The 269,220-nt window shown below is 38.3% G+C and overlaps 3 protein-coding genes and 3 long non-coding RNA genes across 19 annotated transcripts; 2 read left to right on the top strand and 4 right to left on the bottom strand.

The window, feature by feature from the left end:
* Window positions 1-29,170: 29,170 nt before the first annotated feature.
* On the bottom strand, window positions 29,171-237,240 carry LOC6571991 (autophagy-related protein 2 homolog A). 13 transcript variants are annotated; one of them, XM_044007759.1, is made up of 21 exons: window positions 236,997-237,233; window positions 232,288-232,365; window positions 232,044-232,219; window positions 221,016-222,142; window positions 220,600-220,874; window positions 213,308-213,467; window positions 195,334-195,413; window positions 172,013-172,155; window positions 163,655-163,775; window positions 149,239-149,543; window positions 142,510-142,673; window positions 137,129-137,233; window positions 128,860-128,942; window positions 126,290-126,422; window positions 125,106-125,726; window positions 124,249-124,472; window positions 121,100-121,885; window positions 111,457-111,584; window positions 71,210-71,364; window positions 57,344-57,487; window positions 29,171-29,561 (listed from the first exon to the last, which is right to left on the bottom strand). In XM_044007759.1, the coding sequence occupies exons 3-21, from the start codon at window positions 232,186-232,188 to the stop codon at window positions 29,331-29,333; spliced, it is 5,130 nt and encodes a 1,709-aa protein (XP_043863694.1). In that variant the 5' UTR covers window positions 232,189-232,219; window positions 232,288-232,365; window positions 236,997-237,233; the 3' UTR covers window positions 29,171-29,330. The 13 variants fall into 13 exon arrangements, 12 of the variants coding, with proteins under 12 accessions (XP_043863694.1, XP_043863692.1, XP_043863693.1 ...); XM_044007757.1 differs by having other exon boundaries at window positions 232,044-232,365; XM_044007758.1 differs by lacking the exon at window positions 236,997-237,233 and adding an exon at window positions 232,470-232,552 and having other exon boundaries at window positions 232,044-232,365.
* Window positions 37,925-38,582, top strand: LOC122756906. Its single transcript, XR_006356767.1, has 2 exons — window positions 37,925-38,153; window positions 38,205-38,582. It is a non-coding gene; the product is annotated as an uncharacterized LOC122756906 (long non-coding RNA).
* On the bottom strand, window positions 179,285-180,468 carry LOC116803695. The gene is made up of 2 exons (XR_004363735.2): window positions 179,911-180,468; window positions 179,285-179,794 (listed from the first exon to the last, which is right to left on the bottom strand). It is a non-coding gene; the product is annotated as an uncharacterized LOC116803695 (long non-coding RNA).
* On the bottom strand, window positions 234,721-235,870 carry LOC122756907. Of its 2 annotated transcripts, none has more exons than XR_006356768.1 (2): window positions 235,159-235,870; window positions 234,721-235,059 (listed from the first exon to the last, which is right to left on the bottom strand). It is a non-coding gene; the product is annotated as an uncharacterized LOC122756907 (long non-coding RNA). The 2 variants fall into 2 exon arrangements; XR_006356769.1 differs by having other exon boundaries at window positions 234,721-235,048.
* Window positions 237,241-246,427: 9,187 nt separating the features above from the next.
* LOC26527265 (28S ribosomal protein S5, mitochondrial) lies at window positions 246,428-259,465 on the top strand. The gene is made up of 2 exons (XM_015166120.3): window positions 246,428-246,689; window positions 258,301-259,465. Exons 1-2 carry the CDS (start codon window positions 246,554-246,556, stop codon window positions 259,380-259,382), a joined length of 1,218 nt encoding a protein of 405 aa, XP_015021606.1. The 5' UTR covers window positions 246,428-246,553; the 3' UTR covers window positions 259,383-259,465.
* Window positions 259,466-262,328: 2,863 nt separating this feature from the next.
* On the bottom strand, window positions 262,329-268,018 carry LOC122756868. Its single transcript, XM_044007634.1, has 2 exons — window positions 266,883-268,018; window positions 262,329-263,078 (listed from the first exon to the last, which is right to left on the bottom strand). Exons 1-2 carry the CDS (start codon window positions 267,846-267,848, stop codon window positions 263,034-263,036), a joined length of 1,011 nt encoding a protein of 336 aa, XP_043863569.1. The 5' UTR covers window positions 267,849-268,018; the 3' UTR covers window positions 262,329-263,033.
* Between the last annotated feature and the right edge of the window lie 1,202 nt (window positions 268,019-269,220).

The raw sequence follows: 269,220 nt of genomic DNA, 5'->3' as shown, positions 1-269,220 counted from the left end.
AAGTAAGTCGAACTCCAAGGAGACTCAACTGAAGGCAGCCAAGGGATTTAATCCTCCGTTCTCCCCATAGGAGAACAAGATGAAGAAAAGAAAAGAAATCCTATCAGTCGTTATTATTTTTGTATTGTGTACATATTTGTAAATATTGCAACTGCTAACTAAGTTAGCCGGCGCGCCCAAATGGGCTGAATGAATAGCAAAAAAGCACACAAAGGGGTCACTAAACTACCCCGTACGGCTTTAACAAATAAAAATAAAAAATAAAAAAATTATACATGTTTCGATTAAAATATTTTAGGTGTTTGTCAGAAGTCTCTAAGTTTTCCTTTAATCCACTTTTGGTGTGAAGCAAGCCTTTTAAAGTCTCCGTGTCTAATTTGTTTCTGTTATTTATCTTAATTAAATTAATTTCTGAAAATAAACGCTCAACATTAGCACTGCTATGTGGCAAAATAAGCAAATTTTGGGTTAAACATGTGGGTTGAACTTCCCTTTTTTACGTTTGAAACATAACGCCAAAAGTCGTCTGGCGGTACCGATTCCTCTTGGTTGGAGTTACGTTTGCTTCTTCGTCGGTGTCACTTTTTTAAAATTTCCATTTTTTGTAAATTCACAAGCTCAAAAAATGTAGTTTTTAGGGTATTTTGCAATATTTTTTAAAAGTACGTAGTTTTAGTCTCATCACACGTAGGCACGTAGATCTCCTTTAAAATACGGAGATCTACATAAAAAGACGGAGGGTTGGCATCCCTGAGTAGCTACCAACAACTTCGTATTCGCTCGGCTCTTCACTTTTTGGTTCAGGCTAATAAAATATATGCTTCATGAGCTCGACCACTGACCAGAGAACACATAGACTAGACATCTAGAACAAATTTTTTCAACGACGAAAAAATTAGCGGAAGAGACCTGACAACTTCGTATTTGCTCGGTTCGGTTTTTTGAGGCTCAAGCAAGAGATCAAGAGATCATAAAGAGAGGGAGAGAGTGAGTAAGGGAAAAAGAGCGCATAACCGTACTTCTTTCGGGAACGTGTACATTTCGTGGCAGTGGTCACAGCGCACTGATTCTGTCGTGCGTTATTTTCACTGTTTGAGCTTTTTAAAGACCCAGCCGAGCAAATACGAAGTTGTCTGGTCTCTTCAGAGCATTTTTTTGTCGTTGAAAAAATGTTTTCTAGATGTCTAGTCTATGTGTTCTCTGGTTAGTGGCTCGACCGAGATGGTCAACTGTTGAATAAAAGATGCCTCTATGCTCAATTTTTGTTCTTTCTCTCTCGCTCTCTATGCTCTCTGCTCTCTCAAATATGTATATGTATGTATGGATGTGAGCACAAGCAGCAGCTCACGAAAATTGAAATTTCTTCGCGTTAGACTGCCGTTTTTTCCCTTCTGTGTGAAGAGTATTTCGAACTCTTCAAACCGTTTACCAAGCTCGTACATAATATTTGCGTTTTCGTTATTATTTGTGGGAAGGGTATGAAAGCGTTGGTGCGCATAATGAAAATGTTTTCGTGTCGAGCATGCACACACACACTGTACCTGTACTATGAGCATTTGTATGCCTGTGTGCGAAGCTCTTGCTGCCTGTAGCAATTTTAAATCCCAGCATTTGGTCGATCTTGTGAAGTGCTCACACTTACATACATATGTTTGATTGTGTGTACACAGGGGCCGCGATGCTCACAAATGATGGGGTTATCATTGTAGAAGCATCTGAGTGCCTTTATATGTATGTGCGTATGTTTGTGTATGTTTATGTGTGTATGCATGACGTGTGCCTACGACAACTTAGAATTGTGTGAACGATTTTGGGTTTTAATTGAAGAGGCGCTCTTAACAAAAATGTTAAAAAATTAACATCAGTTGCACCGATCGTGATTCGAACCGCGACATCTCGATCGAGCGTCGCGCCGCTACTCACTACCACTAACCAGAGAACACATAGACCGGACAAGTAGTGTAAAGCGTTTTGCACACTTTTTTTCGGGAGTTATCTCCCAGACACTTCGTATTTGCTCGGCTTCTCACTTTATGGGTTCGGGCTACGAAAATATACGAAAGCACAATCATTTCGCTTCATGCGCTCGACCGAGATGGTCGACTGTTGAACAAAAGATCCCTCTGCGCTGAATGTTTCCCTTGCTCTCTCTCTCTCACGATGCTCTCTGCTCTCTCAAATATGTATATGTATGTATGCATGTGAGCACAAGCAGAAGCTCACCAAAATTGAAATTTCTTCGCAGCGAGAACCCATGCCTTCCCTTCTGTGTGAAGAGTATACCGAACTTTTCAAACCGTTTTCCATGCGTTTTCGTTATTATTTGTGGGAAGGGTATGAAAGCGTTGGTGCGCATAATGAAAATGTTTTCGCGACGAGCATGCACACACACTGTCCCTTGCTACATGTACTATGATCATTTGTATGCCTGTGTGCGAAACTCTTGCTGCCTGTAGCAATTTTAAATCCCAGCATTTGCATTTGGTCGATCTTGTGAAGTGCTCACATACATATGTATGTATGTATGTATATACATTTGATTGTGTGTACGAATCGAATGTGCTGCTCACAATTATGGGATATCACTTGTAGGAGCAATTGTATGCCTGTGGGCTTTTACATGTGCGTGTGTGTATATCCTTGTTTGTATGCATGGGAGATGAACATTGGCGTGTGCCTACCTCAACTTTTAATGGTGTGAACGATTTTGGGTTTTAATTGAAGTGGCGCGCTTACATTTAAGTAGATGACTTTATTTCAATGATCGTGGGTCTGCCTATCAGAATGATTTTTGCTATGTATGTGTGTAAATCTTTGTGTATGTGTGTGTGTGTGTGTGTGTGACGCGAAAAATGACTGAAATAGCTATTGCTCCAAGGGTTCAGGGGATCTCGTAGTCCATCGGTGTCGACTACAGTTTTCTTACGTGTTTTTATATAGAAACATGTAATATTTCTGTGAATAATATCGTAATTTTTAAGAGTTAAATTGTTGTTATTTTTGAGAACAAAAAATTTGCTGTAATTTTTGAGAAATAAGTGAAATAAGTGTTTCGGGCGAGCGGGTTGGTTGAAAAATTGTTTTGCTTTCGGGTACGGATAAAATTTTGAACTTTTGACGGTGGGCGGATCACGCCGGGTACAAAATAGTCGGCCCGTGCCCACCTCTAGTCGCAATGCCTTATACTTTTATGAGACATTATATTTACTATATGTAATTCATACACATGCATATGTAAAGTGACGAACTAAATTATTGGCACAGCAAGGTTTTTAAACTTTATAGCAATTTTTCAAGTATTTTGAAACGTTTTTTAATGAAACAAAAAATTAACCAAATAAATCTATATATTTATTTATTTATTTCTTAAAGCTATTGACAAAAACGAGAGTCAATTTTAATTTAAACAAGTAAGAACGTTGCAGTCGGGCGTTACCGACTGCGGAATACTCATTCACATCCCATCAACAATTTAGTAGTTAAGTTTCGTTCTAATACTGTAGAATATACAGGTTTTTCCGATTTGCCACGCCCCAACTGGGCGTAGACACCTTTGGTCAGTTTTTAGAAAGAGATAACGTTACCCTAACTGCAAAGTTTGAATGCTTACCCTAAAAAAATGTGAAAATTACAGGGTATTTTTCGATATGCCACGCCCCTAAAGAGGCGTAAAAATTATTTTTGGGGAATCGATAGAGGAGGCTACCAGTAACTCAACTATCTAAATTTGAAGCTTCTAGCTATTATACTTTAGGAGATATAAACTTTTGCGGTTTGCCACGCCCCCTGTGGGCGGACATATATCCGACAAAACTTTTTGGTCTTGGGTGATCAGTCCGAGTATATATACAAAATTTGAGGTCTCTGCCATCAATAGTGTCCAAAATATAGGAGAATTTAAAAAATCACTATATCTTCAGGTCCAATTTGCCACGCCCCCAACGGGCGTAGACTTATAATTTATCTTCAGACTTTATAGAATCATACCATTAGCTGACGTGCAAAATTTCAGCATTCTAGGTTTACAACTTTAGGAGATACAGTTTTATCCGATTTGCCACGCCCCAATGGGCGTAGATATATCCGCCATAGCTCGTGATCTTGGGTGGTCAACGCGGACCTACATACCAAGTTTCAGCTTTCTAGCTCTTCAACAAACATGATTTCTGGTATACCGGAAAATGCATTTTCCGATTTGCCACGCCCCTAGTGGGCGGATCGGGAAAATTTTAACACTTTATAAATCGGAGATATACACGAGTATGTGTTCCAAATTTCAAGTCTCTAGCTTCAATAGCGCCGAAATAGATTGCGTTCATACGGACAGACGGACAGACGGACAGACGGACGGACGGACAGACGGACGGACAGCAAGACGGACATTGCACAAAACCAATATACTGATTCACTTTCGTGAATGAGTATAAAAAGGCTATACAAAGTACAGGATATAATTTCAATAGTAGCACCAACCCGATGGGGGTATTTGGGGGTATTTGCCAGTCCGGCCGGCTATGCCCACGTCTCACAGCCAAAATATGGTCAGTGATACTATTGAAGCTAAAAAATTAAAAAAAATATATATATATATTAAAATGTAGATTTATTAACTATATCTAACATAATTAAAATAATTCTTAAAATAATAAAAAAAAAAAATAAATAAATAATAATAATAAAAAAAATAAATTATATATATAAAAGAGAGTTGTGTAAAAGTGTCTTAGCACTTATAACTCGAGATCTGCTGGACCAATTTTCATGGTTTTTGATTTGTTGGATTTGTCTCCGCCACGAGTAGGTCAGTAGATCTTTAAAATACTGAAAAAATTTGACGAATACTTGAAAAACGCGGTTTTTTCCCTAAAGATTCAAATTTCCATTTATACTCAGTAGCCTTGACAACAGTGACAGTTTCGATCCTGTATAGAAGTAAATAAACAAATGTAGTCAGTCAGTCTACGGCACAGCCTCGAGCAGACCTGACTATTCAACAAAAAAAAAAAAGACTATTCAACAAAAACAAAAAACAAAACAAGTAAGAACGTTGCAGTCGGGCGTTACCGACTGCGGAATACTCATTCACATCCCATCAACAATTTAGTAGTTAAGTTTCGCTCTAATACTGTAGAATATACAGGTTTTTCCGATTTGCCACGCCCCAACTGGGCGTAGACACCTCATTTTTGGTCAGTTTTTAGAAAGAGATAACGGTACCCTAACTGCAAAGTTTGAATGCTTACCCTCAAAAAATGTGAAAATTACAGGGTATTTTTCGATATGCCAAATTTCCAAGCTCTCTAGCTCTTCAACAAACATGATTTCTGGTATATCGGAAAATGCGTTTTCCGATTTGCCACGCCCCTAGTGGGCGGATCGGGAAAATTTTAACACTTTATAAATCGGAGATATACACGAGTATGTGTTCCAAATTTCAAGTCTCTAGCTTCAATAGCGCCGAAATAGATTGCGTTCATACGGACAGACGGACAGACGGACGGACGGACAGACGGACAGACGGACGGACAGCAAGACGGACATTGCACAAAACCAATATACTGATTCACTTTCGTGAATGAGTATAAAAAAACCAAAAAAAAGACTATTCAAAAAAAAAAAAAAAAAAAAAAAAAAAAAATTTTTCCAAATCAAAAAGAAAAATATTTCAAATCAAAAATCTGCAAAAATTCAAAAAAATCAAAAGATTAAAACCTGACTGTTCAAAAAAATAAATAAAAAATTCAAAATTCGAAATTAAAAAAAAAAAAAGTTAATTATTAAAAAGTGTATTTTTGGCTTTTTATATTTTTGGACTTTTAAACTTTATAAATAATAATTGTGCGCGTGCGTACAAAAGCTAAATATCTCGAATGTTCAGGTATTTGTTTGTCTCAAACATAAATTTGTGAAAATTATTTATATTTATATTTCTCGATTGTTTTATATGGTTTTGTGCGAGGGCAGTATTACTATTAATAAAAATGCCGCGTCCTAGAAGATCTAATCTTTCCCGGCGGACCCATAATGCAATTAGGCAACGGAATATCGCGAGCCATTTATTTGACGAAGAGCGAGAAATCGCCCGAGAAAGGCTCCGCGTTAGTACCCAGCAAAGAAGGGCCTTAATTCGTGCTTCTCAAAGAGAAATGGCAATAAAAAATGGTTCAAGGATTGATTTGAATCGAGAAGCGTTTCGATATGATTGCACCATTGACTATAGCTTGAATCGTTTAGTTTGCATTGGTCCAATGGACGTTGTTTGCCAACATTGTGGCGCATTGAAGTTTGCTGGTGAAACGCCCGGTTTGTGCTGCCTTAGTGGTAAAGTGACATTGCCATTAGTGGTCCCGCCACCAGATACATTGCGTTCCCTACTTTTCTAGCGAGCACTCAAAAATACAATGCCTGTTTCCAATTCGGGGCAGAGACAAATCCAACAAATCAAAAACCATGAAAATTGGTGCAGCAGATCTCGAATTATAAGTTTTGTAACAAACTCTACTTTGTTTTATATATATAGAGACTGTTAGGCGGTACGAAGTTCGCCGGGACAACTAGTAAATAATAAAAAGAGTTAAAAAAAAAATAAACAAGTAAGAAAGCTCTAGTCGAGATTGCTCGACTACGAGATCCCCTGAAGATCCCCTTGGAGTAATAGCTATTTCAATAATTTTTCGCGTCTTTCACCTTACACAAGAAACACGCACACACCACACACACAGTGTGGTCGATGTTATTGTGATCCATCGTGGACTATAGCTTGCTCCGAGTTTTTCCCTGCGAAAGTGGAAATATCTAAAGAAAACGTGTATGCTGTGGGCGCAACGTACCCAGCGACCACGAAAGCTACCAGAGACTTACTGCACGGCGGTTCGTGGAGTACCCCGGTGGTAGAATCCAGTGGTGCAAGAGAGGGAGGCAATAGCGCCATTGCCCACTACAGACTTCACGTCGTTGTAGTCGGAGCAAAAAATGGATGCCAGGATGGAGGACGAGCTGCAAGCTTTCGCGCGTCGTTCCTCGTTGCAGCGATCATCGCAGCAACAACAGAGGGCGCTGCCGCAGCCTGCGACCTTTAATCAGTCCCCAGTGGCTGAGTGCCAGGCACCCAACTCACTAAACGAAGCGTTAGCCCAAATAGGAGTTACGCTAGAGGGCTTGACTGCCTTATTTGGGGGTCAGCGGCATATTAATGCCCTAATGGGAGAGGAGCTGGCTAGGCTGGTTAATCTCCATAAGACGGCAGAAAAGCTCTGAAACCGACCGGTTAAAAACTGCGAGGTGCAGACCATGCCGCTCCAGAAAGTAGTGGCGGAATCGAGCACTAGAGCGATCTCAGGTAGCAATACGCCCAAGCGGTCGAGGGAAGTTGCCACCGATCAGAGGAAAACTCCCTCAAAAAAGCCGAGGCCCAATAAAGGCGCAGCAAACCCAAAAGAACCAATGGCTCTACGGGCTACAGCTGAAAATTCAAATCAGGCCTGTCGACAGACAAACCCGAACAGCTGGACAGTCGTTAAAGGACGCAAGCCCATGCAAAAACGACCCAGAAGTGACGCAATCGCGATTTCAGGCGTGGGTGGTTGCAGCTATGCGGACATGCTTCGTGCAGTCAAGACCGACCCAAATTTAAAGCATCTGAGCGGCGACGTTCAAGGCATTAGGAAGACAGCTAAGGGGGACCTTTTGTTGCAACTGAGCAGAAAGCCGGAGCATAGCGCTGAGGCCCTTCACGAAGCTGTAGGCAAGGTCTTGGGCGACCGAGCGGTAGTTAAAACACTTACCGAATCGGCTCAAATTGAGATTCGTGACCTAGATGAGTTAGCGAGCAAAGAGGAGATCTTGGAGTCAATTAGGGCGGAGTTGAAGGATAGCTCACTCCCCATTGAGGCTATCAAGTCGCTTCGGCCAGCTTTTGGTGGACTGCAAAGAGCTACAGTTGCTCTTCTAATTGGAAAAGCCAAAACTCTGCTCGAGCTGTCCAAAATCAGAATTGGATGGGTTGTATGCCGTATCCGCGCCGTGGATCAGCCTAAACGCTGTTTCAAGTGCCTCGATTACGGTCATATGGCAGCAAACTGTCGCAGCGACTGTGACCTAAAGGGCGCCTGTTTCAGGTGTGGAGAGATGGGTCACATGGGAAAGGTGAAAAGCAGACGGACCACTCAGCCGGCAGCTTCAAGTGCCCATACTACCGTGAGGCTGCTCGTAAACTGAAATGTTAAGTTTCCTTCAGCTTAACTTAAATCATTGTGTTGCTGCCCAAGATCTTCTAGAGCAGACCACAAGGGATAAATGTATAGACGTAGCATTTAGAACTGTAGAACCAGCTGCCGTAGGACATGGGCAACAGATGCTAATGGCAAAGCGGTGTTGTGGGTATGTGGCAACACAACGAACGTACTTTCGAATGTTAAGTCATTTAATGGGTTCGTACGTTGCCAACACGGTAGCCTATGGCTATACAGCTGCTACCTGGCCCCCAGCATGCAGCTCTGTGATTTCACAACGGCGCTTGACGAGCTTGCCGGGAGATTTTAACTAATGGGCGTTAGAATGGGGTAGCCATACAACAAATGCCAGAGGCCGTATCTTACTGGAGATTTTCGCGACACTAGATGTTGCACTGCTCAACACTGGCCACGAGTTCACCTTCAGTCGGGCTGGATACGGATCTGTAATTGACATTACTTTTGTCACTTCATCCCTCGTTCGGGAAGCAACATAGAGTCACTGCGATAGCTATACGGGCAGCGATCATACGGCACTTCTATTCACAAGAGGTGAGCCACCTGCCAGGGCGTCAACATTGTGGAGGGAGTCGTATCGGCTAGATACTTTTGATCCCGCGGTCTTTTCAGAGGCCATTCAGTCTTTGGGTACAATTGGTAATGCTGAGGCCAGAGCATGCCAAATGGTAGCCCAAATACAGAGTGCCTGCAATAGCAGCATGTTACGCCGCAAGCAGTTCACGCGACAACACGTATTGGTGGAATGCACAAATAGGTGACATTCGTCGCAAATGCATCCAGGCGAGAAGAAGCTACCAACGGGTAGGTCGCGGTAGGTCTACGTTTTTTGAGAAACAATTAGCTTACCAGGCAGCTAGAAGACAGCTGAAGAGGGCCATTCGGGCAAGCAAAAGAGAATGCTTTTTAGAGCTGTGCGACTCAGCCGAATATGACCCTTGGGGCAGGGCATATAAGATAGTAGTTAAAAGACTATACGCAGGTAGACAGGTGCAGCCTACGGATCGTCTGGAGCTTAAATCGATTGAGGAAACGCTCTTTCCAGAAAGATTAAGCTCCATTCACGCCCCTGGATCCGAGTCTGCTGATCAGGGCTCAACGAGCACTGAAATTGTTTTAGTCACAGAGGAAGAAATCATAGTAACTCTCCGGGGTCTTAGAACCAACACTGCTCCAGGGCCGGACGGGATCCCAAATCGTGCGCTAAAGCTAGCCCTCGCCTTGCACCCTAGTACGTTCGCTGAATTAATTTAACGAATGTCTAATTCAAGAGACGTTCCCGGCAAAATGGAAAGCCCAGAATCTGGTATTGCTACTCAAGGCTGGCAAACCACCAGATGAGCCATCTTCATACAGACCGATCTGTCTCTTAGACACCATGGGAAAGGTGTTTGAGAAATTGATCTGCTCTAGACTGGAGACTGCGATTACTAGCGTCGGAGGCCTGTCACCAAATCAATTTGGATTCCGGAAGGCCCGGTCAACAACGGATGCGCTAAACAAAGTTGTCGGTCTGGCCACTTCCGCCATCCATGGCACAAGATGGAAGCATGGGACGAAGCAATACTGCATTATTGCGACCCTGGACGTAAAGAATGCCTTCAATACAGCTAGTTGGGATATGATACTGAATGCGCTGTCACAATATAATATCCCTAAATATGTTAAAGAAACAATAAAGAGCTACTTCAGAGGAAGAACACTGGTATACAATACGAGTGAGGGTCCCCAAACTCATACAGTGTCAGCTGGAGTACCCCAAGGCTCAGTGCTGGGGCCTCTCCTATGGAATATCATGTACAACGGCGTACTACGCTTGGAACTACCAGCAGGTGCGCACACCATCGGCTTTGCTGATGATGTAGCTGTCGTAGCCATAGGAAAGGAGCTCAAATATACAGAGGATAAGTGCAGCGAAAGTATCAATCGCATACGAAGCTGGTTGACTGGAGCTGGGCTCGAGCTAGCGGCACACAAAACTGAAGTTGTCCTAGTCAGCAGTCGCAAAAGAGTGGAAACTGCCAATATAAAGATCGGCAGCGTCACCATTGCGTCAAAGAGGGCGATTAAGTATCTTGGCGTCATGATAGATGCAAAATTAACGTTCCGCGAGCACTTAGAGTATGTGCATAAAAAGGCAGCTGATTCTTGTAGAGCTCTCTCGAGAATTATGCTTAACACGCGGGGACCTAAACAGCAACGACTTCTCCTTCTTATGAGCGTCATTAGGTCCGTCATCCTCTATGCTGCGCCAATATGGGCAAGAGCGATGGCAACGCCGAGCTACAGCCGGGGCATTTGCGCGATCTACAGACTGAGCGCAATCAGAGTCTGCTGCGCTTTCAGGACTATCTCCAATGACGCGGCGCTCATCATAACTGGTATGGTACCACTGGAGTACTTGGTCGCCGAAGCCGTGGAGCGGAATTCGCACGCGCCTGCGCGTCTCAACGCTATCAGGGCGAACAGCATTGCACGATGGCAAAGAAAGTGGAATAGCTCAGCTAAAGGGCGGTGGACGCACAAGCTCATCCCGGAGCTTGAACCATGGGTCAACCGCAAACACGGCGAGGTAAATTTCTACCTTACGCAGATCCTCTCGGGACATGGATGCTTTTGGAGCCATTTGAAGCGCTTTGGCCACGAGGAATCTGACGAGTGCCCCTGGTGCGAGCGAGGGCAGGTGGAAGACGTCAACCACATTCTTTTCGAATGTGGACGGTTCCTGGAGGAGAGGCGTCGTCTGGAAGAGGCAGTGGGCCGCTCCATCAGAGCGGACAACTTAGTCAACGCCATGCTGGAATCGGAGTAAGCTTGGGAACTAACAAGCACCTTCGCGGCCACAGTGATGATGGAGCTCCGCAGAGTCGAGCGACTGAGAAGACGAGCTGTCCCAGACACACACACACACACACACACACACACACACACACACACACACACACACATACACACACACGTTTTCACGGAGTGCGGTCGATGTCATCGTGGTCCATCGTAGACAATAGCTTGAACTGTGTTTTCCCCTGTGAAAGTGGAAAGAACTGAAGTCAACGTGTTTGCTGTGGGCGCGGCGTACCCAGCGACCTCAAAAAACTACCAGAGACTTACTGCGCGGCGGTTCGTGGAATTCCCAAGCGGTATAATTCGGTGTTGCAAGAGAGGGGGGCGATAGCGTCAGTGTTTTGGCGTCAGGGCTTCTTTCCTTTCCTTGTCTTTTGTGGGCGCGTAAATTTTGTTACTTTAGGCGTCACACTTGCGCAATAAGAAAAATCAGGTGCATTCACTCTAACAGCTGTTAGTAGTGCTGGAAATTGCATCGGGCAATCAGCTGCTCACTAACGTTGGTGAGTTGCTAAGCCTTAGCAAAGACAGCAACCCAGCTGCTGGAGTGAAGTAGCAGTTATTAAAAGTAGTGCATACTTTCGGGCTCTCGCTGTAGTCAAGTGAGTTTAAGTTACTGCGGGTTGTAAACTCAGATTATATTAGTAGCCATTGCCCACTACAGGCTTCACGCCGTGGTAGTCGGAGCAGAAATGGAAGCCATAATGGAGGACGAGCTGCAAGCTTTTGCGCGTCGTTCCTCGTTGCAGCGATCGCCGCAGCAACAACAGAGGGTGTTGGCGCAGCCGTCGACTTCTAACCAGGCTCCAGTGGCTGAGTGCCAGGCACCCAAGTCACTAAAAGAAGCGTTAGCTCAAATAGGAGCTACACTAGAGGGTCTGTCTGCCTTATTTGGGGGTCAGCGGCATATAAATGCCTTAATGAGAGAGGAGCTGGCTAGGCTAGTCAGCCTTCACAAGACGGCCGAAGCGTTCTGCAACCGCTCGGTTAAAAACTGTGAGGTGCAGACCACGCCACTCAAAAAAGTAGGCGAAAACGTTAAGGCAGCGAGCATTAGTGCTACAGTAGGTAGCAATACTCCCAAGCGGTCGAGGGAAGTTGCCTCCGAACAGAGGAAAACTCCCTCAAAAAAGCCGAGGCCCAATAGAAGTGCAGCGAACCCAAAAGAACCAATGGCTCTACGGGCTACAGCTGAATCTGAAACTTCAAACCAGGCCGCCCGACAGACAAACCAGAGCAGGTGGACAGTCGTCAAAGGGCGAAAGCCTATGCAAAAACGTCCCAGGACTGACGCGATTGCGATTTCAGGCGTAGGGGGCTGCAGCTACGCGGACATGCTTCGTGTAGTTAAAAACGACCCAAATTTGAAGCATCTGAGCAGCGACGTTCAAGGCATTAGGAAGACAGCTAAGGGGGACCTTTTACTGCAACTGAGTAGGAAGCCGGAGCATAGCGCTGAGGCTCTGCACGAAGCTGTAGGCAAGGCCTTGGGAGACCGAGCGGTAGTTAAAACACTTACCGAATCGGCGCAAGTTGAGATTCGCGATCTAGATTAGTTAGCGACCAAAGAGGAGATCTTGGAGGCAATTAGGGTGGAGTTGAAGGATAGCTCACTCCCCATTGAGGCTATCAAATCGCTTCGGCCAGCTTTTGGTGGACAGCAAAGAGCTACGGTTGCTCTTCCAATTGGGAAAGCTAAAACTCTGCTCGAGCTGTCCAAAATTAGAATAGGATGGGTAGTTTGCCGTATCCGAGCCGTGGAGCAGCCTAAACGCTGTTTCAAGTGCCTCGATTACGGTCATATGGCAGCAAACTGCGGCAGCGACTGTGACTTAAAGGGCGCCTGTTTCAGGTGTGGAGAAATGGGTCACAGTGCCAAAGCATGCACCAAGCCACCAAAATGTAGCCTCTGCATCCGGAAAGGTGAAAAGCAGACGGACCATTCAGCAGGCAGCTTCAAGTGCCCATCTTACCGTGAAGCTGCTCGTAAAATGAAATGTTAAGGTTTTTGCAGCTTAACTTAAATCATTGTGTTGCTGCCCAAGATCTTCTAGAGCAGACCATTAGGGAAAAATGTATAGATGTAGCTTTTCTCAGTGAGCCTCACCACTGTAGAACCAGCTGCCCTAGGACATGGTCAACAGACGTTAATGGCAAAGCTGCGTTGTGGGTATGCGGCAACTCAACTTACTTTCGAATGTTAAGTCATTCAATGGGTTCGTACGTGGCCGATATGGTAGCTTGTGGCTTTACAGTTGCTATCTGGCCCCCAGCATGCAGCTCAGTGAATTCACGACGGTGCTCGACGAGCTTGCCGAGGATGCTAGGGGTCGGAAGGCCATTATAGCTGGAGATTTTAACTCCTGGGCGCTAGAATGGGGTAGCCCAACAACAAATGCCAGAGGTCGTATCCTACTGGAGATCTTCGCGACACTAGATGTTGCACTGCTCAACACTGGCCATGAGTACACCTTCAGTCGGGCGGGATACGGGTCTGTTATCGACATTACTTTTGTCACTTCATCCCTCTTTCGGGGAGCAACATGGAGCCATTGCGATAGCTATACAGGCAGCGATCATACGGCACTTCTGTTCACATTAGGTGAGCCACCTGCCAGGGCGTCAACATTGTGGAGGGAGTCGTATCGGCTAGATACTTTTGATCCCGCGGTCTTTTCAGAGGCCATTCAGTCTCTAGGTACAATTGGCAATGCTGAGGCCAGAGCATGCCAAATGGTAGCCCAAATACAGTGTGCCTGCAATAGCAGCATGTTACGTCGCAAGCAGTTCACGCGACAACATGATCCTACGTATTGGTGGAACACGCAAATAGGTGACATTCGTCGCAAATGCATCCAGGCGAGAAGAAGCTACCAACGGGCTCGCGGTAGGTCAACGTTTTTTGAGAAACAGTTAGCTTACCAGGCAGCTAGAAGACAGCTGAAGAAGGCCATTCGGGCAAGCAAAAGAGAATGTTTTTTACAGTTGTGCGACTCAGCCGAATATGACCCTTGGGGCAGGGCATATAAGATAGTAGCTAAAAGACTATACGCAGGTAGACAGGTGCAGCCTACGGATCGTCTGGAGCTTAAATCGATTGTGGAAACACTCTTTCCAGAAAGGTTAAGCTCCATTCACGCCCCTGAGTCCGAGTCTGCTGATCAGGGCTCAACGAGCACTGAAATTGTTTTAGTTACAGAGGAAGAAATATCAGTAGTTCTCCGAGGTCTTAGAACCAACACAGCTCCAGGGCCGGACGGGATCCCAAATCGCGCGCTAAAGCTAGCCCTCGCCTTGCACCCAAGTACGTTCGCCGAATTATTTAACGAATGCCTCATCCAAGAGACGTTCCCGGCAAAATGGAAAGCCCAGAATCTGGTATTGCTACCCAAGGCTGGCAAACCACCGGATGAGCCATCTTCGTACAGACCGATCTGTCTCTTAGACACCATGGGAAAGGTGTTTGAGAAACTGATCTGCTCTAGGCTGGAGACTGCGATTGCAAGCGCCGGAGGCCTGTCACCAAACCAATTTGGTTTGGTCTGAAACTTTCAGATTATGATTATAACATGGATATGCACAAAGCACAAGTCTCTAGTATTTGAAATACGCTTTTTGCAAAAGTGAGGGTGAAATTGTATAAATTGCATATAAGCATACATTAAAAATTTGGAGACTCTAGCAATAAAGGTGTAGGAGATATAATTTTATACCTGATTTTCGATAAGGTTTTTTATCGATAAAAAAGATCGGGATGAGTTATCGATTTTTTGGGCTTTACAATTTGCACAGGCTGTTGTGCACAGAAAGAATACATTTTCGCGACGAGCATTACATCCTTGCTACGTGTATGTGCTTTTGTGTGCGTGCGTCGCGAAACTCAAATCTTTCTCAGTATTTTCGTCTATTATCAGCCCAAAAGTTGCCGTTGGTCTGCCTTGTGAAGTGAGCACATGCATACATACATTTGTGTATGTGTATGCTTGTATGGGATGGCAAGCTAATTGTCTCTGGATTTAGTCGTTTGTAAATTTTGTATGATTTGAATCGTAGGGTGACTATCAAATGGGCCATTATGACTTAATTAGAAATTTTTGACAATAATGAGTAAAGCTTGAGTATAATATGACATGTGTATTTCATATATTGCAAAGCATTTAATAAAGTTAGTAGTGTTTTACGATAATTTTTTCGATTAAAAATGTGTATAAAATAATTTTAATTATATATAATTACTTACGGATATAAACACATTTATAAACATGATTAGCAATAATAATATATAAATGTACTTATGTACATACATATGTATGTATGTTCATACATAGTACATCTGTGTAAAGTGGTTATGACAGTCCGTAAGACCGACCAAATGCAAATGCTGGGCTTTAAAATTGCTACAAGCAGCAAAAGAAACGCACGCAGGTCACAAATGCTCATACATGTAGCAAGGGTGTGTGTACTTGCCCGTCGCGAAATCATATTCTTTATGCGTATCAACGCTTTCATACCCTTCCCACGAATAACCATCGAAACGCTTACATTTTGTTTGAATGAGCGTAACAAATGCTTTTATGATTTCGGTATACCCTTCACTCAAGAGGAAAGAGCTGGGACCGTCGCGAACAATATTCAATTTCTGTGCGCTGCTGCTATTTGAGAGACCATAGAGAGAGAGAGAGAGAGAGAGAGAGAGCATAAAGAGAGGGAGAGAGTGAGGAAGGGAAAATGAGCGCATAACCGTGCTTCATTTGAGAATGTATGCATTTCGTGGCAGCAGTCGCAGCGCACTGATTTTGTCTTGCCTTATTTTCACTGCTTGAGCCTCAAGCGACCGAGCCGACCAAATACGAAGTTGTCCGGTCTCTTCAGCGCATTTTTTCGGTGTTGAAAAAGTTTGTTCTACATGTCTAGTCTATGTGTTCTCTGGTTAGTGGTTCAGGGTATAAAAAGTGGAAGAAATGTCGATTAAATATTAAATAAATATTGAATTGAATTGAATCATTATCTGACAAAGGTCAGAGGGCAAATGTCGATCAGATCTTAAACAAATGTTTAATAGAGAGAATTATCTGACAAAGGTCAGAGGCGAAATGCCGGTTAAATATTAAACAAATGTTTAATAGAGAGAATTATCTGACAAAGGTCAGAGGCGAAATGCCGATTAGATATTAAATAAATATTTAATAGAGAGAATTATCTGACAAAGGTCAGAGGCGAAATGCCTTTTAGGTATTAAACGAATGTTTAATAAACAGTTCTTATATTATCTGGCAGTGGTCAGTGGAAGTCTATCGATGGAAAAATTAATAGAAGAAATGTGTTGAAAATAGTCAATGAAATGCGAATTGCTCGACGGAAGCACTTGATAAACTGGTGATTTGTGGTTACAAACAGACATATATACTTGTTCACAATGACCGAAAGTAAATACGAATAACAATTGTTAACATTTGTTAATCATCATCATCATCAATAACAAGTAAGAAAGCTCTAGTCGAGACTACTCGACTACGAGATCCCCTGAACCCTTGGAGTAATAGCAATTTCAATAATTTTTCGCGTCTTTCAGCTTACACAAGAAACACTCACACACACACACACACACACACGCACACACACACACACGACGCTTTTGCGCGTCGTTCCTCGTTGCAGCGATCGCCGCAGCAACAACAGAGGGCGTTGGCGCAGCCGTCGACTTCTAATCAGGCTCCAGTGGCTGAGTGCCAGGCATCCAAGTCACTAAAAGAAGCGTTAGCTCAAATAGGAGCTACACTAGAGGGTTTGTCTGCCTTATTTGGGGGTCAGCGGCATATAAATGCCTTAATGAGAGAGGAGCTGGCTAGGCTGGTCAGCCTTCACAAGACGGCCGAAGCGTTCTGCAACCGTTCGGTTAAAAACTGTGAGGTGCAGACCACGCCACTCAAAAAAGTAGGCGAAAATGTTAAGGCAGCGAGCATTAGTGCTACAGTAGGTAGCAATACTCCCAAGCGGTCGAGGGAAGTTGCCTCCGAACAGAGGAAAACTCCCTCAAAAAAGCCGAGGCCCAATAGAAGTGCAGCGAACCCAAAAGAACCCATGGCTCTACGGGCTGCAGCTGAAACTTCAAACCAGGCCGCTCGACAGACAAACCAGAGCAGCTGTACAGTCGTTAAAGGGCGAAAGCCTATGCAAAAACGTCCCAGGACTGACGCGATTGCGATTTCAGGCGTAGGGGGTTGCAGCTATGCGGACATGCTCCGTGTAGTTAAAAGCGACCCAAATTTGAAGCATCTGAGCAGCGACGTTCAAGGCATTAGGAAGACAGCTAAGGGGGACCTCTTATTGCAACTGAGTAGGAAGCCGGAGCATAGCGCTGAGGCTCTGCACGAAGCTGTAGGCAAGGCCTTGGGAGACCGAGCAGTAGTTAAAACACTTACCGAATCGGCCCAAGTTGAGATTCGCGATCTAGATGAGTTAGCGACCAAAGAGGAGATCTTGGAGGCAATTAGGGTGGAGTTGAAGGATAGCTCACTCCTCATTGAGGCTATCAAATCGCTTCGGCCAGCTTTTGGTGGACAGCAAAGAGCTACGGTTGCTCTTCCAATTGGGAAAGCTAAAACTCTGCTCGAGCTGTCCAAAATTAGAATAGGATGGGTAGTTTGCCGTATCCGAGCCGTGGAGCAGCCTAAACGCTGTTTCAAGTGCCTCGATTACGGTCATATGGCAGCTAACTGCGGCAGCGACTGTGACTTAAAGGGCGCCTGTTTCAGGTGTGGAGAGATGGGTCACAGTGCCAAAGCATGCACCAAGCCACCAAAATGTAGCCTCTGCATCCGGAAAGGTGAAAAGCAGACGGACCATTCAGCAGGCAGCTTCAAGTGCCCATCTTACCGTGAAGCTGCTCGTAAAATGTTAAGGTTTTTGCAGCTTAACTTAAATCATTGTGTTGCTGCCCAAGATCTTCTAGAGCAGACCATTAGGGAAAAATATATAGATGTAGCTTTTCTCAGTGAGCCTCACCACTGTAGAACCAGCTGCCCTAGGACATGGTCAACAGACGTTAATGGCAAAGCTGCGTTGTGGGTATGCGGCAACTCAACGAACGTACTTTCGAATGTTAAGTCATTCAATGGGTTCGTACGTGGCCGATATGGTAGCTTATGGCTCTACAGTTGCTATCTGGCCCCCAGCATGCAGCTCAGTGAATTCACGACGGTGCTCGACGAGCTTGCCGAGGATGATCTAGGGGTCGGAAGGCCATTATAGCTGGAGATTTTAACTCCTGGGCGCTAGAACGGGGTAGCCCCACAACAAATGCCAGAGGTCGTATCCTACTGGAGATCTTCGCGACACTAGATGTTGCACTGCTCAACACTGGCCATGAGTACACCTTCAGTCGGGCGGGATACGGGTCTGTTATCGACATTACTTTTGTCACTTCATCCCTCTTTCGGGGAGCAACATGGAGCCATTGCGATAGCTTCGTTTTTTGAGAAACAGCTAGCTTACCAGGCAGCTAGAAGACAGCTGAAGAAGGCCATTCGGGCAAGCAAAAGAGAATGTTTTTTACAGTTGTGCGACTCAGCCGAATATGACCCTTGGGGCAGGGCATATAAGATAGTAGTTAAAAGACTATACGCAGGTAGACAGGTGCAGCCTACGGATCGTCTGGAGCTTAAATCGATTGTGGAAACGCTCTTTCCAGAAAGATTAAGCTCCATTCACGCCCCTGGATCCGAGTCTGCTGATCAGGGCTCAACGAGCACTGAAATTGTTTTAGTTACAGAGGAAGAAATATCAGTAGTTCTCCGAGGTCTTAGAACCAACACAGCTCCAGGGCCGGACGGGATCCCAAATCGTGCGCTAAAGCTAAAGCTAAAGAGCTACTTCAGAGGAAGAACACTGGTATACAAGACGAGTGAGGGTCCCCAAACTCATACAGTGTCAGCTGGAGTACCCCAAGGCTCAGTGCTGGGGCCTCTCCTATGGAACATCATGTACGACGGCGTACTGCGCTTGGAACTACCAGCAGGCCTTTGCTGATGATGTAGCTGTCGTAGCCATAGGAAAGGAGCTCAAAGATACAGAGGATATGTGCAGCGAAAGTATCAATCGCATACGAAGCTGGTTGACAGGAGCTGGGCTCGAGCTAGCGGCTCACAAGACCGAAGTTGTACTGGTCAGCAGTCGCAAAAGAGTGGAAACTGCCAATATAAAGATCGGCAGCGTCACCATTGCGTCAAAGTATCTTGGTGTCATGATAGACACAAGATTAACTTTCCGCGAGCACTTAGAATATGTGCATAAAAAGGCAGCTGATTCTTGTAGAGCTCTCTCGAGAATCATGCTTAACACGCGGGGACCTAAACAGCAACGACGTCTCCTCTTAATGAGCGTCATTAGGTCTGTCATCCTCTATGCTGCGCCAATATGGGCAAGAGCGATGGCAACGCCGAGCTACAGCCGAGGCATTTGCGCGATCTACAGGCTGAGCGCAATCAGAGTCAGCTGCGCTTTCAGGACTATCTCCGATGACGCGGCGCTCGTCATAGCCGGTATGGTGCCACTGGAGTATTTGGTCGCCGAAGCCGTGGAGCGGCACGGGCCTACGCGACTCAATGCTGTCAGGGCGAACAGCATCGCACGATGGCAAAGAAGGTGGAATAGCTCAGCTAAAGGGCGGTGGACGCACAAGCTCATCCCGGAGCTTGAACCATGGGTTAACCGCAAACATGGCGAGGTTAACTTCTACCTTACGCAGATCCTCTCGGGTCATGGATGCTTTCGGAGCTATTTGAAGCGCTTTGGCCACGAGGAATCTGACGAGTGCCCCTGGTGCGAGCGAGGGCATGTGGAAGACGTCAACCACATTCTTTTCGAATGTGGACGGTTCCTGGAGGAGAGGCGTCGTCTGGAAGAGGCAGTGGGCCGCTCCATCAGAGCGGACAACTTAGTCAACGCCATGCTGGAATCGGAGTAAGCTTGGGAACTAACAAGCACCTTCGCGGCCACAGTGATGATGGAGCTCCGCAGAGTCGAGCGACTGAGAAGACGAGCTGTCCCAGGCTAAGGTAGCGCATAGTGCTTGCGAAGCAATGCTTTACGGGCGTCCCGCAAGCACCGCGCGCTATCCTAGCCACCACGCAACTTGCAATTTGTTTAATTTTGTCAATAAATGAATATAAAAAAAAAAAAAAAAAAAAAACACACGCACACATACACACACACACACACATACACAAACATTTACATACATATACACACACAAGCATAAACACGCATGGGCGGCAGTGAGCGCTTACTATGAGAACTTAATTGCTTAATAACTTTGTGGACGTACGATCTTCAGGAAACTTTTAGATTATGATTATAACATGGATATGCATGTAATTGCCAAAGCACAAGTCTCTAGTATTTGAAATACGCTTTTTACAAAAGTGAGGGTGAGGGGGTGAATTTAAGGGTGGGGGGTAAATTTTATCAAAAACCGAAATTGTATGAATTGCATATAAGCATACATTAAAAATTTGGAGACTCTAGCAATAAAGGTGTAGAAGATATAATTTTATAACTGGTTTTCGATAAGGTTTTTTATCGATAAAAAAAGATCGGGATGAGTTATCGATTTTTAATGATAAACTTGATATGCGCGCTGTAATTACGGACATTTTAACAAAAATTTGAAGTCTCTAGCTCTTATATCTTCTGAAATCGACGCGTTCATACATACGGACAGACGGACAGACAGACGGACAGGGCCAAATCAACTCAGCTCGTCGCCCTGATCAAGAATATATATACTTTGTGGGGTCTGCCACGCCTCCTTCTGCCTGTTACATACATTTCAACAAAACCATTATACCCTGATTTCCCATTGAAAATGGGTTCAGGGTATAAAAACCATGATAAAGAGCAACTAAAATGTTAGCAGCACTGACTGCTGAATGGCCTTGAAACACATATGGAATGCGACCGATCAACAATGATCCATAGGACATGCATATGCATATACTTAAAATGTACATACACATATGTACTATATATCTTACTAAATAGTTCGCCATTGCACTATGGGTAACAAGTCCGACTTTTTAGCATAAATCAAAAAAAAATTTTTTCAGTATCCGCCAACTGTTTTCATATTCTCATTTAGAAAACTCCAGCCGACTTAAAAACAATTTTTATAAAATTTTGCGGACTACCCATAAAGTTTTAAGCCTCGTCAAAGGTAGTCGATTCAAGGTTATATGGTAAATTGAAGAAAGCGCGGGAAATGATGCTCTACTTTCAACGTGTGTAAATCTTTGGGTGTTTGAAATAGTATACAATATTTTTTATGGAAATTATTCAGGAAGCTTTCTTAAATAAGATGAGTGAAAAATTTGTTGTAGTTCTGTGACTTATCGTCCAATTGTGCAAAGTGTTGCTATTGTGCATTTGTAGATAAAAACTAACATTCATGTGTGCTTCGTTAGTTATAACTTTTCATCCCTCAAAGGTGTTTGAAATGTTTAAATTGGAAGCTGTGTGTAAATCTTTGCTAAATCCAATAATAAAAAGACTTCTTGCTCATTCTTGTTCCTTCACAAAATAATCGTCATGTTGCAATTACAGATGAGCTCTGCAATTCCATGCTGCTAGAAGTGAGGAGCAGCAACAAGCGACAACAAAGCGCTATAAAAGATTATTTCGTTAAAAAATAAGTAAAGAGAAAATATCGGACGATAAATATAAATCAATTAACTATAAAGTAAAACAAGTATGAAGACTCTAGTCGAGACTGCTCGACTAGGAGATACCCTGAACCCTCTAATCTGATATACTAATCAGTCTGCACTTCTTTTCGACACACATACATACACACGCACGTATTAGAACGCGCTCTGCTAACTACGCAGTAAGCAGCGACTGCGCTTGGGCTGCGCTGTAGTGTGGGCAACATTATAAGAATTTATTTGTTGAATAATTTAATTTTTAGACGTACAATCTTAATGAAACTTTCAGGGCGTAATCATATGGTGAAAATGTATTTATATTCCAAAGCACAAGTCTCTAGTATTTGATATACGCTTTTTACAAAGGTGAGGGTGAGGGGGTAGAAATAGGGGTGGGGGTAAATTTTAAGAAAAATCGAAATTGTATAAAATATATATAAGTCTACATTTAAAATTTGGAAGCTCTAGCTCTAAAGGTGTAGGAGATATAATTAAATAACTAGCTTTCGATAAGGTTTTTAATCGATAATAAAATATCGAGAGTAGTTATCGATATTTAGAGGAAAACTTGATATGCGCGTGATATACACGGACCTAGGAAAAAAATTTTCAAGTCTCTAGCTCTTATATCTTCTGAGATCGACGCGTTCATACATACGGACGGACGGACGGACGGACGGACGGACGGACAGACAGACGGACAGGGCCAAATCGACTCAGCTCGTCGCCCTGATCAAGAATATATATAGTTTGTGGGGTCTGCCACGCCTCCTTCTGCCTGTTACATACTTTTAACAAAACCATTATACCCTGATTTCCCATTTACAATGGGTTCAGGGTATAAAAAATTGTTGGATTTATCAAGTATAATGTAACAAAATGCCATCGATTGCTGATTAGAGTCAAGTATCAAGGTCAATGCGTACGCCAGATCACCTAAAAGAGCAGGTTGGAAGCAATTAAATTATAACGATGCTGGTCCACGATTAAAAGAGAAATCGGCTTCTAAGCTTGCCTCAGAGTATGATAACACGACGCCTCTCTGCATTAGAAATTAACGGAAAAGGATACAACATTAGTTTTGAAGTGGTAAATCTAATGACGGCAACGCAGCAAGAAGAGCTTTTGGAAATGTTGAGTTCTTTTTTTTTTACCATTTTAAATTTTGACCAATAAATCTTATCAACCGTTTCTATAATATTAATTGCTATCTCTTGCGAGCATAAGGTGAAATTATCCGGGAAATTTAAAGCTCTGTGTGAGAAAACATTCAATTTGTGTTTGTTATATTATATTTTATATATAATATTTTTGCTATCCAATGCCCCCAACTATCCACCAAATTTTGATGCATGGGCATCAAATAATGGACATCTGTATACTTCCTGTTGAGAGCTTGAGAGAGCACATCTGAAGCACGAAATAAAATTACAAAAACAATCGAAAATCCCATGCTAGGAAGTGCAGGCGATTACAAAATTTAAGTGGCGTATTCAATAGAGCACTAGACTCATCAGACCCACTTATTTCTAGTCTCAGTTTGAAAGAACGAGCTCGCCAAATGAGAACAAGTAAGAAAGCTATAGTCGAGACTGCTCGACTACGAGATCCCCTGAACCCTTGGAGCAATAGCTATTTCAATAATTTTTCGCGTCTTTTAGCTTACACAAGAAACACGCCCACACACATACACACACACGCATACACACACACATACACACACACATACACAAACAAGCACCCACGCATAAACACGCAAGGGCTGCAGTGTTGGCTTACTATGAGAACTTAATTGTTTAATAACTTTTTTTGTGGACATACGATCTTCATGAAACTTTTAGATTATGATAACAACATGGATATGCATGTATTTGCCAATGCACAAGTCTCTAGTACTTGAAATGCGTTTTTTACAAATTGGGTGCGTGGTATCCAAAATCTGTAAATAACAAAATCTTTATATCCATTAACTTTATATACAACGCAAATTTGACGACTCCAGCTCTGAAAGTGTTCAAATTAGACTGAAAAAAACAAAATCAATTTTTCGATTATTCTCGATAAAAAAGTTATCGAATGAGTTATCGGAAAAATAAAGCAAATTCGTACTGCGTATGGTATACACGAGTATGCATGCCAAATTTCAGCTCTCTAGCTCTTATAAGTTCTGAGATCGACGCACTCATACGGACGGACGGAGGGACGGACGGACGGACAGACGGGCAGGGCTATATCGACTCAGCTCGTCGTGCTGATCAAGAATATATATACTTTATGGGGTCTACGATGATTCCTTCTGCCCGTTACATACCTTTCCCCAAACCATTATACCCTGATTTCCCATTTTCATGGGATGCAAGCGGCAACCTTTTTGTTGTATGCCATAATGAAAAATGCGTTTCAAATAAGTATTCCGCAATAAGTATTCGACTAAATTTTTTCTAATGCTATACACAAATCGGACTGTAGTGAGCAGGAATACCATTCAATTATGGAGAAACTTAAAATTTTCCTCAAAAAATTGTCTGAAAAGTGGAAGAAAAGCAACAGAGATAAGAATCGATTGGAGAACAACAACGCAGCCTGGCTCAACGACGATTTGGTTCTTCTGAGCCCCACAGAAAAATTGACTCCAGGGCGAAAACCAAAAGAAAGTAAGTAAGTGCGCAAAATTATCACATCCTGTGGAAAACAACTCTTGCAATGACCTTATGAGAGCAACACGTATAAGCCTTTATAAAAGTGATAAACGGAGTGCATCAAACATTGTTTAGAAGCAGATCCCAACGCATCTAAAAAAATTTAAAAAAAGTTTGGATGCAGACCAACAACTCCCCATTAAGCATTCTCCAGAAGAAGCATTGGCGCTTTATATTTATGGCGATTACACAAAGAACTCATACAAGCTATTGCAATCAGGTACAAAAGCGCAAAAAGCTAATATTTTTTCAACCTACGATGTTTTGCGATCGGCGAAAAAAATGTGCATCCGGATTGCATCAGAACGGAAGAAAGTTGGGCTGAAGTTCCTTTACAACAAATGCTGGACCACACAATTACGAGAATTGTTGGTGCGCATCCCGAAGTTTTTAGCCAAATCTCGGATAATGGCAATAAATATAAGTCTTTGAGCCTCATTTCTAAATGGGGTTGCGATGGGAGTTCGGGACACGCGACATACCGACAGAGCTTCAGTAATTTGGAGATTAAGATGGCAGATGAGTACATATTTTTCATATGCATAGTACTGCTACAATTACAATATGAAAGCATAGTACTTTGGAAGAATCCTCGCCCGGAATCGACTCGGTATTGTAGACCTTTAAAAATAATGTTTGCCAAAGAATCAACAGAATTGGTTAGAGCGGAAATTGAAAAAAAAATCACAGATATTGCAAATTGTTCCTACGCGCTTAAGTAGTTTTCAAGTTCACCACAAATTGCAACTTACCATGATCGATGGCAAAGTCTTAAGGGTGATTGCTGAAACATCATCGCAAACATGTGGTATTTGTAAAGCCACGCCTAAGGCAATGATCGATTTAGATGCAATTAACAGCTTGGCAAGAAATGAGGACTTGATTAAATTCGGATTGTCGACTTTGCATTGTTGGATTCGCTGCTTTGATGTATGCTACATATCGGCTATCGTCTACCAATTAAAAAGTGGCAAGCTCGTATTTCGGCATAGTCGATAAACAAAAGGCAGTCATCCAAGAAAGATTCAGAACCGAAATGTCTTTATTAGTAGATATTCCAATGCAAGGTTCTGGCAACACGAATAGGGGAAATACTGCTCGAAGGTTTTTTGAAAAGTCAGAACTGTCCGCTCAAATTACTGGAGACTTGGTGTTATTTTGGCTGTGCAATAAATGCCGACAGATTTAGAAAATATTCGATGGAAACTGCGAATATATTTGTGCAAGAATATTCTTGGTTTTACATGCCCAGCTCATTGCACAAAATATTAATTCACGGAGCCGAAATTATAGAATGTGAACCACTTCCGATTGGCATGATGTCAGAAGAAGCATTGGAAGCAAATAACAAAAATTTACGAAATTTTCGTCTCAATCATACACGAAAAAACTCGCGTGTAAATACAATGGAGGATGAATTCATTATTATTTGCTTCAGACCCACTTATAACAAGTTTGTGCAAAAGCAAAGGAAATAAATCTAGTAAAGAAATAGTGTTTGTTAAGGAAGTTCGAAGCCAGCTATTGAATTACCCTTCGGATTCAGAAAATTCCGACTCGGATTCGGATAACTGATATTATTAATAATAATAATATTAATAATAATAATAATAGTTAAAATAATAGTTAAAAATGCGGACAATAAAAATGTTAAAAACATGTGAACAAAAAAAAAACAAGTAAGAACGTTGCAGTCGGGCGTTACCGACTGCGGAATACTCATTCACATCCCATCAACAATTTAGTAGTTAAGTTTCGCTCTAATACTGTAGAATATACAGGTTTTTCCGGTTTGCCACGCCCCAACTGGGCGTAGACACCTCATTTTTGGTCAGTTTTTAGAAAGAGATAACGCTACCCTAACTGCAAAGTTTGAATGCTTACCCTAAAAAAATATGAAAATTACAGGGTATTTTTCGATATGCCACGCCCCTACAGAGGCGTAAAAATTATTTTTGGGGAATCGATAGAGGAGGCTACCAGTAACTCAACTATCCAAATTTGAAGCTTCTAGCTATTATACTTTAGGAGATATAAACTTTTGCGGTTTGCCACGCCCCCTGTGGGCTGACATATATCCGACAAAACTTTTTGGTCTTGGGTGATCAGTCTGAGTATATATACAAAATTTGAGGTCTTTGCCATCAATAGTGTCCAAAATATAGGAGAATTTAAAAAATCACTATATCTTCAGGTCCGATTTGCCACGCCCCCAATGGGCGTAGACTTATAATTTATCTTCAGACTTTATAGAATCATACCATTAGCTGACGTGCAAAATTACAGCATTCTAGGTTTACAACTTTAGGAGATACAGTTTTATCCGATTTGCCACGCCCCCAATAGGCGTAGATATATCCGCCATAGCTCGTGATCTTGGGTGGTCAACGCGGACCTACATACCAAATTTCAGCTTTCTAGCTCTTCAACAAACATGATTTCTGGTATATCGGAAAATGCATTTTCCGATTTGCCACGCCCCTAGTGGGCGGATCGGAAAAATTTTAACACTTTATAAATCGGAGATATACACGAATATGTGTTCCAAATTTCAAGTCTCTAGCTTCAATAGCGCCGAAATAGATTGCGTTCATACGGACAGACGGACGGACGGACAGACGGACAGACGGACGGACAGCAAGACGGACATTGCACAAAACCAATATACTGATTCACTTTCGTGAATGAGTATAATAAAAAATAAAAATAAAGCAACAAAAATTTTTAAGGTGCAAAAAATGATTTAAAAAAATTAAAAAATTAAATATTGTGCATTGAAGGGTCCAAATAATATTAAAATTACCATTTTTGCAAAATTGTACTTATTTTTTGAGCAATTAATTTCGTTACGCTAGATCGGCTATATCGCTCACTGTGCGTCGCCCTGATCAAGAATATATATACTTTATTAACAAAACGATTATACCTTGATTTCCCATTTCAAATGGGATCAGGGTATCACAATATTAAGAACTGAGTGTATTGCGTATAATTAAAAAGCATTTTTTAATAATGATGTACATTCTGTCAAATAAGTTCCCGGAAAGTCTCATTTTAAATTTTCCCTTTGAGTATATTTAAAAAAAAAAAATTCCCCAGGTTGGCGCAATTGTTAGCCACTATTCTTTGAATTTTCAATGCTGTGTGTCATTTGTGTCATTTAATGTGATTACGGTGTCATTAGGAGCCAGTCAACCTTTTTTTATTATTTTTATTATGGATAAAAATATCGAACAAAGAGTTTGTGTGAAATTTTGTGTTTCAAACGAAATTTCTTATGCCAAAACGTTGGAAGTGTTGAAAAAAAAAAACATTTGGTGATATAACCATGTGGAAAAGTCAAGTTTACGTTAGGTATAAATGGTTCAAAGAGAGGCGAGAAGAAGTGAACGATTTACCACGTTCAGGACGACGTTTCACCTCTTCAACTGAAGAATTCGTGGTGTTGCTCAATCGGAATTCTTACTGGAGGGCCAGAATATCAATAAATCAATAAAGAATATTATCTTGGCGTTATGAGGCGTTTGAGAGAGAATGTTCGTCGCAAAAGAATAGAGCAAAAGTTGGATTTTGCACCACGGTAATGCACCAGCGCACAAAGCGGGCATTGTGAACGAACAAAAATTCAAGAAAATCATCGAACAACCACCGTACTCTCCAGATATGTCCCCGTGTGACTTTTTCCTGTTTCCAAAACAAAAACAAGTAAGAAGACTCTAGTCGAGACTGCTCGACTAGGATATACCCTGAACCCTCTAATCTGATATTCTAATCAGTCTGCACTTCTTTTCGACACACATACATACACACGCACGTATTAGAACGCGCTCTGCTAACTGCGCAGTAAGCAGCGACTGCGCTTGGGCTGCGCTGTAGTGTGGGCAACATTATAAGAATTTCTTTGTTGAATAATTTAATTTTTAGACGTACAATCTTAATGAAACTTTCAGGGCGTAATCATATGGTAAAAATGTATGTACATTCCAAAGCACAAGTCTCTAGTACTTGAAATACGCCTTGTACAAAGGTGAGGGTGAGGGGGTGGATATAGGGGTGGGGGGGTAAATAACAATAAAAATCAAAATTATATAAAATACATATAAGTCTACATTTAAAATTTGCAAGCTCTAGCTCTAAAGGTGTAGGAGATATAATTAAATAACTAGCTTTCGATAAGGTTTTTAATCGATAATAAAATATCGGGAGTAGTTATCGATATAAAAAGAAAAACTTGATATGCGCGTGATATACACGGACCTAGGAAAAATTTCAAGTCTCTAGCTCTTATATCTTCTGAGATCGACGCGCTCATACATACGGACGGACGGACGGACGGACAGACAGACGGACAGGGCCAAATCGACTCAGCTCGTCGCCCTGATCAAGAATATATATAGTTTGTGGGGTCTGCCACGCCTCCTTCTGCCTGTTACATACTTTTAACAAAACCATTATACCCTGATTTCCCATTTTCAATGGGTTCAGGGTATAATTACCACTTCGTGGATCCCGTTTTGAGAGCACTGAAGACATAAAAACTAATTCGCAACGAGAACTGAAGGCCATCCCGGAATATAGCTTTAAAAAGTGTTTCGATTATTGGATTTTTCGTTGGAAGAAGGGTATTGCCTCAGAAGGGGCCTATTTTGAAGGGGATATAATAAATTTAGATGATTGATAAGTTGTTTGTGTTTTATTTGAAATTTCCGGGTACTTATTTGACAGAATGTATGTCTTTATTAACCATATCAGCCATTGCTGGTATTTTCAAGTTGTCCGTTCGTTAGCTTAATCGACAAAAATTCGCTTGTAAAGAGATATAGCGTATTTTATATATTTTAATTTTTTGTCTGCTTCCATTTGTCCTTAGCTTCACGTTTAGCTTCCGGGACAAGAGAACTTTTAGCTCCTCCCAAAATGTTTGTTGTTGCTTGAGTTGCTAGTACTGCCGGACACAACACTAATTGAGGCAATTGTCTAACTACAGCACCAACTGCTCCACTATATCCTTTTTGATCATGCTCCTCAATGGCTGCTTCCAGAAGTGTAGTCGCAGATTCATTTATTCCCTTAAATTAAAGTTAAAAAAAAAAAAGATTTTTGTATTATTTATTATTTCTTCTACAACATAAAAAAAAAAACAAGTAAGAAGGCTCTAGTCGAGACTGCTCGACTAGGAGATACCCTAAACCCTCTAATCTGATATTCACTCTGCACTTCTTTTCGGCACACATACATACACACGCACGTATTAGAACGCGCTCTGCTAACTGCGCAGTAAGCAGCGACTGCGCTTGGGCTGCGCTGTAGTGTGGGCAACATTATAAGAATTTCTTTGTTGAATAATTTAATTTTTAGACGTACAATCTTAATGAAACTTTCAGAACATAATCATAATGTTCAAATGTATGTACGTTCCAAAGCACAAGTCTCTAGTACTTGAAATACGTCTTTTACAAAGGTGAGGGTGAGGGGGTGGATATAAGGGTGGGGGGGAAATTACAACAAAAATCGAAATTATATAAAATATATATAAGTCTACATTTAAAATTTGGAAGCTCTAGCTCTAAAGGTGTAGGAGATATAATTAAATAACTAGCATTCGATAAGGTTTTTGATCGATAATAAAATATCGGGAGTAGTTATCGATATTTAAAGAAAAACTTGATATGCGCGTGATATACACGGACCTAGGAAAAACAATTTCAAGTCTCTAGCTCTTATATCTTCTGAAATCGACGCGTTCATACAATATAAAAAACAAAACATAATTTGCATTATTTATACAGTTTATCAAGAACAAGTAAGAAAGCTCTAGTCGAGACTACTCGACTACGAGATCCCCTGAACCCTTGGAGCAATAGATATCTCAATAATTTTTCGCGTCTTTCAGCTTACACAAGAAACACGCACACACACACACACACGCACGTACGCACACACAGGCATAAATACACACACACGCATACAGACACAAACACATACACACACTCACATACGCAAACACATACATACACATACACAAACACATACACACACATACACAAACACATACACACACAAGCACCCACGCATAAACACGCATGGGCTGCAGTGTGCGCTTACTATGAGAACTTAATTGTTTAATAACTTTTTTATGGACGTGCGATCTTCATGAAACTTTTAGATTATGATTATAACATAAATATGCATGTATTTGCCAAAGCACAAGTCTCTAGTATTTGAAATACGCTTTTTACAAAAGTGAGGGTGAGGGGGTGAATTTAGAGGTGCGGGTACATTTTAACAAAATCCGGAATTGTATAAATTGCATATATACATTAAAAATTTAGACTCTAGCAATAAAGGTGTAGAAGACATAATTTTATAACTGGTTTTCGATAAGGTTTTTTATCGATAAAAAAAGATCGGGATGAGTTATCGATTTTTAATCACACCAAATCCTTAGTGCGAAGTATGTCGACTGCTTGCAGTAATTGCTACCAATGGCGGTCCTACTAAATATTAATACATATTTTAGATAGGTTTTTTTAAGTGTACCTAAAGTTTGTTGGCATGTTGGCAAGAGCTAGAAAGCTGAAATTTGGTATGTAGGTCCGCGCCGACCACCCAAGATCATAAGCTATGGCGGATATATCTCTGCCCATTAGGGGCGTGGCAAATCGGATAAAACTGTATCTCCTAAAGTTATAAACCTAGAATGCTGAAATGCTGATGATGCATGTAAGCTGATGTTTTAATTCTATGAAGATGGGTGAAAAATTATATATCTACGCCCACTAGGGGCGTGGCAAATCGGACCTGAAGATATAGTGATTTTTCGAATTCGGCTATATTTTAGGCACTATTGATGCTAGAGATCTGAAATTTGGTATATATACGCGGGTTGATCACCCAAGTCCAACGAGCTATGGTAGATATATGTCCGCCTATAGGGGGCGTGGCAAACCGCAAAAGTTTATATCTCCTACAGTTTAAGAGCTAGAAGTTTCAAATTTTGATAGTTAAGTTACTGGTAGCCTCCTATATCGATGCCCCAAAAATAATTTTTAAGCCTCTTTAGGGGCGTGGCATATCGAAAAATACTCTGTAATTTTCACATTTTTTGAGCGTAAGAATTCAAATTTTGCATTTAGGTAACCGGTTGCTCGTTCTAAGAACTGGCTAAAATTGAGGAGTCGACGGACACTAGGGGCGTGACAATCGGCATTTACAGTGCCCGTATTGCGACATTTATATGCGTCAGCCATCTATTTATGCATTTGTACATATAAATAAGCTTAATAGATATTCATAATACAAAAAGAAACATTTTTATGAATTTAAAAAAATATAAAAGAAGCTAAAATAACAAAAATTTGCAATTTACAAAAAAGTGTTTTCCGCGGGATTTGAGCTCGCACCCAACCCAAACAGCATGTTTGTCAAAATAGCTAAAATAATGGTCGTAGGCGCTTCAGCCTACAGCACCACCGCGTCGTTTCGATCAACAGTAGTTAAAACGAAATCACATTATTGTTATGACGCCACATAGCAAAGAAAAGCCAGAGTGGTGGCTGGAAATTCAAAAACAATGCAAAGACAAATCAATCGCAACGAGATTCTTAGAATATGCTAGAGTACGCATTTATTTGTGCATACATACACACATACAAATGAACACACACAAGCATAAACACGCATGGGCGGCAGTGAGCGCTTACTATGAGAACTTAATTGCTTAATAACTATTTTGTGGACGTACGATCTTCATGAAACCTTTAGATTATGATAACAACATAGATATGCATGTATTTGCCAAAGCACAAGTCTCTAGTATTTGAAATACGCTTTTTACAAAAGTGAGGGTGAGGGGGTGAATTTAGAGGTGGGGGTAAATTTTAACAAAAACCGAAATTGTATAAATTGCATATAAGCATACATTAAAAATTTGGAGACTCTAGCAATAAAGGTGTAGAAGATATAATTTTATAACTGGTTTTCGATAAGGTTTTTTATCGATAAAAAAAGATCGGGATGAGTTATCGATTTTTAATGATAAACTTGATATGCGCGCTGTAATTACGGACATTTTACGGACATACGGACAGACGGACAGACGGACGGACGGACAGACAGACGGACAGGGCCAAATCAACTCAGCTCGTCGCCCTGATCAAGAATATATATACTTTGTGGGGTCTGCCACGCCTCCTTCTGCCTGTTACATACATTTCAACAAAACCATTATACCCTGATTTCCCATTGAAAATGGGTTCAGGGTATAAAAAATGTGTTGGATACGCAAGCTAAAGGCCCGGACTTAAGCCTCATTGAGAATTTGTGGGCTTATCTGAAGAAGAGGACCGCCAAGAGTCATCCAAAGAATAAAACTGAGCTGAAAACCATTGTTTTGGAGGAATGGCGAAATATCCCAGTGGAATATGTCAGAAACTTGGTCCAATCGATGAATAGACGCTTGGGAGTAGTCATAGATGCCAACGGTGGCCAAAAAAAGTATTAGTTTTAACTAAAAAGTAGTTAAGACATTATAATGAATTAATTGTTTTAGTTGTGTAAACACTTTCTTGTCAGCTGATTTTTGTTACTTCTTTTGTTTTTTGTTATTTTCTTTTGTTAATGGAAACATATTGCTAATATAGTTTATAGTCTAATATACCTACTTTCATTTAAAAAAAATTGAATATGCATATTCTTACTGCTTTTATTTCGCTTCAAAGTAAAAAACTCTATATATTATTAAAAGTCAAAATTGTATAAATTATATACATATGCATGTAATTTGAATGCAATTATGCAATGATCATAGCAATAGCTATCGATGATTTTCCAATTTTAATGGGATCATGCCCTGTTTTTTGTTGCGCACTAGACTTGAAAATTGCACTATATACTCTGGTTGACAGCGTTTGGGCTGTGAACGAGTCTTCTGCAATCGGTATCGCCCGACTGCAACTTTCTTACTTGTTTTTATTGGCGTCGGAAATCAAAGGTTTCTTGCGCGAAGTTCGGGGATTGTGCCCCTCCTTGTAGAGCATATTTCGCACAGTTTGGGGATGCACGCTAACTCCTCAGGTTAGAAATATATCCTCCTGTATTTTTGGCGCAGATGTTTTGGGATCCGTGTTTATTGTGGCCAGGATTTGGCGTTTATCTCTGACACTATATTTTTCAGGACGGCCTGATCTTGGTTGAACTTCAAGTGTTGCGGTTTTTCCGTAGGATATTATTATATTTTGCACACTGTAAAGGCCAATCGTTCGGCCAATTTCGCGTACTGCTTGCCCTTCTAAGTAGAGAATTATTATTATTTGACGCGTTTCTAGTGGGATTTACTTTCCTCGACCCATATTCATCAGAGAGTTCTCAGTGAGAGTGTACAGACGTGTTTGTTTTTCTGCTTTGCAAATTTGCTTGTTTTTTTACAATTTTATTAATTTTCACACAACTGCGGTCGGTTGCTAGTGGCTACATATTCCTGTGAAAGGTTTGATCCGTGGTTTGCTGTGTCTTTTATAATTGCTTTTTTAATTTGTGAAGTTTGGTGTAGCGTCGGTTTGCTATTTTTTGGCGCTCTCCCCATTTCACACTTTATACTTTTGCCTAGTGTGATTGTTTAGCATTCTTGCTCTGTCGATTTCTATCGTCGTGCTTTGATACTCTCTGTGTTTCTTTCGTTACGCTCTGTAATGGCTTTTTTGTTGTTGGACTTGCTCTCTCAACATAACGGCTGTTTGTTGTTCGACTCTGTCAACATATTTTAAACTCTCTTTATTTTGATTTCTGCTTCATTTCGGTAATTTCTACTTGATCCCAGATGCCAATATGAGTTGCTGCAAAAAATCTTGCTCGTTAGGCAGGCAGTGGACTCTGCACAAGCGCAGTTTGTAAATTGCTGGTTGTGCGATGATTTAATGCATACTACATGTGCAGGTCTCACTGGTCGTGACAATGACAAGATTATGTCCACAGGAAAAATTGGTAGTGGGGGCGTTCGCTGGTCTTTTCCGATTTGCTTAGAAAAACAGATTAATTTTTCTAAAATGTATAGCGCTGTAAGGGTTCAATTTTCAACCGAAGAAGATTTGTAAGCAGTTATCCAATGATATAGCTGCTGCGGAAGAAAAATTAACTCAGTATAACTTTGAGAGTTCCCCTTCTCAATTGGAGGCTCTTTCGTTGTTGGTACCTCCTTCCGTGCTAACATCGTCACCTAATTCGCTTGCCCCTCCCTCACCTTGTGTTTCAGTTTTGTCATCCGCTCCTAGTTCACTTGTTCCCGCATCACCTGTTCCTGAATCTATTGCCTCTCCTGTTGAGGCTGCTATAGAAATTCAAGTCCCTGTTCAAAAATTGGACTCTGCTCCAATTGTTGTTCAAACAAAGAGTGACAATAAGTCAGCCACTCCCGGCAATACCTTATCTGTCGTCTCTCCTCTAAAGCAAGTTTTCTTATCTAGGCTTTTATCTGATACGACCTGTGAGGCAGTATCTGCTTTTATTGCAAGCAAGACTTCGGCTAATGTTTTTATATCGAAGTTTAGTTTCGCAACTCCGCGAGAAATTGCTTCATTCAAGATTAATGTGCGGTAGAATATTTTAAAACTTTATGTGATCCTAATTTCTGGCCACCTCATGTATTTTTTCATGAGTTCAAACCTAAAAATCATAACAGATCGACTCCTATTTCAGTAAATTTACCGTCGGTGCAATCTTCATCAAACATTGTGCCAAAAAAACTAAATAATTTACAATCTTCTTCTCAGCTGTCTCTGATTTATCAAAATGTACGTGGCTTAAATTCTAAATTTAAATATCTATTCTTTCACAGTTTTAGTGTACAATATGATATTATTGCACTCACTGAAACTAAAATAATATTCATAACACTTATAGACTCGATCGTTCGGTTCGCAGAGGGGGTGGGGTGTTAATTGCTGTTAAATCTATTATCCTCTATGAATCGTTTACCTTTTCGTCCCTTCATGATGCGAAGATTATAGGGGTTACATTAACTCTCCAATCGTGCTCATTGTTTATCACATGTTCTTATATCCTTCCCTCTTCTGATGTACAAGTTTATGCTCAACATATTAATTGTATTAAAGAAGTTTATGAGCATGTAAATGATAGAGACGTGCTTCTTGTTAGAGTGATTTTAATATTCCGAACACTTCTGGGTCATCAACTTGTAATGCAAATTACTTTATTCCGACAATTGATCACTATCTTTTTGATGAATTTTTTAACCTGTCTATGTTTCAGCTGAACTCTATTTGTAAAAATCTAAATCGCATTAATCATTCATTAATCATGATGCACTCATTAATGTCATGAGATCAACTCCTTTCTGCTCACCTGAGGATATACCCCAGCATCGTTTTTTTATACCACCTTAAACGCTATTCTGGATGTTTGTGTCCCTCTCTGCCGTATTTCGCCAGTTTCAAATAAGCCACCTTGGTTAACCAAGTCTCTTTCGACCTTAAGAAACATTAAAACTAAATGTTTTAAAAATTATAAAAAGTCTGGTTCAAGTGTTGACTAGTCCAAATATTCCATTGCCAAGTCAAATTTCAATCTTTTACATTGAAGTTGTTATGAGAACTATCTTATACGTTGCAAACGTCAGTTTTCTCGAGATCCTAAACAATTTTACTCATTTGTAAACTTGAAGCGTAAATCTTCTGGTTTGCCGTCCTCATTTGTCCTTGGTGGTAAGAGTGGTGTGTTAAAGAGTGCAGTATTTCTCTTCAGTCACAACTACTAAAATTGTTTAACTTGTCCTTAGGTACTTCTGTGTTCCCTTCAATTTGAAAAAAATCTTTCGTCATTCCCCTTTATAAACAAATAAGTAAGCTGTAGTCGAGACTGCCCGACTACGAGAAACCCTGAACCCTTCGAGCAATAGCTGTTTCAATCATTTTTCGTATCTTTCTGCTTACACAAGACACACACACGCACACACACACACACACGCACACACAGGCATACACACACACATACACAAACACATACACACACAAGCCCCCACGTGTGTGTGTGTGTGCGTGTTTCTTGTGATAGCTGAAAGACGCGAAAAATTATTGATATAGCTATTGCTCCAAGGGTTCAGAGGATCTCGTAGTCTCGTAGTCTTGACTAGAGCTTTCTTACTTGTTATAAATCACGATCCTAGCTGTATCTCTTAGTCTACGATATTTATGTATGCGGATGATGTAAAACTTTGCGTGCATATGGGCATCTACACTTTCAAGATGACTTTAATGCATTTCAGCATTGGTGTGTGGCAAACCAGTTGCACCTAAATTGCTCAAAGTGTATGACAATGACCTTCAGTCGTACCGCTCCTTATATTGTTGACTTAATAAAGATTTTGGTGTTTTCTTTGACTGTAAACTTAATTTTAATCTTCATATATATACCATCATAAATGAAGTCAAAAGTGTGCTTGGCTTTATTTAACGTTGGTCTAAGGAATTTAAAGATCCATTTATTACCAAGCAATTATATATTTCGCTTGTGCGTCCCATCTAGTATTGCTCAGTTGTATGGTCTCCGCAGCATAAACTGTATCAGGATCGTCTCGAATCGGTTCAAAAACAGTTTCTTCACTTTGCCGTAAGGGACCTTAGCTGGGACAGTAATGTACGATTACCGTCTTACCATAGTAGGCTCCAGCTCATTGATCTTCCATCGTTAATCAATCGCAGAACAATTTTAGGAACTGGATTTTTGCACAAATTGATTAGCGGTGACATTGATTCGTCCTCTTTGCTGATGCGTCTTAATTTTTCGGTTCCGTCCCGAACAACTAGACATTATCGTCCGCTTCATTTACCTGTGTGCACTACGGATTATTCTTTGCATAGTGTGTTTTATGTTCTAAGTGTTAATTTTAATAAATATTATCATGTATTTTCCTTAGAGCTCTTTTCTTAAAATAAAAAGTTTACTTTTAGCTTATCTTCGGGAAATCACTCTCAGTGCCCAGGCATAAACACTGGTTACATTTCGTTGCCAATGTTGCGTAGTGATTTCTCGATCCTATCCTCTATTCCTTTTTGTCTCTTGTTAACTCATTTCTTTTTATTTCCTATTTGCTCTTTTTACTATTTCTTGCAATATTGGTAATACTTTCCTTTTTATACCCTGAACCCATTTTCAATGTGAATTCAGGGTATAAAGGTTTTGTTAAATGTATGTAACAGGCAGAAAGAGGCGTGGCAGACCCCACAAAGTATATAAGTTAAGACTTTCGACAATCTAAGGAGGCCGGAGAGTCCAGTCAGACATCCAAGAGAAGAGGAGAACCTAACCAGTTGAACAGATTTAGTGGAGTTTATATTCGGACTAGAGAGAGTTTAGACCTATTGCTCCAAATTATATAAAATATATTATTTCATTGAACACAATGTTGTTATATATTCACAAGAACCCAACACAGCGTCCCCCAATCACTAGTACTCTAGTATGGGAGCGCTTAACTGGCGCCCGAGCAGGGACCCACATTCTTCACGGAAGTAAAGGGAAATGGTGACGTGTCAATAATTCTATAAAAATAACTTATTAAAAAAGCAAGTACAAATAAATTGTTCCAATCCAATTGGGCAATTGTTGGCAAAATTACGAAGTACTTCTACGATTTGCAAAGTAATGAGGTGAAAGTCCTTGCCATGACATAATACAATAAATAATAACATAATTTCTAGCAAGTGTTGGTGCACCTGATAATTCTATAACATAAAAGAAATCGTGGCTAAATGGTGGTATTGGCAATACCTAGGTTCAAATCCGTGCCGAGACGAGTCTTAAAACGAAAATACAAGAAATTTGCAGGCATAATGGTGGTACGAGATTGATTCTCGTATCGAGGTTCAAATCCTTGCCGTAAGACAAATGTCATAAAAAATAAACGTCACAATTTCCACCTGTGTTGAATGATGGGTTTCCGTATAAATTAAAAGAAACCTAGTGGTCAAAGTTAAGTTTAAAGCACTAACTATATAACAAAATTAAAAGGCGGTTGTCTGGAAATCTCTAATCAACAAGCAAAGCATAAATATGCAAAAATAAAAACATGAATTGCAGAGACCTTCTATTCGATCGTGGAATAACCCTTACCCTAGTAGGTCTTAGAACCAAAGAGGAATACTTTGGGCTTCCCTTTCGGAAGAGAATAAGTCTGACAACAATATATAAAAGAAAAAAGTAAAATAAATAAATAAATGAAACGAAAGCAAGAGAGAGACCAGATGATTGTGGAACCACCCTCACCTAAGTAGGTCTTACACCAAAAAGGATCCTGAGGGCTTCCCAAGCCATATAAAATAATAAAAACTGTTTGCCGGTTCGGTAACAAAAGATAATACAACTAGTAATTCAGTAATTCTATAACAGACAACGCAATAACACACGTGGTAATACACACACGTAATTCAATACAATTAGTAATTCAATGAAATAATATAAAAGAAATAATATTCACGTCAACTATTTAAACAAGTAAGAAGGCTCCAGTCGAGACTGCTCGACTAGGAGATACCCTGAACCCTCCAAGCTGATATTCTAATCATTCTGCACTTCTTCTATGTACACATACATACACATGCACTTATAAGCACGCGCTCTGTTAACTGCGCAGTAAGCAGGGGCTGCGCTTGGGCTGCGCTACAATGTGGGCAATATTATGACAATTTATTAGTTGAATAATTTCCTTTGTAGACATACAATCTAAATGAAACTGCAGAGCGTAATCATATGGTTAAAATGTGTGTACATTCCAAAGCACAAGTCTCTAGTACTTGAAATGCGTTTTTTACAAATTGGGGGCGAAGGGGGCGTGGTATCCAAAATCTGTAATGTACAAAATCTTTGTATCCATTAACTTTATATACAACGCAAATTTGAAGACTCCAGGTCTAAAAGTGTTCAAACTAGGCTGAAAAAACCAAGTCAATTTTTCGATTATTCTCGATAAAAAAGTTATCGGATGAGTTATCGAAAAAATAAAGCAAACTCGTACTGCCTATGGTATACACGAGTATGCATGCCAAATTTCAGCTCTCTAGCTCTTATATCTTCTGAGATCTTTTTGCTCATACGGACGGACGGACAGACGGACAGGGCTATATCGACTCAGCTCGTCGTCCTGATCAAGAATATATATACTTTATGGGGTCTGCGATGATTCCTTCTGCCTGTTACATACTTTTCACAAAACCATTATACCCTGATTTCCCATTTTCAATGGGTTCAGGGTATAAAAAGGTGTTACGACCATGTGATTACTGCATTACTAATATATTTATCTCCACAGGAAGCAATTCTACGAGACGATTATTAATATTTTCTTATCTCCACTGGAAACGGTAAATAGCAGCAGCTTGGAAACAATGTAAAGCTGATTTAATGTAAAAAATTAGATCGATAACATAGTAGGCATCGAATTGAATAGTAAGTAAGTTTTCCGACATTGAAATAATTTAGTTCGAAACGTTGCAAGGGCTGAGCGCGGCAATAACTGTGTTAGCCGATCAATTTTCGAGTCTTAAGGAAGATTTGAAGTAATTGAATAGGAAAGTGGATCGTTTGGAAAAGGAGGATACTAATCAGTCTCTCATAGAGGAACAAACCTCACTGGCCCGTCCACGTTCGGAGCTTGAATTAAATGAAATTTCGTCATTGCCGGACTGTGTTAAAGTGTTGCCCACATTTGAGGGAAACCCTTCACAATAAGCCTCGTGGGTAAACAGGATCGAGTCCGTACTTGAAGATTATTCTATTATCAAGGAAAGACCTCTATATCGCTCAATAATTTTACATATACGAGGAAAAGTAATTGGAAATGCCGATGTTTCACTTCCTTAAAGGCAAGCGAACAATGAGTCGTAGTATTGTCCGCATTAATACAATCATATAGAGATAGAGCTTTAGATCTTTTCATAAGGGGACTAAACGGTGACCTACCGAGGATGTCAACAGTTAGCAAACCTAAAAATTTACCGGAAGCTTATGCCATTTGTGTGAATTTACAGAATATTTCATTAAGAAGTAATGGTGTACAAGGGACATATATGTCTCGTGGAATTAATGATTATCAACAAAACAAAAACTGGAAAAATTCTTCATAAATCAGACTTAAGAAAATAGGGAAAAAAAAGGAAAATCCACATTTAATTATATTGTAATAATCCTCTTTTAACTTTCTTGACTTCCTAGCACCCATAGCACATTTAATTATATTGCAATAATCTTCTTTTAGCTTCCTTAACTTCCTTAGCACCCATAGCATCCACAGCATTTTACACGTGGTATATCCATCCTAGTTTCGATCATTCATGGTAATAGGGATTTCCGAGATGCCAGAGGCAATGAAATAAATGCGCTTACAATGTTGGATGTATTGTCATAACCAGAAATGAATACTACTAATGTATGGAACTATGAATGCTTTGAATTAACTTGAAGGTGGATATCGATGGCCCTCTTTATGCTAATTTATGGACTCTGGAACTATCGACTATGTATAATAAATTAATATTGGATAAATATCATTATATTGGGCAATTTATATTGAATAATTATCATTATTATTATTATTATTGGACAATTTATATTGGATGAATATCGTTATAATGGACATATGCACCCTGATCTGCGGGACGCAGATATTTAGATGGGGAAGAGTTAAGACTTTCGACAATCTAAGGAGGCTGGAGAGTCCAGTCAGACATTCAAGGGGAGAACCTAACCAGTTGAACAGATTTTGTGGAGTTTATATTCGGACTAGAGAGAGTTTAGACCTATTGTTCCAAATTATATAAAATATATTATTTCATTGAACACAAAGTTGTTATATATTCACAAGAACCCAACACAGCGTCCCCCAATCACTAGTACTCTAGTATGGGAGCGCTTAACTTATATATTCTTGATCAGGGCGATGAGCTGAGTCGATTTGGCCCTGTCCATCTGTCTGTCCGTCCGTCCGTATGTATGAACGCGTCGATTTCAGAAGATATAAGAGCTAGGGACTTGCTTTTTTTTAAATGACCGTATATACAGCGCGGATGTCGAATTTGCGATTAAAATTCGATAAATCATCCCGTTATGTTTTTATCGAATAAAAACATTAAAGTTCAAGTCAGATGCCTGTAATGCTAATTGTGAATGATTTTTCACTATTTTAAATTTGTCAAATATTCAATAAAATATGTAGATCATATCCTGAAAGTTTCATTAAATTCCGTTAAATAATAAAATGTTTGGCTAATTAACAAACGCGCTTGATCGAGAAGTCGCGGGCTCGAGTACCGAGCGGCGCAACTGATAGTGGAATCCGGTTATAGCGACATTCAAGGGACCGACGATTTTACGTCGCTATACCCGGAGGACGCTTTAACCAGAAGTAACAAAAAAAATTTGTTTTTTCATTTTTTTAACGGTTGCCATAAACATAAAAAAAATTAATTTTGTAATCAAAACAGCAATTACTTTTTATACCCTGAACCCATTGAAAATGGGAAATCAGGGTATAATGGTTCTGTGAAAAGTATGTAGCACGTAGAAGGAATCATCGCAGACCCCATAAAGTATATATATTCTTGATCAGGACGACGAGCTGAGTCGATATAGCCCTGTCCGTCTGTCCGTCCGTCCGTCCGTCCGTATGAGCAAAAGGATCTCAGAAGATATAAGAGCTAGAGAGCTGAAATTTGGCATGCATACTCGTGTATACCATAGGCAGTACAAGTTTATTATATTTTTTCGATAACTCATCCGATAACTTTTTTATCGAGAATAATCAAAAAATCGACATTGTTTTTTCAGCCTAATTTGAACACTTTTAGACCCGGAGACTTCGAATTTGCGTTGTATATAAAGTTAATAGATACAAAGATTTTGTAGTTTACAGATTTTGGATACCCCCTTCGCCCCCAATTTGGAAAAAATACATTTGAAGTACTAGAGACTTGTGCTTTGGAATGTACACACATTTTGACCATATAATTACGCTCTGCAAGTTTCATTAAGATTGTATATCTGCAAAAGAAATTATTCAACAAATAAATTCTCATAATATTGCCCACATTGTAGCGCAGCCCAAGCGCAGCCGCTGCTTACTGCGCAATTAGCAGAGCGCGTGCTTATAAGTGCATGTGTATGTATGCATGCATAAAAGAAGTCCAGAATGATTAGAATATCAGCTTGGAGGGTTCAGGGTATCTCCTAGTCGAGCAGTCTCGACTGGAGCCTTCTTACTTGTTGTCAATAGCTTTAAGAAATAAAGAAATAAATAAATAAAAAAAAAAAATTAAATGTATGTAACAAGCAGAAGAAGGCGTGGCAGACCCCGCAAAGTATATATATTCTTGATCAGGGCGACGAGCTGAGTTGATTTGACCCTGTCCTTCTACGTGCTACATACTTTTCACAAAACCATTATACCCTGATTTCCCATTTTCAATGGGTTCAGGGTATAAAAAATAATTGCTGTTTTGATTACAAAATTAAATTTTTTTATGTTTATGGCAACCGTTAAAAAAATGAAAAAACAAATTTTTTTTGTTACTTCTGGTTAAAGCGTCCTCCGGGTATAGCGACGTAAAATCGTCGGTCCCTTGAATGTCGCTATAGCCGGATTCCACTGTATTTTGAAACATATAAAAAAATTACTATCACTTGCGCCGCTCGGGACTCGAGCCCGCGACTTCTCGATCAAGCGCGTTTGTTAATTAGCCAAACATTTTATTATTTAACGGAATTTAATGAAACTTTCAGGATATAATCTACATATTTTATTGAATATTTGACAAATTTAAAATAGTGAAAAATCATTCACAATTAGCTATACAGGCATCTGACTTGAACTTGAATGTTTTTATTCGATAAAAACATAACGGGATGATTTATCGAATTTTAATCGCAGATTCGACATCCGCGCTGTATATACGGTCATTTAAAAAAATGCAAGTCCCTAGCTCTTATATCTTCTGAAATCGACGCGTTCATACATACGGACGGACGGACAGACAGACAGACGGACAGGGCCAAATCGACTCAGCTCGTCACCCTGATCAAGAATATATATACTTTACATACATTTCAACAAAACCATTATACCCTGATTTCCCATTGAAAATGGGTTCAGGGTATAAAAAAAAAAAGAGAACTGTTTTCTATGCTGCCATTTAAATTAAGAATAAGTTCTCTTTATGTGCGACTCTTCTTTGCTTGAATTAGAAAACATTTTTGAAAAATTAACCTTAAATGAGACTAGATTAAAAATGAATGCAGATCAAGTAAAATTTTTGGTAGACGAAGCTGTTGAAAATACACGAAGAGAGTTTAAATAATATAAAAAGACAAATTAGTTGTATATCTAAAACGTGGGAAAAAGTTAAAATTGTGCCGGGAATAAAATGTGAAGAAACGCTTGATGCTGTGAAATCTCTTCCCGATTTTTCTGGGCAACCCGGTACATACGTGTCTTGGCGCGACGCAGCGCATAATGTGTATGAGATTTTTCAAGAGTTTTATTGAAGTTCACGCAACTTTCAAGCTGTAACAATTATAAGAAATAAAATTAGAGGTGCTGCTGACGGTGTATTATCATCTTTTAGTACAGTGCTCAATTTCGATGCGATAATTGCTAGGTTGGATTTTACTTACTCGGATAAGCGTCCGGCTTACCTTATTGAACAGGAATTGTCAACATTGAGACAGGGAACAAAGACAATCCTCGAGTTTTACGACGAAATAGAGAAAAAAACTTACGCTGTTAACTAATAAGACTATTATGACTTACGAAGCAGATATTGCTAACGCAATTAATGAAAAATATAGGGGCGACGCATTGAGGGTTTTTATATCTGGATTAAAAAACCCCTATGCGATATAGTATTTGCATATAGGCCCTCTGATCTACCATGCGCACTTGCACTAGCAGAAGAAGTTGGGGCAAACCATGAACGTTATACTTTTGCCTCGCATTTTGGAAAAGGTTCGTCTGAAACGTTTACGAGGGGCAGGCAACCAACTCAAAGAATCACTAACTCAGAATCGTTGACAGGCATTCGCAATCCACATTTATCTAAAAGGTTGTAGCACAGACCAATGACAACCAGAAATTGCTAAAAGGTAACATCACGCCGGTTGTTACTCAATCTTTGGGCGAACCAATGGATGTTGACCCTTCTACGTCTCATTTTAGACAAAACACGTCGTACCCACGTAGAGGACAATCGGGCAGGCAACATTCTAATTTTCAGCAATGGGTTAATAATCTACCTCATCGTCAAAGTTTAAAAACTAATCATTAAAGAATTAACCATCTGAGTGAAGAAAAGTCTGATCTTGATAAGGTATACAACAATCGTGGCGAACAAGAAGTAACAGATATCGAAGAAGATCAGGTTAATTTTTTAGTGGCAGTTCCCTCCTGTCATAGATATCTAGATATGTAGGGGGGAAAGAAGTAAAACTGCTACTCGATACGGGAGCATCGAGAAGCTATATTAAAGCATTGCCTATGCTGAAAGGTATTCGGAAGACTGATAAGAAATTTTCTGTAAAATCCATACATGGGACAACATTTATAACTCGTAAATGTAGAATTAACGTATTTGGTGTAACTTCCGATTTTTTTGTTCTCCCAAATCTTATATCGTTTGATGGCGTTATAGGGCTCGATTTATTGGAAAAAGTTAATGCCACTTTGAATTTCAAAACTAAACTTATCACTCATGACTATGGTAGTGAAACTATACAGTTTCTGGCAGGCCAGGATGTTAGTCATTTGCAGGTTCGATCTGAGGCAGTGCCGTCGGCCATTAAGGAACTTTTCGATGAAATGATGAAGGAGAAATCCGGAGTTTTTGCAGATCCCAATGAAAAGCTCCCATACAATACCAATATCGTGGCAACAATTCGAACACGTGATGAGGAGCCAACCCACTCTAAACTATATCCGTACCCTATGAGTGTTAGATCGTTTGTAAATAATGAAATACAATTGCTGCTCGACAACGGCATTATTAGACCGTCGAGATCTCCATACAATAATCCCATATGGGTCGTAGATAAAAAAGGTATTGACGAAAATGGAGTTAGGAAAAAGAGAATGGTTATAGACTTTAGAAAGTTAAATGCAAAAACTATTGAGGACTCATATCCCATTCCAAACATCGAAGTTATTATGTCCAATCTGGGCGATTCCAATTTCTTCACGACGCTTGACCCTAAATCAGGTTTCCACCAAATCGAGCTTTCAGAGCGAGACCGAGAAAAAACAGCCTTTTCGGTTAGCAGTGGAAAATATGAGTTTTGTCGCCTCCCTTTTGGACTAAAAAATGCTCCCAGTGTGTTTCAAAGAGCGATTGATGATGTTCTGCGAGAACATATTGGGAAATATTGCTTTGTATATATTGATAACGTTACCATTTTTTCTAAAACTATGGAGGAGCACCTAAAACATATAGAGTTGATACTGTCAAGCCTTTATGCATCAAATATGAAGGTATCGGCTGAGATATCAACATTTTTTGAAGACGAAGTTGAGTATCTGGGTTTCGTAGTTAGTCGCAGTGGAATTAAAACTTGTCCCAAAAAAGTTTATGCAATCAAAGTATTTCCGGAGCCATGTACGTTAAAAGCTCTGCGATCCTTCTTAGGATTGTCTGGTTACTATAGGCGATTTATAAGGGATTACTCAAAGATTGCCCCAAAAAAGTTGAAGCAATCAAAGTATTTCCGGAGCCATGTACGTTAAAAGCTCTGCGATCCTTCTTAGGATTGTCTGGTTACTATAGGCGATTTATAAGGGATTACTCAAAGATTGCGAAACCATTGACCAGTATTCTTAGAGGCGAAAATGGTAGTGTCCCAGGGTCACAGTCCAAAAAGATAGTAATTAGATGAGAGTCAACGAGAAGCGTTTAATAAACTAAAATAAATTTTGGTCTCAGAGGAGGTTATGCTCGCGTATCCAAATTTTCGTAAGCCTTTTGAGCTTTCAACCGACGCTTCTTCAAATGCGTTGGGTGCAGTCTTGTCTCAAGATGGTCGTCCCGTCACAATGATTTCAAGAACTCTTCAAAAAGCCGAAGAGCATTATGCGACCAACGAGAGAGAGTTGCTTGCTATTGTTTGGGCTATTAAAACGTTAAGAAATTATCTTTATGGAGTAAAGGGCCTTAAGATCTATACGGATCATAAGCCCCTGACCTATGCCGTATCGGATCGAAATCCGAATTCAAAAATCCAAAGATGGAAAGCTTTCATTGAGGAGTACGATGCCACACTTCTCGATAAGCCCGGAAAAGAGAATCAAGTTGCAGATGCATTATCTCGCCAATATTTAAACTATACTGAAGAAGATAATAGTTCGGACATGGCAACAATTCATAGCGAGGAATCTTATTCAAATACTATAGAATCCTTTACCAGACCAGTCAACTGCTACGCCAACCAAATAATTCTTGAGCAGGGAAAAACACCTTCTAAGCGAACTACTATTTTGTTTGGCAAGAAAATACGGCATATTATAGTTTTTACCGATTTTCAGAGCTTATTTAACACAGTGCATGACTGCGTTAAATTGGGAGTAGTTAATGCAATTAAGTGTGAATTGTCACTTCTTGGTAAAATTCAAGATCGTCTGGTTGAGCTTTTCCCTAAAACTTGTTTCCGACACAACGAAAATATGGTTACTGACATTTTTAACCCTAACGAGCAGCTCGAAATTATTAACCAGGAATATAATAGAGCTCCACAAGAAAACATTAAACAAATTATTCGAGATTATTTTTTTCCCAAAATGGAGAAAAAGGCTAAGGAAGTTGCTTTAAACTGTAGGAAGCATCCAATCTGAGAGACCCCTATTGCAACTTATGTCGGGGAACTTCTGCACGTTGACATTTACTCTACGGACTCAAACTATTTCCTGACATGCGTGGACAAGTTATCTAAGATTGCAGTAGTGCAAAAAATAGCATCTCGTACAATATTGCATGTAAAAATACACCTTCTGCAGCTGTTAAATATATTTTTTCGAACAAAAACTATTTATTGTGACAACGAGCGGTCTTTAATCTCTAATACTGTTGTATCATGTCTTCGTGAACATTTCGGTATAACAATTGCAAGTGCTCCACCTATGCACAGTACATCGAACGGGCAGGTCGAGAGATTTCACAGCACCTTAAGCGAAATTGGTAGATGTCTAAAGTTAGCAAAAGGAATCGAGGACACAGCGGACATTATTTTACTAGCCACTATAGAGTACAATAGAACTGTTCATTCGGTAACAGGGCAGAAACCAATCGATTTATTTAATTCAAATGTAGAAGAGTCTGAAGCGGCTATGAATCAGGTTAGAAAAGCTCAAGAAACTGAATTATTAAATCATAATAAGAAAACGCAAATATATAAAAGGGGATAAGGTTATGGTGAAATCCAATAAACGACTTGGTAATAAATTAACTCCCTTATATAAAGAAGCCATAATCGAAGAGGACTTAGGATCAGCTGTTAATGTTAACGGAAGAGTCGTGCATAAAGATAATATCAAATAAATATACAAAAGCAAAAAGGAAAAAATAAAATATAACAAATAAAAAAAAAAAAATTGAATAAAATTTAAAAATATTTCCAAAGTTTCATTCGATACAGAGGCTTAAACGCTATCACTCGAAGCTTTGTTCCCACAAAGCTATTCTCAGTTGATAGCACTATCATTGAATCTCCCTGTGGTTATCACTCGAAGGTTTGTCCCCACAAAGCTATTCTCAGCTGATAGCACAAACGTCAAATATCCATGTGGTTGCTGACGTGGCGTCCGATTATTGGCGGAAATGCAAAAGCTTTATGATGGGCAAACTTTATCTCTTGGAGCAGATCGCGTGGCCGGCAGTATCAAAAAGAACTAACCTAAGAGCAACACGCACAAGCTGTTGCCAATAGCTATTAATTAGAAAAGAGTCGAGCTGATACAAATCTTTTGTGGATCGCTAAATAAAGCCTCCACGCTACAAAAAAAAATAACTTATATACCAAATTTGAGGTCTCTAGCATTAATAGTGTCCAACATATAGCAGAACACAAAAAATCCCTATTTCTTCAGGTCCGAATTGCCACGCTCCTAATGGGCGTCCACATATAATTTTCAATTTTCATTTATCTTTATAAAATCATAACATTAGCCTACGTGCGAAATTTTAGCGTTCTAGCTTTAAAGCTAGTGGAGATACAGTTTTAACCGATTCACCACGCCCCCAAAGGGCGAAGATATATTCGGGATGGGCGTAGATGGGTTGTCGATGCGATTCTTCATTTCAAATTTCAGCTTTCTAGCTCTTCAACTAATATGATTTTTTATCGGAAAATGCATTTTCCAATTTGCCAGATATACACGAGTATGACTTCCAAATTTCAAGTCTCTAGCTTTAATACATACAGTGGAACATTATGATTATATTCTGAAAATTTGATTAAGATTGTACGTCTAGAAATTAAATTATTCATTAAATAAATTCCTATAATATTGCCCACACTGCAGCGCAGCCCAAGCGCAGTTGCTGCATACTGCGCAGTTCGCGTTCTAATACGTTTGTGTGTATGTGTGCCTAAAAGAAGTGCAGAGTGATTAGCATATCAGATTAGAGGGCTCAGGGTATCTCCTTGTCGAGCAGTTCGACTAGAGTCTTCCTACTTGTTTTTCCTAGGTTCGTGTAAACCACGCGCATATCGAGTTTTGCGTTAAAACAGTAACAAATTTATGTCTGCTACATCTCTAAGCTAGTTTCGCCAAATTTTTTATATAGACTTATATGTACTTTTTAGAGTTTCGAATTTTGTCAAAATTTACGCCCCACCATTATATTCAACCCCTCAACACACCAATCTTTGTAAAAGCCGTATTTTAAATACTAGAGCCGTGTTTATGCGTGCCTGCTTATATTTGTCTATGAGTGTGTCTGTGTATTTCTTGTGTAAGCAGAAAGACGCAAAGAATTATTGAAATATAGGTTTAAATGGGAAATCAGGGTATAATGGTTTTGTTCAATGTATGTAACAGGCAGAAGGAGGCGTGGCAGACCCCACAAAGTATATATATTGAGGGTGACGAGCTGAGTCGATTTGGCCCTGTCCGTCTGTCTGTCCGTCCGTCCGTCCGTATGTATAAACGCGTCGATCTCAGAAGATATAAGAGCTAGAGACTTTTTTTCATAGGTCCGCGTATAGCACGCGCATATCGATAACTTGTCCCGTTATCGAAAACTATTAATAGATTTATATCTCCTACATTTTTAAAGCTATACTTTCCAAATTTTATATGTATACTTATATGCATTTTATACAATTTCGGTTTTTGTCAAAATTTACCCCCACCTCTCACCCTCAATTTCAATTACTAGGGACTTGTGCTTTGGAAAATACATGCATATTTATGTTATATTCATAATCTGAGAGTTTCATGAAAATAATCCATCCCCAAGAAAATTTATTAAACAATTAACTTCCCATAGTTAGCCAACACCGCAGCCAATGCGTGTTTATGCGTGCGTACGCATGTCTGTGTGTGTGCGTGTATGTATGCATATGCGAATAATTATTGAAATATCAATTGGTCGAAGGGTTCGGGGGATCTCGTAGTCGAGCAGATTTGACTAGAGCTTTCTTACTTGTTATACCCTGAACCCATTTTCATGGGTGGAAATTGTTTTGTTGAAATGTATGTAACAGGCAGAAGGAGGCGTGGCAGACCCCACAAATTATATATATTCTTGATCAGGGTGACGAGCTGAGTCGATTTGGCCCTGTCCGTCTGTCTGTCCGTCCGTCCGTCCGAAGATATAAGAGTTAAAGACTTCAAATTTTTTTTTAAATGTCCGTATTTACAGCGCGGATGTCGAGTTTATCATTAAAAATCGATAACTCATCCCGTTATTTTTTTATAGATAAAAAACCTTATCGAAAATCAGCTATAACATTATATCTCCTACATCTTTAGAGCTACAGTCTCCAAATTTTGAATGTATATTGATATGCATTTTATACAATTTCGATTTTTGTTAAAATTTACCCCCCACCCCTATTTCTACCCCCTCACCATCATCTTTGTCAAAGGCGTATTTCAAATATTAGAGACTTTTGGTTTGGCAAGCGCACGCATATTATGGTTATAATTACGATCTGAAAGTTTCATGAAGATCGTAGGTCTACAAAAGTTATTAAGCAATTAAGTTCTCATAGTAAGCGCACACTGCAGCCCATGCGTGTTTATGTGTGGGTGCCTGTGTGTGAAATAGCTATTGCTCGAACGGTACAGGGGATCTCGTAGTCGAGCACACTCGACTAGAGCTATCTTACTTGTTTTTAAGTTAGTATTAATTTTATAAAAATTCTAATCTCTAATAAATAGATGGGCTGTAAGGTGGCTCACCTGCGACCCACCTTTCATTGCACTCGCGCCATGAGCAGATAGGAGTTTGTAAGTAATAAGATTTGTAGTAGATAAGAGTTTGTAGTTGATAAGATCCGATTTAGTAGAATATAAGCTGGTTAAGTTTTTGATTTTTGTTGTAAGTTAAGTAATACGTAATAATAAGTAAGTTAAGTAATAAGTTAGTAATAAGACATTATTTAGTTATTAAGTGGTCATTAGTGACATAGCAAGTAGCTTATGTAGATTACGTAGGATTTGAATAGTGGGTGGGCCCGCGATCGGCAATGCGACCATGCAGCTTAAAAGCTCGCTGTGGTGAGTCTGCATTGCCGACGCCGACCAAGCAGAATAGCAGCGAAAGCTGTAAGCGGAGTTTAATTAGCTTTTGGCAGGCAGCGCGAACAGATGCATTTTGAAGAGTTGGAGTTTTCGGCGCTCGGCGCGAGCAGTCGCGCGTGGGTACGAGTTTGAAACTCGGCGCGAGCAAACGTTTTGTATTAGATTTAACCTATAACTGGTAGAGGGTCGAGGGTAGTTCGAGAATCGGCGAGAGAGAAACGAAAAGCGGTAACGGTGCCAAAAGTACAGTATATGCAAAAGATCGGAAACATGCATATACGCAAGCATGGGCACACGCCGGGTCGTCATGACGCGCGTCGCCGAGAATAAGTGTTCAAAGTGAAGAAAGGAATAAACGAATAGATCAACAAAAAAGCAGTGAAAATTGGGAAATATATATGCATATCTATATATATTAAAGATAGTTGTGTAAAAGTTTACAGAGACTTATAACTTGATATGTGCTGGACCAATTTTCATGGTTTTTGATTTATTGGATTTGTCTCCGGCACGAGTAGGATAGTAGATCTTAAAAATACTGAAAAAATTTGACGAATACTTGAAAAACGCGGTTTTTTCCCTAAAAATTTCCATTGATACTCAGTAGGCTTGATAACAGTGTCAGTTTCGGTCCTGTATAGAAGTAAATAAACAAATGTAGTCAGTCACTCCACGGCACAGCCTCAGGCGAACCTGACTATTCATAAAAAAAAGCACATTTGATAAAAATAATACGCGTGCGTACAGAAGCTAAATATTTCGAAAGTTCAGGTATTTGTTTGTCTCAAACATAAATTTGTGTAAATTATTTATATTTATATTTCTCGATTGTTTTATGTGGTTTTGTGCGAGGGCATATTCAGTGTTACTATTGATAAAAATGCCGCGTCCTAGAAGATCCAATCTTTCCCGGCGGACCCATAATGCAATTAGGCATCGGAATATCGCGTGTCAATTATCTGACGAAGAACGAGAAATCGCCCAGTACCCAGCAAAGAGGAGCCCTAATTCGTGCTTCTCAAAGAGGGGCAACCCGTGAAACGGCAATAAGAAATGGTTCAAGGATTGATTTGAATCGAGCAGCGTTTCGATATGATAGCACCATTGACTACAGCTTGAATCGTTTAGTTTGCATTGGTCCAATGGACGTTGTTTACCAGTATTGTGGCGCATTGAAGTTTGCTGGTGAAACGCCCGGTTTCCCTGGTTTATGGCGAAACACTAGAATCACGACAGCCTGTTTCCAAATGACTTCATTTGGGGCGGAAATTATTGTAGACGGATAAAATCCGACATTTAAGGTAATTTACGTTAAAAATTTAATTTATGTGATTGTAAAAAAAAAAAAAAATTGGAATAATGTAGTTTGTTAGATTTCTGTAAAAAGTGATTGTAAATCTAACTATAACTATGGCTTTGAATTTAAAGATTCAAGGCCAGATTTGCCATCGCATTGGATCATTGCAACCTATTGAAGATGCACAGCACAAATTCTTGCAAATATACTTCATGGGCAATATGGAAGAAAAACTTGACCGGCGTCAAGAAATCAACACAGCTATGAAAAGAGCAATTCTTCAAGATTTGCAGCAAATGCTTCACGAACATCATGCATTGCAAAAGCTGTTCAAGACTGCTTTAGAGTGCATGCCAAGAGATGACTATAAAGTAGTAATCAGAGCAGATAAAAGACCAGCTGGAACACACTGAACGCACATTTAATGCTCCAACAATCGATGAAGTGGCAATCCTTATTGTTGGTGAAAGCTTGGAAGCACGCGATATTGTGCTTACACGACGCAGTACTGGGCAACTACAAAGAATATCTGAAACGCACCGTTCATATGACGCTTTACAATACCCGCTCATGTTTTGGCAAGGAGACGATGGATATCACTTTAATATCAAAATGATTAATCCATTGAATGGTAAAATCAATCATTGTTTTCATTTTAACTTTATATACATTTCATTCTGTTTAATTTTGGTACACAAAAAAAGTGATCACTCTTAATTTAGTAGAGAGTAGCTGTAAGAGTCGTAAACCTATTAGGGGTTCTAAAATACAATTTTTACGATCAACAAATCACAGAGCTAATCTTTGACTATTTGTAGCCTCAATCTAGAAAATGTGTGTTTTTCTCATGGTCAATTGAACGTGGCAAGCTCACGTGTTGGAAAACCATCCGCATTATTTGTTCTTGCACCTGACCAAAAAACGAAGAATGTTGTTTACCACAATGTGCTTGAATGAAAATCCGATTAATAAATAAATCAGAGTGTATCCCAACCTGAACAACATAGCTTTCAACAATTTTTTACCTAGAAATAATTAATATAGAGGGCAATGCAACGTTTGCCGGGCCAGCTAGTGTATATATATGAAAAGTTTTTTTTTTGGGTTTTTTTTCTTGTGGTAAGTCGAGCATACCCTGCGAGTGAAAATTCGAAAATATACATATATACTCGCATATATGTATGTATATATAAGAATAGTTTTTTGGTTTTTTTTTTGGCAAGTCGGGCATACCCTGCGAGTGGAAAAAAAGGAGAGAGAGCAATGAGAAGTGACAAATATGGAGCGGAAATATGCGCACACCCCGGGAGTGGAAAAAAAAAACAGAACTATTATGATGAAATATAATAGTGGCCATAAAGCGAAATTATGATAGCAGTGGAAAAAAAATAATAATAATATACAATAGCGAACACAGTAGTGAGCGGGAAAGAAATGATATTTTGAGCGAAAAAATATAGATAAATAAACAAAAATAAAACGAAGAAATAAGATGAGAATAATATATAAAAGTGATCACAGAGATGAACGAAAAAGAATGTTACAATAATAGTGAAAAGAGAGAAAATTTGAACGTGAGAATGGACAGTGGCCGGGCCGGTATAAGAGCAAGTGAAATCAAAAATGGACTAAGTGAAAATGAAATAAAAGAAATAAAACGAAATAAAATAAAATTAAATTTAATTTAAAAAAATAATATAAAATAAAACAAAACTAGAATACGTAAAAGTAAAATAAAGCGAAATAGATTAAGTTGAAATAAAGAAAAGTAAAATAAAACTAGAATAAGTGAATAAAGAGCAGATCAAGAAGGCAAAAGGAAGCATAAAATAGTTTAAGACAGTAAAAGTAAATAAAATTGTATAAGAAAAGAAAAAAAAAATAAATAAATAAAGGGAAAAAAAATAGAAAAAAAAGAAAAGAGACTAGATACTACCCAGCACACAACTAATAATAAAAAAAAATGCCCATTTAGTATGGCTAAAATTTCAATTTCGACGTATTTAAATATATAAATGAAGTACAAAACTCATTTAATAAAATATAAAAATATTTTGAAACAATTGAAAAAATTAATATAACCGCTCGGGATTCGAATCCGCGACTTCTCGATCGAGCGTCACACAGCTACTCACTACGCACCTCACTTTCGGGAGCTGTGGTGGCAAAACTGAAATAGATTCACTGCTGCAGCGTTATCTAGCAAAACTAAACCAAACTAACTGATGATGTGATTCTAAGAATCTGCTAGAATAACCAAACTATTAAAAACGCACATTAAGTATGGTTTAAATTTCAATTTCGGTGTATTTAAAAATATAAATTAAATAGAAAACTCATTTATGAAAATATAAAAATATTTTGAAACAATTAAAAAAAATTAACATCAGCTGCACCGATCGGGATTCGAACCGCGACTTCTCGATCGAGCGTCATGCCGCTAACACACTACGACACCTCACATCTGGAAGCGGCGCTGGCAAAACTCAAATAGATTCACTGCTGCAGCGCCATCTACCAAAACTAAACCAAACTAACTGTTGATGTGATTCAAAGAATGTTCTAGAAGAAGTTTGAATGTATGTGTGCATACGCATACGATGCTGTTGTAGCTGCTGCACGTGCGTTTGTTAATTGGCCAAATATTTAATGATTTTTAATTAATTTTTGACTGAACGGAATTTAATGAAACTTTCAGCATATGATCTATATATTGAATATATGAGAAATTTAAAAAAATGAAAAATCATTCAAAATTATCTATAGTGGCATGTGACTTGAACTTGAATGTTTTCACTCGATAAAAACATAACGGGATGATTTATCGAATTTTAAAAGCAAACTTGATGTCCGCGCTGTATATACGGTCTTTAAAAAAAAATTGAAGTCTCTAGCTCTTATATCTTCGGAAATCGACGCGTTCAAACATACGGACAGACGGACAGACAGACGGACAGGGCCAAATCGACTTAGCTCGTCACCCTGATCAAGAATATATATACTTTGTGGGGTCTGCCACGCCTCCTTCTGCCTGTTACATACATTTAACAAAACCATTATACCCTGATTTCCCATTGAAAATGGGTTCAGGGTATAACAAGTAAGAAGACTCTAGTCGAGACTGCTCGACTAGAAAATACCCTGAACCCTCTAATCTGATATTCTAATCAGTCTGCACTTCTTTTCGACACACATACATACACACTCACGTATTAGAACGCGCTCTGCTAACTGCGCAGTAAGCAGCGACTGCGCTTGGGCTGCGCTGCAGTGTGGGCAACATTATAAGAATTTATTTGTTGAATAATTTAATTTCTAGGCATACAATCCTAATGAAACTTTCAGAACATAATTATAATATTCAAATGTGTGTACATTCCAATGCACAAGTCTCTAGTACTTGAAATACGCCTTTCACTAAGGTGTAGGTGAGGGGGTGGATATAGGGGTGGGGGGTAAATTACAACAAAAAACGAAATTATATAAAATACATATAAGTCTACATTTAAAATTTGGAAGCTCTTGCTTTAAAGGTATAGGAGATATAATTAAATAACTAGCTTTCGATAAGGGTTTTAATCGATAATAAAATATCGGGAGTAGTTATCGATATATAGAGAAAAACTTGATATGCGCGTGATATACACGGACCTAGGAAAAAAAATTTCAAGTCTCTAGCTCTTATATCTTCTGAGATCGACGCGTTCATACATACGGACGGACGGACGGACAGACAGACGGACAGGGCCAAATCGACTCAGCTCGTCGCCCTGATCAAGAATATATATACTTTGTGGGGTCTGCCACGCCTCCTTCTGCCTGTTACATACTTTTAACAAAACCATTATACCCTGATTTCCCATTTTCAATGGGTTCAGGGTATAAAAATAAAAAGGAAAATAAAAAGATCAAGAAAATGAAAAGAAAAGGTGGAACAAGCAGGAGTAATAGACTAGTGTAAGCGGACGGAAAAGCGGGACTATCGACACGTCGAGGAGTGAGGAAGACGGCATCACGACTAGAGCAGATGTACCATTGGTCGGGCATGATCGGATATGCCGTAAAGTACATAAAGCGCTGCGAGACGCGCCAGGAGTTCAAAAGCGTGAGGTGAGGTGGCTCACCTGCGACCCACTTTACATTGCACTCGCACCAGGAGTAGATAGGAGTATGTAGGTAATAAGATTTGTAGTAGATAGGAGTTTGTAATTGATAAGATTGGTAGTTGATAAGATCCGATTTAGTAGAATATAAGCTGGTTAAGTTGATTTTTTATATTAAGTCAAGTAATAAGTTGGTAGTTTGTAAGACATTGTTAATTAGTTATTAAGTGGTCATTAGTGACATAGCAAGTAGCTTTTGTAGATTAAGTAGGATTTGAATAGAGGGTGGGCGCGCGATCTGCATTGTCGATGCCGACCAAGCAGAACAGACGCATTTTGGAGAGTTGGAGTTCTCGGCGCTCGGCGCGAGCAGACGTTTTGTATTAGATTTAACCTATAACTGGTATATCCCCCCCTTTTTTTTTTTTCTCTAACACTGCATGTCCCGTACAGACTTACAAATTTCTTGTAAGTTCTGGCCCTGGTGAGACTGAGTCTCTTACCCCGGCCTAAGAAAAGTAACCTTACAGGGTTTGTTTATCAAGGGTTATAATCTCCTCTTTTACTTCATACATGATTGCTGTTGTCTATTTTATTGTATCGTACTATTACTTATTTTTATCAATAGATATCCTCCTTAAATATTATTAATATAAAAATTACCTCTTTTACGATTGAGTACGCATTTGCAACACCTTCCCGTAAATCCTTTGGGCGGAAGTGTCGTTTCCTATCATGCTTAGATTTTCTTTTTCTTTTTAATGATGGTCCAGAAGACAACATGTCAAATGTGGTTTCTGCCGTAAGCTAAAATAATTAAAAAAAATTGGATTATATATCACCATAGTATGTTTACCTGAATCATGGTTTTATACGCTGAACGTATTTAATGATTTCAAGGTTTTGTTTCTGCATTTGCATAGTTCATAGCTGATTTTTATTATGCCTCAATGGTATCGAAAAGCACACATTAACAGGAATTGATTACATATCTATCATATCATAAAATTACACAAAAAACGCAGCTATCATCATCATCAAAGTTTCTGAAATACCAGAAATAGTATTTTCCGGTTCCATACTTAACTGTGTGAGTTAGTTATTACACCCTGAACCCATTTTCAATGAAGGCGTGGCAGACCCCACAAAGTATTCTTGATCAGGGTGACGAGCTGAGTCGATTTGGCCCTGCCCGTCTGTCCGAGCAGTCTCGACTAGAGCTTTCTTACTTGTTTTTATACCCTGAGCCCATTTTCAATGGAAAATCAGTGTATAATGGTTTTGTTAAATGTATGTAACAGGCAGAAGGAGGCGTGGGAGACCCCGTGAAGTATATATATATATATATATTTGATCAGGACGATGAGCAAAGCCGATTTAGCCCTGTCCGTCCGTATGTATGAACGTGTCGATCTCAGAAGATATAAGAGCTAGAGAGTTAAAACTTCATTCCTACGTCCGTGTATATCACGCGCATATCGAGCATTTCTCTAAATATCGATAACTACTCCCGATACTTTATTATCGACTAAAAACCTTATCGAAAGCTAGTTATTTAATTGTATCTTCTACACCTTTAGAGCAGCATATGCATTTTATATAATTTCGATTTTTGTTGTAATTTACTCCTCACCCCTATATCCACCTCCTCACCAACACCTTAGTGAAAGGCGTATTTCAAGTACTAGAGACTTGTGCTTTGGAATGTACATACATTTGAGCATTATGATTATATTCTGAAAGTTAAAGTTAATATTGTACGTCTAGAAATTACATTATTCAACGAATAAATTCTTATAATATTGCCCACACTACAGCGCAGCCCAAGCGCAATCGCTGCATACTGCGCAGTTAGCAGAGCGCGTTCTAATACGTGCGTGTGTATGTATGTGTGCCTAAAAGAAATGCAGACTGATTAGAATTAGAGGTGGGCACGGGCCGACTTTTTTGCACCCGGCCTGATCCGCCCACGGTCAAAAGTTCAAAATTTTATCCGTAACCGAAAGCAAAACAATTTTTCACAACCGCACCCAACCCGCCCGCCCGAAACACTTACAAAAAATTTAATTCTCAAAAATTACAACAAATTTTTTGTTCTCAAACATAACAACAATTTAATTCTTAAAAATTACAATATTATTTACAGAAATATTACATGTTTTTATATAAAAACAAGTAAGAAAGCTCTAGTCGAGACTGCTCGACTACGAGATCCCCTGAACCCTTGGAGCATTAGCTATTTCAATAATTTTTCGCGTCTTTCACCTTACACAAGAAACACGCACACACCACACACACAGTGTGGTCGATGTTATTGTGATCCATCGTGGACTATAGCTTGCTCCGAGTTTTTTCCTGCGAAAGTGGAAATATCTAAAGAAAACGTGTATGCTGTGGGCGCAACGTACCCAGCGACCACGAAAGCTACCAGAGACTTACTGCACGGCGGTTCGTGGAGTACCCCGGTGGTAGAATCCAGTGGTGCAAGAGAGGGAGGCAATAGCGCCATTGCCCACTACAGACTTCACGTCGTTGTAGTCGGAGCAAAAAATGGATGCCAGGATGGAGGACGAGCTGCAAGCTTTCGCGCGTCGTTCCTCGTTGCAGCGATCATCGCAGCAACAACAGAGGGCGCTGCCGCAGCCTGCGACCTTTAATCAGTCCCCAGTGGCTGAGTGCCAGGCACCCAACTCACTAAACGAAGCGTTAGCCCAAATAGGAGTTACGCTAGAGGGCTTGACTGCCTTATTTGGGGGTCAGCGGCATATTAATGCCCTAATGGGAGAGGAGCTGGCTAGGCTGGTTAATCTCCATAAGACGGCAGAAAAGCTCTGAAACCGACCGGTTAAAAACTGCGAGGTGCAGACCATGCCGCTCCAGAAAGTAGTGGCGGAATCGAGCACTAGAGCGATCTCAGGTAGCAATACGCCCAAGCGGTCGAGGGAAGTTGCCACCGATCAGAGGAAAACTCCCTCAAAAAAGCCGAGGCCCAATAAAGGCGCAGCAAACCCAAAAGAACCAATGGCTCTACGGGCTACAGCTGAAAATTCAAATCAGGCCTGTCGACAGACAAACCCGAACAGCTGGACAGTCGTTAAAGGACGCAAGCCCATGCAAAAACGACCCAGAAGTGACGCAATCGCGATTTCAGGCGTGGGTGGTTGCAGCTATGCGGACATGCTTCGTGCAGTCAAGACCGACCCAAATTTAAAGCATCTGAGCGGCGACGTTCAAGGCATTAGGAAGACAGCTAAGGGGGACCTTTTGTTGCAACTGAGCAGAAAGCCGGAGCATAGCGCTGAGGCCCTTCACGAAGCTGTAGGCAAGGTCTTGGGCGACCGAGCGGTAGTTAAAACACTTACCGAATCGGCTCAAATTGAGATTCGTGACCTAGATGAGTTAGCGAGCAAAGAGGAGATCTTGGAGTCAATTAGGGCGGAGTTGAAGGATAGCTCACTCCCCATTGAGGCTATCAAGTCGCTTCGACCGCCTTTTGGTGGACTGCAAAGAGCTACAGTTGCTCTTCTAATTGGAAAAGCCAAAACTCTGCTCGAGCTGTCCAAAATCAGAATTGGATGGGTTGTATGCCGTATCCGCGCCGTGGATCAGCCTAAACGCTGTTTCAAGTGCCTCGATTACGGTCATATGGCAGCAAACTGTCGCAGCGACTGTGACCTAAAGGGCGCCTGTTTCAGGTGTGGAGAGATGGGTCACATGGGAAAGGTGAAAAGCAGACGGACCACTCAGCAGGCAGCTTCAAGTGCCCATACTACCGTGAGGCTGCTCGTAAACTGAAATGTTAAGTTTCCTTCAGCTTAACTTAAATCATTGTGTTGCTGCCCAAGATCTTCTAGAGCAGACCACAAGGGATAAATGTATAGACGTAGCATTTAGAACTGTAGAACCAGCTGCCGTAGGACATGGGCAACAGATGCTAATGGCAAAGCGGTGTTGTGGGTATGTGGCAACACAACGAACGTACTTTCGAATGTTAAGTCATTTAATGGGTTCGTACGTTGCCAACACGGTAGCCTATGGCTATACAGCTGCTACCTGGCCCCCAGCATGCAGCTCTGTGATTTCACAACGGCGCTTGACGAGCTTGCCGGGAGATTTTAACTCATGGGCGTTAGAATGGGGTAGCCATACAACAAATGCCAGAGGCCGTATCTTACTGGAGATTTTCGCGACACTAGATGTTGCACTGCTCAACACTGGCCACGAGTTCACCTTCAGTCGGGCTGGATACGGATCTGTAATTGACATTACTTTTGTCACTTCATCCCTCGTTCGGGAAGCAACATAGAGTCACTGCGATAGCTATACGGGCAGCGATCATACGGCACTTCTATTCACAAGAGGTGAGCCACCTGCCAGGGCGTCAACCTTGAGGAGGGAGTCGTATCGGCTAGATACTTTTGATCCCGTGGTCTTTTCAGAGGCCATTCAGTCTCTGGGCACAATTGGTAATGCTGAGGCCAGAGCATGCCAAATGGTAGCCCAAATACAGAGTGCCTGCAATAGCAGCATGTTACGCCGCAAGCAGTTCACGCGACAACACGTATTGGTGGAATGCACAAATAGGTGACATTCGTCGCAAATGCATCCAGGCGAGAAGAAGCTACCAACGGGCTCGCGGTAGGTCTACGTTTTTTGAGAAACAATTAGCTTACCAGGCAGCTAGAAGACAGCTGAAGAGGGCCATTCGGGCAAGCAAAAGAGAATGCTTTTTAGAGCTGTGCGACTCAGCCGAATATGACCCTTGGGGCAGGGCATATAAGATAGTAGTTAAAAGACTATACGCAGGTAGACAGGTGCAGCCTACGGATCGTCTGGAGCTTAAATCGATTGTGGAAACGCTCTTTCCAGAAAGATTAAGCTCCATTCATGCCCCTGAGTCCGAGTCTGCGAATCAGGGCTCAACGAGCACTCAAATTGCTTTAGTTACAGACGAAGAAATCTTAGTAGCTCTCAGAGGTCTTAGAACGTGCGCTAAAGCTAGCCCTCGCCTAGCACCCTAGTACGTTCGCCGAATTATTCAACGAATGCTTACTACAAGAAACGTTCCCTACAAAATGGAAGACCCAGAACCTGGTATTGCTACCCAAGGCTGGCAAACCACCAGACAAGCCATCTTCATACAGACCGATCTGCCTCTTAGACACCATAGGAAAGGTGTTTGAGAAATTGATCTGCTCTAGACTGGAGACTGCTATTGCTAGCGCCGGAGGCCTATCACCAAATCAATTTGGATTCCGGAAGGCCCGGTCAACAACGGATGCTCTAGAAAGTTGTTGGCTTGGCAACTTCCGCCATCCAAGGCACCAGATGGACGCACGGGACGAAGCAATACTGCATCATCGCGACCCTGGACGTTAAGAACGCCTTCAACACAGCTAGTTGGGCTATGATACTGAATGCGCTGTCACAATATAATATCCCTAAATATCTAAACGAGATAATAAAGAGCTACTTCAGAGGAAGAACACTGGTATACAACACGAGTGAGGGAAAGTACCAGCAGGTGCGCACACCATTGGCTTTGCTGATGATGTGGCTGTCGTCGCCATAGGCAAGGAGCTTAAAGATACAGAGGATATGTGCAGCGAAAGTATCAATCTCATACGAAGCTGGTTGACAGGAGCTGGGCTCGAGCTTGCGGCGCACAAGACGGAAGTCGTCCTAGTAAGAAGTCGCAAGAAAGTGGAGACTACCAATATAAGGATAGGCAGCGTCAGCATCCCGTCAAAGAGGGCGATTAAGTATCTTGGCATCATGTTAGACACAAGATTAACTTTCCGCGAGCACTTAGAATATGTGCATAAAAAGGCAGCTGATTCTTGTAGAGCTCTCTCAAGAATTATGCTTAACACGCGGGGACCTAAACAGCAACGACGTCTTCTTCTAGTGAGTGTCATTAGGTCTGTCATACTCTATGCTGCGCCAATATGGTCAAGAGCGATGGCAACTTGACATAGCCAGCATGGTGCCACTGGAGTACCTGGTCGCCGAAGACGTGGAGCGGAATTCGCACGCGTCTGTGCGACATAACGCTATCAGGGCGAACAGTATTGCACGATGGCAAAGTGAAATAGCTATTTTTAGCGCTTTGGTCACGAGGAAACTGACGAGTGTCCCTGGTGCGGGCGAGGGCATGTGGAAGACGCCACCCACATCCTTTTCGTATGTGGACGGTTCCTGGAGGAGAGGCGTCGTCTAGAAGAGGCACTGGGCCGCTCCATCAAAGCGGACAACATAGTCAACGCCATGCTGGAATCGGAGGAAGCTTGGGAGCTTACAAGCTCCTTCGCGGCCACAGTGTTGATGGAGCTCCGCAGAGTCGACCGAATAAGAAGACGAGCTGTCCCAGGCTAAGGTAGCGCATAGTGCTTGCGAAGCAATGCTTTACGGCCGTCCCGCAAGCATCGCGCGCTATCCGAGCCACCACTCAACTTGCAATTTGTAGTATAATAAGATTGTAAATAAACGAATAAAAAAACAAGTAAGAAGACTCTAGTCGAGACTGCTCGACTAGGAGATACCCTGAACCCTCTAATCTGATATTCTAATCACTCTGCACTTCTTTTCGACACACATACATACACACGCACGTAGTAGAACGCGCTCTGCTAACTGCGCAGTAAGCAGCGACTGCGCTTGGGCTGCGCTGCAGTGTGGGCAACATTATAAGAATTTATTTGTTGAATAATTTAATTTCTAGAAGTACAATCTTAATGAAACTTTCAGAGCGCAATCATATAGTAAAAATGTATGTACATTCCAAAGCACAAGTCTCTAGTACTTGAAATACGCCTTGTACAAAGGTGATGGTGAGGGGGTGGATATAGGGGTGGGGGGTAAATAACAATAAAAATCGAAATTATATAAAAATACATATAAGTCTACATTTAAGATTTGCAAGCTCTAGCTCGAAAGGTGTAGGAGATATAATTAAATAACTAGCTTTCGATAAGGTTTTTAATCGATAATAAAATATCGTGAGTAGTTATCGATATAAAAAGAAAAACTTGATATGTGCGTGATATACACGGACCTAGGAAAAAAAATTCAAGTCTCTAGCTCTTATGTCTTCTGAAATCGACGCGTTCATACATACGGACAGACGGACAGACAGACGGACAGGGCCAAATCAACTCAGCTCATCGCCCTGATCAAGAATATATATACTTTGTGGGGTCTGCCACGCCTCCTTCTGCCTGTTACATACATTTCAACAAAACCATTATACCCTGATTTCCCATTGAAAATGGGTTCAGGGTATAAAAAAACACACACACACACACACACAGACGTACACAAACATTTACATACACAAACACATACACCCACAAGTAAAAACACGCATGGGCTGCAGTGTGCGCTTACTATGAGAACTTAATTGTTTAATAACTTTTTTTGCGGACATACGATCTTCATAAAACTTTAGGTTATGATTATAACATGAATATACATGTATTTGCCAAAGCACAAGTCTCTAGTACTTGAAATACGACTGTTACAAAGGTGATGGTGAGGGGGTGGATATAAGGGTGGGGGGCAAATTACAACAAAAATCGAAATTATATAAAAATACATATAAGTCTACATTTAAAATTTGCAAGCTCTAGCTCGAAAGGTGTTCGATATATAATAATAATATATATATAATAATATAATAATAATTAAATAACTAGCTTTCGATAAGGGTTTTTATCGATAATAAAATATCGGGGGAATTTATCCATATATAGAGAAAAACTCGATATGCGCGTGATATACACGGACCTAGGAAAAAAATTCAAGTCTCTAACTCTTATATCTTCTGAGATCGACGCGTTCATACATACGGACGGACGGACGGACAGACAGACGGACAGGGCCAAATCGACTCAGCTCGTCGCCCTGATACTTTGTGGGGTCTGCCACGACTCCTTCTGCCTGTTACATACTTTTAACAAAACCAATATACCTTGATTTCCCATATTCAATGGGTTCAGGGTATAAAAAAAGGAGCATATCAAGATTTGCGCTTAATAGGCTTGTTCGCCTTTCATTTAAAATTTGTCCAGAATAGGAAAATGCTCGCTCGCTTGTTGCACAGCTTACCGGAATACATAAAATATTTTTTGCCACAATTTAAGGTCCGTTGCCTCCTGCCAAAAATCTAAGATTGACAAGTTTGAATTATAGCGTGTGGCATAATATTTATCAATTTCTAAGTCAATTGCATTTTTGCCAGGTTCGTCAAGTTTTCTTTTTTTTTTATATACCCTGAACCCATTTTCAATGGGAAATCAGGGTATAATGGTTTTGTTGAAATGTATGTAACAGGCAGAAGGAGGCGTGGCAGACCCCACAAAGTATATATATTCTTGATCAGGGTGACGAGCTGAGTTGATTTGGCCCTGTCCGTCTGTCTGTCCGTGTGTCCGTCTGTCCGTATGTATGAACGCGTCGATTTCAGAAGATATAAGAGCTAGAGACTTCAACTTTTTTTTTAAATGTTCGTAATTACAGCGCGCATATCAAGTTTATCATTAAAAATCGATAACTCATCCCGATCTTTTTTTTATCGATAAAAAACCTTATCGAAAACCAGTTATAAAATTATATCTTCTACACCTTTATTGCTAGTCTCCAAATTATTAATGCATGCTTATATGCAATTTATACAATTTCGGTTTTTGTTAAAATTTACCCCCACCCTTAAATTCACCCCCTCACCCACACTTTTGTAAAAAGCGTATTTCAAATACTAGAGACTTGTGCTTTGGCAATTACATGCATATCCATGTTATAATCATAATCTGAAAGTTTCATGAAGATCGTACGTCCACAAAAAGTTATTAAGCAATTAAGTTCTCATAGTAAGCGCTCACTGCCGCCCATGCGTGTTTATGCTTGTGTGTGTATATGTATGTAATTGTTTTTTTTTTTTTTTTTTTTTTTATATTCATTTATTGACAAAATAAAGATTGCAAGTTGTGTGGTGGCTAGGATAGCGCGCGGTGCTTGCGGGACGGCCGTAAAGCATTGCTTCGCAAGCACTATGCGCTACCTTAGCCTGGGACAGCTCGTCTTCTCAGTCGCTCGACTCTGCGGAGCTCCATCATCACTGTGGCCGCGAAGGTGCTTGTTAGTTCCCAAGCTTCTTCCGATTCCAGCATGGCGTTGACTAAGTTGTCCGCTCTGATGGAGCGGCCCACTGCCTCTTCCAGACGACGCCTCTCCTCCAGGAACCGTCCACATTCGAAAAGAATGTGGTTGGCGTCTTCCACATGCCCTCGCTCGCACCAGGGGCACTCGTCAGATTCCTCGTGGCCAAAGCGCTTCAAATAGCTCCGAAAGCATCCATGACCCGAGAGGATCTGCGTAAGGTAGAAGTTAACCTCGCCATGTTTGCGGTTAACCCATGGTTCAAGCTCCGGGATGAGCTTGTGCGTCCACCGCCCTTTAGCTGAGCTATTCCACCTTCTTTGCCATCGTGCGATGCTGTTCGCCCTGACAGCGTTGAGTCGCGTAGGCCCGTGCGAATTCCGCTCCACGGCTTCGGCGACCAAATACTCCAGTGGCACCATACCGGCTATGACGAGCGCCGCGTCATCGGAGATAGTCCTGAAAGCGCAGCTGACTCTGATTGCGCTCAGCCTGTAGATCGCGCAAATGCCTCGGCTGTAGCTCGGCGTTGCCATCGCTCTTGCCCATATTGGCGCAGCATAGAGGATGACAGACCTAATGACGCTCATTAAGAGGAGACGTCGTTGCTGTTTAGGTCCCCGCGTGTTAAGCATGATTCTCGAGAGAGCTCTACAAGAATCAGCTGCCTTTTTATGCACATATTCTAAGTGCTCGCGGAAAGTTAATCTTGTGTCTATCATGACACCAAGATACTTTGACGCAATGGTGACGCTGCCGATCTTTATATTGGCAGTTTCCACTCTTTTGCGACTGCTGACCAGTACAACTTCGGTCTTGTGAGCCGCTAGCTCGAGCCCAGCTCCTGTCAACCAGCTTCGTATGCGATTGATACTTTCGCTGCACATATCCTCTGTATCTTTGAGCTCCTTTCCTATGGCTACGACAGCTACATCATCAGCAAAGGCCTGCTGGTAGTTCCAAGCGCAGTACGCCGTCGTACATGATGTTCCATAGGAGAGGCCCCAGCACTGAGCCTTGGGGTACTCCAGCTGACACTGTATGAGTTTGGGGACCCTCACTCGTGTTGTATACCAGTGTTCTTCCTCTGAAGTAGCTCTTTATTATCTCTCTTAGATATTTAGGGATATTATATTGTGACAGCGCATTCAGTATCATATCCCAACTAGCTGTGTTGAAGGCATTCCTTACATCCAGGGTCGCGATGATACAGTATTCCCTTCGTCCCGTGCCTCCATCTGGTGCCTTGAATAGCGGAAGTGGCCAGACCAACAACTTTGTTAAGCGCGTCCGTTGTTGACCGGGCCTTCCGGAATCCAAATTGGTTTGGTGACAGGCCTCCGGCGCTTGCAATCGCAGTCTCCAGCCTAGAGCAGATCAGTTTCTCAAACACCTTTCCCATGGTGTCTAAGAGACAGATCGGTCTGTACGAAGATGGCTCATCTGGTGGTTTGCCAGCCTTGGGTAGCAATACCAGATTCTGGGCTTTCCATTTTGCCGGGAACGTCTCTTGGATCAGGCATTCGTTAAATAATTCGGCGAACGTACTTGGGTGCAAGGCGAGGGCTAGCTTTAGCGCACGATTTGGGATCCCGTCCGGCCCCGGAGCTGTGTTGGTTCTAAGACCTCGGAGAACTACTGATATTTCTTCCTCTGTAACTAAAACAATTTCAGCAATTTCAGTGCTCGTTGAGCCCTGATCAGCAGACTCGGACTCAGGGGCGTGAATGGAGCTTAAACTTTCTGGAAAGAGTGTTTCCAAAATCGATTTAAGCTCCAGACGATCCGTAGGCTGCACCTGTCTACCTGCGTATAGTCTTTTAACTACTATCTTATATGCCCTGCCCCAAGGGTCATATTCGGCTGAGTCGCACAACTGTAAAAAACATTCTCTTTTGCTTGCCCGAATGGCCTTCTTCAGCTGTCTTCTAGCTGCCTGGTAAGCTAACTGTTTCTCAAGAAACGTTGGCCTACCGCGAGCCCGTTGGTAGCTTCTTCTCGCCTGGATGCATTTGCGACGAATGTCACCTATTTGCGTATTCCACCAATACGTAGGCTCATGTTGTCGCGTGAACTGCTTGCGGCGTAACATGCTGCTATTGCAGGCACTCTGTATTTGGGCTACCATTTGGCATGCTCTGGCCTCAGCATTACCAATTGTACCCAGAGACTGAATGGCCTCTGAAAAGACCGCGGGATCAAAAGTATCTAGCCGATACGACTCCCTCCACAATGTTGACGCCCTGGCAGGTGGCTCACCTATTGTGAACAGAAGTGCCGTATGATCGCTGCCTGTATAGCTATCGCAATGGCTCCATGTTGCTCCCCGAAAGAGGGATGAAGTGACAAAAGTAATGTCGATAACAGACCCGTATCCCGCCCGACTGAAGGTGTACTCATGGCCAGTGTTGAGCAGTGCAACATCTAGTGTCGCGAAGATCTCCAGTAGGATACGACCTCTGGCATTTGTTGTTGGGCTACCCCATTCTAGCGCCCAGGAGTTAAAATCTCCAGCTATAATGGCCTTCCGACCCCTAGCATCCTCGGCAAGCTCGTCGAGCACCGTCGTGAATTCACTGAGCTGCATGCTGGGGGCCAGATAGCAACTGTAAAGCCACAAGCTACCATATCGGCCACGTACGAACCCATTGAATGACTTAACATTCGAAAGTACGTTCGTTGAGTTGCCGCATACCCACAACGCAGCTTTGCCATTAACGTCTGTTGACCATGTCCTAGGGCAGCTGGTTCTACAGTGGTGAGGCTCACTGAGAAAAGCTACATCTATACATTTTTCCCTAATGGTCTGCTCTAGAAGATCTTGGGCAGCAACACAATGATTTAAGTTAAGCTGCAAAAACCTTAACATTTCATTTTACGAGCAGCTTCACGGTAAGATGGGCACTTGAAGCTGCCTGCTGAATGGTCCGTCTGCTTTTCACCTTTCCGGATGCAGAGGCTACATTTTGGTGGCTTGGTGCATGCTTTGGCACTGTGACCCATTTCTCCACACCTGAAACAGGCGCCCTTTAAGTCACAGTCACTGCCGCAGTTTGCTGCCATATGACCGTAATCGAGGCACTTGAAACAGCGTTTAGGCTGCTCCACGGCTCGGATACGGCAAACTACCCATCCTATTCTAATTTTGGACAGCTCGAGCAGAGTTTTAGCTTTCCCAATTGGAAGAGCAACCGTAGCTCTTTGCTGTCCACCAAAAGCTGGCCGAAGCGATTTGATAGCCTCAATGGGGAGTGAGCTATCCTTCAACTCCACCCTAATTGCCTCCAAGATCTCCTCTTTGGTCGCTAACTCATCTAAATCGCGAATCTCAACTTGCGCCGATTCGGTAAGTGTTTTAACTACCGCTCGGTCTCCCAAGGCCTTGCCTACAGCTTCGTGCAGAGCCTCAGCGCTATGCTCCGGCTTCCTACTCAGTTGCAGTAAAAGGTCCCCCTTAGCTGTCTTCCTAATGCCTTGAACGTCGCTGCTCAGATGCTTCAAATTTGGGTCGTTTTTAACTACACGAAGCATGTCCGCGTAGCTGCAACCCCCTACGCCTGAAATCGCAATCGCGTCAGTCCTGGGACGTTTTTGCATAGGCTTTCGCCCTTTGACGACTGTCCAGCTGCTCTGGTTTGTCTGTCGGGCGGCCTGGTTTGAAGTTTCAGATTCAGCTGTAGCCCGTAGAGCCATTGGTTCTTTTGGGTTCGCTGCACTTCTATTGGGCCTCGGCTTTTTTGAGGGAGTTTTCCTCTGTTCGGAGGCAACTTCCCTCGACCGCTTGGGAGTATTGCTACCTACTGTAGCACTAATGCTCGCTGCCTTAACGTTTTCGCCTACTTTGAGTGGCGTGGTCTGCACCTCGCAGTTTTTAACCGAACGGTTGCAGAACGCTTCGGCCGTCTTGTGAAGGCTGACCAGCCTAGCCAGCTCCTCTCTCATTAAGGCATTTATATGCCGCTGACCCCCAAATAAGGCAGACAGACCCTCTAGTGTAGCTCCTATTTGAGCTAACGCTTCTTTTAGTGACTTGGGTGCCTGGCACTCAGCCACTGGAGCCTGGTTAGAAGTCGACGGCTGCGCCAACACCCTCTGTTGTTGCTGCGGCGATCGCTGCAACGAGGAACGACGCGCAAAAGCTTGCAGCTCGTCCTCCATCATGGCATCCATTTCTGCTCCGACTACAACGGCGTGAAGCCTGTAGTGGGCAATGGCTACTAAAATAATCTGAGTTTACAACCCGCGATCACTTAAACTCAACTTGACTAAAGCGAGAGCCCGAAAGTATGCACTACTTTTAATAACTGCTACTTCACTCCAGCAGCTAGGTTGCTGTCTTTGCTAAGGCTTAGCAACTCACCAAGGTTAGTGAGCAGCTGATTGCTCGATGCAATTTCCAGCACTACTAACAGCTGTTAGAGTGAATGCACCTGATTTTTCTTATTGCGCAAGTGTGACGCCTAAAGTAACAAAATTTACGCGCCCACAAAAGACAAGGAAAGGAAAGAAGCCCTGACGCCAAAACACTGACGCTATCGCCCCCCCTCTCTTGCACCACCGAATTATACCGCTTGGGAATTCCACGAACCGCCGCGCAGTAAGTCTCTGGTAGTTTTTTGAGGTCGCTGGGTACGCCGCGCCCACAGCAAACACGTTGACTTCAGTTCTTTCCACTTTCACAGGGGAAAACACAGTTCAAGCTATTGTCTACGATGGACCACGATGACATCGACCGCACTCCGTGAAAACGCAACTCGAACCTATGTATGTAATTGTGTATGTGTGTGTGTGAGTGTGTGTGTTTGTGTATGTGTGTGTGTAAGTATGTGTGTGTATTTATGCCTGTGTGTGCGTGCGTGTGTGCGTGTGTGTGTGTGTGTGTGTGTATATGCGTGTTTCTTGTGTAAGCTGAAAGACGCGAAAAATTATTGAAATAGCTATTACTCCCAGGGGTCAGGGGATCTCGTAGTCGAGTAGTCTCGACTAGAGCTTTCTTACTTGTTTTTGATTGATTTTTGTCCAAAAACTCTAGAAATTCAAGATTCAAATCATTTTGCATATCATAAATTTCAACCATCATGCTTTTGACGGTCTCTGAAATACGATTTTTTGGGTAAAACGGGTTGAGCGGCGTAACCCGAAACCCGCCCGCACCCATCCCGAAACCCGATTTTTCAGCCCATACCTACGGGTACCCGATAAAAGCCCGGCTCGTGCCCACCTCTATTCAATTTCTATTTAGAATATCAGATTGGAGGGTTCAGGGTATCTCCTAGTCGAGTAGTCTCGACTAGAGTCTTCTTACTTGTTATATAAGTAATTTATTGTAATTATTCGACCCGATTTTTGATGGCAAAGTTCATTTGAATTTACCTGAAGTAGCTGAATTAACCTTGTTGTTATCTCAAGTGCAGCAAATGCAGTTCGGGCACTAAAGCTTTGTGCGCCCAGTTGAAAGCCACGAATGAATCTTCCGTCCTTGTTATATTGCTGTAAAGGTAGTCTGAACAAGTCGAAAAAACCTTGAACTGAAATAAAATGTTTGTTAATATATTAATTAATTATACTGCAAGGACATAAAAAGCACTTAAAAGCCCTGTAAATTATACTTACAAATTATAAATTATACTTATACAAAATGATTTCCGCTTACGTATACATAACGCAATAATAAAACAAGTAAGAAAGCTCTAGTGGAGACTGCTCGACTACGAGATCCCCTGAACCCTTCAAGCAATAGCTCTTTCAATTATTTTAGCGTCTTTCTGCTTACACAAGAAACACGCACACACGCACACATGCAAGCACCCACGCATAAACACGCATGGGCTGCAGTGTGCGCTTACTATGAGAACTTAATCAGATCTCTAGTATTTGAAATACAAGATATTTGAATACAAGATACAAAGGTGTAGGTGAGAGGGTTAATTAGAGGTGGGGGGTAAATTCTGACAAAAACCGAAATTATATAAAATGCATATAAGCATACATTTAAAATTTGGACTCTAGTCTCTAGCTTTAAAGATGTAGGAGATATAATTTTATAACTGATTTTCGATAAAGTTTTTTATCGATAAAAAAAGATTGGGATGATTTATCGATTTTTAGTGATAAAGGCGATATCCGCGCTGTAAATACGGACATTTAAAGATAATTTGAAGTCTCTAGCTCTTATATCTTCTGAGATCGACGCTTTCATACATACGGACGGATGGACGGACGGACAGACATACAGAGCTAAATCGAACCAGCTCATCGCCGAATCAAGAATATATTTACATTGTGGTGTAAAACCATATCTACTATAGAAAAGAAAAGAACCGTTCAATTTCAGTGTCGGGCAGCGAATGCTCTCCGTATTTTATTCAAATAAAGTCTTAGCCTAAAGTACATAAAGTTTACATAAAGAATTCTGTCACTTATAGCAGCGGCAGAATGGGAGTATATAACATGCTGTATGTGTGTGTATATATGTTTGTATGCATATGCAGAAGGCATATACATTTAGCGTTTAAGCTGCGGCGTGGACAAGAGCGTAACAATGCTTACGTTGCAGATCCCACGCTGCAGGCCAGTCTATACATAAGTGACCGATCATATTACGGCGCTTATGTATAGCTATTATAATATAAGTAAAGCAACAAAGTGTTGCTATGTTGTGAGCATGATACTCTTACTTATATTTTGGGCATATGTCAACTTCATATATTGTATACACTACAATACTGTGAGCATATGCTTATATGACATACAATATACTACAGTGGGGCCTACCACGCCTCCTTCTGCCTGTTACATACTTTTAACAAAACCATTAAACCCTTTTTTCCCATTTTTAATGGGTTCAGGTTATTCGTAAATTTACAGGAAAAATCCGATTTTAAAATTCAAGATTTACTTGCTTGGAACTGGCTTGTATTCATACGGATAAATATCAAAATGCTCATATCTAGGGATACGATATCGAATGAAAAGTATCGATCATGTACTTGTCGGAGAGTTATTTGAATATAGATATCGATTGGCAATACAGATAGTTATATGCTTTGAGTGGCATTTTGGGTTATTAAACTCCCTAATTGCTGACCGTAGTCTGTGCACGTAATGTTGGGAAGTGGCAACGAGTAGAATTACCATATGAAGACGGCTCCAGAGCAGTTGAGATACAATAGCCGAGATGAACGCACGCACACGTAATTCACGAAGCTCCAACGCTATAAACAAAACGGCGGCAAGGCCGTTACAAATGTGGCGCCGATTTCATCAGATGGTGAAATAGCGAATTGGGAAAATATTACTGAAGACCCGACATCAGAAGTGGGATTGGTCCAGCCTAACACTAATGTCGACACACGTTTCGCCGACCTAGAGAAGCAAGTAAGAGATTTAAGGAAATAGTCGCACAGGTAAGCAATCCATTGAAGGCACAAACCAATGCAAAACAAGTTTGTCTGCCAAAATATAATGCGTATTAACAGAGAGCGGATGACTTCTCCTGGCGCACGACGGTTGACTTAATCATTGCAGATAGTCCTCTCCAAGGTAACGATCTCGTCATGTCGCTTAGTCGAGCTCTGGAAAGCAGCGCTTCGCAGTCCTGTCCAACAGCAAACAGAGACAAGGAAATGCCAGCGTACACGAGAAGCATGTGGTTGTCTGTTCTGTGGTTCTTTGTTCTGTTCTGTTCTGTGCCATTTTGTTTCGATTCTGGTGCCGAATGCACTTTAGTAAAAGAATCAGTAGGCAAGAAGTTTGCAGGGAAACAATTATGTAACATGGTAGTCTTAAAACAATGTACAATGTTTGGAGAGATATTACCAGATTCCTAGACTAAAGCGTGCAGTATACTTTTCTTGTTTAGATATGGCAAAGCGAATTCTATGAAATACCCATACATCCAGACTCAGTAAAGTGAATAGCCTTCGAGGCGCCGGAAGGGCAGTACGAGTTTTTGGTGATGCCATTCGGATTAAAGAATGCTCCGTCAGTGTTTCAACGTGCAGTAATTAGGGCATTAGGTGACCTATCTTATTCATACATTATCTTTTATATTGCCGATATTTTTATTATTGCACAGACAAGAGAAGATGCAAACAGTTTTAGATATTTGCCTACCTAGGTTATGAGATCTCGGGTGGACAATTAGGCCCAATGAACGACAGATAGCAGCACTTGTGGAATTACCACCAACGCAATCAGTTACACAAGTAAGACAGTTTATAGGACTTGCCTATTTTCGTCAATTTATTCTAAAGTTTTCAGCAATAATGAAGCCTCTGTTTCAACTTCTCACTAATAATAATGTATTTGTATGGAATGAACAATACGAAGAAATAAGACGACCAGTCATATCAATTTTAACTATATTCGACCCTCAACAATCTTTCGAATTGCATACAGATCCCAGTAGTGTAGTATCCACGTACGGTGCAATTCTACTGCACAAAATAAGATAATAAGCGGCATGTGGTCGAGTATTTTAGCTAAAGAACTTCTCTTGCTGAGTTCAAGTATCACTCTTACGAGTTGGAGACTTTAGCAGTTTTTAATGCAGTGAAGCATTTTCGCCATTACTTGCTTGGCAATGATTTCGTCCTATTCACGGGCTGCAATTCGTTAAAGGCAAGCTTCAACAACATTAATCTATCTCCAAGAGTCTTTAGGTAGTGGGTATATCTTCAGGGAGATATGGGCTTGGAAGAAAATACATATGAAATTAAGCGGGTGTCTTGTTTAGAAAAATTCAATGCATAAAGCAATAATGCATTTTGGATGGCCAAATAAGTTAGAAAAGACCTTTTGTCATTATTTGTTCAACAATATGTCGAAATGCGGTAGAAATTTGTTGAAAATTGCATTATTTGCAAATTATCCAAATCAAAGTCTTTTTGGGTCTTGGGAGGTCAGCCCGAGTATATATACCAAATTTGAGGTCTCTAGCATTAATAGTGTGCAACATATAGCAGAATACAAAAAATCCCTATATCTTCAGGTCCGATTTGCCACGCTTCTAATAGGCGTCCACATATAATTTTAAATTTATTTTTATACCCTGAGCCCATTGAAAATGGGAAATCAGGGTATAATGGTTTTGTGAAAAGTATGTAACAGGCAGAAGGAATCATCGCAGACCCCATAAAATATATATATTCTTGATCAGGATGAGCTGAGTCGATATAGCCCTGTCCGTCTGTCCGTCCGTCCGTCTCTCTCTCCCTCCGTCCGTATGAGCAAAAGGATCTTCAGAAGATATAAGAGCTAGAGAGCTGAAATTTGGCATGCATACTCGTATATACCATAGGCAGTACAAGTTTATCATATTTTTTAGATAACTCGTCCGATAACTTTTTTATCGAGAATAATCGAAAAATCGACTTGGTTTTTTCAGCCTACTTTGAACACTTTTAGACCTGGAGACTTCAAATTTGCATTGTATATAAAGTTAATACATACAACGATTTTGTAGTTTACAGATTTTGGATACCACGCCCCCATCGCCCCCAATTACTAGAGACTTGTGCTTTGGAATGTACACACAATTTAACCATATGATTACGCTCTGAAAGTTGCATTAAGATTGTATATCTACAAAAGAAATTATTCAATAAATAAATTCTCATAATATTGCCCACATTGCAGCGCAGCCCAAGCGCAGCCGCTGCTTACTGCGCAGTTAGCAGAGCGCGTGCTTATAAGTGCATGTGTATGTATGTGTGCATAAAAGAAGTCCAGAACAATTAGAATATCAGCTTGGAGGGTTCAGGGTATCTCCTAGTCGAGCAGTCTCGACTGGAGCCTTCTTACTTGTTTCATTTCATTTATCTTTATAGAATCATAACATTATCCTACGTGCGAAATGTCAGCGTTCTAAGTTTAAAACTCGAGGAGATACAATTTTAACCGATTTGCCACGCCCCCAATGGGCGTAGATATATTCGGGATGGGCGTAGATGGGTGGTCGATGCGATTCTGCATTCCAAATTTCAGCTTTCTTGCTCTTCAATTAATATGATTTCTGGTATATCGGAAAAGGCATTTTCCAATTTACCAGATATACACGAGTATGTCTTCCAAATTTCAAGTCTCTAGCTTTAATAGCACCCATTCTTATGGGACAGCCAAATATAATTTGTGCCTTAAATTGATCAAACTAGTAACACGTCAAATATGGCGAAACAAGCACTATGATGCTTACACCGTGCAGTACACTGTGCGGAAAGGACTTGCAGAGGTGACTTGAGATGTGCCGTAGCTTGCCGCAAACTTCTAGGGAAAGCATTACGAAGCCTAACCACCGCTGGTAGCTTAGTGCTTTCGGAGCGACTTGCTTGAGAAATCAGGGTATAATGGTTTTGTTGAAATGTATGTTACAGGCAGAATGAGGCGTGGCAGACCCCATAAAGTATATATATTTTTGATCAGGGCGACGAGCTGAGTCGATTTGGCCCTGTCCGTTTGTCTCTCCGCCCGTCCTTCTGAATGATTTCAGAAGATATAAGAAGTAGAGGCTTGAATTTGTTTCCATATCGAAAGCTAATTATTTAACTACATCTCCTACACCTTTAGCGCTACAATCTTCAAACTTTAAATGTATAATTGCGACTTTTGTTGTAATTTAACCCCCACACTTATATCTCTATATATTTTAAATATATTTCAAATACTAGAGATTGGTACCTTGGCATATGCACGTTTCATGGGTATAATCCATCAACAAGAAAAGTTATCAAGCAATTAAGTTTCCATAGTAAGCCCACTTTGCAGCCAATGCGTGTTTATGGTTGCATCCTTATTTTTTTCTGTGTGTTTCTTGTGTAAGCAGAAAGACGTAAAGAATTATTGTGAGATATCAATTCTTCGCGAGCGTTCTGGGGATTTCGTAATCGAGCAGTCTTGACTAGAGCTTTCTTGCTTGTTCACAATAAATTTGTTCCGAAATAAGACAAATGAAGGACGAGGACGTGTTGTTATCAGTATGGCTGTGTCGGAGAGTTATTTGAATATAGATATCGATTGGCAATACCGATAGTTATATGCTGTGAGTGGTATTCACTATTGACTCGCGAAACAATTATCATTCCATCCCTTACACACAACATGTTCAACAATGGATTCGAGTGTTCGCACGAACATCATTTCTAGAAATATTTCGGACAGTCAACATAGGCCAAAATGAACCGAAAATTTCTTGATTCTTTTCAAAATGAGCCGCCTTTGTGGTATATAAATAAAAGCCGAAACTATCAATATAAAAAGTTATAAGAGCTAGAGTGCTGAAATTTAGCATGCATACTCGTGTGTACCATACGCAGTACAATTTTATCCGATAACTTTTTTATCGGGAATAATCGAAAAATCGACTTGGTTTTTTCAGCCTACTTTGAACACTTTTAGACCTGGAGACTTAAAATTTGCATTGTATATAAAGTTAATAGATACAACGATTTTGTAATTTACAGATTTTAGATACCACGCCCCCATTGCCCCCAATTTGTAAAAAACGCATTTCAAGTACTAGAGACTTGTGCTTTGGAATGTACACACAATTTAACCATATGATTACGCTCTGAAAGTTTCATTAAGATTCTATATCTACAAAGGAAATTATTCGACAAATAAATTCTCATAATATTGCCCACACTGCAGCGCAGCCCAAGCACAGTCGCTGCTAGCTGCGCAGTCAGCTGAGCACGTGATTATACGTGCGAGTGGATGCATGTGTGCATAAAAGAAGTGAAGAATGAGTAGAATATCAGATTAGAGGTTTAGGTAGAGATTAGGTTCAGGGTATCTCCTAGTCGAGCAATCTCGACTGGAGCCTTCTTACTTTTTATACCCTGAACCTATTGGAAATGGGAAATCAGGGTATAATGGTTTTGTTAAAAGTATGTAACGGGTAGAAGGAATCACCGCAGACCCCATAATGGGGGTGGATATAAAGGTGGGGGTAAATTACAACAAAAATCGAAATTATATAAAATAGATATAGGTCTACATTTAAAATTTGGAAGCTCTAGCTCTAAAGGTGTAGGAGATATAATTAAATAACTAGCTTTCGATAAGGTTTTTATTCGATAATAAAATATCGGAAGTAGTTATCGATATATAGAGAAAAACTTGATATGTGCGTGATATACACGGACATAGGAAAAACAAGTAAGAAAGCTCTAGTCGAGACTACTCGACTACGAGATCCCCTGAACCCTTGGAGTAATAGCTATTTCAATAATTTTTCGCGTCTTTCAGCTTACACAAGAAACACGCACACACACACACACACGCACACACGCACGCACACACAGGCATACATACACACACATACATACACACATACAGTGAGCGCTTACTATGAGAACTTAATTGCTTAACAACTTTTTTGTGGACGTACGATCTTCATGAAACTTTCAGATTATGATTATGACATGGATATGCATGTAATTGCCAAAGCACAAGTCTCTAGTATTTGAAATACGCTTTTTACAAAAGTGTGGGTGAGGGGGTGAATTTAAGGGTGGGGGGTACATTTTAACAAAAACCGAAATTGTATAAATTGCATACAGGTATACATTAAAAATTTCGAGACTCTAGCAATAAAGGTGTAAAAGATATAATTTTATAACTGGTTTTCGATAAGGTTTTTTATCGATAAAAAAAGATCGGGATGAGTTATCGATTTTTAATGATAAACTTGATATGCGCGCTGTAATTACGAACATTTAAAAACAAATTTGAAGTCTCTATCTCTTATATCTTCTGAAATCAACGCGTTCATACATACGGTCAGACGGACAGACGGACAGACGGACGGACGGACGGACGGACGAACGGACGGACGGACAGACGGACAGGGCCAAATCAACTCAGCTCGTCGCCCTGATCAAGAATATATATACTTTGAGGGGTCTGCCACGCCTCCTTCTGCCTGTTACATACATTTCAACAAAACCATTATACCCTGATTTCCCATTGAAAATGGGTTCAGGGTATAAAAATTTCAAGTCTCTAGCTCTTATATCTTCTGAGATCGACGCGTTCATACATACGGGCGGACGGACGGACAGACAGACGGACAGGGCCAAATCGACTTAGCTCGTCGCTCTGATCAAGAATATATATACTTTGTGCGGTCTGCCACGCCTCCTTCTGCCTGTTACATACATTTAACAAAACCATTATACCCTGATTTCATATTTTCAATGGGTTCAGGGTATAAATAGAATGAAACAACAATTTTTTATATTTTCTTCAAGAAATTAAAGGGTATATACTAACTATACTCATTCACGAAAGTGGTTTTGTGCAATATCCGTCTTGCTGTCCGTCCGTCTTTCCGTCTGTCCGTCCGTCCATCTGTCCGTATGAACGCAATCTATTTCGGCGCTATTGAAGCTAGAGACTTGAAATTTGGAGCACATACTCGTATATCTCCGATTTATGAAGTGCTAAAATTTTCCCTATCCGCACATTAAGGGCGGGGCAAATCGTAAAATGAATTTTCCGATATACCAGAAATTATGTTAGTTGAAGAGCTAGAAAGCTTAAATTTTGGTATGTAGGTCGGCGTCGACCACCCAAGATCACGAGCTATGGCGGATATATCTCCGCCCATTGGGGGCGTGGCAAATCGAATAAAACTGTATCTCCTAAAGTTATAAACCTAGAATGCTGAAATTTTGCACGTAAGCTGATGTTTTAATTCTATGAAGATGGATATGTCTTGTAGTATGTCTCATATAATAATATATATCCAACACACACACTATATACACATATACAAGAAGCAATCAAGTAAACATAAATGTACTTCAAATATTATCGGCCACATAAGTGGACCGCTCATATGCAAGACGCATGGGAATAGCCGCGTCAGCAATTGATCGTTTGGCAAGCCAACGGCTGCCGCTTGTATATATTTACATATATGTCCACTGCTGCCTTCTGCAGCATCGGCTCATATAGCCGTGTCAGCATTTGACCGCTTGACAACTCAACGGCTCATATAGCGAACTAATGTATATGCCCTTTGCATATATGTATATACATAAATACATACTGCGCTCTCTCGCTCTCATTTCTAGAAATATTTCGGACAGTCAACATAGGCCAAAATGAACCGAAAATTTCTTGATTCTTTTCAAAATGAGCCGCCTTGGTGGTATATAAATAAAAGCCGAAACTATCAATGTTAATGCCAGATCCCATTAACAAGAATTGCTCCTCCCGCACCACACAATGTTATGTTGTTAACAGCATTCTGTTAATAACATCACCCAGTTCTCCTACTGGTTCGCGGTACTTAGCGCCCGCTGAGTACTTCGTCTCTTGCCTCACTTGCCTCTCCTGGTACTGACGAGACATATGTACATCTTATTACTAATGCTATACGAGCAACACAGCTTTAATCTTAGAAATAAAGACGAGGAAATTACAACCCGGTCTTTTTGCTTATCGGCGACGCCACCACTCCAACATTTGGTCCTTCGAGCCGGAACTTCGTCCACCTTCACACCAGCATTCCATCGGCCGTCGAGATAAGTACCCCATTCTTGTCTAGAGTAGTACATACATATATATATGCATAAATACACTGGCACCTCTCATCCGCCTTCCCTTGCATATACATATATATGTACTAATCTAGCAATATTTCGACTACATGCCTATATGTATATATTCTTATATATATATAGATATGTATTAAGCTGTGTTTAAATCCGATTAATATTTATTAACACGAGAAGAACAATATCCTTTGTTGATCGTTTAATAAATTTATTTACATATGTATTCTGCCTTTTCACACATCCGCACATACTCATATTTATAACTAGTCGCCGGCTGCAGAGTGACATATATACATACATATATATGTACATGCGCCTCGCTTAACTATTAAATAAATCACAATATCCTTTGCTATTTTTAATAGTTTTATTTTGCAATTTAATAATTAATCCTCCAAGCATAATTATTTCTACTTGTTTTATTTAACTATTTGCTAATTGTGTGTCCGCTTTCTTCTGTTTGTACTGAACATACGCTCATACATACATACACATCCATGTATGCACATATGACAACATATGGCGTACAAATAGCCAAGCAACACAATTAACATATATGTAAATTCACAATTGCAACTTCCACATACATATACACGACACATTTACAAAATAATAAACTTAAATTGTTAAATTGGTTGTTTTGTTTTGTGTCCAAGCAGCTGAGATCGTCACTAGTATCGATAACATTTTCAATAACTATCACCGGCCGCCACAATTTCTGACGATAGTTGTGTCACGATCAGTATTTATCGTATTTCAAAGAGCCATTGTAAAGCAAAATATAAAGCCACCCTTTTAATTATTAAATTTATCCTAATTAAATAAATATTCTTCTTCTTTGTTTTCGCTTTACTTGCTTAACAAGGCAATAATTCTTTTCCAATTTGCTCTACGTTCAGTTGACAACTTTCTTGCTCTTGCCAACTGAATTACTTTGCTCTTTGAGTGAATTTCTGTCTCCATATCAGAAATTTCCAGCAGCTAACTTCTAGTTAGCATCCATGTCTGATCGTTCGGGTCGAGCACAACTTAGTGTACCAGCTTCGCGTCTGATCAAGCGCAGTGCCTCTGCATCACCCATTCCGTCCGGGAAACCGCAGACAAGCAGCACTTTCAAGCGTAGTCCGGTCGTCACCCGATCCAGTATAAAGCCCGCCAGTCCGTCTAAAATGTCGTTGTCTGACTTCATCTCGGCTGCGGATAGGCTCATCAAGTTTGAGTCGCGCATTGACGGTCCCGGAGACTCTAATGCCACCCAGGCGGCTCAGCTCCGGGCCTTCGAGATCCGTCGAGATCGGGTCAAGGCATTGTGGGATGATGCTGAGCAGCAATATAAGGTCTGTGCCAGAGCATTGAGCCAAGGGGCAAGCAGTGGCGAAGTTGAAGCCACGGAGGCCAAATTCGACAACTGCTACACAGTCTACGAGCGGTGTACGACCCATCTGGGTGTACAGATCGACGCACTTTCCGCATCGAGTACACCGCCCGCTCCTATGTCCGCTCCTTTCGCCACGTCTGAAGGCTGTCGCCTTCCACCCGTTGACATGGAAGTGTTCCACGGCGACTACTTGCGCTGGCCAACATTCCGCGATCTTTTTACTGCGATCTACATAAACAATCCGTGTTTAACTCCGGTGGAAAAGCTATTCCACCTTAATTCAAAAACAGCAGGCGATGCAAACGCACTAGTCGCAGAGTATCCTCTCACAAACGACGGCTTTGCATCGGCTTGGGTCTCTTTGTGTGATCGGTTTGAGAATAAGCGGCTGTTAGTCAACAGCCAGCTTAAAACTCTTCTCAACCTTTCCAAGATCACCAAGGAGTCAGGCTCGGCTCTCAGAGAGTTGCATAGCACTATGCACAGATGTGTCACGGCAATCGAGCATGCTCAGATATCCACTGAAAGTTGGGATTGCATTCTTGTGTTCCTGTGCTCTTCAAATTTGCCGGAACAAACTCGATCTCTCTGGGAGCATTCATTGAAACGAAAAACAGAAATCCCAGCCTGGCAGGACGTCAGTCACTTCCTTAGCGAGCGCGCTCGTGCTCTTGAAGCTATGGAAGGTGACCGTTCTGTTCCAAAAGTTCCGAACTCAATTCCGAGGTCTGCGAACCCTGCCCTTCCCGAACGACTGAACTCGTTCAGAACGCAAGTGGACACAATCGGCACAAGGTGCGATCTGTGTTCAAGAGAGAATCATCCAATCCGATTCTGCCATCAGTTTCTCCAACTATCCATTCATGAACGAGAAACTTACATAAAATCGAAGAAGCTTTGTCTAAACTGTTTCGCTAAAGGTCACCAGTTACGAGAGTGTACCAGTACTCACAACTGTTTCACGTGCAATGGTCGACATAACACCCTTCTCCATAGGGACAATACTCTTCGGACCGCTGCTGCCTCCGCAACAGCTATAGCTCCGACTCGTACTCCAGTTATGTCCAACGTCCAAACGTATCTGGCTGCCAACACACGAGGTGTCCTCCTCGGCACGGCGGTGATTAATATATGCCATTTCGGCGCAACTTATCCCGCCCGTGCTTTAGTCGACTCAGGGTCCGAAGCGACTTTCATTTCTGAGCGACTGTTCCGAAAAATCAAGTTGCCATTCAAGTCCGTGCATACTCAGGTCTCCGGCCTGAATCAAGCAGTGACAGCTGAGGCACACAAGGTATGCAACTTTGATATTGGCTCTCCGTTGAAGCCGAGAATGCGAATCAAGGCTTCTGCTCTCGTCGTTCCAAATCTGGCTGGTAACATCCCTTCGTCCCCAGTTCCGCAACTCTTGTTAAACAAACTTCCGAAAATTCAGCTAGCTGACCCCGAGTTCTACAAGAGTGCGGAAATTGATGTCCTGATAGGCGCGGATATCCTTCCGACTATCATTCAGGGAGGTTATCACCCTAATATTTGTGGGCCTCTTATAGGTCTGGAGACTGTTTTCGGTTGGGTACTGACAGGCCCACTGTCACAGATGATACCAGGAACGGTCTCCTCCCTTCACAACTCAGGTTTCCGTTTCGGAAGAGGCGAAACTTGAGTCTCCGCCAACCGTATCATCTGACGAAGCTCTTCCATTCCGAGCTCCAAACAGCACCACTCCGAAAGTGAGGGTCGGTTTCAAGGCTCTTCGTCCAGCACTGAATGATATTCTTCATTCAGGCCCATCATTTCAACCCGATCCTCGTCCTCCTTGTGCTGTCAAACTAACCTCCATGTTGTGTCCTAACGAGCAAGTAATTCTACCTCCAACTCATTCGATCTTCCAGATAAAGACGCCGTCATCAGAAAGCAGCAAGCCACGCGGTACCAATTCCTTCCAGTGCCGCGTGTGCCCAGGAGCCCACGGTCTCCGGGATTGCCAGCGTTTTCTGGGCCTTTCAGGGGAGAAGCGGATGCGTGCGGTACTTACACATAAGTACTGTACGAACTGCTTGGCTCACGAGCACTCCGGGCAATCCTGCCGAAGCAAGGGACGTTGCAAAACGTGTGGCCAGAATCACCACACGCTCCTGCATCTCCAGGGATCAGCACGTCTCTCCGCCTCGACTCCTAAACAGGCGGTCACAGCTCCGCTGACGACCTTGATCCGCACAGCAAGAGGTCTCCAGCTTGGACACGACGTCTTAATTTGCAATCCTTGCAAGGGGGGGGAGTATGTTAATGCCAGATCCCATTAACAAGAATTGCTCCTCCCGCACCACACAATGTTATGTTGTTAACAGCATTCTGTTAATAACATCACCCAGTTCTCCTACTGGTTCGCGGTACTTAGCGCCCGCTGAGTACTTCGTCTCTTGCCTCACTTGCCTCTCCTGGTACTGACGAGACATATGTACATCTTATTACTAATGCTATACGAGCAACACAGCTTTAATCTTAGAAATAAAGACGAGGAAATTACAACCCGGTCTTTTTGCTTATCGGCGACGCCACCACTCCAACAATCAATATAAAAAGTTATAAGAGCTAGAGTGCTGAAATTTAGCTTGCATACTCGTGTGTACCATACGCAGTACAATTTAATCCGATAACTTTTTTATCGGGAATAATCGAAAAATCGACTTGGTTTTTTCAGCCTACTTTGAACACTTTTAGACCTGGAGACTTCAAATTTGCATTGTATATAAAGTTAATAGATACAACGATTTTGTAATTTACAGATTTTAGATACCACGCCCCCATTGCCCCCAATTTGTAAAAACTCTCTACCTAAACCTAATGAAACTTTCAGAGCGTAATCATATGGTTAAATTGTGTGTACATTCCAAAGCACAAGTCTCTAGTATTTGAAATACGCTTTTTACAAAAGTGTGGGTGAGGGGGTGAATTTAAGGGTGGGGGGTACATTTTAACAAAAACCGAAATTGTATAAATTGCATACAGGCATACATTAAAAATTTCGAGACTCTAGCAATAAAGGTGTAAAAGATATAATTTTATAACTGGTTTTCGATAAGGTTTTTTATCGATAAAAAAAGATCGGGATGAGTTATCGATTTTTAATGATAAACTTGATATGCGCGCTGTAATTACGAACATTTTAAAAAAAATTTGAAGTCTCTATCTCTTATATCTTCTGAAATCAACGCGTTCATACATACGGACAGACGGACAGACGGACAGACGGACGGACGAACGGACGGACGGACGGACGGACGGACGGACGGACGGACGGACAGACGGACAAATCAACTCAGCTCGTCGCCCTGATCAAGAATATATATACTTTGAGGGGTCTGCCACGCCTCCTTCTGCCTGTTACATACATTTCAACAAAACCATTATACCCTGATTTCCCATTGAAAATGGGTTCAGGGTATAAAAATTTCAAGTCTCTAGCTCTTATATCTTCTGAGATCGACGCGTTCATACATACGGGCGGACGGACGGACAGACAGACGGACAGGGCCAAATCGACTTAGCTCGTCGCTCTGATCAAGAATATATATACTTTGTGGGGTCTGCCACGCCTCCTTCTGCCTGTTACATACATTTAACAAAACCATTATACCCTGATTTCATATTTTCAATGGGTTCAGGGTATAAATAGAATGAAACAACAATTTTTTATATTTTCTTCAAGAAATTAAAGGGTATATACTAACTATACTCATTCACGAAAGTGGTTTTGTGCAATATCCGTCTTGCTGTCCGTCCGTCTTTCCGTCTGTCCGTCCGTCCATCTGTCCGTATGAACGCAATCTATTTCGGCGCTATTGAAGCTAGAGACTTGAAATTTGGAGCACATACTCGTATATCTCCGATTTATGAAGTGCTAAAATTTTCCCTATCCGCACATTAAGGGCGGGGCAAATCGTAAAATGAATTTTCCGATATACCAGAAATTATGTTAGTTGAAGAGCTAGAAAGCTTAAATTTTGGTATGTAGGTCGGCGTCGACCACCCAAGATCACGAGCTATGGCGGATATATCTCCGCCCATTGGGGGCGTGGCAAATCGAAAAAAAACTGTATCTCCTAAAGTTATAAACCTAGAATGCTGAAATTTTGCACGTAAGCTGATGTTTTAATTCTATGAAGATGGATATGTCTTGTAGTATGTCTCATATAATAATATATATCCAACACACACACTATATACACATATACAAGAAGCAATCAAGTAAACATAAATGTACTTCAAATATTATCGGCCACATAAGTGGACCGCTCATATGCAAGACGCATGGGAATAGTCGCGTCAGCAATTGATCGTTTGGCAAGCCAACGGCTGCCGCTTGTATATATTTACATATATGTCCACTGCTGCCTTCTGCAGCATCGGCTCATATAGCCGTGTCAGCATTTGACCGCTTGACAACTCAACGGCTCATATAGCGAACTAATGTATATGCCCTTTGCATATATGTATATACATAAATACATACTGCGCTCTCTCGCTCTGATGCCTTCAGCGGCAGAGATATATAATAAGAAATCTATGTACTTTAGGCTAAGATTTGATTTGAATAAAATACGGAGAGCATTAGCTGTCCAAACCCAAAACGAGAAAGACGTTGCAGTCGAATGTTTTATTTTATTACAATCTACGCTCACTAGGGGCGTGGCAAATCGGACCTGAAGATATAGTGATTTTTCGAATTCTGCTATATTTTAGGCACTATTGATGCTAGAGACTGAAATTTAGTATATATACGCGGGTTGACCACCCAAGTCCAACGAGCTACGGTAGATAAATGTCCGTGGCGCGGCAAGCCGCGAGTTTATATCTCCTACAGCTTAAGTAACAATTCAAATTTTGCATATATGTTGCTCGTTCTAAGAACTGGTCAAAAATGAGGAGTTTACGGCCACTAGGGCCATTTATATGCGTCAGCCATTTAATTATGTATTTGTACGTATGAATAAGCTTAATAGATATTCATATTACGGAATGAAATGAATTTTATGAAATTTAAAAAATAAAAAAGTAAGAAAGCTCTAGTCGAGACTACTCGACTACGAGATCCCCTGAACCCTTGGAGTAATAGCTATTTCAATAATTTTTCGCGTCTTTCAGCTTACACAAGAAAGACGCACACACACCCACACACACACACACGCACGCACGCACAGGCATACATACACACACATACATACACACACATACACACACACACATACACACACACACACATACACAAACATTTACATACACATACACACACAAGCATAAACACGCATGGGCGGCAGTGAGCGCTTACTATGAGAACTTAATTGCTTAATAACTTTTTATACCCTGAACCCATTTTCAATGGGAAATCAGGGTATAATGGTTTTGTTGAAATGTATGTAACAGGGAGAAGGAGGCGTGGCAGACCCCACAAAGTATATATATTCTTGATCAGGGCGACGAGCTGAGTTGATTTGGCCCTGTCCGTCTGTCTGTCCGTCTGTCCGTCTGTCCGTCTGTCCGTCCGTCCGTCTGTCCGTCTGTCCGTATGTATGAACGCGTCGATTTCAGAAGATATAAGAGCTAGAGACTTCAAATTTTTTTAAAATGTCCGTAATTACAGCGCGCATATCAAGTTTATCATTAAAAATCGATAACTCATCTCGATCTTTTTTTATCGATAAAAAACCTTATCGAAACCCAGTTATAAAATTATATCTTCTACACCTTTATTGCTAGAGTCTCCAAATTTTTAATGTATGCTTATATTCAATTTATACAATTTCGGTTTTTGTTAAAATTTACCCCCCACCTCTAAATTCACCCCCTCACCCTCACTTTTGTAAAAAGCGTATTTCAAACACTAGAGACTTGTGCTTTGGCAATTGCATGCATATTCATGTCATAATCATATTCTGAAAGTTTCATGAAGATCGTACATCCATAAAAAAAGTTATTAAACAATTAACTTCTCATAGTAAGCGCACACTGCAGCCCATGCGTGTTTATGCGTGGTTGCTTGTGTGTGTATGTGTTTGTTTATGTGTGTGTGTATGTGTGTGTGTGTATGCGTTTGTGTATGTATGCGTGTGTGTGTGTAAGTGTGTCTGTATGCGTGTGTGTGTATATATGCCTGTGTGTGCGTACGTGCGTGTGTGTGTGTGTGTGTGCGTATTACTTGTGTAAGCTGAAAGTTGCGAAAAATTATTGAAATATCTATTGCTCCAAGGGTTCAGGGGATCTCGTAGTCGAGCAGTCTCGACTAGAGCTTTCTTACTTGTTTTTTTTGTGGACGTACGATCTTCATGAAACTTTTAGTTTATGATTATAACATGAATCTCTAGTATTTGAAATACGCTTTTTACAAAAGTGAGGGTGAGGGGGTGAATTTAAGGGTGGTGGGTAAATTTTAACAAAAACCGGGTGCGAGTTCAAATTCCGCGGAAAACTCTTTTTTGTAAATTGCAAATTTTTGCTATTTTAGCTTCTTTTTATACCCTGAACCCATTTTCAATGGGAAATCAGGGTATAATGGTTTTGTTGAAATGTATGTAACAGGCAGAAGGAGGCGTGGCAGACCCCACAAAGTATATATATTCTTGATCAGGGCGACGAGCTGAGTTGATTTGGCCCTGTCCGTCTGTCTGTCCGTCTGTCCGTCTGTCTGTCCGTCTGTCCGTCTGTCCGTATGTATGAACGCGTCGATTTCAGAAGATATAAGAGCTAGAGACTTCAAATTTTTTTTAAAATGTCCGTAATTACAGCGCGCATATCAAGTTTATCATTAAAAATCGATAACTCATCTCGATCTTTTTTTATCGATAAAAAACCTTATCGAAACCCAGTTATAAAATTATATCTTCTACACCTTTATTGCTAGAGTCTCCAAATTTTTAATGTATGCTTATATGCAATTTATACAATTTCGGTTTTTGTTAAAATTTACCCCCCACCTCTAAATTCACCCCCTCACCCTCACTTTTGTAAAAAGCGTATTTCAAATACTAGAGACTTGTGCTTTGGAAATTACATGCATATTCACGTTATAATCATAATCTAAAAGTTTCATGAAGATCGTACGTCCATAAAAAGAGTTATTAAACAATTAAGTTTTCATAGTAAGCGCACACTGGAGCCCATGCGTGTTTATGCGTGGTTGCTTGTATGTGTATGTGTGTGTGTATGTGTGTGTGTGTATACGTTTGTGTCTGTATGCGTGTGTGTGAGTATGTGTGTCTGTATGCGTGTGTGTGTATGTATACCTGTGTGTGCGTACGTGCGTGTGTGTGTGTGTGTGTGTGCGTGTTTCTTGTGTAAGCTGAAAGTCGCGAAAAAGTATTGAAATATCTATTGCTCCAAGGGTTCAGGGGATCTCGTAGTCGAGCAGTCTCGACTAGAGCTTTCTTACTTGTTATACCCTGAACCCATTGAAAATGGGAAATCAGGGTATAATGGTTTTGTTAAAAGTATGTAACAGGCAGAAGGAGGCGTGGCAGACCCCACAAAGTATATATATTCTTGATCAGGGCGACGAGCTAAGTCGATTTGGCCCTGTCCGTCTGTCTGTCTGTCCGTCCGTCCGTCCGTCCGTCCGTCCGTCCGTATGTATGAACGCGTCGATTTCAGAAGATATAAGAGCTAGCGACTTGAAATTTTTTTCCTAGGTCCGTGTATATCACGCGCATATCAAGTTTTTCTTTATATATCGATAACTACTCCCGATATTTTATTATCGATCAAAAACCTTATCGAAAGCTAGTTATTTAATTATATCTCCTACACCTTTAGAGCTAGAGCTTCCAAATTTTAAATGTAGACTTATATGTATTTTATATAATTTCGATTTTTGTTGTAATTTACCCCCACCCCTATATCCACCCCCTCACCCTCACCTTTGTAAAAGGCGTATTTCAAGTACTAGAGACATGTGCTTTGGAATGTACATACATTTTCACCATATAATTACGCCCTGAAACTTTCATTAAGATTGTACGTATAGAAATTAAATTATTCAACAAATAAATTCTTATAATGTTACCTACACTACAGCGCAGCCCAAGCGCATTTAGCGGAGCGCATTCTAATACGTGTGTGTGTATGTATGTGTGTCGAAAAGAAGTGCAGACTGATTAGAATATCAGATTAGAGGGTTCAGGGTATCTCCTAGTCGAGCAGTCTCGACTAGAGTCTTCTTACTTGTTTTATATATATAATGAATTTATATACATATGTTTTATATACACTGCGCGTCATCAGGTTAGCGCCCCCCTTTACACTCAATCTCAAAGCTGAATAAAAGCTTAACCATCAGAGCTTCATCTTTAATTTTTTTTTTTTTTTGTAATATACTACATCTATTTTTCTTTAAAATAAAAAAAACAATGGCTAGTCTAGCAATAGGCAATAATTTTTATACCCTGAACCCATTTTCAATGGGAAATCAGGGTATAATGGTTTTGTTGAAATGTATGTAACAGGGAGAAGGAGGCGTGGCAGACCCCACAAAGTATATATATTCTTGATCAGGGTGACGAGCTGAGTTGATTTGGCCCTGTCCGTCTGTCTGTCCGTCTGTCCGTATGTATGAACGCGTCGATTTCAGAAGATATAAGAGCTAGAGACTTCAAATTTTTTTTTAAAATGTCCGTAATTACAGCGCGCATATCAAGTTTATCATTAAAAATCGATAACACATCTCCATCTTTTTTTATCGATAAAAAACCTTATCGAAACCCAGTTATAAAATTATATCTTCTACACCTTTATTGCTAGAGTCTCCAAATTTTTAATGTATGCTTATATGCAATTTATACAATTTCGGTTTTTGTTATAATTTACCCCCCACCTCTAAATTCACCCCCTCACCCTCACTTTTGTAAAAAGCGTACTTCAAATACTAGAGACTTGTGCTTTTGAAATTACATGCATATTCACGTTATAATCATAATCTAAAAGTTTCATGAAGATCGTACGTTCATAAAAAAAGTTATTAAACAATTAAGTTCTCATAGTAAGCGCACACTGCAGCCCATGCGTGTTTATGCGTGGTTGCTTGTATGTGTATGTGTGTGTGTGTATGCGTTCGTGTCTGTATGCGTGTGTGTGAGTATGTGTGTCTGTATGCGTGTGTGTGTATGTATACCTGTGTGTGCGTACGTGCGTGTGTGTGTGTGTGTGTGCGTGTTTCTTGTGTAAGCTGAAAGTCGCGAAAAAGTATTGAAATATCTATTGCTCCAAGGGTTCAGGGGATCTCGTAGTCGAGCAGTCTCGACTAGAGCTTTCTTACTTGTTAATAATTTTTTTTGTAAAATGTACAAACAACATGTAACCAAAATTTGGTCATCAGATTAGCGCCCCCTGCGAAAAATTCAATTTATTTAAGTTAATGACCAAAAATACCACCTGCATATATATTAAGCTATTATTATTTTTAAGTAATATTAGTAGTGCGTAGTGCTGTTTTTTTTTTTTTAATTACTTCCAAAATTCGATTAGGAATGCAATTATAAAGTTGTTCAATATAATTCAAGGATATGGTTGACCAATCGTTTTCAATACCTTCGATTAACTCTGTCTTTGTACTATAATGCTTTCCGGACTCATATACTTTCCTGATCCCCAGACGTTTCCAATGATGTTAAGGTCGATGGTGGCCACTCCATGAGATCAATTTTTTGGCCCTGAATCCAGGACTCTGAATTGGAGCATTATCATGCTGGAAAATCTAATGCCCGTTTTCAGACAGGTTATAGAAATGCAGAACAGCAGTTTTAACCACGATGCGCTCATGCGCGATGTCAAAAATTGAAGCTTGCAAGTACTGTAGAAAGATATTGCTTCCTACACCAACGCCAGTAATTAAGTAATTAACATTCATCGCTCTTTGGACCGTTGATAAGCTCGTCTTAACACCGATTTTATCCCTAATTTTGGTGGTCGATTCGTGGGAATTCGAAGCTTCCCGAAATAATGCTCTTCTATTTCTATCTGAAATCACTTGATTATTACCGCTTATATAGTTTTTTCTATAGTTTTCCCTATTCGTAAAAAAAATTGCCAATTAGTTTTCTGTTTTTCACCACCGAAAAAATGTGCATTAGGGACTACTCACCTTCGTAGTTGCTCGGCTCCGTCTCTTACGGCTCGAGCAGTGAAAATACAACACTACAAAGTCAGTTCGTTGCGAGCGCTCAAACGAAATGGTCCCATTCTTATATGAAGCAAGGTTATGCGCTATTTGTCCTACTCTCTCTCTCACTCTATCTCTCTCTTTGGTCTCTCAAATCACCGAACTCAGCAGCGCACAAAAATTGAATTTTGTTCGCGATGATCCCAGCTCTTTCCCTTTGAAGTGAAGGGTATACCTAATCATAAAAGCGTTTGTCACGCTCATGCAAACAAAATGTAAGCGTTTGTATGGTTATTCGTGAGAAGGGTATGAAAGCGTTGATACTCATGGAAATGCTTTCGCGACGAGTGTGCACACAGACACACACACTTGCAGTCTCTGGAAACATGAGCATTAGAGGCCTGTGTGCGTAACTCTTGCTGCTTGTAGTAATTTTAAAGCCCAGCATTTGCATTTGGCCGATTTTGTGCTCACAAACTTACATACATACATGTATATACATATGTACATTTGATTGTGTGTATGCATCAGATGCGATGCTCACAATTATGGGATATCACTTGTAGAAGCATTTGTATGCCTCTGTGCCTTTACATGTGCGTATGTGTATGTCTTTGTGTGTATGCATGGGATATGAGCATTGGCGTGACCTACCTCAACTTAGAATTGTGTGAACGATTTAGGGTTCGAAATACAAATTGCAGAATCGCATTTATGTACATACAGAGCATTATTTAATTAGACAACTAAAGTGACAAGTGCACTTCCTAATACTTTTGATTTTTTTTTTTTACTTGCATGATTTTTATGTCATCTTGACCTGTATATGTATGAACATACATATGCTTATTTTAAAAATTGTAAGTTTCACCTGTATACATATGTATGTATGTATGTACATATGACATATGTACATGCTTTGGAATATTTCGGGTTGCAGACTATAAAAACTTCAAATGGGACATGAATTACACATGTCATATTAAGTCATAAAGGCCCATTTGACAGTCACTCTCCAATGCAAACCATACATAATTTACAAACTATTAAATCGAGAGACAATTATCTTCCCATTCCATACATACATACACATATGCAAATGTATGTATGTATGTGCTTTTACTGCACAAGGTCGATCGGCGGTAAATTTTGGGCTTTACAATTTGCACAGGCAATTGTACACATAAAGAATACATTTTCGCGATGAACATGCACACACACATTTACAGTATGGGCTTCAGTGTGTGTGCGTCGCGAAACTCAATTCTTTCTCAATATTCTCATCAATCGTCCGTTGAAGTCCCGTTTTACATGTATTTGCCATTATGTGTTAGTGTGGGAAACTTTTCTTGCTGCCTGTGGTATATTGTAAGTGTGTATGTTCATAATACGTGAACATTGGCGTGTGACTGCCACGGGCTTTTAATTGTGCGAGCGATTTCGAATTAAGTCTGCAAAGGGGAGTGCTAAACGACCTTTTATCACTTCAGTGTTTTCTATTGTTAATCGTGCCAAAATTTATATAAGTTTTTTTTAAAACTATGGCAGAAGCATGTGTCATACACAAATCAATTGCTGGTGGGAAAAATGTAAATAAAAAAAAATATTCACAAGGTAAAGGCGCGAAATGTATAATTGAAGCGTGTGGTGCGAGTTATAGAAAAAGTTCCGTTAATTTTCCCGTTAGATTATTTTCGTTTCCATCAAAAGAATTTTATTTAAATAAGTGGATAAAAGCTTGCAATTTACCTAATAATTTTAAATGGAGAGGCGCTAAAATTTGTAGCAGGCATTTTGAACGCAAGTATATTGGTAAACGTAAGTTAAGAGTCAATGCAGTCCCAACTCTACACTTGTGCAATCTAGATTTTCCTTCAAATAACATTGTTGACATCAATGATGATATTTATACAATAGACATTCAAGAAGAGAATATTGAGCCTTATAAGTATCAAAAGAATAGTTTAGGTAAAGTTTCTGATGAGTTTGATAAATCGTCTGCCACAGAGCAGCAGCACCAAAGCGTTCAAAATGAAAGTGACGAGGAGGAAAACGTAGCGAACCTTTTGAGCTTTGAATGTAATTCAAAAAATCAATTATGGCAAGATTTGAGCGTCGGTAGGTCTTCTTTTTGTTTAAATTGCTTAAAAAGAGAGCAAAATGAGGTTTATTATAGGAAAAAACATTATGATATGGGAGTAGAGCTTAAAAGAGTACAGGAAGAGCTCCTTAATTTGCAGAAAAAATATTCAGCTTTAAAAAATGTTTCTAGATATAGAAACCATTCTTATAGAATTAGAAAGGTAAAAAAACATGTTAATGTCTTCACGACAATTAAAAATTTACCTCATGTTTCTGAAAATTCAAAAGTATTATGTAGGATGCTTTTGAAAAATAATCATGTCTATAATAGTGCTGAAAGGGCGATTGCCCAAAATATTAATTTTTATTCAGCTAGGACATATGATTATCTTAGGGATGTGCTTAGTTTAAGACTCCCATGTAAGAAATCTTTAAATCGATGGGCGATTTTGAAAAATTTAGTTCCTGGATTTAATCCAGACTTATTAGAAAATTTGCAGGGCATTGTTGAGAAAATGAGCGCCAAAGAAAAATATGCCGTATTAGTTTGCGATGAGCTCAAAGTAAAAAGAGGGCTTCAGTACAATTCATCTCTTGACGAGATACAGGGATTTGAAAACGATGGTGTAAAACGAAGTAGTTTTTTAGGACAGCAAGTCTGTGTTTTCCTTGTTAGGGGGCTTTTTGAGAACTGGAAGTATGTTTTAAGCTATACGGTTTCAGCCCGTGGCATAAATCATACTGACCTAAAAAAAAAATTTGAAGAAAATATTGGACTGTCGCAAGCATTAGGGCTCAATGTCAAAGCCGTTGTTTGCGATCAGGGATCCAATAATAGAGCAGTGTTTAATAGATGAGGTATTGATTTAAATAATCATAGCTTTGAGGTTAATGGTGAAAAATTTTTTGCCATATTTGATGCACCGCATCTAGTTAAATCCCTTCGAAATATTCTTTTAAAGAAGAATATTTCAACACCAGAAGGTACAGTTTCATGGGGAATAATTAGAAAATTTTATGAAACTGAGACCAAGAATTTAACACGTTTATGTCCGAAATTAACCTTAAAGCATGTCAGTCCGAATTGCTTTGAAAAAATGAAAGTGAAATTAGCAACACAAATCTTTAGCCACAGTGTAGCTGCTGCGATACGCACTGTTGTCGAAACAGGTGGGTTTGCCGATTGCAAAGACAGTGCAGTTGCAACGGCAATATTTATAGATGAAATTAATAACCTTTTTGATTGCTTAAATAGTCATGTTATATTTGACATCCTTATAGATGTGCCCTTAGGCAGAATAATAATGTCCATGAGTACCTTCAGGAAATGCGTGATTATTTCCAAAATCTGCATTATCCTCATACAGTATATTGCATTGATGGGATGCTGATAACAATCTCATCGGTAATTGCTTTGGCGGAAGATATTTGGAATAACAACAATGATTTATTCTTTGTTGCCACATCCAAATTAAATCAGGACCCGTTGGAGAATTTATTTTATTTGATTAGATGTCGGGGAGGAACAAATAGTAATCCAACAGTATTCGAGTTCAATACAATAATATCTAAAATGCTATCCATGAAAATATTGACATCAACTTCTGTATCTGGAAATTGTATTCCAGATGAAGATTTAATGTTGGCCAATATCATAAAAGATAGCGGTTCCCAATTATCTGTTTTTCATGAACAATGTAATTCATGTCGCACTCCATCAGATATTGAACCTTTAGATGATGATGTAGAAATAGAATTGTCATTAGATACAACCATTGCCAATATTCAAAATGATTTTAATGAAAATGCATTGCGATATTTTGCTGGGTATCTTCTGCACAAACTGTTGTAAAACACTGAATGCGAAGTTTGTACAAATCTTCTAACGTCCTCAGACGAAATGCAGTGTTCTTTTGAGTATTTGATACTCAATAAAAATTTTCATTACATAAATAGATATCTTAAATTGAAGGCCCCTTCTGACCATTTTTACAATTTGATAAAACTGCATTTCGAAACATTTAGGAAAATTTTCGAAAAGAAACCATACATCGCTCGCATTAAAGAGAAAATTGTTCTGTACTGCATGCACGCTACAGCAAAATCATCTTTAGATAATGAATGGTGTTCCCCCTCTCATCCTTGCTTTCAGCATAGGAAATTTATTCTTAATCAGTTTGTTTTAATTTTAATTAGAAAAAATTGTAAATGGCAAACTGATGAGATCGTTGGTAAAATTAACATTTTAAATAAACGTAAATTGCAAATAATTAAAGAATAGGTAGAATAGGAAGTGATAATAAAAGGTCGTTTAGCACTCTCATAGCAAAGCTGATCCGATGACAATTAAAAGCCCGTGGCAGACACACGACAAGATTTATGTATGTACGTATTGTGCAAATACTTACATACATATGTATATACTCACATCATTCCACAGGCACCAAGGCAATATTCGTACACAGGCACACAAGCGCATGTAAGCAAAAACTTATTATAATAAAAATCTAAACATTTTGCATGAGCACGACAAGGGCATTTAAGAGTTCAGTATTCCCTTCACTCAGAAGGGAAAATAGGATCGTCGCGAACAAAATTTAATTTTTGTGCGCTGCTGGATTGTGTCTGCACATCTGTACATACATATACATACGTATGTATATGTGAGAGAGCATAGAGAAACAGAAAGAGAAGGTAAGAAAAAATAAAATAAGACATAGCGGCGATACATCGTAATGTCTCGTTTCAGCGCTCGCAACGAACTGACTTTGTAGTGTTGTATTTTCACTGCTCGAGCCGTAAGAGACGGAGCCGAGCAACTACGAAGTTGAGTAGTCCCTAATGCACATTTTTTCGGTGGTGAAAAAGTTTGTTCTACATGTCTCATCTATGTGTTCTTTGGTCAGTGCTTAAATCTAATATAACATAGGCTAGTAACCAGCTACAGTATACATAGGCTAGTAGCCTGCTACACATTGATACTCAGTAGGCTTGATAACAGTGATAGTTTTCGGTCCTGCTCTCATATTATACAATAGTATAGAAGTAAATAAACAAATGAAGTCAGTCAGTCTACGGCACAGCCTCAGGCGAACCTGACTATTCATAAAAAAAAGCACATTTGATAAAAATATTACGCGTGCGTACAGAAGCTAAATATTTCGAAAGTTCAGATATTTGTTTGTCTCAAACATAAATTTGTGTAAATTATTTATATTTATATTTCTCGATTGTTTTATGTGGTTTTGTGCGAGGGCATATTCAGTGTTACTATTGATAAAAATGCCGCGTCCTAGAAAATCTAATCTTTCCCGGCGGACCCATAATGCAATTAGGCATCGGAATATCGCGTGTCAATTATCTGACGAAGAACGAGAAATCGCCCAGTACCCAGCAAAGAGGGGCCCTAATTTTTGCTTCTCAAAGAGAGGCAGCCCGTGAAACGGCAATAAGAAATGGTTCAAGGATTGATTTGAATCGAGCAGCGTTTCGATATGATTGCACCATTGACTACAGCTTGAATCGTTTAGTTTGCATTGGTCCAATGGACGTTGTTTACCAGCATTGTGGCGCATTGAAGTTTTCTGGTGAAACGCCCGGTTTGTGCTGCCTTAGTGGTAAGTGACATTGCCAATAGTGGTCCCGCCACCAGAGCCATTGCGTTCCCTGCTTTATGGCGAAACACTAGAATCACGACATTTTCTAGCGAACACTCAAAACAAAACAAAAATGCCTGTTTCCAATTGACTTCATTTGGGGCGGAAATTATTGGAGACGGATATAATCCGACATTTAAGGTAATTTACGTTAAAAATTTTATTTTCTATGATTGTAAAAAAATAAAAATAAAAAAATTGGAATAATGTAGTTTGTTAGATTTCTGTAAAAAGTGTTTGTAAATCTAACTATAACTATGGCTTTGAATTTAAAGATTCAAGGCCAGATTTGCCATCGCATTGGCTCATTACAACCTATTGAAGATGCACAGCACAAATTCTTGCAAATATACTTCATGGGCAATCTGGAAGAACAACTTGATCGACGTCAAGAAATCAACACAGCTATGAAAAGAGCAATTCTCCAAGATTTGCAGCAAATGCTTCACGAACATCATGCATTGGTCATGCTGTTCAAGACTGCTTTAGAGTGCATGCCAAGAGATGACTATAAAGTAGTAATAAAAGCAGATAAAAGACCACCTGGAACACATGAGCGCACATTTAAAGCTCTAACAATCGATGAAGTGGCAATCCTGATTGTTGGTGAAAGCTTGGAAGCACGCGATATTGTGCTTACACGACGCAGTACTGGGCATCACTTTAATATCAAAATGATTAATCCATTGAATGGTAAAATCAATCATTGTTTTCATTTTAACTTTATATACATTTTATTCTGTTTGCTTTTAGTACACAAAAAAAGTTATCACTCTTAATTTAGTAGAGAGCAGCTTTAAGAGTCGTAAACCTATTAGGGGTTCTAAAATACAATTTTTACGATCAATAAATCACAGGGCCAATCTTTGACTATTTGTGACCTCAATCTAGAAAATGTGTGTTTTTCTCATGGTCAATTGTACGTGGCATGCTCACGTGTTGGCAAACCATCCGCATTATTTGTTCTTGCACCTGACCAAAAAACGAAGAATGTCGTTTACCACAAGGTGCTTGAATGAAAATCCGATTAATAAATAAATCAGAGTGTATCCCAACCTGAACAACATAGCTTTCAACAATTTTTTACCTAGAAATAATGGATAGGGCAATGCAACGTTTGCCGGGCCACCTAGTATAAATACACTTCGCGTCATCAGGTTAGCGCCCCCCCCTTACACTCATTTTTTTATACGTTTTTCTCTTTGCCTATTGCACGCAACTTCTTGGTTTTTTTTTATTTCATTATCATCATATGAGATGTCTCTCATACCAAAAAAAAAAAACCGCGAGTGAAAACCCGTTATGTTTTATTTTCTATTCTTCTGTATTTTCGCAAAAAATGTGCGCACTTATTTTGCGTCATCAGATTAGCGCCCCAAATGCAATTGTAATTATCTTGCTTATTTTGGCAATTACACTCACCAAATTTTTTGTGAAGCTTAAAGTATTCAATATATTTATAGTATGGGTAAAGAAACAGTTTTATCTTTGGTTGAAAATCAAAGATTGAGGCATACTTTGAATCTAGACTATGCCACAAGAAAATTGCTGAAAATCAGGAAAAAACACAAAACTAAGTGGCAATTTTCTTACAAATAGGGAAAACTATGGAAAAAACTATATACGCGGCAATAATCAAGTGATTTCAGAAGGAAATAGAAGAGCATTAGTTCGGGAAGCTTCGAATTCCCATGAATCGACCACCAAGATTAGGGATAAAATCGGTGTTAAGACGAGCTTATCAACGGTCCAAAGAGCAATAAAAAAAGTTAATTACCTAAAGAAACAGAATGTAAAAAAAAAGACACCAGTCGATATGCTGAGAAAAGAAATACGCATTAATTTTGGCCGGGCGAACATGACGTGGTCTATCCAATGGCAGCATGTTGCCTTTTCTGATGAGAAAAATGGAATTTGGAAGGAGCTGATGACAAAATTTATTATATCCATGACCTACGCATAGAAGAACATTATTTGGAACGGTTTCCAAGCCGTTGCAGCGGGGGGGTGGTGTGGCATTGATGTAGGGTGCAATATCTTACTACAGCGCTTGTAAGCTTCAATTTTTGACATCGCGCATGAACGCATAGGACTATAACATCGTGTTTAAAACTGCTGTTCCGCATTTCTATAACCTGTCTGAAAACCGGCAATAAATTTCCCAACATGATAATGCTCCAAATCCAAATCCTAATCCCTGAAGTCCTGGATTCAGGGCCAAAAAATTGATCTCATGGAGTGGCCACCATATTCACTCAACCTTAATATCATTGAAAACGTCTGGGAATGGTTGATCAGGAAAGTATATGAGTCCGAAAAGCATTATTGTGCAAAGATAGAGTTGATCGAAGGTACTGAACACGCTTGGTCAACCATATCCTTGAATAATATTGAACAACTTTATAATTCCACTCCTAATCGAATTTTTGAAGTAATTTCAAACAAAAAACGGCACTACGCACTACTAATATTACTTAAAAATAATAATAGCTTAAAATACAGGTGTTATTTTTGGTCATTAACTTAAATAAATTGAATTTAGCGCAGGGGGCGCTAATCTGATGACCAAATTTTTGTTACATGTTTTTTGTACATTTAAAAAAAAAAAAAAATTATTAAAAAATAATCCTTATTGTTACAGTAGCCATTCTTTTTGTATTTTAAAGAGAAATAAATGAAGTATAATGTAAAAAAATTTCAAAGATGGAGCTCTGCTGGTTTAGATTTTATTTAGCTTTGAGGTTGAGTGTAAAGGGGGGCGCTAACCTGATGACGCGCAGTGTATATTGAATACTTTGAGTTTCACAAAAAATTTGGTGAGTGTAATTGCCAAAATAAGCAAGATAATTTCAATTGCATTTGGGGGCGCTAATCTGATGACGCAAAATAAGTGCACACATTTTTTGCGAAAATAGAGAAGAATAGAAAATAAAACATAACGGGTTTTCACTGGCGCTTTTTATACCCTGAACCCATTGAAAATGGGAAATCAGGGTATAATGGTTTTGTTAAAAGTATGTAACAGGCAGAAGGAGGCGTGGCAGACCCCACAAAGTATATATATTCTTGATCAGGGCGACGACCGGAGTCGATTTGGCCCTGTCCGTCTGTCTGTCCGTCCGTCCGTCCGTCCGTCCGTCCGTCCGTATGTATGAACGCGTCGATTTCAGATATAAGAGCTAGAGACTTGAAATTTTTTGTCCTAGGTCCGTGTATATTACGCGCATATCAAGTTTTTCTTTATATATCGATAACTACTCCCGATATTTTATTATCGATCAAAAACCTTATCGAAAGCTAGTTATTTAATTATATCTCCTACACCCTTAGAGCTAGAACTTCCAAATTTTAAATGTAGACTTATATGTATTTTATATAATTTCGGTTTTTATCAAAATTTACCCCCCACCCTTATATCCACCCCCTCACCCTCACCTTTGTAATAGGCGTATTTCAGGTACTAGAGACGTGTGCTTTGGAATGTACATACATTTTCACCATATGATTACGCTCTTAAAGTTTCATTAAGATTGTACGTCTAGAAATTAAAGTATTCAACAAATAAATTCTTATAATGTTGCCCACACTGCAGCGCAGCCCAAGCGCAGTCGCTGCTTACTGCGCAGATAGCAGAGCGCGTTCTAATACGTGCGTGTGTATGTATGTCTGTCGAAAATAAGTGCAGACTGATTAGAATATCAGATTAGAGGGTTCAGGGTATCTCCTAGTCCAGCAGTCTCGACTAGAGTCTTCTTACTTGTTTTTTTTTTTTTTTTTGTATGAGGGACATCTCATATGATGACAATGAAACAAAAAAAAACCAAGAAGTTGCGTGCAATAGGCAAAGAGAAAAACGTAAAAGAAAATGAGTGTAAGGGGGGCGCTAACCTGATGAAGCGCAGTGTATATAGATAAAAAAGGAAAAAAATATTATATATACATGTGAAAACCAAAATATTTTGTTTTAAGATACAACATAGCATACAAAGATATAAAAACAAAAAAGAAAACAAGAAGACTCTAGTCGAGACAACAAAAATCGAAATTATATAAAATACATATAAGTCTACATTTAAAATTTGCAAGCTCTAGCTCTAAAGGTGTAGGAGATATAATTAAATAACTAGCTTTCGATAAGGTTTTTGATCGATAATAAAATATCGGGAGTAGTTATCGATATATAAAGAAAAACTTGATATGCGCGTAATATACACGGACCTAGGACAAAAAATTTCAAGTCTCTAGCTCTTATATCTGAAATCGACGCGTTCATACATACGGACGGACGGACGGACAGACAGACGGACAGGGCCAAATCGACTTAGCTCGTCGCCCTGATCAAGAATATATATACTTTGTGGGGTCTGCCACGCCTCCTTCTGCCTGTTACATACTTTTAACAAAACCATTATACCCTGATTTCCGATTTTCAATGGGTTCAGGGTATAAAAATATATATATATATATAAAATATACTCCCGTTCTGCCGCTGCTTTTAGCGACAATACTCTTTATATAAACTTTATGTATTTAGGCTAAGACTTTTAATGAATAAAGCACAGAGAACATTCTGTGAAGAACACTCGAAGTTATCACAACTGAGTCGCTTCATTCGTTTATCTACAATAGAGCGCACCGCTGTCCAAAAGAAGTAAAGTTACAGATTTTGGAAAAATTTTATTTTATCAAAATGAGTTATCAAATCAAATTATGGAGCTCATCCTGTCAAGCTTGTAAAATGCAAAAATATGATAACCTACACCGGTATCAGCACATCCATGCGAAATAATACATGTTGACATATTCACATTACGGATATCGGTAAAATTTAGACCGATACAACACCTCAGTACACTGTAAACAAAAAAAAAAAAAAAAAAAGACTTCAACAGAACTTCTAGGATAAATTATCAAGGGTTGGAAAATTTTACACAAATGGTTAATGAAGATATTAGGGGTTTAATTAAATAAGAAAAAAAATATTTACTAAAGTCGAAGTGATAGAAACCCGCAATGTGACAGTCAAAACAAAAACCTGCAAAATTTTTGATAAATCACATCTAAGAAAATAGCAAACAGTATCCAACAATTCAAATTAGGCTGAAAAAACCAAAATACATTTTTCGATTATTCTCGATAAAAAAGTTATCGGATGAGTTATCGAAAAAAATAAAGCAGACTCGTACTGCGTATGGTATACACGAGTATGCATTTCAGCTCTCTAGCTCTTATAACTTCTGAGATCGACGCACTCATACGGACGGACAGACGGACAGAGCTAAATCGACTCAGCTCGTCGTGCTGATCAAGAATATATATACTTTATGGGGTCTGCGATGGCTCTTTCTGCCCGTTACATACCTTTTCACAAAACCATTATACCCTGATTTCCCATTTTCAATGGGTTCAGGGTATAAAAATAATCCAGATACCACTTTTAGCTTCCCGAAAATAGCACCCACAGAATTCATATTCCGACGAGAGAGTTAAGACTTATTGTTACCAAATTATATAAAATATACCAGCTGGCTCGGCAAACGTTGCATTACCCTATCCATTATTTTTAGGTAAAAAATAGTTTAAAGCTATGTTGTTCAGGTTGGGATACACTCTGATTAATTTAATAATCGGATTTTCATTCATTGGTCAGGTGCAAGAACAAATAATGCGGATGGTTTGCCAACACGTGAGCATGCCACGTACAATTGACCATGAGAAAAACACGCATTTTCTAGATAGAGGCCACAAATAGTCAAAGATTGGCCCTGTGATTTATTTATTTATTTATTTATTTATTTTCTTAAAGCTATTGACAAAAATGAGAGTCAATTTTAATTTAAAAAAGCCTATACAAAGTACACGATATAATTTCAATAGTAACACCAACCCGATGGGGGTATTTTATTTGCCAGTCCGGCCGGCTATGCCCACGTCTCACAGCCAAATATGGTCAGTGATACTATTGAAGCTATGAAAAGAAAGTGTTAGTAAGAAAACTTAAAAAAATAAAATATTAAAATGTAGGTTATTAAACAATATTTAGCATACTTAAAATAATTCTTAAAATAATAATAAAAAATAAAAAATAATAATAATAATAAAAAAAAAAAAAAAATAAAATAAATAAATAAATAAAAGGAGTTAAAAAAAAACAATAATAAAAAAAAAAAAAAAGAATAAAATAAGAAGAGGTAAAGTATAGAAAAAGAAAAAAGGCCGGTAATAAGAGAAGTTGCAAGAAAAGTTAATAAAAAGAATAAGAAATAATAAAAAGAAAAGAGTAATGGAAAAGCCAAAAATAGAGTATAAGAATAGAATTGAGAAATCACTAACACAACATTAGCAGCAAAAGCGTATGCCAATGCTTATGCCTGGGCATTGTGAGTGATTTCCCTAAGATAAGCTGATAGTACACTTTTTATTTTAGGAGGAGAGAGCTCTAAGGAAAAAACGTGATAATATTTATTAAAATTAACACAAAGAACATGAAACGCACTGTGCAAAGAATAATCCCTAGTGCACACAGGTAAATGAAGCGGACGATAGTGTCTAGTTGCTCGGGACGGAACCAAAAAATTTAGACGACCCAACAAAGAGGACGAATCAATATCACCACTAATCAATTTATGCAGAAAAACAATTCCTAAAATTGTTCTGCGATTGGTTAGCGATGGAAGATCAATTAGCTGGAGCCTACTATGATAAGACGGTAATCGTAAATTACTGTCCCATCTAAGGTCTCTTAAGGCAAAGAGAAGAAACTGTTTTTGGACCGATTCGATACGATCCTGATACAGTTTATGTTGCGGAGACCATACGACAGAACAATACTCTAGGATAGGACGCACAAGCGAAGTAAATAAGCGCTTGGTAATAAAAGGATCTTTAAATTCCTTAGACCAACGTTTAATAAAGCCAAGCGCACTTTTGGCTTCATTAATTATGGTAGAAATATGAAGATTAAAGTTAAGTTTACAGTCAAAGAATACACCAAGATCTTTGACTGTAAAGATGCGTCGTAAGGAATTATTGCTAATTTTATAATCAACAATTAGAGGAACGGTACGACTGAAGGTCATTGTCATACACTTTGAGCAATTTAGGTCAAGCTGGTTTGCCACACACCAAAGTTGAAATGCATTTAGGTCATCTTGAAGGTGAAGATGTCCATTTGCCCTGGAGTATGGAAGGCAAAGTTTTACATCATCAGCATACATAAATATAGTGGAATACGAGATACAACTAGGAAGGTCATTTATAAAAAGGGAAAAGAGCAATGGGCCCAAATGGCTACCCTGAGGTACACCAGACGAAACAAAGATAAGTTTAGACATAGCTGTACTCAGCAAGACTCTTTGGGTTCTACCCGTTAAATAGGATGAAATCCAAGAGACAAGACTGGGTGAAAATCCTAAGCGTTCAAGCTTAAGAATTAGTATGTAATGATGTACTGAGTCAAATGCTTTAATGAAGTCCGTATAAATAACATCGGTTTGCATTTTTTTGGAAAAGCTGTCATTAACAAGCGACGTGAACTCAAGTAAATTAGAAGACGTAGATCGATTTTGAACAAAACCATGTTGAGATGGTTGAATAATCGATTTGCAAAAATGCTGCAAGGCCGATGTTATGATTTTCTCAAATAACTTCGGAATAGCAGATAATTTCGCGATGCCTCTATAATTGGAAATATCAGATCTTCCACCTTTTTTATATAAGGGAATGATGAAAGATTCTTTCCAAATTGAAGGGAACACAGAAGTATCCAAGGACAAGTTAAACAATTTTAGTAATTGTGACTGAAGAGAAACACTGCACTCTTTAATCACACAACTAGGAATATTATCAGCACCAGGAGAGAAAGATGATTTCAATGTCTTAATGGCTGCAGCCAGAGAGGATGCAGTAACTTTGGGAGTATTTATAGATCCATATTCAGGAAGAGAATAAGGATATGAGTTGCTGTAGAGATCAGCAGAAGAATAAGTGGATTGAAAAAAATCAGCAAATAGATCAGAGGAATCCTGATCATTGCATGTTTTTTCACCTCCAAGGACAAATGAGGACGGCAAACCAGCGGATTTACGCTTCGAGTTTACAAATGAGAAAAATTGTTTGGGATCACGAGTAAACTGACGTTTGCAACGTGTAAGATAATTCTCATAACAGCTAGAATTTAAAAGATTGAAGTTTGACTTGGCAATGGAATATTTGGACCAGTCAATACTTGAACCAGACTTTTTGTAATTTTTAAAACATTTAGTTTTAATGTTTCTCAAGTTCGAAAGAGTTTTGGTGAACCAAGGTGGCTTATTTGAAACTGGCGAAATACGGCGGAGAGGGACACAAACATCCAGAATAGAGTTTAAGGTAGAATAAAAAAACGATGATGCTAAATTAATATCAACCGACTCATATAAAATAGACCAGTCTGTTGAATTAATTAGTTCGTTAAGCAAAACGAAATTGCATTTACGATAACAGCGACTAAGTTTAGAAGGCATTGGAGTATTAGAGGGAGGATTGTCGATAGTTAATAAAACCTCTAAAGTGGGATGATATATATCCTCAGGTAAGGAGAAAGGAGTTGATCTCGCGACATTAATTAGCGAATCATGATTAACAAACACAAGATCAAGAGTGCGATTAAGATGGTTTGAAATAGAGTTCATCTGAAACATAGACAGGTTAAACAATTCATCAAAAAGATAGTGATCAATTGTCGGAATAAAGTAATTTGCATTACAAGTTGAAGACCAAGAAGTGTTCGGAATATTAAAATCACCCAACACAAGAAGACAATCTCTATCATTTACATGTTCATTAACTTGTTTAATACAATTTATGTGGTGAGCATAAACTTGTACATCAGAAGAGGGAGGGATATAAGAACATGTGATGTATAATGAGCACGATGGCAGAGTTAATTTAACCGCTATAATCTCCACATCATAAAGGGACGAAAAGGTAAACAATTCAGAGTGGATAATGGACTTAACCGCAATTAACACCCCACCACCTCTGCGCGACGAACGGTCGAGTCTATAAATAGTGAAATTACTTGAAAGAATTTCACTATTATGAATATTACTACTTAGCCATGTTTCAGTGAAAGCGATAATATCATATTGTACACTGAAACTATGCAAGAAAAGACTTTTAAGTTTTGAGTTTAAGCCACGTACATTTTGATAAATCAGGGACAGCTGAGAAGAGGTTTGTAAGTAATTTAGTTTTTTGGTACAACGTTTGATGAAGATTGCACCGAAGGTAAATTTACTGAAATAGGCATCGATCTGTTACGATTTTTGGGTTTAAATTCATGAACAACTACATGAGGTGGCCAGAAATTAGGGTCACAAAGGGTTTTAAAGTGTTCTACAGGCACATTGATTTTGAACGAAGCAATTTCACGCGGTGTCGCGAAACTAAACTTCGATATAAAAACATTAACCGGAATCTTATTTGAGATAAAAGCCGATACTGCCTCAATGGTAGTGTCAGATGAAAGCCTAGATAAGAAAACTTGCTTTCTAGGAGAGACAACAGATAAGGTAATGCTATGAGAGGCTGACTTATTGACACTCATTGTTTGAGCAACAATAGAAGTAGCATCCAAATTTGGGACAGGGGCTTGAGTTTCAATAGAAGCCTCAATAGGAGAAACAGATATGGGACAAGGTGAAGGAGGATCTAGAGAATTGGGAGCCGACGACAAAACAGAAGCGCAAGGTGAGGGAGGAGCAAGCGAATTAGGTGACGGTACTATTACAGAAGGAGTTACCGACAACAAAGGAGTATCCAATTGAGAGAGAGGACTTTCAAAGCCGTACTGATATAAGATTTCCTCAGCAGCAGCCATGTCACTGGTCAACTGCATAGAAATCTTCTTCAGTTTTAAAAACTGAGACCTCACAGCACTATACATTTTAGAAAAGTTTATTTGTTTTTCCAAACAAATCGGACAAGACCAGCGTATGCCTCCACTACCAGCTTTAGTAGTAGACATAATCTTGTCATATTCACGCCCAGTAAGACCTGCACACTTAGTATGCATCATGTTATCACACAGCCAGCAACTTATAAATTGCGCTTGTGCAGAATCAACTGTTTGCCTGAAAGTGCAAGCTTTTTTGCAGCAACTCATATTGGCAATCGGGATAGATCACAAAATTACTGAATGTAAACAGAAATGTCACAACAAAGAGAGGTATAAATGTGTTGAGAGCGAGTCCAACAACAAACAGCCGTTACAGAGCGCAACGAAAATATATGTTGAGAGAGCGAGTCAACAACAAAAACAGCCGTTACGGAGCAGATCAAAAGTCCTCAGCGAGAGAGTATACTTGCACACCACAAAAATCAAAGATTCAAGAGAGCAACTTATGCACACACTCACACAAACTTAGAAAGAGTGAACTGGGGAGAGCGCCAACAAATAGAAACACTAAAGCAAAAATGCAAATAATGAAACTAATGAACCGACACTGCACACAAAGCTTCACAAATTAAAAAAGCAAATTATTAAAAACGCAGTGAACAACGGATCAAACCTTGCACAGGATAATATAGATATTTGCTATATACAACCGAACCGCAATTATGTGAAATTTAATAAAAATAATTAACTAAGAAAACAAGAATAATTGAAGAGCACAATAGTAAACACGTCTGTTAACTCTCACTGAGAACTCTCTCTTGTTGATCGTCTTGTTGATCGTCTTGTTGATCGTCTTTGTTGATCGTCATGGCGAAGGCAAGACGAATCGCGAACTGAATTCTTTTAAACTCAAAGGGCATATCTGTTGGGATCATAGAAATCCTAGGAATAAGATAACTACCGAGCCAACCTTCAGTTGTAAATTGTGTGGTGGTAAACCAGGCACATCCAAGGAGTTCAAAAATTCAGTTGGATAATTAGTGGCTTCTTCTTCGTTTGTTACACAGTCGATAGATTTGAATGAATACAGAGTACCAACGACTTTATTTTGAATTGTAAAATTAAGGTCATTCACATCTTTATTTTTAGCCGCCAAAATTGCTCGATCACTTAGCCATTTAGTATATTTGTGGAAAGCAATGATATTCGGAAATACTTTGTTGATAAGCTCATCTTTTGATGAGACGAAATTGCAAAAATTTTGAGGAAATTAAATCAAGCCACTCGATTTGTCAACAGGAATACGGCCATTATCGATATTTAGCAATTGCTTCGAGAAATCATCAGCAGATATTTCGTCGGCAGCAGTAGATCCTGGAATTACTGGTAGTGTTTGTCGGAAATCGCCAGATAATAAAATCATTGAACCACCAAAACATCTCGAGTCATTGCGCAGATCTTTTAATGTTCGGTCTAGTGCTTCCAATGCGCGTTTGTGCGCCATTGTGCATTCGTCCCATATGATAATTTTTGATGCTACTAAAACTTTGGCCATTGCGGAGTTCTTTGAAATGTTACATGTCGGCTGTTCAGTAGCTTGAAGATTTAATGGCAATTTTAACGCTGAGTGAGCCGTACGGCGTCCGTCTAACAATGTGGCCGCTATTCCAGAAGAAGCAATTGCTACCGCAAAACCACATAAAACAATCGAGAAATATAAATATAAATAATTTACACAAATTTATGTTTGAGACAAACAAATACCTGAACTTTCGAAATATTTAGCTTCTGTACGCACGCGTAATATTTTTATCAAATGTGATTTTTTTTATGAATAGTCAGGTTCGCCTGAGGCTGTGCCGTAGACTGACTGACTACATTTGTTTATTTACTTCTATACTATTGTATAATATGAGAGCAGGACCGAAAACTGTCACTGTTATCAAGCCTACTGAGTATCAATGGAAATTTGAATCTTTAGGGAAAAAACCGCGTTTTTCAAGTATTCGTAAAATTTTTTTCAGTATTTTTAAGATCTACTATCCTACTCGTGGCGGAGACAAATCCAACAAATCAAAAACCATGAAAATTGGTCCAGCACATATCAAGTTATAAGTCTCGGTACACTTTTACACAACTCTCTTTTATATATATATATATATATATATATAAGATAGATATAGATTATGGGTAAAGAAACAGTTCTATTTTTGGTTGAAATTCAAAGGGGGTTGATTTAGGGGTTGGGGGTACATTTTAACAAAATCCGAAATTGTATAAAATGCATATAAGTGTCCATATAAAATTGGAAAACTAGCTTTAATGATGTAGGAGATATAATTTTATAACGGAGTTTTGATAAGGTTTTTTATCGATAAAAATAACGATTATCGATTTTTGGTGATAATCTCGATATCCGCGCTGTATATACGGACATTTAAAAAAAAATTTTGAAGTCTCTTGCTCTTATCTCTTCTGAAATCGACACGATCATACATATGGACAGTCGGACAGACGGACGGACAGACAGACGAACAGGGTCAAATCGACTCAGCTCGTCGTCCTGATCAAGAATATATATACTTTGTGGGGCCACGGCTCCTTCTGCCTGTTACATACATATCAACAAAACCATTATACCCTGATTTCCCATTGAAAATGGGTTCAGGGTATACAAAATTGTTTTAAGTGGGAAGATACTAAAAAAAAACGCCTGAACCCATTGAAAATGGAAAATAAAGTATATATATTCTTGATCAGGTTGACGAGCTGAGTCAATATAGTGGGAAGATACTAAAAAAGCACCTGAACCCATTCAAAATGGGAAATAATGTATATTCTTGATCAGAATGACGAGCTGAGTCAATATAGCCCTGTCCGCATGTCCGTCAGACCGTATTAACGCCTATATCTCAGAAATTATTAGAGCTAGAGATTTGAAATTCAGCTTACATACTCGGGTATACCATACGAAGGTTTTCGTATTTTTTCGATAACTCATCCGATAACTTTTTTATCGAGACTAATCGAAAAATTGATTTTGTCTTTTTCCAGCCTAGTTTGATCACTTTTAGACCTAGAGACTTCAGATTTAGTGTTTATATCAGGCACCGTAACGATTAATATAATGATTAAAAATAATTTTTTTTACAAAAAATTGCTAATAAAAGTTTATCCTTTTATTAAATTTTCCGTAAAATAATAACTTTTGTGTAATTTCCTCTCCCTTCTTGGGGATTCTTTTGAGCCTCATTTTTTTTTATATTCATAGCTCTTATTTGCGGTCCCTGGTTTATATACATTTGATGAATACAAAGATTTTGTAAATTACAGATCTTGGATACCAATAAGTACTAGAAACTAGTGCTTTGGAGTGTACACACATTCTAGCCATATGATCACGCACTGAAAGTGCTTACTACAAGAGAAATTATTCAACTAATAAAATCTCATAATATTGCCCACACCGAAGTGCAGCCCAAGAGCTGTCGCTTCTAGCTACGCAGTCAGCCAAGCGCGTGATATATGTGCGTGTGGATGCATTTGTGCATAAAAGAAGTGCAGAATGAGTTTAGCGGGTTCAGGGTATCTCCTAGTCGAGCAGTCTTTACTGATACCGCCTTACTTGTTTTGCATACAAACTCTTTAAAATGCATTGTCAGTAAATGGTCAGAAATTTAAAGATTAAGTTTGCATTTAGTAATTTGTAAACATGGTTTTGATTGCACTGCATCACAATCGCCAGCGCTGCTAACTGCGCATTTAGCTAGGCGCGTGCATATATGCATAGCAGTATGTGTGTGCAAAAAAGAATCTTAAAAAGTTAGCTTTTCGCAGGGTCCTGGAGATCTCCTAGTCGATAATAGTGTAAAAATAATTAATATATACATTATTTTAAACTGATACTACTTACATAATTGCAAAACAGCATTTGTAGGCCCGATTCCACTCAATATGTTTGGTAGTTGATTTCTTTTTATGTCTTTTAGCCACTCCCTACTTACAAATTCAAAAAGTTTATTCCAACCAAGAATCCCTCTTCTAAAATGAAAGGCAAAGAATATATATTAACTTTTACAAATTAATCATGGAAACTGACTTATTTGGTTTTCCCAATTTGATAAATTTAACACATTTGATATATTTATGTTTTTGTCAACCCTGTTTCATGGTTTTATTAACTTATTTCGGAAACATACATATTAACAAGTAAGAAAGCTCTAGGCGAGACTACTAGACTACGAAATCCGCTGAACCCTTCGAGCAACTGATATTTTAATATTTATTCGCACATGTACACACAGACACAGAAATACTCACGCACGCATGGGCTGTAGTGGCTTGCTATGGGAAATTAATTGTTTAATAAATTTTCTCGTGGGTGGACTATCTTTATGAAACTTTTAGAATTTGAACATAACATAGATATGCATGTATTTGTAAAAGCACAAGTCTCTAGTATTTGAAATAAGTCTTTTACAAATATGTGGGTGAGGGGTGAATATAGGGGGGGAGGTAATTTAACAAAAATCGAAATTCTATAAAGTACATATGTACCTATGTTTAAAATTTGGCGACTCTAGGTAAAGATGTACCAAATATAAATTTTTTACTGGTTTTCGATAATATTTTTAAAGCAAAACACGATATGCCCATGGTACACACGGATCTAAGAACAAAAATTTGATGTCTCTAGCTCTTATATCTTCTGAGATCGACGCGTTCAAACATACGGACAGACGGACGGACGGACAGATTTAAATCGAGTCAGCTCGTCGCCCTTATCAAGAGTATATATACTTTATGAGGTCTGCCTCCTTCTGCCTGTTACATACTTTTAACAAAACCCTGATTTCCCATTTTCAATGGGTTCAGGGTATAAACACGAAATTCTATAAAGTACATCTGTAGATACACTTAAAATATGACGAGTTTAGCTCTAATGATATGGCAGATATAAATTTATTAAAATAACGGAAAGAGTTATCGAAATAAACTAGATATCTCCGCTGTATATACGGACATCTGAGATCGACGCGTTCAAAAATACGGACAGGGCTAAATCGACTCAGCTCGTCGCCCTGATCAGGAATATATATACCCCATGGTCTGCCTCGCCTCCGTCATCCTGTGACACATTTGAACAAAACCATTAAAAATTAAAATGTTTTCGGTAGGTAACGGGAAACGCGTATTTTGCAGACTTCCCTTTGGATTAAAATATGCACCCAGTATTTTCCAGAGAGCGATAATCGATGTGCTCAGAGAACAAATCGGGAAGTTTTGTTATGTTAATGTTGAGGACGTTATCATTTTCAAAAACATGGATAGCCATGTTACGCACATTGCATGGGTTCTGAATAAATTGTATTTAGGTTTTGATTTTTCACGTGAAGGAATACGAACATGCCCAAAGAACGTAGAAGCAAACCGCAATTACCAACAACTAACCACAATGTTCAATGTCAGGACATTTCTTGGATTAGCAAACTACTATAGACTTCAACTTTGACGAAAGGCAATATCAGGCACTTGAAAAGCTTAAGACAGTTCTAGCTTCTGAGAATATAATTTTACATTACCCGGATTATAAAAAATCTTTCTACTTGACAACTGATGCTTCGTCCTTTGGTTTGTGTGCTGTTTAATTTCAGAACGGGAAACCTATAACATAATATAGTGAGCTCAACTTCGCAACAAACGAACGCGAGCTACTCGCTATAATTTAGGCTCTGAAAATTCTCCGAAACTATTTATACGGGGAAAAAACTTAAACATATTTACGGACCACCAGTCATTGACGTTCGCCGTTTCAGATCGCAATCCTAACGCAAAAATTAGGCGCTGGAAAGCTTTCAGTAATGAAATCAAATAATAAAAAAAGGTAATGTTGCTTCGGATCGTACAATCATTTTTTCAGTGAAAAGATTTTACATATTATACATTTGTTCGAATAAAGATTTGTTAATTGAATGAATATGCGAGATAGTCAAAAAGGATGTTATAAATGCAATTTACTTTGAACTACAAATATTAGCATTCGTGCAGCATAAATTAATAGAAACATTCCTAACAAGATTCCGACATATACAACTATTCGTTATTCGGAGAAACACCTATTCCCTCATAGAGATGTGATATATACTCAGCAAATAAGAAATATATCCTTACCTGCATTAATAAATTTTCAAACCCACTACTTCAAAAACAATAACAGACACACAGTCGGGAATTCTACAGCTTGTGAATTTTTACCGACATACAAAAACAATATACTGCGACAACGAATCTTCTATCATTGCTAAGGATTCAATATAACGTTCAAATTATAAACGCACCACCACTCCACAGTATATAAAATGGACATATTGAAAGGTTTCATTGCACTCTCGGTGACATCGCGAGATGCCTGACCGCTCAGAGAAAATCACTGACGCAGTTGGGACGATACTTCAATATACTGTGGAATAAACTGACTGCGCCCGATTGATACTTTCTACTCATCCTCCCCAGATGAATAGATGCATAGGGGGCAACAACTGCAAATGAAACAAATAAGAAAGCTCTAGTCGAGACTGCTCGACTACGAGATCCCCGGAACCTTTGGAGCATTAGCTATTTCAATAATTTTTCGCGTCTTTCAGCTTACACAAGAAACACGCACACACACACACACACACACACACACAGCTTACCAGGCAGCTAGAAGACAGTTGAAGAAGGCCATTCGGGCAAGCAAAAGAGAATGATTTCTAGAGTTGTGCGACTCAGCCGAATATGAACCTTGGGGCAGAGCATATAAGACAGTAGTTAAAAGACTATACGCAAGTAAATAGGTGCAGCCGACGGATCGTCTAGAGCTTAAATCGACTGTGGAAACGCTCTTTCCAGAAAGATTAAGCTCCATTCATGCCCCGGAGTCCGAGTGTGCGAATCAGGGCTCAACGAGCACTCAAATTGTTTTAGTTACAGACGAAGAAATCTTAGTAGCTCTCAGAGATCTTAGAACCAACACAGCCCCAGGGCCGGACGGGATCCCAAATCGTGCGCTAAAGCTAGCCCTTGCCTAGCACCCTAGTACGTTCGCCGAATTATTCAACGAATGCTTACTATAAGAAACGTTCCCTACAAAATGGAAGACCCAGAACCTGGTATTGCTACCCAAGGCTGGCAAACCACCAGACAATCTGCCTCTTAGACACCATGGGAAAGGTGTTTGAGAAACTGATTTGCTCTAGACTGGAGACTGCTATTGCTAGCGTCGGAGGCCTATCACCTAATCAATTTGGATTCCGGAAGGCCCGGTCAACAACGGATGCTCTAGAAAGTTGTTGGCTTGGCAACTTCCGCCATCCAAGGCACCAGATGGACGCACGGGACGAAGCAATACTGCATCATCGCGACCCTGGACGTTAAGAACGCCTTCAACACAGCTAGTTCGGATATGATACTGAATACGCTGTCACAATATAATATCCCTAAATATCTAAAAGAGATAATAAAGAGCTACTTCAGAGGAAGAACACTGGTATACAACACGAGTGAGGGTCCCCAGACTCATACAGTGTCAGCTGGAGTACCCCAAGGCTCGGTGCTGGGGCCTCTTCTATGGAATATCATGTACGACGGCGTACTGCGCTTGGAACTACCAGCAGGTGCGTACACCATTGGCTTTGCTGATGATGTGGCTGTCGTCGCCATAGGCAAGGAGCTTAAAGATACAGAGGATATGTGCAGCGAAAGTATCAATCTCATACGAAACTGGTTGACAGGAGCTGGGCTCGAGCTTGCGGCGCACAAGACGGAAGTCGTCCTAGTAAGAAGTCGCAAGAAAGTGGAGACTACCAATATAAGGATAGGCAGCGTCAGCATCCCGTCAAAGAGGGCGATTAAGTATCTTGGCATCATGTTAGACACAAGATTAACTTTCCGCGAGCACTTAGAATATGTGCATAAAAAGGCAGCTGATTCTTGTAGAGCTCTCTCAAGAATTATGCTTAACACGCGGGGACCCAAACAGCAACGACGTCTTCTTCTAGTGAGCGTCATTAGGTCTGTCATACTCTATGCTGCGCCAATATGGTCAAGAGCGATGGCAACTTGTCATAGCCAGCATGGTGCCACTGGAGTACCTGGTCGCCGAAGACGTGGAGCGGAATTCGCACGCGTCTGTGCGACACAACGCTATCAGGGCGAACAGTATTGCACGATGGCAAAGGAAGTGGAATAGCTCAGCTAAAGGGCGGTGGACGCACAAGCTCATTCCGGAGCTCGAACCATGGGTTAACCGCAAACACGGCGAGGTAAACTTCTATCTTTCGCAGATCCTCTCGGGCCATGGATGCTTTCGGAGCTATTTGAAGCGCTTTGGTCACGAGGAAACTGACGAGTGTCCCTGGTGCGGGCGAGGGCATGTGGAAGACGCCACCCACATCCTTTTCGTATGTGGACGGTTCCTGGAGGAGAGGCGTCGTCTAGAAGAGGCACTGGGCCGCTCCATCAGAGCGGACAACATAGTCAACGCCATGCTGGAATCGGAGGAAGCTTGGGAACTAACAAGCACCTTCGCGGCCACAGTGATGATGGAGCTGCGCAGAGTCGAGCGAATGAGAAGACGAGCTGTCCCAGGCTAAGGTAGCGCATAGTGCTTGCGAAGCAATGCTTTACGATCGTCCCGCAAGCATCGCGCGCTATCCGAGCCACCACTCAACTTGAAACTTGTAATAATAAGATTGTAAATAAACGAATATGAAACAAGTAAGAAAGCTATAGTCGAGACTGCTCGACTACGAGATCCCCTGAACCCTTGGAGCAATAGCGATTTCAATAATTTTTCGCGTCTTTCAGCTTACACAAGAAACACGCACACACAGACACACATACACACACATACATACACACAGACATACACAAACACATACACACACAAGCATAAACACGCATGGGCTGCAGTGTGCGCTTACTATGAGAACTTAATTGCTTAATAACTTTTTTTGTGAACATACGATCTTCATGAAACTTCAGATAATGATTATAATATGGATATGCATGTATTTGCCAAAGCACAAGTCTCTAGTTTTTTAAATACGCCTTTTACAAAAGTGAAGGTGAGGGGGCGCACATAGAGGTGGCGGGTAAATTTTAACAAAAACCGAAATTGCATAAATTGCATATAAGCATACATTAAAAATTTGGCTACTAGCAATAAAGGTGTAGAAGATATAATTTTATAACTGGTTTTCGATAAGGTTTTTAATCGATAAAAAATATCGGGATGAGTTATCGATATTTAATGATAAACTCGATATCCGCGCTGTAAATACGGACATTTAAAAAAAAAGTTGAAGTCTCTAGCTCTTATATCTTCTGAAATCGACGCGTTCATACATACGGACAGACGGACGGACAGACAAACGGACACGGCCAAATCGACTCAGCTCGTCACCCTGATCAAGAATATATATACTTTGTGGGGTCTGCCACGCCTCCTTCTACCTGTTACATACATTTCAATATCCATTATTTGTGGGGAGAACAGTCTTACTAAATGGGAGGGTCTTCCACAAGGAAAATTTAAGATAAAACCCTACACATACTACAACATTGATTGCAAAATATAGTAATCAAATTTCAGGACCTCACGTTCAAAATTTCAGCGTTCTAGCTTTAAAATTTTAGGAGATACAGTTTTACCCGTTTTGCCACGCCCCAAATGGGTGTAGATAGTTTGCTGATCTTGGGTGGTCGAAGCTGATCTACATTCCAAATTTCAGCATTCTAGCTCTTCAACTAATATGATTTTTGGTATATTGGATAATGTATTTTTGGATAATGTATTTTTGGATAATGTATTTTATTTGTCACGCCCTTAGAGGGCGGATAGGATTTTCACACTTTTTAAATCAGAGATATAAACAAGTATATGGTCCAAATTTCAAGTCTCTAGCTTCAAGAACGCTGAAATAAATTGCGTTCATACGGATAAACGGACAGACGGACGGACAAGACGAACATGCACAAAACCAATATACTCATTTCACTTTCACAACCGAAAAGACTTATTCGGATGATGCCATGCTCCAACGGCACGGAACCGCTAATAGTTTCAAATTTGTGCACTAATTACAAACATAAATTTCAGCACTTTTATGGAATTTCAATATTTATGATACAGTGCTTATCACAATTATAGCCCACCCATCAACTTAAACTTTGAGCCACTCTTAACAACATTTTTAAGGCTTTTCAAAATTAAATTTTACTGCACTTTGTAGACTGGAGCATGTTTAGTGGATTTTATTGAAATTTTTGTTCAATTTATGGAAAACTAAGAAAGAACCGTTAACTTTTGCTCTGTGCTAGCATTTTTGTGTATCATAATTATAGCCCACTGTCGCAAATTTGAATTTATTAAGTGCGGAACAGACTTTTGGCTTTACAGACATTGTAATTAAGTAAATTTAGATTGTTTTTAAGAGATGCCGCTTAGAAAACAATTATCTTATTATGAAAAGAAGAAAAAAAGAGTCTATTTCGAGTATTTTACGAATTTTGAAAAGAAGTCAATTAAAATTTTATTTGATAACCCCGAAGATTAAGGATCAAGAAAATGTACTGCGCGAAAACCGTAACTAATTGCGCACGATAAACGCCAAATTATTAAGAAAGCCAGCAACAGCTCAACCGCTTGTACAGCTTTTGCCGCACATGTGGCCGAATCTATGTCAGCGATGGCTGTTTGGCGAGGAATTAAGAGCTCAGGAATCATAAATAGGTCTAAACCGACCAAAGCATCCATGTTGCTAAGTGACCACGAGGTTGCTCGACTTGATTTTGCTGAAAGACATACTGCGACCGATCTGACATACGCGCGTTTGAATCATCGTCTTTTGGCTTACAGTATATTTATAAATTTTTACCCTAACAGGTCATATTTTCTGATGGGAAGAAGTTTAACCTGGATGGTCCTGATGGGTTTGATACTTATTAGAATGACTTGAGGAAGGATCCTATGTTATTTTCAAGGACAGACTTTGGAGGTGGCTCCTTCATGATTTTGGGTACATTTTGTTCATTTGGTATTTTGGAATTGAAGTTTGTAACGAGCGGAATGAACAGTGAAGAGTATATTCAGACTCTGGATAGTAGTCTCATTCCACATTCAAGGGAATTATGTTAGAAACCAATGGTTTTCCAACAGGATAATGCCAGAATCCATGTGAGCAGAACGTACAAAGGAATGTTTGGAGAAATTTCATGTTGATGTCCTTGACTGGCCAGCATGTTTTTCAGATCTCAACCCAATAGAAAATGTCTGGGGTAATCTTGCAAAACGTGTGTGTGCCAAAAATCGTCAATTGGAGACAGTTGGATATCTTAAAACGCAAATTCTAAATGAATGACAAAGTTTCGAAAAGGACCTTTTATTAAATTTAGTGATTTCAATGAGAAAGAGAATTTTTGAGTTAACTAAGGCAAATGGAGGCCGGACTAAGTATTAACATTAGTTTTTCCATCAATCCGCAACGAATTCAGAATTTTTTTTTACCAAAAAATGAATATGGGCTATAATTCTGATACAGCAAATGGTGCTGTTTTTCTTTGTTTTTTACTTATTTTTAAGAAATCGTTATTGTAATGCCAGATCCCATTAACAAGAATTGCTCCACCCGCACCACACAATGTTATGTTATTAACAGCACTCTGTTAATAACATAACCCAGATCTCGTACTGATTCGCGGTACTTAGCGCCCCGCGGAGTTCTTCGTCCCCCCTCCACTGATCACTTGCCTCTTCGGGCATATATATTCTTTACACACTCTTTTATAAGAGCTGAACAGCTACCATCCTACAAATAAAGACGAGGAAACTACAAACCGGTCTTTTTACTTATCGGCGACGCCACCACTCCAACAGTTATTAAATCGTAAATTTTAAGTGAAAAAGTTTTTGCCATTCATAATTGAAATATTGAACCACTCATTTTAAAAGATTTTGAGGAAATATGCCATTTGGGAAAATTTTTCAGCCGATTCGTTTCAGTGGATTAAAAGTGGGCTATAATTATGATAAGCACTGTAGATTCAAAAAAAATTTGTGATAGATTCAAATATTTATGATATATATTATAATTGTGGATGGGTTGTACAAAACCGGTGATTATAATATCTATCATTTACATTTGCAGCGATTTCATGATTTTCTTTAACAGACATATCTACTTATCTCTACAGATGGCGTTGTGTAACCCTAATTATGTATGATGATGATTAAATAAATATTGAACTCTTTTCTGAAGAGTACAATTGTTGTCAGTTAGTTTACTGGTCACACTTAGACTAACTGATAGTAATATTTGTTCTCTTTGGAAATGAATTAAATATTTGTCTCTTCCCATGTAGACTATTCATTAATCTATGTATGCTGTAAACGACTTTTATTATACCCTGAGCCCATTAAAAATGGGAAATCAGTGTATAATGGTTTTGTTAAATGTATGTAACAGGCAGAAGGAGGCGTGACAGACCCCATAAAGTATATATATTCTTGATCACGGCGACGAGCTGAGTTGATTTAGCTCTGTCCGTCTGTCTGTCCGTCCGTCCGTCCGTCCGTATGTATGAACGCGTCGATCTCAGAAGATATAAGAGCTAGAGACTTGAAATTATTAATTAATTTTTCCTAGGTCCGTGTATATTACGCGCATATCAAGTTTTTCTTTATATACCGATAACTACTCCCGATATTTTATTATCAATTAAAAACCTTATCGAAAGCTAGTTATTTAATTATATCTCCTACACCTTTAGAGCTAGAGCTTCCAAAGTTTTTCTCTATATATTGATAACGACTCCCGATATTTTATTATCGATCAAAAACCTTATCGAAAGCTAGTGATTTAATTATATCTCCTACACCTTTAGAGGTAGAGCTTGCAAATTTTATATGTAGACTTATATGGATTTTATATAATTTCGATTTTCGTTGTAATTTACCCCCCACCCCTATATCCACCCCCTCACCCTCACCTTTGTAAAAAGCGTATTTCAAATACTAGAGACATGTGCTTTGGAATGTACATACACTTGATGATTATGTTCTGAAAGTTTCATTAAGATTGTACGTCTAGAAATTAAATTATTCAACAAATAAATTCTTATAATGTTGCCCACACTGCAACGCAGCCCAAGCGCAGTCGCTGCTTACTGCGCAGTTAGCAGAGCGCGTTCTAATACGTGCGTGTGTATGTATGTGTGTCGAAAAGAAGTGCACAGTGATTAGAATATCAGAATGGAGGGTTCAGGGTATCTCCTAGTCGAGCAGTCTCGACTAGTCTTCTTACTTGTTTTTCCTTTATATTTTTAAACATATCAAAATTGAAATTTTGAGCCGTACTAAATGTGCATTTTTATTAGTTTGGTTCAAAAAATATTTTACATAGATTATATATATATAGAATATAATCAATGAGCAGATATATATATTCAATAGACAATGTATCTGCTAATTGATTATATTCTTAAAGTATTTTAATCATTACACAATAGAAACTCACCGATTAATAACTTCACGTAGACATATTCCAGATCCCTGTAGCTGTGCGAGTCCCATTATTAATCCAGTTATTGGACCATGAGATAATTCAACTCTCCGACCATGATAGTCAAAGCAGATTGGTAAAGCTGGACTGAATATAAACTCCTTAAAATAAATGGGATTATCTTCATCTTCAATAGAAGTTTCTGGATCTATTATTGCATTCATTATATCAGTATCTGTTTCATCATTACGTTTTAAATCAGGAATGCTATTTGAGGTTTCATATATGGCCACAGTATTACGTTTTAAGTTATTTAAAGATGTTGAATTTTCAGAACTTTTAACTAAAGCTGAAAAAAATTCTTCCAGAAACAATAGAGTGTCTTGGTCAATATTAAGTCTGATAGGTAAAATTGAGACTTTCAATGAACACTCTTCTCCTCGGTGTTTCTTTAAATTGGATCGAGCATTCAGTGCTTTTATCATAATCATATTTTCATCATTTTTTTGTGATGCGTTACTTTTATGGGGATGGTAAAGAAGCTTGTTGATGTCCGAAGAAAGTAAACGATCACGTATCTCAATATCCGAAATAACTAGTACTTGTCGAGATGAATAAATTGAATGTTTGGGGTATGCATCATAAGAGAAACGAATTTTTGTAAATTGTATTTCAACAAGAACATCTAAATTACGACATGTATTCATATCATTATATACCATATTTTTTGTATTTGCTTGATGCTTGCTTGGAGCTTGTGATACTCCATACTCATATGTTTCAGACATTCCCGCTGTGAAACTAAAATCAGAAAATTAATTAATATATAAACAGATGTTACATCTCTCTTTTCCCCATTTTCAATGGGTTCAAGGTAGGGTAAAAATATTGTATCAATAATATTTTAAGTTTTGAAAAATATCAAAATGATATTTGATGTTACAATAAATTTATAATCCGTCCCAAAAAACAAGAACCATAAGAATTATTATTATTTTTATTTGAATTATAAAGACCGCTTAACTCCAGTATTCTGTACTTAAAGATTTAAAAAAACGCGTTCTGTGATTTGATTATCCGTCATACGACTTCGTCAGTCGCTGACAACACATTTTATTGCCGAAGCAAGTCGCTTCGAAGGTACTAATTATTGGATTGCTTTCCCTAGAAGTTTGCTCAAGCTCCCATTTTTCCACACAGAGTACTGCCAGTCTATGCATCATTGTGCTTGATTTTCATATGCGACGCCATATTTGGTGTGTTACCACTTATTTTTATTATTTTAAGGCACAAATTACATTTGACTGTTCCATTTTTAAAGTCCAAACAATTCGTTTTCACCATATTCAATTTGTATACCCTGAACACATTTTCAATGGGAAACCAGGGTATAATGGTTTTGTTAAAATGTATGTAACAGGCAGAAGGAGGCGTGGTAAACCCCACAAAGTATATATATTCTTGATCAGGCGATGATCTGAGTTGATTTAGCCCTGTCCGTCTGTCTGTCCGTCCGTCTGTCAGTATGTTTGAAAGTGTCGATTTCAGAAGATATAAGAGCTACAGACTTAGGTCCGTGTATACCACGCGCATATCGAGCTTTGCTTTAAAAATTGATAATTTGTCCCGTTATTTTGTTATCGATTAAAAACCTTATCGAAAATCAGTTATAAAATTATATCTCCTACATCTTTAAAGCTATATGCATTTTATACAGTTTCGATTGTTGTTAAAATTTACCCTATATCCACCCCCTACCCCACATATTTGTAAAAGACGTATTTCAAATACTATAGACTTGTGCTTTGACAATTGCAGGCATTTTTATGTTATAATCATAATCTGAAAGTTTCACGAAGAAAGTGCATCCACAAGAAAAGTTATTTAACAATTAAGTTTTAATAGTAAGCCACCACTGCAGCCAATGCGTGATTATGCGTGCGTATGCCTGTGTGTGTGCGTGTGTGTGTGCATATGCGAAAATTTATTAAAATATCAGTTGCTCGCAGGGTTCAGGGGATCTCGTAGTCGAGCAGTCTCGACTAGAGCTTTTTTACTTGTTTTACTTTTTCCCAACTCAAATATATAAAAAAAAAAAAAAATGGGGGAAATAATATTATTTATTATTATTTTGCAAACAAAATATCCCGATATAAATATATTTTTAAAGCAACATATTGATATTTCGATATATTTTCGACAACCCTAGTTCAGAGTATAATTTTTCTGTATAAAGTTTATATATTCTTGATCAGGACGATGAGCTGAGTGGATATAGCAATGTTCGTCCATCTGTCTATCCGTAGGATTGCCGAGACCTAGAGAGTTGCTCGATTATGAGCACTTCGAGAAACTGATATTTCAATCATTTTTCGCTTTACACAAGTATACGGACGCACGCATATGGGAACTTGATTGGGTAGATGATAATAATATTTCAATGCGTGTATTTTTCAAAGAAAGTCAATTTTACTTGAAATAATCTTTTTCAAATATAGAGCGAACGGGGTTGATATGGGAGTGAGGTGAATTAAAAAAAAAAATGGAAAGATGCAAGGAACATGATTTCATAATTGCTTTTCAATAAGATTTTTAATTGAAAACAAACTTTCCAAGTCTCTATCTCCTATCTTCTGAGATAGACGTGCTCAAAATAACGGAAAAACACAGGCACCGACCCATTTTCAATGGCTACACGTTATAACCACCCATAGTCATACTATTACAAAAGTTTAGTGATTAATATCAGGGCCTGTAACGATTATAATTTTTATAGCAACCAATTAAAAAATAAGAATTATTTGATGAGTAATTTAAAAAAAAAAAATATTTATCATTATAAATAATTTATATGATGAAAATCAAAAATATTTATTACAGATCAATTTTTATATAAAAAGCAAATTATAACTTTTATATCCAATTTTTATAATAAAAATTAAAAATAAGCGTTATGACGTAACTTTTATAAAAATTGAATTGAAATATCTCTTGAACAAAAGGAAAATGGGTTCAAGGTAAAATAATTAATTAGAATACGTGTAGATTGATAGACAGTTCTTATAATTGTCATACAACTATTATTAACACTATGAGAGCTGCCTTAACAAAAACCACTTATTCAAAATTATTTGGATTATTAGAATGGTTTGCAATTCACATACCTGGTATTATCTTTCGGGTTTGATTTTGTAATATCAGGAAAATCTTTTCCTCCGTACAGATGCCATGTAAATGTCATTTCACATAATGTATAACTGTGCTCAGGAATTGGAAAATTAGGAGGAGGGCTTAGAATATCATTTTTTTCACTGGGTAAACTAAAATGATTGTCAACTATTTGCAGAGGACCATCGGAAACGTATATCTGGTCGACACCAAAATTATCCTTCAGAGCAAAATATAAAATAAAAATATTTATATATAGTTTAAGTAATCATTAGCTTAATCTATTTAATTTAAAAGGTTCGCAGAGCATGAAAACAATGCCACTGATTCTATTTTTGCCTGCTGGAGCTCTCTCCTGCCGGCAAATGTGCGAAGCCACGTTCAAATAACGTATAATCCCGTCAAGTTAGTCTGGTTATTTAGTTGTTAGCGTTACAGAGGCTTTTATCAGCTACCAAAAGAAAATTCAATTGTTTTTATTATCTCCATTCATATATTACTTGACTTCCTCAACGAACTGATTCATCTACTTCACGTGTTACACTTTTAAACGGCCTTTGCCGTCCGCTGACTCTGAGCTCTGGTTTCCAATCAATAGTTCTTGCACGCTTGAACCGCTTGCCTACCTCGGCATTGCCGTTCCCCATGGTGTTGGCAATGCAACTTCAACATAACTCCTGCTCTACGACCTCTCCCGTGGTTTCACCACGCAGGGCAAGGTTGCCAGTCGCATTACAAAAGATATAATAATATAATACTAATTCTTATTTGTGCCTTTTCTCATATGAACATGAAACAACCATTCTTAACATACAATACGATAGAGAATAGTAACATAATGGTTCTTACTTACCATAAACAAAATGTCTTCGTCGTGTATTATGTGGAACTCTTTTTCTTCTAAAGTCGGCGCAACATTTAATGAAATAGCTCCAAGATCGGTATTGATAAAGGAGTTTTCGGTTGTGTCGTATTTATAAAAATCTTGTGATCTCATATCAAAAATTTGATCAAAGTCAAACCGGTTGTTGCTTAATATTGGTTTACTTTGTAGACTCTCATTTTCGACTTTGAGGATTTCATCAAAAGGTTGAGGCACGGAAAGAGTTTTCACATCCTTAACTGCATCTGCCATAAGTGTATTTATTTGATTTACCGTTTTATCATTAGTATGGTCAGCATTTCTAACTGGTGTTATATCCGTTTTGTTAAAGCTATTTGCGTTATTCATACTTGTTTTAAAGTCTTTATCATTAGCAATATATGATATAAGTTGTGCTAAGACCTCTGCTCCGTCATAACAGGTTTTTAAATGAATATCATGTATTGATGATCTCAAATCAATGCTTGGGTATGACTTATTGTGCTCATTAAGGTGTATAGAAAAATTTAATAGTCCAACATTTAAAACTGGTACTAAGCCCGATTTGTTAATTCTTGTAATAAATTCCTGAACATCGTTTACAGCCTTATCCTAAAATCATCCAACAAAAGTTATTAAATTTAAAGTGTATGCAAAATTAATTAAACAAGTAGGAACGTTTCAGTCGGTCGTTACCGACCGTAGAATACTCATTAACTGTCCAAGCATGGCCAGATCCATATTTCAAAGCAATGAAGGATGCCCACAGAAATTTTATTTATGAATTTTACGTATCACTAGAGGAGTCATCCAATAAGTCAACTGTCTAATTGTGAAGTTTACTGCTATCATGATTTAGTCATTATCTAAATATCAGGTCTTTAGTTTTCAAACCGAGTATAAATTCTAAATTTCAAGTTTAATATACACTATATAATTTTTTATCAATCTGTAATTTTTGGGCATCTAGCAAATTTTTAGATATATAATTTTATACGCAATTTTCCATTTTAACAGTGGGAATAATACTTTGTGTAATACTTTGACACGATCGGTCGCGCTTCTTAGTATAGCTTTTAGCATTTGGATTGGCGGATTTCAATATGTAAATCTTGGAACATACTCGTATAATAATATTTATACATATAATAATATATTTTATGAATTATACTTACTTTTTGGCCGATTGAGAGTATGCAATCTTCACTAATCAGTCGTAAAGTACAGCCGGTCATGGGATAAATAATATTGCTGCTAAATGAACAATATCCAATATCCAATAAAGCTCGGTAAGGTAAATATTTTGGCCTGAAATATTAATCGACTATATGAACGAGCGATCGACCTGAACCCTTGAAGAAACTGATATTTCAATAATTCTTCGCTTTTTTCCTGCTTACACTACAATATACACAGCGTAAGCTTGCCTGTAAATTATTTAATATTTTTTTCTGTAGATCGACTGTCCATAAAACTTTCAGAACGTGAAAATTATAGAAGGTATGTTATTTCCTAGTCTTAAATTTGAAATTCCATTTTTTACAAATTTGATGGAAAGGGTATTACAATAAACTACAATATTCTTTAAAATTCACATGAATATATTAAATATATAGTAAAGTTTTATCTACTATTAAAAGCACCGAAAATAATAGTACATCTCTAGTTTTTATACCCTGAACCCATTGAAAATGGGAAATCAGGGTATAATGGTTTTGTTAAAAGTATGTAACAGGCAGAAGGAGGCGTGGCAGACCCCACAAAGTATATATATTCTTGATCAGGGCGACGAACGGAGTCGATTTGGCCCTGTCCGTCTGTCTGTCCGTCCGTCCGTCCGACCGTATGTATGAACGCGTCGATCTCAGAAGATATAAGAGCTAGAGACTTGAAATTTTTTGTCCTAGGTCCGTGTATATTCCGCGCATATCAAGTTTTTCTTTATTATTAGTTATTTAATTATATCTCCTACACCTTTAGAGCTAGAGCTTGTAAATTTTAAATGTAGACTTATATGTATTTTATATAATTTCGATTTTTGATGTAATTTACCCCCCACCCCTATATCCACCCTTCACCATCACCTTTGTAAAATGCGTATTTCAAGTACTAGAGACGTGTGCTTGTGTGAATGTACATACATTTTCACCATATGATTACGCCCTGAAAGTTTCATTAAGATTGTACGTCTAGAAATTAAATTATTCAACAAATAAATTCTTATAATGTTGCCCACACTGCAGCGAAGCCCAAGCGCAGTCGCTGCTTATTGCACAATTAGCAGAGCGCGTTCTAATACGTGCGTGTGTATGTATGAGTGCCGAAAAGAAGTGCACAGTGATTAGAATATCAGATTGGAGGGTTCAGGGTATCTCCTAGTCGAGCAGTCTCGACTAGAGTCTTCTTACTTGTTATATCTTCTCGTTGTGCTGAGAAAAAATATATAGGGTTTCTCAATAAGGTCGGGTAGATGTTGAAATAGAATAAAACAAGCTGTGTGTGAGGTATTGACCAAATAATTTTTTTATTTGAAAGGTATATATGCCATTAAATGTGGAATATGACATCATGCCCGTCTAGGCTTCTTACGGTGTAGCGTATCCGAGTGGTCCTCACCAACGTCGTTTTAAAACAAGTAAGAAAACTCTAGTCGAGAGTGCTCGACTAGATACTACCCTGAACCAAACTAATAAAAACGCACATTTAGTATGGCTAAAATTTCAATTTCGATGTATTTAAAAATATAAATAAAATACAAAATGCATTTAATAAAATATATAAATATTTTGAAACAATTAAAAAAATTAAGATCAGTTGCGCGCTTGGGGTTCGAACCCGGGACTTCTCGATCGAGCGTCACGCCCCTACACACTAGACACCCTCACTTTCTGAAGCCGCTTTGGCAAAAATGAAATAGATTCACTGCTGCAGCGCCATCTAGCAAAACTAAACCAAACTAACTGCTGATGTGATTCTAAGAATCTTCTAGAATAACCAAACTAATAAAAACGCACATTTAGTATGGTTAAAATTTCAATTTCGGTGTATTTAAAAATATAAATGAAATAGAAAACTGATTTAATTAAATAAATAAATTAAATAAATATTTTGAAACAATTAAAAAAATTAACATCAGTTGCACGCTCTGGATTTGAGCCCGCGACTTCTCGATCGAGCATCACGCCGGTAGTCACTACGCCACCTCACTTTTGGTTGGCAAAACTGAAATAGATTCACTGCTGCAGCGCCATCTAGCAGAACTAAACCAAAATAATTGCTGATGTAGTTTTAGAATGAATGCGCTAGAAGAATTTTGAATATATGTGTGCTCACGTATACGAAAACTGTTGAAGCTGCTGCACGTGTATTTGTTAATTGGTCAAACATTTTATTATTTTTATACACAGCCCATTTCCAATGGGAAATCAGGGGATTTCGTAGTCAAACAGTCTCGACTAGAGCTTTCTTACTTGTTTTTTCGAAAAATCAATACCTACTCTGATATTTTGTTATCGAAAATTAAGATATCGAAAATCAGTAATGAATTCATATATTCTACATCTTATGGCGACTACAAACTTTTAATTTAGATTCATATATAATTAATATAATATTATTTTTTTTTTTTTTTAATTCACAATTTTTATTGTAATTTTTGAAATATCAGTTGCTCGAAGGGTCCAGGGGATCTCGTAGTCGAGCAGTCTCGACTAAAGCTTTATTTCTTGTTTAAATCATGACTTACCTATATTCTATGGCCAAATTCCAAATATGTCCTTGAATTTCCGAAACAAGCGCATAGGGCTCATACGATTCAATAGGATAGTCCTGCAAATAATTAATAATAATTTAGATAATCAGTCAGATATATATTCTAAAAAAATTTTTTTAAAATAATGTCAACTTTTGTTGGTAGATCAGTATTCACTTTTATACCAAAAGAAAAAGAAAATTCCTGATCTGGAAAAAATTCTGAGCTTTTAAACAATTGATGTTTATAACGATGAAAATTCAGGGAGGAAACTTGAATCACATTTTCTTTAATATTCGAACCTAATTGTATTTTGTGAATGTTTTCTTATAATGAAAAGACTACAAAATAAACCTCCATATATTATTACTTGAAACCATATGTCTAGATCGATTTTAAAACAGAATTGTAGCCACCGGCAGAGGTCAAGGTCCGCCTATAGAATATATATAGAAAAGTGCGAGAAGATAAAAAACAAGTAAGAAAGCTGTAGTCGAGACCTTGACTACAAGATCCCCTGAACCCTTCGAGCGAGCAACTGGTATTTTAATAATTATTTTCACATGCACACACACAGCCATACGCACACACGCATAAGCACGCATTGGCTGCAGTGGTGGCATACTATGGAAACTTAATTGTTTCATAACTTTTCTTGTGGATGGACTATCTTCATGAAACTTTCAGATCGTAATTATAACAATAATATGCGCCACTTGCCAAAGCACAAGTCTCTAGTATTTGAAATACGCTTTTTACAAATATATTGGTGAGGGGGTGGATATAGGGGTGGGGGGTAAATTTGAACAACAATCGAAACTGTATAAAATGCATATAAATATACATATAAAATTTGGATGTTCTAGCTTTAAAGATGTAAGAGGTATAATTTTATAACTGATTTTCGATTAAGTTTTTTATCGATAAAAAAAAGATAGGGATGAGTTATCGATTTGTAGTGATAAACTCGATATCCGCGCTGTTAATACGGACATTAAAAAAATTGAAGTCTGTAGCTCTTATATCTCCTAAAATCGACGTGTTCATACATACGGACGGACATACAGACGGACAGGACCAAATCAACTCAGCTCGTCGCCCTGATCAAGAATATATATACTTTATGGGGTTACATACATGTTACACACATTTCAACAAAACCATTATACCCTGATTCATTTTTATACCCATTTTCAATGGGTTCAGGGTATAAAAAGTGATAAAATGAGAGCTGAGTGAAAGTGCAAGTACCGAAAGTCAACGCAAGTGTTAAATAAGGACATCGAAAGACTTCCAGGGCATCGTGGGAACAGCAAGGATATCCAGAGGCAATCCTTGCAGCGACTATAAAAGGATAAGAGGCAATCAGAATCGTCGGCGGGCACCCACGAGGACATTGGTGCGGATGAGAACAACACCAGCAGCTTTAGCGAGGCCTTCACATACAGCCGTCCGTACGAGAAATGCATTGCGAGTGAAACAAAGCTATTTGTGCTGTGAGCGAGTCGAATAATTGAAGTAGCCTGTGTATCGGAACCGTGGAGCTTACAGAACCGAATCCTAGCGTCTTCTGGATCGTTCAAGCGAACCTAGCGTGTTGTTAGCACAACACTCTGTCGGCCTGAGTACTCTGAGCCTACCATGCGGAGGCGAGTCGCTATAAATGGTACTCTAAGTGAAGTGTCAAATTATAGGCATATTCCAGAAAATATACATTACGTTCAAACCTAAGTCACAAGTGACTAATTATTATCGCAGGGGCTTCTACAAATTAATTTGTTGGCACGAACTCACAGTCGGCTGAAACTAGAACTGTTTAGCCTCGGATAAACCGAAGATTCGTTACAGTTGATAAATATGGGATTTAAGTTTTACATAGCTTTCTCTATTTTCTTCGTTAGCTTTAGAAACATTAACGGTGACTACCATGTATTCATATTCAGCTAAAGGAAAACGAGTCCTATATAGAGCCTGGTAAGAGGAGTGCACTCTAGCACGGATATCGTGCAGATTTAAACAGAACTATGTTTAATGGGCCATGAGATCAAAAACAATTTCAACTCACGCAGCCGAATCGACAAAGCGCCGTAAACAACTCTAGTCGAGAATGCTCTACAAAATACTACCCTGAAAAAAAACTAATAAAAAAACAAGTAAGAAAGCTCTAGTTGAGAATAGATAGGATGGGTAGTAGGCCGTATCCGAGCTGTGGATCAGCCGAAACGCTGTTTCAAGGGCCTCAATTACGGTCATATTGCAGTCAACTGCGTCAGCGACTGTGACCTAAAGGGCGCCTGTTTCAGGTGTGGAGAAATGCGTTAAAGCTGTGTTGTGGGTATGTGGCAACTCAGCGAATGTACTTTCGGATGTTAAGTCATTCAATGGGTTCGTACGTGGCCGATATGGTAACTTATGGCTCTACAGTTGCTATCTGGCACCCAGCATGGAGCTCAGTGAATTCCCAACGGTGCTAGACGAGCTTGCCGAGGATTCTAGGGGTCGGAAGGCCATTATAGCAGGGGATTTCAACTCATGGGCGTTAGAATGGGGCAGCCACACAACAAATGCCAGAGGCCGTATCCTACTGAAGATCTTCGCAACACTAGATGTTGCACTGCTCAACACTGGCCACGAGTTCACCTTCAGTTGGTCTGGATACGGATCTGTAATTGACATTAATTTGTCACTTCATCCCTCTTTCGGAAAGTAACATGCAGCCATTGCGATAGCTATACGGGCAGCGATCGTACGGCACTTCTGTTCACAATAGGTGAGCCACCTGCCAGGGCGTCAACCTTGCGGAGAGAATCGTATGGGCTAGATACTTTTGGTCCCGCGGTCTTTTCAGAGGCTATTCAGTCTCTGGGCACAATTGTAATGCTGACGCCAGAGCATGCCAAATGGTGGCCCAAATTCAGAGTGCCTGCAATAGGAGCATGTTACGTCGCGAACAGTTTACGCGACAACAGCAGCCTATGTATTGGTGGAATATACAAATAGGTGACATTCGACGCAAATGCATCCAGGCGAGAAGAAGCTACCAACGGGCTCGCGGTAGGTCTACGTTTATTGAAAAATAACTAGCTTTCTAGGTAGCTAGAAAAGAGTTGAAGAAGGCCATTGGGACAAGTAAAAGAGAATGCTTCTTAGAGTTGTGTGACTCAGCCGAATGTGACCCTTGGGCCAGGGCATATAATATATGTAGTAGATTAAGCTCCATTCATGCCCCTGTGCCCGATGCTGCTGATCAGAGCTCAACGAGCACTCAAATTGTTTTAGTTACAGACGAGGAAATCTTAGTAGCTCTCAGAGGTCTTAGAACTAACACAGCTCCAGGGCCGGACGGGATCCCAAATCGTGCGTTAAAGCTAGCCCTCGCCTTGCACCCTAGTATGTTTCCCGAACTATACAATGAATGTTTAATTCAGGAGACGTTCCCTGCAAAATGGAAGACCCAGAACCTGGTATTGCTACCCAAGGCTGGTATTGCTACCCAGACAATCTGCCTCTTAGACACCATGGGAAAGGTGTTTGAGAAACTGATTTGCTCTAGACTGGAGACTGCTATTGCTAGCGCCGGAGGCCTGTCACCAAATCAATTTGGATTCCGGAAGGCCCGGTCAACAACAGATGCGCTAGAAAAAGTTGTTGGCCTGGCAACTTCCACCATCCAAGGCACCAGATGGAGGCAAGGAACGAAGCAATACTGCATCATCGCGGCCCTGGATGTAAAGAATGTCTTCAACACAGCTAGCTGGCATATGATACTGGATGCGCTATCACAATATAATATCCCTAAGTATCTAAAAGAGATAATAAGAGCTACTTCAGAGAAAGGACACTGGTATAGAACACGAGTGAGGGTCTTGTAGAGCTCTCTCAAGAATTATGCTTAACACGCGGGGACCAAAAACAGCAACGACGTCTCCTTCTAATGAGCGTCATTAGGTCCGTTATCCTATGCTGCGCCAATATGGGCAAGAGCTATTGCAACGCCGAGCTACAGCTGGGGCATTTGCGCCATCTATAGACTAAATGCAATCAGAGTCTGCTGCGCATTCAGAGCAGTATCTGACGACGTGGCGCTCGTCATAGCCAGCATGGTGCCTCTGGAGGACTTAGTCGCCGAAGCCGTGGAACGGAATGCACACGAACCTATACGACGCAACGATATCAAGCGAACAGCATTGCACGATGGCAAAGAAGGTGGAACAGCTCTACTAAAGGGCGGTGGATACATACTCTTATACCTGAGCTTGAACCATGGATAACCCGCAAACACGGCGAAGTTAATTTTCATCTTTCACAGATTCTATCGGGATGAAACCGGCGAATGCTCTTGGTGCGAACGAGGTCTGGTGGAGGAGCCAACCACTTCTTGTTCGAATGTGGACGCTTCCTAGAGGAGAGGCGTTGTCTGGAAGAAGCATTGGGCCGCTCCATTAGAGGGGACAACATGGTCAACGTGATGTTGGAATTGGAGGCAGCTTGGAAACTTATAAGCATCTTCGCGACCACAATCAAGACGAGCTGTCCCAAGCTAAGGGAGTGCAAAGTGCCAGCGAAGCAATGCTTTACGGCCGTCCCGCCACGTTAGCCACCTAAACACACCAAAACTCATATTGTAAAAGTTGTTAATAAACGAATATAAACAAGTAAGAATACTCTAGTCGAGAGTGCTCAACTAGATACTACCCTAAACCCAACTAATAAAAATGCCCATTTAGTATGGTTAAAATTTCAATTTCGATGTATTTAAAAATATAAATCAAATACAAAACTAATTTAATAATATAAAAAATATTTTGAAACAATTAAAAAATGAACATCAGCTGCATCGCTCGGGATTCGAACCACGATTTCTCGATCGAGCGTCACGCAGCTCTCACTACGCCACCTCACTTTCGGAAGCCTTTTTGGCAAAACTGAAATAGATTCATTGCTGCAGCGCCATCTAGCAAAACTAAACCAAACTAACTGTTGATGTGATTCAAAGAATGTGTGCACTCGTATACGATATACTTGCGTTTGTTAATTGGCCAAATATTTGATTATTTTGTATTAATTTTGACAGAACGAAATTTAATGAAACTTTCAGCATATGATCTACGTATTATATTGAATATTTGAGCCCAAACGCTGTCAACCATATATAGTGCAATTTTCAAGTCTAGTGCGCAACAAAAAACAGGGCATGATCCCATTAAAATTGGAAAATCACCGATAGCTACTGCTATCATCATAAATTGTATACCGGCTTCAAGCTAGCAGCAGATCAGGGCGATTTTCCTATATATTTGTACACACTCATCGTTTATTATATGCGTACAGATTCTGTCATTTCGCACATTCTTCGAATTTCAATTGATTTCTGGATTTTCTAGCCGCTACTGTAGTTTTTTCAGATGACGCTCTGTTATTAAGTTATTCTATTTTATCAACTGGCTGATCGAGCAAAGCAGCAACGCGGATGCTAAAGGCGACGCAGGTTATGTTAGAGTAGGGAGGTTCGAAATCTCTTCGATGATATTTTTAATTATTTTTTCATACATATTTCATTTTTTATAAAATATACATATATTTTATTGGAAAGGTGAAAGCTTGACTGAATGACACTTAGTACTTTTCTTTTTCTTAGTCGAATAATTTTATTTTTATACCCTGAACCCATTGAAAATGGGAAATCGGGGTATAATGGTTTTGTTGAAATGTATGTAACAGGCAGAAGGAGGCGTGGCAGACCCCACAAAGTATATATATTCTTGATCAGGGTGACGAGCTGAGTCGATTTGACCCTGTCCGTCTGTCTGTCTGTCCGTCTGTCCGTCTGTCCGTATGTTTGAACGCGTCGATTTCCGAAGATATAAGAGCTAGAGACTTCAAATTTTTTTTTAAATGTCCGTAATTGCAGCGCGCATATCAAGTTTATCATTAAAAATCGATAACTCATCTCGATCTTTTTTTATCGATAAAAACCCTTATCGAAAACCAGTTATAAAATTATATCTTCTACACCTTTATTGCTAGTCTCCAAATTTTTAATGTATGCTTATATGCAATTTATACAATTTCGATTTTTGTTAAAATTTACCCTCCACCCTTAAATTCACCCCCTCACCCTCACTTTTGTAAAAAGCGTATTTCAAATACTAGAGACTAGTGCTTTGGCAATTACATGCATATCCATGTTATAATCATAATCTAAAAGTTTCATGAAGATCGTACGTCCATAAAAAAAGTTATTAAACAATTAAGTTCTCATAGTAAGCGCACACTGCAGCCCATGCGTGTTTATGCGTGGGTGCTTGTGTGTGTATGTGTGTGTGTATGCGTTTGTGTGTATGCGTGTGTGTGTATGTGTGTGTGTGTATGCGTGTGTGTATGCGTGTTTGTGTATGTATGTTTGTGTGTGCGTACGTGCGTGTGTGTGTGTGTGTGCGTGTTTCTTGTGTAAGCTGAAAGACGCAAAAAATTATTGAAATATCTATTGCTCCAAGGGTTCAGGGGATCTCGTAGTCGAGCAGTCTCGACTAGAGCTTTCTTACTTGTTATTTTATAAGTTTAAATTTGTTTGTTCTCAAATAGCCCTTAAATACATATACGCAAATACAAACATATGTATATGTATATATATGTAAGTCTGCACGCTTAGCATCAAGCATCTAATTGTATTAGAGGGGCCAAACTATCGATGGTGGGCCACATCGATTGTGGGCGATAGTAATTTCCAAACCATCGATAGCGGTCGATAGCACCATCGATTGTGGTCGATAGTAAAAAAAAACTGTGAACCCATTTTCAATGGGAAATCAGGGTATAATGGTTTTGATGAAATGTATGTAACAGGCAGAAGGAGGCGTGGCAGACCCCACAAAGTATATATATTCTTGATCAGGGTGACGAGCTGAGTCGATTTGGCCCTGTCCGTCTGTTTGTCCGTCCGTATATATGAACGCGTCGATTTCAGAAGATATAAGAGCTAGAGACTTCAAATTTTTTTAAAATGTCCGTATTTACAGCGCGGATATCGACTTTATCATTAAAAATCGATTACTTATTTATATTTTTTTTATATTTTTTTATCGATGAAAACCCTTATCGAAAATCAGTTATAAAATTATATATCCTACATCTTTAGAGCTACAGTCTCGAAACTTTGAAGTTATATTGATATGCATTTTATACAATTTCTGTTTGTGTTAAAATTTACCCCAACCCCTATATATATTCTTGATCAATGCGACGAGCTGAGTCGATTTGGCCCTGTCCGTCTGTCTGTCCGTCCGTATGAGCAAGCCGATCTCAAAAGATATAAGAGCTAGGGCATGCATACTCGTGTGTACCATACGCAGTACAAGTTTATCATATTATTTTGATAACTCATCCGATAACTTTTTTATCGAGAATAATCGAAAAATTGATTTTGTTTTTTCAGCCTAATTTGGATACTTTTAAACCTGGAGACTTCAGATTTACTGTGTATATACAGTTGATAGATACGTAGATTTTGTAATTGACAGATTTTGGATACCACGCCCCCTTCGCCCCCAATTTGGAAAATACGTATTTCAAGTACTAGAGATGTGTGCATACATTTTAACTATATATCACGCTCTGAAAGTTTCATGAAGATAGTCTTACTACAAGAGATATTATTCAACAAATACATTCTCATAATACTGCCCACACTGCAGCGCAGTCGCTGCTTACTGCGCAATTAGCAGAGCGCGTGCTTATACGTACGTGTGGATGTATGTGTGCATTAAAGACGTGCAGAATGATTAGAATATCAGCTTGGAGGGTTCGGGGTATCTCCTAGTCGAGCAGTCTTGACTAGAGCCTTCTTACTTGCTTTAGACTCCATTGTTATTGGCGCTGCTATGGTTATCACTGGAGAGTTTCAGTCTGTATTGTCGCTTTTCTCTTCAGCTCAACTTATAGTCGCTGTTTCAGTCTCCGCAGATAGTTAAACTCAAGGTCGTTTCTGGAGAGACTATAAGCCCATCACGCCCTACCACATTCAGAAACTGAGTTTCATGGGGAGCGGAATGTTGTAGAAACATTTGTCATTTTTTAACACATCTGTCATTATTTAGCACGTCTGTCATTTTGTGGTAATATTTGTAACTTTATTCTAAGCTTAATCTATTATCAGTTATCAGATAAATCGATACAATGAGTATTTTTATCAAAAAATAAAATAATATAAAATAAATCCACAATAAAAAATCTCCACAATAAAAAAAATTAAAGCTGTACTTACAGTTATATTAAGAAAATCTATTAATTGATATAGCCAGTGATTTACTGAGGGTGCTGGTTTATGCCACAAACTAGCTCCATTTAATCCAAACGCAAGCTTCATTCTCTGTAAAATTCAATGTACATTGTTATTCTTTTTAAGTATTTATAGAAGTTGCTCGAAATTTACACACATAGAACAGAAATTTTTCAAAAGTTTTAGGGATACATTTGAATACAATGAAACTGTACAAATTTCACTGGTTTTACATACAACATCAACACTATTTTCTTCACTAAGCACTCATCTCATCCAAATCCACTTGCACAGTCGCTTAGTATTAAACTCTCATACTTCCGTTTGCCAAACCGCATCATTTCTTTATTTTTATTTTTGCATCTAGTTCACACTCACATCTTTTTTATTGCACATCCAAACTTTTTGAATGCCACAGTCAATTTTTTTTATTATACCCTGAACCCATTGAAAATGGGAAATCAGGGTATAATGGTTTTGTTAAAAGTATGTAACAATGTATAAAGTTTTTCTCAAAAAATCGATAACTACTCCTGATATTTTATGATAACAAAATTAAAACATTATTGAAATTTCAGTTGCTCGTGAGGTTTAGGGGATCTAGATGTCGAGCAGGAGTAGTTATCGATTTGTTGAGAAAAACTTGATATGCGCGTGATAGAAGGGACCTAGGTCAAATATTCGGACAGACGGATAGGTTCAGAGATTGTCGCCCTGATCAAGAATATATATACTTTGTGGAGTCTGCCACGCCTCCTTCTGCCTGTTACATACATTTCAACAAAACTATTATACCCTGATTTCCCATTTTCAATGGGTTCAAGTTATAAAAAACAAAGTAAAATGCCCACATCCACAAGAGATTAGAGCGCATATTGGAGTCACAGACGGTAATAAAGTAATAAGCCGAAGAGAAAAATGTACCAGCAGGGTAAACTCTTTCCATTTTTCTTTGATTCGGGTGCCGCGTGTTATGTGAACAAGGAAACATTAAGTAATAAGTTGTCTGGCAAGCGAATAAATAACCATATAATATTGAGAGGTAGGAGAAAAAATTGTGAAGAGCAATGAATGAAAGTGATAACTACTGTGCTTTGGTTGTTAGAAAAAAATTAAGTAGTTCAAAGACGTCCATATGAGTTGAGCGCAGATGAGAAGGAAATTGTTAGAGGAAAAATTCAGCAAATTATAAATGAAAATGTTAGACTGCGTGTAGATGGCCGTGAACTAAATGCGAATACGGTGTCTAATAAATACCGTCTTCGATAGATATCAGATCAGATAACCAGAATACTAGGTGGAAAATATTTTTTCCGGCTGGATATGGCAAGTGGATTTTATTAAATACGGATACATAAAGATTCTATTGAACGAACCGCTTTTGTGACTCCAGAGAGTTAATACGAATTTTTAGCTATGTTTTGACCTGAAGAATGCCTCATCTATGTTTCAGCATGTGATTTTAAAAGCTTTGCGTGAATTGGCATATTCATAGGCAGTTGTTTATATTGACGATGTTTTGATTAATAGAACAAGATTTTTAAAGGTTAACAATCGCTTTAAAGGCATTGGCAAATGCCGGATTTTCATTTAATGTAAAGAAATTTCCGAAAGGGAATTGGCCTAACATTTTAGACAGTTTGTTCCAAGATTTTCTGATAAATGAACTTCACACCGAAGAATTCAAATATAATTCGTATGAGTTGATGTGAAGCACTTTCGACATTATTTAAATTGTAAACATTTTCTGTATACTGATGCTATTTGTTAAAAGCAAACCGCACAAAAGACGAATTGATGCCAAGAGAGCATCGATGCTGGGCGTACTTACATTCATTTGATTTCAAAGTAGAATATCGGAAAGCGACCCAAATAGCCCATGCAGATTTTCTGTTCCAAAATACTTTACCCACAGACGTTGGTGAAGTTGGTGTGGATTTAGCAGAAATTAAAGATTATTCGTTATTGGTGGAGCAGCGACGCAATTCGGACATAATAGATATTATCAAGCAATTAAATGCTGGGGAAACTCAAAATTATGTTTTAAGAACATACGAAATTAGAGCCGCGTTGCTATATTGCATTATTCAGCGAAATGGCAAAACACGTTGTCTATCTGTGACTCCGAATGCTTTTAAATAGTCTGTAATTAATCATGTGCATGAAGCAATAATGCATTTGGGTTGACAGAAAAACCCTAGACAAGGTTTTTGAACAATATTGATTTCAAAGTATTACATCACACGTTAAATCATTTGAGGTAAAGCCAAATGGGCGAGTTGTTGCGGAAGAGTATGAAGTACTTTGAGAATATAAATCCCGTAACACTGTCATTTGATGATGTAACATGGATTTAAGAAGCAGAAGAATAGAAATGAAATCAAAATGGTTGAGTTTATTTGCATTAACTAACCTCTGAAGACATGAGAAAAATGTGTTGAGATAAAGAAATGATTATGTGGGTAATGAACACAAGCATTTGTTTTGATAATATCGATAAGAACAATTGTAAGTTGACATGATGCGAATTGACATCATAACATTAGCTGACGTGCAAAATTTCAGCGCTCTAGCTGTAAAACTCTTGGAGATACAGTTTTATCCGATTTGCCACGCCCCCAATGGGCGTAGATATATCCGCCATAGCTCATGATCTTGGGTGGTTGGTGCGGATCGATTTTCCAGATTTCAGCTTTCTAGCTCTTATTATATGATTTCCCCCCATAGGGGGCGGATTGGGAAAATTTTAACACTTTATAAATCGGAGATATACACTAGTATGTGTTCCAAACTTCAAGTCTCTAGCTTCAATAGCGCCGAAATAGATTTCGTTCATACAGACAGACGGACGGACACCAAGACGGACATTGCACAATGAGTATAATAATTCACTTTCGTGAATGAGTATAATGAGATAAAAGGACGTGTCGGGAAGGCCAAGTCAGAGGTTTATGTAATTAACATGAAAATTAACATAACAGTAGTATGTTAAGCTGATAACATGAATGTGAAATGTTGATGTAGGAATGTACGCCTACGATCTACAGCACATTTCCTCTATGTGGCAAATCACATTTTTAATTGCTCCCATCAACAACCTAGGTATTCTCTGCCAAACAAAATTATGCGACAGCATGAGCGTTTAGCGATTTAAACTACGCCGTACTAAATGTACAACATAAATAAACATTCGTTGGCTCTTCATTTTCTGGAGGATCTTAGAAATAAGATTGGAAGCGTTAAATTTATTTTGGTTTTGGACAAATCAAGTGACAAAGCGGCTAGGTAAATAACAATTATTTATTAAAAGGTTGAATATTTTATAATATGTATATATATATGTATATGCATGTATATCTAATATTTCTACGTTAATGGTTTGTGGTGTCGTTATTAAATACGTCTCTGTTGAGAGTGGACTGATGATTTCGACGTTCCTGATTTTAATATTTCTCTTGAAAGTGGAGATTCCTTGTCTATAGTTGAAGGAATCAAACAATTAAAAACAAATGAATGATCATAAATTAATTTAATTAAGAAAATAGTGTTTTTTAAACCCAGCTTTTATTTTGGCGTATTTTTACTTGAATTTAGCTTCTTTTAGCCTCTTTTTTTTTGCCAATCTGGCTCTATTTGCTCGAAAAATTATGACAGCACTGATTCCAAAGCATATGTCTCTAGTACTTGAAATGCGTTTTTTACAAATTGGGAGCGAATGGGGCGTGGTATCCAAAATCTGTAAATTACAAAATCTTCGTATCTATCATCTGTATACACACAGTAAATCTGAAGTCTCCAGGTTTAAAAGTGTTCAAATTAGGCTGAAAAAACCAAATTATACTGCGTATAGTACACACGGGTATGCATGCCAAATTTCAGCTCTCTAGCTCTTGTATCTTCTGAGATCGACGCAATCATACTGACGGACGGACAGACGTCGTGCTGATCAAGAATATATATACTTTATGGGGTCTGCGATGATTCCTTCTGTCCGTTACATACTTTTTCAGAAAACCATTTTACCCTGATTTCCCCTTTTCAATGGGTTCAGGGTAAAAAATTTAGAGCCATCTCCGATATATACTTTGTAGGGTCTGCCACGCCTCTTTCTGCTTATTACAAACTTTTGACAAAACCATTATATCTAATTTTGCACTTAAAATGGGTTCAGGGTATAATAAGATTCAGTTCCATAAGAGTACCAAAGAGTCATTACCCGAGCCAAAAAATACTGAACCGAGAAAACACAAAGTTTTTTGGTACCTCTGAGATTTCCAGTGGTGGACAAAATTTGCTCAGATGTCTAATATATGTGTTGTATGGTTAACTCTTAAGCAAAACCATTATACATTCTATTTTGATCGATTAATTGGGATGAGTGTCGTTACCGACTCATTCACATCCCATCAGCACATGCCATCAGCAATTTAGCGGCTAAGTATAGCTCTAATACTGTAGAAAATGTGTTTTTCCCCGATTTTCCACGCCCATACTAGGCGTTGACACCTCATTTTTGGTCAGTTCTTAGAACGTGATAACGGTACCCTAACTGCAAGGCTTGAATGCTTACCCTCAAAAACTGTGAGAATTATAGGGTATTTTTCGATATGCCTCGCCCCTAAAGAGGCGTAAAAATTATTTTTAGGGCATAGATAGAGGAGGCTACCAGTACTCAACTATCCAAATTTGAGCTATAAGAGATATAAAATTTTGCCTATGGGCGGACATATATCTACCATAGCTCGTTGGAATTGGGTGGTCAACCCGCGTATATATACAAAATTTCAGGTCTAGAATCAATAGTGCCTAAAAGGGGAATTCGAAAAATCACTATATCTTCAGGTCCGATTTGCCACGCTCCTAGTAGACATAGATATAAAATTATTTCACCCATTTTTAAAGAATTAAAAGATCAGCTCACATGCAAAACTTAAGCATTCTAGACTTATTACTTTAAAAGATACAGTTTTATCCGATTTGCCACGCCCTAATGGGCGTAGATATATCCGCCATAGCTCGTAATCTTGGGTGGCCGATGCGGATCACATTCCGAATTTCAGCTTTCTAGCTCTTCAATTAATATGATTTCTTGTATATCGGAAAATGGATTTTCCGATTTGCCACGCCCCTAGTGGGTGGATCAGGAAAATTTTAACACTTTAAAAATCGGAGATATACATGAGTATGTGTTCCAAATTTCAAGTCTCTAGCTTCAATAGCGCCGAAATAGAATGCGTTTATACGGACAGACGGACGGACATCAAGATGAACATTGCACAAAACCAATATACTAATTTACTTTCGTGAATGAGTATAAAAATTCTACCGTGAACGGTCAAAATGCATATATATTTAATGTACATTACCTTTAAACGTTTTTCTGGTTTCTTTTTAATTTCAGCCACAACTGAGATAATTTCGTGACGGTTATTTGTTACTCTCTTTTCTTCGGAAATATTGCAAATTATTCGCGTTAAGTTGTTGTCGATTTCATCGGTCCATGCAGCATTCACTTCTTGAAAAACTTGTCCTATAAATAAAAAAATAACAGAAATTTATGATGAAAGAAGTTGATGCCGAATGTTATAAAAATACATAAAGTTTGGCAAGAAAGTTTTTACACACAGATTTTTTTGCTTTGAAGCGAAATAAAACAAGTAAGAAAGCTCTAGTCGAGACTGCCCGAATACGAGCTCCCCTGAAACCTTCGAGCTATAGATGTTTCAATCATTTTTCGCGTCTTTCTGCGTACACAAGACACACACGCGCACACACACAGAGATACGCACGCACGCATAAACACGCATTGACTGCAGTGGTGGCTTACTATGGGAACTTACGTGCTCAGTAACTATTCTTGTGGATGTACTTTCTTCATTAAACATTCAGATTATGATTACAACATGGATATGCATGTATTTGCCAAAGGACAAGTCCCTAGTATTTGAAATACGCCTTTTATTATACCCTGAACCCCTTGAAAATGGGAAATCAGGGTATAATGGTTTTGTTAAAAGTATGTAACAGGCAGAAGGAGGCGTGGCAGACCCCACAAAGCATATATATTCTTGATCAGGGTGACGAGCTGAGTTGATTTGGCCCTGTCCGTCTGTCTGTCCGTCCGTCCGTCCGTCCGTCCGTATGTATGAACGCGTCGATCTCAGAAGATATAAGAGCTAGAGATTTGAAATTTTTTTCCTAGGTCCGTTTATATCACGCGCATATCAAGTTTTTCTTTATATATCGATAACTACTCCCGATATTTTATTATCGATTAAAAACCTTATCGAAAGCTAGTTATTTAATTATATCTCCCACACCTTTAGAGCTAGAGCTTGCAAATTTTAAATGTAGACTTATATGTATTTTACATAATTTCGATTTTCTGTAATTTCTTGTAATTTACCCTCCATCTTACCTTATATCCACCCCTCACCCACACCTTTGTAAAAAGCGTATTTCAAGTACTAGAGACTTGTGCTTTGGAATGTACATACATTTTCACCGCCCTGAAAGTTTCATTAAGATTGTACGTCAAGAAATTAAATTATTCAACAAATAAATTCTTATAATGTTGGCCACACTGCAGCGCAGCCCAAGCGCAGTCGCTGCTTACTGCGCAGTTAGCAGATCGCGTTCTAATACGTTCGTTTGTATGTATGTGTGCCAAAACGAACAGCAGAGTGATTGGAATATCATATTAGAGGGTTCAGGATATCTCCTAGTCGAGCAGTCTCGACTAGAGTCTTCTTACTTGTTAATTCTACTTAACTATAAGCGCACCCTTCAATTAAAACCCAAAATCGTTCACTCCATTCTAAGTTGAGGGAGGCACACGCCAATGTTCATGTCCCATGCATACAAACAAACACATACACACACGCACATGTAAAGGCACACAGCATACACATGCTTCTACAAGTGATATCCCATAATTGGGAGCATCGCATCCCATGCGTACACACAATCAAATGTATATACATACATACATACATACATTTGTGTGTGAGCACTTCACAAGATCGACCAAATGCAAATGCTGGGATTTAAAATTGCTACAGGCAGCAAGAGCTTCGGCATACAAATGTTCATAGTACATGCAGCATACTGTAAGTGTGTGTGTGCATGCTCGTCATGAAAACATTTTCATTATGCGCACCAAGGCTTTCATACCCTTCCCACAAATAATAACGAAAGCGCATGGCAAACGGCTTGAAGAGTTCGGAATACTCTTCACTCAGAAGGGAAGACATGGATTCTTGCTGCGACGAAATTTCAATTTTCGTGAGCTACTGCTTGTGCTCACATGCATACATACATATACACATTCGAGAGAGAGAGAGAGAGAGAGAGAGAGCAAGGGAAACATTGAGCACAGAGGGATCTTTTGTTCAACAGTCGATCATCTCGGCCGAGCGCATGAAGCGAAATGATTTTGTGTTCCCATATTTTCGTAGCCCGACCCTAAAAGTGAGGAGCCGAGCAAATACGAAGTGGTCTGGGAACTAATGCTCGAAAAAATGTGTGCAAAACGCTTTACACTACTTGTCCGGTCTATGTGTTCTGTGTTTAGTGTTTAAAGCTAGAGTCTCCAAATTTTATATAAAAACTTATATGCATTTTATACAATTCCGATTTTTATTCCCTGAACCCATTGAAAATGGGAAATCAGGGTATAATGGTTTTGTTAAAAGTATGTAACAGGCAGAAGGAGACGTGGCAGACCCCACAAAGTATATATATTCTTGATCCGGGCGACGAGCAAAGTCGATTTAGCCCTGTCCGTCTGTCTGTCCGTCCGTTCATATGTATGAACGCGTCGATCTCAGAAGATATAAGAGCTAGAGATTTGAAATTTTTTTCCTAGGTCCGTGTATATCACGCGCATATCAAGTTTTTCTTTAAATATCGATAACAACTCTCGATATTTTATTATCGATTAAAGACCTTATCGAAAGCTAGTTATTTAATTATATCTCCTACACCTTTAGAGCTAGAGCTTCGAAAATTTAAATGTAGACATATATATTAAATACAGTTTCGATTTTTGTTAAAATTTACCCCCCACTCCTATTTACATCCCCTCACCCACACCTTTGTAAAAAGCGTATTTCAAATACTAGAGACTTGTACTTTGGAATGTACATACATTTGAACCTTATGAGTTTGTTCTAAAAGTTTCATTAAGATTGTACGTCTAGAAATTAAATTATTCAACAAATAAATTCTTATAATGTTGCCCACACTACAGCGCAGCCCAAGCGCAGTCGCTGCTTACTGCGCAGTTAGCAGAGCGCGTTCTAATACGTGCGTGTGTATGTATGTGTGCCGAAAAGAAGTGCAGAGTGATTAGAATATCAGATTAGAGGGTTCAGGGTATCTCATAGTCGAGCAGTCTCGACTAGAGTCTTCCTACTTGTTTTTTTTTTTTAATTTACGAGCACTCTCGACTAGAGTATTCTTACTTGTTATACTCAGTCACGAAAGTGAAATGAGTATATTGGTTTTGTGCAATGTCCGTCTTGCTATCCGTCCGTCTGTCCGTCCGTCCGTCTGTCCGTATGAACGCAATCTATTTCGGCGCTATTGAAGCTAGAGACTTGAAATCTGGAACACATACTCGTGTATATCTCCGATTTATAAAGTGTTAAAATTTTCCCGATCCGCCCACTAGGGGAGTGGCAAATCGGAAAATGCATTTCCGATATACCAGACAGTATGTTAGTTGAAAAACTAGAAAGCTAAAATCTGGTATGTAGGTCCGCGTCGACCACCCAAGATCACGCTATGGCTGAATTATATGGCAAAATTATATTTTTACGTTTATTAGGGGCGTGGCAAATCGGACCTGAAGATATAGTAATTTTTTAAATTCTGCTATATTTTGACACTATTGACGCTACAGACCTTAATATGTTATAAAGCAAAACTTGATCTCCGCGTGGCATATACGGACATTTAAAAAAATTGAGGGCTCTAGCCCTTATATCTTCAGAAATCGACGCTTTCAAACAAATTGACAGACGGAGAGACGGACGGACGGACAGGGCCAAATCGACGACAGAATACATATACTTTATGGGGTCTGCCACGCCTCCTTCTGCCCGTTACATACTTTTTCACAAAACCATTATACCCTGATTTCCCATTTTCAATGGGTTCAGGGTATACAAAATATGTTTTCACAAGAGATATTAAGTTTCTTGGCCCTTGCGTGAAATTTTTCAAATGAAAACGAATTGCAGTACGATTCTGACGAGTGCGGCAAGAGTCGGCGTGTTCGCAAACTGATTCTGGATTGGTTCAAGAATAATGCAACAAAAACAGCAAAAGATGAAGAGATTGAAAGATTTCTTAGCACTCTCAGTGACATCGTCCACCCAAAGAAAAACAAGTAAGAACGTTGCAGTCGGGCGATACCGATTGCAGAATACTCATCCACAGCCCAAACGCTAGCAACCAGAGTATATAGTGCAATTTTCAAGTCTAGTGCGCAACAAAAAACAGGGCATGAACCCATTGAAAATGGAAAATCATCGATAGCTATTGCTATCATCATTGCATCATTGCAGCTAAGCTCGTCAAATTACATATATGTATCATTTATACAATTTTGATTTTTATTATATATTTATATCCATATATTTGATACCGGCCTCAGCTCATTCTATGCGTACAGACAGAAGCGCGCCTTTTCTCACATTCTTAGAATTTCGATTGATTTCTGGATTTGCTAGCCGTTACTGTAGTTTTGTTTGATGACGCTCTCTTATAAAACTATTCTATTTTAGCAACTTGCTGGTCAAGCAAAGCAGTGGCGCGGGTGCTAAGGGCGACGCAAGTTATGTTAGGGGGCGGTTCGAAACCTCTTCGATGAATATCTATTAAGCTTATTTATATGTACAAATACATAATTAGATGGGTCACGCATATACAAAAGTGTCGCAATTCGGGCACTATAAATGCCGATTGTCACGCCCCTAGTGACCGTAGACTCCTCATTTTTGGCCAGTTCTTAGAACGAACGTAAATGCAAAGTTTTTATTTCACCAATTTTTATAGATTTAAAACATCAAGTCACGTGCAAAATTTCAGCATTCTAGACTTATTACTTTAGGAGATACAGTTTTATCCGTTTTTCCACGTCCCCAATGGGCGGAGGTATATCCGCCATGGCTCGTGATCTTGGGTGGTCGACGCGGACCTACATACCAAATTTCTTTCTAGCTCTTCAACTAACATACTTTCTGGTATATCGGAAAATGCATTTTTTTAACACTTTATGAATCGGAGATATACATGAGTATGTGTTTTATATTTCAAGTCTCTAGCTTCAATAGCGCCGAAATAGATTGCGTTCATACGGACGGACGGACAGCAAGACGGACATTGCACAAAACCAATATACTCATTTCACTCTAGTGAATGAGTATAAAAACTAATGTAGCGACTAGAAAATCCAGAAATCAGTCGAAATTCTAAGAATGTGAGAAAAGGCGCACTTTTGCCTGTACGCTTAGAATACTCGATTAGTGTGTGGACATGTATAGGAATATCGCGCTGATCTGCTGCTAGCTTGAAGCCGATATCCAATATATGGATATAAATATATAATAAAAATCAAAATTGTATAAATAATATATGCATGTAATTTGAAGATTCTAGCTGCAATGATTCAATGATAATATCAGTAGCTATCGATGATTTTCCAATTTTAATAGGATCATGCCCTGTTTTTTGTTGCGCACTAGACTTGAAAAGTGCACTATATACTCTGGTTGACAGCGTTTGGCCTGTGAATGATTATTCTGGAATCGGTATCGCCCGACTGCAATGTTCTTACTTGTTTTTGATATGCTCTGTTTCGTAACATAGCCGAAAAGATTGTGCAGATACGATCTCGCTCTTAGCGGCTCCTTTTGTTTTGTTTTGAATCGGTTTCCGTCTAAATTCATAAATACATACATACATAAAGAACGAAAAAATCGCGCGTGATTATCCATACATACGCAAAAGACAGTTTGCTTCATTTAACTCAAGCAAACGATCAGTGTTTGACTTGAGCGAAACGAAAACAGAAATAACTGTCTCGCTCAGAGCGCGAGCGTGAAAGACATTTATTTTCAGACAACGAAAAAATGTCAACAGTTATTTGCAGCTATGTTGATTTCCCATTTTCAATGGTATGAAAATTAATAATTAAATTTTGGAAGCTTACGCTTCAAAAGACGGACGGACATTGTACAAAACCAATATACTCATTTCACTTTCGACCAATCAATAAAACCTCGAAGCCAAGCCTATAAAATGTCCCCAGTCAGTCAGTTTTTCTTTTTATACCCTGAACCCATTGAAAATGGGAAATCAGGCTATAATGGTTTTGTTGAAGTGTATACGGCGTTGCAGACCCCACAAAGCATATATATTCTTGATCAGGGCGACGAGCTGAGTTGATTTGGCCTTGTCCGTCTGTCCGTCCGTATGTTCGTATGTTTGAGCGCGTCGATTTCAGAAGACATTAGAGCTAGAGACTTCAATTTTTTTAATGCCCGTATATACAGCGCGGATATCGAGCTTATCACTAAAAATCGATAAATCATCCCAATATTTTTTATCGATAAAAACTTTTTCGAAAATCAGTTCTAAAATTATATCTCCTACATCTTTGGAGCTACAGTCTCCAAATTTAAAATGTAGACTAATATGTATTTTATACAATTTCGGTTTTACCGAAACCTCCTCACCAACACCCCCTCACCCACAAAAAAAGGCGTATTTCACATACTAGAGACTTGTGCTTTGATAGGTCCAAACATATTATTGTTATAATTATGATCTGAGTTTCATGAAGATCGTATGTCCACAAAAAAAGTTATTGAACAAGTAACTTCCCATAGTAAGCCAACACTGCAGCCAATGCGTGTTTATGTGTGCGCGCGTGTGTGTGTGTGCGTGTGTGTGTGTGTCTTGTGTAAGCAGAAAGACGCGAAAAATGATTGAAACAGCTATTTCTCGAAGAATAGGGGATCTCGTAGTCGAGCAGTCTCGACTAGAGCTTTCTTAATTGTTTTAGTTAAATTTGTATATAAACTTACCAGAGTGATGAACGTCAATTTCTTTAATTTGAATACAAAAATAGCTTATATTTTTTTCATTGTTAAGAGCAGCTGCCGAAAATAGCCGAAAATCTTTGAATTTAACCTGGAGTTTTCCGCGTTGAGATACATGTCTTATCGCTTCAACTTCCTGAGCATTGGTGTAGACTACTATTGCACCCTGCTTAACAGATAGTTCAAAGCTGCTAACGGGTTTTTCATGATTTATTATTGAAGAGTGTGGCTCCCACATTAATAAGTCGCTATTTAGACGGTTATAAATAATTTCATAAATTTCTTTGGATCTATAAAGAAAAAAAACATGTTTGTAATTAAATATATAAAATAGATTTTAATTCGACTATAAAATACATAGATGTCAGAAAAGGATAAAGCACTTAAAATCATTTTAATTAGAGCCGTAGTTTATTTGCATGCATGCTAGTATCTATATTTATAAAATTTCAAATTAAAGTTTTTTGTGGCAATATTATGAGAATTTAATTGTTGAATAGTTTCTTTTGTAGATAGACTATCTTTATGAAACACAAGTCTCTACTACTTGAAATGCTGCGAAGGGGGCGTGGTATCAAAAATCTGTAAATTACAAAATATTCAATATTCATCAAATGTATATACACAGTAAATCTGAAGTCTCTAGGTCTAAGTGTTCAAATTAGGCTGAAAAAACAAAATCAATTTTTCAGCGGTCTAGCTCTTATAACTTCTGAGACGGACAGGGCTATATCGATTCAGCTCGTCGTGCTGATCAAGAATATACTTAATTATTTTGTTCATTATTAGTATGATAATAATGCTAGTATGATAATTATCATAAGCTAATTAGAGTTCAACCCTGGACTGTGGGATCTCTATGCTAATGCCGCGATTATCCATATGACTCAAAATGGTTGTTTATTCTTTCATCCGACCATATTAACAGTTTCAAGTCATATGGACAATTCTGGTATTAGCATAGAGATCCCACAGTCCAGTCTGTTGACTGTAACTTCTTCTTTGGCTTACCAATTCACGCTGTGAGTAGAGGCACAGCAAGATCAACAAGGCGATCAAAACAAAAACACCTCCAACGGGTTAATCCAAAGAGAAAATCGACAACAAATATACAAAAACTACAACAGCCGCAACAAGATGTCAGGAAAGATTATTGAAATGCTATATATACAGAATATATACGATGAATTGATGGGAAAAGTCAGGATCTACAAAGAGCTTCTGATGAAGGTCGAAGCTGCCGACCCTGGTATAGATACCAACAAACCATACACTAGCAAGAATTGGCACATGCAAACTGAGGTATCCAGGAAACAGAAAACTCAATAGGAAGTACTGTTTTCAAGAAGTGGTTCAACCTCAATGGATTATCTGGTAGAACTTGTGGACAAAAAAGCTCAAAAAATAAGGAAAGAAATGGCAGAAGTAACTGCTATCCTGGAGAGCAACAACAGCGAAGAAATTCTTGCCTATAAAGGCAGATTATCCTTCCGATGGAAAAAAGTCCAGTCAGCGCTAGCAGATTTAGAGGCAAGATATGGAGAGCATTCCTCCTGCAGCGACGAAATAGAAGAACTGGAATGCAACGTCGATGAACTGTTATCTAGACTTGACAGAAAATTACACGACTTGCATATCAGAAAGGAAGACGTTCCAGAGCTACCGAAAACGGATCTTCCTCAATTTAATGCAAGTCCCAAAGAGTGGCCAACGTTCTTCAATTTGTTTTCCGACATGATTCACAAAAGGAAGGATATTAGCGACACAAGGAAGCTGAACTACCTGAAATCATGCCTCAAAGGAGATGCCCAAATGGTAGTGAGCCATTTGTTAAGTGGATCATCTGTTAGCTATTCGGCGTGGGAACTTATATGCAAGCGCTATGAAAATAAGCGCAAGATATTTGCAAACGCCGTTAACCAGCTAGTGAGCATGGAACTGCTGGAAAACGATGATGAAGGCAGGATCCGCCAATTCTTGGACACAGCAAATGAGAGTATTCACATCACCAAAGAAGTAGGCCAAATTGGTAATGATGCTGATGTACTACTCGCTCAGATTTTGCTACGAAGATTCTCGACGGAAGTCCTACAGCAACATGTAAAGAGGGCCAGAGAAATTCAATCCTTGAAAAATGTACTCGAGTTTATTGATCAGCTATACAATTCAATAGACGCAGTACAGAAAAGGACCGTCCAGACGCTTATTGAAGCAAAGAGAACGAGCTACAAAAGATGCCGTTATTGCAACCTGGATAATCACGAAATTACCAGGTGTTCAAAATTTAAAGCAGAGCCAGTTAAAAAACGCAAGGAGTTTGTAACTAAAAGTGCTCTATGTTTTAAATGCCTAGGTTCCCATAGCATGAAAAAAAGGATTGGTCATGCAAGTATTTTACAAAATCACACAACAATCTGCTTCACGAGGCTGCGAACGAAAACGAGACCTTCAGCAGCAATTGTCTCAAAGAAAGCAACGGACAAGATACGTTGTTGGCAACTGCGCTTATTCGGATTAAAAATAAGTCCGGAAAATACGAGCAGCTAAGGGCCCTCATCGATGGAGGCTCGCAAAAGACATTGATATCTGAAGAGGCCGCGCAACGACTACAACTGCGCCGAATCAAACGGAAAGTGGGAGTAATGGGAATTTCTCAAAATGTTGAAGTTCTAAAAAACAGCGTTTGCTTGACAATCAAACCAAGGATGACAAGCAAATTCGTCTCCAGAACGGAGGCACTTGTTATGCCAAAATTGCAAAGAGCTCTACCGAGCAAGAAAATTGAAATGGACATCAATAAGGACTGGATGGGCTGCAAGCTGGCAGACCCACATTTCAATGAAACCAGCAGAATCGATGTTGTGATTGGCGTTGATTTACTCCACTCAATAATGTTGGGAAAAGTTAAAAAAGTCAACGGAATACTGGGCCAAAAAACCGAGCTTGGATGGATTGTTTCCGGGAACATAGCTAGAACAGTAAACAACAAGGTGATCAGCGCAACAACGACGATATGCCTAGATAACCTCGAGCGCTTCTGGAAGCTTGAAAATAACTCAAGCGATTCAAAAGAGAACAATAATTGGGATGACGGAGGCCGGCTAGTAGTCTCTATACCATTTAAAAAAGACTTCGAGTCAGGAAAATCACGCAAGCACGCTATGACACGATTACTGCAGATGGAAAACAAATTCAGAAAGCATCTACAAATGTTCACGGAATATGAAGACTTCACTTGGCATGGGAGCCGCCACCAGAGCAAAAGACCAAGGTGATGGTGGCATACTCGGTTTATCTGGATGTCACATTCTCTGGGCCCTGCAGAATGTTCAGGCACGAACATAAGGATTGCAAGCTTGATCTATTCGTCAAGAATACTAACAATTATTAAATTTGTATTTGTCCTGTATATTGTTAAGAAATCCACAGATAGTAGTTCCGGACGTTACACACTTTGGATATACGAAGATCGTATGCATGCCTCCGACGCACTCTATGACTAGCAGGTAGTGCGCTGGGAAAAGATAAGGGTCACATGTAGACTCTATAAATCGACAAATGGACACCAACCCTTGCAACCCCAGAGTCAGATATGTTAGAGACGAACGCTGAGCCTTACAACCTCAGCGATAGGATAAGAATAGCTAATAGACCCACGCGGAGCCTTACAACCTCAGCGATAAGATAAGAACATGTAATAGACCAATGCTGAGCCTTACACACTCAGCAATAGACGCACTAGATTTAAGGGTTGAAATTATGCATGAGTCTGGGTATATAAACCCAGGCTCAGAAGAATAAAGATCAATACAAAACTAAACACCATCATAGTTAAGTGTATTCGTTCAACTACTGAAAAATGCATAACAATGACTCAAAGAACACGTCTAATTTGCTCAAAAAGTGGATAGTTTGGCAAGGAATCAAGTCCCTGAAGTGTCCTGAATATTCTTCAGACATGAATATCACTGAAAATATATGGAGTCATTTGAAATTGCAGCCTGCTAATTATGGGTGGCTCCAAGTGTAATGATAGAGCTATGGGATAGGAACAAGGACATTTGGTGCGCGATTCTTGCTGAAATGGTGCGACGGTACACAAAAACGATGGCAAATGTTATTAATGACCAATAAAAGTCAAAAGAGCTGTGCATTAATTATTAAAAAACAAGTAAGAACTTTGCAGTCGGGCGATATCGATTGCAGAAGACTCATTCACAGCCCAAGTCTAGTGCGCAACAAAAAACACGGCATGATCCCATTAAAATTTGAAAATCATCGATAGCTATTGCTATGATCATTGCATCATTGCATTCAAATTACGTACATATATAATTTATACAATTTTAATTTTTTTTAATATACTAGCTGGCCCAGCAAACGTTGCATTGCCCTATCCAGTTGGATAACAGTGGCTTCATTCGTTACACAGTCGATAGATTTGAATGAATACAGAGTACCAACGATTTTATCTTGAATTATAAAATTAAGGTCATCCACATCTTTATTTTTATTTGCGATGGCAAATCTGGCCTTGAATCTTTAAATTCAAAGCCATAGTTATAGTTCGATTTACAAACACTTTTTTCAGAAATCTAACAAACTACATTATTCCAATATTTTGTTTCTTTTTTTTACAATCATAGAAAACAAAATTTTTAACGTAAATTACCTTAAATGTCAGATTATATCCGTCTCCAATAATTTCCACCCCAAATGTCATTTGGAAACAGACATTGTATTTTTGAGTGTTCGCTAGAAAATGTCGTGATTCTAGTGTTTCGCCATAAAGCAGGGAACGCAATGGCTCTGGTGGCGGGACCACTAATGGCAATGTCACTTTACCACTAAGGCAGCACAAACCGGGCGTTTCACCAGCAAACTTCAATGCGCCACAATGCTGGCAAACAACGTCCATTGCACCAATGCAAAGTAAACGATTCAAGCTGTAGTCAATGGTGCAATCATATCGAAACGCTGCTCGATTCAAATCAATCCTTGAACCATTTCTTATTGCCGTTTCACGGGCTGCCTCTCTTTGAGAAGCACGAATTAAGGCCCTTCTTTGCTGGGTACTAACGCGGCGCTCTTCTCGGGCGATTTCTCGCTCTTCGTCAAATAATTGACTCGCGATATTCCGTTTCCTAATTGCATTATAGGTCCGCCGGGAAAGATTAGATCTTCTAGGACGCGGCATTTTTATTAATAGTAATACTGCCCTCGCACAAAACCATATAAAACAATCGAGAAATATAAATATAAATAATTTACACAAATTTATGTTTGAGACAAACAAATACTATTGTATAATATGAGAGCAGGACCGAAAACTGTCACTGTTATCAAGCCTACTGAGTATCAATGGAAATTTGAATCTTTAGGGAAAAAACCGCGTTTTTCAAGTATTCGTCAAATTTTTTCAGTATTTTAAAGATCTACCATCCTACTCGTGGCGGAGACAAATCCAACAAATCAATCCATGAAAATTGGACCAGCACATATCAAGTTATAAGTCTCTGTACACTTTTACACAACTCTCTTTATACCCTGAACCCATTTTCAATGGGAAATCAGGGTATAATGGTTTTGTTGAAATGTATGTAACAGGGAGAAGGAGGCGTGGCAGACCCCACAAAGTATATATATTCTTGATCAGGGCGACGAGCTGAGTTGATTTGGCCCTGTCCGTCTGTCTGTCCGTCTGTCCGTCTGTCCGTCCGTCCGTCTGTCCGTCTGTCCGTCTGTCCGTATGTATAAACGCGTCGATTTCAGAAGATATAAGAGCTAGAGACTTCAAATTTTTTTTTAATGTTCGTAATTACAGCGCGCATATCAAGTTTATCATTAAAAATCGATAACTCATCCCGATCTTTTTTATCGATAAAAAACCTTATCGAAAACCAGTTATAAAATTATATCTTCTACACCTTTATTGCTAGAGTCTCCAAATTTTTAATGTATGCTTATATGCAATTTATACAATTTCGGTTTTTGTTAAAATTTACCCCCCACCCTTAAATTCACCCCCTCACCCTCACTTTTGTAAAAAGCGTATTTCAAATACTAGAGACTTGTGCTTTAGCAATTACATGCATATCCATGTCATAATCATAATCTGAAAGTTTCATGAAGATCGTACGTCCACAAAAAAGTTATTAAGCAATTAAGTTCTCATAGTAAGCGCTCACTGTCGCCCATGCGTCTTTATGCTTGTGTGTGTATATGTATGTAATTGTTTGTGTATGTGTGTTTGTGTGTGTGTGTATGTATGTGTGTGTATGTATGCCTGTGTGTGTGTGCGTGCGTGTGTGTGTGTGCGTGTTTCTTGTGTAAGCTGAAAGACGCGAAAAATTATTGAAATAGCTATTACTCCAAGGGTTCAGGGGATCTCGTAGTCGAGTAGTCTCGACTAGAGCTTTCTTACTTGTTTATATATATAGATTTATATCTATATATTTGATACCGGCTTCAGGCTAGCAGCAGATCTGCGCGATTTTCCTATACATGTGCGCAAGCTCATTCTATGCGTACAGACAGAAGCGCGCCTTTTCTCACATTCTTAGAATTTCGATTGATTTCTGGATTTGCTAGCCGTTACTGTAGTTTTGTTTGATGACGCTCTCTTATAAAACTATTCTATTTTAGAAACTGGCTGGTCAAGCAAAGCAGTGGCGCGGGTGCTAAAGGCGACGCAAGTTCTGTTAGAGTTATTTATAAAATAGATATTTTGGAACGTGCGGGATTGAATGAATGTCACTTAATACTTTTCTTTTTCTTTGTCGAATAATTTTATAAGTTTAAATTAATTTTTTCTCAAATAGCCCTCAAATATATATACGCAAATATATACACGTGTATATATGTTAATATGTTATATAAGTCTGCACGCATAGCAACAATCATTCCAGCCTTATACACGCGCTCATTTGTACGTGTGTATGTATGCACACATAAATGCGTACTCTAGCATATTCTAAGAATGCCGTTGCGATAGATTTGTGTTTGCATTGTTTTTCAATTTCTAGCCGCTACACTGTCTTTTCGTTGCTATGTGGCGTCATAACAATAATGTGATTTCGTTTTAACTACTGTTGCTCGAAACAACGCGGTGGTGCTGTAGGCAGAAGCGTCGCCGATCCTTATTTTAGTTATTTTGACATGAACATGCTATTTGGCTTGGGTGCGAGTACAAATCCCGCGGAAAACTCGTTTTTGTAAATTGCAATTTTTTTTGTTATTTTAGCTTTTTTACATTTTATTCATTTTATAAAAATGTTTCCTTCCGTGCTATCAATGTCTATTAAGTCTAATTATGTGTACAAATACATAAATAGATGGCTGACGCATATAAATTCCGCAATATGGGCACTATAAATGCCTATTGCCACGCCCCTAGTGTCCGTAGACTCCTCATTTTTGGCCAGTTCTAAGAACGAGCAACCGCTGACCTAAATGCAAAGTTTGAATTCATACGATCAAAATATGTGAAAATTACAGGGTAATTTCGATATGCTACGCCCCTAAAGAGACGTTAAAATTATTTTTGGGGCATCGATAGAGGAGGCTACCAGTACTCAACTATCCAAATTTAAGCTGTAAGAGATATAAAATTTTGCGGTTTGCCACGCCCCTATGGGCGGACATATATCTACCATAGCTCGTTGGACTTGGGTGGTCAGTCCGCATATATATACAAATATATATAGCATCAATAGTGCCTAAAATATAGAAGAATTGGAAAAATCATATCTTATATCTTATATAGGTCCGATTTGCCACGCCCCTAGTAGGCGTAGATATAACATTATTTCACCATTTTTTATAGATTTAAAACATCAAGTCACGTGCAAAATTTCAGCATTCTAGACCTATTACTTTTGGAGATACAGTTTTTCCGATTTGCCACGTCCCAAATGGGCGGAGATATATCCGCCATGGCTCGTGATCTTGGGTGGTCGACGCGGACCTACATACCGAATTTCAACTTTCTAGCTCTTCAACTAACATACTTTCTGGTATATCGGAAAATGCATTTGCATCAAAACCATTATACCCTGATTTCCCATTGAAAATGGGTTCAGGGTATAAAAATAATTGTGAAGACCGTTTGGATTGAGTTTTCAGTCAATCTCTCACTTACTGAGTCTCATTGTGCGACCGACAATCGTATCGCTCCCTAAACGATGATCGTTAAATGAACGTCACACGAATAGCTCAACTCAATGTAGTCGAGAGAAAACAAAACGAGAAGAAACGAAGTCTCCTGGTGAGAGCGAGAGCGAGTGTGTATATAATTTTTCAGTTGTGTTCGTGAACAGAGCATACAAAATAAAACGGTTGACAGTCATTTGCAAGCTATGATTTCAACAAAACCATTATACCCTGTTTTCCCATTTTCAATGGGTTCAGGATATAACAAGTAAGAACGTTGCAGTCGGGCGATACCGATTGCAGAAGACTCATTCACAGCCCAAACGCTATCAACCAGAGTATATAGTGCAATTTTCAAGTCTAGTGCGCAGCAAAAAACACGGCATGATGCCATTAAAATTGGAAAATCATCGATAGCTATTGCATTCAAATTACATACATATATAATTTATACAATTTTGATTTTTATTATATATGTATTTATATCCATACATTGGATACCGGCTTCAAGCTAACAGCAGATCAGCGCGATTTTCCTACGCTTGTGCACACACTCATCGTCTATTCTATGCGTACAGACAGAAGCGCGCCTTTTCTCACATTCTTAGAATTTCGATTGATTTCTGGACTTTCCGTTACTGTAGTTTTGTCTGATGACGCTCTCTTATTAAGCTATTCTATTTTAGCAACTGATTCCTCGAGCAAAGCAGTGGCGCGGGTGCTAAGGGCGACGCAAGTAATGTTAGAGTAGGGGAGGTTCGAACCTCTACTATGTTATTATTTATTTTATTTTTTTTTTTCGTACATATTTCGTTTTTTATAAAATAGATATTTAATTGGGAAGGTGCAAGCTTGACTGAATGGCACTTAATACTTTTCTTTTTCTTAGTCGAATAATTTTATAAGTTTAAATTTGTTTCTTCTTAAATAGCCCTCAAATACATATACGCAAATACATACATATGTATATCTATATATATAAAAGAAAGTTGTGTAAAAGTGAAGACTGCTTATAACTTGATTTGGGCTGAACCAATTTTCATGGTTTTTGATTTGTTGGATTTGTCTTCGCAACGAGTTTAGTATAAGGTCTTAAAAATACTGAAAAAATTTGCCGAATACTTGAAAAACGCGGTTTTTTCCCCAAATGTTCAAATTTTTTTTATACCCAGTAGGCTTGGTAACAGTGACAGTTTTGACAATAGTGTAGAAGTAAATAAACAAATGTAGTCAGTCAGTCTACGGCACAGCCTCAGGCGAACCTGACTATTCATAAAAAAGCACATTTGTTAAAAAAAAAAATTTTGAAAAACAATACGCATACGGACAAAAGCAAAATATCTCGAAAGTTCAGGTAGGTATTGTTGAATTTGTTTTTCTCAGACATTATTTTTGTAAATAATTTATATTTGTATTTCTCGACATTATTTTTGTAAATAATTTTTATCTATATTTCTCGATTTCTCGATATTTTATGTGGTTTTGTGCGATTGTGCATATTCAGTATTACTATTAATGAAAATGCCGCGTCCTAGAAGATCTAATCTTTCCCAGCGGACCCATAGTGCAATTAGGCTACGGAATACCGCGAGTCAATTATCTGACGAAGAACAAGAAAGGCGCCGCGTTAGTACCCAGCAAAGAAGGGCCTTAATTCGTGCTTCTCAAAGAGAGGCAGCCCGTGAAACGGCAATAAGAAATGGTTCAAGGATTGATTTGAATCGAGCAGCGTTTCGATATGATTGTACCATTGACTACAGCTTGAATCGTTTAGTTTGCATTGGTCCAATGGACGTTGTTTGCCAGCATTGTGGCGCATTGAAGTTTGCTGGTGAAACGCCCGGTTTGTGCTGCCTTAGTGGTAAAGTGACATTGCCATTAGTGGTCTCGCCACCAGAGCCATTGCGTTCCCTGCTTTATGGCGAAACACTAGAATCACGACATTTTCTAGCGAACACTCAAAAATACAATGCCTGTTTCCAAATGACTTCATTTGGGGCGGAAATTATTGAAGAACACGGATATAATCCGACATTTAAGGTAATTTACGTTAAAAATTTTATTTTCTTATTTGGGATAATGTAGTTGGTTAGATTTCTGTAAAAAGTGTTTGTAAATCTAACTATAACTATGGCTTTGAATGTAAAGATTCAAGGCCAGATTTGCCATCGCATTGGATCATTGCAACCTATTGAAGATGAACAGCACAAATTCTTGCAAATATACTTCATGGGCAATATGGAAGAGCAACTTGATCGGCGCCAAGAAATCAACACTGCGATGAAAAGAGCAATTCTCCAAGATTTGCAGCAAATGCTTCATGAACATCATGCATTGGTCAAGTTGTTCAAGCTTGGAAGCACGCGATATTGTGCTTACACGACGCAGTGCTGCGCAACTACAAAGAATATCTGAAACGCACCGTTCATATGACGCTTTACAATACCCGCTGATGTTTTGGCAAGGAGACGATGGATATCACTTTAATATCAAAATGATAAATCCATTGAATGGTAAGATCAATCATTGTTTTCATTTTAACTTTATATATACATTTTATTCTGTTTGCTTTTGGTACACAAAAAAAGTTATCACTCTTAATTTAGTAGAGAGTAGCTGTAAGAGTCGTAAACCTATTAGGGGCTCTAAAATACAATTTTTACTGCATTTGTTTCAGGTGAGGAAACTGGCAAGAAGGTTAGTTCTATGAATTATTACGCATATCGTTTGATGATTCGTGAAAATTCTGACAATTATTTGTTGCGATTTCGTCGACTGTTTCAACAATACTGCGTTGACATGTACGTGAAAATCGAAACGGAGCGCCTGACTTTCATCCGTTTGAATCAAGCTAAATTGCGTTCGTATTCATTTAAATCTATCGACTGTGTAACAAACGAAGATGAAGCCACTAATTATCCAACTGAATTTTTGAAATCCTTGGATGTGCCTGGTTTACCACCGCACAATTTACAACTGAAGGTTGGCTCGGTAGTTATCATGCTTAGAAATTTAAACCAACCAAAACTGTGCAATGGAACGCGTTTAGTAATAAGAAAACTGTTGAGCAATGTTATTCACGCGTCGATACTCAAAGGAAAATTTAAAGATGAGGAAGTTCTTATTCCAAGGATTCCGATGATCCCAACAGATATGCCCTTTGAGTTTAAACGAATTCAATTCCCGATTCGTCTTGCCTTCGCCATGACGATCAACAAATCACAGGGCCAATCTTTGACTATTTGTGGCCTCAATCTAGAAAATGCGTGTTTTTCTCATGGTCAATTGTACGTGGCATGCTCACGTGTTGGCAAACCATCCGCATTATTTGTTCTTGCACCTGACCAAAAAACGAAGAATGTCGTTTACCACAAGGTGCTTGAATGAAAATCTGATTAATAAATTAATTAGAGTGTATCCCAACCTGAACAACATACCTTTTAATCATTTTTTACCTAGAAATAAGGGTAGGGCAATGCAACGCTTGCTGGGACTGCTAGTATAATTATATATGTAAGCCTGCACGCATAGCATCAAGCATTCCAGCCTTATACACGCGCTCATTTGTATGTGTGTATGTATGTACACATAAATGCGTGCTCTAGCATATTCTGAGAATCCCGTTGCGATTGATTTGTCTTTGCATTGTTTTTGAATTTCCAGCCGCTACACTGGCTTTTCTTTGCTATGTGGCGTCATAACAATAATATGATTTCGTTTTAACTACTACTGATTGAAACGACGCGGTGGTGCTGTTGGCTGAAGCGCCGACGATCTTTATTTTAGCTATTTTGACAAACATGCTATTTGGGTTGGGTGCGAGTTCAAATCCCGCTGAAAACACTTTTTTGTAAATTGCAAATTTTTGTTATTTTAGCTTTTTTTATATTTTTTTAATTTTATAAAAATGTTTCCTTCCGTGCTATCAATGCCTATTAAGCCTACTTATGTGTACATATACATAAATAGATGGCTGACGCATATAAATGTCGCTATTCGGGCACTGTAAATGCCGATTGCCACGCCCCTAGTGGCCGTAGACTCCTCAATTTTAGCCAGTTCTTAGAACGAGCAACCGGTTACCTAAATGCAAAATTTGAATTCTTACGCTCAAAAAATGTGAAAATTACAGGGTATTTTTCGATATGCCACGCCCCTAAAGAGGCTTAAAAATTATTTTTGGGGCATCGATAGAGGAGGCCACCAGTAACTTAACTATCCAAATTTGAAGCTTCTAGCTCTTAAGCTGTAGGAGATATAAACTTTTGCGGTTTGCCACGCCCCCTATAGGCGGACAAATATCTACCATAGCTCGTTGGACGTGGGTGGTCAACCCGCGTATATATACAAAATTTCAGGTCTCTAGCATCAATAGTGCCTGAAATATAGCAGAATTCGAATAATCACTATATCTTCAGGTCCGATTTGCCACGCCCCTAGTGAGCGTAGATATATAATTTTTTCACCTATCTTCATAGAATTAAAACATCAGCTTACATGCAAAATTTCAGCATTCTAGGTTTATAACTTTAGGAGATACAGTTTTATCCGATTTGCCACGCCCCTAATGGGCGGAGATATATCCGCCATAGCTTGTGATGTTTTTAATTTAAATTGACTCTCTTTTTGTCAATAGCTTTAAGAAATAAAAAAAAAAAAATAAATAAATAAATAATAAACTTTATTAAATCAAATTGCATCATTTTGGTCGACCACCTTCTGCCATTTTTCCACTAGAGACATAATTTCATTCGTGTAAAACTTTTGTGGTTTCTCTTTGAAAAACTGCTCCAAGTAATTTTCAGAGGCTTCTCTTGAAACCAACTTTACTCCATTAAGGGAGTTCTGTTAAGATGTGTATGGTCTGGCTTTGTCCTGATGGAACACGATGCCCTTTCTGTTGTAGCTCTGGCTGTTTTTTTCTGATTGGTTGCTTCAATCTCATCAGTTGCTCACAGTAAAGATTCGAATCAATCGTTCGACCAGGCTGAAGCAGCGCATAGTGGATAATTCCTTTCCAATCCCACCAAACACACAGCATTACCTTTCTTTCAAAGACAGGAGTCTTTGCTACCATTTGTTGAGCTTCACCACTCGTGCACCATGATCTTTTTCGCATATTATTGTCGTATTTGATCCATTTTTCGTCTCCTGTTAGCATTCATTTCAGAAATGGTTCGACTTCATTTCGTTTCAGCAAAGAATCGCATATGTTAATTCGGTCCAATAAATTTTTCACAGACAATTCAAGCGGTATCCATACATCGAGCTTCTTTTTGTTAAATGGCTCAAAACCGTTTCATGATGAATGTTTAGTTCATTGGCGATGTCATGGCTGCTTTTGTGACGGTCCTGGTCAATCCTTCCCATAATTTCATCGACTTTTTTAAAGATTGGTCGACCAGAGCGAGATACATCTTTCACATCGAAATTTCCAGAACGGAAGCGAGCGAACCATTGTTGTGCTACACGAACTGATATAGCACCGTCACCGTAAACATCACAAATTTCATTGGTGGCTTGTGGGCATTCTTCCCTTTTTATACCCTGAACCCATTGAAAATGGGAAATCAGGGTATAATGGTTTTGTTGAAATGTATGTAACAGGCAGAAGGAGGCGTGGCAGACCTCACAAAGTATATATATTCTTGATCAGGGCGACGAGCTGAGTCGATTTGGCCCTGTCCGTCTGTCTGTCTGTCCGTCTGTCCATCTGTCCGTATGTTTGAACGCGTCGATTTCCGAAGATATAAGAGCTAGGACTTGATTTTTTTTTATATGACCGTATATACTGCGCGGACGTCGAGTTTGCTTTTAAAATTCGATAAATCATCTCGTTATGTTTTTATCGAGTAAAAACATTCAAGTTCAAATCAGATGCCACTATAGCTAATTGTGAATGATTTTTCTTTTTTTTTAAATTTCTCAAATATTCAATATAATATATAAATTTCAGCATTCTAGGTTTATAACTTTAGGAGATACAGTTTTATCCGATTTGCCACGCCCCTAATGGGCGGAGATATATCCGCCATAGCTTGTGATCTTGGGTGGTCGGCGCGGACCTACATACCAAATTTCAGCTTTCTAGCTCTTCAACAAACATGATTTCTGGTATATCGGAAAATGCATTTTAGTTAGTCTACAGGTAGTACAGGAGAACTTATTCATCAAGTAAATTCTCATATTGTTACCCACACCGGGGATTTATTTAAATATATATTCCAAGATCAAATTAAACTATACTTACTCTATTACAATTTTAATAACCGGAATTGAAGCCAAAATTTTAATGTTGGATAATTGCTTACAGCTTTCACAGAAGTCGACAATTTCATCAGTATCCCCTGGCAGAAAAAAATCGCTTTTATCTAAAAGAATAAAGAAAAACATATGTTTAATAGTATTAAGGTCGAAGCAGAAGGAATGTATAGTAAACTAAATTAAAGACTCAACTTAGTATGATAAAAAGTTACTGTATATTCTAGGTATGCATAAAGAAATAAGAAGTTTATTCTTTGTCAAATATAACCATAATATATACATATATATTGTTTTTCATGTAAATAGTGAATTTTTATGATGCAAACTTATTATTTAACGTACAAGTAATATTTATAAATTTTACGTTGTGAGTAAGACTCCTCAAGTCGAGACTCCTTGAATGAATAAAGTCAAGCACACTTTTGGCTTCATTAATGACTGTAGAAATATGAGATTAAAATTAAGTTTACAGTCAAAGAAAACACCAAGTTCAAGCTTTAGAATTAGTATCTGGTGATGAACTGAGTCAAATGCTTTACTGAAGTCAGTATAATTATGTTATCATCAGTTTGAATTTTTGTAGAAAAACTGTCATTGACAAGGGAAGTAAATTCTAGTAAATTAGAGGACGTCGATCGATTCTGAACAAAACCATGTTGGGATGGTTGAATAATAGATTTGCAAAAACATTGCAAGGCCGATGTTATAATTTTGCAAATAACTTCGGAATAAAAGATAATTTCGCAATGCCTCTATAATTGGATATATCAGATTTCCATCCTTTTTATACCCTGAACACATTTTCAATGGGAAATCAGGGTATAATGGTTTCGTTGAAATGTATGTAACAGGCAGAAGGAGGCGTGGCAGACCCCATAAAGTATATATATTCTTGATCAGGGCGACGAGCTGAGTTAATTTGGCCCTGTCCGTCTGTCTGTCCGTCCGTCTGTCCGTCTGTCCGTATGTATGAACGCGTCGATTTCAGAAGATATAAGAGCTAGAGACTTCAAATTTTGTTTAAAATGTCCGTAATTACAGCGCGCATATCAAGTTTATTATTAAAAATCGATAACTCATCCCGATCTTTTTTTATCGATAAAAAACCTTATCGAAAACCAGTTATAAAATTATATCTCCTACACCTTTATTGCTAGTCTCCAAATTTTTTATGTATGCTAATATGCAATTTCGGTTTTTGTTAAAATTTATCCCCCACCCCATATCCACCCCCTCACCATCACTTTTGTAAAAAGCGTATTTCAAATACTAGAGACTTGTGCTTTAGCAAATACATGCATGTCCATGTTGTTATCATAATCTGAAAGTTTCATGAAGATCGTATGTCCACAAAAACAATTAAGTTCTAATAGTAAGGCAACACTGCAGCCCATGCGTGTTTATGCGTGGGTGCTTGTGTGTGTATGTGTGTGTGTGTATGTGTGTGTGTGTATGCGTGTGTGTGTATGTATGCCTGTTTACTTTTGTGCTCTGCAATTATTCTTGTTTTCTTAGTTAAATATTCTTATTAAATTTCACATAATTGCCATTCGGTTGAATATTGGAAATATCTATATTTTCCTGTGCAAGGTTTGATCCGTTGTTCACTGTGTTTTTAATAATTTGCTTTTTTAGTATACCCTGAACGCATTTTCAATGGGAAGTCAGAGTATAATGGTTTTGTTAAAAGTATGTAACAGGCAGAAGGAGGCGTGGCAGACCCCACAAAGTATATATATTCTTGATCAGGGTGACGAGCTAAGTCGATTTGGCCCTGTCCGTCTGTCTGTCCGTCCGTCCGTCCGTTTTTCCGTCCGTATGTATGAACGCGTGGATCTCAGAAGATATAAGAGCTAGAGATTTGAAATTTTTTTCCTAGGTCCGTGTATATCACGCGCATATCAAGTTTTTCTCTGTATATCGATAACTACTCCCGATATTTTATTATCGATCAAAAACCATATCTGCACCTGTAGAGCTAGAGCTTCCAAATTTTAAATGTATACTTATATGCATTTTATATAATTTCGATTTTCATTGTAATTTACCCTCCACCCCCCTCACATTTGTAAAAGGCGTATTTGAAATACTAGAGACTGTTGCTTATGAATGTACATACATTTGAACATTATGATTATATTCTGAAAGTTCTATTAAGATTGTACGTCTAGGAATTAAATTATTCAACAAATTAATTCTTATAATATTGCCCACAATGCAGCGCAGCCCAAGCGCAATCGCTGCTTACTTCGCAGTTAGCAGAGAGCGTTCTAATACGTGCGTGTGTATGTATGGGTGCCTAAAATAAGTGCAGTGATTAGAATATCAGATTGGAGGTTTCAGGGTATCTCCTTGTCGAGCAGTTTCGACTATAGTCTTCTTACTTGTTTTTAATTTAAATTGACTCTCTTTTTGTCAATAGCTTTAAGAAATAAAAAAAAAATAAATAAATAAATAAATAATAAACTTTATTAAATCAAATTGCATCATTTTGGTCGACCACCTTCTGCCATTTTTCCACTAGAGACATAATTTCATTCGTGTAAAACTTTTGTGGTTTCTCTTTGAAAAACTGCTCCAAGTAATTTTCAGAGGCTTCTCTTGAAACCAACTTTACTCCATTAAGGGAGTTCTGTTAAGATGTGTATGGTCTGGCTTTGTCCTGATGGAACACGATGCCCTTTCTGTTGTAGCTCTGGCTGTTTTTTTCTGATTGGTTGCTTCAATCTCATCAGTTGCTCACAGTAAAGATTCGAATCAATCGTTCGACCAGGCTGAAGCAGCGCATAGTGGATAATTCCTTTCCAATCCCACCAAACACACAGCATTACCTTTCTTTCAAAGACAGGAGTCTTTGCTACCATTTGTTGAGCTTCACCACTCGTGCACCATGATCTTTTTCGCATATTATTGTCGTATTTGATCCATTTTTCGTCTCCTGTTAGCATTCATTTCAGAAATGGTTCGACTTCATTTCGTTTCAGCAAAGAATCGCATATGTTAATTCGGTCCAATAAATTTTTCACAGACAATTCAAGCGGTATCCATACATCGAGCTTCTTTTTGTTAAATGGCTCAAAACCGTTTCATGATGAATGTTTAGTTCATTGGCGATGTCATGGCTGCTTTTGTGACGGTCCTGGTCAATCCTTCCCATAATTTCATCGACTTTTTTAAAGATTGGTCGACCAGAGCGAGATACATCTTTCACATCGAAATTTCCAGAACGGAAGCGAGCGAACCATTGTTGTGCTACACGAACTGATATAGCACCGTCACCGTAAACATCACAAATTTCATTGGTGGCTTGTGGGCATTCTTCCCTTTTTATACCCTGAACCCATTGAAAATGGGAAATCAGGGTATAATGGTTTTGTTGAAATGTATGTAACAGGCAGAAGGAGGCGTGGCAGACCCCACAAAGTATATATATTCTTGATCAGGGCGACGAGCTGAGTCGATTTGGCCCTGTCCGTCTGTCTGTCTGTCCGTCTGTCCATCTGTCCGTATGTTTGAACGCGTCGATTTCCGAAGATATAAGAGCTAGGACTTGATTTTTTTTTATATGACCGTATATACTGCGCGGACGTCGAGTTTGCTTTTAAAATTCGATAAATCATCTCGTTATGTTTTTATCGAGTAAAAACATTCAAGTTCAAATCAGATGCCACTATAGCTAATTGTGAATGATTTTTCTTTTTTTTTAAATTTCTCAAATATTCAATATAATATGTAGATCATATTCTGAAAGTTTCATTAAATTCCGTTCAGTCAAAAATTAATAAAAAATAATCAAATATTTGGCCAATTAACAAACGCACGTGCAGCAGCTACAACAGCATCGTATGCGTGTGCACACATACATTCAAACTTCTTCTAGAAACATTCGTTGAATCACATCAGCTGTTAGTTTTGTTTAGTTTTGGTAGATGGCGCAGCAGCAGTGAATCTATTTCAGTTCTGCCAGCGTCACTAGCAGGAGTGGGGTGGCCTAGTGTGTTAGCTGCATGACGCTCGATCGAGAAGTCGCGATTCGAATCCCGATCGATGCAACTGATGTTAGTTGTTTTTAATTGTTTCAAAATATTTTTATATTTTCATAAATGAGTTTTCTATTTAATTTATATTTTTAAATACACCGAAATTGAAATTTTAACTATACTTTATGTGCGTTGATGGCGCTACAGCAGTGAATCTATTTGAGTTTTGCCAGCGCCACTAGCAGGAGTGAAGTGGCCTAGTGTGTTAGCTGCATGACGATCGATCGAGAAGTTGTGGTTCGAATCCCGATCGGTGCAGCTGATGTTAACTTTTTTAATTGTTTCAAAATATTTTTATATTTTATTAAATGAGTTTGGTATTTTATTTATATTTTTAAATACATCGAAATTGAAATTTCAGCCATACTAAATGGGCATTTTTATATGTTGGGTTCAGGGTAGTATCTAGTCGAGCACTCTCGACTAGAGTTTTCTTACTTGTTATACCCTGAATCCATTGAAAATGGGAAATCAGGATATAATGGTTTTGTTAAAAGTATGTAACAGGCAGAAGGAGGCGTGGCAGACCCCACAAAGTATATATATTCTTGATCAGGGCGACGAGCTGAGTCGATTTGACCCTGTCCGTCCGTCCGTATGTATGAACGCGTCGATCTCAGAAGATATAAGAGCTAGAGACTTGACTTTTTTTCCTAGGTCCGTGTATATCACGCGGATATAAAGTTTTTCTTTTTATATCGATAACTACTCCAGATATTTTATTATCGATCAAAAACCTTATCGAAAGCTAGTTATTTAATTATATCTCCTACACCCTTAGAGCTAGAGCTTCCAAATTTTTAATGTAGACTTATATATATTTTATATAATTTCGGTTTTTGTTGTAATTTACCCCCCAGCCCTATATCCAACCTCCCACTCTCACCGTTGTAAAAGGCGTATGTCAAGTACTAGAGATTTGTGCTTTGGAATGTACATACATTATGATTATGTTCTGAAAGTTTCATTGAGATTGTACGTCTAGAAATTTAATTATTCAACAAATAAATTCTTATAATGTTGCCCACACTGCAGCGCAGCCCAAGCGCAGTCGCTGCTTACTGCGCAGTTAGCAGAGCGCAGGCTTATGCGTGCGTGTTGATGTATGTGTATGTATGTGTGCATAAAAGAAGTGCAGAATGATTAGAATATCAGCTTAGAGGGTTCAGGGTATCTCCTAGTAGAGCAGTCTCGACTAGAGTCTTCTTACTTGTTATTATTATTATTATGTTCTGAAAGTTTCATTAAGATTACGTGCGTACGTACGTACGTCTAGAAATTAATCGAGCAGTCTCGACTAGAGTCTTCTTACTTGTTTTATACCCTAAACCCATTGAAAATGGAAAATCAGGGTATAATGGTTTTATGAAAAAGTATGTAACGGGCAGAAGGAGTCATCGCAGACAATAGCAATAGCTATTTCAATCATTTTTCGCGTCTTTCTGCTTACACAAGAAACACGTACGCACGCAAACACACACACACACATACACACACACACACATACGCACGCACACACACGCATACACACACAAGCACCCACGCATGAATACGCATGGGCTGCAGTGTGCGCTTACTATGAGAACTTAATTGTTTAATCAATTTTCTTGTGGACATACGATCTTCATAAAATTTTCAGATCGTGATTATAATAATACAATACCTGAACTTGCCAAAGTCTTTAGTATTTGAAATACGGCTTTTACAAATATATGGGTGAGGGGGTGGATCGAAATTTAAAAATGGCATATAAATCTACATTACAAATTTGGAGAATTTAGCTTTAAAGTTGGAGGAGATATAATTTTATAATTGATTTTCGATAAGGTTTTTAATCGATAAAAAAATAACGGAGTAAGTTATTGATTTTTAAAGCAAAACTCGATATCCGCGTGGTATACACGGACACTTTACAAAAAAATTGAGGTCTCTAGCTCTTGTGTCTTCTGAAATCGACGCGTTCAAACATTCTGACAGACGGACAGACGGACAGACAGTGCTAAAGCAAATCAGCTCGTCGCCCTGATCAAGAATATAAATACTTTGTGGGGTCTGCCACGCCTCCTTCTGCCTGTTACATTCATTTAAAAACAAAACATTATACCCTGATTTCCCATTGAAAATGGGTTCATGGTATAAAGATTGAAATTTGACTTGGCTATGGAATATTTTGACCAGTCAACACTTGAACCAGACTTTTTATAATTTTTAAAACATTTAATTTTAATGTTTCTTAAGATCGAAAGAGTCTTATTAAACCAAGGTGGCTTATTTGAAACAGACTAAATACGACAGAGAGGGACACTAACATCCAGCTTAAGGTATTATGAAACACTAATTCGTTGAAATAATTAATTCGTTCAGCCAAACAAAATTGTATTACCGATAACAGCGAATTAATTTAGAAGATAAAGGAGTATCAGTTAGAGGATTATCAACAGATAATAAAACCTCTAAAGTTGATCTCAAGACATTAATTATGGAATCATGATTAATGAACACAAGATCTAATGTTCGATGGAGATGATTAGAAATAGAGCTCATCTGAAACATAGACAGATTAAACAATTCATCAAAAAGATAGTGATCGATTGTCGGAATAAATTAATTTGCATTACAAGGTTAGGACCAAGAAGTAATTGGAATATTAAAGTCACCCAACGCAAGAGGCAATTCTCATTCATTTACATGCTCACAAATTTCTTTAATATATTGTATTGATGCAGTAGACAGTATTGATGCTAGAGACCTCAAATTTTGTATATATATTCGGGCTGACCACCCAAGACCAAAAGGCGTCGACGGATATATGTCCGCCTACAGGGGGCGTGGCAAACTGCAAAAGAGCCAGAAGCTTTGGATAGATTTATAGATTATTGGAGATAAACTCGATATCCGCGCTATATGTTCAAATCCAGGAAATTTCCAGGAAATTCCCAGGAATTCAAGTCTCTAGCTTTTATATCTTCTGAAATCGACGCGTTGAAACATATGGACAGACAGATAGGGGGTGTGAAACTAGTAGATCGTGATCATAGCATTAAAATGCGTGCATGTGTCAAAGCACAAGTCTCTAGTATTTGAAATACTCCTTTTACAAATATGTGGGCCAAGGGGGCGTGGTAGCCAAAATCTGTACATTACAAACTCAAGTATTCATATATATATACACAGTAAATATGATGTCTAAATCCAGGTCTAAAAGTGTTCAAATTAGACTGAAAAAACAAAATCAATTTTTCGATTACTCTCTATTAAAAAGTTATCGGATGAGTTATAGAAAAAATATGATAAATTTGTACTACGGATGATATACACAAGTCTACATTTCAGCTTTCTAGCTCTTACGGACGGACGGACGGAGAGACGGAGGGGCTATATCGACTCAGCTCGTCGTCCTGATTAACAATATATATACTTTATGGGGTCTGATTCTTTCTGCCTGTTACATACTTTTCATAGTATACAAATTTATTAAAGACAGCGAACCACGGCTCAAACCCTTATTATAATTATTTAACTAAGAAAAAAAATCTAATTTACATAAAAATAAACACGACTGATCACTCTCATTGAGAACTCTCTCTTGCATATTAATTTTCGTTATGGATAATTAATTGCATTTTTCGCTACACTGAGACGAAAAACTTATTCTCTATTTTCAAAGCAATCATATATACCGATCCTGATCTCTAACAAATACATATGGGGCAGCATTTTCGTTCCTGCAGTGCTGCTGCTTTGCCACCATCAGATCATTGATAGATCAACGCCGTCCAAATATTCTTGCTCGAGGAAACTTTAATTGGTGGTGTTCCACCAATTCGCAAATGTATTTTTCGATAACAAGACGAATATAGCGAATGTGTTATCCAAAGGTTAATCAGTGATGAAGCTTTTGCATTCGAAATTATGGATGTTTTTTCTTGCATGGATCTTTCTTCCTGGTAGCCGTTCGCAAGCTATGCGCAATAACAAACTATCTTACCCAAAAACGTTCGCTATAAACGAATTTTCATCAGAAGAACCACAGTGCAGAAACGCATCCATTGCTTGTAAAAAGTGGACTGCAGACTGCCAAAGCATTGCTGACTTACCTACCGGACTTGACTTGTGAGTGTACGTAACTTGTTGACGGATCTGAGGATAAAGTTCATAGCTACTGCATCAAAAACAGCTGGTGGTATTATCATATAAATTACAATACAAATTTTCTTAACATTTAAAACACGTTTTAAAAACTAAGGAGTGTGCTCAAACTTTTTCGGATCTTTCGTTATTATTTATTAAATAAATATACAAACCTGAATTATCATGAAATCCTTCAATATGTGTTGAATAGCCATATGAGCACTTAGAACTGAAAGGCGATCTACGTTTTTGTATTGGACAGTTTTCAATAGAACTTATCGGTGCATCATTGTTGATGTGGATTTTAAAGCAAATTCTAAAAAAATAAATATATAAAAATATAATACATAATTTTATCATTCTAATAGCAGTAGGTTTCTGATATAGTTTTCGCCTATTATTTTTACTTCATCCTCCTATTTAGCGAGATAAATCAAGCTAAATAAAATTCTTCAACTTAAAGTATATTACCATTTCGAGTATAATCCAAAGCGTGATATCTGTAGTAAAATTTAAGACTTAACTTTAATACTCATAAACGTCCGAAATAAGTTTAGAAATCGGAAATCAGTTGTAACTTAAAATGTTGTGGTAAGTCCCCATATATATCAAATTATAGCTCGGATTTAACTTTTTATTATAATCCATCCCTCTGATTAATAGAAAATATTTACCCTTAACCCATAGAAAATGGGAAATCAAGGTATAAGGTTTTGTGAAACTTTACGTAACAGGAAGAAGGTGGCGTGGCGAACCCTGCGTGTCATCAGGTTAGCGCCCCCTTTACATTCACCGTAAATGCTCAATAAAATCTTTTTCCTAAGTCCGTGTATATCACGTGCATATCGAGTTTTTCTCCAAAAATCGATGACTACTCCCGATATATTCTTATCGATTACAAATTTTAACGAAAACTAGTTATTTAATTATATCTAGTTTAATTATTATATCTATTTTATATACAGTCGACTCTCGTTATTTCGAAATTCAAGGGACTCTCAAAATATTTCGAATCGTCGCGTGTTTAACCATACGAGTACGAATTACCGCGTCTTAGCAATGATTTTTAGTTCGAATTACTGAGTGATAACTTTGAATTAATGAGAGGTTCGAAATAACGCAGGTTTGAAATAACAAGAGTCGTATTTACGGTTTTTGTTGACCCTCACCCCTATATCCACCCCTTCTACAATATCATTGTAGAAGGCGTATTTGAAATACTAGAGACTTGTTGATTACCACATGCACGCATTTTAATGTTATTATCCCGATCCCGACAAGAAAATGTGTTAAACAATTAAGCTGCCAAAGTAATCCCACACTGCAGTCCATGCATGTTTATGCGTGCATGTCTTGTGTAAGCAGAAATGCGCGAATAATTATTTATATATCAATTCTTAGAAAGGTTCAAGGGATTTCGCAGTCGAGCAGTCTCGACTAGTGCTTCGTCAATCAATGTTAATAAATTAACAAAACTTTTGGCCAATTTACAAATGCACGTGCAGCAGCCACAACAGTTTTCCTATACATGTGCACATATCTATTCGAACTTATTCTAGCATATTCTAAGAATCACATTGGGATTGAAGTGTTAGAATTCTCAGTAGTTAGATTGGTTAAGACTTGCTAGATGGCGCTGCAGTATTAAACCTATTTCAGTTTTGCCATCACACTTTTGAATTGTGGAGTGGCGTTGTTGCCAGCAGCGGGACGCTCGATCGAGAAGTCTTGGGTTTGACTCCAGAGCGAGCAATTTATGTTAATTTCAATTATTTCGAAATATTTATTTTTTCCAATTGCGACTAGTAAGAGAGCGTTATATCATTTTTTTTTTATATACTCATTCACGAAAGTGAAATGAGTATATTTGTTTTGCGCAATGTCCGTCTTGCTGTCCGTCCGTCTGTCCGCCTGTCCGTCTGTCCGCCTGTCCGTCCGTCCGTTTGTCCGCTTGTCCGCATGAACGCAATTTATTTCGGCGCTATTGAAGCTAGAGACTTAAAATTTGGAACACATACTCGTGTATATCTCCGATTTATAAAGTGTTAAAAATTTCCCGATCCGCCCACTAGGGGCAAATCTGAAAATGCACTTTCCAATATACTAGAAGTCATGTTAGTTGAAGAGCTAGAAAGCTGAAATTTGGTATGTAGGTCCGTGTTGACCATTAAAGATCACGAGCTATGGCGGATATATCTCCACCCTTTGGGGCGTGGCGAATCGGATAAAACTGTATCTCCTGTATTGATTCAATAAAAATGGGTGAAATAGTTTTATATCTACGCCTACTGTACGCATAGAACAGACGATGAGTGTGTGCACATGTATAGGAAAATCGGGCTGAACTACTGCTAGCTTGGAGCCGGTATCCTATATATGTATGTATATAAATATATAATAAAAAGCAAAATGATATATTTAATTTAAAGATCCTAACTGCAATGATGAAATTTTTATGGGATGCCCTGTTTTTTGTTGCACACTAGACTTTAAAATTACACTATATACTCTGGTTGACAGCGTTTGGGCTGTGAATGAGTATTCTGCAATCGGTATCGCCCGACTGCAACGTTTTTACTTGTTTGTAATACATACATATGTATGTACTAGAGTGCTGCATGAATTCCAGAAAAACGGGTTTCGAATTAACTGTTCGCAATATACATACATATGTTGTGAGGAGCAATATAGGTATGCACGTATTAATGTATATGAACGTACGTATTTGCTGTGCGTTCATATGCATATAAGTGCATATACAAGTTGATCCACACAGCGACGCGGGTACTATAGGAGCGACCCTCGCTACTGGGGTCAAGGTCCGACTATAGTCGGTGAACGAATACACTTGATTATGATGGTGTTTAGTTTTGTATTGATCTTTATTCTTCTGAGCCTGGGTTTATATACCCAGACTCATGCATAATTTCAACCCTTAAATCTAGTGCGTCTATTGCTGAGTGTGTAAGGCTCAGCATTGGTCTATTACATATTCTTATCTTTTATGTCAGAGTTTGTAAGGCTCCGCGTGGGTCTATTAGCTATTCTTATCCTATCGCTGAGGTTGTAAGGCTCAGCGTTCGTCTCTTACGTATCTGACTGGGGTTGCAAGGGTTGGTGTCCATCTGTCCATTTATAGAGTCTGTACATGTGACCCTTATCTTTTCCCAGCGCACTACCTGCTAGTCGTATAGTGCGCCGGATGCATGTATACGATCTTCGTATATTCATATGCTTATGCGTGAACAGTCGGCCTCTTTCGCTCCTACAGATTCAGCAATGGGCTCGCGTCGCACGCACGTCGATCAACGAGGAACGTTAGCCGAGGGGCCGTTCGGCCCGGTTGATAGTAGTGGACACTTTCACTCGCAGGGCAGCAACGGTATTTCGGTCAATGGAAGGCCAACACGCGATTTGGCGGGAAAGTGGCGTCACTCTAGATCATGTCACTTTACCGTTTTATTGGGCACGAGTGGCAGAAAGGCCCCCCTCCAGAGCCGAACAGGCCCTGTTACCACACAAAGCAGGGCCTGCGGCTGGGCTATAAAAGGCCATCGGCAAAAGAGTTACGTGTGAGAGTGATTATTGAGAGTGAAGATTCTGAGAGCAAAAGTGATAAGTGAAAGTCAACGCGAGTGGCAAATCAGGACTTCAAAGGACTCCCAGGATATTCTCGGAACAGCAAGGACATCCAGAGGGAGTGAAACTAGCGTGTCTTAGCACAACACTCTCCCAGCCGGAGTACGCTGAGCCAGCACTCGGTCTCCTGTGGCAGGTCTGCCTCGCGAAAGCGAATCATCACATAATTATACTAAATTTATAAATTTATTCAAGACAATATACTTTACTTTTTTGTACCATAAATCACAAGTGACTAATTATTATACTCACAGTCAGCTGAAACTAGCCCTGCTTAGACTCGGGATAGGCCGAAGTTTCTTTACAATGTATGTATATATTTTGAGTGACATAGAAGCTAAGCCGAAAACGGCTGAGTGAAAGGGTGCGCCCGTACATACATATATGAATCAAGGCAGAATATTCAGCCGAGCAAAAAAGAATTGAAGGAGTTGGAGTGTGATCATATATGTAGCACGGGACTGTAAGTGTGTGTGCCTGCTTGTGCGCATATAGAGGGAGAATTCATAGGGAGAAAGAAAGAGTAAAAGAGACAGAGAGAGAGTAACGCAAAAGAGAGCATAATATATGAAAATGTGATCATGTACATACAGACATATGTATGTATGTTTGAGCTGTCGCAACGCACAGATTTTCTCAAAGCGAGCAAATACGAAGTATAAAAATCATGCATAAGCTCGAGTGATTCATTCCGTTTTAAGGCTTCATTTATTCTCGCTCATTTTATTGAAGGCCGTAGGCTATGACGCTTGAGCTCATTCCAATGTTAAATCATTCAAAGCATTTTTCGCCTATCTCGCACTCATTAACTTCTTCGTAAATTATCGTTTTCTTGAAATTTGTTAATTAACATGGCTGATCAGTTGAGTGACAATATAGGGCATTGTTTAAATCTATCTAATTCTAATCCATATATTTATATATATACACTTGCTCGCAGAACTCTGCGTACACTTGCAAACAAACCCCTATTTCTAAGTTTACATGTATATTGTATTTAATATAGAAGACTTAATGCAATACTTCTTTTTGTATAACAATTTTCATTTATTTATTAACATAATTATGTTTTCATTTTATTATTAAAACTAAACCTAATATAGAAAAAAATTATAAACAAAACACATTACCAAAAAATGACACCTCAAAAGTCTGCGTACATTTTAAGTTTGCTGCGTACAGCGCTGGAATTTGTTAGTTGTTAGTATCTTGTAGGATACCCTTTTCGTTTTAACACCTCAGCCAGACGGCGAGGCATTGACTCAACCAGCTTTTTAGTGTCCTCTGCAGTTATTTTGCCCCATTCTTCCATCATGACCTCCTTCAGCATGTTCTTAGACCTTATGGTGTGCTGCCGAATCCTACGCTCGAGTAAGTCCCATAGATGCTCAATAGGATTGAGGTCTGGGGACTGGGGAGGCGTTCGGAGTTGGCTTTTTACATTGTAAAGTAGCCAGAGCTTTACATTGTGGGCTGTATGCTTCGGATCATTGTCCTGTTGGAAGCAAAATTCGTCCTCCAGGTGCAATTTCTGGGCACTCTGATGCAGATTCTCACTAAGACTTTTATATAATCCTTATGGTCCATTGTTGATTCTATAAAAGAGAGATTTCCCACGCCACTAGCCGCCATACATCCCCACACCATTACACCACCTCCACCATGCTTTACTGTAGGCAATAAATTTTCCTTATCCATGGCTGTTCCGCTTTTTCTCCATACTATTTTCTTTCCTTTTATGCCAAATAGGCAAAACTTGCTCTCATCTGAGAAAATTACCCTTTTCCAGAAGCTAGAAGGCTTGGAAATGTGCTCATTGGCGAAGTCCATTCGCTTTTTCCTGTTCACCTCTGATACATGTGGCTTCCTACGTGCAACGCGGCCATGATACCCCGCTTTTTTCCAAGTGCGTCGAGCGGTTTCCTCAGAAACAGTTTTGGAGAAACGTTCTGCAACTTCCAGACGTCCTTGGTGAGCAGATATCATTGGATTTTGAGGTACCAATTGAACAATACGTTTTTTCTCTCGTTCCGTGAGCAAGGGTGGGCGGCCTGAACGAGGCTTTGACAATATAGAGCCCGATGAGACATAATTGTCGTAGACTCTTTGGCACGAAGAATGAGTTCTGCCTACCAATAGACCAATTTCTCGGTAGGATTTGCCTTCTAACCTATATTTTAATATAAGCTTACGAACTTCTACCGATATTTCTTTCCCTTTTTGCTCCATGATGAAACGCGTGCCAAATTTCTTTTCAAAGTGATAGCATATTACGCAAATGAGCGAAGAGGAATTAAAGAAACATGCAAAAACTAACGGTGATCGTGAATTCCAGCGCTGTACGCAGCAAACTTAAAATGTACGCAGACTTTTGAGGTGTCATTTTTTGGTAATGTGTTTTTGCGAGGGTACTGATCACTGATAAATACATACATATATGTAAGATCAGAAGCGTTTTTCTGTCTACGTGAGTTTCAGAGTATGGGGGTGCTGTTCTCACTAAACAAATGAACCGTATATTAAATTCAGCGCATCGTAGGTGCGACGTTTATTCGTAGAGTTCTTGATATAGACTATAAGTACAAACGGATGAGCAAGCGCAGCTTGTTTAGAGCTAGGCGAATTGATGCGAATTAATGCAAGTAATGCACGAGAAGCAAGTAATTAGGGTGAACCCAAATATAAAAATATAGGTATAAAATTCAAGCTAAACAATAAAGATGAGTGAATTTGGCCCAACAATATATATATTTTTAACAGCGTCTTTTTATAATGCTGAAATTTGTTGTCATTATTTCGGGTTTTTTCGGCACGTCGTAATAACCGTTAAATGACTTAAAAATATGAAAAAATCGTCGGGATAAGCGAATTGTCGTTAAAAGCGGAGACATACTAAGCGGAGGCTCTTTCATATATGGGGACCAACCAAGACATCGAATTTTCGTCGACATAATCGGTTGGACGCTTTAAGCGGAATCGTTATAACCGAATTCCATTGCATATACACTGCGCGTCATCAGGTTAGCGCCCTTTCTTACACTCATTTTCATTTACGTTTTTCTCTTTGCCTATTGCACGCAACTTCTTAGTTTTTGTTTTGATTTCATTATCATCATATGAGATGTATCTCAGACCAAAAGAAAGCGCGAATGAAAACCCGTTGTTCTATTTTCTATTCTTCTTTATTTTCGTAAAGAATGCGTGCACTTATTTTGCGTCATCAGATTAGCGCCCCCAACTGCAATTGTAATTATCTGCTGCGGCAATTACACTCACCAAACTTTTTATGAAGCTCAAAGTATTCAATATATTTATATTATGTGCAAAGAAACAGTTTTATCTTTGCACTATGGGTAAAAAGACCGAATTTTTGGCATTAATTGTCCCTGAAGTGATAGAAGCTTGAAATTTTGTATACATATTAATATGAATTTTTTATAATTTCGGTTTTTTTTTTTAATAGAGCCACGCCCCCACCCCTTTCGCTTAAGTGGGTCTGATGAGTCGAGTGCTCTATTGAATATGCCACTTATATTTTGTAATCGCCTGCACTTCCTAGCATGGGATATTCGATTGTTTTTGTAATTTTATTTCGTGCTTCAGATGTGCTCTCTCAAGCTCTCAACTGGAAGTATACAGATGTCCATTATTTGATGCCCATGCACCAAAATGTGGTGGATAGTTGGGGGCATTGGATAGCAAAAATATTATATATAAAATATAATATAACAAACATAAATTGAATGTTTTCTCACACAGGGCTTTAAATTTCCCGGAGTTCACCTTATGCTCACAAAAGATAGCAATTAATATTATAGAAACGGTTGATAAGATTTATTGGTCAAAATTTAAAATGGTAAAAAAACAACTCAACATTTCCAAAAGCTCTTCTTGCTGCGTTGCCGTCATTAGATTTATTACTTCAAAACTAATATTGTATCCTTTTCCGTTAATTTTTTAAGCGAAACTAATGCAGAGAGGCGTCGTGTTATCATACTCTAAGGCAAGCTCAGAAGCCGATTTCTCTTTTAATCGTGGACCAGCATCGTTATAATTTAATTGCTTCTAACCTGATCTTTTAGGTGATCTTGCGTACGCATTGACCTTGATACTTGACTCTAATCAGCAATCGGTTGCATTTTGTTAAATGATACTTGATAAATCCAACAATTTTTTTTACTTTATAGTTAATTGATTTATATTTATCGTCCGATATTTTCTCTTTACTTATTTTTTAACGAAATAATCTTTTATAGCGCTTTGTTGTCGCTTGTAGCTGCTCCGCACTTCTAGCAGCATGGAATTGCAGAGCTCATCTGTAATTGCAACATGTCGATTATTTTGTGAAGGAGCAAGAATGAGAAAGAAGTCTTTTTATTATTGGATTAAGCAAAGATTTACACATAGCTTCCAATTTAAACATTTCAAATACCTTTGAGGGATCAAAAGTTATATCTAACGAAGCACACATATGAATGTTAGTTTTTATCTACAAATGCACAATAGCAACGCTTTGCACAATTTGACGATAAGTCACAGAACTACAACAAATTTTTCACTCATCTTATTTAATAAAGATTCCTAAATAATTTCCATAAAAAATATTGAATACTATTTCAAACACCCAAAGATTTACACACGTTGAAAGTAGAGCATCATTTCCCGCGCTTTCTTCAATTTACCATGTAACCTTGAATCAGCTACCTTGACGAAGCTTAAAACTTTATGGGCTGTCCGCAAAATTTTATAAAAATTGTTTTTAAGTCGGCTGGAGTTTTCAAAATGAGAATATGAAAACAGTTGGGGCGGATACTGAAAATTTTTTTTTTTTATTTATGCCAAAAAATCTGACTTTTTACCCATAGTGCTTTGGTTGAAAAACAAAGATTGACGCATACTTTGAATCTGGACTGCGCTACCATAAAATTGGTGGAAAAACAGGAAAAAAAACAGAAATCTAATTGGAAATTTTCTTAAAAATAGGGAAAACTATAGAAAACAAGTAAGAAAGCTCTAGTCGAGACTGCTCGACTACGAGATCCCCTGAACCCTTGGAGCAATAGATATTTCAATACTTTTTCGCGACTTTCAGCTTACACAAGAAACACGCACACACACACACACACACACGCACGTACGCACACACAGGTATACATAACACACACACGCATACAGACACACATACACACACACACGCATACAGACACAAACGCATACACACACACACATACACACACACATACACATACAAGCAACCACGCATAAACACGCATGGGCTGCAGTGTGCGCTTACTATGAGAACTTAATTGCTTAATAACTTTTTTGTGGACGTACGATCTTCATGAAACTTTCAGATTATGATTATGACATGGATATGCATGTAATTGCCAAAGCACAAGTCTCTAGTATTTGAAATACGCTTTTTACAAAAGTCATGGTGAGGGGATGAATTTAAGGGTGGGGGGTAAATTTTAACAAAAACCGAAATTGTATCAATTGCATATAAGCATACATTAAAAATTTGGAGACTCTAGCAATAAAGGTGTAGAAGATATAATTTTATAACTAAGGTTTTTTATCGATAAAAAAAGATCGGGATGAGTTATCGATTTTTAATGATAAACTTGATATGCGCGCTGTAATTACGAACATTTAAAAAAAAATTGGAAGTCTCTAGCTCTTATATCTTCTGAAATCGACGCGTTCATACATACGGACAGACGGACAGACGGACGGACGGACAGACGGACAGACGGACAGACAGACGGACAGGGCCAAATCAACTCAGCTCGTCGCCCTGATCAAGAATATATATACTTTGTGGGGTCTGCCACGCCTCCTTCTGCCTGTTACATACATATCAACAAAACCATTATACCCTGATTTCCCATTGAAAATGGGTTCAGGGTATAAAAACTATATAAGCGGCAATAATCAAGTGATTTCACAAGGAAATAGAAGAGCATTAGTTCGGGAAGCTTTGAATTCCCACGGGTAGACCACCAAGATTAGGGGTAAAATCGGTGTTAAGACGAGCTTATCAACGGTCTAAAAAGTAAATAAACAAGTAAGAAGGCTCCAGTCGAGACTGCTCGACTAGGAGATACCTTGAGCGCTCTAAGCTGATATTCTAATCATTCTGCACTTCTATGCACACATACATACAGATGCATCCAGACGCGCGTATAACAACGCGCTCTGCTAACTGCGCAGAAAGCAGCGACAGCGCTTGGGCTGCGCTGCAGTGTGAGCAATATTATGAGAAATTATTTGTTGAATAATTTCTTTTGTAGACATACAATCTTAATGAAACATTCCGAGCGTAATCATATGGTGAAAATGTGTGTACATTCCAAAGCACAAGTCTCTTGTACTTGAAATGCGTTTTATACAAATTGGGGGCGAAGGGGGCGACGCAAGTCAGTTCTATGCTAGACTTCGGCCACCGAAACTCGCTGCGCGATTAGAAAATAAATCGGTTTAAAGTCGCGTTTATATCAGAAGTGGGATCGGGCTCGGCACCTAACAGCGTAGCTGAGCCGTGGAAATCACTAATAGAGTTGCAAAATAGAAACTTAACAGAACACGTAAAAACATTTTCAAGCAACGATTTCCAAAAAAACAAATAAAAACGCGGTTGTTCTGCCAAAACTCAATGCAGACCTTGTTGGCGCCGATGCGTCGGCATGGTGCTCTACGGTGAATGCCTTTCGAATCATGCTGAAAATGGATGTCGAGGAGATTGCAGCTTCCGTAACGCTTGCTAGGCTGGCTCAAGTTGATAGCAGATTGCAGCGCATGACCTTTACCTCAAATGTGCGCACCAGATGTGACTTGCAAACCGAGTTAAAAGCATTCACATTTAACAAAAGGAAGATGACGTCGCGGGAGGAAATGTGTTTGCTTGACATCAAGAGGCAAAAATTTATAAAACAGTAAAACTAAAATCTGACGAGGTGAATGTGAATTGGTGCAATTGCCCAAAATTAACAGCGCAGCGAGGAGGATCATGTTCGTGCATGTTCACGTGGCTTGCGGTGCTTTTTTATACCCTGAACCCATTGAAAATGGGAAATCAGGGTATAATGGTTTTGTGAAAAGTATGTAACAGGCAGAAGGAATCATCGCAGACCCCATAAAGTATATATATTCTTGATCAGGACGACGAGCTGAGTCGATATAGCCCTGTCCGTCTGTCCGTCTGTCCGTCCGTCCGTCCGTCCGTCAGCCTAGTCTGAACACTTTTAGACCTGGAGACTTCAAATTTGCGTTGTATATAGAGTTAATGGACACAAAGATTTTGTAATTTACATATTTTGGATACCACGCCCCCTTCGCCCCCAATTTGTAAAAAACGCATTTCAAGTACTAGAGACTTGTGCTTTGGAATGTACACACATTTTAAACATATGATTACGCTCTGAAAGTGTCATTAAGATTGTATGTCTACAAAAGAAATTATTCAACAAGTAAATTTTCATAATATTGTTCACATTGCAGCGCAGCCCAAGCGCAGTCGCTGCTAACTGCGCAGTTAGCAGAGCGCGTGCATATAAGTGCATGTGTATGTATGTGTACATAGAAGAAGTGCAGAATGATTAGAATATCAGCTTGGAGGGTTCAGAGTATCTCCTAGTCGAGCAGTCTCGACTGGAGCCTTCTTACTTGTTTATGCTGAAAGCCAGTGGTAATACTGAAATATATAATATGCAAAAATTTTGTAAATCCTTCGTTAAAGCCCATGAAAAAACAAGTAAGAAAGCTCTAGTCGAGACTGCTCGACTACGAGATCCCCTGAACCCTTGGAGCAATAGCTATTTCAATAGTTTTTCGACTTTCAGCATACACAAGAAACACGCACACACGCACACACACACGCATGTATTTGCCAAAGCACAAGTCTCTAGTATTTGAAATACGCCTTTTACAAAAGTGAGGGTTAGGGGGAGGATATAGGGGTTGGGAGTAAATTTTATCAAAAACCGAAATTGTAAAAATTGCATATAAGCATACATAAAAAATGTGGAGACTCTAGCAATAAAGGTGTAGGAGATATAATTTTATAACTGGTTTTAGATAAAGTTTTTTATCGATAAAAAAGAACGGGATGAGCTATCGATTTTTAGTGATAAACTCGATATCCGCGCCGTAAATACGGACATTAAAAAAAAATTTGAAGTCTCTAGCTCATATATCTTCTAAATCGAAGCGTTCAAACATACGTACAGACGGACGGACGGACGAACAGACAGACAGACGGACAAAACCATTATACCCTGATTTCCCATTGAAAATGGGTTCAGGGTATAAAAACAACATTTATTTGTCGAGTTTGTTAGTCGAGTTTCATTTTGGTGTCATTGGTGTCCTTTTACCAAATAAAATTACTGTGGGTGTTGCTATACAGCATTTTCATTATTATTATTATTGGACGGACAGAAATATTGTCGTTTTTTTTTACTGATAGTAATTAACTAAGCATCAAGAATTAAACGTAACACATCTTACAAAGATGGTGTGCTTATTTATAAATGTTTTCATTCATTTGAATTACAGTACAGAGAGGGTAGAATAATGGGTCATGTTTACAGAAATCTCTCATGCATTTGTGATTATCTTATGGCTGAACAGCACAAAGATTCTGATATAATTCATATTGTGAATAAGTCGCAATTTTTGAAATAAGAGCAGGAATAGTTTGTTGTAAAATTGCCAGGATTTAAATGTTGATGTGAATGAGCTTATTTATTTTATTTGTATTTTAAGTTGATAAACGAGTATAGGAAAAGAAAGTCTTAGAGGGGAAGGAGATGTGAAATTGAAGTCGTTGAAAAAGACGTCAGTAGAGAGAAGTGGAGAGTAGTAGGACCTCACATGTGAGATACATTGGTGGATATCGGACACTATACCTGAGAGTCTTACTGATAAACATGTTATTGATCTGCTGCTATTAGGGACATGAGTTAATGTGTTATCCTATTGAGTCGCTGGTAGTCACTGACAGTGGGTCTTTGGGTGTGTTGTCCTGATGATCTAAGTAATCTCCAGTAAGAGTAGCAAGCTAGTAAACAGCCTTTTGCTATAATTTTTATTTTGGAAACTCAGTTTGTTGTATTTGTTAATACTTTGTAATACACGAGGTTCTAAACAAAAAACAAAAAAAAAACAAGTAAGAATGTTGCAGTCGGGCGTTACCGACTGCGGAATACTCATTCACATCCCATCAACAATTTAGTAGTTAAGTTTCGCTCTAATAAGGCGTAAAAATTATTTTTAGGGAATCGATAGAGGAGGCTACCAGTAACTCAACTATCCAAATTTGAAGCTTCTAGCTATTATACTTTAGGAGATATAAACTTTTGCGGTTTGCCACGCCCCCTGTGGGCGGACATATATCCGACAAAACTTTTTGGTCTTGGGTGGTCAGTCCGAGTATATATACAAAATTTGAGGTCTTTGCCATCAATAGTGTCCAAAATATAGGAGAATTTAAAAAATCACTATATCTTCAGGTCCGATTTGCCACGCCCCCAATGGGCGTAGACTTATAATTTATCTTCAGACTTTATAGAATCATACCAGTAGCTGACGTGCAAAATTTCAGCATTCTAGGTTTACAACTTTAGGAGATACAGTTTTATCCGATTTGCCACGCCCCCAATGGGCGTAGATATATCTGCCATAGCTTGTGATCTTGGGTGGTCAACGCGGACCTACATACCAAATTTCAGCTTTCTAGCTCTTCAACAAACATGATTTCTGGTATATCGGAAAATGCATTTTCCGATTTGCCACGCCCCTAGTGGGCGGATCGGGAAAATTTTAACACTTTATAAATCGGAGATATACACGAGTATGTGTTCCAAATTTCAAGTCTCTAGCTTCAATAGCGCCGAAATAGATTGCGTTCATACGGACAGACGGACAGACGGACAAACGGACGGACGGACAGCAAGACGGACATTGCACAAAACCAATATACTGATTCACTTTCGTGAATGAGTATAAAAACAAGAAAGTTCTAGTCGAGACTACCCGACTACAAGATCCCTTAAACCCTTCGAGCAACTGATATTTCAATAATTATTCGCATATGCACACATATACGCACACACACAGACATACATACGCACGCATTGCACGCATTGGCTGCAGTGTGCGCTGACTATTAGAACTTAATTGTTTAATAACTTTTCTTGTGGATGGACTATCTTGATGAATCTATTATGAATATAACATAGATATGCATGTACTTGCCAAAGCACAAGTCTCTAGTATTTGAAATACGCCTTTTACAAATGTGAGGGTGAAGGGGTGGAGGGTAAATTTTGACAAAAACCGAAATTGTATAAAATGCATATAAGTATACATAAACATAAAAAACATTTGGAGACTCTAGCTTTAAAGATGTAGGAGATATCAATTTATTACTGGTTTTCGATAATGTTTTTAATTGATAACAAAATAACGGGGCAAGTTATCGATATTTAAAACAAAACTCGATATGCGCGTGCTATACACGGACCTAGGAAAAACAAGTAAGAAGGCTTCAGTCCCTGAACCCTCCAAGCTGATATTCTAATCATTCTGCACTTCTTCTATGTACACATACATACACATGCACTTGTAAGCACGCGCTCTGCTGACTGCGCAGTAAGCAGTGGCTGCGCTTGGGCTGCGCTGCAATGTGGGCAATATTATGACAATTTATTTGTTGAATAATTTCTTTTGTAGACATACAATCTTAATGAAACTTTCAAAACGTAAGCATATGGCTTAAATGTGTGTACATTCCAAAGCACAAGTCTCTAGTACTTGAAATGCGTTTTTTACAAATTGGGGGCGAAGGGGGCGTGGTATCCAAAATATGTAAATTACAAAATCTTTGTGTCCATTAACTCTATATACAACGCAAATTTCTCCGGGTTTAAAAGTGTTCAAACTAGGCTGAAAAAACCAAGTCGATTATTCGATTACTCTCGATAAAAAAGTTATCGGATGAGTTATCGAAAAAATAAAGCAAACTCGTACTGCCTATGGTATACACGAGTATGCAGCCCAATTTCAGCTCTCTAGCTCTTATATCTTCTGAGATCCTTTTGCTCATACGGACGGACGGACGGAGGGACGGACGGACGGACAGTCGGAGGGACGGACGGACGGACGGACGGACGGACGGACGGACAGACGGACAGGGCTATATGGACTCAGCTCGTCGTCCTGATCAAGAATATATATACTTTATGGGGTCTGCGATGATTCCTTCTGCCTGTTACATACTTTTCACAAAACCATTATACCCTGATTTCCCATTTTCAATGGGTTCAGGGTATAAAAATTCAAGTCTCTAACTGTTATATCTTCTGAGATTGACGCGTTCAAGCATACGGACAGACGGACAGAGCTAAATCAACTCAGCTCGTCGCCCTGATCAAGAATATATATACTTTATAGGGTCTGCCACGCTTCCTTCTGCCTGTTACATACATTTAACAAAACCATTATACCCTGATTTCCCATTGCGAATGGGTTCAGGGTATAAAAATAATAATAATAGTAAAAGTTTGTAGAGCAAATGTACAAGTTAAAGGTACTATGAGCTATCAGTTGAATTGGAGGGTCGTGATGATGATATGAATGATTGAAAGAGAAGCTGTTGAAAGAGACAGTAATGTATTGAGAAACTGTTGAGAGAGACAGTAATGTGTTGAATGGAAGAGAATTGATTGAAAGAGACAGTAATGAGCTGAATGGAAGAGAAATGGTTGAAAGAGTCAGCAATGAAATGATTGAAGGTAAAATGGTTGAACAAGACAGAAATGAAATGAGTGAATGTAGAACGGTTGAAAGACGTTATGTTCTTGAAGGGCTGATAAGAAAAGAGAAGAATTTGTCATAGTGCACAAATAAAGATCAAATGTTTTGATGATGGCGTCTGGCACATAAGATAATTTGATGTGGATCAGTTAGAGCTATGAAACTGTAAAGAATTATAAAATAAGTTGAATTAAGTTAAAGAAGATGAATTATGTTAGTTCAAGAATGAAACTCAAACCTGAAGATAAGATTCTTTATGGAAAATAGTTGTTATCAACAAGTGTTTGAAAAAAAACGGGAATGAAATTGATAATTTTTGAATAAATTGATTTATTGAGTAAAGTTTTTTTTTTGTAAGAGTTACACGGGGCCGTGATAAGGTCAGGATGGCCGTGTCGAAGCGCAAGTAGAATTACCTACTTGCCTATTTCCCTTTTTGCAAGCCTTCGTACTTGTGCATGTGTGTTTGATTCCCTTGAACAAAGAATGCGAGTACTATGACAGGGTATGGTGATTTTTTTGGTCTCACACGAGTGCAGCATCATAGTAAAGTTATTAAGAGTATTTAGAGTGCAGCATGTGAATGCGTATGGTTTTGCTATTTTGTGAGTTTCGCGACTGGACGTATCGTTGCTGGTCGGTTATGTTTTGTAGGCGGGAAATGAAATGCAAGCACAAGTACAAAACAGTTATTTTGATCACGGCGTGTTGAGCATAAGATATAATGTTTAAAATTTGTTAAGTTAATGAGAATGGTTTCTTAAGAATGAAGAAAAAAAAAGAATAATTAATGAATTTTAAGATAACGCTTGTCAATGTTTAGTAGTGGTTTTGGAAGAAAACTTATCTTATCTTAAACTGAAATTTTTATATCTATATATATAAAAGAGAGTTGTGTAAAAGTGTCCAGAGACTTATAGCTTGATATGTGCTGGACCAATTTTCATGGTTTTTGATTTGTTGGATTTGTCTCCGCCACGAGTAGGATAGTAGATCTTAAAAATACTGAAAAAATTTGACGAATATTTGAAAAACGCGGTTTTTCCCTAAAGATTCAAATTTCCATTGATACTCAGTAGCCTTGACAACAGTGACAGTTTTCGGTCCTGCTCTCATATTATACAATAGTATTTGTTTGTCTCAAACATAAATTTGTGTAAATTATTTACATTTATATTTCTCGATTGTTTTATATGGTTTTGTGCGAGGGCAGTATTACTATTAATAAAAATGCCGCGTCCTAGAAGATCTAATCTTTCCCGGCGAACCCATAATGCAATTAGGCAACGGAATATCGCGAGTCAATTATCTGACGAAGAACGAGAAATCGCCCGAGAGCGCCGCGTTAGTACCCAGCAAAGAAGGGCATTAATTCGTGCTTCTCAAAGAGAGGCAGCCCGTGAAACGGCAATAAGAAATGGTTCAAGGATTGATTTGAATCGAGCAGCGTTTCGATATGATTGCACCATTGATTACAGCTTGAATCGTTTAGTTTGCATTGGTGCAATGGACGTTGTTTGCCAGCATTGTGGCGCATTGAAGTTTGCTGGTGAAAAGCCCGGTTTGTGCTGCCTTAGTGGTAAGTGACATTGCCAATAGTGGTCCCGCCACCAGAGCCATTGCGTTCCCTACTTTTCTAGCGAGCACTCAAAAATACAATGCCTGTTTCCAAATGACTTCAATTGGGGCGAAAATTATTGAAGAACACGGATATAATCCAACAATCGATGATGTGGCAATCCTAATTGTTGCTGAAAACTTGGAAGCACGTGATATTGTGCTTACACGACGCAATACTGAGCAACTACAAAGAATATATGAAACGCACCGTTCATATGACGCGTTACAATACCCGCTGATGTTTTGGCAAGGAGACGATGGATATCACTTTTATATCAAAATGATTAATCCATTGAATGGTAAGATCAATATCATTGTTTTCATTTTAACTTGATATACTTGTTTGCTTTTGGTACACAAAAAAAGTTGTCACTCTTAATTTAGTAGAAAGTAGCTTATTAGGGGTTCTAAAATACAATTTTTACTGTATTTGTTTCAGGTGGGGAAACTACCAAGAAGGTTAGTTCGATGAATTATTACGCATATTGTTTGATGATTCGTGAAAATTGTAACAATTATCTATATTAATATTTTTTTGTATTATTGTATTACGTTCATAGAAGCCTAAATTAGTTCAGCTAAAAGGTAACACGACATTACTTACTGATACAAAAATTTGACAGCTCCGAAATTAAAGAACTTTTAGGGAAAATAACGTATTTTTCAAGTATTCCGTAATTTTTCAGTATTTTTAAAATACATACTGCTATTCGGGGCAGAGACAAATCCAACAAATCAAAAACCATGAAAATTGGTGCAGCAGATCTCGAATTATAAGTTTTGTAACAAACTCGACTTTGTTTTATATATACAGAGACTGTTAGGCGGTACGAAGTTCGCCGGGACAACTAGTTTGTCAATAAAATATTTTATGTATATCGCAAAGTACATTTTGGAAGTATTGCACGAGGTCGTGTAATGGTCAGGATGGCCGTGTCGACGCGTGCAGTTCGTGCTGTGTGTGTGTGTATTATTCATGATGTAATTTCATCATAATGTGCATCAGCCTTTATTTGAGATGCGATTGGCTGATGGCATTTTGTAGTTTTGGAAAGTACCGTTTTAGCGCGGCGACAGCGTTACGACGCCTGTCGGACAGACAGACGGACAGGGCCAAATCGACTCAGCTCGTCGCCCTGATCAAGAATATATATACTTTGTGGGGTCTGCCACGCCTCCTTCTGCCTGTTACATAGATTTCAACAAAACCATTATACCCTGATTTCCCATTGAAAATGGGTTGAGGGAAACAAGTAAGAAAGCTCTAGTCGAGACTTCTCGAATACGAGATCCCCTGAACCCTTCGAGCAACTGATATTTCAATAATTGTCTGCAGTGTTGGCTTACTATGGGAACTTAATTGTTTAATAATTTTTCTTGTGGTTGGACTATCTTCATTCAGATTATGAATATAACATAGATATGCATGTATTTGCCAAATCACAAGTTTCTAGTATTTGAAATACGCGTTTTACAAATGTGAGGGCGACGGGGTGAATTAGAGGTGGGGGGTAAATTTTGACAAAAATCGAAACTCTATAAAGTAAATATGTACCCATATTTAAAATTTGGCGACTCTAGGTAAAGATGTGCCAGATATAAATTTATTACTGGTTTTCGATAATATTTTTAACAAAATAACGGGAGTAGTAAAATACTAATTCGTTCGTGATTTTCGATAATGTTTGAATCGATAACAAATTGACAAGAAAAGTTGTCGATTTTTTGAGATAAACTCCAGATCCGCTCTGTATATACGGACAAGTCTCCAGCTCTTATATCTTCTGAGATCGACGCGCTCATACATACGGACAGACGGACAGGGCTAAATCGACTCAGCTCGTCACACTGATCCTGGATATATACAGTGCTTATCATAATTATAGCCCACTTTTAATCCACTTAAACTTTTTCATTTAAAATTAACGATTTAATAACGATTTCTGAAAAAGAAGTAAAAACCAAAGAAAAACAGCACCATTTGCTGTATCAAAATTATAGCCTATATTTTGGTAAAAAAAAATCCGTATTCGTTGCGGATTGATGGAAAAACTAATGTCAATACTTAGTCCGACCTCCATTTGCCTTAGCTAACTCAAAAATTCTCTTCCTCATTGAAACCAATAAATTTTATAAATGGTCCTTTTCGAAAATTTGTCATTGATTTAGAATTTGCTTTTTAAGATATCCAATTGTCTCCAATTGGCGATTTTTGGCATACACACGTCTTGTTAGATTACGCCAGACATTTTCTATCGGGATGAGATCTGAAAAACATGCTGGCCAGTCAAGAACATCAACATGGCATTCCTCCAAACACTCCTTTGTACGTCTGTTTACATGGATTCTGGCATTATCCTGTTGAAAAACCATTGGTTTCTAACGTAATTCCCTTCAATATGGAATGAGACTACTATCCAGAGTCTGAATATACTCTTCACTGTTCATTCGGCTCGATACAAACTTATATTCCAAGGTACCGAATGAACAAAATGTACCCCAAATCATGACGGAGCCACCTCCAAAGTCTTTCCTTGAAAAAAAACATAGGATCCTTTCTATGCTAATAAGAATCAAGCCCATCCAGGTTAAGCTTCTTCCCATCAGAAAATATGACCTGTTAGGGTAAAAATTTTTAAATATACTGTAAGCCAAAAGACAATGATTCAAACGCGCGTATGTCAGATCGGTCGCAGTATGTCTTTCGGCAAAATCAAGTCGAGCAACCTTGTGGCGACTTACCAACTTGGGTGGTTTGGGCAGTTTAGATCTCTTTATGATTCCTGAGCTATTAAGTACTCGCCAAACAGTCATCGCTGACATAGATTCGCCCACATGTGAGGCCAAAGCTGTACAAGCGGTTGAGCTGTTGCTGGCTTTCTTAATAATTTTGCGTTTATCGTGAGCAATTAGTAACGATTTTCGACCAATACGTGTTCTTGATCCTTATTCTTCGGGGTTATCAAAAAAAATTTTAATTACACTTTGACTTCTTTTCAAAATTCGTAAAATACTCGAAATAGACTCTCCTGACTCGAAAAGTGAATAATTACGGCTCTTTTCATAATAAGATAACTGTTTTCCAAGCGGCATCTCTTAAAAACTATCTAAATTTACTTAATTACAATGTCTGTAAAGCTGTTCCGCACTCAATAAACTCAATAAAATGCAAATAAAATGCTAGTACATAGCAAAAGTTAACGGTTCTTTCTTAGTTTTCCATAAATTGAACAAAAATTTTGATAAAATCTACTGAACATACTCCAGTCTATAAAGTGCTGTAAAATTTATTTTTAAAAAACCTTAAAAATGTTGTTACAACGGGCTCAAAGTTTAAGTTGCAGGGTGGGCTATAATTATGATAAGCACTGTATAATTTACGGGGCCATGCCTCCGTCTACCTGCTACATGTATTTCAACTAAACAATTATACCCTGAAATCCCATTTAAATGGGTATAAAAAGAAATTATGTAAATTTTGCATGTAATTTGAAGATCCGAGATGCTAAGATGTACTAGATATAAAAGCTATTGTTAAAGCTTTTGGATATATGCCCTCGTTTTTTTTTTTCCTGAACCCATTTTCAATGGGAAAATTAGGGTATAATGGTTTTGTTGAAATGTAGGGAGAAGGAGGCGTGGCAGACCCCACAAAGTATATATATATTCTTGATCAGGGCGGCGAGCTGAGTTGATTTGGCCCTGTCCGTCTGTCCGTCCGTCCGTCTGTCCGTATGTTTGAACGCGTCGATTTCCGAAGATATGAGAGCTAGTGACTTGAATATACAGCGCGGATGTCGAGTTTGATTTTAAAATTCAATAAATCATCCCGTTATGTTTTTATCGAATAAAAACATTAAAGTTCAAGTCAGATGCCAGTATAGCTAATTGTGAATAATTTTTCATTTTGTTAATTCTCTCAAATATTCAATATAATATGTAGATCATATGCTGAAAGTTTCATTAAATTCCATTAAGTCAAAAATTAATTGAAAATAATCAAATATTTAGCCAATTAACAAACGCACGTGCAGCAGCACAACAGCATCGTATACGTGTGCACACATACATTCAAACTACTTCTGGAGCAGTCTTTGAATAACATTAGCTGTTAGTTTCGTTTAGTTTTGGTAGATGGCGCAGCAGCAGTGAATCTATTTCAGTTCTGCCAGCGTCACTAGCAGGAGTGGGGTGGCCTAGTGTGTTAGCTGCATGACGCTCGATCGAGAAGTCGCGGTTCGAATCCCGATCGATGCAACTGATGTTGGTTGTTTTTAATTGTTTCAAAATATTTTTATATTTTCATAAATGAGTTTTCTATTTAATTTATATTTCTAAATACACCGGAATTGAAATTTTAACCATACTAAATGTGCGTATTTAAAAGTTTGGATATACTAGCAGATTCTTAGAATCACATCAGCAGTTAGTTTGATTTAGTTTTGCTAAATGGCGCTGCAGCAGTGAATCTATTTCAGTTTTGCCATCGCAGCTCTCGAAAGTGAGGTGGTGAAGTGAGTAGCTGCGTGACACTTGATCGAAAGGTCGCGGTTCGAGTCCCGATCGGTGCAACTGATGTTAATTTTTTTATACTCATTCACGAAAGTGAATTAGTATACTATTTTTGCGCAATGTCCGTCTTGCTGTCCGTGCGTCTGTCTGTCTGTCCGTCCGTCCATCTGTCCGTCTGTCCGTATGAACGCAATCTATTTCGGCGCTATTGAAGCTAGAGACTTGAAATATAAAACACATACTCATGTATATCTCCGATTTATAGTGTTAAAATTTTCCCGATCCGCCCACTAGGGGCGTGGCAAATCGGAAATTGCATTTTTCGATATGCCAGAAATCATGTTAGTTGAAAATCTAGAAAGTTGAAATTTGGTATGTAGGTCCGCGTCGACCACCATAGATCACGAGCTATGGCGGATATATCTACGCCCATTGGGGGCAAAACGGATAAAACTGTATCTCCAAGAGTTTTACAGCTAGAGCGCTGAAATTTTGCACGTCAGCTAATGTTATGATTCTATAAAGTCTAAAGACAAAACTATAAATCTACGACCATATCGGATAAAACTGTATCTCCAAGAGTTTTACAGCTAGAGCGCTGAATTTTCGCACGTCAGCTAATGTCATAATTCTATAAAGTCTAAAGAAAAATTTTAAGTCTACGCCCATTAAGGGCGTGGCAAATCGGACCTGAAGATATAGTGATTTTTTAAATTCTGCTATATTTTGGACACTATTGATGCTAGAGACCTCATATTTTGTACATATGCTCAGGCTGATCACCCAAGACCAAAAAGCTATGTCGGATATATGTCCGCCCAAAGGGGGCGTGGCAAACTGCAAAAGTTTATATCTCCTAAAGTATAATAGCTAGAACCATCAAATTTAGATAGTTAAGTTACTAGTAACCTCCTCATATCGAAAAATTCCCTGTAATTTTCACATTTTTTGAGGGTAAGCGCTCAAACTTTGCAGTTAGGGTACCGTTATCACGTTCTAAGAACTGACCAAAAATGAGGTGTCTACGCCAATTATTACGCCTATCTATTAGAATGAATCTTAGCTACTAAATTGCTGATGGGATGTGAATGAGTACTCCGCAGTAGGTAACGCCCGACTGCAACTTTCTTACTTGTTTACTAGAGGTGGGCACGGGCCGACTTTTTTGCACCCGGCCCGATCCGCCCACGCTCAAAAGTTCAAAAGTGTATCCGTACTCGAAAGCAAAAAAAATGTTCATAAACGCACCCAACCCGCCCGCCCGATACACTGGCAAAAAATGTAATTCTGAAAAATTACAACAAATATTTTGTTCTCAAACATAATAATTTAATTCTTAAAAATTACAATATTATTTACATAAATATTACAGGTTTTTATATAAAAAAAAGGAGAATATCAAGATTGGCGCTTAATACCCTTGTTCGCCTTTCATTTAAAATTTTTCCAGAGGAGGAGAGTACTCGCTCGCTTGTTGCACAGCTTACCCGAATACATAAAATATTTTTTGGCACAATTTAAGGTCCGTTGCCTCCTGCCATAAATCTAAGATTGACAAGTTTGAATTATAGCGTGTGGCATAATATTTATCAATTTCTAAACGGGTTGAGCGGCGTAACCCGCACCCGCCCGCACCCAACCCGAAACACGATTTTTTAGCCCATACCCACAGGTAACCGCGGGTGCCCACGGGTACCCGATAAAAACCCGGCCCGTGCCCACCTCTACTCTGGACCTTTTGACGGACCTCCTTTTCGTAGGACAGCTATAGACGATTTTTCAATGCGCATTAGAGACTTGAAAATTGAACTACACATATACTCGGGTTGGTTGCGTTTCGGATGTGAATGATTATTCTGCAATTGGTAACGCCCGACATTATATGATAGGTTAAAACATTACTTACTTATCGACCTCAGTTAGACAATCCAATTTACTATAGTACGAACATTGCAATATTTTGATTTCGGTCTCAAACGTATCATTCTGAAAAAAATGATATAAAGAAAAATATTTAGCAAACATGTTATATTTTAAATATGTAAAACAAATAAGAAACATCTATTCGAGACTGGTCGGATATACCCTGACTTCTTTGATACATACACGCACTCTGCTAGCTGCGCAGTAAGCCGCGACTGCGCTCGGGCTGCAATTTGGGTAATATTATGAGAATTTATTTGTAGAATAATCTTTTGGAGTGGGGCTATTTTCATGAAACTTTCAAAACGTTATCATAATTTATAATATCAGTGACCAAACAATACATAGACTAGACATGTATACATGTAAGTAAAAACATTCTCATTGAACGCAACACATTTTTATACCCTTCATACAAATAATATTAATAATCTTAAAATTTTACATTATCATTGTAAACTCCTTTAACAGTCTAGTATACTCTTCAATCAGAAGGGCAATGGAGGGAAATGGGCTCGTCGCCCAGAAATTTTAATTTCTTTACGCAACTGGCTTGAGCGTGCAAACATACATATACATTTACATATGAAAATAGTGCCTACACGTTATTAAACTGCCATTAATGAATTTTATTGACTTGTTTTTTACATATTTAATTTTATGTTTTCTATTTATATATAAACTAGCTGGCCCGGCAAACGTTCCATTGCCCTATCCATTATTTCTAGGTAAAAAATTGTTGAAAGCTATGTTGTTCAAGTTGGGATACACTCTGAATAATTTATTAATCGAATTTTCATTCAAGCACCTTGTGGTAAACGACATTCTTCGTTTTTTGGTCAGTTGCAAGAACAAATAATGCGGATGGTTTGCCAACACGTGAGCATGCCACGTACAATTGACCATGAGAAAAACACGCATTTTCTAGATTGAGGCCACAAATAGTCAAAGATTGGCCCTGTGATTTGTTGATCGTCATGGCGAAGGCAAGACGAATCGGGAATTGAATTCGTTTAAACTCAAAGGGCATATCTGTTGGGATCATCGGAATCCTAGGAATAAGAACTTCCTCATCTTTAAATTTTCCTTTGAGTATAGACGCGTGAATCACATTGCTCATCAGTTTTCTTATCACCAAACGCTTTCCATTGCACAGTTTTGGTTGGTTTAAATTTCTAAGCATGATAACTACCGAGCCAACCTTCAGTTGTAAATTGTGCGGTGGTAAACCAGGCGCATTCAGTTGGATAATTAGTGGCTTCTTCTTCGTTTGTTACACAGTCGATAGATTTGAATGAATACAGAGTACCAACGATTTTATTTTGAATTATAAAATTAAGGTCATCCACATCTTTATTTTTATTTGCGATGGCAAATCTGGCCTTGAATCTTTAAATTCAAAGCCATAGTTATAGTTAGATTTTTTTACAAACACTTTTTACAGAAATTTAACAAACTACATTATTCCAATTTTTTTTTTTTTTTTTTTTACAATCGTAGAAAATAAAATTTTTAACGTAAATTACCTTAAATGTCAGATTATATCCGTCTCCAATAATTTCCACCCCAAATGTCATTTGGAAACAGGCATTGTATTTTTGAGTGTTCGCTAGGAAATGTCGTGATTCTAGTGTTTCGCCATAAAGCAGGGAAAGCAATGGCTCTGGTGGCGGGACCACTATTGGCAATGTCACTTACCACTAAGGCAGCACAAACCGGGCTTTTCACCAGCAAACTTCAATGCGCCACAATGCTGGCAAACAACGTCCATTGGACCAATGCAAACTAAACGATTCAAGCTGTAGTCAATGGTGCAATCATATCGAAACGCTGCTCGATTCAAATCAATCCTTGAACCATTTCTTATTGCCGTTTCACGGGCTGCCTCTCTTTGAGAAGCACGAATTAATGCCCTTCTTTGCTGGGTACTAACGCAGCGCCTTTCTCGGGCGATTTCTCGTTCTTCGTCAGATAATTGACACGCGATATTCCGATGCCTTATTGCATTATGGGTTCGCCGGGAAAGATTAGATCTTCTAGGACGCGACATTTTTATCAATAGTAACACTGAATATGCCCTCGCCAAAACCACATAAAACAATCGAGAAATATAAATATAAATAATTTACACAAATTTATGTTTGAGACAAACAAATACTATTGTATAATATGAGAGCAGGACCGAAAACTGTCACTGTTGTCAAGGCTACTGAGTATCAATGGAAATTTGAATCTTTAGGGAAAAAACCGCGTTTTTCAAGTATTCGTCAAATTTTTTCAGTATTTTTAAGATCTGCTATCCTACTCGTGGCGGAGACAAATCCAACAAATCAAAAACTATGAAAATTGGTCCAGCACATATCAAGTTATAAGTCACGGGACACTTTTACACAACTCTCTTTTATATATATAGAAGATTTATTGAATAATATTAAACAGATTCCTATTTAACGCAATTGTTTTTATGTAGTGATAACTTTAAGCCCACAAATGATCATACATGCCCGTCGCGAAATAATATTCTTTATGCGCATCAACACTTTCATACCTTTCCCACAAATATCCATCGAAGCGCTTACAGTTTGTTTGCATGAGCATGGCAAACGCTTTTAAGATTTCGATATACTCCTCTTTTAATAGTAAAAAGCTCGGATAGTCACGAAGAAGTTAAAAATTTTGTGATTTGAAAGACCATAGAGAGAGAAAGAAAAGAGACATAGAGTGTGAGAGAGAGTAGGACAAATAACTCAAAGCGCATACAAAGGGATCAATCGAGCGCTTGCAGCGCACTGGATTCGTCGTGCTATCCTTTCATTGCCCGAGCTAAAAAATACCGAGTCGTTCGAATACGAAGATGGTTGGTTCCTACAAGGCACATTTTTCGGCGTGGAAAAAATTTGTTCAACATGTCTTTCAAAATGCTAACATTAATATTATGAGATCTAAGGAATTATCTAATATCTGGTATGCCCAACATTACACTTCTGAGGTTTCGCAGCATCGACAAGATTAGTCGTAATATTCGGGTTTTTGCAGCACTCCTCTTTTATGTAACGCGTAGGACCTCGGTTGACCACTTTTCTAGCGCACATAAGTTCTGTCGATTCGTCCATTAGAATATCTAAATAAAAGTCCTTAGACATCAAATCGTTAAATATTTGCAGCTCTCTTTCACTTTTCGAAGAAATACAGTCCTACACTATAACGGAAAGCTTTCCAAACTTAACAGTAGGCACAAGGTTGTTGGCCTGGAGGGCTGTTTTTTGTTTCCGCCACTGTTCGTAACCAAATTTCAGATGCTTATTTGTGGGCTTTTCTTTCACGGTCTTTAGTATATGTGAACAATCCTGTTGAGAGCTTTGCTGGGACTTTTGAGCTATTTATTTCCAGTCAATTACATTTTACCGCTCGATTAACTGTTCTAAGTTTAATATTTCTGCTAACGACTTGCTGGACTTTCCTTTGGTATAATTAAAATAGAACATATTGCAATCGGTGAGTTCATTGGACATGGCAAAAATGTTTAAAGAAATGAACGTGTTGCTATTCTTATTTTATTTTTACACTTATTTCCTTAAGAATACATAAAAAAAACATACTTGAAACACAATACAAAAAAAAAAATAGTCTTTCCTAATAAAACATTTTAAAATTGAACTTGAACTTGCAAACAATTAATGGACATACTGTATTTATGGGTGCAACTTTATACAACTTCTACGCGTGTCTATAGATTTTTTAAATCAGAAGAATACAGACTAACAAATTGACCGGCAGTAAAGTATTGTGTAGTCTAATAATAGCAAGTAAGAAAGCTCTAGTCGAGACTGCTCGACTGCGGGATCCCCTGAACCCTTCGATCAACTGATATTTCAATAATTATTCGCACATGTACACAAACATACGCACGCATTGTCTGCAGTGGTGGCTTACTATGGGAATTTAATTATTTAATAATTAAATGATCTTCATGAAACTTTTAGATTATGATTATAGCATGGATATGCATGCATTTGCCAAAGCACCAGTCTATAGTATTTGAAGGGATAAATATAGGGGTGGGGGGTAAATTTTAACAAACACCGAAACTGTATAAAATACATATAAGTATACATTTAAAATTTCGAGATGTAGGAGATACAATTTTATAGCTGATTTCGATAAGGTTTTATATCTATAAAAAAAAATAACGGGATGAGTTATCGAATTTTAGTGATAAACTCTATATCCGCGCTATACATATGGACATTTAAAAAAAATTTGTAAATACATGCATATCTATGTTCTTTTTGTACCCTGAACCCATTAAAAATGGGAAATCAGGGTATAATGGTTTTGTTAAATGTATGTAACAGGCAGAAGGAGGCGTGGCAGACCCCACAAAGTATATATATTCTTGATCAGGGCGACGAGCTAAGTCGATTTGGCCCTGTCCGTCTGTCTGTCCGTCCGTCCGTCCGTCCGTATGTATGAACGCGTCGATCTCAGAAGATATAAGAGCTAGAGACTTGAAATTTTTTTCCTAGGTCCATGTATATCACGCGCATATCAAGTTTTTCTTTATATATCGATAAATAATCCTGAACGAATACACTTCACTATGATGGTGTTTAGTTTCGTATTGATCTTTATTCTTCTGAGCCTGGGTTTATATACCCAGACTCATGCATAATTTCAACCCTTAAATCTAGTGCGTCTATTGCTGAGTGTGTAAGGCTCAGCATTGGTCTATTGCATGTTCTTATCTTATCGCAGAGTTTGTAAGGCTCCGCGTGGTTCTATTATCTATTCTTATCCTATCGCTGAGGTTGTAAGGCTCAGCGTTCGTCTCTTACATATCTGACTCTGGGTTGCAAGGGTTGGTGTCCATTTGTCTATTTATACAGTCCGTACATGTGACCCTTATCTTTTCCCAGCGCACTACATGCTAGTCGTTGAGTGCGTCGGAGGCATGTATACGATCTTCGTATATTCATATGTTCCCATACTTATCATATTTCTATGTTCATGCATGTGCATGAACATTCTGCGGGGGGCCAGAGAAAGTAATAACTGACAATTCCTGTCCCTGGTTTCTTCTCTTACTTGTGTACATGAGAAATAGAGATATGATAATTATTGATAATCTTGACGAAATGTCCATGCTTGCAATCCTTGAGGTCTCATGTTCGTACTTGAACATTCTGTGGGGCCCAGAGAATGTGACATCCAGATGAACCTTACTTTGGTCCTTTGCTCAGGTGGCGGTTCCCATGCCAAGTGAAGTCTTGCCTTTTTGAAGAACTTCTGCGGCTTATAGGTGTCATCGTTTGTTGCATTAATACAGCTGATTGCATCTGTTGAGGAAGTTGTCGATCGCTTCATTATTGCTGAGGCCAAAGCCTCCAAGTGATAGACGTCCTTCTGTTGATTCTGATGCCTTATTGTGCCCATTGTTTCGTTTGTAGTGGTTATTGTTGTTTCCTTTAATATGTTGCTGCTACTTCCAATTGACTCCTTTTCTGATGTAATTGTACTTGCAGCTTTAGTTTCCATTGTTGGTGGCGCTGCTGTGGTCATCACTGAAGAGTTTGAGTCGGTATTGTCGCTTTTCTCTTCAGCTGCACTTCCAGTCGCTGTTGCAGTCTCCGCAGAAGTTTGCTCTTCCGTCGTGCTGCCAACTGTGGAAATATCATCCATTGGTCGAACTTCCAATTGGATATCTGTTGATGTATCTTCAGTGATACTCAACGTTGATGTCGAAGTTGTGGCAGAAATTCCATTCTCGTCCGCATCTTCTATGTGCTCCGGATCCTTTGTCGGAGTTGGTGGAGCCCAGATCTTTTTTATCGATCTCTTGTCTTCACCTATATTTGGTTTTGTTGTTACCACTTGAACCTTATTACGTTGTTCAGTAGCTTTATTTATATTTCCTCCCACGTGGAGGCTTGCCGGCGGGTTGTAATCCCACTTTTTGAACACTATTGCATCCAAAGCAGCCTGATATGCGGTCATCTCATCAGCTGTGACGTTGTCACTGTTATCAGGGGTGCTCACGCAATTGCGGATACTGCCTTCATCGTTATCCTTCAGCAGTTCCATGTCCACAGGCAAATAACGTTTGTAGCGTTTGCATAAATAGTCCCACGCTGAATTGTAGTTACCCACTCCAATTGAGAAATGGCTTATAACTCGTTGACCTTCTCCTTTGAGATACATTTTGAGGTATATCAGTTTCGTCTTGTCGCTGATATCCTTTCTGTTGTGAATTATTTTGGTGAACTGCTCGAAGAACGTTGGCCACGCCTTAGGACTTCCATTAAAGTAAGGAAGTGTCGGTTTCGGTCGCTTTGGAGTGTCTTCTTTTACGATTTGCAGTGCACTTATTTTCCTTTCCAGTTTTTTCGACACTGTGTACACTTTGAGTTCCAGTTCGTCTATGTACTCGATTTCGAAGGCAGGCCTTTCATATTTTACCTCCAAATCTTTCAGTGTTGACTGGACTTTCTTCCAGAGGAAATCTAGCGTATCTTTGTAGCTAAGGATTTCATCCTGGTTGCTGAGCTCAATGTTGGCCAGCACCTCTTCAATGTGCAGCCGTACTCTTTGAGCTCTTTCGTCCACAAGGCTTACCAACTTCTCTATTGGGCTCGACCAGCCAAATGAAAACATCTCTTGCTTTGATGTTTCTGGTCTCGTTTCCCAACTATAAAGTTGTTTTGTGTCTATGGCGTGGTCGGCAACTTCGACTTTCATGAACTCTTTATTGGTTCTGATTTCTGCCATTATGCCACCATATTTCTCTTTAAATATTGATGGTTGACGACACAGTTGTTTGTTTATTGTAGATCCATTGGCTTATCCCGTTGGAGGTTTTTTTGTTTTGATCACCAGGTTGATCTTGCTGTGCCTCGACTCACAGCTTGGGTTGGAAAGCCAATGTACAAATCTATAATACTAGCACTTCACTTTGTACTAATCACAAACATTTTTCCTTGTGGATGAAATTGAAGTATTCAAAATACTTCCTCCGGCTCGAAGGACCATGAATGAATACACTTCACTATGATGGTGTTTAGTTTCGTATTGATCTTTATTCTTCTGAGCCTGGGTTTATATACCCAGACTCATGCATAATTTCAACCCTTAAATCTAGTGCGTCTATTGCTGAGTGTGTAAGGCTCAGCATTGGTCTATTGCATGTTCTTATCTTATCGCAGAGTTTGTAAGGCTCCGCGTGGTTCTATTATCTATTCTTATCCTATCGCTGAGGTTGTAAGGCTCAGCGTTCGTCTCTTACATATCTGACTCTGGGTTGCAAGGGTTGGTGTCCATTTGTCTATTTATACAGTCCGTACATGTGACCCTTATCTTTTCCCAGCGCACTACATGCTAGTCGTTGAGTGCGTCGGAGGCATGTATACGATCTTCGTATATTCATATGTTCCCATACTTATCATATTTCTATGTTCATGCATGTGCATGAACAAATCCCGATATTTTGTTATCGATTAAAAACCTTATCGAAAGCTAGTTATTTAATTATATCTCCTACACCTTTAGAGCTAGAGCTTCCAAATTTTAAATGTAGACTTATATATATTTTATATAATTTCGATTTTTGTTGTAATTTACCCCCCACCCCTATATCCACCCCCTCAACCACACCTTTGTAAAAGGCGTATTTCAAATACTAGAGACGTGTGCTTTATACATACATTTTTACCCTATGATTACGCTCTGAAAGTTGCATTAAGATTGTACGTCTAGAAATGAAATTATTCAACAAATAAATTCTTATAATGTTGCCCACACCGCAGCGCAGCCCACGCGCAGTCGCTGCTTACTGCGCAGTAAGCAGAGCGCGTTCTAATATGTACGTGTGTATGTATTTGTGTCGAAAAGAATTGCAGACTGATTAGAATATCATTTTCTAGCCGTTACTATAGTTTTGTCAGATTACCATTCTAGCGGATCAAACAAATCAGTGACGTGGGTGCTTAAGGCTACACAAGTTATGTTAGAGTAACGGAGGCTGGCAACCTCTTCGATGTTATGTTTTTTTTTATTATATTAATTCACGAAAGTGCATTAGTATATTGGTTTTGTGCAATGTCCGTTTTGCTGTCCATCCGTCTGTCCGTTTGTTCGTCTGTCCGCATGAACGCAATCTATTTCGGAGCTATTGAAGCTAGAGATTTGAAATTTGGAACACATAAATATATCTCCGATTTATGAAGTGCTAAAATTATAATTATAATTATAAAGTCTAAAGATAACGAGTAAGAAAACTCTAGTCGAGAGTGCTCCACTAGATACTACCCTGAACCCAACTAATTAAAATGCCCATTTACTATGGCTAAAATTTCAATTTCGATGTATTTAAAAATATAAATTAAATAGAAATCTCATTTATGAAAATATAAAAATATTTTGAAGCAATTAAAAAAATGATCATCAGTTGCACCGATCGGGTTTCGAACCGCGACTTCTCGATCGAGCGTCATGCCGCTAACACACTACGCCACCTCACTTCTAAAAGCTTCGCTAGCAAAACTCGAATAGATTCACTACTGCAGCGCCATCTACCAAAACTAAACCAAACTAACTGCTTATGTGATTCTAAGAATCTGCTAGAATAACCAAACTTTTAAAAACGCACATTTGGTATGGTTAAAATTTCAATTTCGGTGTATTGAAAAATATAAATTAAATAGAAAACTCATTTATGAAAATATAAAAATATTTTGAAACAATTAAAAAAGTCAACATCAGTTGCACCGATCGGGATTCGAACGCGCGACCTTTCGATCAAGTGTCACGCAGCTACTCACTTCACCACCTCACTTTCGAGAGCTGCGATGGCAAAACTGAAATAGATTCACTGCTGCAGCGCCATCTACCAAAACTAAACGAAACTAACTGCTGATGTGATTCTAAGAATCTTCTAGTATATCCAAACTTTTAAATACGCACATTTAGTATGGTTAAAATTTCAATTCCGGTGTATTTAGAAATATAAATTAAATAGAAAACTCATTTATGAAAATATAAAAATATTTTGAAGCAATTAAAAAAATTATCATCAGTTGCACCGATCGGGATTCGAACCGCGACTTCTCGATCGAGCGTCATGCCGCTAACACACTACGCCACCTCACTTCTAAAAGCTTCGCTGGCAAAACTCGAATAAATTCACTGCTGCAACGCCATCTACCAAAACTAAACCAAACTAACAGCTTATCTGATTCAAAGAATGTTCCAGAAGAAGTTTGAATGTATGTGTGCACACGCTTACGATGCTGTTGTAGCTGCTGCACGTGCGTATGTTAATTGGCCAAATATTTGATTTTTAATTATGAATATTTGAGAGAATTAACAAAATGAAAAATTATTCACAATTAGCTATACTGGCATCTAAACTTTAATGTTTTTATTCGATAAAAACATAACGGGATGTTTTATCGAATTTTAAAATCAAACTCGACGTCCGCGCTGTATATTCAAGTCACTAGCTCTCATATCTTCGGAAATCGACGCGTTCAAACATACGGACAGACGGACAGACAGACAGACGGACAGGGCCAAATCGACTCAGCTCGTCGCCCTGATCAAGAATATTTATACTTTGTGGGGTCTGCCACGCCTCCTTCTCGCTGTTACATACATTTAAACAAAACCATTATACCCTGATTTCCCATTGAAAATGGGTTCAGGGTATAAAAATTGTATGTCTACGCTCTTTAGAGGCGTGGCAAATCGGACCTGAAGATAGTGATTTTTTAAAATCTGCTATATTTTGGAAAAAATTTGTATATATACTCGGACTGATCACCCAAGACCAAAAAGCTTTGTCGGATATATGTCCGCCCACAGGGGGCGTGGCAAACCGCAAAAGTTTATACCTCCTTAAGTATAATAGCTAGAAGCTTCAAATTTAAATAGTTAAGTTACCAGTAACCTCCTTTATCGATGACCTAAAAACTATTTTTACGCCTCTTTAGGGGCGTGTCATATCGAAAAATACCCTGTAATTTTCACATTTTTTGAGGGTAAGCATTCAAACTTTGCAGTTAGGGTTCCGTTATCTCGTTCTAAAAGCTGACCAAACATGAGGGGTCTACGCCCAGTAGAGGCGTGACTAATCAGGAAAAATTGCATTTTCTACAGTATTAGAGCGAAACTTAACTACTAATTCCGGTTTGCCACGCCCCTAATGGGCGTAGGCTTATAATTTTATCTTCAGACTTTATAGAATCATAGCATTAGCTGACGTGCAAAATTTTAGCGCTCTAGCTGTAAAACTCTTGAAGATACAGTTTTATCCGATTTGCCACGCCCCCCAATGGGCGGAGATATATCCGCCATAGTTCGTGATCTTTAACACTTTATAAATCGGAGATATACACGAGTATGTGTTCAAAATTTCAAGTCTCTAGCTTCAATAGCGCCGAAATGGATTGCGTTCATACGGACAGACGGACGGACGGACAGACGGACGGACGGACAGACGGTCAGACGGACGGACAGCAAGACGGACATTGCACAAAATCAATATGAATGAGTATAAAAATTTGGAGACTAGCAATAAAGGTGTAGAAGATATAATTTTATAACTGGTTTTCGATAGGGTTTTTTTATAGATAAAAAAAAGATCGGGATGAGTTATCGACTTTTAATGATAAACTCGATATCCGCGCTGTAAATACGGACATTAAAAAAAATTTGAAGTCTCTAGCTTTTATATCTTCTGAAATCGACGCGTTCATACATACGGACTGACGGACAGACGGACGGATGGACAGACGGACGGACAGACAGACGGACAGGGCCAAATCGACTCAGCTCGTCGCGCTTATCAAGAATATATATACTTTGTGGGGTCTGCCACGCCTCCTTCTGTCTGTTACATACATTTCAACAAAACCATTATACCATTGAAGATGGGTTCAGGGTATAAAAAGAATTGGCACAAAAGGCCTAATCAGTCATTTCTATCGGTAGTCAATCACCCTAATACTTTTTGAGTCCTCCTTTAGACTGAATAACCGCCTGCAAACGTCTCTTCATGATAATTAATAGCCTTGACGTTTCATATTCGGTTATTGAGTCTAAAGGAGGATTCAAAATATCCAAATTTCAAGTCTCTAGCTTCAATGGCACCGAAATAAACTGTGTTCATGAGGACAGACGAACAGCAAGACGGACATTGTAAAAAACCAATATTTCACTGTCGTGGATGAGTATAAAAAAAAGGTAATTTCTAATATAGTTTTAGTTCTTATGAGCCTGAACCCATTGAAAATGGGAGATAAGGGTATAATGGTTTTGTGAAAAGTATGTAACAGGCAGAAGCAATCATCGCAATAAAGTATATATACAGTGTTTATAATAATTATAGCCCACCCAGCAACTTAAACTTTGAGCCAGTCTTAACAACATTTTTAAGGATTTTTAAAAATAAATTTTACAGCACTTTGTAGACTGGAGCATGTTCAGTAGATTTCATTGAAATATTTGTTCAATTTATGGAAAACTAAGAAAGAACCCTTAACTTTTGCTCTGCGCTAGCATTTTTGCTAGACTGGAGCATGTTCAGTAGATTTCATTGAAATTTTTGGAAAACTAAGAATGAACCGTTAACTTTTGCTCTGCGCTAGAATTTTTGCATGCATTTTTGTGTATCATACTTATAGCCCACTGTCGCAAAAATATTAAGTGCGGAACAGACTTTTGGCTTTACAGACATTGTAATTAAGTAAATTTAGATAGTTTTTAAGAAATGCCGCTTGGAAAACAATTATCTTATTATGAAAAGGACCGTATTTTCTCACTTTTCGAGTCAGGAGAGTATATTTCGAGTATTTTATGAATTTTGAAAAGAAGTCAAAGTGAAATTAAAATTTTTTTGGATAGCCCCGAAAAATAAAGATGAAGAAAACGTACTGGGCGAAAACCGTTACTAATTGCGCACGACAAACGCAAAAATATTAAGAAAGCCAGCAACAGCTCAACCGCTTGTACAGCTTTGGCCACACATGTGGCCGAATCTATGTCAGCGATGACTGTTTGGCGAGTACTTAATAGCTCAGGAATCATAAATAGGTCTAAACTAAGTCGCCACAAGGTTGCTCGACTTGATTTTGCCGAAAGACATACTGCGACCGATCTGACATACGCGCGTTTGAATCATCGTCTTTTGACTTACAGTAGGTTTATACATTTTTACCCTAACATATTTTCATATTTTCTGATGGGATGAAGTTTAACCTGGATGGTCCTGATGGGTTTGATTCTTTTTGGCATGATTTGAGAAAGATTCCTATGTTTTTTTCAAGGACAGACTTTGGAGGTGGCTCCGTCATGATTTGGGGTACATTTTGTTTATTTGGTACCTTCGAATATATGTTTGTATCGAGCCGAATGAACAGTGAAGAGTATATTCAGGCTCTGGATAGTAGTCTCATTCCATATTCAAGGGAATTACGTTAGAAACCAATGGTTTTCCAACAGGAACGTACAAAGGAGTGTTTAGAGGAATGCCATGTTGATGTCCTTGACTGGCCAGCATGTTTTTCAGATCTCAGCCCGATAGAAAATGTCTAGCGTAATCTTGCAAGACGTGTGTATGCCAAAAATCGCCAATTGGAGACAGTTGGATATCTTAAAAAGCAAATTCTAAATGAATGACAAATTTTCGAAAAGGACCATTTATAAAATGTATTGGTTTCAATGAGGAAGAGAATTTTTGAGTTAGCTAAGGCAAATGGAGGTCGGACTAAGTATTAACATTAGTTTCCGTCCCGAGCAACTAGACACTATCGTCCGCTTCATTTACCTGTGTGCACTAGGGATTATTCTTTGCACAGTGCGTTTCATGTTCTTTGTGTTAATTTTAATAAATATTATCACGTTTTTTCCTTAGAGCTCTCTCCTCCTAAAATAAAAAGTGTACTATCAGCTTATCTTAGGGAAATCACTCACAATGCCCAGGCATAAGCATTGGCATACGTTTTTGCTGCTAATGTTGTGTTAGTGATTTCTCAATTCTATTCTTATACTCTATTTTTGGCTCTTCCATTACTCTTTTCTTTTTATACCCTGAACCCATTTTCAATGGGAAATCAGGGTATAATGGTTTTGTTGAAATGTATGTAACAGGGAGAAGGAGGCGTGGCAGACCCCACAAAGTATATATATTCTTGATCAGGGTGACGAGCTGAGTTGATTTGGCCCTGTCCGTCTGTCTGTCCGTCTGTCCGTATGTATGAACGCGTCGATTTCAGAAGATATAAGAGCTAGAGACTTCAAATTTTTTTTAAAATGTCCGTAATTACAGCGCGCATATCAAGTTTATCATTAAAAATCGATAACTCATCTCGATCTTTTTTTATCGATAAAAAACCTTATCGAAACCCAGTTATAAAATTATATCTTCTACACCTTTATTGCTAGTCTCCAAATTTTTAATGTATGCTTATATGCAATTTATACAATTTCGGTTTTTGTTAAAATTTACCCCCCACCTCTAAATTCACCCCCCTCACCCTCACTTTTGTAAAAAGCGTATTTCAAATACTAGAGACTTGTGCTTTGGCAATTACATGCATATTCATGTTATAATCATAATCTTAAAGTTTCATGAAGATCGTACGTCCATAAAAAAAGATATTAAACAATTAAGTTCTCATAGTAAGCGCACACTGCAGCCCATGCGTGTTTATGCTTGTGTGTGTATATGTATGTAATTGTTTGTGTATGTGTGTGTGTGTGTGTGTGTGTGTGTGTGTGTGTATGTGTGTGTGTATGTATGTGTGTGTATGTATGCCTGTGTGCGTGCGTGCGTGTGTGTGTGTGTGTGTGTGTGTGCGTGTTTCTTGTGTAAGCTGAAAGACGCGAAAAATTATTGAAATAGCTATTACTCCAAGGGTTCAGGGGATCTCGTAGTCGAGCAGTCTCGACTAGAGCTTTCTTACTTGTTATTATTTCTTATTCTTTTTATTAACTTTTCTTGCAACTTCTCTTATTACCGGCGTTTTTCTTTTTCTATACTTTATCTCTTCTTATTTTATTCTTTTTTTCTTTTTTTTATTATTGTTTTTTTTTAACTCCTTTTATTTATTTATTTATTTTATTTTATTTTATTTTTTTTTTATTATTATTATTATTTTTTTATTTTTTATTATTATTTTAAGAATTATTTTAAGTATGCTAAATATTGTTTAATAACCTACATTTTAATATTTTATTTTTTTAAGTTTTCTTACTAACACTTTCTTTTCATAGCTTCAATAGTATCACTGACCATATTTGGCTGTGAGACGTGGGCATAGCCGGCCGGACTGGCAAATAAAATACCCCCATCGGGTTGGTGTTACTATTGAAATTATATCGTGTACTTTGTATAGGCTTTTTTAAATTAAAATTGACTCTCGTTTTTGTCAATAGCTTTAAGAAAATAAATAAATAAATAAACGAATTCGGATTTTTTTTACCAAAATATGAATATGGGCTATAATTTTGATACAGCAAATGGTGCTGTTTTTCTTTGGTTTTTACTTCTTTTTAAGAAATCTTTATTAAATAGTTAATTTTAAGTGAATAAGTATTTTGCCATTCATAGTTGAAATATTGAACTACTCATTTTCGAATATTTTGAGAAAATATGCTATTTGGGAAAAATTTTCCGCCGATTCGTTTAAATGGATTAAAAGTGATCTATAATTATGATAAGCACTGTATTTTTGATAAGGACGACGGTCTGAGTCGACTTAGCCCTGTTTGTCTGTCTGTCCGTCCGTATTAACGCCTAGATCTCAGAAGTTCTAAGAGCTAGAGCCTTGATATATGGCATGCATACTCGTGTATACCATACGCAGTGCAAGTTTATCTTATTTTTTCGATAACTCATCCCCTAACTTTTTTATCGAGAATAATCGAAAAATTGACTTGGTTTTTCAGCCTACTTGGAACACTTTTAAACCTGGAGACTTAAGATTTACTGTGTATATAAAAATACAAATATTTTGTAATTTACAGGTTTTGGATACCACGCCCTCAATTTGTAAAAAACATATTTCAAGTACTAGAGATTTGTGCTTTCGAATAGACACACATTATAATAATCTGGGATTTCTTGGCCGCCATTGGCACCACACTGTAGTGTGACGGCTTGACACTGAAGGTTGAGCCAAGAATTCCACAGTCGAGCGGACGGCAAGAGGAAAAGCTAAGCTGTGGCCAACGTGGAGGCGGCTCCAGTCTCTGGAGCGTCTGCAATTGGAGGCGAATATGGAGAAGCAAAAGCTACTGCACGAGGATCCAGAGGTGGACGTTTTTCTGAGGCATGAGCTGGAGAAGTTCCAGCATATCCATACCCTCTGCCGCGGTTGCATCACATTCTGGATCAGCTGGGAGAGGTGCGATACATCAGCTGCTTGGATCTGAAGGATGGGTATTGGCAGATACCTCACGCAAGGACGAGAGCCAAGGCTGCCCAAATCGATGTTTGACGCGCAAACCATCAGCACGGGCCGAGAGGCACAGAGCCCAGTGGAGAGAGCCACCAAGATGCGCGAAGTGTTCGCCGCGGCAGTGGAAGCCGGCCTTATGGGACAAGGTAAGTGTGGGCAAAAGAACGCCACTTGTCCAATGCCGCAGAGGGATTCGCTGTAAAACCAACGCGTTATGGAGGCCCATATACAGTTTTGTCTCCAGTCATCTGCCGGATCAAGTTAGAGGCGAGGACGGCGCATGTGGCGGATCTCAAGCCGTGGAGCAATGGAGCTGTTTCATTTTTTTTTTTAAATAAAAGGGAGTGAATAATAGAAGGAAGTGAATAATGGAGAGAACAAGGGAAACATTAAGCATAGAGGGATCTTTTTTTCAACATTTGACCATCTCGGTCGAGCTCATGAAGCGAAATGATTGTGCTTTCGTATATATTCGTAGCCCGAACCTAAAAGTGAGGAGCCGAGCGAGTACGAAAATTGCTAACGCTCGTAAAAAAAAGTGTGTAAAACGCTTTACAATACTTGTCCGGTCTATGTGTTCTGTACTTAATGTCAATGGTTAGTGGAGGAATTTGAAATTAATCGACAATCACAGATTATGTTCATTCCATTCATTCAATTTCATGGTAATTATATCAAGAACTATTTGCCGTCATTAGTTTATTATGTTATGTTGAAAACATTTAATAGTTAAAACAAAAACATGTTCCGAATGACGTATTTCTTAAAATATTTTCCTAGGCCTAAAGTCTAAGAAAATATTAATGAAAAATATAAGTCTGGAGATCTTTACACTACATTGTCTGGTCTATGTGCTCTATGGTTAGTGATAGCATGTAGTACAAAAATTTATGTGTGAACTAAATATGTTTTAATTAATAGGTTGCCCGAAAATAAATAGTGAAAAATGTTGATTCGTTTTCTTGCATATGTATATATTTTGCGAGAAAACAAAAATAGTATATTTCCAATACTAGAGTTATTCTCTTCAAAGAACATTGAAAGTATTGAACACGAAAATAAGAATATTCACCTAACTCAGTGGGGAAATTCTTAGTTTAGGGTGAGAGGTGTGCTTATAAGTATTGTAGGGACTTGGCCACTTTTGCAATGGCATTGCTTTCCTTGCCATGGTCGAACGCGCTACCACTTGCGCGTTTTAGTCATGTCAATACAGTAAAAACATAATTTCAGCTTTTTTTAAAGTATCTTCCCACTAAAAACAGATTTTTTTGCTCAACAAAAGTTGGCAACACGGGTTTATATACGAAAAAAAAAGGAAGAAGCCAAAATGTTTCTAAAATCTCGCAATTTTGTTGTCGTAAGCGTATCTGTGGCTGGAAAACCACAGTTGCCACCGGTAAATTAACTGTAGATGGGTGCACAACAACAAAGTGTTCGAATGGCGAGCGCACGCAGTGTACAGTAGTGTACCTGAAACTTAGCTTTAAGTGCATGCGCAATACACAGAATACAACAACAAGCAGTGCATGCAAGCAGCACCCACATACAAACCTAACAAAAACGAACAAGTAAGAATAATTATTCGCATATGCACACATACACGCACACACGCAGACATACGTACGCACTCATAAACACGCATTGGCTGCAGTGTTGGCTTACTATAGGAACTTAATTGCTTAATAACTTTTGCTTTGGATGGACTATCTTCATGAAACATTCAGATTATGAATACAACATAAATATGCATGTATTTGCCAAAGCACAAGTCCCTATTATTTGAAATACGGGTTTTACAAATGTGAGGATGAGGGGGTGAATGATAGGTGGGGGGGAAATTTTGACAAAAATCGAAATTGTATAAAAATAAATATACATAACAAATTTGGAGACTCTAGCTTTAAAGATGTAGGAGATATAAATTTATTACTGGATTTCGATAATGTTTTTAATCGATAACAAAATAACGGGGCAAGTTATCGATAATTAACAAAAAACTCGTAGCGGCACGAAGGTGTCAAAGGTAGTGATACACAAAACAGCCAAAAACAAATTAAGCAAAGATTCATAAAACAGCCAACAACAAAACAAACACCTAAAACCGCCACCAACAGTGCAACGCAGTAGAAAGCTTGCCATAACAAATGTTGGACTCCAGTGGGGCTGTACGCCTGCCTGAAATCCAGCAATAAGGCGGGGAAAGGCTAGAACAGGACGAGGGGAGTGTGAAGAGGTATGCACGTATTAATGTATATGAACGTACGTATTTGCTGTGCGTTTATATTCATATACGTGCGGCTCTCGCTACTGGAAAGGAATCAAAGTCCGACTATAATCGGCCTCTTTCGCCACCCCAGATAACGCCATTTTAACGTTTTCTGGAACCATAGGCCCGCTCGAGACCCGAACAGACCCCGTTACACCACGAGGCATGGCCTGTGGCTGGTTCCGCCGAATAGGGACTAGATTTATATATCTAATTTATATTTTGTATATACTTACACAGTAATATCCATCGATTTGATCAACAAATATACAGAAATATGATTTCCACTCAATTAATATATTCAATAAATTAAATAAGAGATAGTCCTTCCTTATATTTTTTTTTAAACTTTCAACTCTATCTCTGTTTTTTGATAAGCCGCCGTTTACCGGGAACCTAATAATAAATAAAAGGTAAACAAAAATGTATTTATTAAAAATCACGTAATATAATTATACTTATTCACGAAAGTGTATTAGTGAAAACTCAAATTGACCACGCAAGGTCAAAAGGTTAATATCTACGCCTATTATATAGCTATCAGGCGCCAAAGCTGAAATTTTGTAGTTTAGTTAATCGGGGTATCCACAGTCGAACTTGTTACACGAATATGTTTGCCTACTAACGCGAAACATCACTTTGAATTGTGAACATGAAAGCGAAAGATAACAAAATCGTAACCTTAATGGTAATACATGTTTTTAGCATGGGTTGACTATTTCTAGAAATTATGTTCATGCGAACACTCGAATGCATTATCGAACATGTTTGCACGAACGCGCGTAAGATAGAAACATTTATATTTTTGTGCTATACAGGGACCGTAACGATTATAATTTTTATAGCAAAAAATTAAACAAGTAAGAAGGCTCCAGTCGAGACTGCTCGACTAGGAGATACCCTGAACCCTCCAAGCTGATATTCTAATCATTCTGCACTTTTATGCACACATACATACACATGCATCCACGCATAAGCCTGCGCTCCGCTAACTGCGCAGTAAGCAGCGACTGCGCTTGGGCTGCGCTGCAGTGTAAGCAATATTATGATAATTTATTTGTTGAACAATTTATTTTGTAGACATATGATCTTAATGAAGCGTAATCATATGGTGAATATGTGTGTACATTCCAAAGCACAAGTCTCTAGTACTTGAAATGCGTTTTTTACAAATTGGGGGCGAAGGGGGCGTGGTATCCAAAATCTGTAAATTACAAAATCTTTGTATCCATTAACTTTATATACAACGCAAATTTGAAGACTCCAGGTCTGAAAGTGTTCAACTTAGGCTAAAAAAAACAAAATCAATTTTTCGATTATTCTCGATAAAAAAGTTATCGGATGATTTATCGAAAAAAAAAGCAAACTCGTACTGCGTATGGTACACACGAGTATGCATGCCAAATTTCAGCTAGCCTTATAGCTAGCTCTTATAACTTCTGAGATCGACGCACTCATACGGACGGACGGACGGACAGACGGACAGGGCTATATCGACTCCGCTCGTCACGCTGATCAAGAATATATATACTTTGTGGGGTCAGCCATGCCTCCTTCTGCCCGTTACATACTTTTTCACAAAACCATTATACCCTGATTTCCCATTGAAAATGGGTTCAGGGTATAAAAATAGTAAAAATTTTTTAATTGAAAAAAAAAAATTATTTTTAATCATTATAAATAATTTATATGATATCAAGTAAAAACGTTGCAGTCGGGCGTTACCGACTGAGGAATACTCATTCACATACCATTAGCTAACTACTAAATTAGTAGTTATGTTTCGCTCTAATACTGTAGAAAATGCAGTTTTTCCGATTTGCCACGCCCCTACTAGGCGTTGACTTCCCATTTTTGTTCACTTCTTAGAACGAGATAACGGTACCCAAACTGCAAAGTTTGAATGCTTACCCTCAAAAAATGTGAAAATTACAGGGAATTTTTCGATATGCCACGCCCCAAAAAGGCGTAAACATTATTTTTGGGTCATCGATAGAGAAGTTTACTGGTATCGTAATTATCTAAATTTGAAGCTTCTAGCTATTATACTTTGGGAGATATAAACTTTTGCGGTTTGCCACGTCCCCTTTGGGCGGACATATATCCGACAAAACTTTTTGGTCTTGGGTGATCAGCCCGAGTATATATACAAAATTTGAGGTCTCTGTAGTGCTCAAAATATAGCAGAATTAAAAAAATCACTATATCTTCAGGTCCAATTTACCACGCCCCTAATGGGCGTAGACTTACAAGTCTAGTCTTTAGACTTTATAGAATCATAACATTAGCTGACGTGCGAAATTTCAGCGCTCTAGCTGTAAAATTCTTGGAGATACAGTTTTAGCCGATTTGCCACGCCCCCAATGGGCGTAGATATATCCACCATAGCTCGTGATCTTGGGTGGTCGATGCGGATTTATATTCTTTCTAGCTCTTCAATTAATATGATTTCTGGCATATTCGAAAATGAATTTCCCGATTTGCCACGCCCCTAGTGGGCGGATCGGAAAAATTTTAACTCTTTATATATCGGAGATATACACGATAATGTGTTCCAAATTTCAAGTCTCTAGCTTCAATAGCGTCGAAATAGATTGCGTTCATAAGGACAGACGGACGGACAGCAAGACGGACATTGCACAAAACCAATATACACTGCGCGTCATCAGGTTAGCGCCCCCTCTTACACTCAACCTCAAAGCTGAATGAAAGCTAAACCATCAAAGCTTCATCTTTTTTTGTATTATACTACATCTATTACTCTTTAAAATAATAAAACAATGGCTACTGTAGCAATAGGGAATAATTTTTAATAATTTTTTTTTTTTTTTAAATGTACAAAAAACATGTGACCAAAATTTGGTCATCAGATTAGCGCCCGCTAAATTCAATTTATTTAAGTTAATGACCAAAAATAACACCTGTATTTTATGCTATTATTACTTTTAAGTAATATTAGTAGTGCGTAGTGCCGTTTTTTGTTTGAAATTACTTCAAAAATTCGATTAGGAATGGAATTATAAAGTTGTTCAATATTATTCAAGGATATGGTTGACCAAGCGTGTTCAGTACCTTCGATTAACTCTGTCTTTGTACTATAATGCTTTCCGGACTCATATACTTTCCTGACCAACCATCCCCAGACGTTTCCAATGATATTAAAGTCGAGTCAGTATGGTGGCCACTCCATGAGATCAATTTTTTGGCCTTGAATCCAGAACTACACGGATCGGGCGGTCTGAAATGGAGCATTATCATGCTGGAAAATCTAATGCCGGTTTCCAGACAGGTCATAGAAATGCGGAACAGCAGTTTAAAACACGATGTTATAGTCCTATGCGTCCATGCGCGATATCAAAAATTGAAGCTTGCAAGTGCTGTAGTAAGACATTGATACCTACACCAATGCCACACCACCCCCCCGCCGCAGCGGCTTGGAAACCGTTCCAAATAATGTTTTTCTATGCGTAGGTCATGGATATAATAAATTTAGCCATCAGTTCCTTCCAAATTCCATTTTTCTCATCAGAAAAGGCAACATGCTGCCATTGGATAGACCACGTCATGTTCGCCCGGCCAAAATTAATGCCTATTTCTTTTCTCAGCATATCGACTGGTGTCTTTTTTTTTATATTCTGTTTCTTTAAGTAATTAACTTTCTTAATTCCTCTTTGGACCGTTGATAAGCTCATCATAACACTGATTTTAACCCTAATCTTGGTGGTCGATTCGTGGGAATTCGAAGCTTCTCGAACTAATGCTCTTCTATTTCCTTCTGAAATCACTTGATTATTGCCGCTTATATAGTTTTTTCCATAGTTTTCCCTATTTGTAAGAAAATTGCCACTTTGTTTTTTATTTTTTTCCTGTTTTTTCAGCAATTTTATGGTTGCATAGTCTAGATTCAAAGTATGCCTCAATCTTTGATTTTCAACCAAAGATAAGACTGTTTCTTTTCCCATACTATAAATATATTGAATACTTTGAGCTTCACAAAAAATTTGGTGAGTGTAATTGCCAAAATTAGTAAGATAATTACAATTGCATTTGGGGCGCTAATCTGATGACGCAAAATAAGTGCACACATTTTTTGCGAAAATAGAGAAGAATAGAAAATAAAACATAACGGGGTTTCACTCGCGCTTTTTTTTGGTATGAGAGACATCTCATATGATGATAATGAAATAAAAACAAGTAAGAAGACTCTAGTCGAGACTGCCCGACTAGGATATACCCTGAACCCTCTAATCAGATATTCTAATCAGTCTGCACTTCTTTTCGATACACATACATACACACGCACGTATTAGAGCGCGCTCTGCTAACTGCGCAGTTAGCAGCGACTGCGCTTGGACTGCGCTGTAGTGTGGGCAACATTATAAGAATTTATTTGTTGAATAATTTAATTTCTAGACAATCTTAATGAAACTTTCAGGGCGTAATCATATGGTGAAAATGTATGTACATTCCAAAGCACAAGTTTCTAGTACTTTAAGGGTGGGGGGTAAATTACAACAAAAATCGAAATTATATAAAATACATATAAGTCTACATTTAAAATTTGCAAGCTCTAGCTCTAAAGGTGTAGGAGATATAATTAAACAACTAGCTTTCGATAAGGCTTTTAATCGATAATAAAATATCGGGAGTAGTTATCGATATATATGCGCGTGATATACAAGGACCTAGGAAAAATTTCAAGTCTCTAGCTCTTATATCTTCTGAGATCGACGCGTTCATACATACGGACGGACGGACGGACGGACAGACAGACGGACAGGGCCAAATCGACTTAGCTCGTCGCCCTGATCAAGAATATATATACTTTTTGGGGTCTACCACGCTTCTTTCTGCCTTTTAGATACATTTCAACAAAACCATTATACTCTTCCCATTTTCAACGCTAGCATATTCCTCGGGAAATTATACTACCACTTAATAGGCTTGTAAAACAAGTCCTGGTTTGACTGAAATCTGTCCCAGCTTTAAAAGTAATCTTACACGCTTAGCAGAATGCAAAAAAATAATATATTTATCTTTTAAGTCACATTATTCACAATCAGCCATGACATGGATATGCATGTAATTGCCAAAGCACTAGTCTCTAGTATTTGAAATACGCTTTTTACAAAAGTGTGGGTGAGGGTGAGGTGAATTTAAAAATTTTAAAAATTTGGAGACTCTAGCAATAAAGGTGTAGAAGATATAATATTATAACTGGTTTTCGATAAGGGTTTTATCGATAAAAAAGATCGGGATGAGTTATCGATTTTTAATTATAAACTCGATATCCGCGCTGTAAATACGGACATTTAAAAAAAAGTTGAAGTCTCTAGCTCTTATATCTTCTGAAATCGACGCGTTCATACATACGGACAGACGGACGGACGGACAGACGGACGGACAGACAGACGGACAGGGTCAAATCGACTCAGCTCGTCACCCTGATCAAGAATATATATACTTTGTGGGGTCTGTCACGCCTCCTTCTGCCTGTTACATACATTTCAACAAAACCATTATACCCTGATTTCCCATTGAAAATGGTTTCAGGGTATAAAAATTAAATATAAGAGTTATGGCATAACTTTTATTATAAAAATTGAAAATAAAAATTGAATTGAAATATCTCTTGAACTTAAGGAGCTAGATCATATATTTTCGTATATATATGATCTACGCATTAATACCTTTCATTTGATGTATAATACGCATGTAAATCTGTACATGTATATGCACATAATATATTCAATTATCTGCTAGGCTCTTGCCGTTGCACAGTGGGACATACGACCTACTTAGTTCAGTTTTTTTTTTATACCCTGAACCCATTGAAAATGGGAAATCAGGGTATAATGGTTTTGTGAAAAGTATGTAACAGGCAGAAGGAATCATCGCAGACCCCATAAAGTATATATATTCTTGATCAGGACGACGAGCTGAGTCGATATAGCCCTGTCCGTCTGTCCGTCCGTCCGTCCGTCCGTCCGTCCGTCCGTATGAGCAAAAGGATCTCAGAAGATATAAGAGCTAGAGAGTTGAAATTTGGCATGCATACTCGTGTATACCATAGGCAGTACGAGTTTGCTTTATTTTTCGATAAATCATCCGATAACTTTTTTATCGAGAATAATCGAAAAATCGACTTGGTTTTTTCAGCCTAGTTTTAACACTTTTAAACCTGGAGACTTCAAATTTGCGTTGTATATAGAGTTAATGGACACAAAGATTTTGTAATTTACAGATTTTGGATACCACGCCCCCTTCGTCCCCAATTTATAAAAAACGCATTTCAAGTACTAGAGACTTGTGCTTTGGAATGTATACACATTTTAACCATATGATTACGTCCTGAAAGATTCATTAAGATTGTACGTCTAGAAATTAAATTATTTAACAAATAAATTCTTATAATATTGCCCACACTACAGCGCAGCCCAAGCGCAGTCGCTGCTTACTGCGCAGTTAGCAGCGCGCTTTCCAATACGTGCGTGTGTATGTATGTGTATCGAAAAGAAGTGCAGACTGATTAGAATATCAGATTAGAGGGTTCAGGGTATCTCCTAGTCGAGCAGTCTCTTCTTACTTGTTAATAGTTTGGTTATTCTAGCAGATTCTTAGAATCACATCAGCAGTTAGTTTGGTTTAGTTTTGCTTGATGGCGCTGCAGCAGTGAATCTAAATCTAAATCTAGAATCTAAAATGCGTACAAGTAAACATATAAAATTTGGAGACTCTAGCTTTATAGATGTAGGAGATATAATTGTGAAACTGATTTTCGATAAGGTTTTTTATCGATAAAAAATTACGGGCTGAGTTAGCGCTCTTTAGTGATAAACTCGATATCCGCGCTATATATACGGACATTTTAAAAATAGTTTGAAGTTTCTAGCTATTATATCTTCTGAAATCGGCGCGTTCATACATACGGACAGAAAGACGGAAAGGGCTAAATCGACTCAGCTCGTCACCCTGATCAAGAATATATATACTTTGTGGGGTCTACCACGTTTCCTTCTGCCTGTTACATACATTTCAACAAAACCATTATACTCTTCCCATTTTCAACGCTAGCATATTCCTCGGGAAATTATACTACCACTTAATAGGCTTGTAAAACAAGTCCTGGTTTGACTGAAATCTGTCCCAGCTTTAAAAGTAATCTTACACGCTTAGCAGAATGCAAAAAAATAATATATTTATCTTTTAAGTCACATTATTCACAATCAGCCATGAACCTGGATTTAATGATGCAAACCGATGTCAATTGTAAGCGACGGAATGATCTAAATAATTACGAAATTTTATTAGTATCTCTTGTGATGCCAATCTGGTAATTCCTACACTTGTAAAAGTAAATACTTCTATCCAAGAACATTTTTTATATTTAATTGCTGATCTGACTAAATTGTGTTGTGTTGAAAATCCCAATGACTTAAAATAAAATTAATAAATAATGATCTATTGTAATAATATGTTAATCATTGCAACGCTTAAGTCGTCTTATCTAAATCAAGAAAATACTTACCTTAAATAACATTTTATGGATTTACATCTAATATTCATATCCATTGTAATAACAGGTTTTGAAATGTTTTCATCCTCATTCTCCTCCTGTATAAATGGAGATGCTGCTAATAACGAACTTAATCTATCGTAAATTGAAATATCAAGCTCAGCAGAACAGTCGTCTAAGGTTAATTCAATTTTGTTGCTGGTAATATTATGGTTTTGCTTGAAAAGACACGAGGATATATGTGACAGAATAATTTCGGGTCGAGTGTGATATCCGTCTTGGCAGTTCTGCAGAAAAATGATTAATTTATTTTAATTACTTTTGTTTAATATTTTTTTAATATTTTTTTTTATAAGCTTTAAAACGTATTATATTTAATTATATACGGAAGAGGAGGATTAATAAAAGATAATAATAATTGAACTTACTTTTTTTCGGTCGAACATAATTAAATGATTGATTTTGTTATCGAGAATTTCACAGATGTCACACATTGTTGCTGATAATGTTGTTTTTAAAATTAATTCATTACATAATCTTTTCTGATCTCCGCTTACTAATAATGATGAGACCATTAGTAATAGATAATTTTTGTTTTGTATTGGAATATAACATTTTTCGTCAGCTCTTTCAATAAATGCCGTTTGAAAAAAATGACTAGCAGTTTCGAAATAGTTTGTGAAACTTTGAGTGGTATATATACAGCTAGACCCAATATTACTATACGCGTTTTCAAATAGAATATCGCTATGCAAAATGACACCTACAATTTTATATATTTGCAATTTAAACTTTAAAATTTCACCAGATTTTTCATCAGATCCCTCATTTATTTGAGCATTGCTATATGATGTTGTTATGCTGTTTGTAGACGTCGAAGAGATTAAAGATTCGCATTTTTTTGACTTTTTGTTATCAGTAAAATAGTCTAATTTTTTATAGCCTTCGTCTTCAGCACACCATTCTTTATCTTGTTCAACAATTCCAGACATTTTTTTAGAGAAATGAGTTTTATGTATTTCAGGTTTTAACTCGGAATAGTTCTGCATCAACTTATCATTTGGGCGTACTTTATCAAACCCTTTGAATATCCGAATCAACATATGTGTTTGTCGTGGGGTCAACATGAAATAAATATCGTCTATTGTAACTTCCAAGTTAATTTTTGGACCAATAATTTTTTCGGTTTGCTTAACACTTATTTTAAAATTTTGACATCCCTTAAATTCAACAATCTTACAAAGCCGTCCAAGAGATAGCAACTCCGCTATATTAGTTTCAGTATTTGATATTTCTGAAGTATGAATCGTTAAATCAGAAGTTACCAGATTGTGTTTAGCTATCATTGGCAACGCTTTCATATTGAGAGACTTATCTGTAATGCCGTTTTCAATTAATTCTCCGTCTGAAGAAAAATATTTTTCATATCCAGTTTGGTTTTTATATTCAATATGATTTGCTTTGATTGATATAATCAGCTTCTTAGATGATTTTGGCAGCACATATTCGATATTAATCGTTGTGTTAGTTAAGTTTGCATGTATTCTATTAAGAACTGAAAAATAGACAAATTATTAAGAGATAATGTATAAATACAGTTGTATTGATCATTTAGTTATGTAATTTAGATATATTTTATATAATGTCCATTTCTTTAAATTCTAAGTTCAGACGTTTCACAATATCCCAAAAAATTTATTATCCGAATATATGAATATTTCAATTATAAATAGCTATATAATAAAAACTTGCTTGCCATACGATAAGTTGAATGAAATCATTACATGTAATTACTGTTTATATTTGCATATATACATATACATTTGTATATACATCTAAATATCTAAATATATCCAAATTTCTAAGACGTTTATAAAGCACCTCGGGAAAAATGTCCAAATCCAGAGATACAGTGATAAACTAAACATATTGCTTAGTAACTTGTCATTATTAGTTCCATGTTTTGATATGCACTTCATAAGTAATACTCCACGGAACACAATTTAAATTGTTAGATTTTTTGCTAAAATACAATCAACAATAATACATTAACATATTTTCATTTTGTTTCTGTTTCCCTATGCTCTTTCACTCTATGCGCGCAAAAGCACTTGCGCAGACACAACCCGTTTTCGGCTCAGCTTCTATGTCACTCAACATATATACTAAGATAAAACTGTTACGAGTCGAATAAATGCTGCGACATATACTAACAGCAACGCTAATATGATTTAAAAGACGAAGTCAAGGTTGGATTATGACAACTTGCTTTATTGAATATCAACTTAAGACTGACTATTGTGTGTCTATTGACACGTATTTATGCACTGTGTGAGGCTGTGTGAGTGTATGAGTATTCAGTGTTGGGCATTTCACCACACAATTCCAACACATTAACAATGTTGCGTCAACTTCTAATTGTCTATTATGCACTGTGTGAGGCTGTGTGAGTGTATGAGTATTCAGTGTTGGGCATTTCACCACACAATTCCAACACATCATCCGAATACTAGACCTCGGTCAACGAAGCTGCGCGCCTTGCAAAGACGAATCAGCTTAATGACGCGACCATACAGCTTCTGAATATTGTAGACGTAATCAGTATGATTATGTCACTTCCCTCTCCTTAAGAGGCGAGCCTGCGAGTCAAGGTGACACAGACGGGTAAAGTTTTGGTAAAGTTGATTGTGTCATCTCGATGATCGTGTTTTCCTGTTTTTGCTCTTCTGTTTGGACTGATGGCGTTGTTTGCTTGTTGGGCTCGTGAATTTGTTTTTTAAATTTTGTTCGAAATAATTTTATGGGGTTACAAGATACATATTTAAAATATAGGATTACAATTATGAATATGGTTATTGTGATTACAATGATTGTATATGTTAAAGTATTATTTTGTGATACAATTTTTACAATGTCATCATGTTTTATAGGTTTTACTTTAATAATTTCTATTGGGGGATACAATGGTGTAAGGTCAACTTCTAGTTGAAAATAGTTATCGCTTACAATTATGTCGTTTATTTGCAGTTTACATTGATTGATATTTATAATTTTGTTACCCTGAATATTAAGACTAACATTATTATTATTGATGATAGTATGATTATGAAGTAGAAACCTGTGGAATTTGAATTTGGTTAATTTTCTTTAATTTTTTAAACTGAGTTTTATAGTAACGTGTAATTCTATTTCTGTTAGTAATTTGGTAATGATCTGGATCTATTTTTTCAACATTTTTATTGGCTTTAAAGGGGTTTTCTAGTTTTCCTTTTTGTAATGGTCCTTTTCGATATCTGGTATCGACTTCGTATTCTTGTCGGTCACTGTTGATTTTATTTATTACTTTTTCTTTATTTTCTTGAGTGTTTAACTTTGGTTGACCCGCATATAAGAATATGTGTGCAGGAGTTTGTCCAGTTGTGTCATGCTTAGTCTTGTGATTGTAAATGTAAAGTATGGTTTCTATTTTGCTGAGTTTATTTTCTTCGTCATTTAAAGTGTTGATTATTCTAATTTTTTCGTTTATTGTTTTGTGTAGTCGTTCTATGTCTGCTATTCCTGTTTTTGTAGTATTTAATTGTAATTCTACTCCTTCATTTTCAAGCCATTTTTTGAGTGCTAAGCTGGTAAATGCGCCGTCTCGGTCAGCTTTTAATAATTTTGGCTTTCCTAACTGATTGAATATACGCATTAATGCATTCTTGCATTCTATCCAGTCTTTTGCTTTAATATTTTCAAGAGTAGCGAATTTTGAGTAAATGTCTATGCAACTAAGATAATGTTTGCCTTCAGAGGAATAAATGTCTTTCATTGGCATGTTTGTGTTTCTGTGTTCGGTTTTTGCTAAATTGCAAATGTTACATTCGTTTACTATGTTTTATGTCAGTAATTGGCTGTTGGGGAAATAGTAAGTTTCACTGAAGAGTATATTTGTTTTTTGAATTCCGGGGTGTAAGAGTTTTTCATGGGTTTTCAAAATAAGTTCTTTAAATTCGGCATATGAGTTTATATTTTTTAATTGAATGAGGCTTCGTAGAATTTTAGTGTGGCTAGTGTTGATAATTTCTTTATGTGCGTTTTGAATGATTTCGAAATCTGCATCACTGTCTATAAACATTGCACTAGTTTTTGTACAAAAATAGTCAATTAAATATTTTTCGGCTTTGTCTTTAGTCATGTTGTCGTATGTGATGTGAATTATAAGTTTTTTGAAGTAATTCTGTTTTGTAATATTTGGAATGCCTTTGGAAAATATAATTTGTCTTTTAAATGTGTTTATTGGTTTCTCTGTAATGCAAATTAAATTACTGTTATCTTCGTCAGCGCTATGTTGTGTTTCTTCTCCGAAATAAGTCTGTTCTATTTTTACTCGCGATAGAGCGTCAGCTATGTTGTTTTCTTTTCCTTTTATGTATTTTATGTCAAAATCGTATTCTGATAATTTTACTCTCCATCGGGTTAATTTTGAATTTGGCTCTTTCATTTTATACAACCAACATAATGGTTGATGGTCACTATTGATTTCAAAATGTCGACCTAGAAGGTAGTGTCGAAAGGTTTTTGTTGCCCATACAATAGCTAAAAGTTCTTTTTCTATAGCGCTATAATTGGTTTCGTGATCATTGAGGGTTCTGCTAATAAAACTGATAGGATGTCCGTCTTGAGAAAGTACAGCTCCAAGGGCTACGTTACTTGCGTCAGTTGTTAATATGAATTTATTTTTGAAATCTGGAATTTTTAAAATTGGGTCATTGGAAATAAGTTGTTTTAGCTTTTCAAAAGCTCTAATGTATTCTGGATTTTTAGTGTCTATTTTTGCGTCTTTTCGAAGTACTGTTGTCATTGGTTTGGCTATGTCTGCAAAATTTGGAATAAACTTTCTATAATAACCGGTTAGTCCGAGAAAACCTTTTATTTCTTTAGTTTTTGTGGGAATAGGATATTTTAGAATTGCCTTGATTTTATCAGGATTGGGTTTTATTCCATCCTTAGTTATGACGTGTCCTAGGAAGGAAGTTTCTTGTTTTAGAAACTCACATTTGTCAAGTTGTAATTTGAGATTTGCTTCAGAAAGCTTCTCGAAAACTAATTGCAGTGAATGTAGGTGTTCTTTTAAAGATGTTGAATATACAATTATATCGTCAAGATATACTAAACAGTGTTTATTTATTAACGGTCGCAAAACATTATTCATGCAACGTTGAAAGGTTGCAGGTGCATTCTTTAATCCAAATGGCATACGAAGATATTCATAATGGCCATTTTTTGTGGAAAAGGCTGTTTTTTTGATGGAATCTGTATGCATTTCAAGTTGATGGAAACCTTTTGCAAGGTCGATTGTTGTGAAATTATTGCATTTGCCTAGTTTTCCTAAAATCTCATCCATGTTTGGTATTGGGTGTCTGTCATTTATAGTTACGTCGTTTAATTTTCTATAGCGTCTTGTTTTTTCGGTACGATCCATAAAGGACTACAATAAGGGGAATTACTGGGGCGTATTATACCTTGATCTAACATGTCTTGAATTTGGTGTTCAACTTCTTGTTCGTATGCTTGTGGATAACTGTATGGTTTTGTATACAAAGGTGAATTGTGAGTAGTGTTAATAACATGTTTTTCTTGATTACTGAAACTAAGTTGATCGCCTTCTTTGAACTGAATGTGTTGATATTGTTTCAATAAACTTATTAAATTAAATTTTTCTTCTTCATTTAAATGGTCTAGTCGGTAAGGACTTGAGTTGATAGATTCTTGATTTTTAGAATTATCTCTGATTGGGTTGTTGAGGTGTTGATAAGTTTCAAGAATTGGTTGAGCTACGAAATGATTTTGGTTTGTGATCGGAATATCATTGATTAATTTATACTTTTTATTGTATAAATTAACAGTTTGGGATTTATAATCTATAACGGCTTGTGCGTCTGAAAGCAGTTTTCTACCAATTAGTAGATCGTAATCTGGTGAAAATTGATGTAAAAGAAATTCATTATTACTTTTGAACAAGTTGTTTGAAAGAACATTCACCTTTTTTGTGATAGTCAAAGGTCCATTGCTGGTTTGAATAAGACAATCGGTATCGTGAATTGGTAAATTAAAAACATTGTATGTCATCATATTAACAGTAGATCCTGTATCTATTAAACATTTTATATTTTTTCCTTTATAGGTGATAATTATGTATTGTTGGTTTCCGAGGCTGGCAGCTGAAAATTTTCGGCTTTCTCGATTTCTATTTCATTTGGTTGTTCTGTTTCCTGTTCGGTTGTGGCTGGTTGTGTGTATGTATAGTCTGAGGTTTGTGGATAACTTTGTTCTTGGTAATATTGAGGATAGTATTGGGAATAAGAAGCTAATTGATTATAATATTCTTTCTGCATATAGTCGCGATAATTTATCTCTTCTTGATTTCTAGTTTCTTCATCTATACTCATTTTACTTTGTTCACTTTCTGCTTGTCTAACACGCTTTGTTGGTTGGTTGGCTACGCCAAAACTATTGAAAGGAGTTTGTTGTGGAGTTGTTTGTGTATGTTGTCCAAAACGATTATTGTCAAATTGATTTTGTCTGAAAATTGGTCTAAGTGTAGGGTTAAATGGTCTAACTGGGTTAGGCGTTGGTTGCATCGGTCGAGGTGAATAATGATTAGGTGGAAGATATGGTTGTTGAAAATAAGGTTGATATGGGACATAAGGATGGTTTGGTTGAAGAAATGTGGGAAACTTTTGAATATTTGGATTTGGATAAGTTGGCTTAAAATTTTTATCTTGCTTTACTTTGTTTTGATTTAAATTTTTACAGGGTTCATCAAAAAGATTTCTTTCTTGTAATATGTTAATTAGTGATCTTAAATCTGGAATTTCGCAATTTATGATTCGAATACAAATATTGGTAGGAAGTCTTTGAATTAGGTCGTCAATACTTGTTTTAATTAATCGATTATATAGTATTTTTTCATCTTGATTATTTTCTAATTCTAGCTTACTCATCAATGTCTGCCTACGGTGTTCTGCTTCTTCCAGAAAAGCTCGTACGTTGCCTTTGAACGGAGTGTTCCTGAATTCCTCCAGTAGAATATGGTTCTTGGTCTGCGTCTTGAAGTTTAGGATTAGCTGTTTTCGGAGATCCGTCCATGTAGTTAGGTTGGTCATGCCAAGAGATAACATGACTTCACTGCTGATGCAGCTTTCAACAAGTCCAAAGAGTATTGATCTCTGCCTCGCATCGTTGGTGGTGTACAGGGCCAGTATATAATCGATCCGGTTGATGAACGTGTATAAAGCGTTTTTATTTCCGGTGAACTTTTCAACATTTTTAAGTTGATTAATCACTTGGGTCATGTTGGTATCAGAAAGGGGTGTTGTTGCGTCGCCTTCCATTTTGTTTATTTATTTAATTTATTATAATTATATTTTATTTATTATTTGTTGTCGGTTTATTTTATTTTTATTGATTATTTAGTACGTATGTTGGGGTTTGTATGCACTGATAGCACTTTCGAAGGTTTGCGAGAAAACCAAATGTTTTTGGAATTATATTCTCTTCGAATTCTATAGCGTCTTCTTGAATTATTTTCAAGTTTTTTGCACAATCCGCGGCTTTGGCAATATGCGAATTTCGGTATACACGTCACTGTCGAGGTTTTATTTTAAAACTTGACGCGATATTGACCATCGCGTGGGTTGCCTTCGCGTTTGTTGTTTAGCGGATAGCAGTAAACGGGACACAAGAATTAATAACTTAGTTATTGCATCAGGATCCACAATTTATTACTATCCTACCGGCTGCGCCACTAAGATAAAACTGTTACGAGTCGAATAAATGCTGCGACATATACTAACAGCAACGCTAATATGATTTAAAAGACGAAGTCAAGGTTGGATTATGACAACTTGCTTTATTGAATATCAACTTAAGACTGACTATTGGGTGTCTATTGACACGTATTTATGCACTGTGTGAGGCTGTGTGAGTGTATGAGTATTCAGTGTTGGGCATTTCACCACACAATTCCAACACATTAACAATGTTGCGTCAACTTCTAATTGTCTATTATGCACTGTGTGAGGCTGTGTGAGTGTATGAGTATTCAGTGTTGGGCATTTCACCACACAATTCCAACACATCATCCGAATACTAGACCTCGGTCAACGAAGCTGCGCGCCTTGCAAAGACGAATCAGCTTAATGACGCGACCATACAGCTTCTGAATATTGTAGACGTAATCAGTAAGATTATGTCACTATATACATACATATGTATGTACGGGGCTACACAGCTTATTTTAAGCAGCACCTAAAAAAAGTTTGTTGCTCTAAACTATTAGGGATATCGAAAAAATTTAAACGCAGGTTGTTAGTGTGATGTTTAAACTAATACAAAATTATTTTATTTATTTTTTTAATATTTAATAAGAAAGTTCCACAAGTTAATAAGTAAGTTCTTGTTATATGCATTATTTACTGTTTTCGCAGTGAGATGATATAAATTTGTGCTGAATTTGGAGAACTCAACTTGCAGAAAAGTGAATTTACCAAAGTAGGACCACGCAAAACTATTTAGCAGCGGGAACTTGCTTTCAAACACTTTAGAAATGACCATACCCGTAGAAAAATTGGTGCGATGGTTGGATTTACAGTTCAAAGCATCATATGCCGATTTGTACGTGAAAATAGAATGATGAGGCCATATTTAATTCGTTTGGTTCGGATGGGCCCTCTTATTGTTGGGAACTACGAATTTATAGGGACTACGATTGATAAAGGCAAATATCTTGATCTTTTGATTTGATATTTGATATTTAATTCAAGGTGCTCAAATGCTGGGCCTAAAGGAGGACGTCAGATTTTACCAAGATAATGACCCGAAACGCACTGTGGTATAAAAATATTGGGAAAAACTTCAACGTACTTTTTTATACCCTGAACCCATTGAAAATGGGAAACCAGGGTATAATGGTTTTGTGAAAAGTAAGTAACAGACAGAAGGAATCATCGCAGACCCCATAAAGTATATATATTCCTGATCAGGACGACAAGCTGAGTCGATATAGCCCTGTCCGTCTGTCCGTCCGTCCGTCCGTATGAGCAAGCCGATCTCAGAAGATATTAGATCTAGAGAGCTGAAATTTGGCATGCATACTCGTGTATACCATACGCAGTACAAGTTTATCTTATTTTTCGATAACCCATCCGATAACTTTCATCGAGAATAATCGAAAAATTGGCTTTATTTTTAAAGTCTAATTTGAACACATTTAGACCTGGAGACCATTGTGATAGCTATACGGGCAGCAATTATTCGGCAAATTGTGAAGGGAATCATATCAGCTGGATACTTTTGAACCCGCGGCCTTTTCAGAGGCCGGGAACAGATGGTAATGCTGAGACCAGAGCATGCCAAATGGTAGCTCAAATACAGAGTGCCTGCAATAGCAACGTGGTACGCCGCAAGCAGTTCACGCGACAGCAAACGCATATATATTGGTGGAATACACAAATAGGTGACATTCGACGCAAATGCATCCAGGCAAGAAGAAGCTATCAACGGGCACGTGGTAGGCCCACGTACTTAGGAAAACAATTAGCTTATCAGGTGGCTAGAAGAGAGTTAAAGAAGGCCAGTCCTGTGACTCAACCGAATATGACCCTTGGGGCAGAGCATATAATATAGTAGTTAAAATACTATATGCAGGTAAACAGATGCAGCCTACGGATCGATTGGAGCTTAAATCGATTGTAGAAATAATCTTTCCAGAGAGATTAAGCTCCATTCATACCTCTGAGCCCGTGTCTACTGATCAGGGCTCAACGAGCACTCAAATTGTGCGCTAAAGCTAGTCCTCGCCTTGCACCCTATTACGTTCGCCGAATTATATAACGAATGTTTAATTCAGGAGACGTTCCCTGCAAACCTGGAAACCCCAGAACTTGGTATTGCTACCCAAGGCTGGTAAACCACCAGGGGAGCCATCTTCGTATAGACCAATCTGCCTCTTAGACGCCATGGGAAAGGTGCTAGCACCGGAGGCCTGTCACATAACCAATTTAATTAAGTAAAGAGCTACTTCAGCCATTGGCTTTGCTGATGATGTAGCTGTCGTTGCCATAGGCAAGGAGCTTAAGGATACTGAGGATATGTGCAGCGCAAGTATCAATCTCATACGAAGCTGGTTGACAGGAGCTGGGCTCGAGCTAGCGGCGCACAAAATGGAAGTCGTCTTAGTCAGCAGTCGCAAAAGAGTGGAAGCTGCTAATATAATGATCGTCAGCGTCACCATCGCGTCAAAGAGGGCGATTAAGTATCTTGGCGCCATGTTAGACACAAGATTAACTTTCCGCGAGCACTTAGAATATGTGCATAAAAAGGCATTTGATTCTTGTAGAGCTCTCTCAAGAATTATGCTTAACACGCGGGGACTAAAACAGCAACGACGTCTCCTTCTAATGAGCGTCATTAGGTCCGACATCCTCTATGCTGCGCCAATATGGTCAAGAGCGATGGCAACGCCGAGCTACAGCCGGGGCATACCAAATAAAAAATATATTTAAAATAATATATTTTTGTTTTTGTTATTTAATTTAAAAAAAAAGTACGTTGAAGCTTTTCCTAATACTTGTTTTGTATAATTTAGTAAATACCCTATTCTATTTAGGTAATTTTTTGTTTTATTAAAATGAACAAGTAAGGAAGCTCTAGTCGAGACTGCTCGACTACGAGATCCCCTGAACCCTTCGATCAACAGCTATTTCAATTACTTTACACGTCTTTCTGCTTACACAAGAAACACACACAAACGCGCATGGGCTGCACTATGGATAGACATCTTCATTAAAATTTCAGATCATGATTATAACAATGCGTGCATAAGCCAAAGCACAAGCCTCTAGTATTTTAAATATGCTTTTTACAAATTTAGGGGTGAGGGGTGGATATAAGAGTGTGTGTGTCTTATAATAAAAATCGAAATTGCATAAAGTAAAATAAAATGAATCTATATTTAAAATTTTTAGACTGTAGCTCTAAAGATGTAGGAGCTATAATTTTATAACTGATGTTCGATGTTCGATAAAATTTAAACGCGATATCCGCGCTATATTTACGGACATTTAAAAGAAAATTTGAAGTCTTCAGCTCTTATATCTTCTGAGATCGACGTCCTCATACATACGGACAGACAGACGACAGACTAAATCGACTCAGCTCGTCACCCTGATCAAGAATATATATACATTGTGGGGCCTGACACGCTTCTTTCTGCCTTTTAGATACATTTCAACAAAATCATTATACCTTGATTTCCCATTTTCAATGGGTGCAGGGTATAAAAACGTTTAAAAAGACTTCAAAGATTGCTCTAAAGCTATCAAATCTTACTGTGCCAATACATTAGTTTGTCACTGTATGTATGTACATTCTAAATTTCAATTCTCTACTTGTATTCTCTATATTTTACTTACCATTGTCAATCGTTTCAGCGAATTTTTCCAGTCCAATCAATGTATTGTTGTGGTTTAAAAATGGTATATCATCATCAATTTGCTTCATACATTCCTCCGCCATTTGCATAGAACTACTCACGGACGACCACATAGATTCCAACATAGTCGTTCCATTTTGACAGCGTGTAACTGGTCTTAAAGTTATTGTCAAATTTGAAACATTAAGAGAACTATCATTTGTCATAAGAGCATTCCAAGGTACCATTGCCGTTAGACATCCAATATGCCCAGATATGACTTCAAAAGCCCAACCTTGATCTTCAAATAAATCATTAAGGGCCTAAAATTAGATTATTTAAAATAAAGATATGTAACTTATATTGATAAAGTTATTTATTTAATCAGCGTTAAAATTTATGAGCTACTGGCTTAAAAATTGCATACATTGATAATTTGTACCCCACTAAATCGAACAAATTCTATCCCCTTGAAAGAAATTCGTTTATGATAATTCTTGATAATTTGAATTTCTATGAAATGAAATACAAATGATCCTATTCCTATTTCGAATTATCGGGATTCTACTGTATATATTAATATTCCACATAAAAACAAGTTAATAAACAAGTAAGAAAGCTGTAGTAGAGACAATTTGATATACAGTAGAATCCGGTTATAGTGACATTCAAGGGGCCGTCGATTTTACGTCGCTATACCCGGAGAACGCTTTAACCAGAAAGAGTAAAAAATATTTTTTTTTTTTCATTTTTTTTTTACGGTTGCCATGTTCGTAATAACTTTTACTATAAAACAATTTAAATTTTTAATCAAAACAACCATTTTTTAGAAACATTTTTGTGACGTCGGCATTGTACTTTGTCTCTCTCCCTCTCTCTGTCTTAGCAGCATTTGTGGCGTTGCTACGCACACAAGCAAGGGTACTGATCACTGATCAATATATACATTTCTAACAGTCTTTTTACGCTGAATTTTGTTGTCATTATTTCGCGTTTTTTTTTTTTTTTTTTACGTCGTAATAACCGGTGATTGACTCAAAAATATGAAAAAAAAAATCGTCGGCATAAGCGGATTGTCGCTAAAAGCGGAGACGTACTAAGAGGAGGCTCTTTCATATTAAGCTCTATCTGGTATGTATACATCATCGTAACTTTATATTTAATGACAACAAATTAGTAATGTTTAATTAACAGATGCCATTGAAACCGAAGGGTGGACTAAAAAGAGCTAACTTTTATGAACTGCTTGCTTGCGGGCTCAGAAAGGTCGGTTGGCGAAGCCAACATTTTACCACAAAAAATAAAACAATACATATATGTAGTTATGTAAATATAGACCGAGTGAATTTGAGATTTTGAAATTGTATGTATAATTCGTTTTCTTCAGGCTGCGGAATTTTTGCATTACAATATTCTAACAAGTAAGAAAGCTCTAATCGAGACTGCTCGACTACTAAATCCCCTGAACCCTTCGAGCAAAAGCTATTTCAATAATTATTCGCATATGCAGACATACACGCACACACACAGATATACGTACGCACGCATAAACACGCATTGGCTGCAGTGTGGGCTTGCTATGAGAACTTAATTGTTTAATAACTTTACTTGTGAATGGACTATCTACCTGAAACTTTCAGACTATGAACATAACATAAATATGCATGTATTTGCCAAAGCAAAAGTCCCTAGTATTTGAAATACGGGTTTTACAAATGTGAGGATGAGGGGGTGAATTAGAGGTAGGGGGTAAATTTTGACAAAAACCGAAACTGTATAAAATCCATATAAGTATACATATAAAATTTGGAGAGTCTAGCTTTAAAGATGTAGGAGATATAAATTTATTACTGGTTTTCAATAATGTTTTTAATCGATAACAAAATTAAAGCAAAACTCGATATGCGCGTGCTATACACGGACCTAGGAAAATAAATGTCAAGTCTCTAGCTCTTATATCTTCTGAGATCGACGCGTTCGAACATACGGACAGACGGACGGACAGCTCGTCGCCCTGATCAAGAATATATATACTTTATGGGTCTGCCACGCCTCCTTCTGCCTGTTACATACATTTAACAAAACCATTATACCCTGATTTCCCATTTAAAATGGGTTCAGGGTATAAAAAGTGTACGCTTAGGTAATGGAGAACCGAATAAAACTTCGTCACTTCTGCATTACAAAATTCAATTATTTCATGCACCCGGTAGAAATGGCCGTGCCATTTATTAAGAAAGTAATGGAGCTTGTAATTGATCTTTTCATGCTCATAGGCGACAAGTAATGCATAAGTAATTGACAAACTAATAGGCATTTCCGCCACTGGGTACATGTAGAAACTGTAAGTGTGTGTGTGTGCATGCTCGACACGAAAACATTGTCTTTATGCAGAGAATACCGAAAAGCGTTTGCCACGCTCATGCAACAAAACGTAAGCGTTTCGATGATTATTTTTGGAAAGACTATGAAAGTTTTGATGCGCATAAAGAATATTATTTCACACACTTACAGTCCTTTACGAAATATATGAGTATTCAATGCAAATTGTAAATGGAGACAAATAACGCAAGGGACCATTTCGTTTGCGTGCTTGCAGCGCACTGATTTCGTCGTGCTATCTTTCATTGCCCAAGCCAAAAAATACCGACCCAGCAAATATTAAATACACATATTCGTACTTAATAATATAATGGATGACCTTTATTTCAAATTTTTTTCTACAAAATAATGTCTATTTTCCGACTTGTTTTTGCCATTTCGTTCAAAATATCCTCTGGAGTGACTTCAATTTTAGAGTGGATGTTGAGCAAAGCTAGTCCGTTTAACCTCTCTTGACCCATTGTACTTCTTAGGTACGTTTTCAGCCTCCTTAGTGAAGAAAGGGAGCGTTCGCTCGGAGCAACAGAGACGGGAAGCGTCGCAGCAATTTGCAAATACCGATGAACCGTGGGACTCGCAACAATGATTCAATGCATCAATGAACGTGTTTTGTCGCTAAATGTCCTAAATGAAATCTAACATATTTTTATAACCGTAAGTTTGAAGAAATCAAAAACATGATGATTCACTTGATATTCCAACATGTAGTATTCGATATGACAATTTTTACTTACCTTCTGATTTTCTAACCTAGGTCTTTTAACGAAAAATTGACGAATGTCCATTCTTGTGTATGTGATCTTTTTAGTGTTTACTCACTATATTTAAGTTTACACGCTTTTTAGTGTTTACACTCAATTGGTTAAATCACAGAAAAATAAATATCATTCACTGATCGGTGGTAAGAACGCTGGTCAGGGTGGAATGGAAAACAACATCAATTTTCAAAATGCTGTAATATATTACGGAAGTTCAAGAAATTGTCGCAAGAATTTCCATTCATAATATTGCAGCCGAGTCAAAATAAACGGCCCTCGCTCAAAACAGACAAATTTATTTCAAGACGGATTGGGCACACTGCCTACTACGATCAGTTGTAGTCAGCTGATTGACTTAGTGTGGCAACTTAGCGAAGATAAGCGAATGTGGCAACATCGGTTTGAACCCCCGAAACAGTAGTATTTGAAATACGCCTTTTACAAATATGTGTTGGGTTGGATATAGGGGTTGGGGGTAAATTTTAACAAAAACCAAAGTTGTATAAATTGCATATAATCTACATTAAAAATTTGGAGACTTTAGCTTTAAAGTTATATGAGATATAATTTTATGACTTATCTTCGATAAGATTTTTTATCGATGGAAAGATATCGGGATTTTTGAAGCAAAACTCGATATCCTCGTGGTTCACACGGATATTTTACAATAAAATTTAGGTCTCTAGCTCTTGTATCTTCTGAAATCGACGTGTTCAAACATACTGACAGACGGACGGACGGACCGACGGGCAGGGCCAAATCAACTCAGCTCGTCGTAGTTTACCTATAAGAGTGGTATTTATTTATGAAATAGGCAAAACAAAATTTGATTGCTTCATATGTGACCTCTTTATGCACCAAAAAAGGCTTAAACGACCTAAATGCAGTCCAAAATAGTTAAGGTACACTTCATCTGACCCTTTTACTGTTAAGTCAATTTTAACATTTCAAACGGTAAATTTTCTTCTTTTCTTTTCTTCGAGTCGCATACTTGAGTTAGCCTAGCATTTGCTCAGAAGCACCTAAACAATCCAGACTCATTTTGGGATTCAGTAATTTGGAGTGACGAATCCAAATTTAACATTTTTGGATCAGATGGGGCCCAAAAAGTATGGAGTAAACGCAATACTGCTCTACAGCTAAAAAGTTTAACTGCAACTGTGAAGCATGGAGACGGAAACGCCATGGTCTGGGGGTGTATGGCGACATCTGGAGTTGGGAAGCTGGTATTTATTGATACCAATATGGATAAACACTACTATTTGTGAGTATTGAAAAATAATCTCAGCTCCCGAAACACACCTCTTATCTTGTGAGGGAGTCGCTTTTATATAACACAAAGCAAGTTACCCGCCACAATCTCCTGACCTCAATCCAATTAAGCACATTTGGAATTTACTAGATAAAAGGATCCGGTAATATAAAATATCCTCAAAGGATTCCCTAAAGTCAGTTTTGAGCTGCGAAGTACGCGTCGTCGACTGCTGCAGTAATTGCTGCAAAAGGCGGTCCTAATAAATATTAATACATATTTGTAGATAAGTTTTTTTAAGTGTAACTAAACTTTTTTTCATGTTTTTCTTTTTTTTTTACATATTTAGTCTAATTCAACTGTTTTTTATTGAAATAAGTATATATAATTGAATATATTTTATATATAATTGAAAAGATCGCATCAGTACATTTGTTTATTTAGCTTCATTTAACCACTTTTTAATTTAGTTAAGTAGAAAAATCGTTGTGTACCTAAACTTTTTTTGCCTACTGTATATGTAATTTATTATTAATACTATAATAGTCTCAAGGCAACTTACCTTAACCTTTAGTGATATATTTTCAACAACAGCTTCTCCATTGTACAGATCAATTTTTAATTGTTCTAAGTTTAAATTATTTTCAAAAAACTGACCCAGATACCTCTGTAATAGGTATCTACAGGTCTTTGTTTTCAATCCATCCCAAAGATTAAACCAAGACATTGTAGCGTTAGGAAAAATTAATAATACGTCGTTAGCCCTTTGTTATTGTTTTCAGTTAGTGATGTGTTAAATGTAGAGCTGGAAAAGACATCGATGGTACTATCGATATATCGATGGTTTTGTGTTTGTGAAAAAAGTCGATGTTCGATAACTACTATCGATGGTTTTTCATTCTTTTGTATGTGCTCGAACACTGACCAGCAGGGTGACCGAATATGGTATTTTAAATACTTTTTGCTATTTTATCAGCTCCGATTTTGCTCAAAAGTATTTTAATGGTATATAGGTATTTAGTAGCATTTTTCTTCGATTTTATGGTATTATATGGTATTTTCGGTTTGGTCACTCTTTAAGTCTTAATGAATCGAATGCTTAATGTTTAAGACTTGCTTAATTTTAAAACAAATAAATAGAAAACATGAGCAATAAGCAAAAATATAGAGCTGAGTGGGAGAATATGCCGGAAAATGAAAAATGGCTGGGAAGGAGCGCTAATAATATGGATGCGCACTGCAAAGCGTGCCAGACTAACATTTTGAGTAGGCTGGCGTCACTTAAGCAGCATGCGGCTACACAAAAACAAAGATTTAATAATTTTGCCCGTTTCTAATCCGTCGTGTGAACGCATATTCTCTCAAATTAATTTAATCAAAACGAAAAATCGAAACCGCTTTAAAAATGTAAATATATCACATATATTACATGTACAATAATCATTGCGCGAAAATGGGTGCAATAATTTTAAGCCCAGTGAACAAGTGTTATGTAAAGATTTCAACAAATTGAATTTAAGCTGCTCTGACGAAGAAGGCTAGTAAATATAATTTAATGATCTTAAGAGAAACTAGCAAGACTGAACAAAGAAGTTCCTTTATTATTTTATTTTAAGAAAATGTTACAAAATGAATTTTAAGCATTTAATTAATTTTAAGACTTTAAATATATATTGGAATATGGAATTGAATACGAATGCATATTGTTCTAGTTTTATGTTGGACTGAAATATTATTAATTTTTTAAAATGAAATAAACAACAAACCTTTTTTGCAATGGGAAAACCCTTATTTTTTCTATATATAATAATTCAGTTATTATTTTATTATAATTTGAATTTCCAGACGATTTATTTGTTATGGTATTTATAGTGGTATTTTGTAAAATATGAAATAGTATTTTATAGTATATTTTTGAGACCAAATTGGTATTTTTCGTTTGGTCCGGCGCGGTCACCCTGTGCGACTGCTGCCACGAAATGCACGCATTACTAAATGAAGCACGGCTATGCGCTCATTTTCCCTTCCTCACTCTCTCCCTCTCTTTATGCTCTCTCTCTCTCTCTCTCTCTATATGGTCTCTCAAATAGCAGCAGCGCACAGAAATTGAATATTGTTCGCGACGATCCCAGCTCTTTCCTCTTGAGTGAAGGGTATACCGAAATCATAAAAGCATTTGTCACGCTCATGCAAACAAAATGTAAGCGTTTCGATGGTTATTCGTGGGAAGGGTATGAAAGCGTTGATACGCATAAACAATATTATTTCGCGACGGGCAAGTACACACACTTGTAGTCCCTTGCTACATGTATGAGCATTTGTGACCTGCGTGCGTTACTCTTGCTGCTTGTAGCAATTTTAAAGCCCAGCATTTGCATTTGGTCGGTCTTACGGACTGTCATAACCACTTTACACAGACGTACTATGTATGAACATACATACATATGTACATAAGTACATTTATATATTATTATTGCTAATCATGTTTATAAATGTGTTTATAATTATAATAATTAATTTTAATTATTAATAATTAATTATATATAATTAAAATTATTTTATACACATTTTCAACCGAAAAAATTATCGTAAAACACTACTAACTTTATTAAATGCTTTGCAATATATGAAATACACATGTCATATTATACTCAAGCTTTACTCATTATTGTCAAAAATTTCTAATTAAGTCATAATGGCTTATTTGATAGTCACCCTACGATTCGAATCATACAAAATTTACAAACTACTAAATCCAGAGACAATTAGTTTGCCATCCCATACAAGCATACACATACACAAATGTATGTATGCATGTGCTCACTTCACAAGGCAGACCAACGGCAAATTTTGGGCTGATAATAGACGAAAATACTGAGAAAGAATTGACACAAAAGCACATACACGTAGCAAGGATGTAAATGTGTGTGTGCATGCTCGTCGCGAAAATGTATTCTTTCTGTGCACAACAGCCTGTGCAAATTGTAAAGGATGTGTTTTTTTAACCCTTGCACTTGTGCATACATATGTAGGTCAATTTGACACCTTTTTAAAAAGATGAATACGTAAATAGGTCAAATTGATCATTTTTACAAAAATTTTTAAAAAACATTCATTCTGATAGGTAAACCCACGATCATTGAATCAAAACAGGTACTTAAACAAAAGCGCGCCTCTTTAATCAAAGCCCAAAATCGTTCACACCATTCTAAGTTGAGGGAGGCACACGCCAATGTTCATCTCCCATGCATACATACAAACACATACACACACGCACATGTAAAGGCACACAGGCATACAAATGCTTCTACAAGTTATATCCCAAAATTGTGAGCAGCGCCTCCCATGCGTACACACAATCAAATGTATATACATACATACATACATACATATGTATGTGAGCACTTCACAAGATCGACCAAATGCAAATGCTGGGATTTAAAATTGCTACAGGCAGAAAGAGCTTCGCACACAGGCATACAAATGTTCATAGTACATGCAGCATACTGTAAGTGTGTGTGTGCATGCTCGTCACGAAAACATTTTCATTATGCGCACCAACGCTTTCATACTCTTCCCACAAATAATAACGAAAACGCATGGCAAACGGCTTGAAGAGTTCGGAACACTCTTCACTCAGAAGGGAAGACATGGGTTCTTGCTGCGAAGAAATTTCAATTTTCGTTAGCCTACTTGTGCTCACATGCAGTACATAGTACATGTAGCAAGGGACAGTGTGTGTGTGTATGCTCGTCGCGAAAACATTTTCATTATGCGCACCAACGCTTTCATACCCTTCCCACAAATAATAACGAAAACGCATGGCAAACGGTTTGAAAAGTTCGGTATACTCTTCACTCAGAAGGGAAGACATGGGTTCTTGCTGCGAAGAAATTTCAATTTTCGTTAGCCTACTTGTGCTCACATGCAGTACATAGTACATGTAGCAAGGGACAGTGTGTGTGTGTATGCTCGTCGCGAAAACATTTTCATTATGCGCACCAACGCTTTCATACCCTTCCCACAAATAATAACGAAAACGCATGGCAAACGGTTTAAAAAGTTCGGTATACTCTTCACACAGAAGGGAAGGCATGGGTTCTTGCATACATACATATACACATTCGAGAGAGCAGAGAGCATCGTGAGAGAGAGAGAGCAAGGGAAACATAGAGCATAGAGGGATCTTTTGTTCAACACTGTTGAATCAACAGTCGACCATCTCGGCAGTGTTGCCGAATCAGCTATTTTGTAGCTAGATCTGGCTACTTTTTAAGGCCGATTGCTACAAAAATTTTCAAACAGCTATTAGCTACAAATCTGGCTATTTTCAAATATTAAATTTAGCTAAAATGCAAGCGAACTTATAACAAAATTCGCTTCGATATTTTAAATGTAAATGTACTGAGGTTTGTGTAGAATTAATACTACAACTGAAGAATAGGTAAGCTTTCTAATATGCTATGCAAAATTCATTTCTTATCAGTTTTTATACCCTGACTCATTGACGCCATCATTTTGTAAAAAACGCATTTCAAGTACTAGAGACTTGTGCTTTGGAATGTACACACATTTTAGCCATATGATCACGTTTTGAAAGTTTCATTAAGATTGTATGTCCACAAAACATATGGATTACGCCGATATGGCAAATGTTTCTATGAGTATAGCGTTCGACCCAACTACCTTAAAAAGGCAAATTATAAAAGCAACAATGGTGAGAATGACGAGCTGGTGGTCATAGATTAGATATTATTAGAATTAAATTAATAAAGTTGACTTTATATGAAAAAACAGCACTGTTTTCTTTTTTGCTACTTTTTCAGCTATTTTAGAAGAAAGTTGGCTACTTCTAGCTACTTTCAGCCTTCGGTTTTGCTACTTTTGCTGAAAAAGTTTCGGCAACACTGCATCTCGGTCGAGCGCATGAAGCGAAATGATTGTGCTTTCGTATTTTTTCGTAGCCCGAACCCAAAAAGTGAGGAGCCGAGCAAATACGAAGTGTCTGGGAGATTACGCTCGAAAATAAGTGTGCAAAACGCTTTACACTAGTTGTCTCATCTATGTGCTCTCTGGTTAGTGATTTTAGTAACCCAAACCTAAAAGTGAGGAGCCGAGCAAATACGAAGTGATCTGGGAACCAGGGCTGCCAACTTAGCCTTTTACCGGCCAGATATGGCCTTTTTCAACTGCCAATTGCAGGAAAAATGGTAATCTGGCTGCTGGCGGGAAATTTGGCACTTTTATACCCTGAACCCATTGAAAATGGGAAATTAGGGTATAATGATTTTGTTAAAAGTATGTAACAGGCAGAAGGAGGCGTGGCAGACCCTACCAAGTATATATATTCTTGATCAGGGCGACAAGCAAAGTCGATTTGGCCCTGTCCGTCTGTCTGTCCGTCCGTCCGTCCGTCCGTCCGTCCGTATATATGAACGAGTCGATCTCAGAAGATATAAGAGCTAGAGACTTGAAATTTTTTTTCCGAGGTCCTTGTATATCACGCGCATATCAAGTTTTTCTTTATATATCGATAACTACTCCCGATATTTTATTATCGATCAAAAACCTTATCGAAAGCTAGTTATTTATTTATATCTCCTACACCTTTAGAGCTAGAGCTTGCAAATTTTAAATGTAGACTTATATGTATTTTATATAATTTCGATTTTTGTTGTAATTTACCCCCCACCCCTATATCCACCCCCTCACCCTCACCTTTGTAAAAAGCGTATTTCAAGTTAAGTTCATTAAGATTGTACGTCTAGAAATTAAATTATTCAACAAATAAATTCTTATAATGTTACCTACACTACAGCGCAGCCCAAGCGCAGTTAGCAGAGCGCGCTCTAATACGTGTGTGTGTATGTAAGTGTGTCGAAAAGAAGTGCAGACTGATTAGAATATCAGATTAGAGGGTTCAGGGTATCTCCTAGTCGAGCAGTCTCGACTAGAGTCTTCTTACTTGTTAAAAATAAAATCAGCATTATTTAAAGTGTTTCCAAAGTACTTGAATATTATTGGCACAAACAATTTGTACACTGCCGGGAAGAAAATTGTTTTTATTGAGCTCGATAATCGTGTGTCAATTTTCGAAGTAAGAAATCTCTAGTCGAGACCACTCGAGTACGAGATCCACTGAAGCCTTCGACCAACTGATATTTCAAAAATTCTTCGCGTCTTTCTCTTTACACAAGAAATAACACATTCACACATATGCACGCACGGATAAATACGCATTTTTCTCCAGTGTGTGCCTACTATGGGAACTTAACTGTTTAATAACTTTTCTTGGACTTTTTTTTATGGACATTCCAAAAAAATTAAGTCTCTAGCTCTTATATCTTCATACATACGGACAGACAGACGGACCGTCCTAATTCGAGTCAACTCGTCGCCCTGATCAAGAATATATATACTTTTATACCCTGATTTGGCATTTTCAATGGGTTTAGGGTAGGAATACTGAAATGGCTATATTTCTGGCTATTCTTGAATTTGATCTAGCCTTTTTTCTAGCAGGTTTGAAAGCTTAATTTAGCATTTTCTTGCCCGGAAAAGTTGGCAGCACTGCTGGGAACTAATGCTCGAAAAAAAAGTGTGCAAAACGCTTTACACCACTTGTCCGGTCTATGTGTTCTGTGCATAGCTCGCAAATAACTGTTAACACTTTTTCGTTGTCTGCAAAAAAGTGTCTTTCACTGACACAGTCAAAAAAACTCAGACAGAAACTGTTTTTGTCGCGTCTGGCTTAGCTCTCTCGCGCTCTGAGGGAGACAGTTATTTCTGTTTTCGTTTCCTCAAGTCAAACACTGATCGTTTGCTTCAGTTAAATGAAGTAACGGTAAGTTGCGTTTGTATGGGTAATCACGCGCGATTGCTGCGTTCTTTTTGTATGTATGTATGCGTGTATTTACATGCACACGAAGGCAAAAACATTTTCTGCTGAGTTTTTTAGTCAAACTGTTTTTTGCTGACAGTCTTTGTGTGAGGGAAATTCGTGTTAGTCTTTACGCGACACTCATGTGAGAGCGTCACACGAATGAGTCATCGCATTGCGTCTGAGCGAAACAGATGCTAAAGAAAACAGAGAGTGACGCTCAGAGTGAGACGTGTCTGCACAATTTTTTTGGTTATGATGCGAGGAAGAGAATAAACGAAAAAACGCTCAACTCTCATTTGCAAGCTCTGGTTCTGTGGTTAGTGGTCAGTGTTGCCAACTTTTTATAAATAAAAGCTGTTTTCGAGAAAGAATTGAAAAAAAAGCTGAAAAAAAACGAAAAAAGCTGCTTTTCTTATATTCTTTTATTGTAATATAAAATTTGAGTATATTTCATTTTTGTCAAAGTAAGTTTATAACTTCGTCTAGCTCTAAAACATCATCATTAGATGCCCCAGTGTAAGATTGATTGGTACCAATAATTCGAAGAAAATGATTAGGCAGTTCGTAGCTCTAGCAGCATTTTCCATTTCGTCAAAGTCCATATCTGTAAATGTAAATAAATAATGAAATTAGCGAGCAAGCTAACAAAATCAATTTTGTTTTTTTGCTGGTAGCCGCCAGTAGCAATGATGTGTTTTTTTGTTGTAGGATGTGCACGAAGATCACTTAGCTTTGCGGTAATTGAACTTTTGCAATAACTACAAAAGACTCTCCGCATGTCCGTTTCATCCTTAAATTCATCGCTTTTTAGCCAAGCGTCGCGCCGCTTTTGTTTATAGTCTTTTGGCATTTTGGCATTTACTTGTATGTACATCACTATCCAGAGAACACATAGACTAGACAACTAGTGGAAAGCTTTTTGCACGCTTTTTTTGAGGCTTCAGAACCCCTGACAGCTTTGGACTCGCTCGGCTCCTTACTTTTAGGCTCGAGCTACGAAAAAATACGAACGCACAATCATTTCGCTTCATGCGCTCGACCGAGATGGTCAACTTTTGAACAAAAGATCCCTCTATGCTCAATGTTCCCTTGCTCTCTCTCTCTCTCGATGCTCTCTGCTCTCTCGAATGTGTATATGTATGTATGCATGTGAGCACAAGCAGCAGCTCACGAAAATTGAAATTTCTTCGCAGCAAGAACCCATGCCTTCCCTTCTGTGTGAAGAGTATACCGAACTTTTCAAAGCGTTTGCCATGCGTTTTCGTTATTATTTGTGGGAAGGGTATGAAAGCGTTGGTGCGCATAATGAAAATGTTTTCGCGACGAGCATGCACACACACAGTATGCTACATGTACTATGAGCATTTGTATGCCTGTGTGCAAAGCCCTTGCTGGCTATAGCAATTTGAAATCCTAGCATTTGCATTTGGTCGATCTTGTGAAGTGCTCACACTTACATAAATATGTTTGATTGTGTGTATGCAGGGGCCGCGATGCTCACAAATGATGGGGTTATCATTGTAGAAGCAGTTCAGTGCCTTTATATGTATGTGCGTGTGTGTATGTTTATAAGTATATGCATGCGACATGAGCATTGACGTGTGCCTACGACAACTTAGAATTGTGCGAACGATTTTGGGTTTGACCGGAAGAGGCGCGCTTATATTTAAGTAGATGATTAACTAAAGTAACAAGTGCACTTCCTATTACTTTTATAGGTATTTTTTAATTGCATGATTTTTATGACATCTAACAGATGCACTCTTTAAAATGGGTCCATTTAGCCAGCATATGTATGTATGTACATACATATGCTTCTTATTAAAAAGGTAAATTTCACCTGTATATGTGCAGGTACAAGGGATCGAAAATCGCATTCCAATTTGGCCACTGGGATTGATCAGGTACTACATTTCTAGCAAAAATCATTCTGATAGGCAAACCCACGATCATTGAAATAAAATCATCTACTTAAATATAAGCGCGCCTCTTCCGGTCAAACCCAAAATCGTTCGCACAATTCTAAGTTGTCGTAGGCACACGTCAATGCTCATGTCGCATGCATATACTTATAAACATACACACACGCACATACATATAAAGGCACTGAACTGCTTCTACAATGATAACCCCATCATTTGTGAGCATCGCGGCCCCTGCGTACACACAATCAAACATATTTATGTAAGTGTGAGCACTTCACAAGATCGACCAAATGCAAATGCTAGGATTTCAAATTGCTATAGCCAGCAAGGGCTTTGCACACAGGCATACAAATGCTCATAGTACATGTAGCATACTGTGTGTGTGCATGCTCGTCGCGAAAACATTTTCATTATGCGCACCAACGCTTTCATACCCTTCCCACAAATAATAACGAAAACGCATGGCAAACGGTTTGAAAAGTTCGGTATACTCTTCACACAGAAGGGAAGGCATGGGTTCTTGCTGCGAAGAAATTTCAATTTTCGTGAGCTGCTGCTTGTGCTCACATGCATACATACATATACACATTCGAGAGAGCAGAGAGCATCGAGAGAGAGAGAGAGCAAGGGAACATTGAGCATAGAGGGATCTTTTGTTCAAAAGTTGACCATCTCGGTCGAGCGCATGAAGCGAAATGATTGTGCGTTCGTATTTTTTCGTAGCTCGAGCCTAAAAGTAAGGAGCCGAGCGAGTCCAAAGCTGTCGGGGGTTCTGAAGCCTCAAAAAAAGCGTGCAAAAAGCTTTCCACTAGTCTAGTCTATGTGTTCTCTGGTTAGTGATGTACATTCATTACGCGCGCTTTTAATGTAGAGATGGTAAATTGCTTACAAATAATGCTTAAAAAATATCGGTAATTTGCTTACAAATATTGCTTAAGAATATCGATTTTGAAAAGTTGCCAATTTTTTCATAAATTCTTAATAAATGTTGGCAAAAGTTATAAAAGCGGAAAAAAGCCAAAAATATTTCTTAAAAAGCCAGAATACCCGCTTCCCGCCATTTTAAAATTTATCCCGCAATTGGTCTTCAAAAACAGCCAGATTTGACGGGTAAAAAGCGAAATTGGCAACCCTGTTAGTGGTATCAATTAACCCATTTGAGCGCGCTGTGCGCCGGCTATCTTGCATTAGCTATCGCAAAGTATCGATAGATGCTGTGTTATGAAAATACTGAAAAAGATGGAATATTAAGGTTTTTATAAATGTTCAGAACGCACACTGATTGCTTGTAAGCCAAACAGAAATTATAAAATGGCCAGACTGTTACTCAAGCATTTTACAATAGCCAACTGGTGGGCATCCGAGGTCCAGCTAGGAAAATCTGTAAGTGCACTAAGCACTCCATCCGAATATGTTCTTGTACGTAACATAAGCTTCTTTAATAAACGTAAGTACACGTGCCATTGAAGTATATATGTACATATGTATGTATGTACGTTTACATATATGTATATAAGGATTCATATACATACATACGTATTGCACATGCAAATGTATGCGTTGTAGGTACATATGAACATGTATTGCCATATGTATGTATATAATTAGAAATTTGTATGTAAGATATGTACATACATACATGTTATTTCATTATTGTTCTGGCTCTTTTGAATTAAACACTAAACAAATGAATGTATATTCAACGATTATTTATTCCATACGACCATTAAAAGACTCAGTAAATTACGCAAACAGCAGAGCTTTGTAGTGACGTCATATGTTAGGTTTTTCTTAACTTATGTACAGTGACGAACTAAATTATTGGCACTTCAAGCTTTTTAAACTTTAAAGCAATTTTGTAATTGTTTTTTTTAAAGTTGTTTTACTAAATAGAATTGGGTATTTATTAAATTATACAGTAAAAATATTGCGAAAAACTTCAACGTACTATTTTAAAAAAATTCAAGAACCAACAATTAAGAAAACTCTAGTCGAGAGTGCTCGACTAGATACTACCCTGAACCCAACAAATAAAAATGCCCATTTAGTATGTCTGAAATTTCAATTTCGATGTATTTAAAAATATAAATAAAATACCAAACTCATTTAATAAAATATAAAAATATTTTGAAACAATTAAAAAAGTTAACATCAGTTGCACCGACCGGGATTCGAACCGCGACTTCTCGATCAATCGTCATGCAGCTAAACCACTACGCCAGCTCACTTCGCCAAGTGGCGCTGGCAAAGCTCAAATAGATTCACTGCTGCAGCGCCATCTAACAAAACTAAACGAAACTAACAGCTGATGTGATTCAACGAATGTTTCTAGAAGAAGTTTGAATGTATGTGTGCACACGCATACGATGCTTTTGTAGCTGCTGCACGTGCGTTTGTTAATTGGCCAAATATTTGATTATTTTTTATTCATTTTTGACTGAACGAAATTTAATGAAACTTTCAGCATATGATCTACATATTATATTGAATATTTGAGAAATTTAAAAATTTTATTGAATATTTGAAAAATGAAAAATCATTCACAATTAGCTATAGTGGCATCTGACTTGAACTTGAATGTTTTTACTCGATAAAAACATAACGGGATGATTTATCGAATTTTAAAAGCAAACTCGACGTCCGCGCTGTATATACGGTCATTTAAAAACAAATTGATCTCTAGCTCTTATGTCTTCGGAAATCGACGCGTTCAAACATACGGACAGACGGACAGACAGACAGACGGACAGGGCCAAATCGAATCAGCTCGTCGCCCTGATCAAGAATATATATACTTTGTGGGGTCTGCCACGCCTCCTTCTGCCTGTTACATACATTACCCTGATTTCCCATTGAAAATGGGTTCAGGGTAATGGCTAATAATAGGTTTGGCATCGAAAAAAATTATTTTTGAGTGACGTCTTCACTAATTTTTTGCCATTCCTCAATAAGAGCTTGTTTTAGGTCGGCTTGTTTTGTTATTACCCGATTTGAGATGCGCCTATCCAATTCTTTCCACAAGCGTTCAATTCTATATAGGTCTGGAGATAGTGGTGAGTGCGGTAACACATGGGCGGTAGCCATATTTTGACGATATGGGCAGAATGCTTGTGGTCATTGTCATGTTGAAATGTGAACGAGCTTGGTAGTTATAGCTTTTCAGAATTTTGTTAAGGGTTATCACTCAAAATATTTAGATACAAATGTTTGTCCATTATACTGTCTACAAATACCAACTCGGGCACACCTGCAGCAGATATGCAACCCCAGAACATCACCCCACAACCATCATGCTTAACGCTTGGCGTAATTTTGATTTTATGAAATGAAGTATTCGGCATTCTCTAAGCTGTTTAACGCCCATCCGATCGAAATATATCGAATTTCCACTCATCACAGAAGAAGACTTGACTTCAATAATTACATGGCTTGCTAAAATTTTTCTTAGCGTAGTCCAAACGCTTCTTTTTATAAGCACCTTTGATGAACGGTTTTCGTCTAGCCACACGTACTTTGTATTTGGCCTTGTGCAGTACTCTTCGTATCGAAATCGAGTGCATATCCTTCCCGATCATTTCTTTTGTAACTTCAGCAGCAATCTGTGTAGATGGTATTTTGGGATTCACATGCACCTTTCGAACGATTTTCCAGCATTCATGGCTGTTAAGCAACTTAAGGCGACCTGTATGTTTATGAACTTTGCAGATTGCGGGCTTCCTTGGAGCGCTGCACGTAGCTTCGAATAGGAAATCGGTTTCTTTCTATTATCTCTTTAGTTTATGCATAAAATTTGCCTTGATCATCCAAATGCAGGATCATTTTCCTCTAAGCTATCGATGTCTCTTTTAGCTTAGGTGCCATTATTAAGAAAAGTAATAAAATATGCCCAATTCTTACAACATTTTCTATATTTAAATTCAAATATGCGAAGCTTTAAATAAAAAAACATAAAATATAGTGAAATGCAAAACGATTTTGCACATTCGGTCAAATTGTTAAAAAAAAAAACCCAAAAAATACCAAGTGTGCCAATAATTTTGTTCAGCAAAATTTAGTTTTTTTTTGTTATTTAATTTTTGAATGAATTTATTTTTGTATAACTTAAAAGATCCCCTATTCTATTTGGTTTATTTTTTGTTTCATTAAAAAAACGTTTCAAAATATTTGAAAAATTGCTATAAAGTTTTAAAGCCTTGCTGTAATTTAGTCACTGTATACTTATTCTCGAAAGTGAAATGAGTATAATGGTTTTGTGCAATGTTCGTCTTGCTGTCCGTCCGCCCTTCTGTTCTTAATACATATGCATATACATACATATGTATGTATGTATATTAGGCGCTATTGAAGCTGCTGACTTTAAATCTGTAACATACATGTTACATACAGTGGCTCACACCTTATGTCGTGCAGCAGCATAGTAAAACTTTGAAACCGTATTTCCGCTAAACCAATAAAGATATCCAAAAAATTTATATGAGGTCTTATTTATTGTTTATTCATAATGTATTAACGCACTTCATTATTTTTCTATTATAATTAATAACATTTAAAACTAAAGAAAACTAAAATAACTGGCCTCTTCCATGTCACAGCTTATTTTGTGCACTTCACTTTCAATGACTTTATTGCATAGCTCGCAAAAACCTGTTAACACCTTTTCGTTGTCTGCAAATAAGTGTCTTTCACTGACACAGTCAAAAAAACTCAGACAGAAACTGTTTTTGTCGCGTCTGGCTTAGCTCGCTCGCGCTCTGAGGGAGACAGTTATTTCTGTTTTCGTTTCCTCAAGTCAAACACTGATCGTTTGTTTGAGTTAAATGAAGCAAACTGTCAGTTGCGTTTGTATGGGTAATCACGCGCGATTGCTGCGTTCTTTTTGTATGTATGTATGTATGCGTGTATTTACATGCACACGAAGGCAAAAACATTTTCTGCTGAGTTTTTTAGTCAAACTGTTTTTTGCTGACAGTCTTTGTGTGAGGGAAAATCGTGTTAGTCTTTACGCGACACTCATGTGAGAGCGTCACACGAATGAGTCATTGCATTGCGTCTGAGCGAAACAGATTCTAAAGAAAACAAAGAGTGACGATCAGAGCGAGTTGTGTCTGCACAATTTTTTCGGTTATGATGCGAAGCAGAGCATAAACGAAAAAACGATTAACTCTCATTTGCGAGCTCTGCTTTATTGTCAAAAAATTCTTAAATTAGGATTTTTTTTACCCCCTTTTTGTTTAATCACCTCTTTTAATCGTGATTTCATCGAGTTAAAAAATTTTCGGGTGATTTCGCTGGAGACAATTTCATTTGATATTGACCATTTCCGAATGGCCAGCCATGCAACAGCCACTGCCATAGCTCATATTTGGTTTTAGGTGCTGATCTTAGAGCTCGGTATTTGCTTAGCGGCAATCATATTGGAAATTTCGATTCATGTGCACATACACTTATGATGAAAATAATAAGTACACTCAAAGAATTTTTAAGATTCTGTCATAACTAATTAATTTTTGATATTTTTGAAAAAAAAAGAAACGGAAACAAAATTTTATATTTCCCCCTAAATTCATAGTAATCTACTGAAACGGGCCTGCTGAAAATAATAGGTACACTCCATTTCTTCAGCCCGAATAAGAATGATTTCTTTTATTGTTGTAAAATAGAAATTAACCTTCCTACAGATGTTTAAAGTAAAAAAAAAATTATCAATATCATATGTAGATGGGTCGAAATATTAATTGTTCGAGTGAGGAACGCTGAATTGCTAAAAACCTTAGGAATGGCAAATCTTTGCGTGAAATTGCGAAACTGATGAACAGATCTCTTAACGTTGTGCAAAATGCTTTAAAGATGTACAATAAAAAGGGAAGACGTGGAAGTCCATCGAAAACCACACTAGAACTGGACCGACGCATTATAAGGATTGCAACCTTTTCAAATCTTCAAAGGTTATTGCATCCGTAAGAGATAATAATTTTAATGCTTCTTCAATTAGGAGATGACTACATATGGCTAAACTACCAGGTCGTATCGAAAAAAATGGTTCCTTTGATGCGCACCAAAAATTTTATGATGATGCAAAATTTTGCTACAGACCACATCACCTGGGAAGGATCTGAAGGCAAAAAAGTGGCGTATTATCCTATTTAAAACGAAACCGAAATGGGCCATTATAGAAATGACTATTCCAGGCATGTAAGACTCCTTAAAGATAAAGAGATTGATCCTCGCTGCAAAAAAAAAAAATTGTGAAGCATGGCGGTGGATACATTATAGCGTGGGGCTGCTTCTGTAACGTCTGATTTTCCTAATATCTGACGTTATGAGAGTAGCAGACTACAGGGATATTCTCGAAAATAGAATGCTACCATATGCTGAGGATAACATGCCTCTGCGCTGTGCCCGAGACACTCGTCTACAATAGAATAAACTTGGCTCGAGGTTAGTAAGGTGGTCACTCTCGCTTAGCCCAGTTATTCTCCTGATCTGAATCCAACCGAAAACGTGTGTAGTGTAATATATACCTATGTAATTCAGAAATGTGCTTTTAAATTTTCATGTTAAGGGCAGTAAAAAAAATGTTTTTGCGAAAATAAACTCAAAAAAGTTTAATTTTAAGGGGAGTACCTATTATTTTCATCATGAGTCGGATTGGAAGCAATATGCGTGGCGCCCACCTAATACCAAAGACGTGGTCACAATGTTCAAATGTGCGTATATTCCAAAGCGTAAGTCTCAGTACTTAAAATATGTTTTGGGAAGGGCGTGATATCCAAAATCTAAATAACAAAATATGTGTATTCATAATATCTTATCTCTCCAGCTGCACTTCCAGTCGCCTTTGCAATCTCCGCAGTGGAAATATTATCCATTAGATATCTGTTGATGTATTTCCAAAGGTACTCACCGTTGATGTCGATGTGGAAGATATGGCAGCAATTCTCGTTATCTCGTCATCTTTTATGTCCTCTGACTTTTTTGGTCTTTTGTCGGAGTTGATGGAATACAGATCTGTATGATCTTTTGTCTTCATTTAAAAATTAAAAATTATTTTTGTTGTTACTACTTTAACTTTATTATTTGGTTTTATAGCTTTAATTATATTTAGGAACTTGTCGTCGGGTTGAAATCCCACTGTTTGAACACTATGGCAATCCACGCAGTCTGGTCTGTCAGCAGTAAGCAGTAAGGTTGTCACTATTATTGAAAGTATTCACGAACTTGCGGATACTGCCATCATTCATTCTTTAGTAGTTCCGTGTCCATGCCATATAACTTGTTTAGCGTTTGCACAAATATTCCCATACTGCATTTTAATTATCCGATTTAATTGAGAAATTGCTTGTGACTTGTTGACCGTCCTTTGAGATACAGTTTTAGCTACATAAGTTTTGTCTTGTTGCTGATATCCTGCCTGTTGTGAATTTTGCTGGAGCTTTGGCCACGCCGTGGGACTTCCATTAAAGTAAGGAAGTTTCGGTTTCGGCCGTTTTGGAGAGTTTATTTTATTTATTTAACAATTCGTCGACGTTGCATTTCAGTTTCTCTATTTCGTCGCTGTAAGATCTTCCTCGAATTTTTTATACCCTGAACCCATTTTCAATGAGAAATCAGGGTATAATGGTTTTGTTAAATGTATGTAACAGGCAGAAGGAGGCGTGGCAGACCCCATAAAGTATATATATTCTTGTCCGTCCGTCCGTCTGTCCGTATGTTTGAACGCGTCGATCTCAGAAGATATAAGAGCTAGAGACTTGAAATTTTTTTTCCTAGGTCCGTGTATAGCACGCGCATATCGAGTTTTGCTTTAAATATCGATAAATTGCCCCGTTATTTTATCGATTAAAAACATAAAAAACCAGTAATAAATTGATATCTCCTACATCTTTAAAGCTAGAGTCTCCAAATTTTTTATGTATACTTATATGCATTTTATACATTTTCGGTTTTTGTCAAAATTTACCCCCCACCCCTAATTTACCCCCTCACCATCACATTTGTAAAAGGCGTATTTCAAATACTAGAGACTTGTACTTTGGCGAATACATACATATCCATGATTTAATCACAATCTGAAAGTTTTATGAAGCAACTACATCCACCAGAAAAGTTATTGAGCAATTAAGTTCCCTTAGTAAGCCACCACTGCAGCCAGTGCGTGTTTATACGTGCGTGCGTATCTCTGTGTGTGTGCGTGTGTGTGTGTGTGTGTGTGTGTGTGTGTGTGTATGATGTGTGTGTATATGCCTGTGTGTGTATGCGTGTGTGTGTATGCGTATGTGTGTGTGTGTGTGTGTGTGTGTGTATGTGTGTGTATGATATGCTTTTGTGAAATGTATGTAACAGGCAGAAGAAGGCGTGGCAGACCCCATAAAGTATATATATTCTTGATTAGGGCGACGAGTCAAGTTGATTTGACCCTGTCCGTCTGTCCGTATGTATGCATGCGTCGATTTCAGAAGATATAAGAGGTAGAGACTTCAAATTGTTTTTAAAAATGTCTGTATATACAGCACGAATATCGAGCTTATCCCCAAAAATCGATAACTCATCCCGTTATTTTTATACTCATTCACGAAAGTGAATCAGTATATTGGTTTTGTGCAATGTCCGTCTTGATGTCCGTTCGTCTGTCCGTCTGTCCGTATGAACGAAATCTATTTCGGCGCTATTGAAGCTAGAGACTTGAAATTCGGAACACATACTCGTGTATATCTCCGATTTATAAAGTGTTAAAATTTTCCCGATCCGCCCACTAGGGGCGTGGCAAATCGGAAAATGCATTTTCCGATATACCAGAAATCATGTTAGTGAAAAAGCTAGAAAGCTGAAATTTGGTATGTAGGTCCGCGTTGACCACCCAAGATCACGAGCTATGGCGGATATATCTACGCCCATTGAGGGCGTGGCAAATCGGATAAAAGTGTATCTCCTAAAGTTATAAACCTAGAGTGCTGAAATTTTGCACGTAAGCTGATGTTTTAGTTCTATGAAAATGGGTGAAAAAATTATATATCTACGCCTAGGGGCGTGGCAAATCGGACCTGAAGATATAGTGATTTTTCGAATTCTGCTATAGTTAGCAGTAGGTAGCCTCCTCTATCGATGCCCCAAAAATAATTTTTAAGCCTCTTTGGGGGCGTAGCATATCGAAAAATACCCTGTAATTTTCACATTTTTTGAGCGTAAGAATTCAAATTTTGCAGTTAGGTAACCGGTTGCTCGTTATAAGAACTGGCTAAAAATGAGGAGTCTACGGAGTCTATAGAAAAGGCGCGCTTCTGTCTGTACGCATAAAATAGACGATGAGTGTGTGCACATGCATAGGAAAATCGCGCTGATCTGCTGTTAGCTTGAAGCCGGTATCCAATATATGGATATAAATATATAATAAAAATCAAAATTGTATAAATTTTATATATGTATGTAATTTGAATGCAAAAGCTATCGATGATTTTCCAATTTCAATGGCATCATGCCGTGTTTTTTGTTGCGCACTAGACTTGAAAATTGGACTATATACTATGGTTGATAGCGTTTGGGCTGTGAATGAGTCTTCTAAAATCGGTATCGCCCGACTGCAACGTTCTTACTTGTTTAATTTTGATCAATGCGCTGAAAAAATCTAATAGGTAATGCATTACATTACGTCTCGTATTTAATGCATTGTTTCGACCAACCTCATTTATTTCGTCGCCACTGGGATGTTTCCCTTGCTCTCTCTCCCTGGACGCTTTCTGCGCTCTAAAATATGTATATTTGTATAAGTATGCCTGTGAGCACAAGCAGCAGCTTACGAAAATTGAAATTTTTTTGCAGCAAGAGCCCATATCTTCCCTTCTGTGTTCAAACCGTTTGCCATGCTCGTTGGTGCGCATAAAGAAAATGTTTTCGTGTCGAGCATGAACACACACACACTTACCGCGTTTTCTACCGGGTGCATGAAATAATTGAATTTTGTAATGCAGAAAGTAATGAAGTGACGAAGTTTCATTCGGTTCTCCATTAGCCAAGTGTATATTTTAATATCTATTCACGAAAGTGAATTATTATTCTTATTCACGAAAGTGAATTATTATATTGGTTTGGTGCAATGTCCGTCTTACTGTCCGTCCGTCTGTCCGTATGAACGCAATCTATTTCGGCGCTATTGAAGCTAGAGACTTGAAATTTGGAACACATACTCGTGTATATCTCCGATATATAAAGTTTTCAAAATTTCCCGATCCGCCCACTAGGGGCGTGGCAAATCAGATCAGAAATCATGTTGGTTGAAGAGCTAGAAATTGAAATTTGGTATGTAGGTCCGCGTCGACCACCCTAGATCACTAGCTATGGCGGATATATCTCCGCCCATTGGGAGCGTGGCAAATCGGATAAAACTGTATCTCCAAGAGTTTTACAGCTGGAGCGCTGAAATTACAACTAAATTACAACTAATGTTATGATTCTACAAAGTCTGAAGTCTTATAAGTCTACGCCCATTAAGGGCGTGGCAAATCGGACCTGAAGATATAGTGATTTTTTAAATTCTGCTATATTTTGAAAACTATTGATGCCAGAGTCCTCAAATTTTGTATATATACTATGATGGCTGATTAGCCAAGACCAAAAAGTTTTGTCGGATATATGTCCGCCCACAGGGGGCGTGGCAAACCGCAAAAGCTGATATCTCCTAAAGTATAATAGCTAGTAGCTTCAAATTTAGATAGTTAAGTTACCAGTAACCTCCTCTATCGATGACCCAAAAATAATTTTTACGCCTCTTTAGGGGCGTGGCATATCGAAAAATACCCTGTAATTTTCACATTTTTTGAGGGTAAGCATTCAAACTTTGTAGTTAGGGTACCGTTATCACGTTCTAAAAACTGACCAAAAATGAGGTGTCTACGCCCAGTAGGGGCGTGGCAAATCGGAAATTTTTTACAGTATTAGAGCGAAACATAACTACTAAATTGTTGATGGGATGTGAATGAGTATTCCTCAGTCGGTAACGCCCGACTGCAACGTTCTTACTTGTTTTTAATATTATAATGCAGAAATTCCGCAGCCTGAAGAAAACGCATTATACATACAATTTCAAAATCGCTTATGGGTTAGTAATGTGCGTACATTAAAACACAATATACCCGCAACCTATTTTCCCACTATATAATATGGCTTACGTTTGTGCAATGTAATTGCAGAAATAATTGATTACTAATTGAAATATAGAAACGATTCAGTAATGTAGCATTTATTATTTAAATTGATAATAATTATAATTTAATATGTCGCATTAGCAAAATATTATTTACAATCGTAAAATCCAAATTCATTCGGTCTATATTTACATAACTACATATTAATTTATTGTTTTATTTTTTGTGGTAAAATTTTCTCTTCTCCAGCCAACCTTTCTGAGCCCGCAAGCAAGCAGTTCCTAATAGTAAGCTCTTTTTGGTCACCCTTCGGTTTTAATAGCATCTGTTAATTAAACATTACTAATTTGTTGTCGTTAAATATAAAGTTAAGGTGATTTATACATACCAGATAGAGCTTATTTATATTAACTCACTGCGAAATACAACAGAATCAGAAAAGTGACGCGTCGCGGCGGGTAAAAAGAAAACATAAATCATCACACATATGCAATTATGCACTTGTATTTATACTCATTAACACTATACACACAAAAGGAATAGGCGTAGACAAATAAACCAAATGAAAGAAGGCACACATTCCATACAAAAAACGGTATAATAAAAAAAAAAAAAAAAACGAAGTTGAAAACAGCTCGATTCTTTCGTATGAGTAGTCGTTTTTATATTGTACATTAAAAATGCGCTGAAAAAAATCTCATAGGTAATGCATTACTTTACGTCTCGTATGTAATGCATTATTTCGACCGACCTCATTCAGCTCGTCGTCACTGGGTATTTATATCTCTCTTTGTTGTAATTTATTCTCCGTCCCTATATCCATCCCTCATCCTCATCTTTGTAAAAGACGTATTTCATATACTAGAGACTTGTATATACGCTATACACGCACTTTAATGTTGTATTAACGACCTTAATGCTTTATGAACATGTTCATCAACAAGAAAAGTTATTAAACAATTAAATTCCCATAGTAAGCCCACATTGCTGCCAATGCGTGTTTTTACTTGCATCCCTATGTTTTTCTGTGTGTGTGTTTCTTGTGTAAGCAGAAAGACTCGAAGAATTATTGTGAAATATCAATTCTTCGAGGGCTCAGGGGATTTCGTCGAGCAGTATCGACTTGAGCTTTCTTACTTGTTAATATTGTACATTCTTTTCATAGTCTCAATAGTATCATTGACTATATTTTGCTGTAAAGTATGGCAAAGGTGGCCGGACTGGCAAATAAAATACCCCCCTCGGGTTAGTGATACTATTGTCATTACTTGCTGTAGTTTTTGTAGGCTTTTTAATTTTAGTTGACTCTAGTTATACCCGGAACCATTGAAAATGAGAAGTCAGGGTATAATGGTTTTGTTTAAATGTATGTAACAGGCAGAAGGAGGCGTGGCAGACCTCACAAGGTATATATATTCTTAATCAGAGCGACGAGCTGGCCCTGTCCGTCCGTCTGTCAGTATGTATGATCGCGTCGATTTCAGAAGATATAAGAGCTAGACACTTCAAATTTGATTTAAAATGTCCGTATATCTACCGCGGATATCGAGTTTTATTTTCGTTATGTTTCCTTGTTCTTTCTTTTCCATCTCTGGTTTTTCATATCCTAATACATATAGGTACAATTATTTCGCTTTAAAATGGCATTTCTTACCCTCTTTAATTTTAGCATTTCCATTATTATTTGTGGGAAGAATATAACAGTTGCTTCATGTTCACACAAATCTAAAGACGCGCGTTTCAACTTACAAAAGTTACACTGTTAACTTATTTGGCGACATTCTAAAATGTTTGTTTTAAGCATTCGTTCTTTTCTTATTACGTAAAATTTAAATAAATTCAAATACTTTTAGTATTTGCTGTGTATTTTTGCATAGTGTTGTGTGCTTATCAAAATTTTTTTTGTATTATTGTTTGCAGTACCTGCCGAAGATATCTGGCGTGGGGTGACAGCAGTAAGCAACGCTGGAAAGAAAAGAGGTCGTGGAAAAGGAACTGGAAAAAAAGTTGCAAAGGATTTGAACAGAGGCCAAACAATCGGGCTCGGCAAAAAAAATTTCATTTGGCCTGGTCTTAATGCACCAATTATACGAGGAAACGAAATTACGCATCAACAAAAACAATTTGAAAACATGGATAGAGAAAACAGCATCATTAGTTTGCGTGACTCAATGGGAAATTTCAAACTCATGAAATTAAATCCAATAGATCGAGGTTGGTCGGGAACAAAAATGCCAGGTCGTAGCATTGGGTCACCAGATGCAGTTGGAGAAGAGAATTTTAATTTATTCGATACGCGTGTATTAGAGAATAAAATTGTATTTATAATGAAAGGCAATATGGGGAGAAAAAGACGATACTCTGTTCTATCTGTCACAGGAAATAAAAATGGATTAGCTGGATTCGCAACAGCTAAAGCGCCTGAAGTTCGAACCGCCCTGCGGAAATCAAGAAATCGTTCGGGACAGAAACTTATTAGCATTGACCTTTATGAAAATAGAACTATTAATCATGATTTTTATACTGCCTTTGGTAAAACTAAAATTTTTGTATTTAAAAAACCGGAAGGGTATGGTTTAGTATGTCACAGGGCAATACAAACGATTTGCAAAGTTATAGGGATACAGGACCTGTATGCAAAAATTGAAGGCTCAACAAATCTTCAGCACATTGTGAAAGCATTTTTTATCGGGCTTATGCGACAGAAATCATATAACGATATAGCGAATGAAATTAAATTGCATGTTGTTGAACGTCAAATGGCAAAGAATGGATTTACAGAAATTAAAGCAAGTCCCGTCCAAGATTTACAGATTTCTGAGAATAATCGATTTATCGATTTTATGCAGTTCACTTTGGGAAATAAAATTGTATTAAGGAAAAAAAAAATACCCCCTTATTATGTAAACTCTAAAGGTCATCATTTATTTGAATGCAAAGCAGAACGATTTAGAAATCAATCAAATGTTCGTTTGCACAAATTGGTAAATTGTTATATGTAAACATAATAAAACGTTACGCAACATATGTATACTTGAATAAACATTTTTTGCTGTAATATAGTAAATCATTACGCAAAACAAGAGTGAAATTGGATATTCTGTTGGGGAAAAACGGTAACTCATTCTTCTACATTTAAAAGTGCTTCAGCGATATTTCGTTCTATTATTTCTATTCGACTATTTCGCCACTATGGTCTAGCAAAGTGTGGAGGCACCCAGCGCATATACCAGACCACCCATGCCATATTTTCATTGGCCACTTTAAAACGTTTGCTCTAGATAGATTTTTTATCGTTTCACATCTATATGAATATTAAAAACACAGGTACTACCACTAATCATAGAACCACTAACCAAAAAACACATAGACCGGACACGCAGTGTAGCTTTTTGCACACTTCTATTTCGAGCATTGCGACCGACACAACTTCGTATTTGCTCGGATCCTTCCATTTAAGTTCGGGCTACGAAAATATACGAAAGCAGAATCATTTCACTTCATGCACTCGACCGAGATGGTCGACTTTTGAACAAAAAATGCCTCTACCCAGTGGCGGAAATGCCCATTATTATGTCCATTACTCATGGATTAATTCTCGCTTGTGTGCATGAAGAGACCGATTACAGGCTCCATTACTTTCCTAACAAATGGCCGCGTGATGAAGTTACTTTCGGCTCTCCATTACCTAAGCGTATACTTTATATACTCATTCACGAAAGTGAAATGAGTATATTAGTTTTCTGCAATGTCCGTTTTGTTGTCCGTATGAACGCAGTTCATTTCGGCGCTATTGAAGCTAGCGACTGCTAAATTGCTGATGGGATGTGAATGAATATTCCGCAGTTGGTAACGCCCGACTGCAACGTTCTTACTTGTTACTGAATCCATTGAAAATGGGAAATCGGGGTATAATGGTTTTGTTGAAATGTATGCAACAGGCAGAAGGAGGCGTGGCAGAGCCCACAAAGTATATATATTCTTGATCAGCGTGACGAGCTGAGTCGATTTGGCCCTGTCCGTCCGTCTGTCCATATGTATGAAGGCGTTGATCTCTGAAGATATAAAAGCTAGAGATATTTTTTTTTTTTAAATATCCATATATATACCGCGCATATAAAATTTATCGCCAAAATCGATAACTCATCCCGTCATTTTATTATCGATTGACAACCTTATCGAAAATCTGCTATAAAATTATACCTCCTACACCTTTAGAGCTACGGTCACCGAACTTTAAATGTAGACTTTTGTGTATTTTATATAATTTCGAGTTTTGTTGTAATTTAACCCCCATCACTATATCCACCCCCTCACCCACATATTTGTAAATGCAAATGCATGCCTATGCAAATGCATGCATATCCGTGTTATAATCATAATTTGAAAGCCCACACTGTAGCAAGTTGCTCGAAGGGTTCAGGGGATCTTGTAATTGAGCAGTCCCAACTAGAGCTTACTTACTTGTTATACCCTGAACCCATTGAAAATGGGAAATCGGGGTATAATGATTTTCTTAAATGTATGTAACAGGCAGAAGAAGGCGTGGCAGACCCCACAAAACATATATATTCTTGATTAGGGCAACGAGTTGAGTTGATTTGGCCCTGTCCGTCTGTCTGCCCGTATATATGCATGCGTCGATTTCAGAAGATATAAGAGTCAGAGACTTCAAATTGTTTTTAAAAATGTCTGTATATACAGCACGGATATCCCCAAAATTTAATAACTCATCCCCTTATTTTGTAATCGATTAAAAACATCGAAAACCAGTAATAAATTTATATCTCCTACATCTTTAAAGCTAAAGTCGCCAAATTCTTAATGTAGTTTTATATGTACTTTATGGAATTTCGATTTTTATACCCTGATCTCGATCTCAGAAGATATTAGAGCTAGAGACTTGAAATTTTATGTTTATGCGTGCGTGCGTATGTCTGTGTGTGTGCATGTGCGAATAATTATTGAAATGACAGTTCATCGAAGGGTTCAGGGGATCTCGTAGTCGAGCAGTCTCGACTAGAGCTTTATTGCTTATTGTTTAATACTTTTTATACTCATTCACGAAAGTGAATCAGTATATTGGTTTTGTGCAATGTCCGTCTTGCTGTCCGTCCGTCTGTCCGTCCGTCCGTCTGTCCGTCTGTCCGTCTGTCCGTATGAACGCAATCTATTTCGGCGCTATTGAAGCTAGAGACTTGAAATTTGGAACACATACTCGTGTATATCTCCGATTTATAAAGTGTTAAAATTTTCCCGATCCGCCCACTAGGGGCGTGGCAAATCGGAAAATGCATTTTCCGATATACCACAAATCATGTTTGTTGAAGAGCTAGAAAGCTGAAATTTGGTATGTAGGTCCGCATTGACCACCCAAGATCACGAGCTATGGCGGATATATCTACGCCCATTGGGGGCGTGGCAAATCGGATAAAGCTGTATCTCCTAAAGTTGTAAACCTAGAATGCTGAAATTTTGCACGTCAGCTAATGGTATGATTCTATAAAGTCTGAAGATAAATTATAAGTCTACGCCCATTGGGGGCGTGGAAAATCGGACCTGAAGATATAGTGATTTTTTAAATTCTCCTATATTTTGGACACTATTGATGGCAGAGACCTCAAATTTTGTATATATACTCGGACTGATCACCCAAGACCAAAAAGTTTTGTCGGATATATGTCCGCCCACAGGGGGCTTGGCAAACCGCAAAAGTTTATATCTCCTAAAGTATAATAGCTAGAAGCTTCAAATTTGGATGGTTGAGTTACTGGTAGCCTCCTCTATCGATTCCCCAAAAATAATTTTTACGTCTCTTTAGGGGCATGGCATATCGAAAAATACCCTGTAATTTTCACATTTTTTGAGGGTGTTTGAAGCTGTCGAGCTTTTTCGACAACTCTGGCTCCAATCATTTACGAAGGCAAAAAAATAAAACCAAAACGATATAATTTAGCTTATTATTTATTAATTTAATGCCGAGTCTGTGGACACTGTTTAGGCAAAGTTATTTCGATGCGAGGGTGACAAGTTTGTAGGTGTTGCGCGAATGAAGACTATTTTCGTACAGAGTTTAAAAGAATATAAATAAAGAGGAGTATGCAATTAACAGAGCGGATGAGATTTACATATGTATGTGTGTTATGCTTTGTTATGTGCAAGAGTGCACTAACAGCGAATGAGAATGACAAAGGAAAGAGATTAACTTAAGAGAAGCTTATTTAACTATTAAAAGCAATTATTAGCTGCTGCGCCGAACATCCTCCCCACCGTTAAAAGACCATGACTTTTAACAGGATCATCAACCGGAAGGACGCACAGCTTATTGACAGCTCGACGTGTAGTTCCAGTGGGTGTACGCAGAACAGCGACTATCACGGCTCCATCGGCTCCAGCGATGATTTCAACGACCCGGGCTAATGGCCACTTCAAAGGTGGCAGGTTTTCGTCTTTTACACAGACGACATCGTTGACCTTGATAGAAGGCCGTGGGGTCCGCCATTTTACTCGCTGTTGCAGAATTGTGAGGTATTCCTCACTCCATCGCTTCCAAAACAACTGCTGTATGTATGTCATACGCTGCCAGCGATCGAGGCGATTGCAGTTAATCCGAGATAGATCTGGTTCGGGGAAGTCGATAAGTGGTCGACCAATCAGGAAATGCCCTGGAGTGAGAACTCCAAGATCATCAGGGTTTTCTGAAATTGGAACAAGAGGACGAGAATTGATTATAGCCTGAATTTGGCACACCAATGTGCGCAGTTCATCGAAACCAAGAAGTGCCGATCCCATAGACCGATATAGGTGCCTTTTAGCTGTCTTCACTGCTGCCTCCCAAAGACCGCCAAAATGTGGCGAACGAGGAGGTATGAATTTCCAATCGAAGCTGTTGTTGATGCAGTAGTTGTGAACTTCAGTACGATGTTCCTGGCTCAAAAATAAACGCCTCAGATCCGCCAACTCGTTCCGTGCACCCACAAAGTTGGTTGCGTTGTCTGACCAGATGCATGTTGGAATGCCGCGCGTACTGACGAAACGCTTGAGGGCGCCCAAAAAGGCAGCTGTTGACAGATCCTTTGCAAGCTCCAGCCATACAGCCTTGGTTGTGAAACAAACGAACACGCAGACGTAGCATTTTACTGATGCTCTATTTCGTCCATCGGGCTTGTAATAAAAAGGTCCACAATAGTCAACTCCAGTGATTGTGAATGCCGGTGAGCACTGTGCACGCTCCTTAGGCAAGTCTGCCATTATATGCTCAACTAGGCGAGGCCGGGATCTGCAGCAAATTATGCATTTTCGCAATTCTCGGGCAACAGTTTTCATTCCGCCTATGGGCCAAAACTGCAATCGAATAGCTGCAAGCAAAGCCTGCGGTCCGGCGTGGTGATGCATTTGATGAAAATGGGATATTATAGCGAAGGTTAAGGGATGGTTTTTGGGTAAAATAATTGGGTGACGCGCATCGAAGCCGAGAGTAGAATGCCCCAAACGACCACCAACTCTTAGTAGACCAAAATCATCCATAAACGGAAATAGCGAAAGAATGGCGCTTGACGAGTGTATATTCCTTCCATTCTGTAGGGCAGAGTATTCCGGTTGCAACTGAGCTCTTTGAGCAAGACGACATAATAGGAACGATCCTTGACGCAGATCATCCGATGATAACTCAGGTGATTTTATTTTCCGGATGAATTTATGAACATAACCAAAGATTCGCTTCATTATTCCGAATGAATTTATGTACTTGAATGACAAAGAGATGTCCACATGCTCTGCCGACAGCAAGACTCTTTGACGCATTTCAGGCAAGCATGCTTCAGGCAAGCAGTGCCTAGGCCAATAACATTTTTCCTCTTGCAAAAAAGAAGGTCCATGCATCCATAATTTCGAGTGCAAGAGCTCTAACGGTGCTGCTCCTTTAGATAACATATCTGCAGGATTCATCTCAGTGGGCACGTAATGCCACTCCATGCCGATTGTGAGCTGCTGTATGGCACAAACCTTGTTAGCAACAAAAAACATTGAATTTGGATGGCTCTTCCTTTAGCCAAGACAAGACCACCGCTGAATCTGACCAGCAATGCATCTCACATTTGAACAAGTTCAGTTTCTCTATCTCGCTTATCAAGTTCGCAAGCAGAAATGCAGCGCATAACTCAAGCTTAGGCACAGTGAGGGTCTTTAGTGGGGCGACTCTAGCCTTGGAACAGAGTAGATGCACTTTAACAGCATTATTCTTCGATGACCGAACATAAACACAAGAGCCATAGGCCTGAAGGCTAGCATCGCAGAAGGCATGTAATTCAACTCTTGCTTTAAGTTCGAGTACATAACGAGGAAAGGTTGCATTGCTCACTTGATGAAAGTCCTTACAAAATTCGCTCCAAATCGTTTCCAATGATTGTGGTAGACTCTCATCCCATTGTAGCTTGTCTCTCCACATGCGTTGCAAGATGATTTTTGCCCTAGTTAATGTTGGTCCGATCAAACCTAACGGATCGTAGCATCGCGCAATGGTTGACAGAACTGAACGTTTTGTGTGTTTTCCAACACTAATTTTGGGCTCGAAAGTGAATACGAAGCTATCCTTTCGAGGCTCCCAGATGAGTCCAAGAGTTTTTGTCACATCGGTCCCATCGCCGAGTTTGAGAAAACTCTCCTGCTCGATTTCTGGAACTCCGCGAAGAATGTTGATTGAGTTTGAGCACCATTTTCTCAATTTGAAGTTGCCTCGCTCAAGAAGATTTTTAGTTTGTTCCATTATGTCGCGAACTTCTTCAACTGAATTGCCTCCTGAGATCAGATCGTCAACATAGAAATCTCGCAAAACAGTTTTAGCTCCTAGGGGGTATGATGACGACTCATCCATTGCTAATTGGTGCATTGCACGAATAGCCAAAAAAAGAAGCGGGCTTGGTCCCATAAGTGACGGTATTCAATTTGAAGACTAGAATGTCGTCGTCTGATGAGTTTCGCCATAAGATACATTGAAGCATTGCATCAGGCTCTGAAACCTTCACACACCTATACATTTTACTAATATCACCTGTAAGTGCAATGGAAAATGTGCGGAAACGAACGAGTGTGTGAAACAATGTGGCTTGTATGGTCGGTCCTGACATAAGAATATCATTTAATGAAAGCCCAGATGTGGTAACAGCCGAACCGTCGAATACCACTCTCAGCTTTGTTGTCGAACTTTCTTCCTTGTATACACAATGATGAGGCAAGAAGTATTTGCATTTAGAAATCTCTGCGCTGAGCACCGGTGACATATGGCCGAGATCAATATATTCTTTCATAAATGCAGAGTATTTTTCCTTCATAGCATAATTTCGAGCAAACTTACGCTCCAAATTTAAGAGCCGACGCTTGGCCTGCACATAAGAGTCGCCCAAAGATTCGAAGCCTTGCTTTTTTGGCAAGCAGACTAAGTATTCCCCTGAAGACAATCGACGATGAGTTGCGATGAAATGCTGCTGACAGTGGAGCTCCTCTGTTGTTACCTTGGCGATAGGCTCGAAAACGTGCTCCACTTCCCAAAATTGACGAACCAAATCATCAAGCCGAGTGCTGAGATTGGTATCATCGGAAGCTCTTTGAGTTACGATGAACGATGAGAGTTTGGGGGCCGATTGCCCGCCACCTGATATGATCCAGCCGAGTTGAGTTTTCTGCAAAACTGGCAACCCAGGTGCCAACATAATTTGCCCAATACACAACAGCTCAAAGAAAAGACCAGCTCCGATGAGAAGATCAATTCGCTGTGACTTATAAAATAAGGGATCAGCTAACTTTATGTTTGAGGGTATGTTCCAACTATTAGTAGACATTGAAATTCCAGGCTGATTATCAGTAATCGTCTTGGCGATGATTGCGCTGATGGTAGTTGAGTAATCTGAAATCCGCGATTTCAGAACGAGATCGACTGAATATCCTTCAGTTGAGAAGCTAGCATCTCCAATGCCAGAAACTGCACTAAGCGACTTTCTTTTTCGGAGCTGAAGCTGATTAGCGAATTGCGTGGTAACAAAGTGAAGTTGAGATCCTGAATCTAAGAGTACACGACACGGAACGAATGTTCCAGCTCGATTCTTAACAAGGATTATAGCAGTGGCTAGAAGCACAACATCAGACGAATGAGGCGACAGATGGGCTTGAGGCAAAGAAGGTGACATTGCAACCATAGCAGAGGAATGTATTGCATTTGTTTGTTGGACAGTGTTGGATGTATCTACTGAAGATTGATTGTAATGCAATAAGGTATGGTGCTTCGATTGACAAGTGCGGCAGGTACTAGATTTGCAATCTTTCAGCTGATGCCCCTTTCTTAGGCAATTTAGGCACAGAGCGAGTCTCTTGGCCTCCTTATGTCGTGCAATGGGTGGCAATTGCTCAAAACGCTTACATTGAAATATCATGTGGCTCGTGTCTTCGCAAAAGACACAACGACTGGGAGCTTTGGAAGCAACAAATGATTTTCTTAAATATGTACTCACGATCTTCCCTGACTTGCCAACCTGACCATCCTGCAAAACTTGATCCACATTTTCAAGCATTCGACACCGCTCTTGCAAGAACGTTGACAACTTGGCCCACGACGGTAACTCATTTGCTGATGATCGTTCCTCCCATTTGGCCTGAGTGCATTTGTCCAATTTCTGCAACACTGTTTGCACGATGATACAATCAGCGACTTCTTCCCTCGATGCAAGAGAATCCATAGCACGAATGTGAGATGTAACCTTATCCGCCAACTGCCTCAGTCTACCCACAGATGAATCTGCCTTCTCAAGCCCAAATATCGCTCTGATGTGTGCCTGTAAAATAAAACGTTTATTATCAAATCGACGTTGAAGAATATCCAGAGCGACGCTATAGTTAGCCCTATTTATTTCCAATGAGCCGATGGTATCCAGCGCAGCACCACTTAAGCAGGACCGAAGATGTTGGAGCTTCTCAATAGGGCTGAGCTCAGAGTCAGCATCTATGATCGTTTTGAACATAGAGAAAAAGTTTTCCCACTCAGTATAGATTCCACTAAATTTTGGCAATTCCAACTGCGGCAAACGCGACCGATTTGACATAATGAGCACTGGATTAGCATTTGTAAAGCTTGTATTAAGTGTCGAAGAAAACTGTTGATTTGGCCGACTTCCCAGTTCACGTTGAAGCAGGGCCTTAAACTTCAGTAGAATTGATTCAAATTTCGCAGGTAAATCACTGGATATGGACTCAAAATCTGATTCTTCTAAGTTCGTGTGAACCGCATCGAAATTTGACTCTAATTTGGTGATTGAGTCCAAAAGTACACGTAAATCACACGAATCCATATGGCTTAATTTGTCCGCGTCTGATTCGGCATATAGTCTTTCGAGTCTATCGAACAGCGCTTTCGTTTTACGCTTTAGATAAGTGACCTGAGATGCAGGAACTTGATCAGCACTCGATTCTAAATTATTCATTTTAGCCACAAATTTATTTGTTTTATGTTCACTTTTGAAAGAACACTTGCAATTGCAAAGTTAATGTACAAGCTAATAGTTCCACTTATGCACATATAATTTATCTGCACATTTTATATGCAAGCCCACTGTACGTATATACATATGTATGTACGTGTGTGATCGAGACAACTATTTTCGGAATAGCTGAGCAGACGCTACATAAAAGGCGCTAAACGCGATGATCCACGGACGAAAGAAAAAATGATAAAGATAATCAGAATGCAAAGCCACTGCATGCAGATTATCTGAGCTTTGATTTATGTATGTGTGTGTGTGTGTGTGTCTTCTACGATTGACACAGCTTTTTAGGTTTGCGCGCTTTCTATGCAGATGCAGCTGAGAAAGCGCCAACCGCGACGAACGAAACGGCAATTAAAAGAGGATGCAAGAAACTCAAGACAATTGCGTACACATACATATAAGCAGTTCGAACGAAATGTTAAATGTTTTACAAGGTTGTGTCACAATGAAATTGATAATTTGAATGCACTATCTTGCACAAATGTTTTGTAAATTTCACTGATGAGCGACGCCAAGATGGTGTAATAACGTTTAACGCGCTAAGCGAGCACCACAGAGTGTATTAGAAATCACGTCGGGGTCACCAAAATGTTTGAAGCTGTCGAGCTTTTTCGACAACTCTGGCTCCAATCATTTACGAAGGCAAAAAAATAAAACCAAAACGATATAATTTAGCTTATTATTTATTAATTTAATGCCGAGTCTGTGGACACTGTTTAGGCAAAGTTATTTCGATGCGAGGGTGACAAGTTTGTAGGTGTTGCGCGAATGAAGACTATTTTCGTACAGAGTTTAAAAGAATATAAATAAAGAGGAGTATGCAATTAACAGAGCGGATGAGATTTACATATGTATGTGTGTTATGCTTTGTTATGTGCAAGAGTGCACTAACAGCGAATGAGAATGACAAAGGAAAGAGATTAACTTAAGAGAAGCTTATTTAACTATTAAGAGCAATTATTAGCTGCTGCGCCGAACAGAGGGTAAGCATTCAAACTTTGCAGTTAGGGTACCGTTATCTCTTTCTAAAAACTGACCAAAAATGAGGTGTCAACGCCCAGTTGGGGCGTGGCAAATCGGAAAAACGTGTATATTCTACACTATTAGAGCGAAACTTAACTACTAAATTGTTGATGGGATGTGAATGAGTATTCCGCAGTCGGTAACGCCCGACTGCAACGTTCTTACTTGTTATAAGTTTTTTTACTTGAATGCAGCTGTATATGAATGTATAAATTATCTTAAATGTAGTCACTCGTTTCGAATTGATTAAAACCACGAGTACCGGTGAGATTTGTCAAGTACATTT

Source organism: Drosophila mojavensis, unplaced genomic scaffold (assembly GCF_018153725.1).
Source record: "Drosophila mojavensis isolate 15081-1352.22 unplaced genomic scaffold, ASM1815372v1 contig_19, whole genome shotgun sequence".
NCBI lineage: Eukaryota > Metazoa > Arthropoda > Insecta > Diptera > Drosophilidae > Drosophila > Drosophila mojavensis.
Note: the sequence above shows the minus strand (reverse complement) of the source record. Positions and strands in the feature narration are given on the sequence as shown.

Coding starts and splice junctions, on each gene's coding strand:
- LOC6571991 (XM_044007757.1), bottom strand. CDS start 237,161: ATGTCTTGGTTTAATCTTTGGGATGGATTGAAAACAAAGACCTGTAGA. Junction 126,423..128,859: donor AATTTGGCCATAGAATATAG/GTAAGTCATGAT, acceptor TTAATATTTCAG/GCCAAAATATTTACCTTACC. Junction 71,365..111,456: donor AAATGCTGTTTTGCAATTAT/GTAAGTAGTATC, acceptor ATTTTATTTCAG/TTCAAGGTTTTTTCGACTTG.
- LOC26527265 (XM_015166120.3), top strand. CDS start 246,554: ATGGCCAGACTGTTACTCAAGCATTTTACAATAGCCAACTGGTGGGCA. Junction 246,690..258,300: donor CATAAGCTTCTTTAATAAAC/GTAAGTACACGT, acceptor TATTGTTTGCAG/TACCTGCCGAAGATATCTGG.
- LOC122756868 (XM_044007634.1), bottom strand. CDS start 267,848: ATGAATAATTTAGAATCGAGTGCTGATCAAGTTCCTGCATCTCAGGTC. Junction 263,079..266,882: donor TTGGCAAGTCAGGGAAGATC/GTGAGTACATAT, acceptor TTCCAATTTCAG/AAAACCCTGATGATCTTGGA.